The sequence below is a fragment of the Stenella coeruleoalba genome, assembly GCF_951394435.1.
Source record: "Stenella coeruleoalba genome assembly, chromosome: 2".
In the NCBI taxonomy this organism is placed as follows: domain Eukaryota; kingdom Metazoa; phylum Chordata; class Mammalia; order Artiodactyla; family Delphinidae; genus Stenella; species Stenella coeruleoalba.
Window position 1 is genome coordinate 165,966,568 of NC_137147.1, and position 217,915 is coordinate 166,184,482.

A 217,915-nucleotide genomic window follows, 5' to 3' on the forward strand; every position below is an offset into this window, starting at 1 on the left:
ACAAACAAAAAAGCTTGTTGCAACACAACTGGCCTCCCCTTATCCCCACCATGTGCTAACGGTTCTTTCTTCACCTTTCTCTGATTATAGGAAAACTAAATTCTGAAGCACAGGGGTGGACTGCTCTGCACAGCTCTTCCCAGTGAATCAATATTCCTACTTCTCTCTGGACACTGACACCTTTGGCATCTTCCAAGATTTAACTAAGAAGAGGATATTTTCCCTATTCAGTGGAGTTTTAGGTCTCTCTGCTTAGAGAAAAGATCCAGAGTTGGGTAATCACTTTACTGAACTTAAATTCTATTTATGCTCATGGGTGTTTCCAGCAAACATGATGACTTACAAGGAGTCTATCAGAATTAATCCGGAGATACTTTCTGAAGAACGCTAAGGGCCATATAGATTAATGTTTTCTATTTCATTGTTTGAGAAACCTTAAACATACATGCTTTTCACGCATTTCTTATCCCTAGTTAGCTGCTAAGCTAGGCTTTTCTTCCTGGGTTTAATGAGCTAAATCACTGTAGAATTCTTCCCAAAGTCAAGAATTAAATAGGTCACGAGGATTGAAACATTTAACTTCAAACATGAAAATCATTTATTGTTCCGTCTCCTGTCTTCCCTCCTAACATATTAATCACCACTTGGGCTGGATTGCACTTTATCTTTTTGCAAATCAGATGGATTTTGTAGCATTCTGTAATGTTTCTGCTTCCCAGTGATAGAGCTGTTCTGTTGCATTGAAAAGCAGTTCTGCCAAGAATTAGCTCTATTTCCCTAAACTCTATCCACGAAGGAGTCTTAAGCAGCTTTTCAGCTCAGGGGTTGAGAAGCCAGAGGGAAGGGAGCTTCAAACTGAGTACAACTTAGCACCAAGAAGCAAGTGAGACCAGGATGATCTCTGGCATTTCTTTTTTTAATATTCCAAAGAAACATTGCAAGATGATACAGATAAGAGCATCACGTTATCACACGTATGCCACTTCTTAGTAGCAGTAAAGTTCCCATTAACCAATTCTATCATTTTAGGAGAGAAGGAGTAAACTCTATGGGAATCTTGTATGGTGATAACACTATACTTCTTAATACTGAGAGCATTCTATTTTCACAGCAGCTCTGGGAGCTAAGCTTTCTCATTATTCCACTTTATAAATGAGGACTCCAAAGTTTAGGCAGGTTGAGGAATGAGTCCAGCACGTATCTGGTCTCATCTCCCCCTCCATTCCTCCTACCATGCCATAGTACTGCATGATCTCGACAGGTGCCCACAGAGGGACTGGCTACTCAAGAACCAGGAGCAACAGCACCACCTGGAGGCCTGTTAGAAATGCAGAGTATCAGGCCACACCCCAGACCTGCTGAGTCACTTTAACAAGATTCCCCAGATGACCCATACGCCCATCCATTCAGGTCTGAGAAGCACCGACCCCGCCTGCAGGTACACTAAGCTAGTGTTTCCAGAATTTGCCTGGTGGTTTTGAGACACTCCAAGACAGAGAACACATCACTGCAGGTTTCTCAGAGCACAATACAGAAGAGCCTGAGCACAATGCAGCCTGGAAAACAAAGTAAAATTAGGAAATTGGAAATCCCACTCACTTAGCCCAGAAGCACGTTGCAGCCATCCTGCCTCATTGATGGTGAGAGCCCTACATGTGGACTTTTCTGAGAGGAAGAGAGTGTTCACAAAGTATGTTGCTTGGTGGAAAACTTAAAGTGCTATAGACCAAAGCGAATACTCTGTTACTCATCACAGTGTGGTCAGGAGTCAAGGGGGAGGACCAATTTGTGAAAAGCCAAATCTTCCTGTTCAAAAGAAGTTGCCTCATTCATCTCACACAGTTTACTACTTTCCAATGGCTTTAAAATCCTGAATGGTAAAAGTAGGGTGAACCCAATTTAATCTTTCTTCAATAATTTCTACTCTTGTTCCTTAGGGTCCTTATTACAAATAAGTGAGAAACTATCAGACAGTAGAGTTTCGTTGTCCAACGGTGACTCCCAAGAGAAGGCTTTTCTTTATAGAAAGATTGTCTCTCATCTCCGCGTCTAACTAGAATGGTACCTATTATGATGTAGGAGTTCCATAAACGTGAAACATTCATAGCCAATACAAATTTTATCACTGCCCTATTAATAGACTTGGAAAGTCACTTGCTCTGGCAGAATGTTGGATTGAAATGGACCTGCTGTCTGGGGATGGTACAATTGAGTCTCACCCTTCGGCAGCTTGATTGAGATGACTTCTCGGGATGGAGAGCAGGTTCTAGTCTTTGTAATGCTCCTTTCAGTGATTTGGGCATCTCCCCCGACCATCACTTTTGACATGAGTTAACTTAGCACCCTTCTTCACGGCCCCATCATCATCTTGCAGAGACGTGATGCTGGCAAAACTAACGATCTTGATGTAATCCTGTCTGGAAACCATTCCATGGCTTCTTAGGCTGTCACTGCTCTACTTTTGTCCAATTTCTGAAGATTTTCAATGTTGATTAAAATGCTTCTTGACTTTGAATATGCGATATATATTTTTTAACATCTTTATTGGAGTATAATTGCTTTACAATGGTGTGTTAGTTTCTGATTTATAACAAAGTGAATCAGTTATACATATACATATGTTCCCATATCTCTTCCTTCTTGCATCTCCCTCCCTCCCACTCTCCCAATCCCACCCCTCTAGGTGGTCACAAAGCACTGAGTTGATCTCCCTGTGCTATGCAGCTGCTTCCCACTAGCTATCTATTTTATGTTTGGTAGTGTATATATGTCCATGCCACTCTCTCACTTTGTCCCAGCTTACCCTTCCCCCTCCCCATATCCTCAACTCCATTCTCTAGTAGGTCTGTGTCTTTATTCCCGTCTTGCCCCTAGGTTCTTCATGACCTTTTTTTTTGTTAGTTTTTTTAGATTCCATGTATATGTGTTAGCATACGGTATTTGTTTTTCTCTTTCTGACTTACTTCACTCTGTATGACAGACTCTAGGTCCATCCACCTTGCTACAAATAACTCAATTTTGTTTCTTTTTATGGCTGAGTAATATTCCATTGTACATATGAGCCACATCTTTATCCATTCATCTGTTGATGGACACTTAGGTTGCTTCCATGTCCTGGCTATTGTAAATAGAGCTGCAGTGAACATTTTGGTACATGACTCTTTTTGAATTATGGTTTTCTCAGGGTATATGCCCAGTAGTGGGATTGCTGGGTCGTATGGTAGTTCTATTTTTAGCTTTTTAAGGAACCTCCATACTGTTCTCCATAGAGGCTGTATCAATTTACATTCCCACCAACAGTGCAAGAGGGTTGGTTCCCTTTTCTCCACACCCTCTCCAGCATTTATTGTTTGTAGATTTTTTGATGATGGCCATTCTGACCGGTGTGGGATGATATCTCATTGTAGTTTCGATTTGCATTTCGCTAATGATTAATGATGTTGAGCATTCTTTCATGTGTTTATTGGCAATCTGTATATCTTCTTTGGAGAAATGTCGATTTAGGTCTTCTGCCCATTTTTGGATTGGCTTGTTTGTTTTTTTGATATTGAGCTGCACGAGCTGCTTGTAAATTTTGGAGATAAATCCTTTGTCAGTTGCTTCATTTGCAAATATTTTCTCCCACTCTGAGGGTTGTCTTTTCATCTTGTTTATGGTTTCCTTTGCTGTGCAAAAGCTTTTAAGTTTCATTAGGTCCCATTTGTTTATTTTTGTTTTTATTTCCATTTCTCTAGGAGGTGGGTCAAAAAGGATCTTGCTGTGATGTATGTCATAGAGTGTTCTGCCTATATTTTCCTCGAAGAGTTTTATAGTGTCTGACCTTACATTTAGGTCTTTAATCCATTTTCAGTTTATTTTTGTGTATGGTGTTAGGGAATGTTCTAATTTCATACTTTTACATGTACCTGTCCAATTTCCCAGCACCACTTATTGAAGAGGCTGTCTTTTCTCCATTGTATATTCTTGCCTCCTTTATCAAAGATAAGGTAACCATATGTGTGTGGGTTTATTTCTGAGCTTTCTATCCTGTTCCATTGATCTATATTTCTGTTTTTGTGCCAGTACCACACTGTCTTGATTAGTGTAACTTTGTAGTATAGTCTGAAGACAGGGAGCCTGATTCCTCCAGCTCTGTTTTTCTTTCTCAAGATTGCTTTGGCTATTCGGGATCTTTTGTGTTTCCATACAAATTGTGAAATTTTTTGTTCTAGTTCTGTGAAAAGTGCCATTGGTCATTTAACAGGGATTGCATTGAATCTGTAGATTGTTTTGGGTAGTATAGTCATTTTCACAATGTTGATTCTTCCAATCCAACAACATGGTATATTGTTCCATCCATTTGTATCATCTTTAATTTCTTTTATCAGTGTCTTATAATTTTCTGCATACAGGTCTTTTGTCTCCTTAGGTAGGTTTATTCCTAGGTATTTTATTCTTTCTGTTGCAATGGTAGATGCGAGTGTTTTCTTAATTTCACTTTCAGATTTTTCATCATTAGTGTATAGGAATGCCAGAGATTTCTGTGCATTAATTTTGTATCCTGCTACTTTACCAGATTCATTGATTAGCTCTAGTAGTTTTCTGGTAGCATCTTTAGGATCCTCTATGTATAGTATCATGTCATCTGCAAACAGTGACAGCTTTACTTCTTCTTTTCCGATTTGGATTCCTTTTATTTCTTTTTCTTCTCTGATTGCTTTGGCTAAAACTACCAAAACTATGTTGAATAATAGTGGTGAGAGTGGACAACCTTGTCCTGTTCCTGATCTTAGTGGAAATGGTTTCAGTTTTTCACCATTGAGGACGATGTTGGCTGTGGGTTTTTCATATATGGCCTTTATTATGTTGAGGAAAGTTCCCTCTATGCCTATTTTCTAGAGGGTTTTAATCATAAATGTGTGTTGAATTTTGTCAAAAGCTTTCTCTGCATCTAATGAGATCATGATTTTTCTCCTTCAATCTGTTAATATGGTGTATCACATTGATTGATTTGCATATATTGAAGAATCTTTGCATTCCTGGGATAAACCCCACTTGGTCATGGTGTATGATCCTTTTAATGTGCTATTGGATTCTGTTTGCTAGTATTTTGTTGAGGATTTTTGCATCTATGTTCATCAGTGATATTGGCCTGTAGTTTTCTTTCTTTGTGACATCTTTGTCTGGTTTTGGTATCAAGGTGATGGTGGCCTCATAGAATGAGTCTGGGAGTGTTTCTCCCTCTGCTATATTTTGGAAGAGTTTGAGAAGGATAGGTGTTAGCTCTTCTCTAAATGTTTGATAGAATTCTCCTGTGAAGTCATCTGGTCCTGGGCTATTGTTTGTTGGAAGATTTTTAATCACAGTTTCAATTTCAGTGCTTGTGACTGGTCTGTTTATATTTTCTATTTCTTCCTGGTTCAGTCTTGGAAGGTTGTGCATTTCTAAGAATTTTTCCATTACTTCCAGGTTGTCCATTTTATTGGCATAGAGCTTTTGTAGTAATCTGTCATGATCCTTTGTATTTCTGCAGTGTCAGTTGTTACTTCTCCTTTTTCATTTCTAAATCTATTGATTTGAGTCTTCTCCATTTTTTTCTTGATAAGTCTGGCTAATGGTTTATCAATTTTGTTTATCTTCTCAAAGAACCAGCTTTTAGTTTTACTGATCTTTGCTACCATTTCCTTAACTTCCTTTTCATTTATTTCTGATCTGATCTTCATGATTTTATTCCTTCTGCTAACTTTGGGGTTTTTTTGTTCTTCTAATTTGTTTCTCTAATTGCTTTAGGTGTAAGTTTAGGTTGTTTATTTGAGATGTTTCTTGTTTCTAAAGGTAGGATTTTATTGCTATAAACTTCCCTCTTAGAACTGCTTTTGCTACATCTCATAGGTTTTGGGTGGTCGTGTTTTCATTGTCATTTATTTCTAGGTATTTTTTGATTTCCTCTTTGATTTCTTCAGTGATCTCTTGGTTATTAAGTAGTGTATTGTTTAGCCTCTTTGTGTTTGTATTTTTTACAGATTTTTTCCTGTAATTGATATCTAGTCTCATAGTGTTGTGGTCGGAAAACATACTTCATACGATTTCAATTTTCTTAAATTTACCAAGGCTTGATTTGTGACCCAGGATATGATCTATCCTGGAGAATGTTCCATGAGCACTTGAGAAGAATATGTATTCTGTTGTTTTTGGATGGAACGTCCTATAAATATCAGTTAAGTCCATCTTGTTTAATGTATCATTTAAAGCTTGTGTTTCCTTATTTATTTTCATTTTGGATGATCTGTCCATTGGTGAAAGTGGGGTGTTAGAGTCCCCTACTATGATTGTGTTACTGTCAATTTCCCCTTTTATGGCTGTTAGTATTTGCCTTATGTATTGAGTTGCTCCGATGTTGGGTGCATAAATATTTACAATTGTTATATCTTCTTCTTGAATCAATCCCTTGATCATTATTTAGTGTCCTTCTTTGTCTCTTGTAATAGTCTTTATTTTAAAGTCTATTTTTTCTGATATGAGAATTGCTACTCCAGCTTTCTTTTGATTTCCATTTGCATGGAATATCTTTTTCCATTCCCCCACTTTCAGTCTGTATGTGTCCCTAGGTCTGAAGTGGATCTCTTGTAGACAGCATATATATGGGTCTTGTTTTTGTATCCATTCAGCCAGTCTATGTCTTTTGGTTGGAGCATTTAATCCATTTACATTTAAGGTAATTATCGATATGTATGCTCCTATTACCATTTTCTTAATTGTTTTGGGTTTGTTATTGTAGGTGTTTTCCTTCTCTTGTGTTTCCTGCCTAGAGAAGTTCCTTTAGCATTTATTGTAAAGCTGGTTTGGTGGTGCTGAATTCTTTTAGCTTTTGCTTGTCTGTAAAGGTTTTAATTTCTCCATCAAATCTGAATGAGATCCTTGCTGGGTAGAGTAATCTTGGTTGTAGGTTTTTCTCCTTCATCACTTTAAATATGTCCTGCCTCTCCCTTCTGGCTTGGAGAGTTTCTGCTGAAGGATCAGCTGTTAACCTTATGGGGATTCCCTTGTATGTTATTTATTGTTTTTCCCTTGCTGCTTTTAATATATTCTGTTTGTATTTAATTTTTGATAGTTTGATTAATATGTGTCTTAGCATGTTTCTCCTTGGATTTATCCTGTATGGGACTCTGTGCTTCCTGGACTTGATTAACTATTTCCTTGCCCATATTAGGGAAGTTTTCAACTATAATCTCTTCAAATATTTTCTCAGTCCCTTTCTTTTTCTCTTCTTCTTCTGGGACCCCTAAAATTCGAATGTTGGTGCATTTAGTGTTGTCCCAGAGGTCTCTGAGACTGTCCTCAATTCTTTTCATTCTTTTTTCTTTATTCTGCTCTGCAGTAGTTATTTCCACTATTTTATCTTCCAGGTCACTTATCCGTTCTTCTGCCTCAGTTATTCTGCTATTGATCCCTTCTAGAGAATTTTTAATTTCATTTATTGTGTTGTTCATCACTGTTTGTTTGCTCTTTAGTTCTTCTAGGTCCTTGTTAAACGTTTCTTGTATTTTCTCTATTCTATTTACAAGATTTTGGATCATCTTTACTATCATTATTCTGAATTCTTTTTCAGGTAGACTGCCTATTTCCTCTTCATTTGTTAGGTCTGGTGGGTTTTTGCCTTGCTCCTTCATCTCCTGTGTGTTTCTCTGTCTTTGCATTTTGCTTAACTTACTGTGTTTGGGGTCTCCTTTTCGCAGGCTGCAGGTTCGTAGTTCCCGTTGTTTTTGGTGTCTGTCCACAGTGGCTAAGATTGGTTCAGTGGGTTGTGTAGGCTTCCTGGTGGAGGGGAGTAGTGCCTGTGTTCTGGTGGATGAGGCTGGATCTTGTCTTTCTGGTGGGCAGGTCCACGTCTGGTGGTGTGTTTTGGGGTGTTTGTGGCCTTATTATGATTTTAGGCAGCCTCTCTGCTAATGGATGGGTTTGTGTTCCTGTTTTGGTAGTTGTTTGGCATAGAGTGTCCAGCACCGTAGCTTGCTGGTCGTTGAGTGGAGCTGGGTCTTGGCGTTTAGATGGAGATCTCTGAGAGATTTTCACCGTTTGATATTACATGGAGCTGGGAGGTCTTTGTGGACTAGTGTCCTGAACTTGGCTCTCCCACCTCAGAGGCACAGCCCTGATGCCTGGCTGGAGCACCAAGAGCCTATCCTCCACATGGCACAGAATAAAAGGGAGAAAAATTAGAAAGAAAGAAAGAAAGAAGATAAAATAAAATAAAATAAAGTAAAATGAAATAAAGTTACTAAAATAAAAAATAATTATTAAGAAAAATTTTTAAATAGTAAAAAAAACCTCCAAAACGGACAGACAGAACCCTAGGACAAATGGTAAACGTAAAGCTATACAGACAAAATCACACACAGAAGCATACAAGTACACACTCACAAAAAGAGGAAAAGGGAAAAATATATATATATATCTTTGCTCCCAAAGTCCCCCTCCTCAATTTGGAATGATTCGTTTGATTCGTTGTCTATTCAGGTATTCGACAGATGCAGGGTGCATCAAGTTGACTGTGGAGATTTAATCCGCTGCTTCTGAGGCTGCTGGGAGAGATTTCCCTTTCTCTTCTTTGTTCGCACAGCTCCTGGGGCTCAGCTTTGGATTTGGCCCCGCCTCTGCGTGTAGGTTGCCGGAGGGCGTCTGTTCTTCGCTCAGACAGGACGGGCTTAAAGGAGCCGCTGATTCAGGGTCTGTGGCTCACTCAGGCCAGGGGGAGGGAGGGGCACGGAGCGCGGGGCGGGCCTGCGGCGGCAGAGGCCGGCATGTCGTTGGCGCGCCGTGCGTTCTCCCGGGAAAGTTGTCCCTGGATCCCGGGACCCTGGCAGTGGCGGGCTGCACAGGCTCCCCGGAAGTGGGGTGTGGACAGTGACCTGTGCTCGCACACAGGCTTCTTGGTGGCGGCAGCAGCAGCCTTAGCGTCTCCTGCGCGTCTTTGGGGTCCGCGCTGTTAGCCGTCGCTCGCGCCCGTCTCTGGAGCTCCTTTAAGCAGCGCTCTTAATCCCCTCTCCTCGCGCACCAGAAAACAAAGAAGCAAGAAAATGTCTCTTGCCTCCTCGGCAGCTCCAGACTTTTACCCGGAATCCCTCCCGGCTAGCCGTGGTGCACTAACCCCCTGCAGGCTGTGTTCACGCTGCCAACCCCAGTCCTCTCCCTGCGCTCCGACTGAACCCCGAGCCTCAGCTCGCAGCCCCGCCCGCCCCGGCGGGGGAGCAGACAAGCCTCTCGGACTGGTGAGTGCCGGTCGGCCCTGATCCTCTGTGCGGGAATCTCTCCGCTTTTCCCTCCGCACCCCTGTTGCTGCGCTCTCCTCCGCGGCTCCGAAGCTTCTCCCCTCCGCCACCCGCAGTCTCCGCCCGCGAAGGGGCTCCTAGTGTGTGGAAACATTTCCTCCTTCACAGCTCCTTCCCACTGGTGCAGGTCCCGTCCCTATTCTTTTGTCTCTGTTTTTTCTTTTTTCTTTTCCCTACCCAGGTACGTGGGGAGTTTCTTGCCCTTTGGGAGGTCTGAGGTCTTCTGCCAGCGTTCAGTAGGTGTTCTGTAGGAGTTGTTCCACGTGTAGATGTATTTCTGGTGTATCTGTGGGGAGGAAGGTGATCTCCACCTCTTACTCCGCTGCCATCTTGAAGCTACTCCTCGCGATGTATTTAAAGCAGATTCAATCATTACCCTCAGATCATTTTCAAAATTTCTGCTGTGATTCATGTCCTATATCTAAAAAGACCTTATATCTGGAGTCTTAAACATAATTTTTCTTGGGTCAACTTTTAATTTTATATATATTTAAGTTACCTAAGTTCCTATGAGTTGTAAGAAGAAATACCAAATAACGTTATTCGGTCATCCAAATAACAAATCATCCCTTTGATTTATTTTCATGTATTTATTAGAAAGTTTGGATGGTTGGAGAGGTCCAGGCAGTGACACCAGTTTGGTTTTGTTCTCTGTTCCCTTAGCACCCAGAGCTCGGACATCAGATGTGTGTGGTTCGGTTAATCGGCGAGCACATTATTGAATCTACTCTACGTAAACTTCTGAACTCCTTATCATCATGACTGCTACGATTTTCTGTGTGCTTACTGTGTACCAAACCTTACTAGATGTTTCCATCAACCTTAAAACAACCTGATGAATTGAGGTTACAAAAACTGAGGTTCAGAAAGGCTGAGCAATATGACTCATGTCTCACAACCAGTCAGTATGTAGCATCTGCAAGATTCAAACCCAGTTCTGTCTAACCCAAAGTTTGTAATCTGAGATGCTGCCCCACACGGCCTCCTCCGTGTGAAGGAATGGTCTCCTTGTTGCCAAATGTCAAGTGTTATCGGAATGCTTTGGAATGCCCAGTGCTGTGATCTCACTTGACTATTATAGGCTGGGTATTAGTTTAACTAAGCTGTGGTAGGAAAGAAACTTCCAGTTGTAGTGGCTCAACACATAAAGGTGTATGTTTTACCCACACGGAGTCTACTATGGGTTTGGTAGCTCTGCATGTCAGCTCTGTTCAAGGATCTGGGCTGTTTCCACCTCTTGCTGTAATGCCAGTCAGAGCATGGGCTTCTAGCCTTTGTGCCAGAGAAGACGAGAAAGTTTGTTCACTGTTTCTTCAATGCTGCCTGAGACCGACCTATGGCCCCACCAAACTGTGAAGGCTCTGAGCAAAGTGGGGAGCGCATGTATATCCCATAAGGAGTGGGTGTCGCTGCCACAACCCACAAGGGCAGTCCTGCTGGAGAAGGCGGATGAGATCATCCATGACCCCCACCACCTGGGGCAGTGAGGTGCCTCTCGGGCTGGAAACCAATCACAGCTCAGGGAGAGGAGTAACTTAGGGGGAGCGGGCAAATAAAATGAGACATCTCGTGTCAAAGATGAGACTCCTGAATGCTGGCTTGCAAGGGGCCTCCTGCATGTGGGGACAGGTCAGCAGAGAAGATGTGCAGCACCTGGGCTATGGGCCTGTGGAATTATTGCAGCCCTTCTGTCCAGAGACTAGGGAGGTCAGGAAGCAGTGTGTAAAAGGAGACAGGCTCCGTGAGTCCTGGGAGCACACTTTTTTATACTTCAAGTATGTTCTGTGTATTTCTACTTGAATCTCCCTTAACAACTAGCCACTTAGTATTAATTCATTTTAGTACTATTTAGTCATTTGTAAAGTCCTCGTGCATCTCAGCTGTCCAGATGGGAGACTGGGAAAAGTTTGTGTCCAAAACATAAGAAAGGAGGTCAAATTATATCCAGAGTCCTATCCCATCTCCGTTCCCTATTTTCTTTCTTTCCATAGAAATTATCACCTTTTTGTTTACTGTATACTTTACTCATTTATTTTATCCATCTACACTAATAGAATGCAAATTCCACGAGGGCAGTGACTTTCATCTGTTTAGTTCACTGCAGTTTCCACAGCATACAGAATAGTGTCTGGCACACGGTAAGTGCTAAATAAATATTTGCTGAATAAAGGAGCCATGGTGATTGGTTGGAATAAGAGAACTTTCATGGAAATGGGAAATGAGGGGAAAATTTAGGGGCAGGTTTAACCTACCAGGAGTTCGTTATGGAGCAAGAACTTGGAGGGTTCACATATCAAGATTTTTTTCTTAAAAGACATTTCTTTCACACCCTACTGAAACGGACCAGGACCCTATGGTCCTTGCCCACCATGTCCTCAGACTGCCTTATGTCTGTGGAAAAATTTTAGCCAAACAATAAGTTTAATCAGAGAAGTGAGAAATTACAGAAACAAGGGAAAACAGCTCCCGTGAGCTGTCTTATAGATGTTGAAAGCCCCACCAGGTGGGTGAAGTTAACTGCGTGATGTCCAGACTGTAGCCATGACATAGCTTCCACAGTTCTGAGAACTGGACTCAAAGAAATGGGAAAAAAGTAACCCTGGAACTGAAGATTAACTGTACTTAAAACAATCAAGATGATGCCGATCAGACCTCCGATGACCAACGTCAAGATGACTGTCAGAGCTGACTGTGCTGTTTCTGCGTGTAGCCCCCTCCCCACATCTATAAAAGCTCTTGCCCACTGATTGTCAGCACGGGGAGTCGGCCTTTGGACAGGCCTCTGCCCCCTCCCCCGCCAGGCTGCCGGCCTCTGAAATAAAGCAAACTTTCCTTCCCACCAACCTGGCCTCTTTATTGGCTTTACAGCGGCGAGCAGCCCTACCCCACTTCCGGTTACAGTCTCTGGCTCCCAACCTGGGGCTGCTGCACTCTCGCGACATCTGCTCCCGGGGTTTTCCCGAGCTGAGCCGCCATGATGACGCGCCGGGATGGCTATGAGGAGCCGCCGCTCGAGGCTCGCTGGCCCCGGCAGTGGGGTTTGGGGGGACGCTCCTAGCAGCTGCGGAAACCATGTGTTTGGGGGATCCTCCCTGTTTCTCCCCTGCTCGGCACTGGCTGTCAACGTACGCTTTTCCTTGGTGGAACGGAAACATGCATCTGGACTTGCTGACGAGCTCCAAGACCAAGTAAGTCCACTGGTGTTTCCCGGGCAAACTTGTCTTTTGAGCACGAAGCGCTCTTGGCCATTTTGCCAGTTGGTTCTGACGTGTGTCTGACGTCGAGGACCATTTGTGAGCACGAAGTGCTGTTGGGCATTTTGCCAGTTGGTTCTGACGTGTGTCTGACGTCGAAGACCATTTGTGAGCACGAAGTGCTGTTGGGCATTTTGCCAGTTGGTTCTGACGTGTGTCTGACGTCGAGGACCATTTGTGAACATGAGGCACTGTTGGGCATTTTGCCAGTTGGTTCTGACGTCGAGGACCATTTGTGAACATGAAGCGCTGTTGGGCATTTTGCCAGTTGGTTCTGACGTGTGTCTGACGTCGAGGACCATTTGTGAGCACGAAGTGCTGTTGGGCATTTTGCCAGTTGATTCTGACGTGTGTCTGACGTCGAGGACCATTTGTGAGCACGAAGCGCTGTTGGGCATTTTACCAGTTGGTTCTGAGGTGTGTCTGACGTCGAGGACCATTTGTGAGCACGAAGCGCTGTTGGGCATTTTACCAGTTGGTTCTGAGGTGTGTCTGACGTTGAGGACCATTTATGTTGGGGACGTGTTTGTTTGGGACACCGTATCGGTCGTCTTGGAGGATTGTGACAGTTCTGTCTTGTGGTGTGTGAATGTATATTCCATTTGTGTGATTGGTATCTTTGTTGTCTTTTGTAAAATGAGAAATTCAGGTTCAATTTATTAGAAAAATTTTAGCTATGAGATTATGACTAAAGAAAAAGAAAGATAAATTTTTTAACAATGTATGGTAACAGTATTCTTTAGACTCTGGAGAAAATTGGTTAAGATGAAACTCTTTTGAAATTCCAAAACTGGTTCTTTTCACGTATGCAGTTAGAGAAAGCTGGCTTGATTAAAAAAAAAAAATTTCAGAATTCTGAATCCATGAGAACAAAAGTTCCTAGTAAAAAACTTGAAGTTAACTCATATCATGTCCTTGAAATACAAAAACAGCCCACTTTGCCTGAGACTTCAGCCTTGGGTTAATTAGTAGAACTTCAAGCCAGGAAAAAAAAAAAGGAGGAAAGATATTTTAAACTGAAGTTTGTAAACTTAACTTACTCCAACTGTTATTAATAGACTAATGAGCTCTGTATTAAAATATTTGATTCATGAATAAGTTTTAAGATAAAGCTATGAGGTCTCTGTCTGGAGGCACATATGTCTATGTGTGATATTGCCATAAATAATAAAATAGAGATAAATTGGATAAAAGCTTTTGGATAAACACTTTCAGAGTACTTATGTTTCAGGGATGTTTACTTAAAGATAGTTTTTACAGATGCTGGTATAACAGACAGTTCAATTACTTGTTTCTTGGTTTTGTTAAGATTTTAAGGGTTAAAAATTGTAATATGTAATTAAATCTACTGAAATGATAAGGGAAGCATTTCAGTGTGTGAAGCAAGTAAGATATGTGCTGTCAGCAAGAGAAGGTATAAAGAATGGAGATATTTTTTTGAAGAAAAAAAGAAGTATTTTGTCCTAGAGCTGTTTTGCTTATATATGGGGAAAATAAGTGAAAAATTAATATGGGTCCAGAAAGTGATAAAAGGTTTGTGAAAAAGGAACTTTGAGAAAAGAATTTTGTATATTGTCAAGTTTGATTTAGATTGAATTTAATTAGATAAATGAATTTTGTTATATATAGTAAGCTAGCATAAGACTGGAATTTGGTTTTCTCTCTCTGTTGAGAGAACAAAGTTTTTCTGGAATATTGAACTGCTTTTGATAACAGATTGTAAGTTTCTTTCTCTAGCTAACTTTGAGTATTCCAAAGGGCCCCTAGGCATCTCAGAAATTAATTAAAGTTGAGAATTCCCTGGTGGTCCAGGGTTGGGACTTATCGCTGTCACTGCCAAGGGCACATGTTCGGTCCCTGGTCAGGGAGCTAGGATCCTGCAAGCATACCGCATGGCCAAAAAAGAAACAAAAGAATATTAAAGTAACTAGGATTATTTGGTACGATATTATATGGAAAACATTTGGTAACTTTCAGATCATACTGCTGAACTGGGTAAGAAATTTAAAGAATTCTAATGGAAAGTTATTGTTTTGCTTCAAACCATATTTTTGACCCCAGTGTTCAGGACTGAAAAAAATTGTCTTATGAAGTTATCACAGAGCATAATTACTTATGATGTGTATCACTGCTGGCTTTAAGTTTACTGCTAAAAGCACATGTACAATGCTTGTGTGACAATTGGGTGTAAGTGCTAAAATGTATAGCCTATAAAATGTTTCCCCTTCAGCAAACCTCTGTACTTGTTTGTTATGCCTGATTAGTTTCCCCCCAACATGGACAACTAGGCCAATATATAAACAAAAAGCAGGCCTAGCAACAAGGGGACATGAATGGACCCAGAGCAGGCCTCTGAGCTACTCTGGCAATGCTGGAAAAAATATTGATTATCAGTGCTTTCTATGGAAAGATTTGCAATTAAAAGGGGAAAATGATGGAAGAAATTTTCACATATTGAGGTATGGGGAAGTCATTCTGGCTTATACATGATTTAATTTGAACTTTAGGCTAACCAAAACAGTCTGTTTGTGGCCTATTAGACATACATTGTATGTCTGCTTTAACCATTAAGAAAAAAAAAAAACATTCAGAGAATAATACAGAGATGCATTTTGATTATTATCCTCATTATAATATGTCTACTAATTTTCAAATGTTTGTCCAGGTGGTATGACAAAGCAATCAAAGAGAGAGGTAATGTTTTCATAATATGAAATATCGATGCTAAACTTAGAACTTATCCTCACCTTATAGGATTTATTAAGTGATAAATCATCTGTGGTCTCATAGAAGCCTATCTCCCAGCAATTGTGGGAAGACAAACTTTCTAGATACCTGGTTGAGAATGGCATATATGTTTAGCCTGTGGGATGCCAACAGCAGTGATAAAGTTTTGCAACACAGCTGGGCTACCACAGGATTAGTTAGCAAAGCAGACCTCTTCCTGAGTGGTATTGCTTGAGGATGACTGAAGGTTCTCCAAAAACCTAGCTTTGACCCTTCTGTTCAAAAAGATAAAGTATAAATGTTTTCCCTTCTCCTAAAATTTCATTTTATATAAAAACATGATACTTTTAAAGTAATAAAATAGGAGTATGGCTAGAAAAACAAGTAAAATAGCAAAATGTAAAAGCTGACGAAATACAGGAACATAGCCAATGAATGAGATAGACTATGGGGCTTTTTAGCTAAAATGGTGAATAGTGCTTTGTCTGCATTACATAAGTGCAATGAAGAAAATTAAGCAAAGATGGAGATAGGGAATGCTGGGAGGAGATTTATAAATAGTAAAAGAGAAAACAGAGAAAAACAGTAATTTGAAAAAAGCCCCTTATGTCACTAACTTTCCCTCTTCTGATAACTGTGAAAATGAGATTAATATAGCAAAAAAATCAATTAAACATGGTAATGACTACAACCTACTTCACTAAACTTCAAAACCTAAAACCAAACTAACAGAAAACTCTAGAGCAGCCAGGAGCAACAAGGAGGTACAGCACAGCCTGGCTTCTCACCTGATTCTGCTCCTCACCCCCACCCAGGAGGGAGGACACCCATGGGTGGCTCAAAGGAATCCCAAGGATGCTCACTAACAACACCAAACCTTGAGTTATTCAAACTGAGAGGATGTTCCCATCTTTTTCTTTTTTTGAGTGAGGAGAAGTGGAAACTTGAAAACTATTTTGTTTCCCAAAATAAAGGGGAAATTGGTGGGATGGGGAGAGGAGGTTTCCATGAAGCTCTTTGAATTGGGGAGCCATCTGAAGCCTAAGGGCACCCCCATCCTGGGAAGGAGCTACATCCCCCCATTAGGTGATGGGATATCTGGTGTGGCAAAGCCAACTCATTCACCAGTTTCTTCCTTTAGTGATAGAATCCCCAAATTTCACCTGCCCATCTGACTTCCCAGGAGAAAGACTGCATTTCCCAGCCCCCCTTGCTACTCTGTGGCCATGTGACTATGTTCTTGCCAATCATATGGGAGAGAAAGTGATGCTTCAAACCTCAGGTTCCTGTCTTTTAAAAAAGTAATTATGCCCTTTCCTTGCTCTTTTTCCCTTCAACTGACTGCATGTGGATGTGCCAATAAGAGCCGAGTGCCACTGTAATGCATAGAAAGCTTGACAACAAAATAGAAGAATTCAGGATCCCTGATGTGTCTGTGCCACCAAACCAGATGGCTTACATTCAATTAGTTACATAAGAGAAATACAAATTTTATGTTATTTAAATCACTGTTTTGGCCTTTGTAGTTAAACTAGTATCACATCTAGTACCTGATTAGATGTCTAACTTAGGATGTTTAACAAAATCTTAAAACTGAGCCCAGATATGCTAACAAAGACTGCACACCAACCAAGATGATCTTGCCTCTTTCCTTTCTCATTTTCTCACACTATAGGTCAGATATAGTGGGAAGAAAGTCAAGAATTAGCCATTCTATATCAGAGCAAAGAGAAGGTCCAGGCTGAGTGATCTAAGCATAAACAAGATAAAAAGAAGCATCTTGGCACCAGGCAAACAAATAACAGAAAACACAAAAACAGCACAGAAAAAAAAAAAAGTAACACAATCTGGAAAAAAACATAAATCAAGAAACAAAAGAGATGTACTCACAATTACTTGATGTTATATATAGAATATGAATAAACAAAAACATATAATTAGAAAATAAAATAACAGGATATGACAGAAATAGGGCTTTCAAACTTAAGCCAAATTGCTGAACAAACTAGCATCATTACAGGTTTAATAAATTACTTAATAAAGAGGAAAATACTTTTGAAAATAGAATTACTGGCAGAATTCATCCAGATCCGTAGTGGCCAAGGTAGGAATGAAACACAGCTCCTTCTAGAGAAACCTGACCCCAGAAATTCTCTCCCATTTGTTTTAATCTCTTGGTGCATGAATCCCTGTCTCAAGGACCGTGCTTCCCTGTTTCTGTGCAGCTCCTGGAGAAGTTGTTAGTGAGACTCAGAATGGAGTAGAGAACAAAATCTCAGAGGGAGCTAAGAGAAAATTCAGAGATCTTGTAATATTAAATCATGGAGATGTGATCATCTGAGTTCCTGGCATCCTAGAGGTTCACATTTCATTAGCTCTTAGAGAAATGATATCAGAATATGATGCTGTCCCAGTGGGATTGAAATTTGTCATTTCCTATTGAGGAAAAATGTTTTTTTAATTTATTAGGTGCCGAAGTGTCTGCATGTTATTCTAACTTCTAAAGATAAAGTACATTCACGGGCTCACTACTCTGGGGAAGGCTCTGGAGTGTGCAGTCACCTTGCACACTGGAGAGTGGGGTCTCCAGATGATGCCTCAGGCATTTTCACTCCTGGTACAAAGATCCTCAGAAAATCAGCTGGTGGCCATCTCACCCCAAACATGAAGGAAAGAGGAACGAAGGTTGTAGAGGGAACAGGGTAACTGAAATTGGTCGGCTTATTGAGGAAGACAAACAGGAGAGAAAAGTCCTTCACCGAAAGTCTTCCATGGAATCTTGGGTATTTAAGATACTTCCAAAAAAGTATTCTTCAGGACTAATGTTTCCTGGAAATGCTATATACAACTACATCCCTCTATAAGAATCACGGCTGCTTTGATATGCTAATGCACACTTTAATCTTTAATTCAGAAGGCCCCACACTTATTTACCCGTGAAAAATATTTTGTGTACAATACTTTGACAATATCCTCATTCTGAGAAGTGGTTAGAGAGTAATAAACTAAGAAATAGATTTGGTTGCATGAACACAAGACAGGAACATTAGGCTAAGTTATGGTTGGAAGCGTTGCCCCAAGATGTGAAGTGTTCCTTAAGATCCTTTGTCCTAGTTGAGTAAATAAAGGACCAAGAAAACCTAAGAGAATTATTGATGAGGGAGACACAAACATATAAGAGTTGTAGGGAAGAACTCTAGACCAGAATTTACAGCATGTTCTCTATTCCTTTCTCTCAACAAATTCTTTATGCTAATGAGCCTAGAATTATCTCACATCATCATCCCCCAGCTTAATCACCTTTGATTACCTCTGTTGGGCGTCCATAACCTTGGGTTAAACAATGCAGACAGCCCCTTCCTCTTCCCTGACTGTGACAGTGTATTATAATTGAGCCATTTCTGTGTCTCTGGTCACCCTTGTATTCTCCAAAGTGCATCCTCTGTACATTAATTTGCTAGTTAAATATTGATAGCAAGCCTCTGCCTTAATATTTACTTTGTTGCTCCATTATTGCTACGCACAGGGTGATTATTTGTTTCTGTCTTCCCAGCCTGTTTAATCAGGACTGAGTCAACCTTCCCTATGTTTAACCTTGTCGTCCCATCATAGCAGGAGAGTGTTTAGGAGAGTATTCTGATATCAGCTCGGAAATGATTCTCTATGCTTGCTCAACGTGTGTGCCACCACAGCCAGTAGGGGTCAGAAGGGCATTTCTCTTGGGGTCAGGTGGTTGGTAGTGAGAAAGGAAAGCCCTTTCCTTGAGGGCTTGAACATCTTTCTTTGAACGTTGCCTCCTAAATGTAGCCTAAGGGAAAACCAGGGCCAAGCAGGTAGCTTCTGTGTTTTTTATGGAATGTTGACCCTGGACCTCCTACAGCACAGAAACTTGCTGTGACAGCGGGCACCCCATCCGCACAAGGACTGGGGAAAGTGTTCCTGCCAAAAACAGAGACCTGGGTGCCATCTCTGCTCTTGACAGGAGTCTATTAAAAGCTCTTGGGCAAGTAACTGCACTCTATTTGCCTCACCGAGTTGTATGGAAGGATTTAGTCATAAGTGAACGGGAAGCATCTTTGAAAATTTGCTGTGCTGGGAAGGAAAGATGCATTATGGCATAGAAGTGTAAATATCATCCTTGAAGGCAAGCGGATCCTTCTGCTTTAATCCGGGTGGTGTCAGTGGCAGGCTTCAACATTTGTTTCCCAAACTGGAAGCTGTGACTGCCCCCAGCAGAAAGGCCACGGTTGCCTTTGGCATGTGCATATTTGGGGAGGGAGTAAAAACTAAATTTTAGACATATTTGTGTTGTTATCAAAGGAAAAAGGCTTAACAGATGTGCTCTGGGCTGTTTGCAAGCAGTGACTTAGGAATTTTCTTTCTGCCTCTCCACCCCCCAATAGAACGGAGGCAAGCAAGTGAATCTTCCAGAAGGTCACTATCAGATTTTCAGTGAGAGTGCCTTGCAGCTTAGAGACTTTAGGTAACATAGGTATCACATTAAGCACACAGTTTAAAGTTCCCCCAGTGGGTGCCGACTTGGCAAATGGTCCTTTGTGTTGGTAGAATGAATAGAGTATTGATGTTTCCATCTATTTCCCAGGTGGTTTCTCCCATCCCGAGTCCTGGGGAATTGAAGGCTTCTGTGGCCAGAGTGACATCTCCAGTCATAGAAACTGGAATCCAAATAGCCACCCTCCAAGTAGGCTACTCGTTTTGTGCTTGACCCATTCATCAGTGGTTTTTGATTATTTGACATCCCTCTAAAACTCCATCTTCTGTCACCCTACCATGCTTTCTGCAGACAATTGGAACACTCTCTTTCCTCCTGCTTCCTCCTCTTCGATTGATTGCCTTGGAACTTCCAACTCATTTTTGGAACTGCAACTCAAATTTCCCACTTAGTATAAGCCTTCCTGCTCCCCACAAGTGAGAGAGAGCCACCATCTAGGTCCCCATAGCACTATGCACAGACCGTTTCTAGCAACATCACATGAACTTTATAACTATTTGTTTACTTTCTTTATTGGTCAGCCTGCAGACAAGAAAATCAAGGTCATTCCAGGAAGTTCAACAGGAGGAATTCAATGCAATAAACTAGTGACAGAGGTGCTGAGAAGGTTGACAAGCCCAAGAGGGGACAGTGAGGCAATGCAGATTTTAATTACACTGGACAGCTGCTAGCTACCTCCTGGGGCTGAAAGAACAAAGGGAAAAGGAGCTGCTATCAGAGCCCAGAAGCCAAGGCTACTTGGCCAGATCTGGTTCATGGGAGCTGGCACCCCTGGATCACCACCCAAAGCAGTGAGAGAGGGGGATGGCTATCCTGGCATCTCCTTAACACCCATCGTCCACTCTCCTGCTGGTGCTCTTACTACCTTGAACATGACCTGAAGCTTTCAGGGAAAGGTCTAAGATTGGATCTGAGAGCAAAGAAGCAAGTGGCTAGCTCAAATACTTTTCTCCTTCAGTTGACAGTGAACTTCATTTTGGTATCCTCAGCACAAGATACTACATAGATCTGCTGAGCAAAGTACTGACTTAAAGCGAGATCTATTTTCTTTTTTTTTTCTTTTTTTTTTTTTTGCGGTACGCGGGCCTCTCATTGTTGTGGCCTCTCTCGTTGCGGAGCACAGGCTCAGGACGTGCCGGCTCAGCGGCCATGGCTCATGGGCCCAGCCGCTCCGTGGCATGTGGGATCCTCCCGGACTGGGGCACGAACCTGTGTCCCCTGCATTGGCAGGCGGACTCTCAACCACTGCGCCACCAGGGAAGCCCGAGATCTGTTTTCTTTGTAGTCTTGACAAAAGGGCTTATGCCTTTTTAGAAAAATAATATCAATCTTCTCAGCCTACCTTAAAACATTTTCTTTCTTTTCATCAAATTGAAAAGTTCTCTTTTTTTCCCCTTTAACTATGGTATTTCCATCTTTTGCAGGCTTTTCACAGTTCCCACATTCCCAGCATTCCAAGGGGATGATAAGAAGCTGCTGGTAATCTTGTTTGAAATTTGCATTGAGTTCCCTAGGGCCCTTCTCTGGAGGCCAGTCAGGCTAAGAAAGGAGCTTCTTTTGGATCAGACACTTTTTAAGTCTTTTCATTATCAATTCACCAGTACAGCACATAATGAGGTCTTATAGTAGCAGATAGGGAATTCATTTCTCAGGCAAGTGGCTGAACTTGTGAGCTGCCAGATCGTGGACCATTATCTATAATTACCTCATGGGTATTCCACAAAGATCGTTTTCTTTGTAGGATTTAAAAAAAAAAAAAAAGGCAGGTCTCACTATAGGTTTGGTAGATTAAGCCCAGACCAAAGAAAGATAAACTAGTGTTGCTGTCTAAGAGGGGGTGTTTTTCTCCACCAGGACGAAATCATTTGCCCTCTGCCTTCACCAGGAAATCACCTTCAGTGAAGCAACTGACCATGACAAACGATTGTACATTTACTGGTCTCTGAAACTCTGGGTTCTTTGCTATTTGCCCACTTTTATATGCAAGTTCTCTGTCAGTGAGTTTCTATTTCAGCCATGGCATTCCTCGGGACTTGCTTACAAATCAGCCAGCCAGGTGTCAGATTCCTCACACAAATGCAGGGAAAGAAAAAATCATAAGCTATTCTACGGAGAACAAGTTCTACAAAACTCAATGAGCGAAAAAAAGGTTGTTGCTTGAGGAAGACGGGTGAGAAGGTGGCAGAGACGTGCTGGAGCCCACTGGTACAGACCCCCGGAAAGCTGATTATGTACGCCTCTTCCCAACTAAGTGTTCAGTGAAGTCATACTAGTAGCTTGAAATTGACCAGAGTGGGAATATTTACATCACAGAAATGAGCAAACACTACAAATCAGTGCTTTTTCCTTTTCCTTTCTTTTACTGAAATCCTGTAAAACATTTACCAGTGCACCATGGAGAGGGAAAGAATCTCATTTTTGCCAATCCTTGCCCTTTGATAAAGCCCATCAGATAAAGACCACCAGGGACACACCTGCAACCAAACAAATATAGGTTCATAACTTGCTACACCAAGGGGGATGGAACACCACAGGAGACGTGGGGCTGCTCATCAAGAAGGAGTTGGGGCGACAGAGGATGATTTTTAAGAGGGACTGGGAAAGAGGGAGCCTCTTTGCACTGGAGGCTGCCATGCTGCAGGCAGTTTAGAAACCGGGACTCACGGGGAGGAAGGATGAAGTGAGGCTGCGGGAGTCATTGGGAACATTGTCATTAGGTAAGAAAAGCAGTGATCGCTCCAAGGAGGGAGGTCCCCATCATTTCCCAGCTGTGGTTTTGCCCTGGGAGGCACCCTGTGTAGCCTCAGCCAGATGCCATCAGAAACTTGTTTTATTTAGGTTGTGTTGGAACATCACAGTCTGATTACCAGCAGTGCTAAGAAGTAGACTCAGGGTCCTGTTTCCTTGGAAACTGCCAAGTTGAGATAACTGTGGAATGTTGTCTTCAAATGGAAGCAGCACCAAGGCTGCTTCCTTGTGTCAAAGTGACCCACAGACTCGGAGCCTCCAGGCAAGAGCGGCCGTGCATTCCCACTGAAGTGAATCAAACAGCAAAGCTTCTCGCCGTCTAGGATGTGAAAAACTGTCATCAGTGAACAAAAGTGTTTTGCCGAGGTTCACACGTTAGCAGCCTTTACCTGCTCACCGTTGCTTATTTCACCGGTCTGGCCACTAAATTCTCAGGGAACATGGTTGCATTTTTACCCAAAGGAAGTGCAGACGCAGGGGAGGCTTTTAAGACTTGAACAGTTTTATGTCTTAAACACCTTTTGTCTCCAGAACCGAGCACGGCCTGATACAACATCAGTGCCTAATGAATGCTTATGAAATTCAGTCCTAGGGAATGCGGTTATTAGGCAGAGAAATAGGACTCTCGGCACTGCTTGAGCCACACTGTTTAGACAGTTCTACACTCTGCAGGTTTACAAGTTGTTTGTTACCATCACAATCAAGTTCCTTTTTCTGTAGAAAATGCCACTCCAACCTCTCACGGATAGGAAGGAAAATGTGGTGTCTGCAGGTGTGCCCTCTAGGTGTGGCCCTTGCTGCAAGTAAACATGAAATGTGATCTTTTTCTATAGGTCTCATCCACACAGCCACAAATCCCCAGAAGGTTTCAGCAGTGTTGCTCTTATTTTGGTCCACAAACCACCTGCAGCTGGATCACCTTGAGAACTTGCTTTAAAAAATGCAAATTTCCATCTTGGGGGCACTAAGGTTTGAGAACAGGTGATCCAGATGGTATGATTTTTTTTTTTCCTGTAAGTTCTGTTCATCTAATAAATCAACGGGAATGTATGGATTCACTTGTTCACTCAACCAACATTTCCTGAGTGCCATGGCTACAGGAAAAAGACACTCAGGGATCTTACAGTCTTCCAGTAAACTCATATGCCAAGACTATTTACCCTGATCTGAGAGAGATTTTGTTTTCCTTTATTTAGACCAAAAAGAAAAAAATGACATCACGCTTCCTGACCAACAATCAGAATTGCTAATATTTACAAGCTAGGCTGTTTACAGCAGTTACTTCTCAGAGGATGGGATTGCTTGGGAGTGGGAAAAGAAATATACTTTATTGCACTGACCCAGGTTTTCTTTCCTCCTGCACCCCAGTCCACCCTCCATGACCCGACCCTCAGCTGATAGCTCAATGCAGAGTCTGGTGCCCAGTCGTTGGCCCCACCTGAGCAGCCCCCCATGGAGGGCCTGCTTCTCCCATCCCTTCCAGACTCTGAAGGTTGGATCTCACCTGCTCGAAAGCTGGCAGGGCAGGTGGTGTCCCACCTAGAGCAAACTTTGACTAATGAGAAGCAAGACAAGCAAGAGCCATCAGAGAAATATCTTGCCAACCCACTCCAAACACACACACCCATGGACTGTTCCAGGCACAGGCCTCCCTGGGAGAACACCCCTAGGTACTGGCACATAAGCTTTGCCTCAGGCTCTGTTTTGCAAAGAATCCAGGCTAAGACATTGTCCCTATAGTACTTTCTAAAAATTAACTTTCTCCCCAAATTGTCTATTAAAATATTTTAAATGTCTAGCTTTGGTTTTATGAGTAACCATGTCCATGTCTCCCTTGACATCAGGGATGGTATTTTGCTCGTATTTGTTTATCTAGCCCAAGGATCATGCCTTCAATAGAGTAGGAATTCAATAAGCATGCATTTAATTGAATAATTTGGAGGCTTGCAGTCAGAATTACCAGGTACCTGGTGCTATCTTTGAAATGGGCTTGATCCCCTTAACCATCAGGTACCTGAGCTACCCTATGTCATCATGCAACATTAGAGGTAAAAAGTGAGTGAGAAGAGAATAACAGAGCTTATCAATTATAAATTTCAAATTTCCAAAATGAACTGCCGAGGGCACTGTGATTTCCCAGGCTGTGCCAGTCACCTGTGCACCATGGGCCCCCGGGAATCACCTCCATACAAGAGCAGTCAGTTGAAGTCGTTAGGAGGCTCAACCCATACAAGCGTGTCTCGGATTTTAATATGCAAATCACCACAACCTTATCTTTCAAAGGACTTTTCTATTTCGTAAATTTTCGTAAATTGAGAATACTCTGGTTAATTTATATCAAACAGATATTTGCAAAAATCCAGTCAGATGATCTAGGCATGGTCCCCAGAGTTAACTATAATCAACTCTTTTGATTTCCCTCAAGTATTTACAGTTATATTTCTAAATAATATATTGCTATTTCTAATTCTTGATTTGTCAATTTGGACATTAACTTTAAATCCCACCATGCTATATAAGAACTTACCTCTCATGCCCCGTATCCCTGCTGCCTTCCCCCACCCTCCCAGTGCAGGTTTATCACAGTATTGAGTTATATCAGTAGTCAGTTAGGTATCATTATACAATTACCATTCACTACTGAGCCCATTAGCACACAGGTCAATACTCCTTTCCTACACAATTCTCTTCCTGTTGTTAATGATTATTCCATTCAGTTCATTTGCCCGGTTTTCTTTGTATGGATCCCAGTTTCTCTCCAGATATTCCAGTAATTCTGTCACATGTGTATATGTGCTCCTGTCATACACTTATCCATCTCTCCCCCCAACCACAGTTCTGTTAGGACATGGCCTGGGCTTCCTGGGAGATGCCTAACTGAGCACCTGTCCTCCTGGGACTGCTCCACTTTGGGGTCCTCTGTTTCTTAGATTATTTACTATCCAATAAGTTTCACTGTAGAACAAAGACTTTGCTAGTATGTAGGGCCTCAGATTTTCCATTTCCCTAGGAAGCTGTTGGAGGATGTGCTCCTGCCAAAGGAGAGAGTAAACCAAGAAACAGGAAGTCAGAGGCCAAGGACACAGGGTCTCAAAACCAGGAGAATAAAGAAAGGAAGCTGAGTCACTTGTCACTTCTCTGGACTCCTTCCCTGCTGTGACAGACTCTCATGCTGTCCTAGGAGCAGATGACACCAGGTACCCACACGTCGAATCCCCATGATGTACACTTAAATATCTTACATTCTATATGCCAGTTATCTCCATAAAGCTGAAATTTAAGAAAAGGGAACAGAGGAACTGAAAACGTTTTTTATAAAGTGTTTGATGGCAAAGACCGTTTCTTAGTCTGACAGGCCTACAGAGCAGAGCCTTAGGGAACAAATAATCTTACAAGAATTCAATTCAGCCTGCAAAAATGTTATCCTCACATTCTTGTCGAACTTGGCTGAGCCTAGAATTTTAGGCTGGAAATCATTTTCCCCGGCGCATGGAAGGCACTGATCCACGTCTCCAGGCTCTCCGTGTCACTGTGGAGACACCAGTGCTGTCCCCATCCCCCATTCCAGTCCTTTGTGTGTGACCTGTTTTCTGGAATCTTTTAGGGTCATTTTATTACCCAGGTTTCATGATGCTGTCCTCTGTGTGAGTCTTTCTTCAGCCTTCAGTGTGTTGCTCTGAGCACATCATGGGCCCTATTGATCTAGACAACATCATGCCCTTTAGTTCTGGGAAATTTTCTTGTATTAATCCTTTCATAATCTATGCATTCCATTCACTCTATTTTCTGTTTCTGGAACTCCTGTGAAGTAGATGCAGAACTTCCTGATTCAATCTATAATTTTCTAGTTCTTCATTTCCTTTTCTCCATTTGTCCTTTTATTTTTTTTTCTGGGATAGTTCCTGTCTTCTAATTTTTCTAATAAAATGTTAGAAGAACATTAGTTAGTTTTAATTTCCACGGTCTCTTTCTTGTCCTTATATTTTCCCTTTTTCTTTTTTTTTTAAATTATGGTAAAATACATGTAACAAACATTTTCCATTTTAGCCATTTTAAAATGCAATGCAGTGGCATCAAGTGCATTCACAATATTGTACAACCACCACCACTATCCATTTCTGGAACTTTTATATCATCCCACACTAAAGCTCTGTCCCCATTAAACAATAACTCCACATTCATCCCCCCACCCCGCCACCCAACAGCCCTGGGCAACCACCATTCTACTTTCTGGTGCCTCATATAAGTGGAATCATACAATATTTATTCCTTTGTGCCTGGCTTACATCACCTAACATAATAGTTTCCATGTTGTAGCATGTATCAGAATGTCATTCCTTTGTAAGGCTGAGTAATGCTCCATTGTACGTATATCCACATTTTGTTTATCCATTCATCCGTCAATGAACATTTGGGTTGTTTCTGCCTTTGGCTATTGTGAGTAATGCTGCTATGAACATTGGTGTACAAATATCTTTGTACACATTGTTGTACAAACATGTTCAGGTCTCTGCTGTCAGTTGTCAGGAGTCTATATCCCAAAGTGAATGCTGGATCATATGACAATTCTGTTTAATTTGGGGAACTGCCATAATATTCTCCACAGTGGCAGCACCATTTTACCTTTCTAAATGCACAAGATGTCCAGCTTCTCCACATCCTCACCAACACTCGTTATTTTCTGATTTTTTAAAAAATAAGAGTCCTCCTAACAGGCGTGAAATAGTATCACATTGTGGGTTTTTTTTTTTTAATATTTATTTATTTTGGCTGTGCCAGGTCTTAGTTGCGGCACTCGGGATCTTTAGTTGCAGCATGTGGACTTAGTTGCGGCATGTGAACTCATAGTTATGGCATGCATGTGGGATCTAGTTCCCCGACCAGGGATCGAACCTGGGCCCCCTGCACTGGGGGAGCAGAGTCTTATCCTCTGGACCACCAGGGAAGTCCCCACATTGTGGTTTTGATTTGCAATGTTAGGTAACTTTGCATGTGCTCATTGGCCATTTGTATATCTTCTTTGGAGAAATACCTGTTGAAGAACTTTACCCATTTTTACACTGGGTTGTTTGGTTTTTTTCTTGTTGAGTTTTAAGAGTTCTTTACATATTCTGGATATTAATCCTTATCAGGTATGTGATTTGCAAATATTTCCCCTGTTCTATGGGTTGTCTTTTCACTGATAGTGTCCTTTGATACACAAAACTTTCGATGAAGTCCAATTTATCTATATTTCTCCCTTTTGCTGCCTGTGCTTTGTGAGTGTGTGAGTCTCATTCTCTTTTTTATAGTAATGTGTTCTAGTTTCATGGATGCAAAAGCATCTCTTATCTTGCAAGTATATTGATGGCAAGTTTGTTTGTTTGATTTTTACATTTTCTTCTGTTCCCTACGTTATCTCTTGTTTTCATCAGTGTCACTATTTCTGGGCTTTGTTGTTTTTGTTTATTTTGTCCGTCATGATGGAGGTTTTCCTTAAATGCTCGCCAAGCTTTAGCAGTTTTTCAGATTTAAAGGTGAGGTACTAAAAGCTTGATGGGGCCTCACTTGGCATGAGTGACGATGGCCAGAACAAAATAGTGGGATTTACTCTAAGATGATGAAACAGCAATCCAGCCTTTTTACGGGAAGGATTCCCAAATGTCAATACATGCAGGCATTTCTCTGGGGCCCTCAAATTCCTCCATGGAGAAATTTTTTCATCTGACCTCCTGCTTTTGGGACATCTGGCTAGCAGTCCTATAGAAGCTGGGTGGGGGAAGGGGATATTTGAGGCCATCATACATTATAAATGCATTTACTTAACCTCCTTGTTTTCAGGTGTGTCCTTCTCCATTGCCCACCCTCTGTCTCTTTGTCTGATGTCTTGGAGTTCAGAGCCTCTCAGCTTCAGTTTCCCCAAAGAAGAATGAACATCTAGTTCTCAATGGGAGGGGGGCATGAGAGAAGGGAATGTGCCTGGGGAACCTTTCTTCACATAGATGTTCTACCTGCTTTCCTATTTTAGCACCTTTCTCAGTCTGCTTAGGCTGCTAAAACAGGATACCATAGACCGAGTGGCTTATAAACAACAGAAATTTCTCATGGTTCTGGAGGCTGGACATCTGAGATCAGGGTGCCTGGATGGTCAGGTTCTGGTGAGAATGCTGACTTCTTGTTGAGTCCTCACCTGGCAGAGAGCAGAGGAGAAAACAGCTCCTTTGTTACTCTTGTAAGGGCACTAATCCCATTGGGGAGGGCTCTACCCTCATGACCTTCCCAAAGGCTCCTCCTCCTAATACCATCACATCAGGGGGTTAGAGTTTCAACATATGAATTTGGGGAGAACACAAACATTCAATCTATAACAGCATCTCATCCACAAACTATGTCTCAAAGCAGTATCCTGTACCTCCCGGTTCTGAGCCTCTCTGGGTACAAATCAGCTCACCTTTCTATAATATCTCATCTCAGGAATCTAGGTTTTAGCTCCCTCCGCTTTCCTAAGTCTTTGCTATCTCTGTGGGCTTCTCATTCCCAGGAATGTATTGCAGTCCTTCGCCCACTGTCATCTTCTACCGCCTTTGAGAATTTATCTTTTGTATTCCTTCGCTGGCATATTGGGAGAGAAAAAAGAGATATATGAGGTCAATCTACCTTGTCTCACCAGAAGTCCCTTCTGTCTTCCTGAGCATTCCTGTGTGTCCTTTTCCTTGTAATTGCTGTAGTCAGCATTTCCCAAAGGACGTTTTGAGGAACAGTGGTTACATGGGCTGTTAATAAAGATATATAAAGAAAGGCCCCCACAGCCAAATAAGCATGGGAGATGTTAGGCCATAGACATCTTCCAGCCATGCCAGTATCTTTCAAACAAGTGGCGTAGCACTCCTCAAGAAAGGCTTCAGCATTTCCACATAAGAAAACCATTCTCACTGCATACGGCGCATGCACGCACGCACACACACACACACACACACACACACACATCTACATTAAATGTAACACAGCTTGCATGTCTATCTTACTCCCCAGATTTGGCTCTAAATTATTTTAGAGCTAAAGTATTCAAGGAGAATATGCTTCAGCCTCTGAAGAGGAATTACAATAATGTTTTGAGTAATGACACAGTCAGTTTAAGTCTAGAGCCACCCATGATAAGTATTTAGAAAGGGACAGCACGCAACTGAATGCAGACGCCCTGCTTTTGAATATTGCTTAAGTGTTTTGATTTTATGACCACTTCTTATATACTCAAATGAGGCACATCCTGTACTGTGGCTTCCAACTTCCTAGAAAAACAATTAATCTTCCTCAATGACCAATGAAGTCTTCCCTGACAGGCATCGAAACCAACAAGGGCTTGGGCTCTTGTCTTTATTTTTCCTGCTAAGCCCTTCCTATGAAGTTGTCCCACATTTGATGTGTTCTTTGTTAAATACCACTCATTCTCTGCCAATTTAGCAAAATATGCTTTAGCTCCACAGCTACAGCTGAAAGGGTGGGTAAAAGATCTGGGATTTTTTTTTAAGAGTGGGTGGGAAGACTTTCCAGAGGCACTCAGCAGTTTTCTCCATTCCAGATTTTGACATTTCTTTCATGGTTTGTCTCATTTCTGAGGAAGGACGCTTCTTGGATGCCAAAATGCCACTTGTTACAAATGCAGTCAACATCCCTGAAACACTCAAGGGGGAAACTTCATGATCCGCTGAGGTGTCTGGCTGACACGCAGTGTGGCTCAGCTGCCAGGACCCTAAATGAATTCTGATTACAATTAAATGCAAATTAGTTGCAGCAGTACATACAGAATTTCTTCAGCTGCCTCTGTATTTCAAGGCACAAATGCCATTCCAGACTGTTACAATTAATTGCCTCCAGATAAGTGTACGGCAAGGATAGCCCTATCATGTCATCTGTCAGCATTGATTTACACATCTGACATAGGGAGCGTGTAGTTTACCAGTTAGGCGGTTAAATTAGGTTAACTGACCCACCACCAGTCTGCTGCAGAAGTCACTAGATGCTTTGTGACCCACCCACCTGTCTTTCTGAGCACAACACACACACACCAGACTCCAGCTGAAACCAGGCACGAAGCCTGCCGGGGGGTCCCTTGCCTCCTGTCAGTCTAGTTCACAGTGTTTCTCCAGGGCTCAGCCCAGAGCCTGGCACATAGTAGGTGCTCATTAAATTTGTCAAATACAAGGAGGAATGAATGTTCTAGAGCCTTCCTTGCATCACTGTGATGCTTTACTTCCACAGGAAATCAGAGCAGCTCTATGAATAAGGGGGCCAGAGGATGAGCAGGGAGAACAGCAGGAGAGGGCAGAACCTGTGACCGAGTGTCCCACTTGCCATGTTTCTGCAGCTGCTCAGCTGAGCCCAGGTCCGTCTAGCCTGGCTGATTCCACTAGACTGTGTTAAAGATGGAAAGTGTCAGGATGCCGCCTGGGCAGCATGTGGTCACACTTTCTCCTTAAGCAGAACCTCAAAGGCTCACAGCATGGCTCTGCTTTCTCTGCCAACACCCCACAAAGTGTCTCTACAGATGTCTCCGTTTGACTGGACCCGTGAGCATTACAGGGGGCCCACTGATGACATGGAGAAGCTCCTTATTGCATGTGGCCTGCTAGCTACAACCCAAATGGGCTTTCCTGCCATCACTGTCACTTTAAAGTGGCTGCCCAACTACGGCTATATTTCCTAAGCTCATCTTGCATCTAGATGGCCTCACGAAACTGGTTCTCACTGATGGAATTGTGGCCACTTGTGTTATCTGAAGACAGCCACACCAAGAGGGCTTGTGTCACACGTCCTACAATGTGATGCTGCACTCCTGTATCAAGTGGTGGGGTCTGTGTCCTCACCCTTCCATCTGGGTAGACTCGTGAGGCTTAGGAAGCCAAGTCATAAAAGGCGATACAGCTTCTGTCCAGTCATCTTGGGACACTCACCCTGGGAATGCAGGCACCAGGTTTTGAGGTAGCCCAGCAGCCGCAAGGCAAGTTCAAGTGTAGATGTTCCGGCTACAGCCACAGTTGACGTACCCGCAGATGCTAGCCTTCAATAGAGGGGGGTGAGTTGGCCAACTACTCCAGCCCTCAGCCTTCAAGCCATCCCAGGAGACACCAAATGGAGCAGAAACAAGCGGTCCCCACTGAGCCCTGTCCAAATTGCCAGTTCATGGGCAAAAAGAACCTTTCATTGTTGTAAGCCACTAAGTTTGGGGTGATTAGTTATGCATCAGTAAAGAACTGGAACAGGAATGCGAGTGGAGATGATGTGTGTCACTTCCAATATGAGGCATTCAGGAACTCAGGATGCCTTGTGCATACACTGTCTGCCTCGGGCCCTGGAGAGAGCTGGACCACAAGGTGGGAGGAGCCACGTGCCCTGACTGCCACACTGTGACTGCTCAGATACCTTCATCTAGCTGGTCAGGAGATAGAGATAAATTTCTGAAGACATTAAAATTTGAGTTTATCTTTGTTTTAATTTAATTAAAACAATTAAATTAATTTAAATCTGGAATTACCCCAACTCACTCATATCATTTTTTCTAGTCTGTCCCAAATCTTCTACTCCTCTATTTCCCCAACTGAGTAACACTAACTGCTGTAACTTGGGTTTCTGTTCAATTTTCTGCATACCAATACACATTTCTGTGTATTATCAGAAGGACAATACTGACAAACTTCAAATCTCTTGGGTGATGTTTAGGCAGAGGATGAAGGAAAGGTAGGAAGTCACCATTCTTATTCCTCTTCCTCAACCCCTCAGTGACAAAGGCAGCACTAGTCCGGGACACAGAGGGAAGGAACCGCCATGCTTCATAGAAGGAAACCAATGCAGGTCAACAGAGCGGCTCTCCAAGCTCTGTTCCAGAGGCAGCCTTGTGTGGTAAAACTGAGACCATCACCTGTGGACCTTTAGGAGTAGACCATATTGGTGTCTTTCCACATTTCAGTTTGAGGGGAGCAGATTTTGGTTCCCATGGGCTTTGGTGTCAGATAAAGGGCTAAGAAAATCAGAGGTTCAGAGCATCACCTGCCCCACCAGTGTCCAGCCCCTTCCCCACGGGCTCAGGGATCCGAGTCTAGTGCTCATTTTTAAGCTCTCCATTGATAAGAGTCTTCCTACTTCCCTGGTTCTGAAGGGTCATAGGCCACCAGATCCTCCCAAATAATAATGCAATGTCCTATAGCATTGTTCCCGATACTTTGGGAACACAAAAGCAGAGAATACTGGCTCGTGTTTATATATGAACAGAGGTCGGTGCTACAGGGGGTGGAGGATGGGCCTCACAAGGTCTCTCTCAGCATCTCTGGATTCCGAGAGAGCCCCAAAGATCTGGCCCTCTGCCTAGTATTAAAATTCACTTCCTCACCTGAAATACATTTGGAAAAATTGGAGAAATTCTGCTGGGGACCTCAGATTGTGTCCCTGACACCCTGGGTGGGGAGTCTTGGTGTGAAACGTGGTGTTCCAGGAAGTAACTTTTTGAATGTTCAGCATAAAATATCAGTGCCCCTGACCTGATACGTGACCCATGCATCCTCCAGGCACCCAGGGACCTGCCCCACTTCCCCCCGCAGCTTCCTTCCTAATGGTATCTTCACCTCTATTACTTGTAGCTGCCTGAAGACTTCTCTGCTTCATTTTTATTTTTATTTTTTCAAAACTGCCCAGGGAGCAATTGGAATCCAATCCAAGATGAAAAAGCTTTACCATTAGATGGAAAAGTACAATAAAAATACCCCTGGCTCATGTTTACTTTTTGAATTCCAGTAAGAACTCACTTTATCAGTGAATTTCGAATCCCCTAACCTGACAACACCCTGGCATTTTGGGGTGTGACCACAAACAAAGGAATGTGGGATTCTCTCTGTGTTGCCAGCCCTAGAACAGAAGAAATGTGACCACATGCCATTTCCCCAAATGGCCAATGGGAGAATTTGGGGTTTTTTATGCTTCAACAGGGACCCGCAGTGTGGAATTCTGCTTTTAACAGCTCATTCCTAAGTTGAACAAACCTCTTCCTATGGGACCTCAAGAATGTTAGAGATTCCCTCACCTTAACTTGGTTCCAAGCTTGGTTTAATCCCTTATCTCTTCATGAGCTGTTTTGGCTCAAGCTGTTCTGATTTCACAGAACGGCTGAGCCTTTGAGATACCTGCTCCAACCTCCTCTCTTCAGTGGGTCGCTTTGGGCCTCTGGGCTTAATGTCTTCAATGGAGATCTTGTGGGATAGTGTTTCCAAATTTGTTTTCCAGAGCCTTGTCCCCTGGGAGCCGACTTGCCTGGGTTTTGTCAGTCTCTGCCCTGCTCCTCCCCGCTCCTTTCCACCCCCCTCCCCCCTCCTCCCCCTCCCACCTCCTCCATCAGCAGCTCCCTCCCGGTTGGCTGCATCCTCACTGCTGACCTTGGAGAAACCATAAAGGCCTTTGCTGCCTGTGCTCACTCGGGAAACTCAAAGGTGTCAAAAGCCAATTGCTGGTTCTCAGCCTCCTCCTTCTTTCACCAGCTCCTAACAGATTTGGGGGTTTCAAAGGCTTTGTCAATCCTCGAAACCTCTTTTCACCCATCCCTGTCCTTTAATGTCCTTGCTAAAGGTGACCCCTGTTGACAAGCCCCTCTGTCTTCTTAGTGCAGGAGCCGGGCCTGGTCTGCTTTCCTGCTGCACAGAGCTGGGAGTGGAGGGTAGCTTCACTGAGACCCCAGGGCTAGGGAAGGCTGTTCCCCCACTTCCTATGACCTAGTCAGCCTGGAAAATAGGTGGGGATGGAGCAGGGGTCTTCCTAGGTAGCCCATCCACCAGTGCTGCCCCCTCTGCTCCTGCAGACCCAGCTCCTGCTTCCACTCCCTCGACTGCTAGGCAAATAGGACCATCAGCCGGAAGCAAACGGGCTGAGAGCTTTGACAAATGCAGATTCTTTAGCAAATCAGATGAGGAATGTAGCTCAGGGATGAAGCGCATCATGATCCAGGCCCAGTGCCGCCCAGGCACACAGCTGGGTGATGCTCTTATGACTTCAAGTTGCTACCAGATTTCACATGTGACCCTTCACACCCTGACTGGCACGCTTCACGTGTAGAAGAGATGGTCTTGAAGTCACATGGGAAAGGAAGGATGGAGCCTTCTAGCAGCATGTTTCCCAGAGGCAGACACTCACTCCAGGGCACAGGACTGGGTGTCACTCCTGCACTCCATATAGAAGCACTTACAAAACAGGGCTCGCAGCCAGGGGATGTGAACATCCACAGACACAGACCCTGGGCTCAAGGAAGCCTCACTCTAATAAGAAAGACGAGCTGGGGAGCCTGTGCTGCTCCCACACCCAGCCCCTAACCCCTTCCTCACTAAGACTCTCTGGGCTGGGCCCACGGGGTGCGCATTCTTTTTATTTATTTATTTATTTATTATTTATTTATTTTGCGGTACGCGGGCCTCTCACTGTTGCGGCCTCTCCCATTGCGGAGCACAGGCTCTGGACGCGCAGGCTCAGTGGCCATGGCTCACGGGCCCAGCCGCTCCGCGGCATGCGGTATCCTCCCAGACCGGGGCACGAACCCGTGTCCCCCGCATCGGCAGGTGGACTCTTAACCACTGTGCCACCAGGGAAGCACGGGATGCGCATTCTTTACACACCAGGGTTCATCCTGATGTTTACTCAGGGTGGGGGAGTCCTGGGAGTGAACACAGAACATGGTGGGAGGACCAAGGGGGAACAGCTTGCCCACCCAGAGGGGAGAAGAAAAGAATGCAGAGAACCAGGGGAGTTAAGTCATTCATTCATTCATTCATCCAAGAAATTCTCATGGAGGGCCTATGATGTGCCAGCCACTCTTCTGGATGCTGGGACTGTGGTGGTGCACAAAACAGATAAGCCATCCCTGTTCTCGTAGAGATGATAGAGCTTGATCTCCTTGAATAGGATCCAGCCTGGTGAAGTGAGAGAGGGAAAGGGTGTTCTAAAGACAGAACCACAGTGCAAGATGAGGGAGGCTTAGGTGATGGATGAGGAATCTCTCTCCTGAGCAGGGATGAAGGGCAGGGTGACAGATGGAGGCAAAGGAGGCACCTAGAGGCTGGGGCTTCTGCTGAAGATGCGGAGGAGGAATACTGGGAGGAAGAGGAAGAAGAATGGAGGGGACAGGGAGGTTAGGATGCAGGCTGCAGGGCGCACTGTGGATGACGAGATTCAGGTTGTGAACATGGAAGCTGCCGTGAGCTGGAGTGAAGCTCGTGGGGGCTGAGTGATTGCCCAGCAGGTGTCAGGAGTGCCTGCCAGAGAAGAGAAATCCAGGGACCTACCCATCATGAGAAAGGAAATCCTACACCGCAGCCCTGTGTTTGCATCTTCTGCCTATGAAAGGACAAATTGTTATCAGCTGAATAAAATCAACCGACAGTTGTTACCACTTCAAGCATTTGGGGTTTGTTTTCTCGCTTTTCGAAAAGGAAGTAACCATGGGTAAGTATGTGTGTATCTCAGTTTCCCTCTGAAAACCAAGCTCTTGCTGAGTTTCCCTCACAAAGTGTATTCTTTCCTGTAACCAGTTTAGAATTGAAAAAAAGAAATTGCTGGAAAGTACCAGTTTATTCCCTGCTCCACTCCTTTAGCTGAGGATGGTGATTTTTTTGTTAATACAGGAATTTCAGTCTTGGTCTGAAATATCATACATATAAAATCCCCTGAAATATGCATGTTTGCTCTTAGAGTTGGTTCTGAAAATAATACAGTGATAAACTCTAGGCCCTTTCCTTGTATGTTTGTCAAATTCTGGTTCTTAATTGCAACTTTGCATAATAAAAAATGGTTACACACGTTTTGTTGGTTTTTTTGTTATGCTTTGCTTTGCCTTATTTTACAGATTTGATTGCTGTTTCTAAAATATATTAAATTCCTGAAGGCAGTTGTGTTATTTGTGTGGATGAATTATCTCTACTTGATAGGCCTGGAACTAATGCTAAGAGTGCTGACTGAAACGTGGGTGCGTTTGTCACCCTTGTCTCCCCAGAAACTTCTGTTAGGAAGGGAAAGGTAACGGAAGAACCAAACTTAGAGTCACAACATTTGGTGCCAGCGTCTCTGCCATTTCTGCCAGGGCCCCAGGACTCCTCTTTCAGCTGGTCCCTTTGTGTAGCAGCACACAGTGGGGGCTGAAAGGCCAAGCTGTGCCTTGGGTCTGCCGCTTAGTAGATGGCAAAGCCTCAGGTTCCTCAATGTTATACTGAAAACAGAACACCCTTCCCCTCCCCGCCCCCAACCTCTCCACCAGGCTGGATCCTTTTCAAGGAGATCAAGGTCTATCATCTCTACGAGAACAGGGATTGCTTATCTGTTTTGTGCACCACCACAGTCCCAGCATCCAGAAGAGTGGCTGGCACATCATAGGCCCTCCATAAGAATTTCTTGGATGAGTGAATGAATGAATGACTTAACTCCCCTGGTTCTCTGCATTCTTTTCTTCTCCCCTCTGGGTGGGCAAGCTGTTCCCCCTTGGTCCTCCCACCATGTTCTGTGTTCACTCCCAGGACTCCCCCACCCTGAGTAAACATCAGGATGATTGATCCCTGGTGTGTAAAGAATGCGCATCCTGAAGACCCAGCCCAGAGATTCTTAGTGAGGAAGGGGTTAGGGGCCGGATGTGGGAGCAGCCCAGGCTCCCCAGCTGGTCTTCCTGATTAGAGTGGGGCTTCCCTGAGCCTAGCACCATGTCTATGGGCGTTCGCATTCCCCGGCCGCTGCCCCCGTTTCATGAGTGTTTATGTCTAAGTGTATGGCCCATAACAAATGCTTATCAAGTGAAGCTACGGGAGTATTCCGATACTGATGTCTACAGGTCTTCTCACCCCCCACCCAGTGGCCCAGGAGCCTGGCAATCTGTCCCCAAGTCCTGTTCACAACTTCCCCCAGACAGCAGGACTTCAAATTTTAGGGGAACTAACATTCTACCCTACAGACCATGAAGCAATATGGTAGCATGCACGTGGGGATCCAAATAATCTTGGAAAAGTCTTGTCCCCACAATCTGTGTAATTTTCTGAAGAAAGAGAGTATATTTCAGAGGAGAGAACATTGGCTTTGGAGCCTGGGACTGTGGTTTGAGATCCGTCTCCGTCTTCCCTAGTGTGTGATGTAGGGTGACTCACATAGCTACTCTCAGTTGTCCCACATCTGCAAAGAGGATATTAGGAATAGCCATCTCCAGGGTTTTTATTAGACTCACATATGAATGTAAACACTGACCCCAAAAAGGATAAATCAGAGCATAGGTGAGGAGCCATTAATGGTTGCTAATCAAGCTGTGTATTCCTTCCCTTACCCCACCCCTGTCACCCCACCCCACCTCCCCCCACACACAGCCCCTTGGTCATTTCACTGCATCTTCCAACAAAAAGGAAATATAAGAGACAGGCACTCTTATTTTAAAATTTTAATAAATAGCTTAATGGAAGGCAGGGGACGCAGGGGAGGTTGTATCTGCTTGGGTTGAAAGGAGTTTGGGGAGCGTGCTGCAGATGGCTGAGTTCACCGTGCCCGCCCTGCAGTTTCCATGGAGATAGGCTGCCTGCAGAGCACACCTGTCTCCTGTCCTGTCACATCCGAGTCAGCTCTTCATCTTACATTCGCAGGCTTTCTCTTCAAAACACTCCAATTTTGCTACTACACAACCCCCTCTCGTGCGGGGGAGTTTGCTGCACACACTCATATCGGCGTGGATCTGTGCTCATGACTGCGTGGTCTGTGTGGCTTGGCACATCAACGCAAATAACTTTGATTAGTTTCAGTCTCTCTGGATAGTAACGCTCGTATCTGCTGAGGCAGGCTAGACTGGAGCTGAAACTAAACCAATGAGCCGCAAGACTCCCACCCCCACCCCCACCTTTCTGTTCTCCTCCTTCATCAATGCTTGAATCTGCAGCTGTGCCATGTTTAACCCAGGACCCTCAGAGCCCCACCTGGCTGTTGCCTCCTCTGGGCACAGCCTCTGAGAGCCCTGGCCTGTGTGGGCTGAGCCTCCCATGTCTGCTGTTAACTACCTTCAATGTAAGATGCTCTTCCCATGGTTTCAAAGAGTCCATCACAGTTGAATGCTGGCCTCTAGTTTTAGCTTCACCCAGTACATCAAGGTCACCTGATTTTTAAGGTTTTTAAAAATATTATTTCAGTGCTTCCCTGGTGGCACAGTGGTTGAGAGTCCGCCTGCCGATGCAGGGAACATGGGTTCATGCCCCGGTCCGGGAAGATCCCACATGCCGCGGAGCGGCTGGGCCCGTGAGCCATGGCCGCTGAGCCTGCGCGTCCGGAGCCTGTGCTCCGCAACGGGAGAGGCCACAACAGTGAGAGGCCTGCATACCGCAAAAAAAAAAAAAAAAATTATTTCAGTTATGTAATAGTCTTTAAACTCTGAAACCCATTGAATATGTAAAAATCCCCAATTTCAGCTCAATGCCAAGAGGCTGTACCAGCCGTCTACACACCCTAGGGTGTGTGTAAGCTGGCAGACAGGCTGGAGGGAAGAGATTGCTTTGCCACCTCTGGTCCCTCTGAGCTGCCTGATCCTCAGACCTGGCACTCTGAGCACAATCTAGAGATGACTGGTTATCTCCTGTTTATAGTGATGGTTGAATGGAAAATATTACTGGGTGGTGAACTGGCACAGCTTCACCTTGAAATGACTAAGCCTGCATGAGTTGGATGAGTCACAGACACTGCCATGTTCCAGGCACAGGCCCCAGGTATGGGTTTTACCACTTTGTTTAGGGTACAGGCCTCATCCAGGTGGGACTCAAAGGCTGCCTATCCCCATGTCCTCCATTAGGAAGCAGGTGACCCGGCTGCACGCAGCAGAGCAGGGATGACAGTGATCCCTGGGGAAAGTGAGATTTTGCCTCCTGCTCATGATTTGTGGTAAAGATTTGGCATCTGATAAAGATGGGTGGCTTTGCCCCTTGCTCACAGCCAGACCTGAGTCCTGTGTGAGGATGGGAGAGTTTATTCCTTTCCTTATTCAGTCACTAGATCCCAATACTGAAACCTCAAGAGATTTGTGTTCAATCACCAGCACATCATCTTTCTCCTCCCTTTGTATTTTATTTCCAAGGGGGCAGGATGGTAGTGGTCTGGGGCATTTTTATTTAATTAGCTAAAAGGCTCTGTGTCGGCCTGTGTCACCTATAAATTCATGCCCATTGTAACAGGCCATGTAGAGAAATACTCAAGGTTAGGATTAGCATGTCAAGAACTAGAGCTGGATCTTTATCATTAGTCACTGTCCTGTCCAAGAAAATAGACCCAGAATAAGAATCTGTGCATCATGTAACATCAAGTAAGGAAAGCAAAGGAAACACACTGTCACAGCTAAGATGAGCTGCTTCTGCACTGAAGGCCCCACTTTCTCTGCTGGGGGTAAGCTCAGTGTGGTGCGATCCAGGGAGGGGCATCCCACCCAGCCTGGTGGAGGGAATCACGGAGGTGTCCTTGCGTTCAGTCCCACAGTTCAGTAAGAATTGGCCACGAGGAGGGTGTGAGCTGACTGTTCAGAGGGAGCAGGAAACATAACTCAGAGGAGACAGGAACTCTGAGCAGCTCAGAGGGAAAGCGGTGGACTAGGGTTCCAGAGAGGAAGGCTGGACTGGATAGAGAAGGGCTTGTGTGACTTGCAGGAAGGATGTGAAGCAGGGGAGCAACAGGATCAGAAGCACAGTTCATAAAGCTCACTCTGGTGGAGGAGTGGAAGGAGGCAAGAGGGCAGCAACACAGCCTGCAGGAGACCAGGAACGAACAGGGGTAACTTGGCATCTGGGTAGCGGAAGGAGATTGAACAGACGAATGGAGAAATGGCCAATGAGATGTGGGGGATTGGTGAGGTGACAGACAGGAAGGCGGTGCGCTTAGCCTCCAGGACTTCTGGCTTCAGCATCTGGAAGAATGTCAGAGCCATTCATTGAACAGGGCGCACGGAGGTGAGCAGTGGGCAGGGTGGGTTGGGGAGGGAGGATAGAGTGATGGTGAGTTCCATTGGAGGCCTGTTGCTCTGGAAGCTCCTGGTCCTTGATTTCCGGTCACGTGCAGCAGTCAGGCTTGTGGTCTAGTTCCACGTGTTATGGTAGTTGTGACACACTTTGTGCCCCATGGGTCCCCTCACCCCCCACCCCAGGGGGGACACAGCAGGACCTGGAAAACTGGTCAGCTCTTAGTGTTCTCTAAATCATGTCAACACAAAGGAAAATGCATTTGTGCACACCATGGAAATGCTATGTGGTTCATGAGATTAAGAAGGCAACAATCTTGGAGAAAGATATTCCATGCAAATTGAAATCAGAAGAAAGCTGGAGTAGCAATTCTCATATCAGGCAAAATAGACTTTAAAATAAAGACTATTACAAGAGACGAAGAAGGACACTACATGATGGTCAAGGGATCAATCCAAGAAGAAGATATAACAATTGTAAATATCTATGCACCCAACATAGGAGCACCTCAATACATAAGGCAAATACTAACAGCCATAAAAGGGGAAATTGACAGTAACACAATCATAGTAGGGGACTTTTAACACCCCACTTTCACCAATGGACAGATCATCCAAAATGAAAATAAATAAGGAAACACAAGCTTTAAATGATACATTAAACAAGATGGACTTAATTGATATTTATAGGACATTCCATCCAAAAACAACAGAATACAGTTTCTTCTCAAGTGCTCATGGAACATTCTCCAGGATAGATCATATCTTGGGTCACAAATCAAGCCTTGGTAAATTTAAGAAAATTGAAATCGTATCAAGTATCTTTTCTGACTACAACGCTATGGGACTAGATATCAATTACAGGAAAAAATCTGTAAAAAAAAAATACAAACACATGGAGGCTAAACAATACACTACTTAATAACCAAGAGACAACTGGAGAAATCAAAAAATACCTAGAAACAAATGACAATGGAGACACGACGACCCAAAACCTATGGGATGCAGCAAAAGCAGTTCTAAGAGGGAAGTTTATAGCAATACAATCCTACCTTAAGAAACAAGAGACATCTCAAATAAACAACCAGACCTTACACCTAAAGCAGTTAGAGAAAGAAGAACAAAAAACCCCAAAGTTAGCAGAAGGAAAGAAATCATAAAGATCAGATCAGAAATAAATGAAAAAGAAATGAAGTGAACAATAGCAAAGATCAATAAAACTAAAAGCTGGTTCTTTGAAAGGATAAACAAAATTGATAAACCATTAGCCAGACTCATCAAGAAAAAAATGGAGAAGACTCAAATCAATAGAATTAGAAATGAAAAAGGAGAAGTAACAACTGACAGTGCAGAAATATAAAGGATCATGAGAGATTATTACAAGCAACGGTACGCCAATAAAATGGACAACCTGGAAGTAATGGACAAATTCTTAGAAAAGCACAACCTTCCGAGACTGAACCAGGAAGAAATAGAAAATATAAACAGACCAGTCACAAGCACTGAAATTGAAACTGTGATTAAAAATCTTCCAACAAACAATAGCCCAGGACCAGATGGCTTCACAGGCGAATTCTATCAAACATTTAGAGAAGAGCTAACACCTATCCTTCTCAAACTCTTCCAAAATATAGCAGAGGAAGGAACACTCCCAAACTCACTCTACAAGACCACCGTCACCGTGATACCAAAACCAAAGATGTTACAAAAAAAAAAAAAACTACAGGCCAGTATCACTGATGAACATAGATGCAAAAATCCTCAACAAAATACTAGCAAACAGAATCCAACAGCACATTAAAAGGATCATACACCATGATCAAGTGGGGCTTATCCCAGGAATGCAAGGATTCTTCAATATACGCAAATCAATCAAAGTGATACACCGTATTAAAAAATTGAAGAATAAAAGCCACATCATCATCTCAATAGATGCAGAAAAAACTTTAGACAAAAGTCAACACCCATTTATGATAAAAACCCTCCAGAAAGTAGGCATAGAGGGAACTTTCCTCAACATAATAAAGGCCATATATGACAAACCCACAGCCAACATCATCCTCAATGGAGAAAAACTGGAACCATTTCCACTAAGATCAGGAACAAGAGAAGGTTGGCCACTCTCACCACTATTATTCAACATTGTTTTGGAAGTTTTAGCCACAGCAATCAGAGAAGAAAAAGAAATGAATCCAAGTTCGAAAAGAAGAAGTAAAGCTGTCACTGTTTGTGGATGACATGATACTATACACAGAGGATCCTAAAGATGCTACCAGAAAACTACTAGAGTTAATCAATGAATTTGGTAAAGTAGCAGGATACAAAATTAATGCATAGAAATCTCTTGCATTCCTATACACTAACGATGAAAAATCTGAAAGTGAAATTAAGGAAATACTCCCATTTATCGTTACAACAAAAAGAATAAAATATCTAGCAATAAACCTACCTAAGGAGACAAAAGACTTGTATGCAGAAAATTATAAGACACTGATGAAAGAAATTAAAGATGATACAAATAGATGGAGAGATATACCATGTTCTTGGATTGAAAGAATCAACATTGTGAAAATGACTATACTACCCCAAACAATCTACAGATTCAATGTAATCCCTATCAAACGACAAATGGCATTTTTCACAGAACCAGAACAAAAAATTTCACAATTTATATGGAAACACAAAAGATCCCGAATAGCCAAAGCAATCTTGAGAAATGAAAATGGAGCTGGAGGAATCAAGCTCCTTGAGTTCAGACTATACTACAACGCTACAGTAATCAAGACAGTATGGTCCTAGCACAAAAACAGAATATAGATCAATGGAATAGGATAGAAAGCCCAGAGATAAACCCAGGCACATATGGTCACATTATCTTTGATAAAGGAGGCAAAGATATACAATGGAGAAAAGACAGCCTCTTCAATAAGTGGTGCTGGGAAAACTGGACAGCTACATGTAAAAGAATGAAATTAGAACACTCCCTAAGACCATACACAACAATAAACTCAAAATGGATTAAAGACCTAAATGTAAGGTCAGACACTATAAAACTCTTCGAGGAAGACATAGGCAAAACACTCTATGACATACATCACAGCAAGATCCTTTTTGACCCACCTCCTAGAGAAATGGAAATAAAAACAAAAATAAACAAATGGGACCTAATGAAACTTAAAAGCTTTTGCATAGCAAAGGAAACCATAAACAAGATAAAAAGACAACCCTCAGAATGGGAGAAAATATTTGCAAATGAAGCAACTGACAAAGGATTAATCTCCAAAATTTACAAGCAGCTCGTGCAGCTCAATATCAAAAAAACAAACAACCCAATCCGAAAATGGGCAGAAGACCTAAATCGACATTTCTCTAAAGAATATATACAGATTGCCAATAAACACATGAAAGAATGCTCAACGTCATTAATCATTAGAGAAATACAAATGAAAACTACAATGAGGTATCACCTCACACCAGTCAGAATGACTATCATCAAAAAATCTGCAGACAGTGAATGCTGGAGAGGGTGTAGAGAAAAGGAAACCCTCTTGCACTGTTGGTGGAATGTAAATTGATGCAGCCACTATGGAGAACAGTATGGAGGTTCCTTAAAAAACTAAAAATAGAACTACCATACGACCCAGCAATCCCACTACTGGGCATATACCCTGAGAAAACCATAATTCAGAAAGAGTCATGTACCACAGTGTTCATTGCAGCTCTATTTACAATAGCCAGGGCATGGAAGCAACCTAAGTGTCCATTGACAGATGAATGGATAAAGAAGATGTGGCACATATATACAATGGAACATTACTCAACCATAAAAAGAAATGAAATTGAGTTATTTGTAGCAAGGTAGTTGGACGTAGAGTCTGTCATACAAAGTGAAGTAAGTCAGAAAGAGAAAAACAAATACCGTATGCTAACACATATATATGGAATCTAAAAAAACAAAAAAAAGAGGTCATGAAGAATCTAGGGGCAGGATGGGAGTAAAGACGCAGACCTACTAGAGAATGGACTTGAGGACATGGGGAGGGGGGAAGGGTAAGCTGGGATGAAGAGAGTGGCATGGACATATATACACTACCAAATGTAAAATAGATAGCTAGTGGGAAGCAGCTGCACAGCACAGGGAGATCAGCTCAGTGCTTTTTGACCACCTAGAGTGGTGGGATGGGGTGGGTGGGAGGGAGGGAGACGCAAGAGGGAAGACATATGGGGAATATGTATATGTATATCTGATTCACTTTGGGGTTTTTTTTTGCGGTACGCGGGCCTCTCACTGTTGTGGCCTCTCCCGTCGCGGAGCACAGGCTCCGGACTCGCAGGCTCAGCGGCCATGGCTCACGGGCCCAGCCGCTGCACGGCATGTGGGATCTTCCCGAACCGGGGCACGAACCCGTGTCCCCTGCATCGGCAGGCGGACTCTCAACCACTGCACCACCAGGGAAGCCCCTGATTCAGTTTGTTATAAAGCAGAAACTAACCATGGTAAAGCAATTATACTCCAATAAAGATGTTAAAAAAAAAAAGGCAACAATCTTTTTATTCCTAATATTAAAAGACTATAATCATTTTTGTTACATGAAGCAAAAACTATAGCCCTGTTATAAATTCTGAAAGAGCTGACTGGTAGTAATCAATTTTGTTACATTAGTAAAAGCTTCGAGATTCAGGTAGCCAACCAGTAAATAATTAATAATGCCTATGTGGAAAGGCATCTAAGAGATGCAAAGATGTTTATGATGGACCACATCCTAAAATAATTTGTCATTTTAATAGGCATTCATGAATACAAATAGCTATAGTTAGAGGTATATATTTTATAAGAACTATAGCCGACTATCAGCAAAACGCCAGGATGGAGAGGTTAGCTCTGATTGGGGTGGGGGGAAATCGTGAGGGGAATTTTCAGGACTAAGGTCACTTGGGTTGAGGATGCTTTATGAATCAGACTGGAGCTTTGAGCATGAGTACGATTTCATTCTAAATGCCACAGTGGGTATTTCGGCCACCATCAAAGAAGAAGGTCACATTCAAGTGTCAAGGGCACACATTAGGTCAAACCATATGACACTACCATTTTTATAAGTTAAAAAACTATTTGAATATTGGCAATCTTATGAAGCTCAACACAATAATCGTATTTGATCCGAGGCCCGAGTTCCAAGAGTCCCCAACACGTGCTCCGGATCCTGCAGCCTGCTGACGGGGCTTGGCTGGTGAGGTACCAGCATCCACACATCCTCCACATCCTGAGACATTCCAAGGAGCCCACACTTTTCACTGGAACAAATTCATGTCGTTGGAGGCCTGTGGACAATTTGGAAAATTCGCTGGTGACATCAACCTCATTCCCCAGATTCTTGTGGACAATAAAGCAAAAACAATGATTAAGTCACGGTCCTGATGACAGATGCCCTGGGCAGGTCTTGCATCTGAAATTCTCACTAAAACCAAGGCTCTTAAGCCTTGGCAGCTTCTAAGAAATCCAAGTTAACTTCCTGTTCAATCTTTCGTGTAGGAGATTAATCACAAGAGCATCACCATCGTCCCAACCTTACTTTGCTGAAACTTGCCCAGGGTTGAAAATACCAGTTTGAGTCCAAACCTGCGTCCCGCAGGAGCATCCTCTAAGGCCAGGCTGAGTCAGGCTTTTTGAAGCAGGAGTGCTTTTTGGAGCCAACTGATTTGATGCTGTCAGCTGATGGGGACACAGTGATTCCTGGAAGTTGGGACCATGAACTGGGGCATATTTTTAAAACCATATTAGAAAACCATTTCAACATATGGATGGAGATGAGAAAGACAATTTTTCTGATAAGTAATTGAAGTGATTACATTTTGGCCCTGCCCAGGATTGTGGATTCAACTACAGCATGACAATGGGATTATTGTGCACAGCTCTAAATTCACCCCCGCAAATGGCCTCGTTTTTTTTTTTAAAGGGACAGTCTCCTTCTGGAATTAGAAAAATGCTTTGGGAAACCGAAAGATCCCACAAATGTTTTCAGACATTACTTCATTGGCCCTGCAGCCCTTTTATGGCTCTTGTTTGGCTCGGTTCAGATGCTGAGGCAAAGCAGGGAGCTGGGCCAAGGTCACCCCCCAGCACTGGCCCGAGGTGTGCCTAGCAGAGGATGGCATGCATTCTGGTTGTGACAGAGAGAAAACACTGCCTCAGCAGCTTGGATTGGTGACTGCTTTCCTTCTGTGAGCAGGAGAGGAAAAAAAAATTCAGTTAGAGCTGACTTTAGCAGTTTGGTGAATGGAGCCCGGGGTCCATGGGCACCCCCGGCAGCCACCCACGTAGGCTGGGAGGGCAGTTTGGAGAAGACTCATGGCCCTGGGTCAACATGTCCACGGGATCAGCCCTGAGGTTGTCTTCCCCAGCCATGGTCCAGCCTCCTGCTTTTACACACGAGGATGTGAATCCCAAGGGGGTGAAGGCCTTTTCTAAGGTCACAAAGAGATGGTGGCATGCCAGGTCTCTTAGTTCCAAAAAACTGGGTGAGGAGGGGAAATTGATTGGGCAGGGGAAGGGAGAGAAAAGAGAAGGGGAAGAATGAAGAAAAAGGGGCAGAAGGAGAAAATGAAGTGTTGGGAGAGGAGATGCTTTCATGTCCCTGGCCTACGGCCTGCTGACCACCTGTGGAAACGTGTTACCATGGGAGGTGGCTCAGGACCCCTGGGAAGCAGGGACCCCAGCGCTGCCCCTGTAGGATTGGAAATGGCCAGAACTGAGTGCCACCCCATCCAGGTGCTGTGCACACATGACCTCCTGCAAGAAAAGTGGGGCCCATTTTATAAATGAGTGAACTTCTCTGCCCCATTCTATTGCCGTGGCCAGGCCTGTGTGGGCCCAGCCCTCCCCGTGTCCATGCCCACCCTCCCACAGACACGTGTCATGAATGCCACGGGTCCCCTGGCACAGGAGCACTGGGCCGGCAGGTGGAAGACACTGGGGAAGAGCAGGGGAATGTTGATCCTGGCCAACATGGTGGTACGTTTCCTCTCTTCTTGTGGTTGTAACCAAGAATCTCCCATGTTGTTTAAAAAACAAACCGGAGGGCTTCCCTGGTGGCGCAGTGGTTGAGAGTCCACCTGCTGATGCAGGGGACGCGGGTTCGTGCCCCGGTCCGGGAGGATCCCACATGCCACGGAGCGGCTGGGCCCGTGAGCCATGGCCGCTGAGCCTGCGCGTCCGGAACCTGTGCTCCACAGCGGGAGAGGCCACAACAGTGAGAGGCTCGCGTACTGCAAAAAAAAACACAAAAAAACAAAAAAACAAAAAACCGGAACAAGGCAGTTGAGAGGGAGGTGACATCATCTCCAACAACCTAGCCCCACGTGTCCGTTGCTTCCTGGGATTGAGTGTGATTTTTCGTGTTTCATTTCATTCGTTTTTCAGTTGAGTGGAGGATGGTGAGGGTTTTCTGGGTTGACTGAACCTGAAGGAAAGGGCAGCCCTGTCCTGAGCTTTATGCCACAGGTGGCTGGCAGCACTGATGGAGGAGTCCCCATGGGTGACAAGGTGATGTCCAGGACCTGCAGGTGACATGAAGCACCAGAAGCTGCAGAGCCTCTGGCATCACACTGCCCACTCACAATAGCACTTCTCCTGCAGGTGAGAGGGACGTGAGGTTCACAGTGCGCATGACTGAAAAAGAGAACGTCCTCTGGGCAGGCAGGCATGGTAGTGCAGAGGGACCCTGGAAGGACATATTCGGTCTTGCTTTGCTCTCTAATTGTTTCTCCTAAGTGACTCCCAAATAGGCCATGCTTCCCCGAGGTCCAGGGTCACCTGATTGATGCTCCTCCTTTCTAGAGCTGCAGGGGGCAGTGCCAACAGCCCAGCTCCCCCATGGGCATGAGCACAGCAGGGAGCTGGGCACATGTTAGCATGATGAGGGCAAGAGACAAAATGGGAAGTCTTCACGTGCCTGGCAGGCAGGAAACGTGAGCTTATCTCCTATTCCTCATGCCGCCCAGGGCAGGACCGACACGCAGGATGTGACGACACAAGTCTGTGGATAGTTCATGGGAAGAAAGGGTGAGCAGAATGGGAGTGTTTCCTGGATGCCTGTCTTGTGTGCAGGGAAAACCCCTATGGTCACTACACCCTGTCGGCCTCCCTTTCACAAAGGGTGTGCTGATCCCACTCCTGCCCTGACTGTAAATTCTGAACTGACTTCCTAAGGATGTGTCAGATCTCAAAAGGAGAAAGAGGCATTGGCTAAAGGAAGCACTGCCACGTGCTCCTTTCATAGAAACTAGCAGGAAGTGGAGGCAGAGACACAGTGTTTGGAAATAGATCAAGCAAAGGGGTGGCCTGGAGAATCACCTTCCATTTGCCTTCAGAGGCTACTCAGCATGAAAGGAAATTCCCAAGGAAAGAGCGAGATATCTGTCCCTGCCTATCTCTGCGAACAGCCTAGATGCTTAGCGCTCCGGAATGATCCAGGCTGGTGGTCCCCACCGAGGGCAGGGGAGGAATGAGCCCATTGTGCATGCTTCCTCCACCAATTGGCACCTGCACTTCAGCCCTGGTTTTGTTTTGCCAGCCAAGCTCACCAGGACACAGACTCTATTGGAGCGTCATCATTCACATTATATAAGTAACTTCATAAGCGTTACCAGAATCTTCCTGGTGCTTTGAAAATAATGTCCCAGCTTCTCCACACTTTCTGGGAACATATTATATGAACGAAGAGGTGCCTGCCCGTCAGCCCACCTCGTGGCCTGTGGTGTTGGTGCCCAAACACCCCTTTGCAGCTCTGGATGTCCCAGCTCCATCTTCGTGCCTCAGCATCTTGGCTCTTTATCTTGCTTTGTCTCCAAGTTCTGATGACTGGGCAGTGTGCCTATTAATCTTAAATGAAATCAAGTCTCCGCCACTGCCATTTGAAAAAGAAATCACTTTGCGTTTCCCATTCGATTCCACAGTATAAAATATGTATGATTCCTCCAGCACCTCCAAGCCCCCTCGCTCCATCGATTCTCTTGGTCGCCACTGTGCTCTCACTGGAGGAAAGTACTTCCAGTCCATCAGGGACAAGCCCCAGATGACAACATTCCAAGGGCCCAGCTGCTCCATCCACTGTGTCCACAGCAAAGTTCCTGCCGCTCCCACAGGGGGCTCTTGTGGGTTTCCAGGCCACTCTGCAGAAGGTCGCTGCCCCCAGGGCTCTGGGGTCCTGCTTTTGCTTCTTATTTCTTCCACACAAATATTACAGACATCTTCTGTGACTTCAGGGGCTGAGTCAGGGAGACTGGGGGTGCAGCTGGTCTGGGAGGTCCAGTGTGGAGCCCCGAGGACTGGGATCTCTAAGTAGCTTGGTTGACCCCAAGGTGCTTAGGTCTTCCAGAGGAGAAAGCACCCACACTGTTGTTCTTGAGGCTGACGAAGGGTCTTCTTCCTGTCTCTCATAAGTGACTCCTGCTGGTCCCTGTACGCTCCTGACTTCACTGTGTACCTACACGTAGTAGGTGTTCAATAAATGCTGAATATCTGGGTTTATGCTCAGCATCCCCCACATTCTATTTTTTCATCTTCTTGGTGTCCCTAGTGTGTCCCTAAGGAAGAACACCATGTTCTTTCTCCTACCCGAGACCACACCATCAACACATACCTGTCAGGTAGTATCCCAAACTCCCAAACTCCCACTCTTTGCCAGCTGTGTAACTGCTGTGCAGTGGTTATAAACAAGAGTTTTGGAGTAAGACAGACTTGCGTTCAACTCCTGGCTCTGATAGCATATCCACAGTACCTTTGGCAAACTATGTCACCTCCTGAGCCCCAGTGCTCTTATCTATGTAACAAGGATGACAAAAGTGACTGACTCATCAAGTTGTCACTCATACAGCAGGGATTTAATGAGGTATTGCAAGAAAAGACGTCAGCCAAGCGCCTACTGCGTGCTCAATACATGTTGGTTATTATGGCCACTGTTGTTCATGAGTTTATCCACGTAACCAGGGGGCATTTTACTTTTACCAAACCTTCCAGAGGCAACCGTGCCACAAGACTATGGGGACTGCACATTAGTTACTGATGAACATTTTGTTCAGCCAGAGGGAGAGATTTAGGGGTAAGTGATGCTTTGGACAGACACCTCTCACCACCAGCAATGGAGTGTTACTTCCTCCGGCCCTGACCGAGGAAAGCAAAAAACAGAAGCCCTGCACTGAGCTGGAAAGTGAACTGAGCTCATCCAGCCCTTCCCTGTGCCAAGAAGGCAGGATGGGGAAGAGACAGAACAAATCGAAATCTGATTCTGAGTCAGTGGGGCCCGTCTCAGTCACGAAGTTATTTTAAGTGGTGGCAGCAGGAGTTCGGTTTGAGGTAGCTTCATTGTATTATCTGCCCTGCGAAAAGCTGGAGAACATAAAAGAAATAATTAAAGGTCACTACGGCTAACCTGGTGTATTCCCCTGAAAGCTCACCAACGGGGCTCTTATCTGCTCTACAAATGTCTACTGAACTGAGCTGGAGCCACCCAGCCCTTCCTGGGTGGACCCTGTGAAAGCCATTAGCTGTGTGCCTCCCAAGTGTGAAACTTCTGAGTCCTATGGGAAAGAGCTCAGCAAACCGAGTTGTTTAATGCAGCTGCACTTGCCCAACCAGTGTCAGCATGTTCCAAGCTGGCACTTTCTCCATCTGTTTACATTTAGAATGGGACTCATTGCCAAAGATTAGGGATCCCTGGATTGTGAAACCCAGAAAGCACAAGCCAAAGGCTAGAAGTAAAAACAAATGGAAAAACTACTTGTAGCTTAGTTGGATTCAGAAGGACTAAGAATTTTCCCCTAGAGTGTTCAGTCCCAGAGAGAAGGGTCTTCGTGGTAGAAAACCTGGGTGGGCTTCACAGGGTCCCTCCCCAAGTTTATCACCTTGACTCTGCCCCCTTCTCCACCACCATCAGCCCAGAGACTCCTCCAGGCTGGCAGGGATGTGTTGAGCTCTTCTTAGCTCTCCCAGCCCAGAACCTGGTATCTGTGCTTGAGAAATGCTGGTTGGTTGAATGAATAAATGAATTACAGTCAGCTCTTTGTGGTGGTTTTCAAACATGGCTGCAAATTCTTCAACAGTCTGCCATTGAGAAGTAACATCAGCATTCCCTCCCCTTGAATCTGGATATGGTATTCTGACTACTTCCACCATCCTAGTTGAGCACAAGTGACACTTTGTGATTTCAAAGCCACGCAGCTTTTGTACTTGTTCTTGGAGCCGAGAGCCACATGTAAAATGTCCAGCCACCCCAAGTTTGCCATGTTGGAGAAGCCAATGCAATGACCACCTGGAGACATCTGAACTGGACATGGAGACAGATGCCCAACATGACCCCAGAACTTTGACATGTGAGTGAAGACACCTATGGATGATTCCGACCCATCGTGTAAGTTCCTCCCAGTCCTTTGAATCTTCCACACTGAGGCCCCAGCCAGTGTGGAGCAGACACAAACCATTCTGTGGCCTGTCTGAATCCCTTACCCACAGAATCCAGGAGCATCGTAAAATTGTGCTTGCTTGTTTCACACCATGAAGTTTGGGGGTATTTTGTATATGACAACAGACAAACGTAACATTCTTCAAGACACAAGGCAGGAGCCTCGTGCTATGCTAGCCCTTTCCAGTTGCTAAAAATCCCTACAGTCAGGAAGTTGATCTTAAGAAAACTTAAATACCCTCTTCAAAATGAAGCCCGTAACTTCTTTATTTGACCTCTGAAGAGATAGGTAACAGCTGGTTCCCACTCACACTTTATCATAGGACTTCACATCCTTGCAGATATTAAGTAGCTTTTCAGCTTTTTCCTCTTTGGGTCAAATACTCTGAAATTTTTACAGATCCTTTCATCTTTCTTCATTTTACCTTTGTCATCCTCTAAAAACAGATGCCAATAGCTTTTTAAAGAGATGGAGAACATCATCATGAAATGAGCCTTTGATCAAAATAACAATCCTTTTGACATTTAAGGCACTTTATAATATGCAAACCATTTTCACCTGTATGAGTCCCAGGTTCCCATAACCACCCCATGACATGAATGAGATGGACATTTATTTCTACTTATTAAAGTAGAAATAAGCTCCTTTTTCAGGATCATACTTGCTAATAGCTGAGCTGAGACTAGAAAACAAACCTTCTTGAATTGCAAGGCTATGAACAAGGACAGAAAGGAAACTGAAAAGAATACAATCATCTGACGTGCTTAAATAATGGATTATTTTCTCTTCAATTTTCCTTGATTGTAATTTTGTCTTTTCAATAAACAAAATCAGAACATTTTTAAAAAAGAAATTCTAGGTCTTTATAATGTGTTTAGACAGTGTTGAACTATTTTGAAGTACGTCATTTTAAACATAAATAACTCAAATTATAGGCAAAAGAGAAACTACATAGTGAATGATCTTCTAATTGTTGTCATTGACTTTAATCTTTCTAGTTCTAGAAGAATGGTAGAAAATTTGTTATGGTCAGAATCAGAGATAAAATATATTGAGTGCCACTGGGGTGGCCTAGAAAATGTACATGCGTTTGTCCTTAAATACCAATTAACAAGTGTGTTCTGTTATGTGGACAGTGTTAAGTGTTAGACCATGGAGAAGCACCAGGATTTTATGGGTACCATGTAACATCTTCATCAACAAGACACTTGAATGGAAGTCCCACTGTGTCTAGTCCTATGCTCGTGATGGAACATAGCAAGCAAGCCAGGACATAATGAATGGCCTATGCTCCATGAAGTTGGCATGGGTTCACACTTACTTGCAAGGTCAGACCTTCTGGCGGCCTTAATAAGGCAAGCAGCTAGACAGGCTGTGTATGTCTATATCCTGAATAGAGCAAAGGGAGGAGAGATGGAGATGGAATGGAAGGTGGATGAAGCCAACCATTATTCCTACTTAGTAAAGTGAGGCTACATTCTCGGGATCACACCTAGAAAACAGAGTGAAGAAACCCAACGGGATGCCATGCCACACTGAGACAGCAAAGATCATAACTGTCTTCACCATGCTCCTCAAAGACAGACCCGTGGAAACCTGACTCTGAACCTCTGCTGGAGGGTTGGCAGGGAGTCCAGAATCAGCATGTCTATCAAGTCTTCCGGGCAGTGCTGAGGCACACGGAAATAAGAGTGCTCATCCGTGTCATCTTCTCAACAGCTCAAAAGGTATCAAAGAGTAATGCAAGTGTCAGAGAGGTCTGTTCAAGGGCAACTGGAGGAGTCACACTTGAACCTCTGACTCCGGAAGCAGAGTCTGTTCTCTACCGCCCATCGCCTCAACCTGGGACAAGTCTGCACTTCCCTGAACCTCAGTGTCCTTGTGCATAAAGTGAGCTGAGCAGTTGGACTACATCAGCTTTGAGAGTTCTTTTGTGTCTGATGTTTGATGATGTCTTGAGATGAAACAGTTGGCTGCATCCAAGGCACCTGGATACAAGGTGCCATTTTGGATCAGAGAAACTTGTCCAGACTTCGGGCCAAATGGTTTTCTAGTGGTCTCAGAATGCCCCCAGCATATGGCCCATTTATATCGAGATCCAGTTGAGTACTGGCTGGCACTGCCTCTAACAGATCTTGCAAAATTGATTGCCACAAGCAACCCAGCTGTAGTGGAAAGGATGTGGGTACAAACTCTTCAGACTTGGGTGTGTCCCTTTAGACCAGGCCAGAGCCATCAAAGCACCATGTTTTCCTCCACCCTTTCCGACTGCCCCGAGACTGGCACAGCGCTTAGTAAGAGCGAAAGTAACACTTGATTATCTGGGGGCCAACAGTCTTTTTAGGTGGTTGAAGGAGGTGCCAGACAGAGCTACCACCAGAGAAAGAAATTTTTCACAGCCCCAAACCAGATACTTACGCTGCCTGGTGTGCCGGCATCCAGGCCTGACCCTGTGCTCCACTCGACCACTTTGCAACAAGCGACAAGTGTACGCTTACTGGCAGGGTTTGACTGCAAATCCTTATTTTAATCTGTCATTCCGAAATACACAACGGCACTTACTTAGGCCAGAAAGCCTTCTTTAGCCTAACGGTGTTTTAGAGATAAATTGGCAATGAGAGGAGCCTGAATGGTTACAGTGCTGTTTGTCAGCCGATTCCACTTATCAATTTATTATCAATGCCATTTTGCAAGAAAGTCTCCACCTTAGAGATGACACTTCATACATAACAGGGAAGTTTCGAGTCTTACTTGACTGCCAGCACATTACATAAGAGAATGTGTCATCAGGCCTCAAACAAAGCAGCAAGGCTCTGTGTGTAGGTGACACCAAAGCCAACATACGCTTAGCCAAAAAGTGATTCAACGCCTTGAGAATGTTGGATGCAAAAGGAGATTCTGTAGAAGTCAGGGGTCGATGGTGGGAGAGTGCAAGAGAGAGATCTGACAGCTCCTGAGCTCTGGACAAGCTGTTCTCAGTTATCTCATAGCAGGGAGGAAACACTGAAGGATGAAACTCTTGATACCCCTAATCACTTGAATCACTTACACTCTTTGGCTCCATTGTATGTGTCTGTTTCTCATCCCCCTCTAACCCCTTCCTTGTGCTGCAGAATGGGCTTAATTAGCTGGTTTGGTCACCAGTTATCAACCTTAACTGAGATAAATGGCAGTTAGGGTACAGTGGGGAAAGGGGTCCCATCTGTGAAGTCCCAGTGACTCGCTAAGCCAGACAACCATTCCCAATTAATCATGAGCAAAGGAAGGCCATGGGTGGTTTTCATTCCAAGACAGCATTTTGAGAACTCCCCAGCATAATGCAGAAACCCCGAGTGTTCTTTCTAGCTCTGTCTGGTTCTGGACTGAAAGACTCGCACCATGCAGTTAGCCTCTCTGGATCTGTCTTCTGAAAAGTGAGGCTAATGTGGCCTTCTGCAGAGAAATATTGGTGAGGAATAATGATGAATTATTATGAAGCCCTTTCCAGTATCAAAGTGGTGATGTAGCAATAATGAGCTTTGACCAGAAGCCATCTGTTTCGTGACGTAGTTGCTTTAATTGCTCCTGTTCGTTAATAAACTGGTGCTGGAGTTGCAGGAGGACCGGAGATAAGTGCTTAGGTGGTCTTGTTAGGTGGTGGAGCGTGGGCTTTTGCAGACGTACAACACTGCCCTCTATCGGCGCCCAGCGTATTAACACGCCGCAGAAGCTGACCAGCCTGGCATCATCAGCCAGGCGTCTCTGTCCCTCGAAGCAGAGGCCGGGCTGGGGGTGGGGGTGGGGGAGGGCTGGTGGGCAATCCCCGCGACCAGACCACGCGGTGGAGGGCTCCTGCTTCACAGAGTGTGGTGCGTGTCCATTGGAAAGCTGCTGAGCGGAAGTCTTATTCCCTGGGATTTTAAACAGCCACGTTTCTCGGTATTTGACATCCATGGGACACTTAGCAAACGGAGTGCCAGATGGAGTTCCTGGCTCTATTTTCTGTAAGACACTTGAGAGTGAGAACTCTCCGGATGTTTGCATTTGTTGGGCTTGCTCCTGCTAGGGCTTGCCATGGCTCAGTGGATGCGGGGCACTGTGCAGAGGCCCAGTCAGGGGAGGGCTGGATGCCAGCAGTGCTGTGCATAAAAGCTTGCTTGGTCATTCACTCTAACACTCAGGCGCTCACTTCTCTTACATACGTGACTTTCTGACAAGCCATGGGGAAGCAGCAGATGATAATTGATTACCACCCTCACAAGCCTCCAAAAGAAGATAGGGCCTGCATGGGTGTCCCCATTTCACAGATCAGAAAACTGAGGCTCAGGATGGTGAGGGACTTGTCCTCAGTTTACCATACATGTGATCAGGACCACACAAATACAGGAAAGTGATTACATCTCAGGCTTCTCTTGAAGCTCAGCCGTGTGCCCACCACTTTCTGTGTGACCACATGTCCATATAGAAATTATTTTGGTTATTTGGTATTAATCATAATTCACAGTCATGTGGATCACTGCCCAGGATTATAATCATTTGAACGTGCTTTATTAATCACTGTATTCATGAAGGCGTAGAGACAAATCTCGGTGGTGATATTCTGAGAGCCTTTGATAAGCTCAACGTTGTCCTGTAATTATAGCGAAGATGGACAGAGATCAAGTCCATCAGCGATGATTCTCTGAGAATGAATATTTGGATTTTTTCTTGCCATGCAGTTGCCAGTGTCTTTGTGTTCAGGCTGGTAGATGTCACATAGCTTTATTATAATAAATTGGTGTGATATAGCACGGCTGTGGTTCTGTGTCCTATGCAGAGATTACCTAAAACTCTAGAACCATGATTCATCCCTGGAGGAGTTTTCACTCATATTGTACAATAACCAGAAAGTGTTTGGGACTCAAGGTGCCGTGAAGTGGGCCTTCTGAAGTCCCCATCTTTCTGAAGTTTGCAGGCTGCTGTTTTTACAGATGTTCTCCTCAGCTCCCACCTTAATTCACATCGGAGGAGTTACTGGGAAATGAAACTGCATTTCCTCGGTGTCCCTCCTCCCTGCACGGTTGACTTCAACTGTGAGCCCACAGATACGCTCTACCGGCCGATGCCTGAGTTGTTTACCACATCAACCCGAAGATGCAGTAGTTACCTGTTTATGCTGGCTCAAGAAAAGGGCTGCCTCATAAATATTTAGGGAGATGATCTGTATATCTGATGCACCTTACCTTTGCCTGGGCTTATACAGTGGTACCTCCTTCCTTAAGGAAACGCTAAGCCAGTCTTGACCTGCTCTTACAGAAGGATCTGTGACGTGTGTCCCAGTTTAAGATAATTTCGCATACGCCATACAAACTAAATTGCCCTTTTCTTGTTCCAAAACAAAAACCCTTATCCCACATGACTCAACAACAAAAACAAAAAAGAACATTTTTACTTTTTTGAGTAAAACTAATAATTATGGTAATAAAACAAAAACCTTCCATTTATATTTATTACTCTTCCCTGGGCTCCCCTACATTGAACTAAGTGAGTATAGTTTCAACAAATCTTAGCTTCAGAAGGAGTTCTAGAAAGTATCTATTTCAACCTTCAGGTTAACATGGATATCTGTTCTCTTTATAAATACTTCCACAACCAAGCGTCCTCTCTTTAAAAAGTTGTCCATTTCATTTCTGGAAAGCTCTAATAAGGTTAATCCACAGGAAAGGCCTTTCTTTTACTGGACTTATATCTTACAAGTGTTCTTTTCAGATATATTCACAAGGAAAAGGAAAATAAACTACGAGGCTCAGGAATAGGCCATTTCTGTGAAATAATAGCACAAGGGACAGAAGGTGATAGATTTGATCAATCTTATCAATTGCGAATAGACAAGTCTTGTAGAAGGAGCCTTGGCAAACCCCCAAGCCGATCCTTTTCCATGCTTGGTGATCATCTGGAGACAATTGTGGAATGTGACATTTTGGTCTAACACGAGCACAGGATAACGTGTAGCACACACCCAAATTAAGTGAGCCTCTAGTGAATAGGTCCGTACAGTCTCCAGAAACCAGCCACAGGACTGTAATGAAAGAAAGTGATGACAGACAAGTTATAACACACAGCCAGCCAATTTCTGAACACAGTATTTTGGCTGACTAGCCTTGGACATGCGAAGAATTATGTTACTCAATTTACAACTTATTAAAGAGGCAGAGAAGCCGTCAATACAGATGGCTGGTTCTATATCAAAGAAGACCAGGAGAGGTGATATTACAGAGCTTCTATTGAGCCAACCGTCAGGCAGTACTTAACTCACTTTTACCCATACCTAATCATTAGACAAGAATGAATTTTTGAAAGGTTAAAAAAAAAACCTGCAGTATTCTTAGTAAGCCAAGCCGTTGCTGTCTTGTTATCTGCAAAAGCTTAGACATGCTGATGGAATCTGTTTCATTCCTTACGCAAGGCAGTAATGACTTTTTCACATGGTGCGTGTTTCTTGCGAGCAGTTGCCTACAACAGGCAGGATGGAATGCCTCTGTGTGGGGAGGGGGCCATATTGGACATTTGTGATAATGTGTCATGCTAGTAGATGCAATCTGCCCCCACATACAATGTAAAAATGACTTCTGATTTACCAGAAGAAACACGTGGTACCTTATGTACAGTCGAGGAGCGTTTTTAACAGTCAGCCCCAAAATAGGCACCAGCAGTGTTGAGCATGAGAAGAAAAGAGCCATCCTGGCCTAAATGGACTTTGAGTTTGTTTTGAGACTCCATGAACGAAATAAAGTTCACCGTTGCTTTCAGTTGGTGTAACAGGGGAGCCAGAAGACTCAGGCTGTAGACATGAATTACACCTGATTTTTAATAATCTTGCAGAGGCCTAATTTACCTTGTCTACAGAAAGGGGAGAGCTGAATTAAACTCTCCAAGATTTGTTCAGCCCTTACAGTCTGTGATTTTATCTTCTTGGTTGAATAACTTCAGCCCCTAGCAGTGGGAAACAAAAGACATTAAGCCTTTTGTCCATAAGACGGCTTCTGGATAATGTATTTTGGAAGACAAATAGGATGTTAGTCCCCTCACTGCCTAGTGGGTATGAATTAACACCCCACCACTGAGTCATCTGTGACCTTAGAGGGACTCTTAAATTTCTTTCACTTTTATCTATTTGAAGTGGTGATAATTTATCTAACCAACTCTGTACCGACCAGATCTCACTCATAAGAATTAATTAGATAACATCTTACATTTTCTATTCCATGGAAGTAAATGTTCTAAAAAGGTAACCAATGATTATTTTTTAACTTTAAAAAAATTTAAAAATTTTTTTGGCTGCACTGCATGGCTTGCAGGATCTTAGTTCCCCAACCAGGGATTGAACCCTGGCCATGGCAGTGAAAGTGCTGAGCCCTAACCACTGGACTGCCAGGGAACTTCCTATTTTTTAAAACAACATGTCAACAACCTATGTGCTATATCATACATAAGTTAAACCTCCGAAGAGAATATTTAGAGTGCGCTCTGACTCATGAATTAATCGCCAATTTTCTTTACAACCAGGATCCTTCTGATTTTTTTCTGAATTTTCAAGCTATTTATCAGAATAAGTCACCAGCTTGGGTCATATTTCCTTTTCTCTGCAAGAGGATTTCACATCGTGAGCTGGAATTTCCTTTATTTAAGATGCTTGGAAAATCTGGAATGGTCTCACTGGTTCATTTCTAGAGTGGGAGGATCCAACCAAGAGCTGAAACTGATACTAAGCCTAAAGGATGTCTTTGGCACGGCAGTAATTTATACTTTACATGTGACAAGTTAATGCCAAGCAGTTGTTCAGTCCACGCAAAAGCAGATTTCATAGAATATAAACTCCTGAGTCAGGAACACCCTGAGGTAGTTCAGACCTGGATAAGGGGCCCGGCACTATGTATGTGGAACAGCTATGTATGTGGGCGACTGTTGAGCTTTAACTGGTGATTAATGAAAAACACTAACAGTTCCATGGAACTTTCCAAGACTCTTCAGCAACTATTTGGTTTCTTTCCTCCTGTTTAATTTGACTCATCCATCTATCTGGCCACCCATTTATGTCAAATTTTAACATTTCAGGATAATAAATTATGTCTTTCACATTAACATCACCAGAACAAGATACGAAGCTATGGATGAGTTTTTTTTATTTGATGCTAATTCCTCCATAACGATTCTTCACCTTCAAAAACCCAGCCATAGCTTATTTTTCAATTTTTTATTGGAAGTATAGTTGATTTACAATGTTGTGTTATTTTCAGCTGTACAGCAAAGTAATTCAGTTGTACATATATATATCCTTTTTCAGATTCTTTTCCATTTTAGGTTATTACAAGGTACTGAATATAGTTCCCTGTGCTATACAGTAGGTCCTTGTTGTTTATCTAGTTTATATATAGTGGTGTGTATTGGCTAATCCCAAATGCCTAATTTATCCCTCCCCCCGTTTCCTCTTTGGTAACCATAAGATTGTTTTCTACGTCTGTGAGTCTGTTTTGGATTTGTAAATAAATTCATTTGTATCTTTTTTTTTTTTTTACAAATAAGTGATATCATATGATATTTGTCTTTCTCTGTCTGACTTACTTCACTTAGTGTGATAATCTCTAGGTCCATCCATGTTGCTGCAAATGGCAATATTTCATTCTTTTTTACCCAACCAAAATTTAGAGCAGAAAATAGATGGTTCGGGCCTTCTGTTTATTTTTAACACATTCTATGGGGGACAGGGGGAATTTTTAGTTAATTTCCCATAGATACCTAAAATTGAGAAATACTTTTTCCCAGTACTATTTTTAGGAGCTAGTCAAAAAATTCCATTGTGACCCTGAGTTAACTGAGCTATTTCTGGACCCAAAATACAAATCCGAAAATTGGAGCGTGGGGGACCCCAGGGTGATCTTCCCATCATGGCAGCCTCTCTTCAGGAGAGGAAAAGTAGAGTGTGGCAGAGTTCAGAGGTAAGCTGAAAACACAGCTGAGAAACTGGGACCCCAAAGGAAACGTTAAAGAACATTTTCTGGGTTTGGTCTGGAAAGGGAGGTGTGAGAAGTGATGGGCTCTGAGCTGTCAGGGTTGTGAAGGACCTTGACGCACAGGCAGTGGGAGAAAGCAGAGGCAAATTACTACATGGGGTGGGGGGGAGGTGGCCCCGGGAAGCATCTCCTGGCAGTGAGAGCTGTTAAGCACCAGAGCTAGGTGCCAGGGGAGGCTGGGCAATCTCCATTCTTGGCAAGTTTGGAAATCAGGTAACTGCTTATCTGCAGGGATCAAAGCTGTGGAGAAAGCACTGACCCAGCTCGGGAGACCCCTTTCAAGTGTAAGAATCTCTCAGCTATGGTGGGAGGAAAGTTGATCATGTAGAAACGAAGAGGACTCTCAACTGACTCTCTTTATCCATTTCCTTTTTCTGTCAAAACGAGAATTTTTATTTTTTTCTGAGAGGATGTGTATCCTGAGGAAATTATTATTTTCTATTTGCCTTTGACAAAAATAGTGCTAACCACTTCTGGCTTTTTAGCAGAACCCTCTGGCAGCGAGGATGGCAAGCTTGGGGTGCCTGCCAAGGCTCAGCTATGAGTCCTTCTCCAAGGTGTCCATTAAAGAGCTGTGACAGGGCAGGGCCACTCTGTGCCAGTTTGCAGAAGCCCTGAGGATGTCGGCCTGTGTGGTTCTTACAGAAAAAAAGGGGCATTTGAGTTCTCACATATCAGCTACCTGAGGGACTGGGTAACAGCATATCTGAGTACTGGGAAAAGCAAGAGAAGCCTTTCCAGGCTACACTTGCTTACAGTCAGATGCTTCTAAGAAAGTGGCACGTGTTTCTTATAAGCTTCCGGATAAGAATTGTGTTGTATTGCATCGAAACGTGTGGTTTTCATACCTACTGCTGTGGCCATCACAGGATTTTTGCACTTACAAGAACATCTTGGGAGGAGGACCAAGAAAGAAATTTGAACTCCTCTGCAGACTTTTCTTCCCGCTCATGAATCTTCACCCAGATGTGATCTGCTCCACTCTGGCTGTTCCCGTGCCTTAGGCCACTTGCGCTATAGTTTGTTAAGTAAAAATGGAGACTCACCTGCAAAAAAGCAGTACAGTCATTCTAATAAGTAAGGACAGGAATCCATTGTGTCTCTTCTAAAATACAGAGTTAATAGTAACTTCAAGATTGCTTATACAGCCCTTTCTGAGGGAAGCTGAAGCGAGTGCCCTTGGGAAGTGATTTTTATCTACTCTCTCGGTTGTTATTTAGGGTACAATGTGTAGTTTTCCCCTGCCAGCTGGGAAGTTATGTTAGGGCAGGAAGGACATCATTCTGCCTGTTTTGAAAGGCTTTCCCCAAGGGATCTCAAGCTGAGGCTGTGCTGATAAAATGCACATATAGAGAAGAGAAATATCTTTCTTTCTTTCTTCCTCTCCTTCTTTATAATCTTTTGGTTACACATCTTTGGATGGGAATAAACTAAATATAGAAATAAAATAGAGAAGAAACATGAATATCTAATTTGATTAGATGTTTGATTAGGGCAGCTTCTTAATTGTGAATGGACTAAATTGTGGCAGTTTCTATATAACTGTTTCAGCTCCAAATGGAAATTGCCCCCTTTGTAGATTGGGCATCTTTCTACAAATAAGCCAACTGAACTTTTTCAAAAGTGTACATGCACACAGATCTGCAACCTCTCTACAACTGACTGTGCTGTAGCCACGAACGGCTGGCTGAAATCCCCAAGGGAACAAGTTATCCTACCTTCCTAGGCCTTCCTAACTCTCAAACATTATGTCTCAGAAGCTCTCTCTCTTCTCCTTACTAATGAACTTCACTGTTTTATTTACTGTGCTTACTAGTAACCACAAGCCCTTTCAAGTTCCATCCCTAAAGTTACCTACATTTCAGGTGGTTTTGAAGAGCTGCTCTAGTTATTCTCCATGCAGGAAGGTAGTACCCAGTTAACTGTGTTTGGAGTCCTCTGTGAACAGACTAGACTTTAGAAATGAGTGCAATAAAACATATTCTTAGACGCTTTTTGGAAAAATGAGTTCCTCTGACATAAACTGTTCCCCTTTCCTCCTCTGAGATCCTAGAATAAGTAGAGGAAAGTGTATAGGCATTGTACTCTGGTACAGCTGTGTTTGAATTTCAGCCTACCATGTCTGAGCTGTGTGACTTTAAACAAATGGCCTACCATCTCTGAGCCTCAGATTCCTCATCTGTAAAATGAATGTTCTCATCTCTTCCTTACAAGGCTACTGTGAAGATCAACTGAGAGGATATATATGAGACACATGATGCAGAGTAGGCACCTGGTACTACTGGTCCATCGGTAAGGACATGCCCCAACCCCAAACACACAGGAAGACTCCTGGAAGAAAATCGGAAAGAAAACTCGCAAGAATACTAAGGGAAGGACAGAGCCTAACACTGACACAATAGACTGCACCAAAATCCAGTCAATTGTTCCATCTTTCTTCCTGATTTCTTTCTCTTACTTCCTGGATCTTCTGCTTGGGTTCCCAGATGCAGAAACCGGTTGAACTTCTGAAACTTGCAACCCTCATTAAAATGATTCAATTCTTCTGCTCTCTCTTTCCAGAAGAATTCAGAATGGCAACGACCACATGCTTTCCTAAGCAGTTCCCACATTAGTGCCTTTCCTATTCTCTTAAAAAAATGACCTTCTGGCCCATCCAACTGGAAGGCTGTTGCGAACTTCCAGGGCCAGGGTCGCCTGGGGTCAGGTACATTTATAGCCATTCCCTCCTCTGAACCTTCCTGGGAATTTTAAAAACCTCCCTGATACATGATAATGAGCTGTAAGGACCCTATTTCCAAAGGACTGTGGAATTTGTGCTTTACCAACTATCCAGCAAGGCTGTGCTACCTCCCTACACGTTTTCTTCCAACTCCATCAATGTATCCTACAGCATTCAGTAATCTGGGGATATATTAAATCCCCTGTTTGTACAAAATGTTTCCCATTGATTAACTTGCTTGTTAAAAATAAAACTAAGTCCTTTTTCAGGAAGGGCTTTGCTAAGGCATTGATAGATCTTCTAGTAATTGGTATATTTATTGAACACATGCTTCAAAGCACCATCTCAAGGAATCCTCCTAACAAGTACTTGTGGATAAGGGACACTGAGACCTGGAAGGTCACAGAGGCACCTAAAGGGAGGATGCAGAACAAGCTCAGGCCGTCTGATATCAGAGCCCAAACTCCCTCCACTGTCCTCCCCGCAGGTTCCAGTGCAAACCATTCATTATGCCGCTGTAGCGGGATCTGCACTGGTGTTTCAGAGAAACTAAAATAAATCATGAAACATACTGTTTTGGTTGCTGTCTTCTAAAGGATGAGGATGAGGTTACTTCACTTCTGAATCGCACCTCCATTTACTTAGAACGGATGCCAAACTGAAGAATATTCTAGAGTTCTCAGAAAGAAGGCTTATTTTTTTCTTTGAGCCAAATCACCATAGTATGTGCTTCCAAAGGTCAATAGGTCTTCCCCAGAGTTGAATGGGTCCTGTAGGAATTTGAAGCTGTTATTAGGAGCAAAGCCCAGGCGTCATTTCCCTTTGCCGGGATGCTGTTCGATCGTGATGCACAGAATTCACCTCGATCTGGCATGGACAGTTTTCAGTGTCTTTCTACTTTGAGAAAACTAACATAGGAATTGTATAGAAAATGTTAAGTTTCTGTCCAGTGCAGGAAGCAGTTTCAAAGCCAGCTCCTAAACTCCTGTGCACTTCATCTCCACAGACCTTCTCTGTTTCTTGCTGGATGACCAGCTGTGGTTTGAGTGCCCTCCTCCTGGGCCACATAAGCTTTCTAACAGGTAGCAGTGTGGTGTTGGATTTAAAGAAGCAAGTTCTATACCAATTCACTTTCATCTTCTTCCTAAGCGGTTATTACCCCAGCCCCCAGTTCCCCAGTCCCCCGGCTGTCGCAGTGGTGGGAGGACGGCCAAACCCTCCACCTGGCATTTAGCTCATCCACAGCCCAAAGCCCGGCCACTTTTCCAGTCTCTTCTTTACGGTCTTTCTGATCTGCCTGCAACCCTGAGAATGAGCCTTTGTGTCTTCTTCCTTTCTACCTGTCTGAATCCTATCCATCCATCTAAGTTCAGCTCCGATTAAGACAAACCTTCTTCCTACAACAATCCCTACCATTGTCCCAGCAATCACCCGAGTCTGTGCTGTGGTCCAGAACTGAGACAGCTGAAAGAGTAAGATTCAAGGCAGGGAATGGAATAGCACAAACAGAACCTGTCTGCATCCACAGTTGCCATGTACGTAACATTGCTGCCGGTCCGAATACCTAACACTTTGAAGAGGCATTGAGCTAATAAAGGCCCTCATATGAAAAGCAGGAAGGACTGCATGAAACTCAAGAATTAGGAGAGCAAAAATCCAAGAACAAAATATTCAAGGCTAAGACCAAGATGTGGACCTGGAGAGAAACCTGATCGTTGAGAGCAGTGACCCGGGTCATAATGAAGAGGAGCTGCCAGTTACAGAGGAAGACAGGTCTGAACATCACATATGTCATCCACCACATGTTTCTATGTAGTTTAACCAGCACATGATTGCCCCTTCCCAGCATGCTTCTTATCTAAACTAAGTGAAAAATCCCTGTTGAATCCCAAGGATGGGAAAACTCATCTGCTAGGAGCCCAGTTTCAGACGTGAGTCCAGAGCACCCCATCAGGTGATGGCGCCCACCTTCCCCTATCCGTTCCTCAGCAATGCGAAACCATCAACTGGAGGCACAGCTGACCATCCCCAATGAGAAGGAAGTACAGAAGGCAGCCTCTCCCTCCCTCTCTCACGTAGAAAAACAGCAACAACTCAAGTGCTGATTAGATGCGCTGTGTTGACAGTTCTTCAGTCCCTGGACCCATAAGACGATCAGGATCAGTCTGAGGACTGCAGGATTCCTGGAGCTATAGCCCCGCATCTGGACGGTCTTCTGCCTGAAGACCCTTTAGAAACAAACAGCTATGGGACAGAGTTCTCCATCCTGTGTGGTTTTTCTCAATTGCTTTCTCTTTTTATAGCAATTGGTTGGGTGCGGTGGGAAAAACAAAGACGGAGAGACCGTGGTCCGTTGTCCTCACAGTGCTTACAATCCCGCCGGTGAAACAAACCACATTCATCTTAAAGATAAAGTGGCATATGCCGCCAGGTATGATTAAGTACCAAACGAGTAGGTGATCAATCAATGGCGTGGCAGGGTGTCAGTCTGCGAGCTGACCTGCCAGCCACAGCTCAGCGCACAGCGACCTGAGTCAGGATGCAGGGAGGCTGCGGCTAAGAACGACTTGAGGCGTTTTGCATACAATCAGGCAGAAAAGCAGCTACAGCAGGGAGGGGCAGGGAGGCAAGGCACGAGGGGAGCCCCCCACTCCCTTCCACCTCCCACCTACTGGACATTCGATCGCGCCTTGACTCTCCTCGCCGCAGCCCTTTGAGAAGGGTCCTCCTGTCTCTTCCCATCCCCCACCTCATTATAGGGAAGAGGTGCATTTAAGTTCTTGTAAAATTTTATCTCGGCGCTTTTCAGTTCTCCTTTTTGGCTTAGAAATCTCAAGCTCATTAAACATGATTTAAAATATTTTACCTTACCTCTTTATTTATTCAGCTCTTTAAAGTTTCCCTCCCCCACTTGTGTTTTATTATCACCTCTGCATTCTAATCATGTTCCCAGCTGCAAAGATCATCACACAGCCTTGTTTTAGCAATAGGTTTCTTTTTCTTTTATCTTCTAATTGGAATTTACCTTCAAAACCTTCCAAGACTCCTTCCTGCCAACTCCTGTTTTTATTACCATGCTTCCCTATGATTCACACCCTCTTATGTTAAAGCTCTCTCCCTTCAGGAAGCCAAACACTAGCTTTTTCTTTAAGTCTGTCTCTCTTCAGTTACTCATTGCTTAGAAAGGCCTCTCTTAGAAACTGAAATTCACCATAAAATGCACAGCTTAAGTTGTCAGGAAAACCAGCTAATTTCTATAGGATGAAACAAGACAGAGGTCAGCTTGATTCAACAGTGGAGTAGACATCCGTGGAAGGTTGGAAGCAGAAAGAACAGAGTTTCTGTTTTAAAAAAGAAACTACACTTGAGGGCTTCCTGGTGGCGCAGTGGTTGAGAGTCCACCTGCCGATGCAGGGGACATGGGTTCGTGCCCCGGTCCAGGATGATCCCACATGCCGCGGAGCGGCTGGTCCCGTGAGCCATGGCCGCTGAGCCTGAGCGTCCGGAGCCTGTGCTCCGCAACGGGAGAGGCCATAAGAGTGAGAGCCCCGCGTACCGCGAAAAGGAAAGAAAGAAACTACGCTTGATTATAATGCTGTCCTATGTGGGTTTTTTCAAAATAAGAAACTAAAAATAGAAATTTTGTAGGTTCCATGATTTTCCAGTAAGTGGCATCCAAATGGTGGAAACAATTGACTATTAACTCCACAGAGAAAGAAAGACGAATGTGAGCATGTCCATCCATGACTCAAGGTCTGGCCACAGATGACTGTCCCCAGCTGGAGACCATGTGGAAACAAGGGGGAACTTGTCCCCGCAGGACACGCCCGGTGCCTTCCAGGCGTGGAGATTGCAGAACAGGCTGTAGGGCAACAAAGCAGGGGTTGGGCCTTCTCCGTTACTCTCTCAAATTTTCCCACCACTGAGAAGAAGCACCAAGGATCTGTCCTGAGGAGGCAACTGCTGCATTTTTTTTTCCTCCCAGTTTTATTGAGGTATAGTTGCCATACAGCACTGCATAAGTTTAAGGTGTACAGCATAATGATTTGACTTACATGCATCGTGAAATGATTATCGCAGTAAGTTTAGTGAACATCCATCATCTCATAGAGGTACAAAATTAAAGAAATAGGAAAAAATATTTTCCTTGGATGAGAACTCTTAGGATTTCCTCTCTTAACAGCTTGCATATATAACCTACAGCAGCGTTAATTATATTTATCATGTTGTACATGGCATCCCGAGTACTTGTTTATCTTATGTAAGGAAGGTTGTATTTAGAATTAACACTCAGAAGGGCAGGGTGGGAGGACAAGCCTGGAAAGTGAATTCTGAGAAATTCCTGGACATAGGGAGTGGTTGGGCCTGAGGACTCATTGGATCTGCAGTTGCCCTTACCCAGAACTGACATCTGTTCTCACCATTTGAGATTCCATAGTCTACGCTCAGGATGCCTGAAATTCTGGCACAAAATAGTCAGCAGGTTGATATTCTTGAACTGTTATAAATGATTTCCCTTTAATAATTATGTCAAATCAGAAGGAAACTAGAGTACTGAAATGTGTATAAGTCATAGAAAGAAATTCAGATGTAGTATTCTCAATGGAGGAGCCCAAAGCCCCGGGTCTGTGGGAAATAGCTCATGTTGAATGGTGATGCCATCCACTTCAGAAAGATCTCCTGAACTAAATAGTGGGGCTTTCATATCTAAAAGCATCACTTGTATCTTTATTTAACCACACCACCCAGGCTCTGTGTAGGTCATGGAATTAGCATGCAGTGTCAGTCTTCAGAAATCTGTGGTCAGCTGTTTAGATTCTCTTTCTTGACCATTAGAATCATAGGGAAGGTCTGTACACACAGTGGCTAGTTGATAAATAAGAATGGCTACACTCTTCACCAACATCAGAAACTAGTTAACATTTTGTTTTGTCCCTAGATGGCTATATTTGGGCCGGGGCCTCAATTACTCCCCTGAAGTCTGTGACTCTGTGCAGGGAAAACTCCCAGAATGTGTCACTTATCTCAGCACCCAGTCAGGCCTGGCCTCTGTGCTTCCAGATGGACACAGGGCACTAAAGGGATCGAACAGCAAGGGCATGACTGCTGTGAAGGACTGGGAGAAGGTCCAGCCTGGGAGGCAGAGGTGGTGAACCAAAGGCTCAGCCATAGCCATGTCTAGACAAGCAGTGGGCAGTGAGATTGAGGGCAAAGAATGGGGTGTCCTAAGGTAAAAGAGCTCAGAGCGAAATTCCCATGCCTGCTGTCACGCAAATGAAAAGCAAGCCACGATCTGGGAGAACAATATTTGCAAAACATTCCCCCCACCGCAAAAGACTTGTATCTGGGCCATAGAAAGAAGTCTTGTAATTCAATAAGAAGACAAACAGCACAAGTTGAAAAAGAAGATAGACAGATGGCATTTAGGTACATGAAAGATACTCATCAGTCATTAGGGAAATGCAAGTTAAAACCACAGGGAGATGTTACTACCACCCACTAGCATGGCTAAAATTAAAGACTGACCTATGAAGTGTTGGCAAAAATGTGGAGAAACTGAAACTGTCGTCTCCTGCTGGTAGGAATGGAAAATGGTAAAACCACCTTGGAAAACAGTGTGGCAGTTTCTTGCATAGTTATACATATATCAACCCAGCCATATAACCTAGCCATTTGACTCCTAGAGGAGGAAATGTAATCATATAACCACACAAAGACTTGTAGACTAACATCCATAGTAGCTTTCTTTGTAGTAGCCCAAATGAGAAACATTTCAAATGTCCAACAATAGAACAATGGATAAAAGATTGCAGACATCCCTACGGGAGTAGGCTATAGGACAGTAAGAAAGATTGGGCTATTGATGTGCGTGACAACAGGGGCGAATCTCAAAATAATTATGCTGAGTAAAGAAACCAGACCAAAAAAAGTAATATTGTATGATTCACATATAAAGTCCTAGAAACTACAAACTTACCTATGGTGATATCAAGCAGATCAGTTGTTGCCTGAAGATGGGGGAGGGGTGAGAGGAGGAAAAAGGAAAGTGTGACCCGGGAAACCCTGGGGGTGATGAAAATGTTCCTTATCTTGGCCGTGCTGATGGATTAATGTGTGTATAGGTACATGTACACCTTATACATGTACAGTTTATTGTGCTTTAATTGTCCATCAATGTAGCATTTTTAAAAAAGAAATGACCATGTCTTCAGACTCTCCATAATTAAATTACAAGACCTAAAGTTCTATTTTAACTCAGAAGTTCCAGTGTATACTCACGTGAAATGTGTAATTGAGACACCAAAATATAGTGACATTAAGCTTCTACATCTCAGAAAATAGGAGCATATCCAAGTCCATTTATACTTAAAAGATGCGTTAGGTGAAAGAGTATTGCAGTGGAGCAGGAAACAAAAAATTGGTTGGCAACAGTCCACGAAAATATCCTAAACTATGAATACCTGAGTTAAAACTCCTGTCCCACCAACTACTAGCCTGAGGGAGCTTAATCAATTATTTCAACGTCTGTGAGCTTAAAGATTTTTTATAAAATGTATGAACGAGTAATACTAAAAATGTCTAGAACATAGGCTGTAGTGTGCATCAAGTGAGAAAACAATATGTGAAAACAATATGTGAAAGTTTTTATAAAACTATAGAGCATATAAGGGTTAACAACCATATTCCGATTTTAACAATGACTGCACGCCAGGCAGCATCCTAAGAACTTTTCACTCGTGCACTCTTTCCAACAGCCCCTCTCTGTGGATGGGTGTACAGGTGTTTAGAGAGGATGGATCATTTGCTCCTAGACACATATCTAGGACACAGTGGGGCTGTGATTTTCACCCAGGTTTCTCAGACTCCACAACCATAATCATGAGCATTGTATGATAGTGTTTTCTATGATTTATGCATGAATGGTTTCCAAATGCTTATGTAGATGCATTCACTTTTGGGGAGGGCAGATACCCCACTGCACTGGCTTTCCCAAGCTCTGTGGAATGTGATGTTGGCTAGAAGTTATTATGAAGTGCTTCTCTGTAGAGTAGATCTGATATAAAATGGGTCTTCAAATTCCCTGTCTATACATACAAGTAGGTAGAGACCATTTCCACTAACAGAATAGAGAATGATGCCAGTCTTATAAAAAAGTAATACAAAATATACAAAGGATTTGTACAACTTAACATCAAAACAAACAACCCAGTTTAAAAATGGGCAGAGGATCTGAATAGACATTTTTCCAAAGAAGGCATACAGATGGCACATGAAAAGATGCTCAATATCACTAATCATCAGGGAAATTCAAATCAAAACCACAATGAGATATCACCTCACATCTGTCAGAATGGTCATCATCAAAAAAGCAACAAATAACAAGTATTGGAGAGGATGTGGAGAAAAAGAAACCCTCGTGCACTGTCAGTGGGAATGTAAATTGGTGCAGTCACTGGAAAACAGTATAGAGGTTCCTCAAAAAATTTTTAAAAATAGAACTACCATATGATCCAGCAATTCCACTTCTGGGTATTTTTCCAAAGTAAACAAAAACACTAATTCAAAAAGATGTATATACCCCTATTATTTATTATAGCCAAGTTATGGAAGCAAAATAAGTGTCCATGGATAGATGAATGGGTAAAAAAGATGTGAGATATATATATATATATATATACACACACACACACACACACACACACACACACACACACACACATATACATACAATGGAATATTACTCAGCCACAAAAAAAGAATAAAATCTTGCCCTTTGCAACAACATGAATGGATCTGAGGGCATTATGCTAAGTGAAATAAGTTAGACAGAGAAAGACAAATACCACATGATTTCACTTATATGTGGAACCTAAAAAACAAAACAAATGAACTAACATAACAAAACAGAAACAGAGTCATATATACAGAGAACAAACAGGTGGTTGCCAGAGGGAAGGGTGTTGGGGGGAGGAAAGAAATAGGTGAGGGAGATTAAGAGATGCAAAATTCCAGTTGCGAAATAAATAAGTCACACGTTTGAGAGAACCTGTGGAGTTCTCTCCACAGGTTCTCCACAGTTCTCTCCACAGTGTGGAGAATATAGTCAATGAAGAAAAAAGTAATACTGTGTGAATGTTTATTCCTAGATCCACAATAGCCATGTTAACTATCAGACGGAATATGCTCTCTTCTACTGTTCTTACTCTGACCACTCATTGATGGCTGAATTAAATGTATCTACCTAATGTCTTGAAATGGCCAGTGAAATAGTCTTATAAAAATAAAATGGGGAAATGAGAGTGAACAGCAGCTTAGAATACTATCCAGCCAACTTTCAATTTCCTCATTATACTGGCAGAAACAGAACGCAATAACAAAAAGAGACGCCAAATTGTTCAAAATATTACTTTAACCCTCTCTCTAATCACCTGTTTAACAAGTAATATTTACTCTATTAACTTAATGAATTTCAAAATGAGCAAACAAATAATAAGAGGTAAAGAGAGAAATTAAGCAAAAGGAGAAATAAGACAAACTACATGCTCTACTCTGCTGTGTAAGTTATGTATATTATACATAGTATATATTATGTTTAAAGTAGAATTATATGCTGTATATTATAGATGATTATTTTATATAGTATATATTAATATGTAACATATATTATGCTATAGAATAGATTGAATCATGTATCAAATATATAATGATAACTTACTTATATAATTTAATCTGAAGAGCAAAACTGCATTGTGAAGATCCTTACTGAATTTCAACGATTTCTTGAAGTCATGTATACAACTATATAAGCTCCAAAGTTCCTCTCTATTGATGTAATAGAAAAAATTCCTATTATCATAAAGAAGCTGTGCTGTGTGTACATTTCAGTCCAAATCTTTACTTCACCCTATCTAGCATTATTTAATATTTTGCATGATATTCCAGAGGACAAATTTTAAATACAAGAATTTGATCTCTTTTTTAAAATTTATTTATTTTATTTACTTATTTTTGGCTGTGTTGGGTCTTTGTTGCTGCATGCGGGCTTTCTCTAGTTGAGGCAAGCAGAGGCTGATCTTCCTTGCTGTGCACGGGCTTCTCATTGCAGTGGCTTCTCTTGTTGCGGAGCACAGAGTCTAGGCGCGTGGGCTTCAGTAGTTATGGCTTGTGGACTCTAGAGTGCAGGCTCAGTAGTTGTGGTGCACGGGCTTAGTTGCTCCATGGCATGTGGGATCTTCCCGGACCAGGGCTCAAACCCGTGTCCCCTGCACTGGCAGGCGGATTCTTAACCACTGCGCCACCAGGGAAGCCCACGAGTTTGATCTTATAGTCAAACCTCCTTACTGATCTGCTTATTCTTTCCCTGTGAATCCCATTTCACGTGTGCCCTGTATTTTATGGAACTTCCTCCCTTGCAAAAACAACCAGAATGTCCCCAAAGTATACAAGGTGGAGAGAGATAGTCAGGTTCATCTCCATAAAGGAAGTTGAAATCTGGGTTAATTAGTGAAACAACCCAATTTTGGCTGCACTTGCTTGAGAATTTTACCTTCAAGGGTGTTGAGTATTAGCTTTAGTTAGATTTAAGTTTCTGTTACTGTATTTTTAGATATCCAGGGGAATTCCCAAGTTAGGCGTTGGTGGGAAGTGGGCCCAGCTCCCACTACTGAAACTGGAAGGGACAACTTTCCCCTTTCCCCATCTCCTAGCCACAAGATACAAGCATGTGGCCTGGGATCAGCTAGTTGGGTTTTAAAACTGAAGTCAGTGACCAGAGCAGAGCATGGAAGCACTGACTCAGGCAGGCCCAGGGTCCACTGGTGAGGTTCTGCTGGGGTTCCAGGTCAGCCCCAGTGTTAGCGTGGCAGTGCTGGGACAGCAGAAGCATCCAGAAAGCCCACCCAGTTGTGCTGGGGTGTGGCCTTTGTGTGGCTCTTGCCACTCAGCTTCCCTTGGTTTCCCACCATTTAGTTCTTGAGTCCTTCCATTGATCACAGGAGCTCCCCAGCAACACCTAACCAGTTGCACTCCAGCTTAAATCAAGCTGAATTTGTTTCTCTTACATAAAACCAAAAACCCTGAAAGTATACTATGGATAGATCTTTTTCTCATATTTGTGTTTGGTCCCAATGCAACGTGTTTCCACAGTAACATTTATTCTATGTAGAGCAAATCGTAACTCAGAGGTGGGGGCAATATCTGAACTAATAAAAATACTGAATACTGCATATTTTCTAAATGCATTATTATTTCTTTTAAATGCATGAGATGATTGGAATGAGCTTATTCTAGTTCCTGGAGGAAAGTAATGTAAAAAAAATACATTAAAAATGAGCTCTGTTTAACAAACTACCTGTTAACAAAGAGCCACTCTTAGGGTTTTAAGAGTGTATTGGTACAGAGTCAATGCAATCCTTATCAAATTACCAATGGCTTTTTTTTTTTTTTTTTTTTTTTTTTGCGGTACGCGGGCCTCTCACTGTCGTGGCCTCTCCTGTTGTGGAGCACAGGCTCCGGACGCGTAGGCTCAGCGGCCATGGCTCATGGACCTAGCCGCTCCACGGCATGTGGGATCTTCCCAGACCACGGCACGAACCTGTGTCCCCTGCATCGGCAGGCGGACTCTCAACCACTGTGCCACCAGGGAAGCCCACCAATGGCATTTTTTACAGAACTAGAACAAAAAATCTTAAAATTTGTACGGAGACACAAAAGACTCCAAATAGCCAAAGCAGTCTTGAGGGAAAAAAACGGAGCTGGAGAATCAGACTCCCTGACTTCAAACTATACTACAAAGCTACAGTAATCAAAACAATATGGTACTGGCCCCAAAACAGAAATATAGATCAATGGAACAGGATAGAAAGCCCAGAGATAAACCCACGCACCTATGCTCGACTAATCTGTGACAAAGGAGGCAAGGATATACAATGGAGAAAAGACAGTCTCTTCAGTAAGTGGTTCTGGGAAAACTGGACAGCTACATGTAAAAGAATGAAATTAGAACACTCTCTAACACCATACACAAAAATAAACTCAAAATGGATTAGAGACCTAAATGTAAGACCAGACACTATAAAACTCTTAGAGGAAAACATAGGAAGAACACTCTTTGACATAAATCACAGAAGGATCTTTTTTTGATCCACCTCCTAGAGTAATGGAATAAAAAACAAAAATAAACAAATGGGACCTAATGAAACTTAAAAGCTTTTGCAAAGCAAAGGAAACTACAAACAAGACGAAAAGACAACCCTCAGAATGGGAGAAAATATTTGCAAACAAATCAACGGACAAAGGATTAATCTCCAAAACATATAAACAGCTCATGCAGCTCAATATTTTTTTTTTTTTGCGGTACGCGGGCCTCTCACTGTTGTGGTCTCTCCCGTTGCGGAGCACAGGCTCTGGACGTGCAGGCTCAGCGGCCATGGCTCACGGGCCCAGCCACTCCGCAGCATGTGGGATCTTCCCAGACCGGGGCACGAACGTGTGTCCCCTGCATCGGCAGGCAGACTCTCAACCACTGCGCCACCAGGGAAGCCCACAGCTCAATATTAAAAAAACAAACAACCCAATCCAAAAATAGGCAGAAGACCTAAATAGACATTTCTCCAAAGAAGACATACAGATGGCCAAGAAGCACATGAAAGGCTGCTCAACATCACTAATTATTAGAGAAATGCAAATCAAAACTACAATGAGGTGTCACCGCACACCAGTTAGAATGGGCATTATCAGAAAATCTACAAATAACAAATGGAAAGAGGGAAGAGATATGGGAACATATGTATATGTATAACTGATTCACTTTGTTATAAAGCAGAAACTAACACACCATTGTAAAGCAATTATACCCCAATAAAGATGTTAAAAAACAAACAAAAAAACAAAAAAAAAAAACAAATGGAATACAAACAATGGAATATTACTCAGCCATAAAAAGGAATGAAATTGGGTCATTTGTAGACATGTGGATGGACCTAGAGACTGTCATATAAAGTGAAGTAAGTCAGAAAGAGAAAAGCAAATATCGTATATTAATGCATATATGTGGAACCTAGAAAAATGGTACAGATGAACCGGTTTGCGAGGCAGAAACAGAGACACAGGTGTAGAGAACAAACGTATGGACACCAAGGGGGGAAAGTGGGGCAGGGAGGGGTGGGGGGACGGGGGTGGTAGTGGGATGAACTGGGAGATTGGGATTGACATATATACACTAACATGTATAAAATAGATAACTAATAACCTGCTGTATAAAAAATAAATAAATAAAATTAAATTTTTAAAAATGGGGTTTGTCTTTAAGAAAATCAGTGTGGGAGAAATCAAGATAGTCTCCCCTTTGAAACTGTTTTTCTGGGTTAAGGCTTTGATTCCTTCGCAAAGGAGAGGGCAGGTAAAGGTGCTTGTTTAACATGTAAATATTTCTGGATAAGTGAGCTATAACTGACCTGGGAGATAGATTGCTATTCATTATGAAGGAAAATTAAGGGAAACAGGAGAGGAGAGAATCATGTTTGAAAGGAGAGTGATGGAAATATTCAAGAGGCAGCCCAGCCCGGGGGCCCTGAGGGGACAGAGTAAGGAGCCCAGACCCCTGAGGCGGCTTGTAAACTGGGAAGGAGGGACAGAGATCCCCAGGAGGGGGGTGGACACGTTCCCTCTGAGGTCCAGGGCCAGCACAGACCATGCCAGAACTGTTACCATTTTAAAGTAGGGGAACTCCAATTAATGGTAATTTGTTGTGGAGTGAAGAGCCTCCTTACGGGGGTATAATCTGTTCAGCGTTTTAAAACCAGTTCATTAGAAGATTAGTCTATCCCCTCAGGTTTCAGGTGAACCGCTTTTAATGTTCAATCTAAATATCATTTCACAGCTATTTGTTGTACAGCTTAGGCTTCGAAACTGCTAGCACTTGGCCTTAGAAAGGACCACACTTACTCCCTGTCCTGGCCAAGAAATGTATAGAGATTTTGCTTGTTTTTGTTTATCGTTATTATCGTTGTTTTTACATTTTCCCCTCATGAATCTGTCTTTCAGATCATTTCTCACGTTGATTCTTCCTGAAATTCCACAATCTGTCACTATCTCCCCAACCCTTAACAAACCTCTCTCATTTGTTTTTTCTCTTGACTCACCTGTCTGTTTTGTAAGAAATGAAGGAAGCTTGTATATTAGTGTCTGTCAAGCACAAAAACGCAGCAAGAGTCCAGATGCTATAAACTTAACAAGCCAGAGTCAGATTCTCCTGGGACTAACCTGCTCCCTGAGGTCAGACCCTCGAGGCCCTCCTGAGAGGTAATGCCCAGTGGGGTGACGGTCATATTCAATGTGGAGTCACAATAGATGGGGGTGGGGGTGGAAGTGTGTCAGACTGAAAGCCAGAGGCCCACCTAGCCACCGCCTGGGATGAGACTCTTAACTTTCTGGTGCTCTTACCCATTTCAGAGAGTGGCTGCAAAGGTGCAGGAGATTATTTTAATACACCCCTAAAAAAACATTGTACAGTGCAAAGTATAAAGGCTATAGCATCAGCAGACCCGAGTTTGAATCCCAGACATCCACCCCCCGGCAGCTAAATGACCTTCGTCCAGATCTGTGCCTCTACTTCTCTGGCTATAAAATGGGGCTAATACCAGCATGATGGAGTTTTGTAAAGATTAAATAAAATAATATATGTAAGATGCCTGGCACATTGTGGGTGCAAAATAAATGTTACCTTTTTAACCCTTCCCTTCTCTTCCAATGTGAAGTATTAAGAATTAATTTTAAGGATTAATGTTGTGGTTATTAAATAATGTATAAATTAAAGTATTAAAATAATGTATCTGAAAATGTCTGTATAATATAAAGAGCAACATTAAATATAGAGAATTTTGAAAGCTAAAGCACTAAAGCAGAGAAGTTTCATTATTAATTATTACATAAATTCATTAAATTAATTTTGTCCTAGTTTGCTCATCTTAATAGAGCACAGTATTCCCAAAGAAGCAATTACTTACCATTTTGTTTGTCAAAAGTAATCTTGAACTGGATAGTCAAAGACAGCAGATAATCTAAAAGTCAGTTCTAAAAAGTCAGCTTCCCTTTGAGATGCATTTTATGTCACTAGCGGACCAGATCCTTCAAGGCAGAAACATTAATTACGCCTTTCATATCCCCAAATCCTGACTCACTGAAGGTGTCCTATAAACAGTTTTTGAGCTGAAGTTACTAAGTAAAATGTCCAAAGTATTTCTTATCGCGTGTATGTGTGACATGGGAGAGTCAGAGAATGAACATGGGGTTTGGAATTTGTCTCACGGATCTGAAGAGAAGGCTCAGAATAAACCATCTCGCCCTCTGACGAGACTTAGACTCGATGGAGAAAGATCACCCACAGGCCTCTGCTTTGGGGTCCCTATTAACCATGTCAGTGTCATAAATGGAGCCCTTCATCCGACCGCTCGTTCTCAGCGCAGCGTAACCTTATCTCCTGTTTGCTGAAGTGTTGAAACTGCCTCAACTTCCACATGCCAAACGTACAACCTTCTTCTTCCTTCCTGTTACAAAGAAAGACATGCTTCCTTCTCCATAAAAGAGTCTCCGCCTCGCCCGTCCATTCCCAATCGCAGCTGCTTTCTCGGGCCAGAACCCCCTTTATCGTTTATTCTCTCTCCTGCATCCATACCTCACTTGACTCTCTTCCATCAGCATTGAAAGGTGGCAGATACTTCATCTTAAGGAGCAAACACCAAACAGAAACTCTTCTTAACATGATACCCTCTTCCGTCTATGATGCCGTTTCTATCCTCTCCTCCACAGAAAACCCGAGGAGGCATCGTCCTCCCTACGTCCATTTCTTCACTTTCCACTAACTCCATGAACAGCTGCTACTCCACTCTTCCTTGAAAACTATTTTTGCCAGGGTTTTCATCCATGACCTCCTTATTGTGAAATGCAATGGGTGTTTATTTGTCCTCATCTTAAGCCCTCTGCAGTGTTTATCAATGTTGGCTATTCCTCCTTTTTAAAGCATAACATTCCCTTTAGGTAGACCATATTCTTTTAATTTTTTCCTGCTTCCTCCTACCTCTTAAATTTTCTCCTATACCTTTCAGTCTGATTTGAAGGCTCATCTTCCCTTGCCCATCCCCCCTTCCATGTTGGTGTTCCACAGGTTAGCCTGCTCTTGGCCCATTTTTTTTCTCACCTCTACCTCTGGAATCCCATCCACTCACTGGATTGCCCCGCGGAGAAGTGCCATGTCTGTCTCAAGCAGTGTTTCATCCCCAGAACCTGAATTTCTTGTTTATTGAAGGCCCCGAGGGTGGCTCCCTGGTGGATATAAAGGGGACGTGTGAAAAGGGTAGATGCCCCATCCGTCCTGACCTGTGCTCCTGGGGTAGCTGGCACGCAGGAGCTGGTTACTCAGTGAGCCAAACAGAGAGAATCACAACCTGGAGGGCCAAAGTGTGGGGTGGCCTTGTCCCAGCTTTGACAACAATGGCATCATGGTCCTGGAAGGTCCGGGGCAGCCCATACTGGGTATCTGGGCCACCATCGCAGGCGAAGACCAGCATCGCAGGTCATCCTGCAGAGGATCAGCTTTTCACAGCAACTCTGAGTGGCAGTGAGAACCAAGGGCAATCTGTCCCAAACCCCCTGAGATTTGTCACACTTCAGGCTCAGGGGGTAAAGCTCAAGAGGAGATATTCGGCTTCCTATTAACACAGGATGTGGGGGATTGAGTCATTACCAGAAAAACACAAAAAAAGGAGACCACGTTTATACTTTGGGCAGGACACACAGTTCATAACACCCAGGCTAGGACACCGTGATGTTACATTTATTTTTTAATGGTATTTTCCCTGTACCCAGAGCCTCAGCAGAAAGGGAGGAAAAAGAAAATGTGCTCCCAGTGACAGTCCTGAAAATGAGTAGCAAATTTATCTCTCGCTTGTCTTTCTCCTGGAAATACTCTGGCAAATGTGTGCTCCCCAAGAGCCCTGGAAGCAGCCAACACTTTGACAGGCTCAGTAAATAATGAGCAAACTCTTTACAGAATATCTTGTCATATGATGGCTCCAGACATGAGACTCGCTATGACTTGAGGGAAACAACTTGCCAGAAGACCGGCAGTATTAGATCCTGCTTCTACGGAGCCCCTCGTATGTACTTCACTCCCGAGTCTGGCTCAGATTGGGGCTGAAAGAGAAAGCGGATAGCGTTCCTTCAAGAAAGTGATGGAGCGTGGATGCCTCCAAGAGTTGGCATTCACACGGTACTGTATCCCTCAGGTATAACATCCCCTCTTCTCTCTGTCTCAGGGGGCACACGTCTTTTTGCCAAAAAACCCCCCGATTTCACCCAAAAAGCAACCCCTAAGATCAGTCACCATCCTCAGAACCTCAGCAGAATCGGCAACTCTGAGAATTGCCTTTGCCTTCCAGTCCTTCCTTCTTCTTCCTTTTCTCAAACTGTCCCTAAATAATTCTGACCCCTGGCTGTGGAGGCGCCCAGCTGCAGCCCTTCACCAACAAGCCTGCATCCAGACTCATGCTGAATGCTGCCCACTTTGGTCACTTTTCCCCAGGAATTAAGACCTTGCTGTGCTGACTTGTTAATGTGTGTTAACCTAAAAGTATTTTTATCTTTAAAACATCTTTCACAGACAAGTTTATTCTAAAGCTTTGAGATATGGATCAGTGACTTGAAAATGAGAGGTAGAGAAAAAGGGCTCCTTTGGGAAGCTGGAGAAGCCCTGATCCTCCTGAAGATGAACTGGTACTGCAAAGATGGCGGCCTCTTTCCTCCACTGGTAACCCCCCAAGGTAATCAGCATCAGATTAGCTCACAAGTCAAAATAAGGAGGGCTCATTAGAACTTATTGGACTTTCAAGTCAGACAGCCAGCTGCCTCCTGAATTATTCACAGACAGTTCTGACTCAACACAACCCTGTCTGTATTCATTGTCTACACACACACACACACACACACACACACACACACACACAGAAGTAAACACCCACTTCTCCCACCCACCCCTGCAACTTCTTCCTGCCCTTAGGCACCATTTGAGGAAAGATGGGAGAGAGAGAGATCACTAAGATGAGAGAAAAATCCCTCAGTGTAAATCTGTACTTGGAAATACAAAATATGTGCCAGAGAAAGATTATTTTTAACCAAAAGAGGCTGAATTACCTTTAATTGAGTTCTTTGTGTTGTCGCCCTCAGTAAGAATGAGGTCAATTATAAGAAATAAGACTTTTTCCCTCCACCTTTTTTTCCAAAAAGGATTTAAAGAAAAAGTATAAAATACAGGGTAACGGAAACTAAAATAGGGAAGAATGGAAGAAAGGAAATGAGGCGAGTCATATAAATGGAACCAAGGATGATGGCAATGTGCATTCCATGAATTCTTCACTGCACTGTTGGGCTGCAAGGCAGATGCTATGTTCTCCAGCAGCTAAGGGCAAAGGGTAATTCACAGTGTCCATGACATTAAAAACAAACCGCTGCTGAGGGGAAGTACAACTTTCTCCCCAGGAAGTGGGAGGGGCCCTGCTAAGTAGGACAGCACTCTCGCAGCAGACATCGCGCATCGCGAGTTTCACGGGGCTGCATCCTACAGCCCCCTCCCCTCCTAGTCCCCTCCATCTAGGCTACGGCATTGCAGCAAAATGCCCCTCAGAAGAAGCAGCTCTCCAGGGGCCGCTCAGTGTAACACAAGCCTTCAGGTTCCGACGAATCCTGCTTGATCCAGGCTGTGAGCTATCTGAGGAAAGCTATGCGCATGGCACACTTTGCTCCGCTGACTTTCTCATCAATATTGGGCAATAATAACCACTCTCTGGCAGATATGTAGTTATCAGCGTGCTCTCGTCCTCATCACAAAGGAGCTGGACATTCATGGATATCCTTTTGTGCATGAAAAATGGGAGACCGTGGTCCCAAAGTTCTAGTAAAATAGTATGAACACAGTTTATAAAATAGGTGGAATCAGATGATCACTTCAGGCAAACTAGTCACATCAAAAGAATTTCCTATTCTGCGCAAGACTCTCTCCTGTGTGCCCTCCAAAATGAATTACCTGGAAATATGACCCAAGGAAGAAAATGAGGTTACTTTCTGTGGCAGAGTTACGGTGGACCAGATAAAAAGTGGGTCACACCCGTCAAATGGAGTAGCTTTAATTTTTGAATTTTTCTGATAATATCAAATGCTATGGTCATCACAGCTATTCAGTTTCTCCTCCTTCTGTGCAAATAGGAGGACCACACTCCCCTGTCTCCTTGGAAGTTGGGCATGGCCACATGACTTGCTTTGGCCAATGAGATATGAGCAGGAGACTGAAGAGCCAGGGAGTAATTCTCCACTACCCCTTTCCCTGCTTGGCAATCACTGAAGAATAGAGACGGAGCTTTCTTCAGCCAGAATCTCTGTGTGAGGTCCAGATAGAGTAGGCTTTCAGTGACTGGCCTGTTCTGCCTCTCTGGCTCACCAGCGCAGGGCTGCACATACACACAGCACACGCCCTCTTATTTGGCAGCCTCTGTGTGTGCTAAACTCCCAGTCCAGGATGTCTTCTGCTGTCCTGTCCTTTCAGCGTTCACACAGGTAACTCCCTCTGATAAGGCGCAGCTCAGATTGCCTCTTCCAGAAGGCACTCCCAAACGCCATCCCATCCTGGGGCTGCATGAGAAACACACTTCTTGTGCCTCCAGAGCACCCTGCACATTGCTCTAATGTTGCCGATCAAATTGAAATGATCTGACCCTCCCTCATTTGGTTTTGAGCTCCCTGAATTGAAGCAGAGACTAACCTATTCAGAACCTTTGTAATCTCAGGTCCCAACTCAGTACCTAGCCCATAGTATGTGCTCAATAAATGTCTGTTGGGTGAATGAATGACTGACTTTATGCATGAGTGAATGGAAATGACCATGTGTTGAAGCAAAGGAGAGAAGTCCTTTCCCCAAAGGCCATGCTAAGAACTCAAGAGATCTTATTTCTACTAGTTATTTCTATTAGTATATGATGATCACTCACTAAGTATTTAAGGAATGAATATCAGATTAAAGCCTTTGTTGTTGTTGTTCTCATGTCAAAATTTACCACCCATTTCAGAAAAGAGGCTTTATTGTGGGAAATTTGTTATTTAGGCTCTCCAAGTTTTGCATACCAATACAAGTGAATTCTAGTGACATCCTGGGGGCTTGTTCAGTGTGGTGACACTGGACAAACCAATTAACCTCTCCCTTTGTTCATCTGTTAAATAAGAAAACATATCCACATACAGGTGGTCCTCTCAGTCTTTAAGTACCTCCGTGTACTGAAAAATTATGCCAGACAAAATTTTAATTTTACAGACACAAAGTAGTTGGTCAAGTAGCCTTTTGAAGTTGAGCAAGGGAACAAAATCCTGGAATAAAGTAGAGATTGCATATATATTATACCTTCAACCTACTGATAAAAATAATGCTGGGCATTCTCATAAAACAACTGGTATACCAGCATTCTCCCCTCTGCTTGTGAAGGTCAAGTTCAGGGTGTGAATGGTGTCCCTCCTGTTATATTAACATGTTCAGACATTGGACTGGCATTTCGGGCTGGTTTATGAATGAAATGAAAAAGGGCAGGACTTTAGTTCTTTATCTTCATTATTGCACTGTTTATACAACAAACAACCATGGGTGGTTTCCCTATTCATGTTGCTTAGTGACTAGGGCATTCTCTCCTTCCAATAAAATATATTAAAAAGGAAAAAAAAAAAAAAAGCTAGGTCAGTCTTTCTCAGAGTCTCAGGAAATGAGAAACCACAAGCAAAACAAAACAATTTAAGCTCTTTCTAAGGGTAATATGAACTTTACTTTTTCTGATAGAACTTTTGAGGGGAGGGTGAGGGCTGGGGGATGTTGCACATTTTATATTCTAATTTGGATAAATATAGTAGCTGTGCAAACAAGTTCTAGCCACTGAAACCTGCCCTACTGCGGTCACCCTAGGGAGGGTGAGTAAAGGAAAATAAATGTTGAACTTTCTCTCAAGATGAAATTCTGCATTCTAAACTAGCCGAATAGAGAAATCCAGCCAGAAGGACCACGGGGTCACAGGTATTCAGGACCACGAATCACAATCAGGAAGCAAATGCTAAGAGAGTCCACCCCTGGAAGAATGAGCTCATTGTCACACCGGGGTGCCCTCTGTGAGAGCAAGATTAAACTTCCCTGGCACCAACGTTCCCCAGCTAGACGCTACGGAGAATAATAATGCTACCTGGCATGGAAGGAGGACTTGATGCTTATTCACAGTGACAAGGGACTCAGCTGGTGGTTCACATTTTTCTGCATCATTATTTTATAGATGAGCTAACAGATTCCCTAGGCAGTCCCAGAGTCTGACACAGCAGACTGGACTCCTATGCACGGGCCTAGACTCCTGGCCATGCACACACATAGGAGGCTAATCAGATCCTCTACCCTGGAAAAAGCCTAGAGCAGCTGGCTGAGCCCTCACCCACCCCTTCTCGTAGTAGTTCAGCAATGTGAAGAAGTCAACCACCCCAAACTTTTTTGTGTGTGTGGTACGCGGGCCTCTCACTGTTGTGGCCTCTCCCGTTGCGGAGCACAGGCTCTGGACATGCAGGCTCAGCGGCCATGGCTCACGGGCCCAGCCGCTCCGCGGCATGTGGGATCCTCCCGGACCGGGGCACGAACCTGTGTCCCCTGCATCCGCAGGCGGACTGTCAACCACTGCGCCACCAGGGAAGCCCAAGAAATGTACTTTTGAAAAGATACAAATTCCATGTCAGGAGACTGAGATTCAAAAAAAAAAAGAGAAGGGGGGGGCTATTAGCAGAGAAGAAAAAGCACAATTAGTTTAGGAGGAAAGGTTTCATTTTTGTTCAAAGACAATGATTTATGTTTAACATAACGTAACAAGTAGGTTGTCTGCAGCCGGCGGTGGACGGTGCCCCACGTTTCCCCAGCTACTTCCTGGGAAAATGGATTGTATAGGGTTGGTGCACTGTAAATACAGGTGAATTATAGTGTGGATAACTTGGCTTTCATTAGGGCCCAGGAGTGAATGAGATGGGTAACTCTGCCTTTTTAGTTCAAAACCAAATCTCTTAGCACCATGAGCCCCACTATAGCACTTATTTGAAAACCAATCAGAATCAGCCTCATAGCTGCCTTTTACTCCGTGAGCTAGAATTCCCTGTGTTGCCTCTGGCCAATAATCTCAACTCACCAGTTTATTCTATGTGCCTAGCACGTAGCATTCAGTGCTAAACCTACAGATAGGGAAATGTACATCCGTCACTGATCCATCATTGTGGATGATGGTCCATTATATAAAATTCCCATTTAGATTTTCCGTGTAAAAGGCGGGGGGGGGGGGGTAAGCGGTGATGCAAAAGTAATTTGCAAGGGAATATTCTTCCATTCAGAATTGTTCAGGCAGATCAGAATTTCTCTGCTTTTGCAAGGAAAAGATTTGTTATGCTCTTTGATTCATCTTATCATTAGATAAGTCCTCTCTTCTTTCTTTCTTACTTCAAAATGGCCCCAATGCCCTTTCATCCTGATCTGTTTTAAGTCATAGACTATTAACCTAACAGAGTAACATTTGAAATGCATCTGTAATGTATGAAGGAAGCATTCAGAAATATAAATATTCTAAATAAAAGTGTCAAGCTCCTAGTAAAAATAAGATAGATTTATTTTTCTTTTGTATATCTGTAGCATAATTTGTTTCCCCCATTAAAATTCTTGTGCGGAATACCAATATTCATGGTTTTTCCCCTAGCAGAAAACATTAACCTAATTCCTCCACTTAAAATGATTTAACTTCCCAGCAGATGTCCTAAACAGGCTTGGGGTATGTTCAGAGGCTCTCAGCAAATTAGCTATAGTCATGTCCTAGGATGAGTAGACCCTTTGAATGCCTAAAGCAGATGATTTAAGAGAAAGAACAGAAGCAGACCAGCCCTAGAATAATAATTTTAAAAACCATCTCCAAGCATTTGTGATACAACAAAATCTTGATTTAAGGAATGGCTTATTATTTCACAGATGCAGATATGCCAAAGGTCACACCATGTCTCTAAAAAAAACTGCATGCGGCAAAGGCTGAATAAAATACACTTTGGCCATGAGGAGTATGTTAGTGCCATTTCTCAGCCTCCGTTCAAAAGAGGTTCCACTATTTATCTTTATTCAATAGTAGGGCCTGGTGCCCTGGGCCTCCATTCACACGCTAGAAGGAATACGTGTCCTCCCATGACTTTTAAGTTGTCAGGGGACGACTGTACTATATAATAAAAAAGCTATTGAGAGGGACTTCCCTGGTGGCACAGTGGTTGAGAATCCGCCTGACAGTGCAGGGGACACGGGTTTGATCCCTCGTCCAGGAAGATCCCACATGCCGTGGAGCAACTAAGCCCGTGCGCCACAACTACTGAGCCTGCGCTCTAGAGCCTGCACACTGCAACTACTGAGCCCACGTGCCACAACTACTAAAGCCCCGTGCCTAGAGCTCGTGCTCTGCAACAAGAGAAGCCACCGCAAAGAGAAGCCCGCGCACCGCAGCGAAGAGTAGCCCCCGCTCGCTGCAACTAGAGAAAGCCCAGGCGCAACAATGAAGACCCGATGCAGACAAAAAAAAAAAGACTATTGAGAGAAGCCAAGCATATCTATAAACTAAGTTCTGTGCTGAAATCAAATAAAACTTACAATGGTACTTTGGGGTGCATACTTCATTATTACACATCACAGTAATTAAGAATAAAATCGGTGAGTCTATGCAAATGAATTTAATCAGTCGTACTTTTATACAGTCCTATCAGTAGGAATGAGGTTTGCTGCTAGTGACAGAGAATCCAGAATAACAGAGGTATAAAAATGACTGACATTTATTTTTCTCCTTCCGGCTAGAAGGTGTAACTCTCCTTTCAGACACCACACTGAAGGTCCCTGCAGGGCTGGGATGGTCATTTTGAAGCTTCTGAAATCAATCCATATCCTTTAGAGGAGAATTTGATCCCAGGGCAGGACTCACTGAGCAGGGTGATCAACTGTCCTGGTTTGCTGGAACCGGCCTGTTTTAGCAACAAAAATGCCGCTTCCTGGGAAAACCCCAGACGGGGACCTGTTATCACAGGTCACTGGAGGCTTTTCCCCAGCAAAGGCAGAAACCAAGTCTGGCTGAGGGACTTCACCAAAGTTCCACTGGCCTTGGGGAGTTGCCCCCTGACCTGCCCTGGCCCAGGCTTGGTGACAGCTCTGGTCAACAAGGCCAGGCCCTGCAGCCCCTCCTGTCTCCTGTGTCACCTGCCCCAATTCCACAGATGCTTGTCAAACAGTCCTTCAAATTCAGGCAACGTCCAGCTCCACCTCACACGGCACCCGGTTCCTAAGGATTCTGGTTCACCAGGGACAGGATTTGCCGTATGTTAAGCACAGTTTTCTCTTCCTCCCTCTTCCGTGGGAACTTAGGTCACCATTAACAGAAGAGGAGAAAAAGGCCATGGCAAAACCCCAAGTCCTCAACATCCATAGTATTTGTAAAATATTGTGGATGAACATGAAGTGATTTAGAAAGAGGTTCACAATACGTTAAGTGAAAACAATGAGTTCCACAGAACCATGTGAACAGTATGATCCTAGTCTATAAAAACATATGAATATTCACTTCTTTAATTGATATCGATAGGAAAACAAGGCTGGAAAAATATGCACCAAAATGTGAACAGTTATTACCTCCAAGTGGTGGAACTGGGGCAAAGAAGCTGTGATGGAGAAGAGGAGACCTATTCAAAAGTTATTATGAAGGCAGAATGTGAGGACTTGGCAGTAGATTTGATGCAGAGGGTAAGGAAGGAGCGCAGCAGACGATGACAGTCAGCCTGGATGCATGGGGAGAAGCAGTGCAGCTGAGAAAAACAAGGAAGTCGGAGGGAGGGGAACACGACATTGCTTTGAGACGCGACGTTAGCAGCCAAGATTCCCAGCAGATCATCAGCAACACAGAACTAGCGCTCAGGGGATGGAGAGGGCTGGAAAGTCATCCACGCTCAAGAGTTGAAGCCCTGGGGGAGCGGGGGGGATGCGGAGAGGCATGAAAAACAAAAGAAGAAAGTCAAAGGCAGAAGGTTGAGAAACACCCACACTCACACTCGAAGGGGAAGAGGAAGAGAAGACAGAAATTAGGTGACAGGTAGGATAGGAGCATGGAAAAGCTGGGGAAGCCAGGGTAAAACAAGTAAAGGGAAGACAGAGAGGGAAAGGAAGAAAGTTCCACCTCAGCTGGGGCTGTCGGGCTGGCCTCTCACTCTCTGGGCTGGGCAGAGTTTACAGCTGATTTCTGTGGGGTCTTCGTGGTTCTTCATAGATGCCTCTTGTACTGGGGATCTTTGACCTGCAGTAAAGACGAGCCTGGAACATTCCTTTCCTTTAACCTTTCCTCTGACTTCACAGAGGTAAGAAACCAGAGTAAGGGGGCAGGTGGACCAAAGCACAGGTTGGAGAAAAACTTCGAAGTCAGCTACAAATAATCAGCCACAGCAGCTATGAGAGAGATGCAGCTGTAACCTTGAATGAAGAAAGTTTGGGCTATTACTCTAAATTAGACATCTTAATTGCTGATTAGAAGACCTTTTATTACCTGAAGGTGGCCATAAAATTCATGGTCATCCAGGAGCAAGAGACCAATTAGCTCCACAGAGCAAAGGGAGACAAAAATACAATTGCTTAATAATTACACCCTGGAACTGCACTTCTTCAACCTAACGGTTACACGGGCACGGAGCTACTGGGACCACCGACTTTCCCTTAGATAGCAAGCAGGATGTTGAACAGAACGTTCTCTGTTGTCTGGGAATTGCATCTAAACACTGAAGTTGAAAATAGCAGTGCTAGGTGCCCCTGTTCTAAAGAGAACTGACCCCAGTGGCAGCCAGGTGTTTCTCCGGGGCTGCTTGACTCTGCTGCCACCAGCCCACCAGCTGTTTCCAGTACTTGGAACCGGGAGTTGCTGGCTTCGTGAAGGGCACTGGACTATCTTCTCTCTCTTCTCTGCTATTCGTTTTCTCTTGCTTTGTAACAGATCACCACAAACATAGTGGCTTAAAAACACAGAAGTTCATGAGCTCTGTAGGTCAGAAGCCCAGGCACGGTTCTCTGTTCAGGGTCTCACAGGCTGAAATCTAGGTGTCCAGCTGGCTGTGATCTCACCTGATGCTCTGGGTTCTCTTAGCTCACCTGGCTGTGGCAGAACTCAGCTCCTTGCAGCTGTAGGACTGAGGTCCCTGTTTCCTTACTGAGTGTCAGCGAAGGCTGCTCCGAGAGGCCACACACCTGCCTCACCGTGTGGCCCCCACCATCTTCAAAGCCAGCAGCAGAGCCCCCATGTCCAGTCCCTCTCACATTTCAAGTCTGTTTCCAAGAAGAGCCCAGCCCCATCTAAGAACTCCCTGATTAGGTCAGGCCCACCTCAATATTCTCCCTTTCTTAAAGGCAACTCTGCTGTAGAACATGACCTCATCATGGCGGTAAAGCATCATATTCACAGTCCTGGGCATGATGCATGATGTACCCCCAGGGGCAGGGATCTTGGGGCTGTCCTACATGTAGTTCTGCCTCCAAAAAGCCAAGCCTGGGTGGGTTCCCAAAGGTTCATTTGTGAAGGATAAGTGTGAATGCCAGAAGAGTTACTGGGCGCTGTTCCTCAGTTGGATGACCTCTGCCACAGCAGACTTGCTGAGCTGCTTTACTGCCTTTCAGAGGGAGACCGCAGGATGACCAGGGGGCGGCAGTAGTGAGGTTTGCCCGCCACCCTTTGGCATGGCCAGGAGGTGTGAGCCACCTGGGGTCCCTGCAGAATGCTGTGGGTTTTGAGCAGGCTTCCTCGGACAGCATCCAGGAGCCCCGCTGGCCACGGGTGTGCAGAGGGAGAAAGGGCTGTGGGTGCCGGCGGAGGACGTGGGGCCGCAGGAGCGTCCCATGTCAGGCAGCTGCTTGGGAGGGCAGCGCATGGCCCTCCCCAGGACCCCCACAGCCAGTCCCCACCCAAGCCCCGCCATGTCTCCACACGGGCTGTCAAAAGCCGGGAGAGAATAGCCACGGCCACCGCTAAATAAAAACCGGTGCCCTTTTCTCTAAGCCCACCTCCCCCTCCATCTCAGCTACCCGTGCAAGAAGCAGAAGGTGAGAGAAAAAACCCAGCCAGGACCCCTCCTCTCCTTGGGCCCCTCTGCCTGCATGGCTCTTAGAGGAAGGGAAGGAGTGACATGAGCCCTAAAGTGGGTAACATACCATGTTTTCATCTGGCCGGACTGCATTTTTTGGATACCTGACAATCCCTGAGAAGCTATGGGTTCTATCACTAAGAGAAGGGGATGGAGAGTTGACAAAGCATGTTGGAAGGTCATGTTTGGAGAAGAAAAATAAAACCACTTCATGCGTGTTCCTCACCAAGTTCATGGCATTTAATAACCAGTTGCACTTACGAACACTGGGAACTCTCAGCTTTCAGGAATGGACATACTCAGCTCCAGTGACCTCGGAGCATGGGGAGAAATTCAGAGAGTGGCCTGACCACCAGAGCCCAGCTTTGGACGCTAATAGCCCGGGAATCTCAGGAACGTGTGCATACATGAGGGTGAGAGTGTGTGTTCACATGTGAGTGAGGAGTGCGTGTGTATGGAGAGTGAGAGAGAGGGTATGCACATGAGTGTGTGTGTGTCTGAGGCCCCAGGCGGGGGAGTGTGTGTGTCTGGGGTGATGGTACAAAAAGGCGCAGGGCCCCATGTGGAAGAGGAAAGAGTTGGAATAAGATGGGCTCTAGCGGGCAACGTACCATGAGCTCTAACCCGAAAGAAAAAGAAGCCTTTGAAAAAAGGGAGGTGATAAAGCCAAGATTACTGCAATGGGGATGCTCATTTAGGGACTGGTGTCTCGATCCAGGGAGAAGACCCGACGTGATGTATTGTTGCTGAGTTTCCAGAGCTGCTAACTTGTTTCGCTCCCGAGCCATTTGTCTCTCTGTTAGTTTAATCATTTCCACAGCTGTTGTATAATATAACCAGGGATGTACCACTGAGCCAATTTCTCCCAGCCAGGCCTGCTTCCACGGAAACTAATGGGAACAGACAGCACCAGGGTCTCCCCCGCAAACCTGCCAGAGCTGGAGAATTGGGTCACAGTGAGCTCGCCGCCCAAGGGAATAGCAGACAGGCCGCCGTCTCCACCAAATGTGTCCTTTGTTTTTCCCTTTCTTGCAAATAACACATCTTTCTCTTTGACTTCTGAAGAAATCTATCCCTTTCCTAGTTCCCTGGCTCTTTAAGGAAAAAAAAGCAAGGCCTAAAAAGTAAAGATAGTAGATAATCATTTAGGCACAAATAGTTGTGCAACTGCTTTTGATTCCATAAAGAGCACGGCTTCTATTTCCATCATCTTATGTCTCCCTGAAAGTATTTTACGATTACCTCTTGTCCTCTGTTTTCCCAATTGGATGACTTAAACACCATCTCTGAAAGGCAGCTGTTTCCAGAATACTGCACCGTTTATTGAGTTCACAAGAATTCTGACTGTCGGAAGCACTGACCTTTACAGAGAATCCCAGAGAATCGCTTTCGTTCCAATTTGCTGGCTTACAAAGGAAGCAGTTTCTCCCGGGGTGTCCCTTCATCCAGGAACAAGAGCGAGCAAAGTGTCACGGACTTAGAGCAGGAAGTCACCATCCGTGCCCAACCTCCCATCTTACTCCTGAGGAAACCGAGACCTAGAGAGGTTAAGTTCCTGGTGAACTAGTCACCAGGAACAGAGCTGCGGTTGACTGTTGGCAATCCTGACTCCCAGCCCCAGGCTCTGGTGCCCGCTCCCTGAGGCCTCCTAGATGTTGGCCTTCTTGATATTGAAATACAGTACATTTCCCCAGATGTTGGCCCTGCAAAACTTCCTTATTCTTAAGCAAAATGATTCCTAGATTTTCTTTATTGTATGTAATTTAGAACGAGGATTTATTAACCTCCAGGGAGCCAAGTCCTGGCCTGTTTTGTGCACATTGACACATTAAGAGAGGTATTTTCCCAGAAGCTGTGAAAGGTAGGATATTAGTGAATGGTGTTAAAAAAAAAAAAAGAAATCCATGGCAGAGATCATTTTCCCCCTCCATACAACCACAGAAACTAGCCTGGTCGATATTTGCAGTTCACTAAAGAAATAAGGGCTTAAAGAAGTATCCTCATCTACTGAATTAGGTGGCTGGCGAGTGAATTTGGTGTAGGTGTGTAAACGTGTGTGCTGGGGGGTTTGCTATGAAAAGCTAAGTCAGAATGAACTTGGGGGTCACACAGGTGATGGAAGGAAAAGCAGGGTTGCAGGAGGAGGCTGGAAGAGTCTAGGAACAGAGGCAATGGACTGTCCACGTGTCCCACTTCATCTAGCTGATTCTCCATCGAGAAGGCAGGTCACAGACTGTGAGGTCGGCAAAAGGATTGTCTTGCTCTAACCATAACACGTGCCTGCCTGCTACTGTTGCCTTGTTCTCTCTCTCACTTTGCCAAAATAGCTCACCCCAGGCTGACCCTGAGAGAAGCTCAGTGCTAATCTTCTTTCCCTGGAATTGAGGGGGTCTCTCTACCTTCCAACTCGCGTGTGTGTGGGTGAGTTTGGCGAGTCTGGGGGGAAATTGCTGCTTCATCATCCTGCCCCAGATTTGCCCTTGCCCTCGAAGTGAGGCAGAATAAACATCCAGAGAGACGCCGTCCACCCCGGAGGAGGCCAGGGAAGGAGAGAGAGTCCTGGGTGTACCGTTGTTGGGTATTTAAAGAAAACACAATGCCGAAGACTAAGGAACACTGACAGGGCCAAATGACACCAGACGGAAGCAGAGACCCTCCAGGAAGTGTTTAAGTGAATCTGAGAAATCAAGGTGTTCTAATTAAACACATAGTCTGAGAGACGTGGGAAACACGTGGCAGAGAATTACTGAAGTGAGAAATGAATAAGGTTCAATCCTAGTGTTAAATGAGACTTCTGAATTCCAGAATCCAGAAAAGTGTCTTCAGTCGTGTTCTAAATTTTGCGAAATTACATTCAAGGGTACAGGGAGGCCAGGGCTCTCTCTGAGGAGGGCGATGGGGCCGTGGGGCAAGTGACTGGAGCAGGAAGACGCGGGGTGAGGCCACACAGGCAAGTGTGGGGTCAGGGGCCGCCTTTATTTAAAATGCTGATGTTTTTTTCATTATGGAATTGTTCAGTAATGTTAATTTTTTAAAATATATTATTAAGATAGTGTTTATCTTGATTGTTGAGCTATTTTGCACTCCCTAAATTTAGTTACAAATGAGTGTCTCATCTCACTCCAGTGTCATCCCTGGTAAGGTGCCTAATACATACAAGTGACAGAAAAGTCACCATCTATTATGAGTTGAATTGTGTCCCCCCCAAAAGCTGTCCTAACCCCTGGTACCTCAGAATGTGGCCTTATTTGGAAATAGTGTCAGTAGAGATGTAATTGGTTAGGATGAGATTGTGGACCCCTGATCCAATATGACTGATATCCTTATGAAAATGGGAAATTTAGACACAGACACACACGAAGAATAGCACATGAAGGCAGGGATCAGCGTGGTTCATCCACACGGGCAAAGATTGCCAGCAAACAGGCAGAAGCTAGGAGAGAGGCATGGAGCAGACTCTCCCTACGATTCTAAGAAGGAAACAACACTGCTGACACCCTGATCTTAGACTTCTGGTCTCCAGAACTGTGAGATGATAAATTTCTGTTGCTTAAGCCACCCAGTTTGTGGTACTTTGTTATGACAGCCCTAGCAGACTAATACACCATCCTTCATCTTAAGGAGGGACAGCACCCCCATATCGGTTGGTCAGAAGGGTCCTACTTCAACCTTGTAACCAGGAAAGCCGGATCATTGCTCGGCCCAAAAATGTAAATATCAAGTCAAATCCCGAGGCTGTGGGGTAGGGGTGGGAAGTTGGCTCGTTGTAGGTAGGATGAGGCAGAGTTGGAACAAGGGCTGTGATCACTGTCAGGCCCAGCAATCCTATAAAGATGCCAGAGCCAGGGAGGTCAGAGGAAAGAAACCCTCTGAGGGCTGGTGCATGGTCAAAGCGAGGGGAGGTGTGGGGCAGGGAAGGCGCACTGTGTGTCCCCTCAGACAACAGCTGCTGCATCTTGGGAGAGCCTTTACCCATATGGGAAGAGCATCAGTGAGCTCTGCCTGCATCTGACCTCAAGGCTTAACAGAGCGCCTACTGTGTGCTCAGTGCAGTACCAGTTTCCGTGTCAGAAAGAGCGTGTGTCAGAATGAGGAGTCCTATCACAATGTAAGAACACTATCAGCCCAAGCTCGCCCTGCTCACCGCACGACAGGCCGATACATTGGAGGACGAGTTGCTGGGGCAAGGAATAGCAACTTTAATTGGAAAGCTAGCAGACCCAGCAGACTAGAGCCTCAAAAAACCATCATCCCTCAGTCCCAATTCAGGCTCCTTTTATACAGAGGAAGGGCAGGGAGAGGAGCCCACTCTGGTGCCAACCAATGGCTGAGTAGGACTGCTAACGGTCTCTTGCTTGGGGGAGGGGCCACTGCAACGTGGACCAGTGGCCGAGCTAACACTCTCTGGCTAACAGCTATGCGCCTGCCCCGCTCCTATTACAAGAAAAAGGAGAGATATGAACAATGCAGCTTCCTCGATCTTCTCTTAAGGTTGGTCTTTATGAGAAGCTCATGTTTGATTCTTGAAAAGAAAGAAACAGTGAGGGAGGGAGGGAGGAAAGGGAAAGAGAAGTGAAGGGAAGAGAAGCAAGGATGAAGAGCTGAAGGTCAATGTCTTTATCCCCAGCATCTTATCTCAGACTTGGTCTAAACAGTAGCCAACTCTGGTCCACTGTGGATCTCTTATTTGCCCTGGTCTCCTTTGTGAAAGCCCGACACTCATGGGCCAGGGCTGCTGTGGGAGAGACCTGTTCCCTTGCCGAGCATGGCTTTTACCTTTCTTGCACTTTCTGGGCTCCGGCTGCTGGTATGAAAAGAGGAAGAGCATCATTCTGTGCCCTGGGACAGGAGGCCTGACCATCTCCTCTCTGGTGTCTCCTAAGGGACCTAGACTGGTCAGCTCTGGTCATTGACCCTGTGCACGCGAGACATTATCCATCGCATGTTAAAGTTAATCCCTTAGAGTCACTTCTTTTGCTTGTACAGAACGTTCTTCTCATCATTTTAAGGTTCCTCTTTAATGGTTTGAAATCCGTTGCCTTTGGCTACAATTTGAGCTTTACAACACAGATTATTCGCTTGCTGTCTTGCTCCTCTTCTAGGTCACAGCGTGTGTGTGACTGGTAGCCTTTGCCTCGTATGGTTGTCATTGTGTCCCGCCCGTCATTTATTTTAGAGGGAAATGGAAGAGATGAGACAGGCAGAAATTCAGGGAGGAAAAAATCTGAGGCCAGACTTTGGCTCCAGCTGAAAGCACATCGTCCAGTCCAGCTTCTACCTGAGGTCAGTGCTGGGACACGAGGAGTTGTCACAATTAACAAAGCTGCCCCTTGTTCCTCGTGGGGCCTTGATCCTTGGGCCTATACGTCATCAGTCAGAACCTGGGCTAAGTGACAAAATAAACCACCAACACTAAGTGTAATGGGAAGCTATTGTTTAGATGAAAATAGATTAACTTTTCCAAAAACTTTAAAATATTTCTAAGACAGTATTTCTTAAATTGAGGTCCATGGATCACTGGCATCAGAACCTCCTGGGTTACTTATTAAAAATGTACATTTCTGCCCACCAGATCAATTGGACTGACGTCTCCAGAGCTGGGAATTTTAAGCAGGCTCCCCAGACGATCTCTATGCATCTTCAGGTTTGAGGTCTTAAGTAGCGCATGATAATATGGCGAGGTGTTTCCCTGCCGTGAGTGCAAGAACTTCAGTGGGTCCTTCACCGTTTCTCATTGGGCTTCCCTTCCTCCCAGCTCCACTTTTTGATGGCTGACTTAAATGGCTTCTCTCCTGACTGCCTCCAAGTCTTCCTAACCCAGGGCCCAGATCTGACCACTCCAGGTATTCTAGAATAGAGCCCAGCATTCATGGGATTATTTGGGTGGAATAATTACCTAGAGCCCCTCAGAGTTAAAAGGCTTCACACATAGAGACAGAGACTTATTCAGTGCCTGGGAAGCTAAATTTAGTTGAAGAACACTGCTTTGTAAAGCCAAGAGGATCATTTTGGGTGATCTCAAGATACCCCACCAACTCCAACCACAACTAAGGATCAGTTAACTTGAGAAAGACATTAACCTTTTTCCTTTAAACAGCATAGCTTTGGGAGTCTTTGTCACAGGCACTTAACCATTACCCTAACAGACTCAGGCACCTTACATAGATTTTTACTTCATCTTTATAAAAGCATGTTGAGGTAAGCATTGTTCTATTTTTTTATTTTTTTATTCTATTTTATTCTCTCACTGAGGCTGAGAGACAGTTTGTACCTTGTCCATAAAGGTAGGAAATGGTGGAGCTGGGACTGTGACTTGAATTCAGATCTGTGTTCCTTCAAGACCCTGGACTCTCTCCCCAACACTATGCTCCCTCGCTAGTAAGCAGCTAGTGTACAAATCACACGCAAAAAGAGGTAAGCAGAGTTCCACTAGTTATCAGCCCATGGACTGCCGGTTTGTCCTTTCAAAATTCATCCCAAAGCCCATTTCTTCTACAAAGGCTAAGCCCCTGCCCTTAATACTTGCAGGACTGATTGTAACCATTGATGGATATTTAGCTTTCAGACTCATATATAGTGATCTTTACAGGGACTTGGAGTCTCCCTAAATGGACAGTAAACTCTTCCGGGTCAGGGCCGCCTTTGTACATCACCACCCACGCATGCCAGGTCCCGTGCCTCACGTGGACCTCTTCTCTCGGTGGATGCTACTCTCTCTATGCAGGTGGCAAACTGGCCACTGCTCTGTAACCCTGACAAGCCCCAGGGGGGATGAGAGGCAATGGGGGGATTCAATCTTTTTGCATCTCAGGGTTCTCACTAATTCTGGGAACCTATCTCGGGAAGACCCATGTGGCCAAGCTAAAGAGTTCACATGCTACACGAATAGGACTGGGGTGCACTGCGCCCTGCCCTGGGCTGCAGTAAAGCAGCCCTGTGGATATTCTGCCACCCCCTTGGCTCTGTTGCTGACAGACGTCTGCTTTGTTTTCCTCTGTGACATGTTTGCATTTCACTCTCAATATATGCCCAACACAGAATTTTCCATTCATAGCTGGGTTTGTTATTGGTCTAATGTAATTCCTTCTTTCTCAGATTTTCAAACTGTACTTTGTCGTGAGCTAAATGGTGCCCAAGAGGGATCTAATAGTATGCAAATACCCGAGAACTGCTCTCCCCGACCTCGAGTGACTGGGTTCTGCCACTTGACAATCCCTCTCGCCACAGCACCTTCCAGTGACCAGCAAATATATATACACTACCAAATGTAAAATAGATAGCCAGTGGGAAGCAGCCGCATAGCTCAGGGAGATCAGCTCGGTGCTTTGTGTCCACCTAGAGGGGTGGGATAGGGAGGGTGGGAGGGAGACGCAAGAGGGAGGAGATATGGGGATATATGTATATGTATAGCTGATTCACTTTGTTATACAGCAGACAGTAACACACTATTATAAAGCAATTATACTCTAATAAAGATGTTAAACAAATAAAAAAAATCCTGCCTCCTTCTCCATCTCAAAACCTATTTTGCCAGCCTTCTGTAAGTAAGGAACTATTAGAAACCAGCTTCTTAAGTCACTGTTGGTTTTCTTGTCACCAATATTTCTAAACCAAAATAACTTGTCAATGAAAAATAAGTCAAAAACTTCAGAGACATTCCCTGAATTAAAACTTCTCATTACAGAGTGGATTCTGACCCATATTAATCGTTATACCTCTAGTGACTAGCCTGACATTTACTAGATGATCAAGAAATGTTTGTTAATCTAAAATGATTTGCATCATTCCCTGCATCAAAGCAAGACAGCTCTGCCGCAAGAGCACACCGCCAGGGCTAGCCTCTGGGGACAGCGACTTCCAAAACCACATATGGTCATCCCACCCCCTACCCCCCTAGGAATCACCTGCCTCTCGCCCTTTACCGTGCTAAGAACAAATACTGCATGTTGTGGTTCAAGATGCTGAGAGGAAGTCAAACGCCTTTAAGTAATTAAGGTGGATTAAATAACTGGAAGAAAAGATTTCGAGTGTCCTGTTATTTAGCTTTCTATTTAAATACTCGGCGACTACCTATTCCTCTACAAGCCATGAATCGTGCAGTGAATGAGTGATTTAAGGTGACTACGAGATTATGCCCAGGAGGGCCTGTCAATATGGCTTGCTGTCAACTGCCACTTTATATCAAGGCTAATGGAATGAAATGTAATATGAAATTCGGGTTTGGAGAAAAATAAAACAGTGGTTGTCCATTGATTAAATTGGCCTGAAAGTCTGACATAGTCATCGACCAAATGTTGTATTTCTGAATGAGTCATGTGCTTTTAAGAGGCTGCCAGTAAAATACGGCTTGCGTTTCAGACTGATCCCTGAAAGCTTCTGTTCCCTAGGTTAACTCCTGTGATCCTCACCTCCAAAGGTGCCCAGTCAGGACTGCAGGCCTTGACTGATCCTCTCCATCCCAGGCTGAGGACCCTGGGCTTACACTGCAGATCAGAGAGGGCCCTGGGGATAAGCTGGTCCGAAGCTGACATTTCACAGAACGGGACCCCTTTCTGCTACACCATCTGTATCCGTTTCCTGTTGCTGCTGTAACAAATTACCACGAACTTAGTGATTTCAAACAACACAGTTTTATTATCTTACAGTTCTGGAGGTCAGGAGTCTAAAATAGGCCCACGGGACGGGGTTGCTTCTGAATGTTCCAGGGGAGAATTCCTTTCCTCTCCCTTTCCAGCTTCCAGAAGCTGCCTGAATCCACATCCTTTGGCTCGTCTGCCTCGTTCATCTTTAAAGCCAACAGCATAGCATCTTCTCTCCCCTCTGACCTCCTGCCTCCCTCGTATAAAGAGCCTTGTGGTTACATGGGGCCCACCCAGATAATCCAGGACAACCTCCCAATCTCAATACCCTCAACTTGGTCACATCTGCAAAGTTCTTTTTGCCATATAAAGTAACATGCGCCCGGGTCCAGGGTTTAGATTGTGGACATCTCAGGGGGATGTTATTAGCCTACTGTGTTGTCAAAAGAGAAAATGTTGTAAACAAACCACTGAAAATATTTCTGTCCGTTGACATAATCTCATCAATCTCCAGTGAGCGTGGCAGTTGAAAGCACAGAGCGTGGGCGCAGGGATCACCCAGGTTCCGTCTGACCTTGCTCTGCCATTCACAAGCTCTGTAAGCTCGGACCAAACGATTCATGAATTGTCATGTTGCTTAAACATCAAAACCTTGAAGTAAGTGGCAGGAAATGAGGCAGGAGAGACAGGGTGAGCGAATTGAAGTATCATGCTAAGGAATTCCATGCCCAAACGTGAGTTTTTCCTCTGCCCTGTGTACCCCTGTGTCATGGGTACCTGGGATAGCACTACCATGTTAAATAATTGATGAATGAAAGAATAGTCTTCAATTTCATGAACCTGTACTGTGGTGGCTATTATGGAAACGCTTTGTGCATCTCTGTCTTGCCCGCTAGATTCTAAGCTCCTTGAGCAAGGGGGCCAAATCTTGTTCCATTCTACATGCTCACAACCCCTAATGCCTAATAGGTACATGCTTAGATGAACCTTGTAGGTAAGAACCTACTGTATCCATGCTCACACGCACTTAATAGACCGCTAATAGATTTTAAATTAAATGCTCTTTCTGTTCCCACAGATAATTGTAAATGTGAAAGAGACCATCTATTTAGTAGCATATTTATAAACTTTCTCACCTTGTCTCTTTAGGAAATCTTTTTAGAAATAGACCCACTAGTTTTAAATATAAAATGAAAACAGACTCAAGAGAAATCTTAAAAATGCTGTCGACTACAGCTGACATCAGGTCCTGCCCATGGCCCCTCCATATTCTCTCCAGTGTGTGCCAGCCCTGTGGCTCCCAAACGCAAGCTCCCTCCACTCCATGCTCAGGGCTTTCTCAGGCCTCCAGCTGGCTGGGGCTGTGCAGATGTGCCGGGGAGTTCATGCTTCCTGCAGCGGTCCTCAGCCAGTGACTGACGGTCCATAGTCATTGTAGGATGGAGCCTCCGTGGCCCATAGCGGCGTTCTCCTCAGTAACACATTTTTGTTGGCTTCCTTTGTCTCAATTCCCCACTCCCTTACCAGTGCCTTCTGGAATCACCACCCAAGTAAACTCCCTGCATCAAATCTTTGTCTCGGGGTCTGCTTCTGTGACCACAAGTCAAGGCCTACCCATGGCCACGAGCAGCCGGATGAGGCAGAGAGCGAATTCTCCACCAGGGCCTCTGGAGGGAGCCCAGCCCTGCCCACACCTTGGTTTAAGCTCTGTGAAGCAGACATTGAACTTCTAAGCCTCCAGAACTGTGAGAATTCATTTCTGTTGTTTAAAGCCACCAAATCTGTGGTCATTTGTTATGGCAGCCCCAGGAAAGGAATGCACTTTTACACAGAATTAGTCATTCCTTTAAGGAAAACTGAAGCATCTTAAGTACTTACCTCTTTTGGACATAGGATTTAATTTCTCTGTTTTGAAATGGAAACTTACATGTTCAGAAGTAGTTACTTGAAGCAGATAATATTATTCTCCTGTACAAAATACTCCAGTGGTTTGCATCCACCTTAGACTAAAATCCTATCTCAAAGGGCCACGTGGTTCCTGCCAGCCTCCTCACCTCTTCTTGTCCACACTCTCCAGACACATGGACCTTCCTTCAGATCCTGTTCAAGCCTTAGAGCTGCTACACCAGCCGTCTTCAGCTGGAACCCTCTCTCCCTGCTGACTTCACAGTTAACCCCTCCTCTCCCTTCAGAGCTCAAACACCAGCTCCTGAGAGAAGCCTCCCTGGTTTCCTCTCTGAAGTCACCGTCAGATCGCCTTGTTCTAATTCTCTGCAGAGCACAGTTCAGCGTCTTCTGCTTCTCCTATGTGATCACTCTTTGCTTAATGCTTTCCCACCCTAGATTGTAGGGTCCATTGCAAGAACCTTGTCTGTCTGCTTCACTGAGCTTTTCCCCAATATTAGACTAGGCTCCAGCATAGAGTCAGGGTTCAACAAATATTTGTGAGTGGGTGAATAAAAGAATACACGAATTCTGGTGGAGATGTGACTTAGTGGCTTTTAATATTTCCTCTTCAATAAGGATTGCAAACCCAGATATGCCTGCAGTAGAGATGCATGGCACGCCTCAGTAAGAGAATGCATGGCTGGTCCACAGGGCTCAGACCCTGACAATTCCGCCACAGGGAACTGGGGCCGAGTGTGGCCAGAATTAGCTGATTTTTTATTGAAGGAGACACACCCCAAATCCAGGTTTTCATATGAGGCCATCAGCTTTTCAGTATTGTCTCAAAATATTTTAAATACTGTTCAAGCCAACCAAGATATGTCTGCCAGTCAAATTCAGCCCGAGGATCCCATTTTGCTGTGTCTCCTCTTCAGTCTTCCTTAACTTCTGGGACAATAAGAGGTGGATATTGGATAAGTTGAACTGCTAGCTTATCAGAATTTATTACATAAAGGGAAGAAAAGGAGAACAGCTTCAGGAACCCGCACACGTGCAGAATTCTACACGGGTCTTAATGAGTATATCCGTGTTGGCCCCATCCTAAAAAAAAGAAAGAAAAAGAAAAAGTGAGAGCAGAAAGATCACAGCTTGGAGGAGGCCAGGCCTACAGTGAGACCCCAGCACCCACAAAACACAGGCTTCTTGTTGTGCGGTGCTGCTGGTCAGTGAAGCAGGGCCCGAGGGCAGCTGTGGGTACCGGAGCCCTAAATCCTCAGCCTGTGCTTTTTAAGGCAAGAAACCCTGCCTAGACCTTGCTGCAGTGCACTCTCTCCGTGATCAGTGTGCACTACGTGTTTACTCTTTATAGATATATTTCATTCAATCGTGTTCTTCCCTTCTTCCTGGGATTTCTGATGACGAGTATTACTGATCCACCCCCAGAGGTGCCCAACGTACTCTCAGAGTTTCAGACCCAGTATGTGGGTGCTTCTCTTTCACGTATAGACTTAAGGGGATGGAAATTTAGATCGGATGAAGTCCCTGACATCCCCCAGCTCAGGATGGAATGGTGAAAAACCCCAGGCTGGAGTCTCAGCTTTTCTGGTAACTCTCAGGTGACCACGGGCAAGTCAGTGACCCTTTCTGGGCCTCAGTTTCCAAATCTGTAGAATAAGGGAGCTGGTGATGAGGTGGCCTGCAGATCCCTCTGTGATGTGACAGTCTTAGCTTATATTATGGGGTCTCACAGGTGATGCCACCTGCTCCTTCAGGTGTCACTTATGGACTTCAGTGATGCCCACTACACCTATAAGAGTAGAAGCAGCAGGAAGTGCAAGGATCCAGGAAAGGAGGTAATAGGATGGGCTTCCTCCACCCTCTCACATGACCAGATCAGGCTGATGGAGAGCAGACCCTGACACCTATTTGTAGCAGGGCCTCAGAGCCACATGTGTCTCTTGGAAGGAAGAGAACCTTGTTCTGGACAATTCTGGGAAGGACACTGAGGAGGACTATTTTTGATTACAGACAAACTCCGAAATATATTTGCTTCTTAATCCTTTGAATAAATGATTCATGGAATGCATGCCTTTTACGGAGTTGAATGCTTTTTGGTTGCTTTCCTGGAACCCTCCATTTCTGAATAGTCTCTAAAGACCAGTAATAAATACACACAGCCATATAGCTAAGTGAATATAAGCATGACCTTATGTGTCTTTTACATTTGCTTTAGGAAGAGTCATTAATAAATAAACATTTTCCATAAACACGCCAGATAAAATGAAGGTAATGAGATTCACTTTTAACAAGTCAATACTAAGAATAACAAATGACGACTTTTTAGGGGATTTTCCTGTAAGTTTCCTGAAAGACTCATAAATCTCTTCCTTCACCTCCTTTTATCCATGACTATATTCTCCTGACTAAAAATGTACCCTCCTACAATTAAAAACCCACAGTCAATTACACAGAGTTACAGGAAGATGGTGAGTGGAAAATAGCAAATAATCCTGGGAGTGAGTCTTCTTCACTTGCAAGTTCCCTTAATGCCCAAAATGATCCAAGGCTGCAACCCTATGTCTTTTCTCAGGGCAACTGGTGTGGAGGTGGGATCGGCAGCCAGGGATGAAGTGTTCTTTCGGGAGAGTTAGAAGTGCTTTGTGCTGAAATGACTTCCCCCACCGACACTGGCTTCTGTGCCTGCAACCCCCACAGTGTCTGGCACATTCTAAGAACTCGAATGAATTACTTAAGTCTTAACTGGCCAAGGCACAGGGTCACATTTGTTTTGTCCAACAAAGTGTATGCAAAGGTCCAGGATGGAGAAGGGAATCCCAGCAGGCTTCCATAGCTTGATGAACATACCCTCTAAATTTAAAGTGGTCATGGAAGAGGAGGGATTTAGAATCTTACAGGCCTGATTGAATCCAAGCTCCACGCTTACATACAAGTTATGTGACCTTGCACAAGATATTTAATATCCCTGAGCCTATATTTTATTCTCATCCATCAAATGGAATACTGGCTAAATCAAAGGATGGTTGAATAAAATATCATGTGTAAATTACCGAGCACAGCACTGAACACAGCCAGTGCTCAACATACGTTTAGGTTTTTCTCACAACTCGCCCCTACACACTAACCCCTTGGCTCTGACTCCTTTTGTTTTAATTCGGATTCGTCAAGTAATCCAAGTAGGAAAATAGTGTTTAACAACCTACGTGGAATTTTTTTCTCTTAATAAGTTCTTTGCATAGTGATTTATCAAAGTTTATATTATTATTTGTTTTGGAACTTGGTGGTTAGAATCTAGAAAAAGGAACCATTCTAAGCTACAAAGAATTTCTATCTATAAAGAGTTTGGGGGTATGCATTCACCTTTTTAAAGACTGACCCTTGTTTGGAAAAAACCTCTAAGTGTTCCTTTAATTTTATGGATCTAAAAGAATGTACTCTATTATTTTTCCTAGTACTTGGACATAACTATTGACATGAATACAGTTTTAACAATGAGAAGATAATTTGTTTGAAGAATTGAAACATTGCTAGAATTAATTGAACCAAAGCCATTTTAGAATTTCGTGCCTTTTGGTGGCGGGGGCGGTACGTGGGGAACGTCGAGGGAAGGGCGCCTGCAGTGCCTCTCAGCTCTGTAACTTCAGAGGGCAGTGTGCTCTGGAAATTGAGGCAAATCTAGGTTGGAGAACGTTCTTCCTACCAGAAGAGAGTTCATGCGAAGCGCCTGGCCTGCCCTTTGCACAGCACAATGTGGACTTGGCATCACCTGTCATAAAAGACGTTACTAATGAATAAATAATCCAGAACAGACTGATATCAAGCCATTACACCTGTGTGTAAGAATGGGCTGTCTCTATGGGAAGTGGGTATTTCTCTTGTTAATTATTGAAAAAAAAGGAGTAAATTCTGGGACAGGAACCAAGAGCTCGGGAGTGGATCTTAGACTGGGCTGCAGGCAAAATGTCTCTTCTCTCCCTGTGCCTCGTGATAGCCGGCAGCAACTGTCCTGGGGGCCACCCGTGGAAGGAGACCAGTTCTGGAGTCACGACAGAGCTTGCACAGGTGGGGGCTGTGAAGAACCAGCACCCAGAGCAACGGCCAGCAGCAGCAGAGATGCTGGTACCGTAGCTCTCAGAGAAGGTGCTGCCCGAGAACGCAAGGACCCGTGGAGAGCACACAGCACACGGCATCAGGGGACCCGCTCTTGTCTTAGGAGGGTAAAGAGTCTTCATACATGAGCCGAGGCTCAAGCCAACATCATTTGGGTAATAAAAGTAATCTAAGCACAGGTTACATTCAGCTTGGGCTTGGATAGTTCGTTTACACATGAGTCATTTTCCTAACCGTGCTCACGTCAATTGATTTGATTGAGATAGTTTGCAAGCTGATTCTAAAGAGCAGATCCTTCCATACCTAATCACCAACGCTGGCATCCATACCAGCCCACCCAGTGAGCAAGCCTGGAGTTCTCGTGCTTGCTTTTACAAGACTTTTTTCCGCATTCTGCCTTTAACACAAAAAATATGAAAGGGAAGAATGTGTGGAGCCACAGTTACGTTAGTTCAGTTATGATACTATTTATTCACCAGATACAAATTATTTCTCCATTATAAATACGGTCCTGAATTATGCTTTAGCGGCAGAACTGGTGCTGTGTTTTATTCGTGGAAGAAGCCCCTGAGATCCCCCCAACCCTTGGCTCAGTTGGAAAGCAGGACACCTCTGTGCGGCTGTTCACCCTTTGTTTGATCACATTTCCAGACAGAGCCCCAGCAAAACGAGGCAGAAAGAAAATCGCTGGGGGCATATCTAATGCATAAGATAAACATAAGCTACTGGAAAGACGCATAGGATCAGTAACAAGGAGAGAAAAAAAAGAACACAGAGCCCAGTTGGAACAGGGGAAGGAATCACTCACCAGTCAGCAGGGGAGATCACTGCACTTCACTCAGGCAGGTGCGCTGGGCATGTTTGCCTATTAAATCATTACTGGGATTTAAAGAGCCTGTGTAAGGCAGTGCCACGGATTGATTCGCATGCTATTTATAATTCCTTAACAATGCTTGATGTTTTACAGTCAGAAAAATAGATCATGGGAATGGTTCACTGAAAAAAAAAGTAACATATTTATTTAGTTCTCTCTGCTGAATAAAGTGGTACAACCACCTTTTGTATTTTCTCCAACGCCATAAAAATGTGTTTTTGTTATGCATAACACTATGTAACACATTATGCTGAGAGGATTCCTGCTTCTCCCCTGGCAAGAGGAGAGGAAACAGCCTGAGGATGGAAATCGAGCCTCAGGCCTCGCACAAACTATGCTCAGGGGCCCCATCCAAGACTCCGAGGGGAAGACAGGCGTCGTGAGCCTAAGAGTCTTCAAACTCGCCCTTACCAGAGGCCTGGAGACCAGGAAAGAGGCGCTCAAATTGCTCTTAAACCCTGTTTCTGGAGCGCTCGGCCTGGGCTCCTTCACGAGGCTTTCGTGAGAAGGGAATCGAGGAGGACGATGGAGGTGAAGTTCATATGTGACCCTGAACCCCCGCCCACCCCCCCGGGAACTGCAAGCTGACCACTGGCTCTGTCTCAAGTTCCCTTGGAGCCCCAGCAGGAATTTCTGTCTTTACCGAAGGTTCACCTGGGATAGGAGTGGCTGAAATTTTACAAAGCACCTTCCTTTTCTTACCCCAGGTCTGCAGAGCTTGCAGATAGGCAGTAGCTATGTTTTCCCATCGCTTCTGGAGAGAGTTGAAGAATCCTCTAGAGGCAAAGGATCCCCAGCTTGAGGAAAGGTATGGACATCTGCTAACCAGAAGCAGGATTCTGGGAAAGTGTGTGCTCTGAGTCACCCAGGACCATCACTGGCTCTTTCTGTCCCCTTCCCTGGGCCTCCCTGCTGCATTTGACGCTGGGGACCTTCCTCAGCCGAGCGATACCTCAATGCTGGGTGAACCCAAGGGAAGAAGAAGGAACCTCTGCCCTCAAGAAGCTCACAAATTACAGCATAAATGGTAAGGGTGCTGCTACCGGTTTCACTGGCTAGTGTAGGGAAATAAAGACAGAACTCCAAATCAGGAAGAGGGGCGAGGAAATCAGAACTCCTGCAGGACAGGGGCAATGTTCTAATGCGTACGATAGTGCCCTGGGCATAATATGCCCGTAATATTCGTTACACTGAGCTGACCTGAAGCCTTCCCTCTGCCCAAACACTCCCTCTTTCCACCAGCACTGCCCACCCGCTCTCCATACACTCCCTCCCACAGTGCCCCCAAGAATATGAAAGGCATGATTTGAGAAAACATTGCTGGAATGTGGGTTCACATTCTGTAGGTTTAAGTTCTGTCTCGACCACCACCTGCCCTTATAAGCTCGGACAAGTGATTTCTCTTTTCTGGGTCTCTTTCCCTCACCCACAAAATGACAGGACTGTTCTAGGATCTCCAGCGTTGTTTTCATATAAAAGAAATCATTGCAGGACTGCTAGGAAGACAAGAGGCCATGAGTATAAACACGTTTTATTAATCACTATCCAAGCGTCAGGCGTTTCTACGGACACGGAGTCCATAACACAACAGAAGAGAAGCAAGGACAGTCAGTCCTCCTTCAAGCATCCTGCCAGGTGTTCTACATTCAAGAACCTCTAGTCAATTGTATTTGAGCTCCATGATGTATTTTTTTAAGTTCTAGGTAAGTTCTGCCCACCATTTGCATACCCGTGTATAGTTGTGTATTTTGCATTAGGCCCTTGGCAGTATTTTTTCCCGTGTACTATCATGCAGGAAATCGTGTTGCTAGGGCCTCACCAACCGCTGCCTTAGAGGAGAGGCTGCCTGTGGGAGATTTCAAATATGACTAAGAATCACCAGAAGGGGCCAAGCTGAGCCCTGGTTCTGATTTCACACTGCTGAACAAATCTGCACGTCTGCCCATTTTTTCGGATAAAAAGAGACAATGATCAAAGACTAAACCCTACAGAAATGCTTTCCACGTCAGGCCTTTTAAGAAGTAGCTCTTATTTTATGACCTATAATGGTTATTTTTTTCCCCTCATGGTTAATTCTGAGATATAATTTGTGTTGCTATGATAAATCTATCTTCTCTTCTACATGCTAGTCGGTTATTGCAGGTGTGGTGAAACGCTACCCACCTCCTATCCAGAGCCTTGATGAATTCTCTCCTAGTTCAGAGTTGCCCGTTGATGGTCCAAGCAGAAAGTGAATAGCTAAAAGTCCACATTTAGGAGCTAGGCTTCCAGAGTTTTAATCCTGATTGACCATTTTAATTTTAGAAAATAGTTGTCAATATGATTTCAAATATTTCATCTCCTCCATTTGCCTTTCCACTGTTTCTGGGTCTGTGTTTACACAGATGTTATTTCTATACTGTTTCAACTTCCTATAGCTTAGCTAGCCTCTTAATCTCTCTTTTTATCCCTTCCTGGTGCTTTTAGGAGAGCTTTTTGAGTCCATCTTTCCTCTTACTTATTCTTCAGCTATATCAGTGTTGCTATTCAACCATCCACTAAATCCCTTATTTCAACAATTGTATTTTCAAAGTCAGTATTTCAAATTGCCTCTTCTTTGTAGCTGCTTGTTCAGCGCTCTCCCGTACCTCTCTGGTGATGTCAGTTGTGCTTATCTTACATTCCCGGTCTGTTTCACGTGTAATTCTGCTTTCTCTGGGCGAGTCCTGCCCACCGGTTTTCTGTCTTCTATTTAGCCTGTATTCTTCACATCCCTAACCATTTCCCTTGTAACTATCTTTTATCCTCTTAGGACTAACAGTTTCCTCAGCTAGTAATGTCTACTGAGAGGAGATGAAAACCTCGGATCTAGTTTCTGTCCCATTGGGAAGAGGCTCAGGTCAACCTGCAACCTAACCTTGCAACTTTGGGCTGGCTTTCTTGCCTCATGATAGGTCAGAGACCTGCTAGAATTGTAATCTGTATTTTTTACTTAAAAAATCAGTAATTTTCTTTTACTTTTGAAATAATTATAGATTCACAGGAAGTTCCATAGACAGTATAGAGAGGTCCTGTGTACCTTTCACTCAGTTTTGCCCACTGGTTATATCTTAGGTAACTAGAGAACAGTATCAAAAGAAAAACAAAAAAAAAACCATTAGGGAATGGACGTAGATGTACAGGGTTTGTATCCTTTTGTGTCATTTTATCATGTGTACATTCATGCAATCACCACCACAATCAGGATACAGAACGAATGTGTCATCTTCTGTTTCTGTGATAATGGCCTTGCCCTTGGGGATGGTGTAGAAATTTCCAGACCTGTCAACCTCCTGTAGTCAACTACTGAACTCCCATCCCCACTGGGCTCCTGAGCTGCCCTAGGGTAACCTAACCTTGCAGGTTTAGGCTGACTTTCTTGCCTCAAGATAGCAATGAGCTTGACAGGAATCCCTCTTGAGAAGACAAGAGGGTACAACTAGGAATTTGTTCTCATCCCCTCTCCCTTTCTTAGCCCATGACCCTCTCCTACTCCAGGCTGCCATTCACCCAGCTACTCTTCTTCCCACACGAGGGCTCAGCTACCATTTGTCTTTCCGTTTCTCAATGGTTTGATCACTTGCCCCTGTGCCGAGAACCCTTGGATACATATGAAGTCTCTCGCTCTGTTCATGTGAACGACGCAGAAATGGTCTTGAATTGTTGCTGAACCTCCTGGTAGGCTTCCTTGCCTCCGGTCTCTGGTCCCTCTCACCCCACTTCTCACACTAGTTACCACCAGCTTAGCCATTCCGATGCATCACCTTAGCTGGGCACCTGCCCGTTAAAATTGTCTGGTGACACTTTGTTGTCTACATCATGAACTACAGATTTTCAGCCTGTCATTTCCACAAACGGATTTCATCCTAATATCCCAGACTTTTATTTCTCCCTCTGAACCTTTTTCTCTCCAGCCCTGCAAACCAAATTTCCCCTCCATTGTGAATTTCCTCTTCAGGACTACCCTTTATTTCTGTCTTTCACCCACATGCCACCCAGCCAAGTTCAGTAAATGTGTGCGTGAGTCTCCCCCCACTGGGATGGTTCTTTCTGTCCCTTGAGTTCCTAAAACAAGGCTTCAAAGACCTTAACTGAGGACATATCATTGATTGCTCTCTAATATATTGAAATGTCCTCATCAGGTTATACATCCCTTGAGGGTAGGAGTGTCTGTCTTCTCATGTGCATCTATCTCCCATAGTCTTGAACATGATGTTGTGCCTACAGTTGATGGAGGCCTTCAACTAATTTCGCCATTCATATGCATACTTCCTCCGCATTATCTGGAAGCCTGGAGGCCAGAGTTCAGCTCACCCATTTTCTTTCTTCTCTCTCAGCATCACGCCCAGCACCCAGATATTTGAAGCACTGTCTAATTCTATCCTTGACATCAGAACAGCTTCCCTTCTACAGCCAAATCTATGAATAGGTGGCATGCCTTCTCTCTGGCATCTCATAATAAGAACCCCAAATAGGAATAATTCATTTATTGTGCCCTGTGCTAAAAAAAAAAAAAGTGCCCTCCTGGGAGGTATATGTGTTTTAAAGAACATAGGCTAAGTGAAATGACCTTGACTTATCAAAATAAGAATCTAGAAAGCAAACAGGACTCATCACACATGGGACTAAGCTTGTAGTTGTTGCTCAGAAGTAGATAAGCTCTGGAACAAATCTAATTACTTGATATCTAACCTGCCAGTTTCAATAGGTCACCCTTCATTACTTGGGAGCATGTTAAGTTTACAAGACAATTGGAAATGCTAAAGTCCTGAATATCATGATTACTTATGGAATACTTTGGAAGTTTGCTCCTGAGCAAATGTATATTTTTCTCTTCACGGTCCCGATCCGTACAGTTTCAAAGTAGAAATAGAACATCTATATGTGACTATAGGGGCCTCAAATGCCAAGACATTGAAGCAAGGATTTTACCTCAAAATCATATAGTACATGAAAGTTTAAAGTATTGTTACTCGAAAGTCATAAGCACACAATTGCATCAATCATTTCTATCTTTGACCTGAGATGTTTAGCCTTGTCAAACATTTTTAAAAGTTGGGAAATTTTTATCAGTGTTATATAATGGGAAAGAATGAAACATTTGGAACTAAGGGGTCCAGGTTAAAATCTTGTTCTGATAATTTTCTAGCTGTGTAACTTGGGACACATGCTTGAACTCTCATAGATCCATTTTCCTATTCTGTAAAATGTGAAAAATGATACCTATTTCACGGGATAGCTGTGAGAATTAAATCAGACAATAAGCGTGGAAATGATTAAATAGAGCACTTTGTAAACTAGAAATCATTGCACCATCATCACTTTTCTTCATTTGAAAAGTCATAGTGCCAATGTATGCATGGCCCTAAATTAGGTATCTTAATAGATCAAGAAAGAGCCCACTAAAAAACATTGTATTTGGACATATTTTATAATTCACTGGACCACTCTCTCTAATACTCAAGGACACTGGTTTTACATTAACTAATATAGTTCAAACATTCAAAGCACTTAGCTCCCAAGGATACTGTCTAGAAATCTTGATATAGTCACCTAAGAATAATTAAATGAATGAGTGTAGCACCAGCAGTAAGAGGCCTCCTGGCCTGGCCAGGTGTTGGATTTATTTATTTATTTATTGGCTGCATTGGGTCTTTGTTGCTGCGCGGGAGCTTTCTCTAGTTGCGGCAAGTGGGGGCCAGTCTTCGCTGCGCTGCTGCGGGCCTCTCATTGCAGTGGCTTCCCTTGTTGCGGAGCACGGGCTCTAGGCGCGCGGGCTTCAGTAGTTGCAGCACACGGGCTCAGTAGTTGTGGCTCGCAGGCTCTAGAGCACAGGCTCAGCAGCTGTGGCGCATGGGCCAGGTGGTAGATTTTTGATGTGTAACTTTACCCTGGGCTTTCCTTGTCTGGTCCCTTGATACTTAGAGAAAGACCTCCTACTTTATGCAGAAACCACTCCAAAATCATCTCAGAAAGATGAGAATAGTATGTATTTTTGCAAGAGTAGGAGGAAATAAATTGATCATGCCTATCAAGGCTAAGCAATCCAAGGTGTTTTAAGGAAAATGTTTTGTAAAACTTCTTTAAGAAAGAAATTACATGTCAAAGAAGAGGGGTAAAGGAAGAAAAGCTATGAATTCAGTGTTTAAAGTAACTTTGCATGCTTTTCGGAACAATGTCTATTCCCTTTGCTTATTTTGGCTATTCGGACTTCTCTAATAAGCTCTTATGAGGTCTTTTTAAAATTATTTTAATTACTATTAAGGAAAATTTTTTTAAATAAACATATTTTTCCACTATCTCATTTGATGGCAGAAGAGAAAGAAAGCAAATCAAAGACATATGGTAAAATTACAGACTATGGTTAAGTATCTCCAGTGGCCTGATAGGTTGTTCCAAGGTATATTTTATTTAATTCTACTGAGTGGTATTGAGCTGCTCAAACCAGAACTATGTGTTAAATTGTATTTCTTTATTTGCCCACATCACAATTCAATAATAGTTAATAATACGAGTTACCATTTATCATTTACAATGGGCCATGCCCTATGTTAACATCTTTACATGTGTTATGTCCTTAAATCTCCAAAATGGCCTTTGAAGTAGACACCTTTCATATTCATACTTTCTAATACGGAAAATTAAGTGATCATGCCCAAGGTCACACATCCTATAAGAGGATGATTCCAGGTCATGCTGCTATCAATGCTAACAACTTGACACTTATGGTGCTACTGCATGCAGAAAGTGCCTATTAGATATTAGTTGATTATGGTTTTGACAGAATACAATGAAAGTACACTTACTTATAAAAAGTTATCTGCCACATGACTGTATTTTTGTAGACTTGAATTAAAAAACAAATTTGAAGCTATAGTGAATGTATAATATTTGATTAAATAGTTTCAGATAGCGAAACTAAGTCTAGAATAGGAAAATTGCACCTAGATCTAACTCTAATAAGTAATCTATATTCTGACATCATTTTACTTTTGAACAGTTAAATTACATAGGGGACTAGAATCGGAGACAAGGTACTAAGGAGACTCTCTCCCATACTTAATATGCAATGATTAAAGAGTGAAATGGCCCCGACCTTGAATTCTCTCACAGTTTAGGTCATGTCCTGAACATTACATTTATGCTGTAACTTTGTTTCCTTTTGGTGTAAAGAAAGAAACTCTTAAGGGCAATGCTTATTGAGCTGCTGTGGTCAAATATTTATTAAAAAGAGCATATTGATTTGCAGATTATGACTGACCACATATGAACCCTTCTTTCCAGTGACATTCTTATTTAAGGTATTGATTAAGGGCTTTTCATGCAGAAAGCATTTTTCTTGTCAGTTCAGTTATGCTGGCTTTTGTAATAAGCTAATTTGATTTCCTTTTTTAACCTTTGTTTGATTAGGGGAACAGACATTTGCATTAAAATTCAAGAGAGATGAAGTCTGTCATCGATCTTGACTTCCTCATGGACCTCTTGTACTCAGCGAAAGATGATTTAGAGAATGTCAAGAGTCTGGAACAACCGTAATTAGAGAGGAAAAAAAATTGCTTCAGACTTACACACCAGTAAGGGCTTATTTGACAGAAAGGGCAATTGCATTTGGTGGATATGTTTTAGAGAAATCAAATTCAGGAAGTTTAATCTTGTTCTTAGGCCAAGTCATTAAGAGAGCTATGAGATGAACTGCCATTAATAAAGTACTCCTTAGTTAAACCGAAACATTTCCAAACAACTGAAGAGGTTAAACAAAACATGTACATTGTTACTTGCCACAAAAGAGGACAAAAAGTAAATTCTAATATTTCTTTATAAGTATGTTCCTGGTAAAACACTAACCTCAAGACAAGTTTGTGATTTAATCCCCTATTGCTGTCTCTGAGAATCGTGGGGATAAAACCCCTATCAGCTCAAGTCTTCCACTGGTATACCCCAGGATTAATCAGTCCTTTTTTACGATAACACTCAAAGATATTTGCTAGTTCTTATAGTTGCCCTTGACTCTGGGTCCTTTTCCTAGAGAGGAAATCAATGTATTTTGTGGCTTCAATAGCGTAGATGCATTGCTTATTCCTGAAATCCCCTCTAAAGTTCTTTATTTGGATCTTTTCTGGAAATTAAGACTCCTACCGGGCTTCCCTGGTGGTGCAGTGGTTGAGAGTCCGCCTGCAGATGCATGGGACACGGGTTCGTGCCCCGGTCCGGGAAGATCCACATGCCGCGGAGCGGCTGGGCCCGTGAGCCATGGCCGCTGAGCCTGCGCGTCTGGAGCCTGTGCTCCGCAACGGGAGGGGCCCCAACAGTGAGAGGCCCGCGTACCGCAAAAAAAAAAAAAAAAAAGACTCCTACCATTTTCCGAGGAGTTCCACTGGGCTGGGGATTTTTAGTTCAAGGGGAATTCACCTACAGTGAACCTAGGGATGTAGTAAATGTTGAGTGGGATGCATGGAAACTATATTAGATGGGCCCACCGGTTCCTTTTGCTATAGCTACTCAGAAAGTTTTCCAGCTGATACAGGAGTTAGAAAAAACAAAAGACAAGAAAAGGAAACAACTTGCAAGCAATTGGTGCAAAATTTCTGATTCCCAATGTAATTGGGAACTCTCTTAACTCAATTGGATGAATTCTCATGATTCTACGTCCCTTGGTCAGCATGTCTTCGCTAATTTCTTTCTTTCTCTGGAAAAGTCATTGAGTATACTTACTGAAAGTACCTTCCCGTTATTCATTGTTCTGCCAGAGGTGGTTCATCTCCATTCCAAAGTTTCCTGATTTCACAACTTATAGTTGTGGTTTAACAATCTTTTTATATTAATTTTTAAATTAATGTAAATTGATGTATTTCTCCTTTAACATAACATAAGCTAAGACACTAGGAAACCAACTGCTTAAAAACTCAGTTCAATTTGGAAGTAGACATTTGGCATTTGGCATTAGAGATAAATCTAGTGTTTCCTTTCTTCTGTGAGTAATATTATACAATTGTACACATTTTAAGGACTGCAGAAGAAATATGATTGTTCATATGTGAAACATTTCTAAGTTAATAAAATAATACAACTAAAATTACTTTCCCATTCCATGAAGTTAGGTTCTTTTACAGTAAAGATGGCACTATTTTTATTTTATTTCTAACAAATAATTGAGATGAAAAATGTTCCATTTATGGTACCAAGTTTTCATACTGTTAATGGTATGGAAGTAGATTAAAACATGGCAGAAGAATGTAAGAGAAGTAGTCTCATATGTCCCATATGGGCAAATCATTAACTGTTCTTTCATGTTGTGAACCCAAAAGTATCCTTATTATATTTTATATTGTGTTAAAATCAATATAATGTAATATAAAATTCATCCAGAGGATAATATATTTATGTATTCCTAAGGCGTTTTTAGTTGAGACATTTATTTGGACTTTAGTTTTAAAAGAATAACACTGCTTAGCTTCTACCTGCATTGTTCCTCCCGTTTTATTGCAGCCCCCAGTCCTGGCACCTGGGAAATCCATCAGACTCATCCCAATGGAGGTTTAGGGGGCAGACACATCATTTTTTTAAATCTTCAGTTGCCCTTCAAATCCACTGAACAGAATTCCTTATCTCCTAACAAAGATTTTACTAGAGTATTTTATGTGTAATTCATCAGGATAGCTGCCAAAGTTTTCAAATTTATTTTTAGAAGGTAGGAGCTTTGTGGCAGACAAGCTCAAGGTTTAAGAGGCCTGATTTTGCGTGCTTTTCATTTTCCCTGTGGCCTCTGAAGTCTAGTTTATTGGTAACCACCACGTTACTATTCCTGTCTCAACTGACTCCTCATTACTCAAAGCCAATAATAATTGCTAAATATGACTAATATCACGTGGAAGGTCGCAAAGTTCACTGCTAACCTTCATTCCAGCTCAAAATGTTTTCAAGGTTAATAGATTGATTTTGAGCTGAGATATGATGCATTTATAAAATGGGAGAAAATGAAAAATTTGGCATCACTAATATGTGGATGGTTTCAAATGATTCATTTGTTACATTTGGACTGTAGCCATGAAATTCATTTGATGTATATCACATAGTTATATTCTGACCTAGACAATGGAAAATAAATTAACGATACATTTTAACATTAGACAATTTTACGAACACACACACACACACACTATTCCAGGATGAGAATTAGGGCATTGTAACTTACTGGCTATTCTAGCTGAGGGATACCAGGCATCTAAGGTAGAGCCTAAGCACTTTCAAAGATTGAGACCACACTACAACACAGCTAGTTAAAGCTGTAATTCTAAGAGGCTAGTTGCTGATTGCATCCCTTGGTGTCCTTGCTTGGAGGAAGGACGAATGAAATTCCTGACCTCATCTCAGTTCTGTGCTTCCTGTACTTTGTGGCACCCAGGTTCCGGCCCACAGAATCTGCTGTTTTGCCCACACTCTTGATTGGACTTGACAAGGACTCTAGGGTCCCAGAGAGACCTTTACTACCTGCCTTTCTGATCCTGCCCAATGCCTGCTCTAAGCCCGTTCCCACAATCTGTTTCTGAGTTTGAATTTCAAATTCAGTTTGATGAGCTTGGGGAGCCCGGCTTTGCCAGAACCTGGCCCACCAAACAGAAGGCAGAATTTCCTGGGAGAGTCTCCCAAGTCTCAGTAGGCTTCCTGGTCCTCATTAAGAACAAGTCACCGAGGGCTTCCCTGGTGGCGCAGTGGTTGAGAATCTGCCTGCTAATGCAGGGGACACGGGTTCGAGCCCTGGTCTGGGAGGATCCCACATGCCGCGGAGCAACTAGGCCCGTGAGCCACAATTACTGAGCCTGCACGTCTGGAGCCTGTGCTCCGCAACAAGAGAGGCTGCGATAGTGAGAGACCCGCGCACCACGATGAAGAGTGGTCCCCATTTGCCACAACTAGAGAAAGCCCTCGCACAGAAATGAAGACCCAACACAGCAAAAATAAATTAATTAATTAATAAGAACAAGTCACCGAGACCTGCAGTTTTTTCTTCTCAAATGTTGTTCAGTTCACCATTCCTCTTTATTAACCATGAGGCCTAGATCACTAACCGCCCCCTCTAGCAGACAGCCTTTATTTTCCTGTTCCTCCCATCTTACTTCCTGGTTAATTAGCCCAACCACAACGAACATCCTTGCCATCTTCTCCAGAAACAGTGCCAGTGAGCTCCCCTTGCCTACAGAGCTGCACACAAACCTCTCGGCTTGCCCTCAGTTTTCCTACCTGCGGCGCCACGTTCCCGATTCTGCTGTTCTTGGGGAAGAGGTGGCTCTGTGATCCGCCCTTGACTCAGCTCTCCCCTCACTGTGTGAACGTGGGCCGGCCACTTAATGCAGCCAAGCCTTCCTTTCTCAGCTCTGTACAAAATAACACCTGCCTTTCACACTGTTGTGAGGATTAACCACGCAACGCAGACAGTTCCTAGCATGCTCCATGAATAAGGCAAGGGCTCCACGCACTTGGAAGAAGACTTTGTTACCGGCCTGCAACTCTCAGCACTGCTCGAAGGCTCTCTACCTACTTACTTCCCACTCACTCTTTAAGGCCATGTCAGATTCCACTGTGATGAAGACAGATAGACTCTCATGACACAGAGGTGCTTGATCACATCCTATTCTTATCATTTCCTAATTTTTCAGGGGTGACTGTCTTGTCTTCCCCAATAGATTACAAGCTTCAGGAGGGCAAACTAAAATCTCATCCTCTGTCGCTAAGTTTTTGTTGCTTTCTGGCCTCATCTGCTCTGCGCGTTCAGCATCCGCTTGCCCCAAATATTTCTGAGGCCCTCTGGGTGCATCTACAGTGTCCATCAACACTTCCCCCTTGTGGTCTCCAGCCTGCGCTGAGCACCCTAGGCCTCGTCCTCCCCCAGGGCTTCCCACACCATCTCCACGAACCATTTCCACAGGCACTGCTGCCTCTGCAGTGGGCGTTGTCACCCCCCTTGTCCCCATCACGTCTGCCTTCCCTGGAGGTTGTCATGTCCACTGACCATCATCTCACTGTACTGGGGCCCCTGAGTCCTCCTCCTTGTGCCTCAATGTCTCAGGAGAGCTTTTAGGAAAACAGTCCTTATTTAGGGAAACATTTTTCATGAGATATGAGTTTATGGGAAAGCAGCCAAGAAAAACACAGAGTGACAGATGCAGAATTCCCTACTCCAACTGGTAAGTAAGGCTTTGCTACTGGGTGAAGTCTGTGGATCTGGTTGCCTCTTTCCTGAGGCTGGGTTTGCTTCCAGGAGCCCTCAGTAACCTCAAGCAAGCAGACTTCTAATGAGCCCTGTTCCAGGTCCCCAGCCAGGTCTCCTTTCCAGCACCAGCATTAGCTTAGGACAGGTGTCACAGTCCTTAACGGCACCCTGCTGGACACACACAAAAAAATCAGCTAAAGGGACTTCCCTGGTGGTCCAGTGGTCAGGACTCCATGCTTCCACTGCAGGGGGCCCGGATTGGATCCCTGGTCCAGGAACTAGGATCTCACAGGCCTCGCGGCATAGCCAAAAAAAAAAAAAAAAAAATCAGCTAAAGGTCAGTGGACCAAGTATCTTATCATGTAATATAAATAAAATAATTTGGGGCATTAAAATGAATCTGTACCGTGAAATTTTATTTTTTTAATTCCTGTTTTGAATGTCTTAAATTGTTCCTCTCTTTTTTATAAAAGTAAGACTAAAGGAACATAATGTCTGTTATTGAAAACATGCAAAAGCATATGTTCAAAGAAAAACTGATTTTTTTTGCACTTTAGATAGCAAACACCTACAATGAAGAGGCAGCATTAAAGAATTTTGCTAAGAATACTTCTGAAGCTACAAAAAGTCCTCTGGCCGGAGAACTGCTCCCTCACCATTTTGCTGTCATAATTTGGTGCAGGTGAGCCTCATCTCCAGTCTGGGATGCTTCCAATTCTTCTGTTAACTACCCCTAACCTTCCCTGGGAAGGCCAAGGCCATCCTAACAGGCATCAGGGGAACCTCGGTGCCAGAGGCCTGGTCTGCAGGAGGTCCTCCCTGATTCTGAAAAAGAAGAGAGGGAGTGGGGTAGTTTGAAGAAAATAAAAAGTAAGGGAGAGAAAGCAAAGTACTATGTTTCTCTATGGCTGACACTCTGGTTTTTAGTCTCCTAAATACAATGGCTTTACCTGGTTACTTTAAGGCTTTCAAATCTGAATATAACATCCTACATAAACACGTACCCCAGACAGATGCATATACACACCTTCACACAGACTCTTGCAGAATTGAAAATATTAAGACAAACCAACAAGGGATTAATTTCACTGCTGTTGCCATTTTCTGGTGACGTAAATTGGGGGCAGGAACACTATGGAGTTGCATTTCCACATGATATGATATACAGGCTAGAAAATGGCATGCACAGAACATTAGAATCAGAAGCGACCTTGGAAATCATCTAATTCAATTTCCTCAATTTGCAGATAAAGAAATTAAGGTCTGGGCTTCCCTGGTGGCTCAGTGGTTGAGAGTCCGCCTACCTATGTAGGGGACATGGGTTTGTGCCCCGGTCCGGGAGGATCCCACATGCCGCGGAGCGGCTGGGCCCGTGAGCCATGGCCGCTGAGCCTGCGTGTCCGGAGCCTGTGCTCTGCAACAGGAGAGGCCACAACAGTGAGAGGCCCGCGCCTTGAGAAATGAAGTTGTTTGTTCAAAGTCAGGGAAATATTCCAAGTTAAGTCTGGAATTAGGAGCCATTGCTCTCTAAAATCTACCTCGATTTCCCCTCTGAACAGCTGTAATCTTTTGCCCAATTTGGGGCCTTAAAGCCGAAGTTGCTGTACTAGGGTATTTGCTAAGAGGTCGCCTGCTCAGGTTTAAACACGTTGTGGTTTCCACACCTCCTATGTTGAATATGTTACACAATAACTGAAAGATTTGAAAGAAATTTAATTGATACTTTCCTCATTTCTAGTGTTCAGTACTTTCATTTTTGAATTCTCTCGCTTTCTCTACATCCCCCTGCCTTGGCCCCAATTTTGTTGAGAAGTCATCTCTGAAGCTTGAAGTTTTAGTAACTTTAAGCTGTTGCCGGGAAACACAGGAAAATCGGTTGTTAGGAACCCCATTAGCCATGCCTGCAAGTCCTGTTAAATTACATGCTTGTTGCTTTTTGCTGTTTAATTCCATAAGATCATCCTTCTATCACTTACCTTGGGCAGAAACTTATGGAGACAATAGACAATCTTGGCAGAAACTGAAGAGAAACTGTTGCCAGGGGGTGGGGGAAAAATGGATGTAGCTGACAAATTACAGGGTTGCCTATTCAGTCATGAGAATGGAAACGTGTCTGTGGATCAGTGTATGAAACGGCTCTTTAACAGGATAGGAGAAGTCACTTTAACACCTGTTTCCTCGGCAGTTGAATGCGCTGATGCCAAAATCACTCACGGTCTGAATCTACTCTCCGAGCAGAAAATGACCTCATCCCTTATTCTTTAAGGATTGCAGCAGCTAACAGGGTCTATTTTTAACAGGACTGGGAGCAATAAGCATGGCGTTGACTGCTAGGAACATTTGTCTTAGAAGGTCTGGCCTGAGGCAGTGGGGAATCAGAGCCAGGAGAGAAGTTGTAAGCTTGTATAAGCAGGAGCACTTGAAATGAGAAGGGCAGAAAATAAAAATTCTGAATAAAAGGCGAACTCATTTTACCCTGAAAGTTACTAAGCCTAGACTCATAAATGCCTCTTCATCTTGCAATTAATTCTCGTCATGGAAAGTTAGTTTTGAACTGTAGCTGTCTGTGTTGACTTTGGTAAGGTGGAAATCCAAGCTTATTTATAGGGAAAGGATTCAGAGTAACCTCGGCAGGGCTCAGCTCCGAGCTTCACACGTTCCCCAGGGAACGGCTCCCTTTACCAGGACCATGCGATGACATCTTAATATAAGCCTATTTCTTTTCTGCATTTCTCCAAAACTTTAGGCTTCCTCCGTGCAAATGTGTCACGATTGCATTTCATCAGAGACTCTTACTGAGCTTGGTTTTATCCTTTTCCATGTACCTGAATCAGCACTGTGTCTGTAAAGAACACAATATCATGATTACCTTGGCCTCTGAAATGTATTACTTACGCTTTCTTTTAGCTTTTCTCTTTCCCCAGGGATGAATGCTGCATCTAGAGCACAGTTCCAAGTAGCTTACAGCTTTTCTGAAATAAAACTCAGTCTCTTTATTGTATCCCAAGTTTCTGGCTGATTCTTGACTTACATTAGGTAAGAGCCTCTTCAGTTAGACAGATACCCTTCAGGACTCCCAGGCGTGCATCTCACTCAGGTATTTCCCCCACATTTGACAGTACTGGGGGAGAGACACATAGACCTGCTGTAAAATGGGGGGAAATACCTGAGTGAGATGCAACGTGGTAAGTTATAATAAAATAATATATAGGATGTTGTGGGAGCTTGAAGAATGTGGCAGTTAATTCGGTCTGAGGGAGGGAGTCCAAGGAAGGGCCCATAGAGAAGAGATGTCTGGGCTGGCTCTTGTGGTGGAGGGAAGAGTGGGTGTTTCAGTCAGGAAACAACATTTGCAAAGTCCCAAAGGTGTGAAGATATGTGACACATTCAAAGAATAGCCAGTAGTCTGAGCTGGCCAGAGTGAGAAGTGCATGGGGTAGGGAAGGGGGGCAGCTGGGTGGGGAGCAGTAAGACCTGAAACCAGAAAGGTGGGGTGGAGCTGAACTGTAAAGGGCTCTCTACCAGGTGCCAAGGACTCTGAACTTCTTTTGATGAAGAGCAGAGAACCCCTTGACTTATCAGAGCCATTTTTCTTCATGGATGTGGACATCACTTGATTCTTACCTATGGGGGTTTTGCCTCTATAGGTCTGGTAACGTGTTCTTTAAACCCTTTCATTTTCCTCTTAGGCACCCAGGAAGACTACACTTCACGGCTTCCCATGCAGTTAGATAAAGCCGTGTGACAGTCCTGGCTGATGAAATGTGGGCAAATACAATAGACGTTACTCTTAGAAACATCAAGTGGAGAAGTCTGAGACTTCAAAAGACGGCAGGCTCACTAGATGGAAGGATCGTGGATCCCAGAATCACTGTGGGAGGCTACCCACCAAATCCCCAACCGGACTTGATTGAGACATCAACTTTCTATGCCATTAAGCTACTGAATATCAAAGATCATCCATTACAGTAGTTCACCTCTCCTGATTCAATGGCTGAGGAAATTCTTAGGGCAAAAGTAGCTGCTTGCACAGATGGAATATCCCAGTGTATGGACAAATACCAGTGGCACCCACTCACTTTTCTCCAGAAGGAATCCCCGAGCACGGCCATTGCAGCAGATTCTCTCTGACTCTCACTTACTGACAGTAGGTGTGTGCTGCTTCCCTCATCCTTTCAGCCCTGGTTGACCATATCCATAAGGCAATACAGGACCAGCTCCATCAAGTCAAATCATCTCTCCCCTTGTTCCTCTTACACTGTACACATCATTCAGGGTGTTGGTTGTGTTTTATGACTCTTTCCTCAAGGCCGCTCTTGACTCCATTTTCATTTGATTTAATCGGTGTATAAAGATATTTATTTAGGGAGCATTTGGGAGCTGCACTCTGTAATAGGTCTAAGCTCCATGCCTCTCTGGAGATAAGTCTAAATGCAATTTACAGAAAACTCTTCTACCAGACAAATCTGAGCCAGTTCTGAAGAAACGTGAGTGGTAAAAGGATGAAGAGTCACGAATGAGGAGGAGGCCGTATTTGGAATTCCAACACTTGCCTGTGATGGGCTTGTAACATGTGGCTTTAATCCCGGTTTTCCTGACCATGTTGTTTAGCAGGAGCTGGATTCCCTTTGAATCCACTCAAGCTGATAATGACAAATTTTTTAGGATTTGTCCTAAAAGATTGCCTTATCTGGGGCTTCCCTGGTGGCGCAGTGGTTGAGAGTCCGCCTGCTGATGCAGGGGACACGGGTTCGTGCCCTGATGCGGGAAGATCCCACATGCCGCGCAGCGGCTGGGCCCGTGAGCCATGGCCGCTGGGCCTGTGCGTCCGGAGCCTGTGCTCCGCAACGGGAGAGGCCACAACAGTGAGAGGCCCGCGTACCGCAAAAAAAAAAAAAAAAAAAAAAAAAAAAGATTGCCTTATCTGGGGTAAGATTCATGAATTTGAACTCTTTTCATGATCTGATACCTTAAGTTTTCCTGTTCTCAGGTTCTGGCTGAAAGTGTAGCAAAGCAATTCACAGAGGAGGCTGAGCGTTTATTGAACATATGCTGTGATTGGATTACTTTCATGGTTTTAATATCCCTGCATTGAGCTTTATGATCTCACAAGTTACAACTGGCATCAATTTAATGAATTATTTCTTGAGGAAATCCATAACATCATTTTACAAAGCTTTATTGTTGCCATATTTGAGTCTTCTACTAAAATTGTTTTTATTAAAGCCTGCTGAAAATTTAGACAAGATGCTCTGGATAGTTCACAAAAATGAGAGCTCCCTAAGGAGGCATCTGGAAAATGATTCAGCATCCTGGAGTGAGACCCTCTAGGATCACATCGTGGCTCTACCACTAAGGACGCTAGGACCTTGGTCAAGGTCCTCAACCTCTCTGTGCCCCGTGTCCTTCTCTATGGAGAGAGTTACAACATACCTAGGATCACATCGTGGCTCTACCACTAAGGACGCTAGGACCTTGGTCAAGGTACTCAACCTCTCTGTGCCCCGTGTCCTTCTCTATGGAGAGAGTTACAACATATCTAGGATCACATCGTGGCTCTACCACTAAGGACGCTAGGACCTTGGTCAAGGTCCTCAACCTCTCTGTGCCCCATATCCTTCTCTATGGAGAGAGTTACAACATATCTAGGATCACATCGTGGCTCTACCACTAAGGACGCTAGGACCTTGGTCAAGGTACTCAACCTCTCTGTGCCCCGTGTCCTTCTCTATGGAGAGAGTTACAACATATCTAGGATCACATCGTGGCTCTACCACTAAGGACGCTAGGACCTTGGTCAAGGTACTCAACCTCTCTGTGCCCCGTGTCCTTCTCTATGGAGAGAGTTACAACATATCTAGGATCACATCGTGGCTCTACCACTAAGGACGCTAGGACCTTGGTCAAGGTACTCAACCTCTCTGTGCCCCGTGTCCTTCTCTATGGAGAGAGTTACAACATATCTAGGATCACATCGTGGCTCTACCACTAAGGACGCTAGGACCTTGGTCAAGGTACTCAACCTCTCTGTGCCCCGTGTCCTTCTCTATGGAGAGAGTTACAACATATCTATCTCATGAGGCATGGAGATTGCATCATTTGTTCACAACTACCATTTCCTTCTCCTCTTTCCCAGTTTTCCCTGTAGACATCCTCATCCCTCTGACTGGGGCTTGGCTACGTGACTTGCCAAGATGGTCCAGAAGCAGATGAGCCATTTGCCTCATCTGAGCAGAGGTTTTTAGAGGCATCGTGTGTTCCCATCAGCTCTCGTGTTCTGCCCCCCATCCTGAGACCATCAAGTCTCATGCACTGGCTACTTCTTCAGCCTAGTTCTGGAATCAGAAGACACATGGAGCAGAGCCAGAATGAGTCCAGCTGAGCTGCAAATGTCCAGAAATTCCAGAACTTTTAGGGTTGAAAATTGAAACTCTCAGTTCTCACAGGTAAAAGAGTCTCAAATTAAGACAAGGACTGGGCATAGATCCAACACGCCCATTGCTGAGTCTGCTCATTAGATGTATATGGCCCTAGTAAGTTATCTCAGTTGACAAAATGTCCCTGGGAAAAGAGAGTAAGGTGCAGTCGTCTAAATCTTAATGAGATAAAAGTACCTTTGGAGGCATTTCTTGAGAAGTTATGGGTGTGGCTGTTGACTTACATGGGCCTTGCTGAGATCAAATTGATTAAAAATGATAGCAGTTATGTAGAGAGAGAGATTACCAAAAGCACCACAAGCCTGGATTAGAAGAGACTATAAGCGTTCAAATCACAAAATAACGCTTGGGTCCCCAGTCTCTTGCAGATGGGAAGCAGTCTGAGACAGCTTCTCAGCCACAAATGGCATGCTTTCCAATACTCATTTCAGGAGAGACCGAGACGCATAATGGAAAAGGAAGAACTGTCCAGATGGTGGAGTCAAGCACCATGGAGAACACAGACTTAGAAGTGACTCCCAGAGAGTGTAAATGGAAGAAATCAAGGCGCATTCCCTACCATCAGGGTCGGGGAGCTTGCCGCAGCAGCATTCAGTGGAATATCGGAACTGTGTGAACCAGTGACTGGCATGGACCTCCCATTCTCCCCATTCTTTAATAAGGGGTCCCTACTCCACCACTGTGTGATCTTGAGTGTTTGGGAAGCAGGGGACAAACAGCTTGTCAAATGTAAAATAGATAGCTAGTGGGAAGCAGCCGCATAGCACAGGGAGATCAGCTCGGTGCTTTGTGACCACCTAGAGGGGTGGGATAGGGAGGGAGGGAGCGAGATGCAAGAGGGAAGAGATATGGGAACATATATATATGTATAACTGATTCACTTTGTTATAAAGCAGAAACTAACACACCATTGTAAAGCAATTATACTCCAATAAAGATGTTTAAAAAAAAAAAAAGGGCAGAAAGCAAACATGATGTGTAGCTCCAGATTCTGGACCTCTGAGCCCAGTGCCTGGTAGTGTTGAATATCTTAGGGAGAGGTGCCAGTGTCTTGTGGCAGAGAAGCAACTGGGGGCAGACTGCATTCTTCGTTCATAGCGTTTTGTCCTCTCCCTGCCGTGGCCAACCTTCTCGGTAGATAATATGCTTGCTCGCCACACTTGCTTTGGGTGTGGCTGTGTGGCTTGCTTTGGGCAATGGGACAAGAATGGATGGGATGTTTGTCATGCCTGAACAGATGGCTCCAGAAGCACTGCAAGTTTTCACCAGCCCTTTGCTGTCCCAGAGAGCGGCCTCAACCTGGTTTTCAGAATGAAAAGAAGTTTGGAGGCCAGCACAGGCCAGCAGAGCTGCAGCTGACCCTCAGCCCTAATGTAATGAGCCTGAAATCAATACTTGTTTCTGTAGCCCTCAGAAATATTTGACTTGTTTATTACAATACCAAAGTTAATACATGAAAGTTTTGAGAATTTGATGTGATAATAGATGCCTGATACAGTGCCTGGCACATCCTACTTCAAAATAAATGGTAAATTCTGTCATTGGTGTCATCTCTATATCCCCATTAACCTACAATAGCTCTAGGAGCAGAAATAGCATTCTTTAATATTTATTGAATGATTGGAGTTATTGAAACTTATACCTTTTATAAAGTTAAATAAGGTGACAGAAATAGAGAATCACTTCACCAATCCTTATAAAAATCTAGTGACACCTTGCAAATTGTAAGGGACATATTTGTTTGATCTATATTTGAAATATCTGGACCAACTCTGCCCATTCTGGAGGAATTCCCAACAACTTACAAGGCTCTGTCTCCTGCCTCATAGGCACTACCTGCAATGGCTGGTGCAGGATGAGTGATAGCCAGATCAAATCATCATGGGATGTAGTATGCAAAGATTCTGCAAGAAAAAAGACTATAAGAAACAGAGTGTGTGTTGGGGGAGTGGTGACACATTAAAAAGCATTGCCAGAAATTACACCACAGACCAGGCAAAAAATGGCATCAAGTGTATCACCATGAATTCACAAAAGAAAATAAACCCACTAATTTATAAAACAAGAGTTTAAAGTTGGGTTATGAGGACCCATTAGGAGATGAAACAAACCCTCACAGAAATATGAAGAACTTTGTTTTGTTTGTTTGTTTTTAATTAATTAATTTATTTATGGCTGCATTGGGTCTTTGTTGCTGCACACGGGCTTTCTCTAGTTGCAGCGAGCAGGGGCTACTCTTCGATGCACTGCGTGGGCTTCTCATTGCAGTGGCTTCTCTGTTGCAGAGCACGGGCTTCAGTAGTTGTGGCATGTGGGCTCAGTAGTTGTGACGCACGAGCTTAGTTGCTCCACGGCATGCGGGATCTTCCCGGACCAGGGCTCGAACCTGTGTCCCCTGCATTGGCAGGCAGGTTCTTAACCAGTGCGCCACCAGGGAAGTCCCAGTAATATGAAGAACTTTGGAAGAAGCACAAAGGAGAATAGATAACTGCTGAGAACACAGTAAGGAATGTGGAAAACAAGAGTGAGAAAGTAAAATAGAAATAAACAAGAGCAGGAATGGACTGGAGATAAAGGGTAAATACAGAAGACATATTAATGAGATCCAGACTTAATGGGAGGCTTGAATCTAAATTTTAGGCACATCTTATTCCAGGAAAACAAACTTACATCAAATTATCAACACTGAGACACATCCTAGTAAAGCTACTGGATAACAAAGAAAAAGAAAGATTTCTTAACAATGGGAACATTCTAAAATAACAAAATTCAGAGGAAAAGGAGGATATAAAGAGGAAAGTAATGTAGGTTTAGAGAGTTCCTTATCTTTCACAGCCAGGCATCAAAGCTGATAAACCAATTAATAGGAGTTTATTTTAAAATAAACATTGGACTTCCCTGGTGGTCCAGTGGTTAAGAGTCTGCCTGCCAATGCAGGGGACACAGGTTTGATCCTTGGTCTGGGAAGATCCCACATGCCATGGAGCTACTAAGCCTGTGCACCGCGACTACTGAGCCCGCATGCTCTAGAGCCCTTGCACCACAACTACTGAGCCCGCATGCTGCAACTACTGAAGCCCATGCACCCTAGAGCCCGTGCTCCGTAACAAGAGAAGCCACCACAGTGAGAAGCCCGTGCACCGCAACGAAGAGTAGCCCCCGCTCGCTGCAATGGGAGAAAGCCTGCACGCAGCTATGAAGACCCAGTGCAGCCAAAAATAAAGAAAGAAAGAAATATTTTTTAGAAAGCAGTAAGCTCGTATAAAAAAAAAAACATTGAGAAGAATAATAAAAGTCAAAGAAAATCAGCTAGTAGAGGGACTATTGGGGAGAGGAAGTGGACATTAGCGATTTCAACATTAATAAAGTAAGGAGTCAAAGAATGCTGATAAGAAACAGAGGTCTTAAGTATACTATATTTTATAAAAACAAACAACTAGATAAAGTATTTAAAATTTTTCATATTATCAGCAAAAAGAAAAACACAGACCACACAGTGAAAGATAGAAATGGAAGTGTTAATAAAAATCAGAAGTATATCATTAATTATGACAAAATTAAGATCTGTCATATCCACTTCAAGAAATTTATCCTACAAATATATTAATATATGTGTAAATGATGTATGTAGAAAGATGTCTACTGAAGAGTTGTTTGTAATATCAAAAGACTGGGAACAATTTAAAAGTCTATTAACAACAACTGATTAAATAAATTATAACACATCCATGAAACGGAATACTATACAGCAGCCAAAAAGAATTGAAGCAGCTTCAAAATCAAATTGTTAGCTTTCACAGTAAGGTAGAGAGCACACAACCATTTGTATGAAATATCATATGCCCATATATCATAGGAAGCTCTCTATGTGTGCGTACAGGTGTAGGCATTGACTGTCTCTGGAAGGATAAAGAAATGGGTAAAAACATGTCACCAGAGAGGGAAATTGGCTCTGTGGAGGATGAAGACAAGAAGAGTTCACCATGTACTCCTCTCTACTTCCTGAATCATGTGCCTGAGAACATTCTATCTAGTCAAAACCATATAAATTAAGAAATTTACAACCACCAATCTACTCTTGGTAGATTATTGATTGCCAGGGGATGCCGGGAGAGGGAAATTGGGACTGTCAGCTAACGTCTACGGGTTTTCTTTGGGGGATCCTGGAAATGGTCTAGAGTTAGTTTGATAGTTGTACAAAACTGTAAAATATTAAAAACTACAGAATTGTTTAAGATGGTTTAAATGGTGACTTTTATGTTATGTGAATTTTATCTCATTAAGAAACAGAAAATCTTTCTTTTCATAGGAAAATATATATGTTTGTTTGTTTGTTTGGCCGTGCCTCACTGCTTGCAGGATCTTAGTTCCTGGACCAGGGATTGAACCTGGGCCACAGCAGTGAAAGCACCGAGCTCTAACCACTGGACTGCCAGGGAACTCCCATTCATAGGACAATATTTTAAACTGAGTATGAATAAACATTATTTGGTTTTAACAAACACACACAAAATTAAGTAATTTACAGAAGGCAAAGATAACCTTGATCGTGTTGTGCAAGCGCCAGTTTATAAAGGGTTGGGAAAGGGAGATGGTTTGACTCAATAATTCCCCACCAAGGATGCCTCTGAAGTGCTCTGAGTGTCCAGTCTGCTTCTGTGTCCCACTGAGAGTTCAGGTTTCACTTTTGCCTTGGAGCCACTTAGAGCTTGACTTAGAAGGGACTTGAACCCAGAGATCACCCTTGAACTAGATAGAAACGGTCCAGACCAGCAGCCTAATGCCTGCTTCAAGAAAGGGTAGAAAATGGACACACTGTATGCACGCCAGTCAGACACAAGGAAGCTGAGTGTGATCACACTGAAGCCACAGTTAGAGGTACGGAGTGCCAGGCCAGCCTGTAAGGCCATTGCTAAGTGCTCTTCAGTTTCTAACATTTCTAACTGAATGTCCACTCCCACTAAGAGCGCCCTTTTGCAGACTTCATTTGAAGTGAGAAAACGTCTTGCTTTGCCTCTAGTGTGTGGATTTTTTCAGCTTTCTGCTAATAGATTATAATCTCTAGACCTAGGTCTGAAGGACAATTTACACGAGACTCTTCAAATGGTAGTCCACAATTTGCTGTTTCAAGGCATGAAAAAATGAATCCCAATGCCTAGGAGGAAAAAAGAATTATAAGGGCAGCCTCCCTCTTGAGAGTTGAATTTGATCCTTTAAGGCCGGCAGTTCAATCTTTTAAAAGGCACATCTCTGTTCTAATCAATCAAGCTTTCATTTCCATCAGCAGTAACCTCCCCATGGCACTCAAAAAATCAGAAACTAGAGTCTTGGACATGAAAAGTCAATATAGAATCTTCTACTAAGTTGACATGGTCGTACAAACCTACCCAGTATTTTGTCAGCAGGAAATCTGATGTTCCAGTATATCATGGGATGCCAACACCATCTATCAGCGCAAATCTGTCACATTAAATGGAAAAGATGTGGTTTGCATCTGGGGCTCAAGGAATAGAGTGATAAATTTGAGAAGAATCAAAGATAAGCAATAGCCTCCAGTGTGCTTTCCAACCTCTCATCTTGGGTTTATTGTTCTGTGATGACTGTATCCGAGGTTGATTGATTAGATATTCTGGGCCTTAGGTGTTTTGATCCTAGGTACTTAGCAAGTGGCTTTGCAGATGCTCTTGGCAAATAAAAGGGTCAGAAGCCATGGAGGTGATCCAAGTCCTCTGTCATCTTCATTAACTAAGCTTTGTGTGAAGTGACAGGAAGAGTCATACAATCTAGGTGACTCACACACAATGAAATTTACAGTACAAGACATTTTTAAGGGATTTTCTCCCCAAGGTGCCACATTAGAAATTTGTTCAGGGAACATCCAAGTTTCCATAAGACTAGAAAAAATAATAGTTTAGGTAAACATGTTCTAAGGGTTGAATAGTCAATATTATATCATGATGGAGTTTGTATCTTAACTTACTGATGTCTGGGTAGTTAATGGATGTGAAGTCACATGGTGTGGCTTCAGGTCGAAGTCCTCACCCCCACCCAGACCACAGTAGGAGACATGTAAAATTTGGAAGCCATTTGACTTTCTAAGCCTGCAAAACAGGGATCAGAATAGCTGGTTTTCCGGGAGGGCAAAGGAAATGAAGTTTGTGATTATGTTTTGCATTCCGTAAAAGTTATGTCTGGGCAGTTTTCAGTGGTAGTAGTTCGGAGATCCTCACGAGTGCACTGCATCTGTACGTTTTATGGCAATTTCCCAGTCAGATATAACTCTTTAAAAAAAAAAACCACTGTATTGATATGTGATTGACATACAAAAAGTTGTACGTGTTTAATATGTATCCAACTTGATGAGTTTCGAGATAAGTATTCACCCATGAAACTATCACCACAATCGATGCCAGAAACATCTTCATCACCACTGAAAGTTTCCTCCTGCCCTCATTATTTATTATTATTTTTTGTGTAACCTAAGGTTTACCCTCTTAGCAACATCTTAAGTATACAATACAGTGTTGTTAACTACAGGCTCTGTGCTGTTAAGTAGGCTCTGTGCTGTTAAGTAGAAGTCTAAGGACTTATTCATCTGTATAACTGAAACTTTTGGATTTAATTCTTAGTTGAAAATTTCTTGTCACTAGTGGCATGAAACTTTTTTATAGCTTAGTTGGAAACTAATCTTCATATGTTAACAGTACCGTCATAAAACAAAGGTACTATTGCATTTCATGACCCTTTTAGGTCAATTCTGGTCATTTCATTAGACATGCAGTTATAAAAGACACTCGTTAGGACTGCAATATTTAGATTTTCTTTAAGCAGTCTAAGCCTCTCTCTACTGCTTTTTGTTCAATGAATACACAAAAGTATTCTGAGTCAGCAGAATTGCTTAACAATCTTCTTAAGCATTTATCTTCTAGGTATTTAATAGGACAAATTTCAGCAATGCCGTCTTTCTGAATCGCTCAGCTGCATGTAGACATGATATTCCCCCTTTGCTACCGACTCCTGCTGCTGAGCCAGCCACCGACGTAGGGCCTGAGCCAGAAACGCGAGCAACAGCACATCAGTGGAGGGATTCCATGCTGGCAGGTCTCCGAAGATGCACACAGGATGGAAAATGAATCCATCCTGTGGCCAGAGTTGGAACTACCTAGAAATCCTCCTGACTCCCTAACGACTCTGGTTAAGACAGCCTGGTAGTAGTTGTTTTTAATTAGCACACTGCGTGAGCTTGGGCGCCCCAGGATACCTTTCATCACGTGAGAAGGGGCAGGAGACAAGTCACATTCACAGTTGTTTAAAGGTTTAAACAAGCACATCAGTTGCTTAATCAGAGGCTGTGCTGGAAAATGTTGTCGCCCAAGAAGCGGTTTGTGGTTTTCAAACAGGACAAATGGGTGTGGGCTGAAAATGTGGCATAACCACCCAGAAAGAACTGAAGTTGCCAAGCAGGAGGCATAACTACACACCCTGACGATATTCTGTTGCCTGGGCACTCCCTATAACATGAGCCCATGTCAGTTATCTGTAAGAAAATTCAGTTATCTATCTGAAAGTGAAGAAGGGCTTGAGGCATGACTTCACCTATCAGTGCGGGTCTGAGGGCAGCACCAAGGGGAGCCCTAGACGTGAAGGAGACCCCAGCGCTCCTGCCCTGGCTCTGTCACTGACGAGAGCAAGTCTTGCAAATGCTCTGGGCCTCAGCGTCCTCATTCATAAAATGAGAATAGCCATCCAGCTGCATCTTCCTTGCAGAATTGCGCTGAGGCTCAAGAAAACCCATCATCAAATACTTATGAGCTCCCAGTTTCCCAGAAATATAGATCCTGAGGGGGGATGGCAAGTGGGTAAGAAAGAGTATCTGGCCTTGAGTATTTCACAACAGATTTTGCAGGAGATGGAACTCAAATCTGAGAAGTAATAGTAAACCATTGGACAGTATTTGCCCAAGGACTCAGTTTCAGAATAGAATCTCTAATTTCTCTAAAATTTCACAGGTAAGGAGGGAGTCCACTGAGGGGCAACAGCTGGGCTGGATCCTGAATGAGGAGAATTTGGCTGCACAAAAGGAGAGGAGGACAGGTGTTCCTCATGAGAGGAGCTGCAGTCAGGGAAGACTTGAAAGGAACAGGGGCCAGGGTTATTCAAGGGGCTACGAAGCGACTGGCAAAAAGTTAAAGAGTAGGGAATAAAATTGTGTAGGTAGTGAGACCTGATTAAAGCAACCGTGAAACCAGATGGAAGAGGTATTTAGGAAGAAAGAGAAATAAGGTTCCAGGATAGTTTCAAGCAATAGTGACCCAGCGTTGAAGGAAGATTAATCTGGCAAATAATACACAGGCTGGTTAGAGCTAAGATGGAAAGGAATGTGGAAAATTATCTACTACCCATTCTTAGTAGTGGGAACAGAGAAAAATGGAGAGGTAGCAGAAGCATGATAAAGGAAAAAACTGAAAAGCGTAAATACTAACTGGATGTACAGGATAGCCTGGGTGATGACTGAAGTTCCACTCTGGCAGTATAGACTGAGACTGCTTTGCTTTGCTTTCTTGGGCCGTCATTTCAAGCCATTGCTCTCCATAGTACTGTGAATGCATTCATTGATGACAATTCTTCCTCACTGCACACAGCTGTTCGTCACATGGTTCTGTAAGTGAGATTTTCTTGATTCTTTCCATCTTGATTTAACATAAACTCCTGCTCTCCAGCTTTGCAATAAATGTTTATCACTGTGTCCTTTTCATTGGTTTTTTTTCCACATTATAGGGGTACCAGAAGGAGAAGAGCGAGACAAGGGGTCCAAGACAATATTTGAAGAGAAAATAGCCGAAAACCTCCCTAACCTGGGAAAGGAAGCAGTCACCAAAGCCCAGGAAGCACAGAGAGTCCCATACAGTCAAGACGCATTGTAATCAAAATGACAAAACTTAAATGTAAAGAGAGAACACTAAAAGCAGCAAGGGAAAAGCAACAAACAACATACAAGGGAACTCCCAAAAAGCTATCAGCTGATTTTTCAACAGAAACTGCAGAACAAAAGGGAATGACATGATATATTTAAAGTGATGAAAGGGAAAAGTCTACAACCAAGAATGCTTACTTTTTTTTTAACCTGTGGAACTCTGAAGCTTGAAAGTAGACTTGATTGTAGAATTCATCATTCTTTATCTGAATCAGTACACTATTTGTATGAATTTTAGCTACTGGATCTTGGCGGCAAGGTGCAATTCCAACTCAGTCCATTAGATGGCAGACAATAACTACATTTTCCCCATCCCATTCCAAAAACATAAAACGACAGGCTGGAAAAACTAAGCACCATGGCTCACACATTTCTGTTTATCCTCTAATCTCTTATAAGAAAACAAAACCTCTCATACCTACATCTATCTGCATTCCGCTGAAAAAGTGAGGATTTTCAGACTATTGAGACCTGAGTACACGCACTTTGTTCTTCTGAAGTTTTTGGTTTGATTGACTTTGTTTGGTTTTGCCCAGGAAGGAAACAGTGGAGGGAACAAATAATGAAAGTGGTCTTGATGACAGTATGAAGTGAAATTATACTGATTACAATACAGTATTTATTGATTGATTTTTGCAGGGCAGAGTTGGGGGGAGTTCCGGTGGGAAGGGCACAGTGGGAATATACAGACGGAAGCTATGGTCAGGATGAACAGCAATGAGATTGTTCCCAAAAGCCATAGAGCATCATCATCCGAGAGCCTGTGCCACCGTTTCAGAAGAGCCCTGACACCCCAGGGCTGAGAAACCCCAAGTTACTTAAGGGAGACATTTAGTTTATCCTTCTGCTTCTGGATAGAATTGTACTTCAGTTAGTAGAAAGCAGCTGACAGTGGACTTCACACCTGACTCTAATATGTAATTGCTTTGAAGAGTGACCCAGGAGGATAACCGCCCTGCGCGATTCGGTGAGATCTCGGGAGGGAGGGTAAGCACTTCAGCAGCAGCGGGGGCGCTGGGACACGGGACCCCGGCAGGGACGGAGGACGGCAGGTGATGCCGCGCGACCTAGGGACGCGCCCCGGGGAAGCTGGTGGCTCCGGGCAGGCAGCGTGGACTGAAATCTCTCCAGGAAGAGGTAAGTCTTTCTTAATCGCCTCTCACCTCTTCACTGAGGAGGAGCTGCCCAGGCCAACCGCAGGCTCCAGTTACGCTCACGTGATTTCTCTTCCCAGTTTTCCTCCGGGAAGCGCGCGCGGATCTGCTGAGCATTATTACCATATATAGAGAGAAACTGACGGGCGAAAAACCCCGGGGAAGCCTGAGTCAGTTGCCTTAAGTACGAGTGACTCGGGGGTGTCAGGACAAACCTGCCCTTCAGATCAGAAAAGGGAAGTGTTGCAAATGGAAATCTAACTGCAGGAAAGGTTGGTAAACAGTTATTAAAATTCTGCAGAACTAATGAAAGGCCTTTCTCAACGTTGACTTTTAAAACTAAGTTCCTACCTTCTTTCTACATGTACTTGTTTTTAATTTAAAGAAAACAAAAATATTCTAAATAGAGTCCAGGTGATGATCTAGGACAAAATCTCTGTGCCTGAAGTATTGCTGTAGGTTAAAAAATAATGCAAAGTACATATAAGGCAACCTTGCTGACCAGTCGAAATGATTATGGATGTGTATGGTAAACTGCTTTGATGTTTGTGACATAATTGTTACTGGCAGACTGAAAAATAGAACTACCAGGGATTTTGACCAAAAAGATTTCAAAAGGAGGGAAGGGACTTTTGGATGAATGTCTGGAAAAGAATCAAAAGCTTTTACACCTATTTCCAACGTTTCTATTTTTCCAGTGTGTCCATAGCTCAGGCTACCTCAGTTTTCCACTCATAAAATGGTCATAGCATCGGTCTCTACTTAGTTTTTAGTACTGTATTAAATTTTTCTGTGATTATGCCCATAGAGCTTTTTGCACCTCTTGGAAGCAATATATACTCACTCTTTAAACTTTTCTGTCACAGCCTGTTATCATCTGATCATCAATATATGGTTTTTTATGTTGTATATAGTGCTATTATCAGATGACAATAATCAATATATAGGTTTTTATGTCATTATATTGATGATCAGATGATAATAAATAATGTCTGTAATATGGGAAATGTAAACATTACCAGAATGAGCCCATGGGCTTATTCTTGGATTCCATAAAATTGGCCAGAAAGGGGTGGGGGGAATATTGATTCTGTGCAAATTAACTAGGAAAATACCTCTATAATGCTGCTAAGATTAGATGAGCAAGGTAACATAGGAAACCAATCACCCAGTAAGCATTTCCTTGCATAAAGTAATACTTTGCAAATTTCCAAATATCCAAAAATATAACACTTTCCCACTAAATTGACTATCTTTCATTTCTTTAAGAGAGGTTAACATTCTCATCATGGAAAAATCAAGCAGTACTGAAATGCAAAAAAGAAAAATGTGACTATCCCTTAGAGTCTCACACTCCCCAGAGACCAGAGAGATCAAAAATATCCTGCCAGCCCTCTTTCTAAGGATAAACACACACGCACACACATGGATGTGATCATAATATAATGCTCTGCAATGGAATTTCTTTACTTAATGAATTTTATATAATTCACAGATTAATATGTGTAAATCAACCCCTTTTTTTGTATTGGCTGCAGCCATTGACTGATAGAACCGCCTATCAGTTGTATCTCCTCCTGAAGAAGTCTTAGGGTTCCCCTCAGTGATGTTTCTTGATTACAAAAAACACTGCGGTGAGCATCTTTGAATTCTTACACACCCATGACCAAGTTTTCCCCTGAAGGTAAATTATACATGAGGAATTTCTGGGTCAAAGTCAACAGACTTTAAAATGTTACAGTTTCATTTCTCTCCCTTTCCTCAAAAGCCTTTACATACCTACCTACTAAATTGTACGAGGGTCAATTTTCCGTTGTTGCTGTTTCTGCAGCTGAAGCTGTTCTTGTTGAGATATGTTTGAAGTTTTACCAGTTCAACCATCATGGTATTATGATCAAAGACCCCTCCGCAAGTGTATCAGCTGATCCAACCAATCAGTGTCCGTCCCCTCGGCTTTCCACAGCAGGCGAAAAGACAAGGGTGCCCCTTTACTCTTAGCTACGTGGGTATTTAAACACTGAGCCCTGAAAACGCTCTCTCCAGAATGTGGTTCAGACATGAAGTGTGGGAGACGCCCTCACTCCCCTCCTGCCCAAGTCTGAATGGTAGGATTCTCACTTCCCCACAGTCCCGAGCAATGATGAGCTTGCCCAGTCGTGCCGTGCACGTGAGAGAGAATCTGCCGAGCTTCCTCGGGCCCAGGGTCAGTTGACCCACCAGACACAGGGAAAGAAAAGGTGAATGCGGTGATGTCAGCCATGAGTTCATACCTTTTAACACCCAGTGCTTCGGTCCCCAAGTCCATTTTAACACCCAGTGCTTCGTCCTTTGGTACAGATGACTCTTCCGGAGGGGAAGCTAGGAAGGGCATGGTGGGAGGCAGGTCCCATGAGGGAACACTGCAGAAAGGCCCCCTCCCCTATTGTTTTTTCCTCCTCTCTCTTTCTCTTTTTTTATTTGAGGTATATTGGCATGTAACATTATGTTAGTTTCAGGTGTACCGCATGATTTGAAATTTGTATATTTTGTGAAGTGACCACCCAATGAGTCTAGTTAATGTCCATCACCACACATAGTTAGTTTTTTTCTTATGATGAGAACTTCTAAGATTTACTCGTATCTTCCTCTCTTGATTTATCCTTCATTAGACCAGTTTTTATATGTTCTTCTTTATTGACTAGGCAGTTCTACGTATTATTTTAGTCCTACTGGTGGTCACTATTATATTTTACCAAAGACATGTGAGTCTGCATTTCTCTGTCGGAATCTACGTCAAATTAAAACAATGTCCTGGACTTCCTACCCCAATGGGAACCCTTTGCAAGCTTTTATTTTTCCCTCCTTCCCTTCCTCTGTCCTTTCCCCAGGTTTTACTGAATAATCTGCCCAATTTTCCAGAAGCTCTGATAATTATTTTCTTACAATAGGACTTCTTTTTCAAGATTACTTTTAATTGCATCACACTTCATTTCTCAAATTTTATTTAGATTTTACTCTAAATTTTATTGGATTTTTACTACTTAGTATCCCTTCTTGTATATTGTATCTTTGCCTTTCCTATGGTCTTTACTGTGATTCAGATTTTATTTAACTAAAGTATTTTCACAAGTAATTATCCTAAAAGCGTACATGGTTGGTATACTATTACAATCTGAATCTCTGAATATCTATGATGCTGAGTTATTCTTTTCCTTGTTAACTTGTAACTCGGTAAAACCTCACACCCTTCATGGTTCTTGATATTAGAAATGGGCTTTTGAAAAATAATGCTGTCGTTAGTCAATGAACATTTTCAATCTGCAGGCACAATCCTTTCTCCAGCTCTGAAGAATTGCCTTTTATTATTTCATTGATTGTTCATTCTCTACTGCTTCCTTTTTTTTTTGCATTTAGAACTCTGATTATTTTTAGATTAGGCTTCTAAATCTGTTCTCCAAAGTACTTTTCTTTTCCCATGATCTCTCTTGTGTGTACACTCCGTCAATATCATTCAGATTTTGGGATCGTCTATTACATTATTCACTGTCATTATTTAGATTTTTATTTTGGCAATTACGGTTTAAAATTTTTGTCAAAGAATTATTTTCAGAGCATTTATTTTGATGAAAACCTGGTTTGTTTGTTTGTTTAATGGATGCAATATCCTCTCAAATCTCATTGTGAATACGAACTAGGATGTTTCTTCCAAACTCTCTCCTGGTTCTTGTTTCATAGAGGTTCCTTTGTTCTAAACGGTCATCTTGGCGCTCCTCTTCTGACCGGAAGATTCTACTTCTGCAGTTAGTGATGTTGATGCTGTCTAGCTTATTTACTTGTATTAGCTGGAGTGAGTCTCTTTAGCACTCACATTGCTCTGGCTCTGGGATCTCACAGGAAGAAACAGCCTCGACCAATAGTGAGTGAGCCTATTCTTAGGTGGGTTGGAGGTGAGGGCATAGAGCAGGTGGATACCTTTCAGGTGTGCCAGAGGAAAGCCGGCTGGCATGCCGAGTCCTCTCCACAAGGCAGGCAGCCATGGGGCCAGCTGGGATTGGAGCTATTCCTCTGGCCAACTGGAAGGATTTAGGCTGGTGAAAGGATGCCCTCAAACACAGATCTGACCATGGAGTCCAAGGGTTTCCCCGAGGAGAGGTGGGCAAGACCACACAGGCTTTCTTGTAATCTGACTCTCCCCTGTATGGCCTCTGTATTAGTCTTCTGTTGCTGCATAACAAATGACCACAAACTTAATGGCTTAAAATAACATGCATGTATTATGTAATAGTTTGCGTGGGTCAGGAGTCCAGGCGTGTCCTCTGATCAGGTGCCACCAGGCCACAATCACAGTGTTGTCTGCGGCTGCTGTTCCCACGTGAGGCTCTGGATCCTCTACCAAGCTCATTAAGTGTATGGCAGAATTTGGTTCCTTGCCAAAGGACCGAGGCCCCTGTTTCCTTGCTGAGAACCGTGCTCAATTCCTAAGGCCACTTGCAGTCTGCTGCCGCGTGGCCCCCGAAGGCAGGTCACAAAGCAGATGTTTGCAAGTTTCCAGGCCAGCAGAAGTGCATTGCTCTGACTGCAGTCTCCTTAGTGTCTTGCTACAAGTGTGTCTTATGAAACATCATGCGATCAGGGGAGTGACTATCCATCCCATCAGCATTTGCCATGTGACACAATCTAATCAAGGGAGCAGCTACCCTTCGTATTCAAAGGTTCCCTTCACATTCAAAAGGAAGGCGTTACCCATGCTGTGTACACCCAGAGGTGGGACTCTTAGGGAACCCTCTTAGAGTTCTGCCTGCCACAATCTCAAGAATGCAAGAATATGTTCCAGTTTCCACTGGTGGGATGAAATTCTCCTTCTACATTAGTTGAGTCACTTTAGCAGAGAATCAGGGAGGGAGAGTTATGTTTAAGACACTACATCGTTATTTAGGTAATTAACTTTCGACCTAAATGCATTGATGTTTTTAACTTTTTGTTATTGTGTTTACCTTTTTAAAAAATGTTCTTCGAACAAATCAACTAATCTGAAATGTAAATAAAACTACTTTATAAGGTTGAGGCAGTGTATCTGTTTTAAATAATAGACTTTATTTTTTAGAGCAGTTGTAGGTTTTCTGAAAATGGGGCATGAAGTACAGAGAGTGCCTGTACACCCCTGTACCACAGCCCCCAACGCACAGTTTCTTCTATTGTTAACGTCTTCAGTTAGTGTGGTACATCTTTTACAGTTGATGAGCCGGTACTGGTATACGATTATTAACTCAAGTCCATAGATTCCATTAGGACTCACTCTTATTGTTGTATGGTCTATGGATTTTGCCTGATGCATAATTGGCGTTTGACATGTGTACACGTAACAGCATCCATGACATGCATCTACCACTGCAATACAATACAGTATAGTTTCAACTCTGTATTTTTTGATCAAAAAAAAATTTTAAATCCAATCTTTGTCCTGTCATGGATCACTTATATGATCCTTTCAGGCAAATGTAGGGTGTCCAGACAGCTATGTCGTGGGTTAGCACATAACAGAGCCTTTTGTGACTGCATAGAGGTTGGCCTGAGAGCCCTGATATCCCAAATCAATTATTAGGCATGACGTGGTTCCATCTGTTTAAGAACACAGTCTCTAGGGAGGGAATTTTAAGACAGAGGGTAGTTTAGGTAATAATACTGATAGCATGATCCAGACCGAAGTCTAGCGGCACAGCAGAGCAATGAGTTGTCAGAAATAAACTTATCTTGAGGATGCCCTGCGAAAGGTTGTGGAGAGAATGAGAAGCCAGGGAGAAAATATTTCACAAGACACGTCTGATAAAGGACTGTTACCCCAAATATAGAAAGAACTACTAAAACTCAACAATAAGAAAAGAACCAGATTTTAAAATGGGCAGAAGATCTGAATAGACACCTCACCAAAGAAGATACACGGATGGCAAATAAGCATAGGAAGAGATGCTCTACATGACGTGTCATCAGGGAAATGCAGATTAAAACAATAATGAGATACTAACACATACCTATTAGAATGGCCAAAATCCAAACACTGATACCACCAAATGCTGACAAGGAGCGTTTGAACTCTCGTTCATTGCTGGTGGGGATGCAGAACGGCACAGCTACTTTGGTAGACAGTGCGGCAACTTCTTACAAAACTAAACATACTCTTACCTTATAATTCAGGAATCACACTCTGGTATTTATGCAGATGAGTTAAAAACTTATGTCCATATACCAAAAAAAAAAAGTTCTCAAGCCACGAAAAGACATGAAGGACACCTAAATGCATATTGCTAAGTGAAAGAAACTGGTTGGAAAAGGCTGCATGCTGTATGATTCCAATTACATGGCATTCTGGAAAAGGCAAAGCTACGGAGACATAAACATAGTGGTTGCCAGTGGTTAGGGGAGAAGGAGGGATGGATAGGCGCTGCAGAGGATTTTCAGAGCAGTGAAGCTATTGGGCAGCTCTCCACACTTTCTGCTCAATTCTGCTGAGAACCTAACACTTTGGTTAATCTAAAAAACAAAGTCTATTTAAAAATTATCTTGAGGAAAATGCGTTTCCAAGCCGGTAACCCAGACGAAAGCCGAGCCCCACAGGGTTTGTGGCGGCTGCTTGAACACATTTGTGGCTGTGCTGAGTGTTCCTTCCAACCCAGCCGCTCTGGCTGGCACAAAGCCTTTTCTTCCCTGGAGCGATGGCCGTGTGTGGCTGTATTCACTGTAGAGGCAGCTTGATTGAGCAGAGCAAACTCAACTAAGCTCATTCTCTCTAGGACTACGATGGGGATCAAGACAGAGCAGTATTGTGTGGAGTAGGCTAGCCGCCTCTTTTGCCTGAGGGTGACAACTATGCAACGAAACTCCATTTGGCAGTGAGAAACAATGGCAATGCTAAATTGTTGAGATATAAGTATTGTGCTCTCTTGGGTATAGGAATCAGACGACCCTTTGAAGGTCACTGAAACCCAAGGGGGTGCTTAGGTAAATCACAAGTGTGATGGAAGGGAACACTGAAGGAAGGGTTAGACACTGATCTCCTAGATAATCTTGGAATTGGAGGTTTCCATTTGTTTTGGAAAAGTAACATCCAGTCACGCATGACGTTCCAGATCTAAGAATGTGTAATTTATTTTTTTCTGAATTCTTTGATTTTGCTTTATGTCCCTAAATTGCCATCTATGTATTTGGAACTCAAGAGTATGCTTTGCACAGGAGACGGGTTTGGGAAGCAATCCATCCACCTCAGAGTCTATATAAAAAGTAGTTTAGTTAACATTGTATCCACAGAACTTTTGATAAGGTTGCTTCAATCAGATATCCTACCTATGACTCCAGAGAACAACGGATTGAAGTCATAACATATTTGGCATAAAACATAATCATGTGCCTCTGCTTTCTCATTAGTGTATGGAGATCCCTAGGGAATATCCACAGCAGGATGTGGCAAGGAGACCCTACAACCGCTGCTTAGATGGGGTCTCTGAGTTGCTTTGGTTCTGCTTTAACGTCACTGGGTTCTTATGCTCGTTTATTTCCTTTCTTCTTCAGCTTCTTACTTGATTAAAAACTAGTCAGGCCACACCCATCAGAAAGGCTATTATAAAAAAAAAAGAAAGGAAGGAAGGAAGATGGAAGAAAGGAAGGAAGAGAGGGAGAGGGAGAGAAAGAAAGGAAGGAAGGAAGGAACAATGTAATTGTTTGCTCTCCTCATTGTATATTTTTCACATTCAGATATAGATTTGATTCTGAAATCAGAGTATCACAAAATATGAGAGCTGGAAGAAAAATTATTTAGCCTAGTAAATTATTTAGCAAAGTAATATTTTTTCAAATAAAATTCTACAGGATTCACTAATATAGCAAAATAAAATATTAAAACTGGTACATAGCCTTCTTGGAAAGTCAATTTTCACGGCTGGGCCAAAAACATGACGTCAACTGTGGAAGACTTAAGCATATTCAAAAGCTCCTGATTCCTGAGGTTCACCTGAGCTTTTAGGCATCCACAGAGCACAGGTTGAAACCCCATATTAGTACTACCCCTTCGTTCTACAGATTTAAGTGATCTGCCTAACACATATAACTTTTTTGTTGTGATTTTCAAAAAATAGTTCTAAGTTGCAATTGAAAATTGAAATCGTTTACTCTTTTACTCAGTTTTATAAATCTGTGAAGCATTTGAAGATTAGAAAAGTCGGAGTGTCAATGAGGCCAGTTAGCTCAATATGGTAGAGTACAAGAGTATGGACTTGGAGTCCAAAAATCTAGATTCTGGTTCTAACTTTGCTGGTCACTAGTGTGTGACTAGAGAAGAATCAGCTTCACCTTCCTGATCTTGATGCTGCATTACGTCTGAAAGTAAGGATAATAATGCCCAATGCACCTAGTGTCTGAGGCTACCATGTACATGTTAGCTAAGTTTATATTTTTGAGGATGTTTTCGCCATGGTAGAAGAAAATGATAATAGCGATCACCAAAACGGAGTTCTTTTAAGTTTTAATAAGATGGTGTATACATTTAAAACTGTATGTTAATAAATGTTAAAAGTTTATGTTAGTCTGAATATTTTTAATTTATAAAAATAAAGTGTTACCAATTTTTGAAAAGCCAAGTATAGTCTGTGAACAAGTTTTGAATTCTACATCTGTCATTGGGCAGGGATTTCTAGAGATTTAAAATAGTGGTTATTCCCGGGCTTCCCTGGTGGCGCAGTGGTTAAGAACCCACCTACCAGTGCAGGGGCACAGGTTCAAGCCCTGGTCTGGGAAGATGCCACATAGCCTCGGAGCAACTAAGCCCATGCGCCACAACTACTGAGCCTGCTCTCTAGAGCCTGCGAGCCACAACTACTGAAGCCCACGCACCTAGAGCCCGTGCTCTGCAACAAGAGAAGCCACTGCGTGCACCGCAACCAAGAGTAGACCCCGCTCACCGCAACTAGGGAAAGCCCACGTGCCGCAACTACTGAGCCTGCGCTCTAGAGCCCATGAGCCACAACTACTGAGCCCATGTGCCACAACTACTGAAGCCTCCGCACCTAGAGCCCGTGCTCCGCAACAAGAGACGCCACCGCAATGAGAAGCCTGCGCCCCGCGACAAAGAGTAGCCCCTGCTCACCGCAACTAGAGAAAGCCTGTGCACAGCAATGAAGACCCAACGCAGCCAAAAATAAATAAATAAATTTATAAAATAGTGGTTATTCTTGCATCAGTCAGTTTCCACTTCACAGTAAGGAAAATATAATTTATTCGTCCCGCAAATTTATGATCACTCCATCTACTCAGAGTTCAGATTACATAGTTCTTTCTCTTAATCAAATTTATATTTGGAATACAGGGTTTTAAAACATTAAATTTATTATTCTATTAATTTAAAGATTTTAAGCTACATGGCTTGATAAGGTTATTCCTTTTCTGGAATGAACAGAAGCACAGAACAGGTAACAATAATTCGTATTTCATACTGATTCCTTTAGATAATGATCAAAACAACTAAAACAGAATACACCCCTATAAAATGTGAAATTATCTTTCTCTGTCATGGCTTCTTTTTTTAATGGTACTTTTTGATCAGCAATTTTTAAAGAAAAATCAGTGCTCTAGGGCAGGGATTGGCAAACGAAGGCCTGCAAACCAAATATAGCCCACTTCCTGTTGTTGAAAATGAAACTTTATTGGAACACAGCCATGCTCATTTGCTTATTTACATTTTGTCCATGGCTGCTTTTGCACTTTGACTGCAGCTGAATCATTGCTACAGAGACCATATGCTTTGCAAAGCCAGAAATATTTCCTATTTGATCCTTTGTGGAAAAAAATTGTCCACTCCTGATCTAAGGACTAAGTACAGGAAAAAGAAATAGATGGTCCACTTTCTTGCAGCAGTGGTTTAATCAAAAGGTTCTAAAATATAAATATTCCGCACTGGGTTGAAAAGCAGGCATTCTGCCTAATGCTCATGAAAGCCTTACCTTGAAAGGTCACCCTGTGGTCAGTGTTCATTACTGCTGGATGCCAGGAAGTGTGAGTTCCTTTCCTCTCTCTGTGGAAACAAAGACCAAGTAGCTGTGTCCAGACTTCTTAGGTGATAAGATTTTTTTTAAGGACAGACAACAGTGATACATAAACAACAAATAACAAAATGATGCAGATCCTTTTCACAGATTTTTGGTTGGGTGTTTGGACCACCTTGACCTTAGTTGACTTTGAGAAGCTGCTTCTTTGGGGCCTCAGTTTTGGGGACGACAGAGGGTGGTCAGTGGCATCGCAGAGGTGTCTTTCCTACGGTCCCCTCTCTGCAGTCTTGGGAGAGGATTCTCTCCTTTTGTAGGAAAAATGTTGACTGTACTGGCCACAACCTTAACCCTTGGGTACAGCCAAGCCTCCTGCGGGTTCCACTCTTTTCAGACTTCGTCGCTATGTAAGGCAATACATTCCACTTTTGTTTAAGTGCTTTGAGTTGGGTTTCGATTACACATAATCACAGCTGTTCTTCATCTGAATGTCTGCAGCTCTAACATCCTATGATTTTTTTTCAATTTTTATTGGAGTATAGGTGATTTACAATGTTGTTAGTTTCTGCTGTACAGCAAAGTGAATCAGTTATACGTATATCCACTCTTTTTTAGATTATTTTCCCATATAGGCCATTACAGAGTATTGAGAAGAGTTCCCTGTGCTATACAGTAGGTCCTTATTAGTTATTTATTTTATATATATGTACTTAACGTCTCCACAGAGACTTTATTTTTTATTTTTTTTTAATTAATTAATTTATTTATTTTTGGCTGTGTTGGGTCTTCATTGCTGTGTGCGGGCTTTCTCTAGTTGCAGCGAGCAGGGGCTACTCTTCGTTGCAGTGCGTGGGCTTCTCATTGCGGTGGCTTCTATTGTTGCGGAGCACGGGCTCTAGGCACACGGGCTTCAGTAGTTGTGGCTCGCGGGCTCTAGAGTGCAGGCTCTATAGTTGTGGTGCATGGGATTAGTTGCTCTGCGGCGTGTGGGATCTTCCCGGACCAGGGCTCGAACCCGTGTCCCCTGCATAACCACTGCGCCACCAGGGAAGTCCTATCTATTTTATATATAGTAGTGTATATATGTCAATCCCAATGTTCCAATTTATCCCCACCCCCACCTTATCCCCTGATAACCATAAGTTTGTTTTCTACATTGGTGAATCTATTCTCTTTTATAAATAAGTTCATTTGTACCATTTTTTTAGATTCCACATATAAGCAATATCTTATGATATTTGTTTTTCTCTGACTTACTTCACTTACTATAATAATCTCTGGGTCCATCCTTGTTGCTGCAAATGACATTATTTTGTTCTTTTTTATGGCTGAGTAATATTCCATTGTATATATGTACCACATCTCCTTTATCCATTCCTCTGTTGATGGGCATTTAGGTTGTTTCCACGTCCTGATTTTCCACCCCCAGGAAGCTCATCTATGAGGGCTGCTGCTTGTGATGTTTAACATCAGACCTATATTAAAATTGCAGCTCCACCATTTGTTCATTGTGTGAGCTTTTGAGCTTCAGGCCTTACCTCTATAAAATGGAGATAATGATACCTGCTTTCAAGATTGTTGTGATGGTGAAAGGAGATTGAAGATTTGAAAAGCGTAAGGCATAGAGGAGACAATAAATATTCTGAAAGTGTTCCCCTAGTCGTCCTCAACCAAATCAGGAACAATGGAGTCAGAGGTCCTAACCCTCACCTCCTCCAACTCATCCTATGCATACTCATTCTTCTAGAATTAAGTCAATGGTTTCTCCTTTGGGAAGCCTTCCCTGCCCACCCACCACTCACTAAGCCTAACTCAATGCCAGTTCTCAATGGTCTTACAACCCTCTGAGATTAGCACTGACAACATTTATAGCACTTAACCCAGCTTTTAAGACTAGTTTTCCACTTTATTTATAGTAGCAATAGATGTTCATTATTTTAAAAATTGGAAAATATAGAAAAGTACAAAGATAAGCATAATAGATGCACAAATCAGCCATATTCCCATTCCTACAATTCAGGCATAAGTGAGAGATAATTCCCTCTCTCTCTCTCTCTCTTAACCTACATGTATTGATATTCATATGCTTTCAGCTGCAAGTAAGAGAAAACCAGGACTCAATATTCATTTGTCTTAAACAATCAGAAATAATTGGCTCACGTAAGTCCAGAGATAAGGTGACTTCTTAAGAAGGACAATTAATTAAAAGTCAGTCTCAAGTTATAGCAACAAGGAACTGGGACTAAAACAAATTTAATATTCCTTAAGTACTATTTTGAAGACTAAATGAAAATCAGTCAACTATATCTAAATATCTAAATAGTTGAAATAAGTGAGTAAATTCAGCAAATTGGGCGTATGGGGAATTGATTACAGTGGGTGGGCATTTGATGAATTGACTTTTGGCCACTGCCCTACAGCAGATGATGCCAAGGTTGAGCGCCCAGTGGATTAGCAGCCGCCCCCTCCCCTATCTGGGCCTTCCCATCTTCCTGCCTTCTCCTGGTGTCAGCTCAGCCCAGCCTCGCTGCGTGGCAGCCGCATGGTGCAGACATCATGTGGAGACCCACCAACGTTTAGTAGAAACAGAACTTTGGCTTCTTGCTTCTCTTTTCAAGATGGAGGAAAACTTTTCCAGAAGCTTCCTCCCCTCCCCAAACATTTCACTGGGCTGAAATGACCTCATACCTACCCACGTCTCAACCTACCACAAGGGGCATTCATGGCGACCACTGGTGATGGGCTCCCCAGAGCAGGGCTGCTCCCTGAAGCACACAGCTATGCAGAGGCAGGTAGAAACCTTGACAAGACCGTGTTGTTCGGGAAGAGGTGGGAGATAGGGCTGGGAGGAATCAACAGTTCCTGCTACCACATCTTTTTTTTTTTTTTTTTTGCGGTACGCGGGCCTCTCACTGTTGGGGCCTCTCCCGTTGCGGAGCACAGGCTCCGGACGCGCAGGCTCAGCTGCCATGGCTCACGGCCCCAGGCGCTCCACGGCATGTGGGATCTTCCCGGACCGGGGCACGAACCCGTGTCCCCTGCATCGGCAGGCGGACTCTCAATGACTGCGCCACCAGGGAAGCCCTATCACATCTTTTTGATTTAACACATATAAATTTCCCCATGACATTAAATGTTTTTGAAGACGTGATATTAACTAAAAATATAATTGCACGAAAGCATCATAGTTTATTTAACAAGTTCCCTGTTGAGTTAGGGCAATTCAAATGTTTCACTATTATAAATCACTCAATGTTTTGTCCTAAAACTATCATATTAATGTTCATAAACCCATTTCCTTGAAAAATGCTATTTCTCTTACTGAAATAAATATTGCCGTTGATAGTTAGGTGTCCTTAATTGTTCAAGAAAAAATTGTATGTATAACTTATATTATACATACAGCCTTTTGTAACCTTTACTACCAGCTCCTTTGTTGACTCACTTTCCCCCCTAACTAGAAGAGCTCTTGGCCAACTCATTTCAACAAATGTTTACTGATGTTGTTGTCAAGCCCCACAAAATGAATAAGAGCTAATCTCTGCCTTTTTGAGCTTATAGTTTAGTAGAGTTTTTCCTGAGTTAACCCTCAGCAGGTAGCAGTCTTTCGATGACCAGAGCTGTCTGATCCATATATTTATTTAATATTTCTTGAGCATTATTATTCGCCAGGCCCTGTCCTAGGATCCAGGGGTGCAGTGTCCTCTTGGAACTTGGTAGCATCCCTAGGCACTGAGAAAGCAGTCCAAGTGGATCTTTCAAAGTTGTTCCTCCTACCTATTTTTCTCAGGCCCTTTGTCACTCAGAAAGGAAACATCTGGCCTCCCTGCCTTTTTCTGAGTACTTTTGAGGGAATAGATTCATATATATTTTCTTGCTTTTGGCCTTGTCACTGATGTCATAGATAATGTAACTTTCTCAACAAAGGCCTCAGTCAGAAACTTTAGTTTGACAGTCTTTGTTTCCTAATGCAGTTGGTAGGAAGGCAGGAAGCGCTGCTCACAATGAACTTGGCCAGCTGTGGCTGCAAACCGCATGGGAGAACTCAAATCCTACCGACCCAGCCAGCCGACTGCATTCTCTCCCGGGACCTGGAACCTACCCAGGCAGTGAGAGGCCAGAGAGCACTGGGCTCTGACTTGGGACTTCCGTTCAGTTTGGAATTTTTCAGGACAGAATTTCATGCTTACAAATTTCATGCTTAAACATAAACAGTTCTGCAGTTGCCCAGGTGAACTTGTTTTTTTTAAATTTTACTGAAGTATAGTTGATTTACAATGTTGTACTTAATTTCTGCTGTACAGCAAAGTGACTCAGTTATACATATATCTATTCTTTTTCATATTCTTTTCCATTATGGTTTATCACAGGATATTGAATATAGCTCCCTGTGCTAGACACTAGGATCTTGTTATTCATCCAATCTGTATATACTAGTTTGCATCTGCTAATCCCAAACTCCCACTCCATTCCTCTCCCTCCCCCCTCCCCCTTGGCAACCACAAGTCTCTTCTTTATGTCTGTGAGTCTGTTTTTGTTTTGTGGATACATTCGTGTCGTATTTTAGATTCCATATATAAGTGATATCATATGGTATTTGAACTTGGTTTTTAAAAAAAGATATAAACATTTCATTCTTACCAAAATAAAATTATAAAAATCTTTCTACCTTTTTGTGGTCCACCTAAACCTACACAGTTAATAATTCCTTTTTTGACTCAGGGACTTGATTGGGGAAAAGAAGATCTTGATTCATAGAATTTTAAATTTAGATTCATAGAATTTTAAATTTAGATTCATAGAATTTTAGAGTTAGAATTTTAGAGTTAGCATTATTGGAAATGATCTTGTCCAATAATGCGCAAGCCCGGCTGCCCATCCAAACCACATGGGAAGTTTTTATGAATATAGTTTCCCAGGCTCCACCGGGGCCAAAGGAGTCAGATTCTCAGGACATCAGGTCCCAGTGCCAGAAACATTGGTCCAAACCTCACATTTCACAGATGATGAAATTATGGGCCAAAGATTTGTGGAGTCACACAGTCATATCATGTCACTGGGGTTAATACATTTTTTTACTCAAACATAAGCCTCTTTCTTTAGTTTATTACCCGAGAAATTTCAGGGAAGCTGGAAGAGAGGCACTGCTGAGTCTTGAATCCTCGTAAGGACATGGAGAGAGGTCAGTAAATGAACAGCAGGGGCAGAAAAAGCAGGAGAGCCAGGGAGGTCTGCAGAGTCGTCAGCGAGATGGCAGAAGCCATCAGCAGGCAGTGATCTGAGTGGCAACAAGGCAGTCTGTCCTGCTCCAGGAGCAAGGCCTGCCCCTGGCCCGCACCCCTCCTTTCCTGCACAGACTGCAGAGCCGGGAGGGGCTGAAGGAATGGCGCCTGCAGAGCAGCATCACGTAGAGATGCAGCAGCAGGATCTGACATCCGGTCTGGTGCTGGGAGAGCCTGACTCAGGGTGACATAACCATGACTCGGGCGGCTACTCAGCTCACCCAGCGCACAGCCGGTGCTCCCTGCCCTGCAGGCAGGAAAGAGGCGTAGGTTCAAGGTGGCAGCACTACACACACCTTCCGCTGAAGCCCAGGCCTGCCTGTAGCCTCGGGCTGCTCTTTTCTGCTTAATGTAGATAAATACAGAAAAGTGGCATGATATAGCTTTTTAGTAGAAAAACAGCAAAGGATGTTATTATTTTTTTAATGATACATATTTTAAAAAGCAGACTTAAATAGAACTGAAAGGAAGATAACTTGCTGGGACTGAGTTCTCCAGTAAGATGCACTTGTTCCGCAGGTATGTATGGAGTACCTACTATGCACAAGGCAGTGTTCCAAGCGTTGGTTTCTGGAGCTTACATTCTTAGAACTGAAATCATAAATATCTTGGTAATTAACAAACAGTGCATAAATGATGGTTTCCTTTCCTTGGAGTAACAGCTTCCTGATGTTTTTTGAGCTCTGCTTATTTCAGTATTTAAAAGAGCAGCAATTTAATGAAATGAGAAGACCTGAAATAAAGATTGTGGCATCCTAGCAAATAGAAAGGAGGTATTAGGTTAATTGTGCTCTTACGTAGCATGTTAGATGGAACTCCATAAAGCCACACGTTATTGCGAAGAGCAAAATTTTGTAAAGTCCGACCAAGAGTCAAAATCCACAAAGTATAATACTCCACATTGTTTTACTCTTGTGTCAACCTAAAAAGTGCTGATATATAATTTTAACAATATTACCAATTGCTACAATGTATCGAATACTGTGTGCCAAACAGTGTGCATTTAAAAAATTGAATCCTGGGGCTTCCCTGGTGGCGCAGTGGTTGAGAGTCCGCCTGCCGATGCAAGAGAAACGGGTTCGTGCCCCGGTCCGGGAAGATCCCACATGCTGCGGAGCGGCTGGGCCCGTGAGCCATGGCCGCTGAGCCTGCGCGTCTGGAGCCTGTGCTCCACAACGGGAGAGGCCACAACGGTGAGAGGCCCGCGTACCACAAAAAAAAAAAAAAAAAATTAAATCCTGACCACAAGCTTTTGAGGCAGGTCTTCTCCCCATTTTACAGACGTGATAACTGAAGCACAGAGAGGTTAAAAATCATGTCTATGATTCCACAGCTCTTGAACCAAATTTAAACCCAGTTAGTCTGATCCCCAAGTCCCTGTTATTCACAAACAAGCTTGAGCGCCTCCCCAGACATCCTCGTGAATCTGTCACGCGTTATAGGTGGGAAAGTAGAGCACAGTGGTTAAATGCCTGGGCTTTGGCGTCAGGCACATCCCCTTTGCATCCTGGCTCTGCTGCTGCCTAGCCAAACAGCGCCTGCCTCGCTGACTTGTCCTGGGACCACAGGATAATTCATGTTAAGCACATGGTACAATTCTTGGCTCTCAGTTCTCAGTCCCTGCTGACCATGATAACTATGGTCAAAAAGATGATGGTGGTGGTGACCGTACAGCAGCAGAACCTTGGCTCTGGTATGACAAATTGACATATGACATATTTGACATATGACAAATTGTCATCAGATTGCTGGCTTGTTTCTTTCTTAACTCATCATCACCATTATTGACTTGGGAAATAGTAGAATGTCATTCTAAACAGCAAGCGCTTTGAAGCCAGGAGAGGGTGTAAATCTTTATTCTGACATGCACCTGACATGCAACTTTGGACTAGTCATTAAATGTCTAAGCCCATATTTCTCAAGCTGTTTAAAGGAAGAATCAATTTCTTTTTTCATCCATCCTTCCTTTCTTTCTTCCGTCCCTCTTTCTAAGTCCCCTTCCTTCCTTCCTTCCTTCCTTCTTCCTTTCTCTCCGGTTATTTCAAAACTATCGTGGACTGATACTGTTGCAAAATACAGTAGAAATATTTTAGCCATGTCAAACTGCTACAAACACACCTAAATGATTTCAGTTTGTGTTCTAATCTCACTGAGGACATTAGCAGTTTGTGGACCTCAGATACATACTTCTCTTAGCTTTTATTTCATAATCTATAAAATTGGGACCCTACCACTTTTTTCACATGATTCTTACGAAAAATCAAGTGAAATAATGTGGATAAAATTCTTGTCTAGTGTGTCATGAGCACTGAAGAATTGGGAGCCCCTTAGGAGTGCCTATTCCTGGCCTGTGCCAGAAACAAGGATAGAGAGGCATAAGCAAGAGCTGTAAAAAGTAGGCATCTCAAGTATTCACAGCTGAATCCCATATGAGTCCATTTTCTCCCTATCTCTCTGGGCAGCTGAGTTGCTCCTTGGGAAATATATTCTACAACTCCAGTTTTTTCAGTGATGTTTTAAAAGGGGTACGTGACCAGCTTGGGCTAATCCCTGAGTCATGCCAAAGGTCTGTGCACTCTGAACCCAGCCTGTGGATCCATTTTGCTCAGTATAAGGATAACCCTAGAACGTTGCTAAAGAGAAGCAGTATGGACATCACCGTGCCTGTCTAAAAGTGAGTGCATCATGGTCAGGCTTTCAGTTGTGGCTCAGAAGTGAAATAGCTCTGCCTGTAATGCCTAGTTCAATTAACCTGAGACAACACGGTTAAATTACATATTTAATAACTGTAATCACTCCGTTGATAGTATCATCCATTTGGCTTTAGAAGTGGGATGAACAGAGTTCCCAGTGGAGCTGAGAGAGGTGCTGGAGTGGCCCTGGAATGCTACTCACCAGGACAATTCCTATACTATACAGTGATGGGACAATGAAGAAGTGAGTCACATCAGCTATCTCCAGGCAACAGTTGAAGGCTTGATGAGTGTCTAAGTGATTAAATCATGATGTAGACAAGAGACAGGATGACATCTCCTCGGTCATGATATTTAATTGAACCTGGCACAAGTTGCAATCAAAGCACCAAAAACCATAAATAGGAAGATGACAAACATCTCTAAGATTTGTTGGATGACTCTAGCCCAGACCTCTCTTTGAGCCCCTGGGTAATGATGAGGCCTTAGGGTAGTTCCAAAGTCAGAACCACAGACCTCAAGTCTGAGCAGCTCTTTGAAAGCTCACTGGGCTTCCCTGGTGGCGCAGTGGTTGAGAGTCCTACTGTCGATGCAGGGGACACGGGTTTGTGGCCCGGTCCGGGAGGATCCCACATGTGCGAGCGGCTGGGCCCGTGAGCCATGGCCGCTGAGCCTGCGCGTCCGGAGCCTGTGCTCGGCAACAGGAGAAGCCGCAACAGTGAAAGTCCCGCGTACCGCAAAAAAAAAAAAAAGAAAGCTCACTGCTCCTTCCTTGGTCCTTTCACGCCACGTAGAGAAAGCACCTTTAACCTTCTAGCTGTTTCACTTTGAGCCATCCTGTGTGTCTCTTCTGCCTTCGGTTTTGCCTGTCTCTTTCATTTCCTCTCTCTGGGATGGCTCACGTACTCTTTCGCCCCTCTCTCCAGCCTCACTTTCAGGACAGTTTCTCTGCCCCTTATATTTGACTTTCAAGTTTCATAAACTGGGAAAGAGAAGAGCTATCAGTACATATTTCTGTGAAAGAAAACATTATCAGAAGTCCTCTAAGGAGAAGAAAACTAGAATAATACTGAAGATTGCACTTTCCAAGGGAACCTACAATAAGATCCATAAAAGATTTTTAATAATTTTATAAATAACTAGAATTGCTGTGGACTAATCAGCTGAAAAAGTTTCAGCTGAATGTTATATCAACATTTACTAAGAAATGTTATATCAACATTTACTAAGAAAACACTACTCACAGTAAAAGATTTTGTGATGAAATTTAGAGTAAAAATTTTTTAAATTCTACGCTGGCAGTGTCCCAAGCTCAAAAGCAAACTGCAAATCTGTCAATACTTGTAGCTAGAGGCAATATTGTCTTATTTTACAAATGACATTAAGATTACAGGAAAAAAAGAGGAAAGGGAATTTATTTTCAATGAGTTACGGGAAGTTCAAAATTTCAAAATGTAAGTACAGGTATCCAACCCAACACTGGTAACATGAAAATCTAATCAAAATGGAATAGTAACAAAAGCTGTTTTCCTTCCCATCCATTTTTGCATAACATCCTGATTGACCAGCTGCAAGCATTTTAACATGCTTGAGGTGGCAGCTCTAATTTACATCGCAGGCTCTCTCGGATTAGTCATCCTGCTGTAAAAGCTGTGGCCTCGAGTAAGTGTAATCTTTGATGAGAATAATGTCATTAAGTATCTCTTGTAACATCTGAAAAAAATCTGCTTTCTGCTTTGTCAGCCTAGTGCTAGCCCCAATTTTTCTCTTTAATAGCCCAAGGGGAAGAGCACCCGTAGCTCTGAAAATCTACAAGTCTAGGGAGGGATGAGAAATCCCGTAGCATGTTCCTCAGGCTTCCAGTCTGAATGACCTAAACTATTTAGTGGCAAATAAAAATACAGCCTGCTTGTAAAGATCTCTGGAGATGATTATGCAATGACTAATTCCTACTCAACAGTTCTTTGTCTTATTTAACCAGAATCCAAGGGCTGAGTACATTGCATTTCTCCGCCGAGAAGCAGGAGAGCTGGACCTCCCCCTGGATGGGACTGCAGCGGGCTTGGGTTTCACGGGGTGTGTTGTCTGAGATGGCCTGGATATGCCAGCAGGGCTGAAGCACCTCATGGTTATCAAGTGTGAGAGGTGTTTTCTGTGCCTAGATACACGAAATCCCCAGCCCTTCAGTCGTCCCTGAGCTTTGTCTCTCACCTGAGCGTTTCACCCTGACGAGAAGGCTCACTTTTACTGCTTCCCCACGGAGCTGTCTCCCATCATGCCTCACACTCCACCCCACTTGTACATTCAGATATTTAATGGAGCGCAGGCTTCCATTTTCTGTCTCAGAGCTATCGCTTTTGAGACCTCTTCATCCTCACAGCCACCAAAAGTTGACTTCTTTTCCTCTCTAGAGATGGGAGATTTTTTTTTCACCCAAATATAAGATTTTTTTTCCTTTTATTCAAATTACTCTTTTCAGTGATAAAGAGAGAACTTCCAGGCTGTGGTGAGCTGTGGCTGCTTCCTGAACGCCCGCCTGCAGGAATCCTAATCACACCTCAACAAAGGTGCCAGTGACTCTAGTTTCTACTCTAGTTGCTGCAACTAGTGAGCACTGTGAATGCTACAGTGCTATCACCAACCAGTCACTTCTGATAACTGGGATCAGATTCCCCTCCTGGCTTAGGCCGGCTCTGAGCTGCAGAGACTACATCTGACCAGCTCTACTGTCTTCTCCTCTTTTTCTCTCCTCTCTCTCGTATTTTTTTGCTTCTTGGTTATATTCAAGTCTAATCTCTCTAAGCCCTGCCCCTCCCACGCCCATTTTTGTCAGTAGGGTGTGGGTCCCCAGGTGCACCAGGGCAGAGTTAACGTTTTTCAGAGTGCCACGGAGAACAACGTTGAGTGGCTTCTACTTTACTGAATAGCGTGGTGGCACTGGAATGCTATTCTCAGTAGTAACCAGCCTTTACTTTTCCTGGTACAAGAATCCTACTTGCTCTGGTTTTTTCCCTTAGTGTTTTAGCCTTCTGTCCTTTAATCTTCCCTGTGGCTCCTCTCTGAACTTTTCTGATTGCTCTGAGACAATCAGTGCTTTACACAGCATTCTTGGAAGGATCTAATCAGCCCCTTAAGGAAATTACATGCCAGAGACAATAGGAGCTCTTGAGTGTTGAGGGTACAGAGCAATGCCCCTCGGTAGTTTACCCACCCAGCCGGGCTGGTGAGGCTGGAACCAAGGTGCTCACAAGTGTGGTCTTCTAAGATGTTTTAAAGGAAGGGAGTTCAAATAGGTACCAGCACTACTATTTTCATTACAGATGGTATTTCATTTAACTTTTACATTATATGTATTGTGTCGTCTCCTTTGTTGTCCATAAGAACCATAAGAAGAAGGTCATTACATCTCCATTTAACAGGTGAAAAAGCTAAGCTCAGGGAGGAAGTATTAAAAATCAGAATGAGATTCCAGGTCTGCCTGACATCAGAGTGCAAGCTTTTGTACTAAATCATGCTGTTTTGCAAAATGCAGTACGCAAGGAAAGACTTTTCTGCCTCAGAAACAGCCCACCAGAGTGCTTCTGGGCCCTCCTCAGATCCTCAAAATGGCATATTCATCCCCATAACTTTGCAGAAACCAGCAGCTTCTATTTTCCCTCTCCTTCCCCAGCTGAATACTGCTTGGGAGGGTGGGAGAGGGAGGTGGAAATATAATGAGAGGCAGAAAAAACATTGATATGGTATCAAAGATGTAGGATTATTGTTGAAAATAGATTTGAGATGCATGAATGGGATTTCTAAGAGACTGGATTGAAATTAGTGATAACTTGTCTATGCTAGGAATCTTCTTGATTCGTATAGGATGCTTTGGCTGCAATTTCTATACTAGTGGAGTCTGCAGGCATGCCATTTTCAGAGGGACATTTGTCAGGGGCTCTACACTGTCACTGTTCACCCATCTGTCAAATCTGTAGATAAATGGTTTCCATCTTGAGTTTATGTAAATTACCTTATGTTAATGTTGTCATTTATTCTTTCTGGGGTTTTCATTATTTTTTTTTCCCTGACTCACTTTCCAATACACCAATCTGCTTTCGATACTAATTCTGTTTTTCACAATGTCAGCAATCCACACAGAGTATCAATAAATGAGTCTCCTCTGTACTGCCTAGGACTGACTATGTATCTCTGACTGACTCAGAATCGCTCCTTAAAGAAGGAAATTCAACATTTTAGAAGACAATTATGGAGTAAGTTGTGAACATACCTCATCATCTATATACCACACAGTATCTTCTCTTTTTTTAAAAAAGGGTGTAATTATAATCACCAAATATTGTTTAACGTCCGTAAGGGTACAATTGGTGCTGTACTAGATTTGCTTCATTCTAAAAGCCAAGGTATTTGGAAGAATAAGTCTTTTCCTAGAATCAACAGAGATTATTCTCCTGAAAAGTGGGATTTATTTTGAAGTAGGTACTTACTTTCAAAATAGTTTCCAATTTTTTATGGTTTTTAAAGGTTTATGTTTTGGGGGAAAAAAGAACATGAAAAGATCTATTTATATTTTTATAAAATGTGTAATTTTAACAAGTTTAAAGTATGAAAATTGCCTTCCTTATTTTTATTTACTCTGATTATGATTAAATTATATTTATTTATTTACTTATTTTTGGCTGCGTTGGGTCTTTGTTGCTGTGCTCCGGCTTTCTCTAATTGCTTCAAGCAGGGGCTACTCTTTGCTGTGGTGCGTGGGCCTCTCACTGTGGTGGCTTCTCTTGTTGCGGAGCTTGGACTCTAGGGCGCAGGCTCAGTAGCTGTGGCGCACGGGCTTAGTTGCTCTGCGGCATGTGGGATCTTCCTGGACCAGGGCTTGAACCCGTGTCCCCTGCATTGGCAGGTGGTTTCTTAACCAGTGAGCCACCAGGGAAGCCTGATTAAATTAAAATTAAAACTTTCTTGTTTCCATCAATTTGAGGAAAACCAATAGAAAAGATTAGTGCAGTGGACAAATCTATATAAGGCACAAGGTTAGAGTAAGTTGAGAAGGAAATCCAGAAATAGAGAGGGAATTTTATTTGTTGAAATGTTGAAATTGTAGAGTATGTTTTAATTTCTTTACAGTTTAAAAGGCAGCATTTGTAATACATAATAATTTTAACCCTATAACATAAAAATTTATGAAAACACACAAAAGCAGAGACTAATATTATGAACCATGATACATCTTTCTCCTCTTCAAGTTTTCTTTTCAAGATTTTTACTTGTAAAAACCAGGTCAGTAGTCCTGTAGAGTATCCCATATTCTGGAGTTTTTTGATGTTTTCTTGTGGTGTCATTTAAATTGTTCCTCTTATCCCCTGTATTTCCTACCAATGTAAAGTAAGATCTAAATACCTGATTAGATTCTGCTTTTTTTCTGCACAACTATTCCACAGGTGGTGCTTTGTACTACATAATGTATCACGTTAAGAAGCACCTGTCTGGTTGACAGACTTTTAGTAATGCTAAGATGACCTGAGTTCAGGTGGGAGAAGTCCAATCCTTCTCTTGTGCAGCCCTCTGCCAAACTTTACCTAATAGCTTTTAGAAGAATCAGTTATTGCAACAGAGATTGCCAAATAGTATTTTTGTCACTTTTATCATTACTTCTATAGTTGTTATTGATGGCTGTCTTTCTTCTGTAAGGAAGAGCTTTGCTTAATCAAATACACTAATATAGATACTTTGCAAATCAATTCAAACAAGAAAGGCAGGATAAATGCTTAATTCTTTTGTTCTAGTTACCAGTTTCCAGAGTAAAAAATTAGTACTCTGGCCACCTCCAATGGTGACCAAAGAGGGTTTTCTTTTGTTGTTGTTGTTTTTAAATTTTTGTCTGTTCACTTTTTAACCATTTCTGTTTCTTCTTTCTTAAAAATGAACTCATTACAAATGCAACAAAAAAAGAATTAAATACCTAGTATTAAATCTAACTAAGGCGGTAAAAGACCTGTACTCAGAAAACTATAAAACACTGATTAAAGAAATTGAAGACAATACAAACAGATGAAAAAATATACCATGCTCATGGATTGAAATAATTAATATTGTTAACATGACTATACTACCCAAACAGATTCAATGCAATCCCTATGAAAATACCAATGCCATTTTTCATAGGATAAGAAGAAATTTGTACGGAAACACAAAAGACTCTGAATAGCCAAAACAATATTAAGAAAGAAGAACAAAACTGGAGGTATCATGCTCCCTGATTTCAAAGTATATTACAGGGCTACAGTAATCAAAACAGTATGATATGCGCACAGAAACAGACACATAGATCAATGGAACAGAATAGTGAGCCCAGAAATTAACCCACACTTATATGGGTAATCAGTCTATGACAAATGAGGCAAGGATATACAATGGGGGAAATATAGCCTCTTCAATAAATGGTGTTGGGAAAACTGGACACCTACATGCAGAAGTATCAAACTGGACTACTTTCTCACACCATGCACAAAAATAAATTCAAGACAGATTAAAGACTTAAATGTAAGACCTGAAACCATAAAACTTTTAGAGGAAAATACAGGCAGTATGCTCTTTGACATGTCTTAGCAATATTTTTTTGGATATGTCTCTTCAAGCAAGGGAAACAAAAGCAAAAAAAAAAAAAAAGAAATGAGACTACATTAAACTAAAAAAACTTTTGCACAGTGAAGGAAATTATCAACAAAATGAAAAGGCGGTCTACTGAATGGGAGAAGATATTTGCAAGTGATATACCTGATAACGGTTAATATCCAAAATATGTTAAGAACTGATACAACTCAACATCAGAAAACCAAAGAACCTGATTTAAAAATGGGTAGAGGACCTGAACAGACATTTTTCCAAAGAAGATAAACAGATGGGGACAGATGAAAAGATGCTCAACATCACTAATATAAGGGAAATGCAAATCAAAACCACAATGAGATATCACCTCACACTGTCAGAATGGGTGTTATCAAAAAGACAACAAATAACAAGTGTTGGGGAGGATGCAGAGAAAAGGGAACCGTCACACACTGTTGGTGGGAATGTAAATTGATGCAGCCACTGTGGAAAACAGTATGGTGATTCTTCAAAAAATTAAAACTAGAACTACCATATGATCCAACAATTCCACTCCTGGGTATTTATTCAAAGAAAATGAAAACATTAAGATATATGCACCCCTATGTTCATTGCAGCATTATTTACAATATCCAAGATATGAAAGCAACCTAAGTGACCACCAATAGATGAATAGATAAAGAAGATGTGGTGTATATATGCAATTGAATACTATTCAATCACATAAAAGAATGAAATCTTGCCATTTTTGACAACACGGATGGACCTGGAGGGTATTATGCTAAGTGAAATAAGTCAGGCAGAGAAAGACAAATACTGTATGATTTCATTTATATGTGGAATCTACACAAAACAAAACAAATGAACAAACATAGCAAAACAAAAATGGAGTCATAGATACAGAGAACAAACAAGTGGTTGCCAGAGGGGAGGGAGTGGGGGAAGGAGAGACGTAGGGGAGAGAGATTAAGAGGTACAAACTTTCAGTTACAAAATAAATGAAAAAAAATAATGAACTCATGAATTTTTATATATTCAATGTGTTTAAATCAATTGCAGTCATTTTTTCTCTTCAGTGCTCAAAATGTCGCATCTCTTTTCAACCCATCTCTGATTCCTATGTCCTTTGATATGATCCAGTTAATCCTGATAGTTTCCTCGGTTTCAGGCACACATGTACACACACACACACACACACACACACACACACACACACACACACACTCTCAGAGTCTCAATCCATCTTGTACATTTCCTGTTTCAAGTTTGGAATCAATCATTTTCCAAGCACCTAACAGGTGGGGAATTTCCAGTAGACCACACTTTTGTCACTAAGGGTGATCATTGCTTCTAGGCTACCATTCGTTTCTAAGTCTTTTCAGTGTGTGAACTAGGAAATATGCATTTTTCAAAATTGTGTGAAACACAAAACATAAAATGTACCATCTTCACTATTTTCAAGTGTATAGTTCAGTAGTATTAAGTACATTCACCTTGTTGTACAACAATCTCCAGAATACTCTTCATCTTGCAAAACTGAAACTCTACACCCATTTGTTGCTGTTGACAACTCTCCATTTTCCCAACCCCTAATCCCTAGCAACCACATCTTCACTTTCTGTCTCTATGAATTTGACTACTCTAAGTACCTCATATAAGTGGAATCATACAATATTTGTCTTTTTTGACAGCCTTATTTCACTTAGCTTGATATCCTCAGGCTCATCCATGTTGTACCATGTGTCAGAATTCTCTTCCTTTTAAAGACTGAATAATCTCATTGTATGTATGTACTGTGTTTTGTTTATCTGTTCATCCATGGATAGACATTTGGATTGCTTCCACCATTTGACTATTGTGAATAATGCTGCTGTGAACATGGATGTACAAATACCTTCTGGTGACCTCACTTTCAATTCTCCTAGGTATGTTCCCAGAAGTAGAATTGCTGGATCATGTGGTAATTCTATTTTCATTGTTTTAAAAAAACCACCAGAATTTTTCCACAGCAGCTGCACCATTTTACATCCCTGTCAGTAGTCACAAAGCTTCTAGTTTCTCCACATCCTCAGCCTGTACTTTGTATTACTTTTTTCTATAGTAGCCATTCTAATGGGTTTAAAGTGGTATCTCATCGTCGTTTTGATTTGCAATTCCCTAATGATTAGTAAGGTTGAGTATCATATGCTTATTGGCCATTTGTACATCTTCTCTGGAGAAATGTCTGTTCAAGTCCTTTGCCCATTTTTTATTGCATTGTTTGTTTTTTTGTTGTTGAGTTGAAGTTCTTTATATATGCTGGATATTACCCCCTTATCACATATATGATTTGCAAATATTTTCTCCCATCCCATAGGTTGCCTTTACATTCTGTCCATTGTATCCTTTGATACACAGAAGCTTTTAATATTGATGTAGTCCAATTTGTCTATTTTTACTTTTGTTGCCTGTGTTTTTGTTGTCACATCTAAAAAGTTGTTGCCAAATCCAATGTCATGAATCTTTTCTCCTATGTTTTCTTCTAAGAATTTTATAGTTTTGGGTCTTATGTTTCAGTCTTTGATATATTGTGAGTTAATTTTTTTTAATTTATTTTATTTATTTATTTTTGGCTACATTGGGCCTTTGTTGCTCTGCGTGGCCTTTCTCTAGCTGCGGAGAGCGGGGGCTACTCTTCGTTGCAGTGCGTGGGCTTCTCATTGCGGTGGCTTCTCTTGTCGTGGAGTATGGGCTCTAGGCACGCAGGCTTCAGCAGCCGCGGCTCACAGGCTCTAGAGCGCAGGCTCAGCAGTTGCGGCACACGGGCTTAGTTGCTCCGTGGCACGTGGGATCCTCCCGGACCAGGGGCTCAAACCCATGTCCTCTGCATTGGCAGGGAGATTCTTAACCACTGTGGCACCAAGGAAGCCCTGTGAGTTAATTTTTTATATGGTAAAATGTAAGGATCCAACTTTTGCATGTGGCTATCCAGTTTTCCCAATACTATTTGTTGGAGAAATTGTTCTTTCCCCATTGAATAGTCTTGGCACCCTTGTTGAAAATCATTTGAGCATATATGTGAAGATTTATGGGCTCTCTATTCTTTTCCATTTGTCTGTATATCCATCTTTATGCCAGTACCACACTGCTTTGATGACTGCAGTTTTCTGATAAGTTTTAAAATCAGGAAGTTATGAGACCTCCAAATTTGTTCGTCTTTTTCAAGACTATTTTGGCTATTCAGGGTCCTTTGAGATTCAATATGAATTTAGGATAATTATTTCTACAAAAAAAAAGTCATTGGGATTTTGATAGGGGTTGCACTGAATCTACAGATCACTTTGGGTAATACTGATATGTTAACAATATTAAGTCTTACAATCCATGAACATGAGATGTTTCTCCATTTATTTGTTTCTTCTTAATTTCTTTCAGCAACGTTTTATAGTTTTCAATGTACCTTCGTGGTTAAGGTTACTCCTAAGTATTTTATTCTTTTTGATGCTATTGTAAATTAAATTGATTTCTTAATTTCCTTTTTGAATTGTTCATTATTAGTGTATACAAGCACAACAAATTTTTGTGTATTGATTTTATATCCTACAACTTTGCTGAAAAGAACTAACAGTTGTGAGTGTGTGTGTGTGTGTGTGTGTGTGTGTGTGTGTGTGTAATCTTTAGGGTTGTATACAAATTAGATCGTGTCCTCTAAAAACAGACATAATTTTAGTTTTCCTTTCCAATTTGGATGCCTTTTGTTTCTTTTTCTTGCTTAATTGCTCTGTCTAGGATTTCCAGTACTATGTTGAATAGAAGTGGTGAAAATGAGTATCCATATCTTGTGATATCTTGTGATCTTAGAGGAAAAACTCTCAGCCTTTCACAATTGAGAACGATGTTAACTGTGGGATTTTCACATATGGTCTTTATTATCTCGAGGTAGTTTCCTTCTATCCCTAGTTTGTTGAGTGTTTTTACCATGAATTAAATGGAATATTTTTAATAGCAAGATTTAGAATGAAAGCTGCAGTAAGCAATTGCTTTCAAAAATGTTATTTTAATGTTACTTTGTAATATTCCATGGTATTGAAATAATCATCATATTAGTTGCTAAATAAATAATGAATGATACTGGGACTTCCCTGGTGGTCCAGTGGTTAAGACTCCCTGCTTCCACTGCAGGGGGCGTGGGTTTGATCCCTGGTTTGGGAACTATGATCCCACATGCTATGGGGCATGGCCAAAAAAAAAAATGAACAAGTACTTATTCATTCATTCAATGACTATTTCTTTGCTCTCTACTTGTTCCAGGCACTTCTGGGAGCTGGGATAGGCAGACAAATTAGCTGCTCTTCTGGAATTTGCACTTTAGTGGAAGAAGATAGAAAATTATCAAAGAAAAAATAAATAGAAAAATATCAGCTAGTGACTGGAGCCATGCAGAGATTTAAACTATGGCAATGTGATGGAGAGGGCCTGGGAGGCTTTAGGTTGGGGGTTAGAAAGACCTTCTAAAGATGTGATAGTTAAGCTGAAATCTTATTGACAAGAAGGAAGTACACATGTGAAGAGCATTTCAGGTAGAGGGAATGACAAGCACAAAAACTCCAAGATAGGAACATGCTTGGTGAAGTCATGGAAATATGGCTAAAGTATAGTGGGCAAAGGGGAGATGGTTTAAGATGAGGTCAAATAAGACAGGTGGTGATATTATTTTCAATGAAAGAGAAGCAATATAATCGTATATGTAAAGCACTATGTTAGACATATAAACACATCAGATACAGTCACTGCCCTTAAGAAAGATAGAATCTTATAAGACGTCTAATGAAAAATACGTACCTGATCAACATTGGAATAATTTGATTCAACAACCTCAGTTATGCCTGTATGCTTGTTCACATGATATATAACAATGACAATCTTGTGTCATCCTTTCCTTCTTGAGAAAAAAATATAATACCGATATATGTGTATGTATTATATATATATTTCAATTAAGAGGTAGACAAGGAGTAACATAGATGGAGATGAAAATGTCCCCTTATTATTATTGGAAATGCTGGTATTGGAGAACATGGGTTATATGTGCAAAGAGATTGACGTTTTATTCCTGACCTTCAGAATTACAGACTTACCTGACTAGTCGCAGTGGAGGTGGAACAGGGCAGACAATATCTCTTGTGTAAAATGACAAAAGAGATCAGAGACGGTAAAGTGCAGTGAATAAACGTCTGGACCCTAGAGCCAGACTGCCTGCGTACCAATCTTGGTTCTGTTACTTATTCGTTTTTCAAAGTAACCTCTCGTCTCAGTTCCCTTGCCTATAGATGTGGATAATACTAACACCGCTTCATATAAAGAATTACGCACAATGTGTTCTTCATCTTGTTCGTTATGCACACATAATACTTACTAAATATCTTTCCATAATCAATGCATTCAGTTCTAACTCATTCTTTTTTAAAGCTGTTGATGATTTCATTCCCTGGACGTATTAGAATTTATTTAATCAATTTTGCCATTTCCTGAATGTCACACAGTTGGAATTGTACAGGATGCAGGCTTTTCAAAAACTGGCTTCTTTCACTTAGTAACATACATTTAAGTTTCCTCCCTGTCTTTTCATGGCTTGACAGCTCGTTTCTTTTTAGCACTGAATAATGTCCCATTGTCTGGAGGTACCGTGGTTTATTTACCCATTCACTTACTGAAGGTCATCTTGGTTGCTTCCAGGTTGTGGCAGTTATGAATAAGTCAGTATAAACATTCGTGTGCAGGTTTTTGTGTGGACAGTTTTTCAACTCCTTTGGGTAGATACCAAGGAGGGTGATTGCTAGCTCATATGGTACGAGTATGTTTAATTTTGTAAGAAGCTGCCAAACTGTCTTCCAAAGTGGCTGCACCGTTCTGCGTTCCCACCAGCAATGAACGAGAGTTCCTGTTGCTCCACATCCTCGCCAACATTTGTAGTATCAGTGTTCCAGATTTTGGCCATTCTAGTATGTGTGTAGTGGTATTTCACTGTTGCTTTAGTTTATTCCTAATGACATATGATGTAGAGCATCTCCTCCTGTGCTTACTTGTCTTCTGTGTATCTTCTCTGGTGAAGTGTCTGTTAAGGTCTTTGGCCCATTTTTTAATCAGGTTATTTGTTTTCTGATTATTAAGTTTTAAGAGTTCTCTGTATATTTTGGATAACAGTCCTTTATCAGCTATGTCTTTCGCAAATATTTTCTCCCTACTGGTGAAATTTTAATTGATGAGTTTCATTTCTACAGCCGATGTTGTGACTGTAAGAGAAAAACAGTCTAGCTGACATTTTAGGCATGTGGCAGCCATAAGCAGTTATAAATAGGGAATTCTTGTGATCATAGACTGAAAAGCCTATGACATCAGCCAACAACAATGCAGAAATCCTAAAAGAGAAGAGCCACAGGGCTTGTTATTCTTAATACTAAATGGAAAATATTCTTGGGAAGTATAATTAAAATTAATTTAGAATTGTTCTCAATCTAATTAAAAATTTACAACAGTTTTCAATCAGGGTGATTTTTAGATATAATTTGAAGGCATTTAAGTCCTAGTATGTAAAGTTGGAAATTTGAAATAAAATGTTCTGGTTTTCCTTTGAAATTTATTTTACATTGAAAAGTAAACACAAACAGCACACTCTTTAGTCATGTGGTTTGATCACAGAAGATTGTACTTTCTCTGTTCTACCTCCTACAGGTTAAATAACACTGCAGGGAAAATCTTATTATTGCAAAATATTTGGAGGTGTATCTGATGTTTAAAAAAATTGTTTTAGATAAGATTAATTAGTACACAAGTCAAGATTCCAAGCCCACAACAACAAAGAAATGTGTTTAGGCTCCTGGTCTATAAAAGGGACTTTGTTTAAAATAGTGATTTTTAATGTTTTGGGATTAAGATCCCATGAAAACCAGAATTATCTGCAAAAATGCAGATCTGTATAAGTGAAATTGTGTCTATAGTTTTGGGGGGCCATGGATTCATTGTTTCCCATACCCAGGCACACGGCAAGAACTCTCTCTAAAATGTTATGGGGATTAATTTGGGGGAGGAGGGCTGTATCACTTACCAAACAAACACACCTTTTAGCTAACCTACTTGTCCCACTCCCTGATGAACCTGGCCCCAAATCCACCTGCTCCTAATTCAAATTGCCAGATTTTCTCAAGATACTCGCAAGTATTTACATGAGGAGAGAAATAATGTTGTTTTAGAGTCTCTAGCCATAAGTTGCTGGTAGCACCATCATTTCCTGTACTGAGTGACCCCAGTTCCTAAAAATACCTCCAGCACTATTCAACTGCTTACATTTGGCATAGTCTTCATTCTTATTTGGGAAGGCACATTCCCTTCTCCAGCTGAAGAAACTCAGTGTCTGAAAAGAGCTGCCTAAAAACACTGTTCCCTCTGGGCTCTTAAAAATGTTCAGCCTCTGAAAGCTGGCGGGGAGTGCTCACACCCAGCGGAGGCAATACTCCATGGACTGAGCAAGAAAAAAATGAGCACGCTATATATGGAAAACAGGAAGCTGAACAGTTGAGGCAGCCTTACTCATACGTGGCCCATATTCAGATCCATAACCCAGCAACCGTGAACTGTCTAGAAAAGGAAAAGACTCAGTGGCTAGCCCTAAGCTGGAAGGGCAGACTGTTCTGACACTCTTCCAGCTTACTTTTAAATAAGCAAAGGAATAAAGCACTAACGAAAGCCTCAGGATGGGCTAGTCCAGTACACTGCCACATACCGTACATATACAGTTGCCGATGACCTTGTGGCAAACCAGTGGTTCCTCTGGCAGTTATAACAGGGTATTGAGCAGTGTTCACTCAGTCAAAGCTCCAAGGACAAAAATAAGAAGTTGCAAAATAAGTGAACTTCCAGTTTCTTTGCAATATTTGATTATTTGTATGTTATTTGTATATTTGGAGACAGAAAAAGGAGGAACTGGAGGACCATCTCAACATTCCTTGGTTTTCAAAATGTTAATAATTCCCAGGGCTATTTTTTTTTTAAGCCAGGGCACAGAGATTCACACTGTAATAGAGAGAGTTTAGTGTCTTAGGTAAAGGAATGAAGTTATTTATGATTCAGAAGCACATCCACATACGTATTATAGGGAATTATCGGAGACTTCTATTCCTTCTAACATCATCCGCTCATCTTTTTCTTTTTTTATATTTAAAGAAGGTGGCAGATGAGAAAAATATATCCAGATCGCTCTGTAGAAACATTTCTTAGAAAAGCAGCTGAAGACTTACCTAGCCACTGGCAATCAATCTGCTCCGGAAGCCATCGCACACTTTTACAATGGTATTTAAAACCCAAGTCTGTTGATCAGCCAAGCTACTTTCTAGGGTTTTCTTTCATTAAATCTTCTGGTAGGGCATCTATATCACATAGGAGCTGCCTAATTCATTTCACTTATCCCCACACAATTTTTTTCCTGATGATCAGTGTTGGAATTGGTCTTCACCTGTAAATCTGGGATCTGATTTGCATTGTGTCCCTATGTATCCCCTTTGAATTGCTAAAATTACTTTTTTGTTTTCCCTCGTTGTCTGGACACTCTTATTTATAGGGTGATGGTACGATCTATCATCTGTATCAGGATGTACTTTTGAGAATGAAAAGGGGTGCTATTAATAATTATGCTTGGACAACACATAAACTGGGGTTATCTGGACATACTGGGACACAAAGTCATACTTATTTTTTTTTAATAAATTTATTTATTAATTTATTATTTTTGGCTGCATTGGGTCTTCGTTGCAGCACAAGGGCTTTCTCTAGTTGTGGCGAGCAGGGGCTACTCTTCGTTGTGGTGTGCAGGCTTTTCATTGTGGTGGCTTCTCTTGTTGCAGAGCACAGGCTCTAGGCACGCAGGCTTCAGTAGTTGCAGCATGGGGGCTCAGTAGTTGCGGCACATGGGCTTAGTTGCTCCGCGGCATGTGGAATCTTCCTGGACCAGGGCTGGAACCCGTGTCCCCTGCATTGGCAGGTGGATTCTTAACCACTGCACCACCAGGGAAGTCCCCACACTGTTTATTTAAAACTGATCTGATATGGGTTGAGCCATAATGTGCCAGCCAGTGGTCAAGACCAAAACATTTTTGTCTTGGGTATACTCCTGTTCTCACAATGCAGGTATTCACCCTTTGCTCTAACCCCATGGAGTCTTGCCCAAGTGATATGATTATTGCAATTGGAAAATCATTTATAAATGAATGTGTACTAAAATATTTGCCTGTAAAATGTTATAGTTTAGAGGCTTTTCCACTTTCAAAAGATTGAAAAGGCTTCAAGTTATCATGGGATGATTTGTGGCTTACTGGACAGGATAATATTTGACAGGCTGAGTCCCAAAAGTGTTCAAACTACAAGAGAAAGACAGCATTCCACTCCTGAGTCAACATTGACTCACTCCCACTCCCAATTCTGTATTCCATAATCATGTGATTAAAAACAAGCGGAGTCATATTCATGACATGTTTCTTTAATTTCTTGTTTCCTCAAAGCTCATGACTTCGGTACATAAATTGCTTCTCACACTTTAGTTTAGCCAAATGTTCTGATGTGGTCCCAGGGGAGCAAAAGGACCCATTTAGTCATTTATCAACTATTAGCTGAGCCCCTATTGCGTGACCTGGAACAGTGTTTGACACTGGGATTAAAAAGATGATTACACTGCCTTTGAAATAATTTAGTTTAGTGTTGTGTAAATGTGAACCTCTTAATATTCTTGTGGCAAATCACATAGGGATGAAAGTTCTGGGAAATGTAGTGCAAGTCAAGCATGGAAAAATTACGCTTTACCTTTGGAACTGTAATCTATGCTGAGACCAGGCCAGTTCTGATCAATTTTGGAGTGGTATAACCAGTATCTTTAAATTCAAGGATGTTGAGGTGTGATGGCAGCCGCACCACTGGGTTATTAATATAGAAACATTATTTTTTTATTTTTTTTAAGTACAGTTGATTTACAATGTTGTGTTAGTTTCAGGTGTCCAGAAAAGTGATTCGGTTATATATATAATATTTATGATATATATTATATACATATTTTCAGATTTTCCATTATACGTTCTTATAAGTTATGGAATATAGTTCCCTGTGCTATACAGTAGGTCCTTGTTGTTTATCTGTTTTATATATAGTAGTGTGTATATGTTCATCCCAAAGTCCTAATTTATCCTACCCCCCCCTTCCCCTTTGGTAACCATGGGATTGTTTTCTATGTCTGTGAGTCTGTTTCTGTTTTGTAAGTAAGTTCATCTGTATCCTTTTTTAGATTCCACAAATAAGGAAACATCATTTAGTCTCTTAGGTTTGGTCATCCATTAAGTGGGAAAAATCATTCTCATTTCTTTAGAGGTTTCCAGAGATTATCTAACCAACAGATTCGATTTTGCTGGCGAGCAACGGGCAAAATTTCCATAGATGGGATTGTTTTGTTTTCTCTTATTTAAGATTGGCAGCCAAATGGGCATCGCGGCTTCTAATCTCCCCCAAACGAAACACCAGTTTCACAAACCTAATAATTCGAGTTCTGTGCCCAACAGGGTGCTACAGCTCACCACGTGGCAACACACATTTTCAGCTAACAGAATGGCAGCCTGCCAGCAGCATATTCTGAGTTACCGGGTTTCAGTATGATGCCGGTTGGCACAAGTTTCAATCCTCTTATCAAAATGCGCCCAGCCATGCTCATAATGAAATGTTTCACTTCTCTTAAATGTCCCTTCTCCAGCCCCCTGTCCACCTACTCAAAAAAGTGAGGATGAACAGAAACCGTATCAAGGATGAAACTTTTCCTTCTCATCCCTGCGCCCCAGATTAACCTAACAAAAGCTGCTCCCCAACTCACCAGTTTTTCTCTAAAACTTTCCTCATCTCCATCTTTCCTGGCACCCATTTCCTCCCTGAGTCTTCCCCTTTCTCAAAGACATAAGTCAAGCAAATCCTCACGCCAGAAAAATAATACCGGCTTTAGCCACTTCCCTTCCAAAAGGGAAACGTTTTTGGTCCCACGAAGCCTTGCAAGGTGAGTGACTAAGTGTCTCGATTTGTCGGGGACTGAGGCGGCTCCCGGGAGGCAGGGCTTCCAGGGTTCAAAACCGGGCAGTCCTGGGCCAGCCGGACGGACCGCGAGCCGGACACACGTGCGGCTTTGGGGAAGCAGCGCCTAAGACAGGCCGAGAAGGAGGCTCCGGAATTCCCTCACGGGAGGATATTACGGCGCGCAGGGCCGCGCAAACCCTCCCTCTCCCGGCAGCAAAGGAAACTGAGGCACCGCGAAGGCCGCGGCGGAGTCTGTCGCCCGACCCTGCCGCTCCTTTGTCCCGGGGGCCCCCTTCTCTCCCCCGGTCCCGCACCGCCCCTGCCCGATTCCTCCCCCTCCCCCAGCGGGCACGGCTGACGCGGCCCGGGAGGAATGCGCTTCCGGAGGGAGAGGGCGGCGGCGGCGGCCTGAGGAGCGGGATCGCCGCGCCTGGGAGGCGGTGCCGCGGGGGTCGTTTCCTGCCGGGAGGCGGCCCCACGCCGCTGAGTCTCCTCCTCCCGCCCGAGAGGAGGAGGCGGAGCCGCCGCCGCCGCGCCCGAGCCCGAGCCCGAGCCCGGGAGGCCACGCCAGCCCTGGGGACAGGCCGAGCGGGAGCCGCGGAGCACAGGCTGAGCCGACCGCGCGGGCTGGACGCCGCGGGAGAAGGTGGGCCCGGGCGGGCGGCGTGTACGGTGCGCGGCCGGGCCAGGGCCGCGGGGCAGGCGTGGGGGCCGCGGCCTCGGGGCGGATTCCAGTCGTCGGGCGGGGGAGGAAGTCGGGCCGCGCCCGCTCCCGGACCTTCCCGGCCGGGGGGCGTCGGAGGGCGCTGGCCTGCCCGGGCTCTGCCCCCCCTCCCGAGCCGCGGTCGCGGAGGCCCGGGGCCGGGACCCTCCGCTCGGACGCCGGCCGTGGGCACTACCCCGCGGGCTAGGCGCGGACGGGCCTCCGCGGGCCGGTGTCCGGGGAGCGGCCTTGACCCCGGCTGCCCCGAGACGCCGGCTGCCCCGAGACGCCGGCTGCCCCGAGACGCCGGCTGCCGGGCCTCCACGCGGGGACCACTCACCCCCGGCTCCAGTTCTGCGCCTGGGGCGTCGCTGAGCCGTCGGGAAACGGGGCGCGGGGTCGGCGCGTCCTGTGGGCCCTTTGCCCTAATGCTGGGTGTAGACGCCGCGGCGGTGTCCAGGGCTAATGCCCGACCTGTGCCTGATTCGTGCCGTTCCTTATGCTTCAGAAGAAGTTGAATTTTCAAGAATGCTAGTATTTAATGCCTGAGCAATTTTTGTTTCATCAGATTTGTGCTTTTGAGTCAAAACCTAGCGCTAGTAAATTACGCTCTTTAAGGTTCCAATTCCCCATCTGTAAAATGGGAACAATACCTACACTAATAATAAAACTAGTAACTGTTATAATAACGACAGTAAGGGCCAAGCTTAGCTCTACGCACTTTACCTTTATTTTCTCGTTTAATCCCGGAACCGGTCCGACGAGGTAGGTGCCGTTTTTAATCCCTGTTTTACAAATGAAGAAACTGAGGCACAGGGAGTGTAGGTGGTCATCCACCTGTATGAAGACAACCCGTGGGGTCTAGCAACCCATGTTTGAACCACAAGTAACTTTGCAAAAGTGCAGTGTAGTGAAAAGCAAATGTAAAATGGAAGACACCTAGAGTAGATGCTCAATAAATATTAACTCCTTTTCTTTCCTTCTTGGTATATTAAAAAGATTTTTTAAAAAGTCTCAGCATGTGATTGGTAATGTTATTAGTAAGGTTTCTTTGGATCTGCGTTCCACAGAAATAGGTGGGTAGAATTACTGGATTATTTTTTATTGTTGTTTTGATTGTACAAAAATAACAAATGCTTATTGAATTTTGATTAGGCATCTTTCTTAAACTATATCCAGCCTTTACAATAGGTTGTGTAATAGACCACTTTAGAAATGACTAAGGGATTTTAGTTGCAAGTTACCTCTTCTAGCTTTGTGGACATTTAGGCCCACGGACGGGGTCAGGGCTTACTTAAGAGTCCCACTAAAATGTTCTATTTGAAAATAATTTTAGTTCATTGATTGATAATAAATGAGGGACTGAAGATGATTAACTGATAAATAGAAAACACATGAAACAAATCAATATTTTGGTTACAGGTGTTTGAGGAGAAAGCCATTTTACTCGCCCTAAAATTCATTCCCTAGTTAAGAAGACAAGGGGATGTGGTTAATACTTTACTCTTGTGAATAGAAAGCAAACAAACTCCAAATTAAGTCATGTATGTTGACTTCACAGGCCTAAAACGTTAAGTTTTTGTAATGTCGATTCTTTTTAAAAGAATGTTAAGTTCTCTATTAAGATTATTTTCCCAATATTCTGTGTGTGCACAGAATAGAATAGAATCAGCAGTATTGAAAATCACTGGATTTAGGTGGCTTTCTCCTCAACTTTCTGGTCAGTATAATTAAAAGCTGCCCCAGATTAGCATCGCTGAATGACCATGTAGTTCTATATTGGGGTCGATAAATTCTTAACTCCTGGAGAAACTCTGGGGACATCTGGTCACTTTAAAAAAATAGTGAAAACTAACAGTTTCAGGTGGTGCTAGTTTTCATGGAATGCTTGCTGCTTAATAGCTTCACTGCTTGGCTTCTGGCCAAATTGTGGCTTACAGCGTCGGGGGTAATATAATATTGTATCTGAAGAAAATATATATTTTAAAAATCATTTTGTGAGTGCACTGGTTTTGTTCTTAAGTACTCTGCTGGAGTGATGAGATGAAACATCTAACTGGTAAAAGCTTCAGAACTTTGAAGTTCTGAGAATTGTGATTTCTGAACGTGTATCAAGCTGAATTAGTATCTGAGAGGATTCATGTGGACTGATTTCCCCACTCTGCGTGGAGAGTTAGGAGCTGTCAGGTTGTCAGTAGAATTCTAGAAGATCATATTGTGCCAATATGTAAATTCTTTTATTGTGTTAGCAGGTCTATTCTGACTGGTTATATGTTGTGGGATTTTTGTCCTTTTATATTGCTATTGCAGAGGTGGGAGTCGGGGTCCGGAGGGTGGGCTTATAGGAGTATGAGTAGGGAAGAGTACATTAGTCTTCAGAACCCTGAAATGATAGCAGTATCTATAGCTGTAGAAAACTGAAAAAATTGTGTGTATCTAGGTTACAGTAGGTGCAGTCCGTGAAACCCCCAGAACATTAGCAGCCTTCAAATATGTCAGTAGATGGGTGAAAAAAATGTGGTATCCCTTGTTCAGGAGCTGTATGCAAAAGGAACTAAACTGTACTTTGTAAATTTCACATCTTTTTAAAGATGTCTAATTATTAGACTTTTACAGAGTTTTATTTATAAAATAATTTTTAAGAAAAGCCTCTAAGCTTTATTTTGGGTTTGTGGCTTTGGAAGATAAGGTTAAGGTTAGCTATATTTAGCAGTATGCTAAAGCGTGTGTATATCATCTCATCATGAAATGTGTGTATGTGAGTGAAAAACTGCTTCAAATATACATAGTACATACATGTATAAACACACAATTATAGGACTAATTTCGGTAAACAGTCTCCAAAGTACAGCTTCCTGGACCCCAGGGATGTATAAAATAACTCACTGGAGTGTAGGAAGAAAATATTAGACTTAATTTTATATATATTTCTTAAACTCATATTTTAAAGTTTAAACTTTTATTATGGTTTATAATATCCTACTGTATTGCTGTAGAAGTACATGTATTTTAATTGGTAAGTAAATACATGTTTTGGAGTACATGTATGCTCAAGTTTTTTTTTTTTTAATAATAAAGGTGAGTATTAAAAAGCTTTGGAGATCCTTGGTGTGGGGATGCCTTGGGTGGGGCTACGAGGACTACTTATTTCGGAGGGAGGACGGGTCAGACCTGGTGTCCGAGGTAAGAGAGGAGAAAGGAACTGAAGTGGCCTGGGCCTCTGCTTAAGAGGTGCGCTTGGCCGAGGCAGGCAGCGCAACCACAAGGGGGTGGTGCTGGTCGCCTGGAGGGAGGGGAGTGCTGAACTCATCCTGCTGAGACAGCTGGGGTGTAGTGGAATATGCCCATTGTGAGCTCAAAACCAGCAGTCGGGCTGGGAGACTGAGATTGGGGAATTCCTCGTCTGTTAGTACTGGTTGACTCTCTAGGCTGCAGATGAAAATACTGGAGAGTGTGTAGAGTGAAAAGGGGCCGCGGAGAGGCCCTGGGAACACTTTCACAGTCAAGGGCCGGGTGAAGGAAAAGGAATCTAGAAAAGCATTTTCCTTCCCCAATTCGTTTGAATTTCTGATTCCTTCCTATGACAGCTAAGTGAGTGACCTGGGTATTTTCAGGGATTTCCTGTGATGGGCATGTTTGAGGTGAAGAGAGAAGCATCATTAGGTAAGCGGTTGGATGCAGCAAAGGCTTCTTGATTGGGGAACTTGGGTTTTGGGCAAGCTGGGCCTGAACTTCTCTGGGACGATTGTTGGAACACCTCACCTGGAAAGGGCTTTGGTTTCTGCATCTGCACCATAAAGTGGTCTCTTGGTTTCTCTCTCTGTGTCACCAAAGAGCTGAAGGCCAGCTGTTGCATGACCTGGCCCTGCAGAGTGCAGGTCTTCCCTCTCCCGTGAGCAGCCATCCTCTCCTGCCCTTCACCCCGGAGGATAGGTGCTGTGCCAAGTCGTGGCTTTGAGAGGGCTGCCAGTGCTGGCGAGCCAAGTGGGTTACTGTTAGCTCTCTGTCCGGGTGGAGCTCTGTTGTCCATGCCTTTTTTAAAAAAAATAAATTTATTTATTTATTTTTGGCTGCGTTGGGTCTTTGTTGCTGCGCGCGGGCTTTCTCTAGTTGCAGCGAGCGGGGGCTACTCTTCGTTGCAGTGCGCGGGCTTCTCACTGTGGTGGCTTCTCTTGTTGCGGAGCACGGGCTCGAGGCATGCGGGCTCAGTAGTTGTGGCATGTGGGCTCAGTAGTTGTGGCTTGCGGGCTCTAGAGTGCAGGCTCAGTAGTTGTGGCGCACGGGCTTAGTTGCTCCACGGCATGTGGGATCTTCCCGGACCAGGGCTCGAACCCGTGTCGTCTGCATTGGCAGATGAATTCTTAACCACTGTGCCATCAGGGAAGTCCCGTCCATGACATTTTAATCCATCAGTGTACTGAGTGCCACTTCCCTGAGCAATGCAGTGCTGAGTGGGTGTAGATCAAGGAGTTGACCTGCACCTTGCTGTTGAGGATACTATCTAGTTGGGACAAGTTGTGTTCAATCTAGGGAAACATAGCAAATACCACAGAATGTTTTACACAAGGTACTGTACCAGGTAATATTCTCTAATAGATTTTGGGGAAAAGATCAGCATTGGCTTAAGTGGTTTTGGAAGGCTGTGTAGAGGAGCTTGGAATGGTATGACCAAAGAGATGGGTGACAGATGTGACATGGTCAAAGGACAGTATAGTTAGAAGGGAGAATACAGTCTAATTTAGCAAATAAATATTGCTTGACTACTTTGATATATAATCATACATATATAAGTATATATGCATTTATAGTATAAATATATATAAATAAAATGAAAGCTGTGTAAAATGAAGGCCTGGATTCTTGCCCTCCAGCTCTAGTCCAGTGTGGTTCACAGACATTGATTACAATCAGTTATAATAGAAATTTGAATTAAAACAACACTGTGTTATTGAGCATCACTGAAGGTTTGTCATTTACTGCGCTAGACACTATCAAGAATATCTTTGGGGACAAAAAAAGGAGTAGTTAATTCGCTTATGGTGGTTGGTAAAGAGATTAAGAGCCAATGAAGGCTAAAAATATTTCAGAAAGGTAGAAGAAAAATTAATATTTTGTTGTAGGGAATGTAGTTTCAGTGGAGTGATGAGGAAAGCATTTATATGAAAAATTGTGTACCACTTGATGTGTGGAGGCCACATTTCCATGTACAAATGTTTATTGAATGAATCTGTAAATAACAAGCTTTCATAGTCTGTGAAATTAGGAATAATTACCTCCAATATTTTATAGTTCATTATTTATTTCAGATAGTAATTTCTTTGCTTCTCAGAAGGCATGATGGTGGGTCATATTTGATTGTTGGAGGAAGAGATTGTAGTTTTAAAAGTTGCATTTAGTATTATGTTATTTTAGGAAAGCACAACAGAAACACAATAGGGAGTGGATTTGTGCTTACTAAAGAAGCATGGTTTAAACAGATTTCGAACCATTAATTAAGTAGTCACTCAGGTTCTTATGTTTAGAAGTCAGTGAATGAGTTGAAGCAGTAATCAAGTAAGCTGTGATCTGTAGGTCCCTGTAAAGATATTTGTTTTACATTCATGGTAATATTTTATCCTTGCAATAGTTCTAAGGTAGACATTATTCCCAACATAGTGCTGAGTAAAAGTGAGAAATTGATTTCTACCTATATTTAGTTAGGCTTTAAAACATTTATCCTCTCTCTCTTTCTCTTTCTCTCTTTCTCTCTTTCTCGTTCTTTCTCTCTCTATATATATTTAAAATATATTCAGCACTATGTTTCAATCCAGTACAGGGCAGAGAAGAGATGTGACAAAAGATATGGTCAAAATTTATTAAAGTTTTGATCAAGTAAGAATTTTGGAGTGATCTACCTAAAAAGTAGATAAAATTACACAAGGGAACATAACTTACAATTCTCCTTAATTGAAATTATGTGGAACAAATCTTGCTTTTAAGTGGTTTTTGATACCATTAATTAAGGTGGTAAACTTTTTTCTGCTAGGTCCATTCATAGTTATCTTTGTAAACTTGTCCCAAAGTAAAATTTCTCAACCAAAGCAGTTGCTAACTTACGCTTCTTTTCCCTTCACAGGGAAAGGCAAAATCTATTAGACATGGCCAAGTATAAAGAAGGAACAGCTCACTAGTCTGGTTTGAAATATGTCAATTGCTGGGTAATACCTGTTGAGTGGAAGGAGGATCTCCGAAGAATTAAGTTCAGGCACCTTTTCATGCTCGTTTTGGATCAGCCCTTAATATTATGCCTTAATAGCTTTGTTTAAAGTGTTTATTTTTTGCTTGTATTTTAAGTCCTTTTGCAGTCTTTGAGTTTATTTTGTGCCCCTTGACCAGTTTTTGGAATTTAATGCTTAATTCATTTTTTTTTTTGGTCCTCATGTAAAGGCTATAACCTTTTTGATAGGGGAGGTGGTGGTATACCAGTTATCTACCTATTGGGTCACTATTGGCTGTAGCATAATGTTTCTAATTGCCTTGACTTACTTTGAATTCCCTGTGGTCAAGCCTGCTCTTCCTGGCATGTTGATTCAGTTCCTCATGTGTCTGAGTTTTACAGAGGATTTCAACTTAAATTTCCTTCCTTATCTCTGTATACTTTTCCTCTAGTTTTGTGGTTTTACTGTTTCTGATTGCAATAAGATCTATTTGAGATTTTCTAAATTCCTTGAAGAGCATAATGTGTTCATTCTCCTTTTTTCTTCAGAGAAGATTCTTCATTTTCTTTCTACTTTTTCTGCTGTAGAAATTTTTCTTAGATGTTCAGTTCCATGCCCTTACGTCTCCCCACTTCCAGCTTCTTTATCTTTGAGGCTTTTTATTTGCCCACTAGAAGTATGTCCATTCTTTATCTTTCCGTTACAGTGTGTGGTGGGTGGTGATGATTGATTTCCATGTTCTCATTTTCCTGGAGAAGGTGGGTAGAGTAGTCACTTGTGATGAATTTTGTTCTGTTACTGTCATAAAAGTATTAGCCCTGTTCTCAGGTTTCAGATTTTTTTGTAAGCCTGTAGCTTTGGAGCAGTTGAACCTTTGTTGTTGGAACTCAACTCAGGCTGTTACTACCTTTGGGCAAGAAGGGGTCAGTGCTCAAAAAAAACTTTTTTTTTCTTCTGGGTGTGAGTAGTGAATTTTAGAAAGTTTTCTACTTCAGACTACTATTTATCGACCACAGTGGGTGGAAAAGGACTTCAAAGGGGGTGTTGTGTCTTTGCCTTGGAGTACTCAACCTCCTCTCTTTCCTGTTCCCTCTCATTTCCCCCTTTCATCTTATCTGCTAAGTTTTGTTAATCATTAATTCTAGCTTATTACTTGGGCCATAAGCACCTCCATGGTCACTACCACGCACCTCTTCCTGCCAGAGAGAGGGGAAAGATGTTTAGTTTTAATTGTTCTTCCTGCAAGGGGGAAAGGTGCTCTTGCCCTGGGGGAATTCATCCCCAAGCTCTTACTCTTAAATTGGCATAGAGAAGAGCAGCCTCTCAGAGTTCCTTCCGTTTACATTCTCCCATCTGCTTGCTCTGTGTGGGGAGAAGCAGGATGAACTGCACGGTAATTCCCTGAGGCTTTCAGCTTGGCTCCGTGTTCCTTTTCTGGACTGTGTTGATTTGTAGATATTAATCTATTATTGGACTATTTTTTTCCTTTTAAAAGCAGATACAGAAAATAGTGATGGTGGTACAGACTTGAGATGAATCTAACCTTATTATAGTTTTAGGAGAGGCTTATAATATATCTCAGTATAGGTATTTGAATCTTTTTCACCAGTAAGGTGAACAGATTTAAAATGTTACGGTATAAAAAAGGAAGCAAGTTCTGTTCTCTGGAAGAGAGTATTTGACTGGTGAGAACCCTTAACCTTTCTTATTGGAAACCTACTTACATTGAAAGCTTGGGCTTTCGAATACTCCTGGGTTCCCAGCTTTGTCATCTGTGTGTCTGGTACGTGGTAGATATGCAATAGGTATTTGTTGACTTGAATTTAATTAGTTGTATTGAATAAAAATGTGTTCTTGTGCAAAGATCTTGTAGGAATAAATCTTTTGTGGATGACTTCCTTTTGTACTATGACCTTTTGGGCATAGTTGGCTTCTGGGCACCAAATTTTAAAACTTGAAGTAAATGTAATAAAAGTAATTTTTCTCTCAAGTGTAATTGTTTAATTTCTACAAATAAAGTACTTATAAAATTTCTGAAGATTTTATCTGTAAATGTAAAAAGAAATGCCAAATGAGTGATTTGTCACATTGTTAAAAACATTAAGATAATAAGTGTGTATTTAAAAGTTTGAACAGCTCATAAAACCACATTTAACCTTGATGAATAAACATGAGTTTACAGTGGAGATAAAAGTAATTATGTACAATTTTTGACAAGGGGAACAATTGAACATATTTGAGGTTGTTAACCACTAAAAACAGATTGTTTCCGGGAGATGTTTAACATTATTTACTGTTCAAGGGATGAGTTATGACCCTTTAGATAAAATTAAGCATAGTAAGAAATATTAGGATGAAATGCTTTTGTAGGAATGAGACCATAACTTGTGGGTATACTCATGAAATTTGACAGTTAAAATACTTTTGGCCTCCAATCACTTTGAAGGACTAAGAAATAAACTCACAGAACATTTTAAGTCCTTTCCATTTCTGTGCTCTGAGTCACTTCTAACAGTAGAAGGATGTTCTTTTATCTTTAAAATAGTGACTGAGTAGGCCTTCAAAAAATTGTGGTTTAATGGAGCACAAAGTCAGGTCATAGCTTCAGAATTCAGATGGTCTGATTTCAGTTCTACCTGTGCAACTTTGGAGAAGTTGTTTAACCTCTCTGTGGTTTGGTCTCCTCATATATAAAACAAAGGTAATATCATTCCCAACCTTGTAGAGTTACTTAGAGAAAGTAGTTAGCTGCTTTATTTTTATTATTATTGTCATCATTATAGTCATTTGAAGGTGTCGGAATAAAAGTAAGATAACTTTCTGTTACAAATTACCTTAAATCATCAAAACCTCAGTTACTGTATTACTCTTGTCTGCACCTGGTGCGCCTCGTCCGGCCTCTTCTGAATGAGCAGATCTCATGTTAATTTAAGTAGTCCTCAGTGGGCAGCAGTCCCTGAGCGAACCAAACTGTTACAAGCTTCTGATCCAAGTTTCTCCTGTATCTTTTCAGGGCAGTTTCCTTCTTTCTTTTTGCCTCTGCTAGATTTGCTTCCCCATGACAGAAGAAGCCTCAAGTCATTCTTCCTTATTTCTATTTGTATTAGGTATGTTATCCTCCACCCTGATCTTTTTTTAAGGTGATTCGTGATACTAACATTCAGAAATATCTGTGCTTTATCTAATGTAGTAATAAAAAGCACTGAGGTTTTGCTGCTTTTATTGTTTTACATACAAGTTGTTCTAAATATAATTGTTAGAAAGTAGAATAATCCTACTTAAATGTGGAACTGAAAATATTATCTAATTATACTTAACATAATTAGTATCTAATTAATATAATAATTAGCATCTGGTTAACCTTATTATATACAATATAAGGTTTTGATGTCATATCAAAATAATATTTGAGTGGCTGTAAAAATCAATCTTAATCTATTGTTCGCAGTTGTGTTCTTTCTAACCCTTACACTTTATCCCTTCTTCCATATCTTGTGTTTCACGTAACATGGGTCAATTCGGAGTTTTTGGTTATAATTATGATTGAAAAAAAGCAAAACATTCAAACATGGTTACTTTAAAAAAAAATTTTTTTTTAATTGGGGTATAGTTGTTTTACAGTGTTGTGTTAGTTTCTGCTGTACAGCGAAGTGGAGTTCCCTGTGCCGTACAGCAGGTTCTTGTTAGTTATCTATTTTATACATATTAGTTAGGGTATGTATGTCAGTCCCGATCTCCCAATCCATCCCACCCACCCTTTCCCCCCTTGGTGTCCATATGTTTGTTCTCTACGTCTTTGTGTCTATTTCTGCCCTGCAGACAGGTTCATCTGTACCATTTTTCTAGATTCCACATATGTGCATTAATATACAATACTTGTTTTTCTCTTTCTGACTTACTTCACTCGGTATGACAGTCTGTAGGTCCATCCATGTCTCTACAAATGACCCAATTTCGTTCCTTTTAAAAACATAGTTACTTCTTTATTGAATCAAGTTGTTGAGCTCCAGCTGTAATGTGTAGTAATAATGATAACAAGTACCGTCTAGGTAGTGCTTACCATGTGCCAGATGCTGTTTTAAATGCTTTATGTTTACAACTCATTTAAACTTCACCTAACCCCTGTAAGGTAGGAACTACCTTGCCCATTTTAAAGATGAAGAAACCGAGGCATAGATTAAATAACTCCAGTATCACCTACCTAGTTAGGGGTTGATCAGAGGTTTCAGCCCGAGCATCTGGCTCCACAGTCCACACCCTGAACTCTGCTACGCCTTAGCAAACAGTGGTGGGCACAGCACAGCACTCTTCTTGCCCTTGTTAAGCTTTTTTTTTTGGATACCTCAGAGTATCTGCAGTTATCTTTAGATTCTTTATTTATTAAATATTAAGATACCGTGCTAGGTACAGAGGACACGGAGACTTGACTTCTAGAAGATGACAATTCATAAGGCAGGTCAGCCTTACTACACATCTATAGTAGATGGGTAAGAGCTACATACATCTTAAATACTAAATCTTTTGAACAGAGGTTGTTGGTGTTTGTCTTAATATGTGTGTATGTCTGTACGTGAATCGCCCAGCTTAACTCCCCTCCCCAGTTCTTGCCATCATTGAGGCTCTCAGGAGTTAGTGCAGGTGATACTTCTCACACTCTGGTCTAACACTTTTCTGGCTCTTTCAACTCCCGTGGCTTTGAGCTCTGAACTAGAAACCTCTTCTGTCCTCCTCACTTCCTCCTGGCCTCCTGTGGGTCCCACCGCTGCTGCGCAGAGCAGTTGTGTGACTCACTCCGGCTGACTGCATCTTGCCTCAAGTGCTTCTGTCCTTTCAATCCCTGGGGCTTCTCCAACAAGCCCTGTCTGTCCGTAGGATGAGAAGCTGGCAGCAGCCTTCTGGGCTGCTGCACTGTTGTTCTTGGAAGTGTAGGGCAGCTCATGCCCTTGGGGCAGACTTCTACCTGTGAGGACTCAAACTGACAGACGTGTCTTCACGGTGATCCTCCTCTGGACACACTTTCTACAGTTGTCCCTGGTATTCTAGGGGGACTGGTTCCAGGACACGTCCCGTCTGCCCCACCCCCACCCAAATCCGCAGAGGCTCAGGTCTCTCTTATACGATGGTGTAGTATTTGCATGTAACCTATGCACTTCCTCACGTACACTTTATATCACCTCTAGATGACTTATAATACCTAATAAAATGTAAATACTATGTAAATAGTTGCCTGTGCAGGGCACATTCAAGTTTTGCTTTTTGGAACTTTCTGGAATTAAAAAATTTTTTTTTTCCATCTGTCATTGGTTGAATCCACCAATGGAACCTGTGGATTCAGGGGGTGAACTGTGTACACGTCTCAGAACTTCTCAGCAAGACCAAGCCCCCAGGCACCGACTGCGGTAGCTGAAGCGCCCTGGCCTTTTCTCCCCTTGGCGTGCCCTCTTCACCTCTCTGGTTCCCAGGCCACCTTCCAAGTGAGCTGCTAGCACACATGCTTTTATCTCAGGCTCCGCTTTGGGAACAAATCCCAGCTAAACCAGTTCCCATAGCTGTCTCCTCACCTAGACCTTTTACCCAACACTGCCTGACCCTGAAATGTTACACCCGGCTCTTTAGCCCCTTTCTCTCACCCCTGATCAGCCCCTGATCTCTAGGCCTTTGACTCTGTCGTCTTCTCTTTGTTGATGTTTGTCAGCACTGCCACTGCTTTGACCCCTTCCTCCTCTGGGCACTTGCTCTGTAAACAATGGAATTAATTCAGCAGTTTCAGATTGGAGTTTAAGGACCCATGGGAGGTAGTCTCAGTGATTTTTGAGTGTTTCTACAAGAATTTTTAAAAATTTTGGGCTTTTGTGCAAATAATTATAATAATAAACAACCAGTATGTGGATTATGTGGTTGACCACCTTCTAACTGAGTGTGTGTGTGTGTGTGTGTGTGTGTGTGTATATATATATACACACACATATATGTTATTTCAGTGCCTATGTTTGTGTGTGTTTGTGTAAATGAATTTTGGTTCATAATGTACAAGAGCCTGGAGCATGAGGCATTTTATATCTAGCTGCAAGTTGGCTTGCATATACTTAAGTGAATTGAAAATTGTTATCCCTAGGGTATCTACAGTAACTGTTTGCTATTTAAAGAGGGTCTGCATAGTAACTAATTCTGAGAAACTCTTCTTTCCTGGGCTTCTAAATAACGTCCAAGAAAAATGTCATACAGTTTAACATATTTCAGCAAAAGTTTTTGAGCATTGATTTTATGCCAAGTGCTTCTAGGTCCTGTGTTCTTGGTGCTTAGAACCTGTCAGGGCAGACACTTAACAGGTAGTTTCAGGTGAGATGAGTGTTAGAAATGTGTCTTTATAATTAGGGTGTCCGGCACCTGCTGGGCCCTCAGCATTGCTCTATAATCCTGTCGCATCTTCTTGATTTTCTTCAGTCTCCCAACTCCCCTCTCCCCTTTTCTCCCAGCACTTGTCCTTGCTTCCTATTTCAGGAAGAAACGTGAGCTGTCATGCGTGAACTCGCTCAGCTTTTTACCCCCTGCCCTGACTTAGAGAAAGATGCTGCGCCTCTATTCAGGGGAATATGCCCCTTGTGCTGCCCGCCTCTTTGCTCCAGGGGGCCCTGGCTCCATCACTCTCTTCGTGTCTGCCTGCAGCTCTCCTCTCTCCTTAGTATTCTTCCTTCACAATCTCAACCATCTTCATAATTTCATTGCCATCCACAGCTCTTGGGTATGTATCTCTAACCCTGAATTCCTGAAAGCTAGGCCCATAGGTCTTAATTTCCCAGTTTGTATCTTTCCTAGATTTCACAAAGGCCTTTCACGTTCGACATTTCTAAATCAAAATCAGTACTTTCTCCCCTAACTCCGTTCTCCTTCCGTCTTCTTCATGTGAAAGTGATGATTCCCTTCTTCTCTCACCCTGCCTTATCTAAGCAACCATCTTCCTTATCTAAGCAACCCTCAGATCCCTCCTAATCACTGATTTGTCTTCTTGTCCATTGTTACTCTGAAACCTCAGCAGTAAATTTTGTACCTGTCCAGTAGCTCCTGTCTTGCCATTCATCCCCTACCCCGCTGATTTTCTGCCACTTACATGTTGTCATGTTACTACCCTGTGCCATTTTTTCCCAGCTTCCTTGCTACATGTAGAATAGAATCTAAACTCTCAGCATGAATGGCATTTAAGGCTCTCTGTAACCTGACTGTAACCTCCTGCCTTGCTGGTCTCGGTTTCTGTTATTTCCAGCTTATAATTTAAGTCTCAGAAATACCTAAGTACTTTAAGATTCTTTTTGGCCTTTATGATATTTTAAGATTTTAACATAATTTATACTTACTGTAGAAAATTACAGGGATAAAATAATCACTCATCCCACTGACCAGATTTAACTGCAAATAACATATAAATACATTTTTTTCTGTAGTCTTTTTTCTGTAAAGCTAGAGCAAATCAATTCCAGTTTGCGGGGAGAGAGAGAAGTCACCCAAACGTGTATGTTTAGTAATAAGATTGGAAAGAAGTTATTACAGTTCTTCTCAGGACTCCGTGGCCTTGCATGTGCAGACCTTTTGCCTGGGGTGTTTCTCTCCGGTGCCTACCCGTTTCCTGTGAGGCTGCGGTTTGAACCTCCCTGAAGCTTCTGAACTTGCCCCGGCAGATTTTGGCATCCTCAGTGCACTTTGTCCTTATGTTCATTATAGAAACCAGCATATCACATTGTAATTATTTGTATTTTTTGTCTTCGAACTGAAAATTCCTTGAGACAGCGATCTTTGTATCTCCAATAGGGCACAGAGCCTGACAGGGTTGGCAGAGGAAGCACATCCAGAGGTAAGGGAGAAGCCAGTAAAGTTCACGGGAATAGAGCATGTTAAGAAAGAACAGTGAGGCGTAGTCAGTGTTGCTGTGCAAGTTCTTCGGGTGGTAAACTGACGTATGTCCCCAGGTACGTTTTGTAGGCAGGCACTAAAGTTTTGAATGAATGGATGGATGGATGGATGCAGACAGTAGGATAGGCCTGGGAAGTTTTCTTTTTCAAGAGCAGTTTCACATGCGGATACCCAGTTACACAGGTGGAGGAGGGAGACAGAGACCCAGGTAGACAACTATTTCTAGAGCTTTGATCATGAAGACGGTGAAAGTTAAGATGAGGACAGGACCTGAAGGCATCTCTCCCTGGTGGCCTCTGCTCAGGAGCTGTTCCGTGTGGAGTGCTCCTGGGGGGAGACTCCGCGGGGCACCTTTCTCAGCCTGAGAGTCACCTGGGGTGTAGGCCCCACCTCCCAGGATAGGGGTTTTCAGGCCTGGCGTTCTCCCGGGACCACACACTGACCCGGTGCTGCCTCAGGGCCTCTGGAAGTCTCCGGAGCTCTTGGGTGCCGTCCTTCCTCCCTGCCCCCTCGCCCCACCGCCTCTCTGCTGCCTGCTCTCCTCAGGGCCCTCCTCGCTGCTCTTGTCTCTGCCCGGCCAGCCTCGTGGCTTTCCTTTATCCCTAACTGCCGCCGTCTTCCGTCTCCTAGGGCTTCTCTGCTTCCCGGGGAGAAAGCCTGGCCTTTGCAGGCCTGGCCGCTGCCCTGGCGGGGCTGCTGCTGGCCTCGGGCTGCCCTCCCCGCTGTGTGCTGCCTGATTCCTCAGAAGGCTGGTCTTGGGCGCATCAAGGTTTATAGAAGGAAAAGAAAAATAGCGTTAAAGTAGTATTTTAAAGCTACGGGACCTAAGAATGTTAGGAAACTTTTTCTGCTACCAAATAACTTTATCTTAGTGGTGCTTCTCTGAGTTGTGTAACATTTTAAAGGTTTCCCAAGGTAGTCTAGTGGTCCTTAAGGTGACCTGAGTTGAATCCTGAAGACACACGTGTCAGAGTCCATATATGGACCAAATATCTGTTCTGTTCTCTTTGTGTAGAAACTGCCCAGATGTTCCATTCATCACAGTCATGCATTTCTTCGGGCGTCTTGCTGTTCCAGGTCCTTTTAATCATAGCTTTGGAATTGATAACATTATTTGAATTGTTCAGAATTAGAGTCTGCGTGGATTTTTTACACATTGAACCTTTCAGTCAGGCCTTAAAAGGTAAACTGTCAGGCATTTCACACTTCAGTGACCTGGCTTTTGTTGGGCTTTTGGATGCAGTCACAAGTAATAACGTAAGCAGAACCGTGGCATAACAGGACTGGCTGCTCTGAGCACGGTTGCAAAGTGGATGACTGTGCAAGTTATTCATACTGCTTTTCTTTGGGAAACCGGAAAATGGGAGCAGCATCTGACAGAGGAAACCCAGTATCCCAGGGGTACTCAGAGCATAACTTCAAAGCATTTTCCTGGAGCTGTGGGACTGTGTCCTGGAACATAGCCCTTGAAAATGAGGGGTTTTGAAAGAAATTTTTTTTTCTTATTAAAGGAAGTACACCAAGAAAGAAAAAAATTCCACACAGTACCCTGCCGTAATTGTTTTTACTAAGAAAGTGAAAAGAAGAAAACGCTACAACAATTTAAAAACAAATGAACCCATTGTCTTTATATTATGCTTATAACTCTGTCATCTCCAGGATTCTTTGGTTACTTTATACATTTATATACTGTTATTTTTACATACCTGTCATCTTAATGTGTTCTTTGCATCCAAAAGTTATTCTGTAAACCTTTTGATGTTACTACATTTTATTCTTTTGACTCTAGTACTCCATCAAGTTGACACGGTTAGCCCTTTCCCCATCATTCTAGAGGACGTTGGCACTTTTGTCTTATAAACATGCTAGAGTCTATACTGAAAGTGTATGTGCATGTGTATCACTTTTTATATTTTAAATTATTAGGATGAATTCCTAGTAGCTCGTTTACTAAGTCAGAGGGTAGAAACAGTTTTAATGCTTTTTGATATAGATTGTTAAATTATTTTCCCCCAAGTTATACCAGTTTACAGCCATCTCTGGTCTCTCTTAGCCATCTGCGGTAAGTCTTTGTTCTGTTGTTTTGTTGGGTTAAAAAACTTTTTATTTTCCTGCTTGCTGGTTTACCTTACATTGCTTTAATTTATATTTCTTTGCTAAGTAGTAAAGCTAAACTTTGCTTGGTGGGGGGGTGTTATATTTGCCTTTGGTTTTTTTGCATTCCTGTGGAAGGGGCAGGTGTTCATGCATAATTATCAATCAGACTGGCTGCTAGTCCAAGAGCAGTAAAAGTAGTTAAGGGATAGGGTCAGCGACCTGTGGCTATAGCCGTCTTTGACCAGCTCTGGTAAGGTATAGATTGATGTTGTGAAAACTTTGATTCACAGAAAGCAGTTACATACCTAATGGTTGGAGTGTGAGGTATCCTGCTTGGTATTCAGACTCTTACTTCATTTTTCTTTAGAGATTCCAAAGGACACTTAAGCCTCTTTCAGGTCTTCTTATGTCCCTCTCCCCCACTTTTGTGTAGTTTGTAGATCTAGAAATTGTAGGAAATTAAACTGAATATTTTACTAATTCCATGCACAGAAGTTGATTTTCTTAAGAAATAGTTACAGGACATCAAACTCAAAAATTGAGCTGGGGCCTTGTGCAGGATGTTGGTCTTAGCCTTAGGAGAAATAAAAACGATTGAAAAGTTGTAAGCAAGGGGATGACATGGTCAGGATTTTTACAGGTTCACTCAAACCAACACTCAGTGTTGAGGTAACTGAGGCGTAGGGATATGCCTGTTTGGCCCCCTCGGAGTCATAGGAGGTAATAGAGATTCCATGGGACAAAGACTTAATAGCTTTTAGGTGTAGGAATACTTGACACTTTTTGTTTTGAGCACTGTTCATTAAGTATTAATGTATAATTGGTGTGGAGAAAAGTAAGAGTGGATTCTGGGAATCTGGAGCGGAAGGTGAGGTGCTGGGGGGAGAGGTGGATGTTGAGCATGGAGAAGGGCTGGGCAGGAAGATGCCTTTACACTTATAAATTAGCGGACGATCAGGTGCGTGGCAATGATTAGGCTTTATATGTTGTTTTTCCTTAATATAACATGGTACATTTTATATTTCAGATGAATTTACAACTGATTTTCTGGATTGGATTGATCAGTTCAGTTTGCTATGTGTTTGGCCAAGCAGGTAAAAAAAGTTTCATAGTTGTCTTTTCAGTATCTTGTGACACTTTTGACCACTTTAGATTCCTGGAAAAACCTACATCCCGTCGTCTTGCTCCTTCTGAAAGCCTTGCCGTGGCCTCACCTCCCTCAGAGTTGAGGGCGGGGCCCTTCCAGTGCCTGCAAGGCCCTTTCTCAGGCTCTCCCCCCAGTCACCCAGAGCGACAATGGGAATAGGATGCGCTGCACAGAGCTCTTTGGGGAATATCATCGAGTGTGTAAGTGAGCATAGAGAAAGCAAAGGCGTGTTACATCTTTAGAAGGAAATGAAGTAAGTGTGTAGAACAGTGGACTGTGAACTCTCCACTACTATCTGAAAGAATGAAAGCAGGAACAGTTGGCTTTCCAGAAGCTGTTCTTGCACTTTGATCACAAGTCTTGCAAAATGTTGGCATCATGTAGGAGAGGAATGAAAAATAAAACTGAAAATATATTTAATCCTCTTAGAAACCATGGTGCATCCACATCTGGAATAACGGATGTCCAATTCTGTTCTCCAAATCTCAAAAAATACACTGCATAGAACAATTGTTTGATATTAGGGTGGAAGGACTTAACACACGGAAAAATGAAGAAAGAAACCGTAAGGGACGTTATTGATAAATTTAAATTACATAAAACCAGGAATAACATAAAAAACCAAAGTGTCTGTGTCAAAACACCATCGACAAAATGAGAAACTAAATAAGGATTTAATTTCACTTACAGATGTAGAGCTCTAATAAAAACAGATGAACATGATAATAGAAACTTTGCAGAAGATGTAACAGAAAATTTATAAAAGAAATGGCCAGTAAAAATACGAAAAAAAATGAAACCTTCAGTAACTGACAATTAAATTGATGTTCTTATTTATACCTGTTAAATGAATTAAAAAAAATCTTTGCATTAAAAAAGTGTTTCTTGTTGAGGGTATGGTGAAGTGGTGTGTGTACCCTGCTTGTGGGAGTGTGCGTTTGAACGTTACTGCTGGAGAGAAGTTGGTGTGTATTGAGAATCTTTAAAAGTTAATACTCTTTGCCTCAGTATTTTTTTTTTTTAATTTGTGATAAGGAAATAATCAGAGTTTTACATTATAAGAATGGTCATCAGAGTGGGTGCATATATATATATGCATGTATGTGTATATATGTGGAGGGTTCGTGTGGCATGTGTGAACTATGCAACTAAAAACAATCTAAATTTATCCATCATTGAAAAGGATACATTAATATAATGGAATATGTAATCATTAAAGCCATGTTTTTGAAGAATTTGGAATGAAACATTTGGATTAAGTATAAAAAGTAGTATATAAAATGTATATCCTTGATTTCATTTAAATAATGTCTGTATGCCTGCTTCCTTGCTATTGTTTTATTTATCTGCTTAGAAGAAAGACTGGGAAGAAATATACAAAAAGTGTTAACAGTAGTTCTCTCTTAGTGAGCAGGTTTTGAGTGACTTTTAGTTTGTTCTTTATACTTTTACGTATTTTCCAAATTTTTTATAATGAGTGTGTGTTACAAAAACATACATCGGAGACAGTCCATATTAGTACTTACCACACGGCAGCCGTGCTGATCCTTACATGGATTTAAAGAACCATATGGCGTACTTTGAACACAGACCTGAAAAATCAAGGGGTTGTGGATTGGATGAATGTGGACTTTTCAAGTATTTAACAAACGAAAATGAAAGTGCCTGCTTGAGGGGATGGGGTATGGGCGTGGTGGGGTGAGTTAAATGAAGAGAAATAATACTTTTACCCAGTTGTAAGAACACTCCTGAGAATTAATGACCATCCAACATGAGAGAGCCTGAAATCATGCCTTTGAAAAAAAAGGACAAATGTATAGATTAAGGGTACCTAGTCTTTGCTATAGAAGAGAGATAACTGTGTCTTTTTATGGTTCTCTGGGACAGGATGTTCCAAAATCACCTCTCTCTGGGGGGGGGGTTAGTAACGAGGTTCATAGTGTTTATATTTAACGTTTGTATATGTTGTATTATTTGTCATTGTGATCCAGATTTTTCACTGTTCTCTCTCTTGAAACTTCAGGTAAAGTGGTCTATTCTTTGTTTCTCCTGACAGATGAAAATAGATGTTTAAAAGCAAATGCCAAATCATGTGGAGAGTGTATACAAGCAGGGCCCAATTGTGGATGGTGCACCAATTCAGTAAGTAAGATTGTTCAGGTCTTCCCATCTATTTTCTAGTCATTTAGTGTTGCCCAAAACGGTATCCTTGGGAAGTGCTCGATGTGACTTTTCACTTCCTCATTGTTGACTGAATAAGCGTCAGCTCTGTGTAATCCTGTGTGATGCTCTGGAGCTGTGCTGCCCAGCACAGGGCATGCTAGGCATATGTGGTGATGTTGACACCTGAGATATGGGTGGTCCAAACTGAGAACTGCCGTCAGCCTTAAATACATACCAGAGATTGAAGACTTAGCATTTCAACGTTAATGATTTTTGAAATCACTGACATTTTGTATATATTATTAATTTCCCGTTTCCTTTTTTTCTTCCTCTCAGCGTGGCTACTAGACAATTTAAAAATACATACGTAGCTCACCTTTGTAGCGTGCATTGTTTCTATTGGACAGCTTCCCAAAAACCTCTAGCCATTTCATTGGACTGTTTTAGATTTTTCCCTTTTTTTATGATGGGAGAGGTATACATTAACCTGCCTAATTGTGTTTTAATTAAACTAATATACACTTGATTTGCATCCTAATCAAAGCCCATTGAGGTTAGGCTTTAAATTTTATTCACTCTTGTCATCTCTGTACGTTGCTCAACATGGTACCTTCCACAAAGCTTACTGAATATTGAATGGATGAATGAATGAACAGATGAATGCTAAGTTGGTACTGGAGGTAACGGGAAGTCATTTTGAGGGTATATAATTTATTTACAGAGTGAATAATATCAGAAGGTCAAAGGCTTATTGTTTGTTTTTACTCAGGCGGTTGACCCCGCAGTCAAGTGCCTGTTTTGTGGGCGTTACTGGTCAAATGTCAGCTATTTCGTGTGATTTGACCTATGAAAGACAAAATGAGAAGTTTTCGTTTTGTTATTTTAAAAATTTTCTACTGGCACCTTCTGTCCTTCTAAAAACGGTATTCTGGAATTAAATTGGAGACAGTGAAGGAAATAGGGAGTGCCTTGAGTTTGTCTCGGACTGGGCTTACTTCGCTGAAACGCTTGGTTTTCTTACCTGGAAAATGAGCATGATCTGCCTCCTTTATCTCTGTTCTTACGAGAATCAAGTGAACTTAAGGCAGTTTCACTTAGAAGATTATGATAGTGGTACGTGCTGTTCTCAACAGCAGCGTCCATTTTCTGAGGGTTACAGTTTATCTGGGGTTTAGGGTTATCCTAGCCAAACTGTTCTTTCAGTAATTTAGCCATCTTTATGGCATAATTCTTAAACTATTACAGGTATTTGGGGATATCTTCAGTGAAATTTTACTTGAGTGTTGTGATCTTAGTTTCCTGGATTGGCTGATATTTGGAAGCGGATCCTGCACTGGGCCCCTGTGCTCTGGCAGCATTTTAGGTTTGACCACACATAAAAGTTGTGCAGCTTTGAACTGTTGGGCCCATGGTTCTCCCTTCCAGTTTTTCTAAGTACAGAAAGGCTCTCATTTAGTACTATGTTTCCTTTAAAAGATAACTGATCAAAACCATTTTGTAATCTTTGTATATAAATACCTCACTTTATTCAGCACCATGAAATTGGTAGATAATAAACAACCATACAAAACATAGAGTGACCCCAAATGAAAGGCATTTCCTCATTTTCCCAATGTCAAGATTTTAAAAAAGATTTTTGAAAAAAAAAAAAAAAGATTTTTGGCCAACTAAATACAAATTTTTAGGGGTATATGTGAAAAAGTTAGATGTCTATTAGGAGTACACATTTTAAAATGATACACATATACATGGATACACCGTCATTGTTCCCCTTCCTCACATTTATGAAAAACATATTTAGAACCTTTACATGCATCTTAACAGCAGTGTTTTTGCTTTCACTTAGTCATCTGATAAAAAGAGCACAGTTTAAAATCACGTCACTAGTGGAAATTTTACCCCATGCCACAAGTACCATTCACACACCATTACAACGTTTTTTATTTTAAAAAAAATTCACCCTGTATATATTTTTGACCCTGTTGTATAATCACTTACTATGTTTTTTTAAAAAAATAAGTTCTAAAAGGCTTGATTACAATAATAGCCAATACCTAAAATATTTTTAAAGCTCCAAGAGTACTTACTAAATCTGTGGTAAATTTCTTGTTCTCCTTTTTAAGAAAGGTTTTAGGGTGACATGTTTTCCCTATACACTGAGTTGTTCAAAATATCGTGAAGGATGCTGATACATAATATGAGAGACTCTAAGAATTTCTCTAAGGGAAATTTTGGAAAAAATATTTGTCTGATATTTGGTTATATATATTATTAGTGGCTCTTAACCATGCTACATAAGTAATTTCACAAAAGAAATTTGAGTAGATACTCTGAATTTGAACATGAAACGGTTAAAATGTACACTTAGGTCAGTCCTCTAAGTGTTACTAAAGTAATACGGTACTAGTAATACATTAGCAGTAACGGTGTTACTTTCAAGGAAAAATGTTTGTTTAACTGTTTTGTTTATTATGGTTTGGATGAAGGGAGCGTTTTGTTTAAAAACCAGAAATGAAATACGTTAGATGTGTTACCTGATTTTTGCAATTTAATTAGTTATTTGCAGTTACGATTATGTAAAAGGTTTGACCACTATACTTTTTATTTATACCTATATTTTACATGTCACTTAGACATTTTTACAAGAAGGAATGCCTACTTCTGCTCGATGTGATGATTTAGAAGCCTTAAAAAAGAAGGGCTGTCATCCAGATGACATCGAAAATCCCAGAGGCTCCAAAGATATAAAGAAAAATAAAAATGTCACCAACCGTAGCAAAGGAACAGCAGAGAAGCTGCAGCCAGAAGATATTACTCAGATCCAACCACAGCAGTTGGTTTTGCAGTTACGATCAGGTACAGAAATCTGCTTCTATGAATGCCTTTGTGTCTACTTGAGCTTTTTGACAACTTTATGTAAATTTCTGTTGAGGGTTCATTTTCACATGTGGACTGACACTCAAACAGAAATGTTGAATACATTAACTTCTAGATATTTTTGGAGGTGTAACAATTTGTAAGACACATGTACCTGAAGTAAATGTTACCTGTGTCTAATGTAAATTCTGTTAAAGATTCAGAAAGTATTAGATTTAATGTGTTTTTAAAGATAAAAATGTCCATCTTCTGGTATAATTACATAATATAAAGACAACATTTTAATCTATTTTTTCCTTTGTTTTTGTTCAGTATTGATAAAATACTAAGGTTTTCATAAGAATCTGGAGCAGTCCTGCATCTGGGAAAAAGAAAGAAGAAACAAGCCCCCTTTCTCCTCTTCTAGTTTCCCACCCCTTCCTCTCAGAGGACTGTCCCGTGCCTGCCTGCCTCCCCACCGCCCCTTCCCCTTCTGCTCTGTCTTCAGCCTGGTGCCAGCAGCCTTCCACTTCTAGAGCTGCTCTGGCAAAGCTCTGCTGGCACCTGGAACCACCAGGCCTGGTGGACCCTCGTCAGGCCTTTTTTTTTTTAACCTTCCTGTCCAAGCGATGCCTTCGAGCTTCTTGAAATGCTCTCCTTGCGGCTTCTGTGATAACATTCCTACTTTTCTTCTTATCTCTTAACAGTGCTTTCCAGTCTCCTTTCTGTGTCTTTTTTCTTCCTTCCTCTTTGTAGTCCACTTAATTGTTGGTTTTCCTCTCATGGCTTTAAAGCCACTTGTGGGCTGTAACACAGACTTTTAAGCTCCAAACCCAGTTATCCAACTGTCAACTAGAAGTCTATATAGAGAAAATCTGCAAGTTAAAAATTTAATGACTTTTCACCCAGACCTCTTCCTTCTCGTGTATTTTCTGAGTGGATTATATCTCACACCTCTGGTACATCTCTTCTCCTTCCCCATTGTTTCAGATCCTTATCATCTTTTTGTTAGATTTTTGCTGTAGTTTCTTAACAAGTTTCTTTGTCTCTATAATCATCTTTAAAACTATTCTTCAGGTTTTCTACAGTGAAAATCAGGTTATGTTATTCACTGCATATAGTGCATCCCATTAAACAAAGAAGAGTCTTCGCTTTATAACGTTAGTCTCTAGAAAGTCTGGTGTACCCTGGAGTGTATCTGCCTCACCCACCCAGTCTAGTTTACGTTGTTCTGGCTGTCTGTTTTCTTCTGTCATAGTTACCAACCCACTGTTTGCCTGTCTTGCCTGCTGTGGATGGGGAATGCTGTCTTTTTCACCATCCCCGGGGCCTGGCATTTTAAGTATTTGTGATTGAAATGAGTACACTTCCATTTATTCAGTTACCTGTGGAATGCCCAGGTTTTTGTAAAAACTATGTCGATAATACAGTTTATAGTGTTACCTTATCGATCGAATTAACTTGGTTTTGCTCGTTCGCTTTTTGATTGCTGGCAAGCTAATTTTCTTCTCTAATCTCTGTTTAATTAGGGGAGCCACAGACATTTACATTAAAATTCAAGCGAGCTGAAGACTATCCCATCGATCTCTACTACCTTATGGACCTCTCCTACTCTATGAAAGACGACTTGGAGAATGTGAAAAGTCTTGGAACTGATTTGATGAATGAAATGAGGAGGATTACTTCAGACTTCCGAATTGGTAGGAATTTTGAGAAAATTAATAGTTTCCATTTGTATAAATACTGGCAGTGTTGTTCTTCACCACATGCATGTGAGATAAATAGGCCAGGGTTTAGTCTTTTCTTTTTGAGAGAACTGATACTCCTGTCACACGTCTGATAATTTTTCCGCCTCCTTGTTCCTCTGTTACTGTAGGCGATCATGTTATTTGACACACCTTACACCACATGGGTAATAAAATGCATGTTTTCACAGGAATTTATGCATTGGTTTGTTGATATATTTTATAAACATGTTGATTACAGTTTTTTTTATTACTAGTTCGTATGACCACACCTGCCTATACAGCCTTAATCTCACATCAGACCTGGATTTTTCATACAGTGATCTCCTTTCCAAACCTAATATTAAAACCCTTATTATTTCTTATTAAAGAAAAAGATTGACTTACAGGCGGTAATGTACTTGATTTTTTTCATGCAGTTTATCCATCTGTCCATCCATCTACCCTCCATCTGTCATCACTGTGTGTGCATTTTCCTTCACAGGGTTTGGCTCATTTGTGGAGAAAACCGTGATGCCTTACATTAGCACAACACCAGCTAAACTCAGGAACCCTTGCACAAGTGAACAGAACTGTACCAGCCCATTTAGCTATAAAAATGTGCTCAGCCTTACTGATAAAGGGGAGGTATTTAATGAACTTGTTGGTAAACAGCGCATATCTGGAAATTTGGATTCTCCAGAAGGTGGCTTTGATGCAATCATGCAAGTTGCAGTTTGTGGAGTGAGTGCATTCATTTTCTACAAAAGGATATTATTTGTATGAATTTTGAGTGTGATTTTGCTGTCAGGAGAAATTACCTTAATTACTGTAGCATACTTGACTAATCCCTAAGTTTCCTCCAACTACAAATGCTTTATAAAAGCATAGTTAATCGTTATGCCCCTATCTAAACCAGGCAGTTAGTTCATTTACACAGGGTTCTAAAAGCCAGGATGCTCACCGCTTGAAACAGTGGGGCAGTTTAGCTTCAGCTGGTGCTCTAGGTGTTTAGAAGAGGCCCAGGAACCCTAGCTTTCCGGCTTCGTGCCTGAGATGGAGTTGGGGTTATCTGGGACGTCTCCAGGAGCATTAAAAGTGCTCTCAGACACCATTTTCCTCTGGTCAGTTTTCTTCTGCTTATCATCTTTGAGAGTTATCTTCCCCATGTCTTAGTCATTCAAAAAGAAAGAACTTTTTAAGTCTTAGTTTGAAAGCTATATGAGAACAGGTATTTTGAGAAGTCATATAATTGTAATTTTAATTGCAAGATTTTCAGTAGTAGTAAGCTGATCTCCATTGGACTAGTGGTTAGAATTTTATGACCCATTTACCAGGTGATGATTTTGAGGTGACCTTTTAATGATTCAGCTGAAGCTGAAACTAGAAAACATTGTGAGGTAGATAAAGTTTAAGTACCTGTCTCATTCCCCCCCCCCCGCTTTTTCCCTAGAGTACCCCTATGCTCTAGAAGACCTTCCTTGATTCCAGATGCTTCTTAATGGTTATTTTCCAACCAATTTTTAATGTGTAACTTGATACCCAAGATGATAATATGATATAGTGTTTAAGAGAACAGTCCTTAGACTGTTAGGAAATGGCTTCAGATGTTCCCATCACTGCTCATCTACTAGGCAATTTCCTTGCCATTCTAGAGGGCTGTTTCCTTCTCCTTAAGGGATAATAACAGATAAACCTCATAGGGTTGTTATGAAGTTTAAATACGGTAATCCATATACAGTGCCACTAAGCCCCCAGCAAATACTAACTATTAGATTATCGTTACTCTTGATCTCTCACTGGGGTAGTTGCAATTTAAGGATAGTCTCTGCTTTTAAAGGGGAAGAGAGTGATATTCCAGGTAGTGCCCAGCCTGATGCTTGTTTTCTTTCCAGCCATTCATTTGTGATCCTGTTAGCAGCTCTCTGTGGAGAGAGCATTCTCTGGGCTGCCTGTACCTGTGCCTTAGCCTTGGGATTAAAACAAACCATAGCATCTGTGGCCGCTACTCTCGGTTTTCCTCATGCTGACTGAGAGTAACTGTTCCACTTCTCTACATGAAAAAGAGACAGACATTCCACTTGGACTGCCGGCATTAATAAACTTAATTCCTGCCTTCAAGGATTTTATAGTCTTATGAGGATATATACAGATATAATTGAGTATTTAGACAGATGTGATTATAAAATTACCATATTAGAGGATTTTACTGCTACTTTAAATTCTTTGCTGAATAAGGTGGAAAATAAAATAAATGAATAAATAAGCAGTACTGATGGGTTAGAATGGGTGGAATTAAGCAGGGCAAGTCTTTGGAGAAGGTACTTTTTTCTGTAATTAAAAAAGGAAGGCCTAATGTGGTGGCTGATAAAGGAAGTATACGCTACGGAAGGTGGAGCAAGGATGGATGGGAATGAGACAGTGATATTTGGGCCAAGATGGGTGTGGGCTGAGACATCTGCATTTACTCATTAAGCACCTACTATGTGCCAAGCACTGTGCTGCCCGCTGAAGATAAGATGAAGGACAAAACCTGATGGTGGTCCCTGCCCTGCACAGAGCGAGTGTACTTTCTAATGGGGAGAGAGACATGGACTTTAAAAGATACAGTTTTTAAAAAAGAGCTGAGAGAGGTGGACAGCCAGGCAGGGTGGCGTTCTACAGTGGGGTGGGGGGTTTTATTCAGTGGTCTCTGTGCCCTCACCCTCAAGGGTATTGGCATCGTGAAAAGAGAAGGTACGGAATTGGGTTGAGACACAGTGGTAGCCTACATAAAGATGAAAAGATTTATGCTGAATTGTGGGTAGTATTTTAAAATTGAAATCCTTTTCTTTTTGAGTCATTGATTGGCTGGAGGAATGTGACACGGCTGCTGGTGTTTTCCACGGATGCTGGGTTTCACTTTGCTGGAGATGGGAAACTTGGTGGCATTGTTTTGCCAAATGATGGACAGTGTCACCTGGAAAATGATGTGTACACGATGAGCCATTATTATGTAAGTGCTTAGCTCCTTACGTATTGAATGGATGCAGGTTGAGCTTAGCGTCTAATGCTAAGAGTGTTGTGGGTGACTGGCTTGTGGGTTCGTCAGGGTTTGGGGTTTTGTTATTTTGGTAAGTTGGGCCCTGACCTAATGTGCAGGAAAGCGCGTGCTGCTGTTTTGAGGCTCTGGCTTTGTGCTTGCTTCCTTCCCTGTAGATGAGGGCCCGGGGGTGAAGGGAGCTGCTGACTCCCGACTCTGCGCCTCAGCCCAGAGCTCTGTCTCCTCTCACTCGCGTACGTCAAGGGGTAGCAAGCTTGATATTATGTCTAATCAAATCATTTGTATAGTCTTAACACTCCTTGTCTTATTTATACATGATTTAAGAAAGCAGGCACCCTGCCTCTGCTGAAAATAAAGATTGGCAAATTATTCAAGGTCTGAAAGAAATCTAAACCTTGCTGAATCTTGGTCTTTTTCTTAAGTGATACGTAGATAATATAACCTTTAATTACTGGCAGTTCTTTACTTTCATTGTTCTGACATTTAATATACACAGATAATCTTGCTCTTTAAAGTCTTTTTATTATGGAAATTTAAAATTTACATACAAAGATAGAAGAGGATTAGAAACCCACTAGACAGCACCCACTTCAGCAATAATTTGTGTTGTTTCAAGCAGTCTTTTGTAAGTAATCCAGTTGATATCTGCAAATCATTATTTTCAGCAAGTATTGAAAACCTGGAGTAGATTGGATGTAATTACATACTAAATTTTATTACTTAATTTCTTAGGATTATCCTTCTATTGCTCACCTTGTCCAAAAACTAAGTGAAAATAACATTCAGACGATTTTTGCAGTTACTGAAGAATTTCAGCCCGTTTACAAGGTAAATATATACATGTGAGATCAAAAGAGGAACACATTTCTAGACCCTTTTTGTTTAGTCATTAGAGGCAAAATGATATGTCTGAATTGAAATGCGAGAAAATGTCACCAGCTAAAAAAAAAAGTGGTGTATATTAATTTTAGTTACATTGTAAAGCTAGTTGTTTTTAGGTCTGACTCCTTAAGTTTATTTAGGAAATGTATCGAGAACTGTTATTTAAAAATAAATAGTAAGTACTCAGTAGATGCTAATTAGTTGAATGAGCAGTACTTGTATTTCATGTTTTATCTTTTAATTGCAGGAACTGAAAAATTTGATCCCTAAGTCAGCAGTAGGAACATTATCTGCAAATTCTAGCAATGTAATTCAGTTGATCATCGATGCATACAATGTGAGTGCATTTTAAATAAGATCTGTTTTGGGCAATACCCTGTGGAGAATACTTTTCTCAAAAAAAGTAAAAGTCCTTTCATACACAATTTAGCAAGCCCCAGAAGACAACATAAAACTTAAATTCTGCATCTGGAGGAAAAACTCATATTCTCTTACAAATACATAATGATCTGCAGAGCAAAATGTCACAAAGGCATGTGGGGAAAATTTCTAAATTCTATTTTAATGTTGTTAAGTAATAGGTCTCCTTGTTGGAAAGCAAGTGTGAAACAACTTATATTTAGATTTATAGGATGACCTCAGTCTTCTTTTTCCACCCCTTCTTTTTATAGATTCATCTATTTTGATGAATTGTGCCAGAAAAGCTTTTTTATTTTGCTAATTCTTCTCTTGACATATATTCAGGGTATATAGTTCTCTGTTTTCAAGAGGTACACACAGTCATATATGCATGTACCATAAAGTATATATGAATGTATTTACATATATTTGACTTACCATTTTAATAAGATTTTTTTCCCCCCAGATTGGAAGGAAGTTGAAATTAAGGAGGAATTTTCTCCATCTTGAGCTTTAGTTCAGAGTACTTTAGTGATACTCATTCACCGTTGGTCAATAACTGTTGTAAGTCGTCTGGAGGCCTTTGTAATATGACAGTAACCATCCTGTACTGTGTACACCACCCCAGCCTTTTGATGGGTTGAATTTTAGATATTTTCTACCTCATGCTAGGGGTTCCCAGAATTTTTTGGAAAGACCCTACTCGAAGAGAGAGGTTTTTACAGAGATTTTCTAGATTCTGGTTGTTCCCTGTCTCTCCCATAGCTGTTTTGTTCTCTGTCTTTACAGCATATCTTAATGCTTTCCCAACTCCATCCATGCAGGAGTGTGACCAGGAGAGAGCTTGCTGCTGCAGCCTTCTCCATTGGTCCTGAGCAATCTGCTGTTCTAAAAACACAGTGCCTTGAATCCTCCCACTTCAGGTTTTCTTTTTTTGGGGGGTGAGGGCGCAGGGCTGCAACTGCGCCTCAGCAGATTTGTTCCCAGACAGTGTAGTAGATCATTTACTTTAGTCCCTAGTGAGCTGGAAGTTGGTAGGGTCAGAGGAGAGCTGTGTTGCCACTGGGGGAGGAAAGTGTTCTGAGTTCTTAGGACTCCTCATGATTAATATCAGCCCTCTGTGCTGTATCATCATTAAAATTTCAAACTCAGTAATTAAACCATAAATACTTTTTTCAGTCATGTACATTATTTTGAAGAATTGATCCTTATTAATTAGAGCCCATTTCTCTGGGTTTTGTGTTTTCTGGTCACTCAAGATTTGGCTTCAGATATTTTATTTAAATGATACTGTTTCTTAACAGTTCATTTTACCCATTGGATTTATGCATTCAACTTATTTTATAGTAGCATTTGTTTGCCTTTCCTCTGTTTAATAGTCTTTCTTTTAGTCCTTGTCTTCAGAAGTCATTTTGGAAAACAGCAAATTACCAGAAGGAGTAACAATAAATTACAAGTCTTACTGCAAGAATGGGGTGAATGGAACAGGGGAAAATGGGAGAAAATGCTCTAATATTTCCATTGGGGATGAGGTACGTTACATAAACGTTTTCTGAAGAAAAGAAAAAACTGCTTGTTTACAGGCAATGTAGTTTATAATTTGAGAAACAGTTAAAGAAATATAATTTGGAGTGGCTTTTTGCAATTTTTTTAGTAGATTTAAATTGCTTAGTTGTTAACTTATCTTCTTGTTTTCCCTTAAGGTTCAATTTGAAATCAGCGTAACTTCAAATAAATGTCCAAATAAGAATTCTGAAACCATTAAAATTAAGCCTCTGGGCTTCACTGAAGAAGTAGAGATTATTCTTCAGTTCATCTGTGAATGTGAATGCCAGAGTGAAGGCATCCCTAGCAGTCCCAAGTGCCATGATGGCAATGGGACCTTTGAGTGTGGAGCCTGCAGGTGAGCTGGGGCTGTGGAGAGTGACGGGGTGCGGGGGGACTGCGGCTGGGACGGCTGCAGGGGCAGGCTCTGTTTGGGCGTCCAGAGAGATTCTGTCTATTGGAGCAAATAAATGATTGTTCCAGCCACTGTTGCTCACCACAAGATCAATTTGATGATCTTGTGTGTGCTATTTATGGAAAGCTCTTCCCTGCCTTTTTTTTTTTCTTAGGCAGACTGTCCTTTACTGTAAAATAAAAGCTTTTATAGCCATCTAAGATGTATATTTAACAAATGGTTAAGGTAGCATTTGGGTTTTCCTCTCATCATAGCAGTCTGAATTCTCTAGAGCTAAATAAGCTTATATAAAATAATAGTGATTGTATCTGGGAAATGGAATTAGGAAGCAGTAAAGGATGTTCACTGTGTATTACATGTACTTCTGAATCGCTGGAATAGTTTTTAAAAAACCAATATACTTTGTAAAATTGAAAAGAAAACAGTATTCTCAGAACGTAGAATCTACTACTAACAAAACTGTAGTCAGATTATTTTAAATTTTATTTTCATACTGTGATTACTTTTTAATTAAAAATTAAAATTGAATGTACTCTGAATAATCTTTCTCCTTGAAAGAATAGGAGGAGGGAAGAATATTTTAAAAGAATAGGAGGAGGGAAGAATATTTTGATGCAGATGTCAGCCCCAAATGACTATGCTTTGAAGCGTTTTTAATCATGAGAAAAATAGATGGCTGTATTTTGCCATCAGTTATTAGCTTTCTATTGTAAATAACAATTAAAATGTTACATTTTTAAATTTTCCATGTCATACATGTCCTGACTGAATTGTGTAGATCCATTTTTAGTAAAATATTACTTAACTGAAAGATCATCTTGAAAATGCTTTGCCTTCCTTCTTTTTGCGTATTTACCAGATACAGAACTAGTGTCTTCAATGCCTGAACACTAGGTGTTCTAAAAATATGCAGTGTGGCTGAAAAGTCTGGATCCATAGGATAAATTTATTTTTAAACAGTATGTTAGTTATATTTTCAAATGATAGGCTCAGTATGTTTTTCTTCAACTTCCATGCACCTTTTGGGGTGTGTTTATTAGATTAACAATTGGACGGTTGCTTCACCTATAATAGCAGATGTAATAAATAGCATATCATTTGAAAACATAGCACTTTTAAAAATAAGTTTATCCTATGTTTCTAAATGTCTTGTTCACCTGTTCATTGCTAGATTGTATTTTCATCTTGATCAAAATGGTCACTTTCCTGAAGAGGGCTTTTTTTCCTGGGCCCCTGTGTAGATTCCATATGGATTTGAATGGCTCTGTGTGTGTGCATAGGTACACTTTTGTGCACGTCTGTGACGTGTGGCATGACATGTAATAAAATTGTAGTTTGAAGATAATGTTCATAGTCTTACTTCCTCTCCCAGTCTTTCTCACAGCATGATTTGTTACTTTCACTTATTTTTATTTTATGTGACTGAAATTTTGGACTCTGTTTAGGTGCAACGAGGGACGTGTTGGGAGACATTGTGAATGTAGCACAGATGAGGTGAACAGTGAAGATATGGACGCTTACTGCAGGAAAGAGAACAGTTCAGAAATATGTAGCAACAACGGAGAATGTGTCTGTGGACAGTGTGTGTGTCGGAAGAGGGATAATACAAACGAAATTTATTCTGGCAAATTCTGCGAGTGTGATAATTTCAACTGTGATAGATCCAATGGCTTAATTTGTGGAGGTGAGAAGGGGTGTGAAAATGGTTATAAAATGTGGTCCTATCTAATACAATAAAAAATCCTGAGTTTGCTTAGTGGATAAATAGAAAAAGGGCAGCATTGAGGGTCACTCCATCCCACAGAGAGCCTTTCTTACATGTTATTGCTTGTTTTCCCTTTTCGGTCAATGCTCTGATTTTACATTTTTACCATTGTTATGAGAAATGATATTTTTTATTGGCAGGAAATGGTGTCTGCAAGTGTCGTGTGTGTGAATGCAACCCTAACTACACGGGCAGTGCCTGTGACTGTTCTCTGGACACTACCTCCTGCACGGCTGTGAATGGGCAAATCTGCAATGGCCGGGGCGTCTGTGAGTGTGGCGCCTGTAAGTGTACAGATCCCAAGTTCCAAGGGCCGACCTGTGAGATGTGCCAGACGTGCCTTGGAGTCTGTGCCGAGCATAAGTGAGTATTTCCGAATTGCTTGAAATGGGTGAGAACTCGCTGTCTGTTGGCCTCTGTATCAGCACACAATACAGAGAACAGCGCTAACATCAGGTTACGCTGTAAATAAACTGTCACATTGAAGCCCAGTTTTTAAATCTTAAAAATTATTTCTCAGTAGCTGGTGTTTGTCACATGATACTGAAATGTGTCGTACGAGAGTGATGGTACAATTATTTCAATCTGAGTTTGCTATGTAAGTGAATCCATGTGGTAACCTTTGTTAAATTAGCATTACCAATTGCTTAATTAACTATCTTTTGACTAAACTAAATAAAATTGAGTTTTGTCCCTTGAAGAAAGGACTACTATTGTACCAGCAACACGTTTCAAAAGTTATTTTGGCTTTAAATTGTGTATTAAATATCTGATAGGGCTAGTTTTATTTTCCTACTCTTATTTCTTTTGGAGGATTTTAGTTTGAGCTGTAATAAATCTATAATATCACTTGGGAAACTAGCATCTTTATGTTCAGTTTCCCCATCCAGAAATATGTTTCTTCATTTATTTATATCTTCTTCTATTGCTCTTGGCTTAATGTGGTTAAATTTTGAGTCTAGCACACAAAATAATCTTTAAGCAAATATTATTTTAAATAATAAATGTAATCATTTGCATTTTAACAGGGAATGTGTTCAGTGCCGAGCCTTCAACAAAGGAGAAAAGAAAGACACGTGTGCTCAGGAATGTTCACATTTCAACATTACCAAGGTTGAAAATCGGGACAGGTTGCCCCAGCCAGGCCAGGTGGATCCCCTGTCCCATTGTAAGGAGAAGGACGTTGATGATTGCTGGTTCTACTTCACATATTCAGTGAATGGGAACAATGAGGCCACTGTTCATGTTGTAGAGACTCCAGGTAGAAATCTGATCATTTCAAAATTCTTTGCATTTTCTTTTATGTCTTTTTACTGCTTAGGGCTATTGGCAGTTGCCCTAATATCTAGGAACAGCTGCCAGCTGGACTATTATATGTCCAAGTTGGGACACTTTTAATCTCTCAAAGCTTAAACTAGTATTTAATTAATAAGTAAGGGAAAGTGAAAGCAGGTTTTAAGTTTTCTGAATGGGGAGTCCGAGGAGTAAATGTAGTAGCCCACATAGAGCCCTCAGCAGGGCGCCTGGCGTAGGCTCTCGGTAAGAGCACCATCATTATTAATGATATTTAAATATGAGTTGATTTTAGGTTTGGACACTGGGAAAGATAATTTGTTAAAGGATGTTATACAGCGTGAATTTGTTCAGCTTCTCAAAAGATGAAACATTTTTATCTTGGTTTTTCTGGGTGCTTTTAATATACTTTGGAATTTTCTACATTTGTGGTCAGATTTTTATGGGAATGTAAGTTTTAATTTCTCCTGGATAAATATTAGGAATGGATTTTGGAGGCATATAGTTAACTTCAGAAGAAACAGCCAAACTGTTTTTCTAAAGTCTCTATTGTTTTGCATATGTATTTTTCAAATATTGTCTCACAGTCTGTGCCTCCTTGTCTTTTCATTTTCTTAAGTGTTTTCTGAAGACCAGAAGCTTAAATTTTGATGAACTACGATTTACCAGGTTTTTCTTTTATAGATCTTGCTCTTTACTATTATGTCTTAGAACTCTTTGCCTAATTCAGGTTCATAAGGATTTTTCTCCTGTGTTTTCTTCTAAAAGTTTTATAGTTCTGGTTTTCCATTTAGGTCCGTAACCCACTGTGAGCTGATCTTAGTATATGGAGTGGGGTCCAGTTTTTTATATGTAGATTTCCAGTCGTTCTTGCACCATTTGTTGAAAAGGTTGACCTTTCTCCACCTTGGTTGAAAATGAGATGACCTTATATATGTGGGCCTGTTCCTGACTCTTGATTGTTTTCCATTAATCCAGGCATCTGTCCTTTAGCCAATACCACACTGTCTCAGTTAGTGTTGCTTCACAGCTAGTTGTGAAATCTGGTAATACAAGTTGTCCAACTTTGTTCTTTTCTGAAAGTGCTTTTGAAACACTTTCCTAGTTCTCCTACTTCTTTGTAAATTTTAGAATAAACTTGCTTGATATCTACACGTCCTGCCAGGATTTTGATTGGGATAGCATTGAGTTTATAGATCAAATTGGGGGAGGGACTTCCCTGGTGGTGCAGTGGTTAAGAATCCGCCTGCCAGTGCAGGGGACATGGGTTTGAGCCCTGGTCCAGGAAGACCCCACATGCTGCAGAGTGACTAAGCCCGTGCGCCACAACTACTGAGCCTGCGCTCTAGAGCCCTTGTGCCACAACTACTGAGCCTGTGCGCCTAGAACCCATGCTCCACAACAAGAGAAGCCAGTGCAGTGAGAAGCCCGTGCACTGCAACGAAGAGTAGCCCCTGCCCGTCGCAACTAGAGAAAGCCCACGCGCAGCAACGAAGACCCAATGCAGCCAAAAATAAAAATAAATTAATTATTTAAAAAAAATTGGGGGAGAATTGACATTTTAACAATGTTGAGTCTTCTAATCCATGAACATGGAATCTCTCTCCATTTATTCAGGTCTTTTTTTCATCAGTGTTTAATAATTTTTAGCATGTAAATCTTGCACATATTTTCTTAGATTTATACATAGGTATATCATGATTTTTGGTGCTATTGTAGAAAATACCATTTTCTAAATTTCAATTTCCAAATTGTAGAAATCAATTTCTATATAATACATAGAAATACATGACTTTTCTTTATTGATCATGTACACTGGGGTCTTGTAAACCCATGTTACTTCTAGTATCTTTTTTATAGCTTCTTTTGGGATAGTGTACATTCACTTACCTTGGGATTTTAATGCCTGTGTGTTTTTTTATGAGACTGCCCAGCTCTTTGTAATTTTGGCTGTACCTTCACATTCTAATCCCTTATGTGCTCATCCTTTGCTTCTTACTTTACAGAGTGCCCCACTGGTCCAGACATTATCCCAATTGTAGCAGGTGTGGTTGCTGGAATTGTTCTTATTGGCCTTGCATTGCTGCTGATTTGGAAGCTTTTAATGATCATTCATGACAGAAGGGAATTTGCCAAATTTGAAAAGGAAAAAATGAATGCCAAATGGGACACGGTAAGTTGGAAATCATGTAAAAAGCAGGGTGATTCATAAAGCAAATGTAACATTTCTAAGACTTATTAGCTCTAAAGCTGATTATTAAAGTCCTTTAAATATTTTATTCTCCCCAAAATTTATTATTCAGAAAACTTACATTTAGTGAAAAATAGAAAACATCTTAAGTATATCCTATTAAAACAAAACAATTAAGAATGTTTCTTCTGGTTACTGTGGTCATTGTTTTTATTTCCTTAATAATTTTAATCTTAAATCTGCTCTTCTGCCTTTTTTTTCTCATGTAAAATAGAATCCTAAGTAATAGCAAGCTATTCAGTAGAAAGCTTTTTCTGTTTTTCTTTTCCCCCAACAAAGAAACCTAAGTAGAACGCAGCCAGACTCAAAAGGCTACATACTGTATGACTCCACTTATATGACAGTCTGGAAAAGGTAAAACCCTAGAGGCAGGAATGAGATCCAGTGGTTTGCAGGGGCTGGAGCTGGGGGAAGGGGCCCGAGGGATCGTGGGATGATCTTCATTGTGGGTGTGTTTATACATTTGAGAATTCATGGAACTGTGTACTTAAAAAGGGTATTTTTATTCTCTGCGATTTTACAACTTAATAAACCTGGCTTTATAAAAATTTAGAAGCTGCAAGTGATGAAAGTTGACGCCAGCAGTTAGTGCTTTGAAGCGTGGGGTGGGAGGCTGAGGTGGCCAAGCGTTGACCTTCGTGTATTCATCTTTTGATACAAGAAAGCAGTGACAATCTTCAGTATTGTTAAATTGTAAATGAATTTTAGTTATTTGCATTTTACTACAATTTGCTTGGGTTTTTTAAAAAAATTAATTTTGGAAGTGTAAAAATAGTAAAAATTCTCTTTTATAGTGTTTAAACACTATACATGTCAGCTTTTTTCTGATGAAGTCATTAGAAACTATTTCTTTTACTTTAGCAAGAAAATCCGATTTACAAGAGTCCTATTAATAATTTCAAGAATCCAAACTATGGACGTAAAGCTGGTCTCTAAGTTGCCGTTCGTATTTTCTTTCATTTTCTGTCTTTGCATGTGAAATTTATCCTTTCTACTGCACTGTGTGCCCTTTATCACTATTGCTGCCTTTTTTTTTTTTTAAGTCTGGCTTTATTTATATGGCTATACTATGGCTTTTCTTTTTGTGTGTTAATGCAGTTAATGTTTAGAGGGGCTTTGGATTAAGCTTTATGGTATAGAAGCAGCAGCTGTGTTGTAGTGAAAAGAGAATGTGCTTTGTGATCAGAGAGACCTGGGTTGAATCCCAGCTCTTCCACTTAGTAAGTAGAATGGCATTGGGTCACTTCCCAGAGCTTTAACATGGAGTCAGTAGTGATATTGTTTGGTGTGGTTGTTCTTGGCTAATGACTGTAGTGTATGATAGCAGCCTGTCAGTTATAATCCTTACTAGAGTCCTTTGCTTTAGGTAGTATTGTTATCCTTATAATAATATAACAAATCATTATATGTAAGTTTTAGGGTGAAACAATGAAAAGTGAACATGAAAACTAAAGTTCAAAATAGAATAAATGTAACCTGGTATAACATTTGTATAATATATAACTACAGTGTCATCGTTATTGATTCTAGAAATATTCTGAAAATCTTTAGTTCTTGACTGTAACTTAAAATTACTTTAAAAATCAGAACCTTTTATTTATATATATTTCTTCTTCTTAGTTATTGAATAATTCTAATACTCAAAGCTAACACTGAACTCTTTTTGAAAGGTAACAAAGACTTTAAAGAGAAAAATCCTATTATAGTTTTAAATAAAAACTTAGTTGAAAATTTCATAGTGGTAATAAAGCTTGGTTAACGTATTCTCTAAGCTAGGGTAAGCTACTTTGGTGAGTATATGCTTTACCTGGATGACAAATTTATCATTTTCTCTTTTAGCAGTAGTGGACAGGCTTCTTTCCTTGTAACTGAGTTTTCATGAAGTGCTTCTAGCATGTTTTAATATAATTATGTAAGCCCCTAAAACTCTCCGATAAAAAGATTGTGATTAGGACCAATTCTCCTGACTGGTGATCCAGAACTCTTCTTTCCTTTCCTAACTACTTTTTTTTTCTTTCTTTGCGGTACGTGGGCCTCTCACTGTTGTGGCCTCTCCCGTTGCGGAGCACAGGCTCCGGACGCGCAGGCTCAGCGGACATGGCTCACGGGCCCAGCCGCTCTGCGGCATGTGGGATCTTCCTGGACCGGGGCACGAACCCGTGTCCCCTGCATCAGCAGGCGGACTCTCAACCACTGCGCCACCAGGGAAGCCCTCCTAACTACTTTTATTCTTATTTCACATATTGGAAAACTGAGGCACAGAAGGGTTCAGTAACTTGGCTAAGTTCGCAGGGCTAGTTAGTGGAAGAGCTGAGATTCAAACCCAGGCCCCTGGGCTCCAGGATCCAGGTTCTTAACCACTACCTTATATTAGTAGCAATCAGTGTCTGTCTTCGGGAGACGCTGTTACCTGGTTAGGAAGAGGGAGATCACTCTTTACAAAAAATGACACTTTTTGGTATTTCTGCTTAACTTAATGGTGTTAGTGTTATTCTAGCACTACTGTGTTGGGCAGACATTGTAACTGGGAGATCACTTTGTTACCTAGAAACCAACACTGCAGATTTGCTTATTTACTCTGCTGAGAAGTGTGCTTATAAAATAATAACAAGATCTTAAAGTACAGGAATGTTTAATATTTTTAAGAGATACAGGAAGTACTGATAACATCAGAAACCATTACCTGCAAGATTTTTCTTTTCTTTCTAAGCAGATTTTAAGACTTTTGAAATGGCAAAGTTAAATTTGATGGCAGAAAATTATTGTCAGGTTCATATATGTGTAGTTTGGTACGTTTTCCTGTTAGTATGAGATCTGATGCATTCTTTTCTTTCTCACTTAATGCTTTACAGAAAGTTAGTTTTAGAAGGAAACTGATTTGCTGGGATCCCTTTCCCTCCCTCCCTCCGTCCCTGTCAAAAACAATCAAATATTGACTCTTTCGTGTGGTTACTTCTTATATGAGAAAAGTTTCTGTATCTCCTATTGAAAGGTGAAATTTTCACCTTTGCTGTCTGTTAAATTGTGCTTTGAAGGAAATTATCAACAATTAATAGTGAAACTTAATGTTTTCATTGTTAAGTCAGTTTTTGGCTACAGTATTACTTCTTCAGTCAAAATAAGCATTTTGAGCAATTCAAGATGCGAAAGTTTTGTAAAAATTTATTCATTAGTGAAATCCAGGCAAATTAATGGCTACAGGTTATTTTGAGATGTTTTCTCAAGAAAAATTAAAGTAGAAATAAACAATAGAAATTAATGAATGAGCATTAAGAAATTAAAACAAATCATGGCTTATAAAGCACTTTTCCAATATGGGACCAAGGTTGCCAGTCAATTATATCATTAACATATTTCAAATAATAGGCACTCTGATTATTTCAGCACATAAGACTACTCATGTAGGTACATTAAAAAAATCAGATTATCAGCTTTGTAATTGTTAAAGCTGTTAAGCACATTAAATGTGGGCTGCTAATCCCCACAGTTGTGCACTGCATTTCTAACACACCACAGAAATGATGCTGTCACCATGTCCGCCCTTCCAGAGGGAGCACAGGATGACATTTACTGAGATCAGAGGACGTCACTGCTGAACATAACCCTGCTCTCTTGATGTAAATAGGCTTTGCTTTTTGTTGGGATGGGGAGGGGTTGCACCCTGAACGTGGGAACTAATCTGCATTATTTTAGCTTACCTTCGTTTAAGGTGATGCCCAGTGCAGATAATTTAATTTTACCTCTAACCTTGCACGTTAAAATTTTGTTTGGATGGACTTTGAAATAATAAGTATAAATGTTTGTGTATATGAAAAGGCAAACTTTTCTCCAAAGGTAAGTTCTGCCGTGTAAATCGTACTTTGGATTCATCTATAACTTAGGTGTTTTTTTCTTTCGTTTTTTTTTTGTTGTTGTTGTTCTCCATTTTTTGTTGTTGTTGTTACCTCCCTTATAAGTATTAAACATTAGATTTATCTAATGCATTAGTTTAAAGAAACAATTAAATGGTAATTTATTTTCCTAGCATATTTGAAAGAATGGGCAGTCCTAGCTTCATATAATAGGAAGGTGGAAATAAAGAATGTAACTTACTTGTACTGATCACTCATTAGCAATGTAGTTGCCGGGATCCAGACTCCGGTCTCCATTATGAAATGTCTGCTACAATGTCTGTATAATCATATTTTAGCTCTAGTTGGGATGACAGCTCAGAGTTTGATATCCTATGTGATTTTTTATCATCCAGATTATATGATGTTTGTCTCTGAGGGATCCTGAGTTCCTCCATGTTTCAGAAATGACTGGTCAAATTGTGTTTTGTGGGGTGGGGCTAAGGCACTTTGGCACGATTCAGTCGGTATCCAGGCTCACTGCTAAGCTGAAGTCATAGTGGTTTATTTGGTGTCTCTCAAGACCCAGCCCTTATATGTTGCATTTTCCCTCAGTGATTTCCTGTCTGCAAGATAAATTCAGTCTTTTTAGCATGGCACACAGGACCTTTCGTGATCTGGCACTGTCTTCTTTCTTGTCTCCTTTCCCTTCCCCACTCCTCAAAACATACACGTGCACCCTTTAAAAACTTCTGAGCTATGTATATTTCTACCTAACTGTGCCATTCCTTCCCCAACACCTTGACTGCATGTGTATGTGTGTCTGTATACCTTTCAGTGTTTTATCTACAGTTTCATTTTGACAATATCCCTGATCTTCTCAGAGTCAATCCCTTTTTTCTTATACTGTTCCCTTTTTATGTACATAATTCTCTTTTGTACTGTTTCAGAGCGCCTTAATTTTATCTTCATGTTTGTCATCCACCAAACTGTACCCTGCTAGGAGGCAGAAATTGTGGCAATGGAAACTATATCCAAATATAACCTGCAGTCAAGTGTGAATAAAATTTAAAAGCAAAAATTACTGTTTAGATGCCTTCTATATTTTTTGAAATCACCTCAAATGGTTCTATAGTAAGATATAAAACTAAACAGCATTTCAAAATCTTAATTTTTGCCTAAAATTTAAATGTTTTAAGTTTTTCTTTAATATTTGTTTCATTTGTGCTCACTGTTATTTCCTCTGAGATAGGAATATTTGGCCATATTTCTCACTTGACTTTCAAGCAGGAGAAAGAATGCTGTAGCAGATACTTAAATGTATCACTTAGCATAAGAGAATTTTTTAAGAAAATGATAGCATGGGGATGTATGTTATCTTCCTGTGTCAGTAAAGTTTTGGATATTGAAAAATCTCTTGTGTTTATGGCTTGGAGTCATTTACTGGGCTTGATTTCAGTACTCTTTAGTAAAATACAGAATTAACAATAAAATAAAATATTTCATCAGTACGATATTGAAGAATAGCAATTATTTCATGAAGAATGGAAATTATTTTTGTCTAAGCAGATGCGGCAATGTGATGCCTTGGTGGAGGTCCTGTGCTCGCAGTGACACTGTGACAGTCTTACCCCAGAACTCTCCACAACTTTTGTGGCAGAGCCTCAGAAGAATATCTCCCTCACAGAGGTGAAAAGCCAAGGAGTCTTCATTATCAGGCACCTTTGTGCACAGTAAAGGGTTAAGAATCAGGCAGTTGATGGCAGAAGAATTCCTTAAGTTCAAAATTAGTTTCAAGACAGCCATTCAAAGCCAGTTTAAAAGAGAGAAGCCGTTAACAGCACGCCCTCCAGTGGAGGAATGGGTCAGAAAGGAAATAATGCCAGATGACAGGGGTGCCTTTAGACTTGTAGGGCAAAGCTTTCATTTTCAAATTTTGTGTAAACTTTTTAATGCCTTTTAAAAAATTCACTGTGATGCCTGGACAGATAAAATGGAAATGACTTATGAAAACGATCTTTACTTTTAATATTGTCTTATAAATAATGTTACATGACTTCATTAGAGTGACTGATAACTTTTCTCTTTTTTTTTAGGGTGAAAATCCTATTTATAAGAGTGCTGTGACAACTGTTGTCAATCCGAAGTATGAGGGAAAGTGAGCGCTGCCAGTGCGTATCCACAACACTGGGTGCAAAGTAGTAATTCCACACCCACAGTAAGGTAGTTTCAGGGCAGTGTTGCTGTGGTTCTCTCTTGGGCAGGTTCTGAAAATGTACAATATGTATAATTTGAAAATTTTTTTATTATTTTGAAAATAATGTTATAATCAATGCCAGGGACTGACAGAAGACTTGAGACAGGATGGTTATCCTTATCATCTAAGGTTGCATTGTGCCTTTTTGACCTTTTCCTCCTGGACTGTTGAAATCCAGCTCTTAGTGGATTAAGCGATATTTCTAGAGTGATTGAAAGGGCAGTAGTTAAAGTAATGAGTATGATGAGAGTTTCTCTTAATCAAGTATTAAAACTGATTTCTTGCTTTGCAGATATGTCACTTTTCAGTTATACAGAATCCAAAGTGAATGTCCTTCTAGCTAGTTTAGAATTGTTTTAAATTTGTTATTTTGTTATTTTCCTTATTAGACATGACTGATAACATGATGTATCTGAAAGATGAGTATGTTGGGAGTTGCTTGTGTAAAATAATGAAATGTTTGATCTACAAAGGCCATGGGAAAAGTCAGAGAGTTAGGAAGGGAAAACATAGCTTTAAAACCTGTGTGCCATTTCAAGAGTTACTTAATCTTGGTAACTTTTATGCCTTCTTTTTTTAAATTCAAGCCTTGTTTAAAAGTATTGGGGAATTTTCTGCAAAAAAAAAGTCCTTGATTTATATAAAGGCCTTAATTTACATAGTATTTGCTGAATTGGGGACCTCTGGGTGAATTTATTTTAGTTTATTCATTTTATTTTGTTTAAAGCCTGGTGCTTTTTATCACCTCTTCTAATCTTTTAATGTATTTGTTTGCGATTTTGGGTAAGACTTTTGTTATCAGTACTTTTTCATTGATGTTTTAGCTGTACATTTGCCTTTTTAATGACCATGTGACATTGTACTATGGCTTATGCAACAGCCATCAGTTAAGCAATTCTTAATTTCAATTAGTGATGTAACAGGCCACTGTATATTTACTTCTCACTGTTTGAATTTCCTGTTTGGTTTCATACTAGCCACATTCTATTTTAAGTGCCTTTTAATTTTAACAGTTCACTTTTTACAATGCTATTTACTGAAGTTATTTATTAAATAAAAATGCCTAAAATATTTAAATTGGATGTTTGGGTTTTATATATTTTGTCAGTTTGTGTGCCTAAAATTTTTATAGCTTAAAGAGAGTGACAGAAAATTCCTGGTCATTGGGTATTTTACTTAGACTAAAAGAGAGAAGGAAAGAAGGAAGGGAAGGAAGGAGAGAGACGGTAAAATAAGATTTCAGACTGTCTCTGGGCTCTCCATACAATACTGGATAAATCCCCTTCTCTCCCCACCCTTCTCTTACCTCCCTAGGAGATAGGTTTCATCCCTGTATTAAGCAGAATTAACTCTTTATGAACATCCTCTTAGAGCTATTAACTAGAAGCTGGAAATTATATCATTTTATTTAAGATATAGACAGGGAATTGTTACGTTTCTGATAAGTTTCTATTTTCATTTGGCTTTGGTTTATTTATGTTAGAAAGTATATGTATCCATAAAAAATACTTGTGTGAAGCTTATTGAAAGAAATATATCCCTTCCTGGAGCAATACAATAAGTGTCAGAGATTTGGGGAGAGGATTGTGGTAAAAGTTTCAACTTTACCAGCCTCTCACATTTGCAGTGCCCCTCCCATTTAAAAAAATTGGTATCTTTTTTACCTGTTCCACTTAAATGTATTTCCTGGCTTAGACTAAATCATCTTTCAGTTGAGAATTATACATATTTATGAGGAAAATTACCTCTTTCATGAACTATCCATTTCACCTGTTTCATTTTCCATTCCCACCATCCACACTGCCGCTTGGTTCAACGCATTTCCTTACACCTGAGGCATAACCCGATGAACTGAATACCATATTTCTGCTCCACCAGTTTACTTTTATAATGAGATTTTTTTATAAATAGGAACAGAGCCTATTTTCTGTTATATTCAATACATGATTCTTTTTCCTGGCATATGTTTTTGATGCTGAAATATGGTGAATTTTTAATTTTATATTATAATTTATAAACAGATTTTCTGACTATAGAAATCCTTTTATTTGGAAGCTGGAGAAATTGTATAGAATTTATTTCTCATGCTGACCATAACAGCATTGGCATTTGAATAATTTTAGGCTTAAAACTGGCAGTTTCAAAACACAAAGAGATTGATAATTAGCTTTGAAACCACATAGAACTTTGTCACTAAAATATTTTTTATTTTCCTAGCAAATAGTACATTTTGACCTCCAGTGAAGTACTTTCCAAAAGTTAATGAGTCCTGAGAGAAAATAACAGTTGTAAATTTTTTTTTCATTCAAACTCCTTATTTTGAAAATTTATGAAATGTTAGGTATCATGCCTAAGTGTCAATAGTGGCATATTTTGCAGTGATTCTCTGACATTTTACAAAGTTTTCTTACTCTTTTGCAGAGGATAAAACTTTATAAATTCTTTGATAAACACGCCCAGATAAGACCTTGAGCCACAAGAACACTTCATCATACTAGTTAAAAAGCACTGTGGTCAACTTCTGATTTTGGAATTGTCTTTTTCCCACTCCTCTGTTGCTTACTAGAGTTTGAGAGGTAACCTTAATGAATAGAGGCCATTTGTCTTTGTTTTTTTGCCTGTGTCCTTGAAAACTTAAGTTATTTCTGACCTAATAAGTTCACAGGAGTTCAGAAACAGCAAGTATCTCCAGGACTCTTCTGGAGCCTATAGAGACAGTCCACTGGCTCTCCGGACAGCTCTCGCGTCCCAGGATTCTCTTGAGAATTTAGGCAGATGTGGAAGTGGCTTCTGAGTGAGTGATCCGTGGGAGCAGATTTTGAGGCTGGATTAGATGAGATGGCCCATTAAGCCTCCACCACTGTGAGGGTGGTAAGCTGTCATGCATATGAAAATGTGCAGAATGCTAGGGTGAATCACAAGACGAATATTAGTTAAATCCACAGGTAGTAACTATCTTTTTATTTAATTTCCTTCTACAATCTAAGTCTTCACTGGATTTTAACTATGTTAAGATCTTACATGAATTTTTCAAGGATATAGAGTCTCCACGAAAGTATTTAGTGGTATTTCATTTAATTTTACTTGTGTTCTACCTACTCTGGGTTTTCTGGTCTCAGGACTAATTCTAAAATAGACTGGTGTATTAAACAAGAGTTAATTAAGGGTCACTTTGTGAGAGGAAACACTGTTCTGAATATTTAAATCCCATAATTTTATTCATTACTGTAATAGTTTATAGAACTGTTAGAAGACAGCATTGTCTTCAGTTTAATGTGTAGTAGGTGATATGTTGTTGATGTTACTTATTGATAACAATGTTATGTTAATGTTGCTTACTGATCAGAATTATTCCTGGGCGATAGACCAACATTCAGGTCTCCTTCAGTAGCTAAGTAACTGGCCCCTCGGCAACCATTTTAAAACATGGATTTGATTATATTGTCCCAACGCCCCCATTTCCATCTCCACTTTCACATCTCAATCCTCCCACACGTCCTTTGTAGTTGATGTTTCTGTCTTATCCCTAGATTTGATAGCTCCAAGAATATAGGACCCTGTGTGTTTTGATTCATCATTGAATCCCTAGAACGACGTCTGTCATGAAGTAAGTAGGTGACCGTAAGTATTTGTTGAATAGGTGGGATTCATCTCCCTGAGTTACCACTACTACCTACCTAGCAGCATTTGCAGTGATACACCTTGATGGGTAGAGTATCCTGGGTTGTGGTTTTTCTCTTTCAGCACTTGAAACGTTTCTGCAGAAAAATGTGATAGTTTTATGTCGTTCCATTCTCTTGCTGCCATTAAAATTATCTCTGACTTTTGCCATTTTAATTATGATATGTCTTAGTGTGGGTCTCTTTGGGTTCACCTTGTTTGAGATTCTCTGTGCTTCCTGTACTTGGAAATGTTGCCTCCTTCAGGTTTGGGAAATTTTCAGCTTATAATATCCAATACATGTTCTACCCCTTTCTCTCTTTTCCTTCGGGGACCTCTATAATGTGAATGTTAGTACACTTGAAGCTGTCTCAGAGGCCCCTTAAACTATCCTTACTTTTTTTTGTTTTTTTTTTGCTTTTCTGATTGGGTGATTTCCATTAGTCTGTGTTCTAGGTTGCTTATGCATTCTTCTGAATCACCTAATCTGCTGTTAATTCCTACTAGTGTACTCTTCAGCTCTTACAGGTTCTTTTTTATATTTTCTAGTTCTTTGTTAAAATTCTCACTGTGTTCATCTATTCTTTTCCCAAGTTCAGTTAGCATTCTTTTACTGTTGCTTTGAACTCTTTTTCAGGTAAGTTATTTATCTCTGTTTCATTAGGGTTTTTTTTCAAGGGCTTTTTTCCGTTCTTTCATTTGAAACATATTCCTCTGTCTTTTCATTTTAATTTTTCTGTCTCTATGAAATTAAGTGAAACCATTACCTATCGTGGTCTTGAAGATGTGTTCTTCTGTGAATGTCCCTATGTCTGCATGTACCCAGCAGATGTGGTGCGAACTGGATCTAAAGTGAACACAGGCTGCATCTTCCCTAGGGGTGTGCTGGCAGCCACCACCCTGGTGGGAGGTGGGGCTGGAATTGGAGGGGCTAGAGCTAGAGCCAGGTGCAAGCCGGGCTTCTCTGCTCAGCGGCTGTTACAAGCCCTATTGGATGGGGGCCCAAGAGGCTGGAGCAGAACCCCTGACGGAGTTGGGTTTCTCCTGGTGTGATGGTAGTCTCCTCCTTGGTTAGGGTTGTGGCCAGGGCCTGAGGGCTTGGGGCTTCACTTCTGTGCTGGTTTCACTTTTTCACCCAGTAGGTATGCCTTGGTTAGAAGCTGGGTTGGTGCCCACCTCTGAGCTGGCCCTACCCCCTCCCAAGTGTGCATAGGGACTAGTGCCCTGGAGCTAGCCTCACTTCCTCCTGAGTGTATGCACCAAAGCATAGGCTGGCAGTGGCTGTCTCCAGCCTGTTCAGAGGCACGGCTGGCATCTCTCCAAGTGTGCACACTCTTGTTGGCAATGGCAGCCTCCACCTTAGTGGGGAGCAGTGCTGGGGAAAGAGGGGCTGGAACAGGAGCCTGGTACATGGACCATGCTGGGGGGGTCCTTGCAAGCTGGCCAGGGCCCCAGGCAGTCTTCAGTCTGCTCCCTTTGTGCCTGTGACTGAGAGTAAGTGGGTCTGTGCGTGTACTCTTCAGAAGCAGAGCCTCGGTTTCTTACACCCTTGTAAGTGCCACTGATTTTCAAACCAGCTAAGGGGGTTCCTCTTCCCAGAACTGTACCCCAGGGTTGGGGTTCCTAATATGTGGCTCCAAACCCTCCCCAGGGAGGTTCCCAGTGCTGGTGATAGCCCCCTCCTCTTCTGGGTCCCCTGCCAAGGGTGCAGGTCCTGACCACATCGCTTCTCACCCCCCACCCCCCAGTCTGGAACCAGACTCTGTAGATCTTTCTTTATGTCCTTGGTTGTAGAAGAGCTGTTCTGCCAGTCTCCAGGTCATTTTCAGCAAGAGTTGCTCCACATATAGTTGTATTTTTGATTTGTTTATGAAGGGGAGGTAGGCTTGACGTCCTGCTCTGCTATCTTGATCT

At 42.2% G+C, this 217,915-nt stretch overlaps 1 protein-coding gene across 3 annotated transcripts; it reads left to right on the forward strand.

Annotated features, from left to right (window-relative positions):
• Positions 1–11,929: 11,929 nt before the first annotated feature.
• Positions 11,930–213,418, forward strand: ITGB1 (integrin subunit beta 1). Of its 3 annotated transcripts, none has more exons than XM_079910581.1 (16): positions 11,930–12,496; positions 187,799–187,865; positions 189,975–190,060; positions 192,715–192,937; positions 194,467–194,637; positions 195,167–195,405; positions 197,501–197,656; positions 198,437–198,532; positions 198,834–198,923; positions 200,377–200,517; positions 200,689–200,888; positions 202,391–202,629; positions 202,851–203,073; positions 203,739–203,971; positions 206,010–206,176; positions 212,181–213,418. In XM_079910581.1, the coding sequence occupies exons 1-16, from the start codon at positions 12,299–12,301 to the stop codon at positions 212,244–212,246; spliced, it is 2,595 nt and encodes an 864-aa protein (XP_079766707.1). In that variant the 5' UTR covers positions 11,930–12,298; the 3' UTR covers positions 212,247–213,418. The 3 variants fall into 3 exon arrangements, with proteins under 3 accessions (XP_079766707.1, XP_079766709.1, XP_079766708.1); XM_079910583.1 differs by lacking the exon at positions 11,930–12,496 and adding an exon at positions 134,405–134,480; XM_079910582.1 differs by lacking the exon at positions 11,930–12,496 and adding an exon at positions 170,010–170,515.
• The last annotated feature ends 4,497 nt before the right edge of the window (positions 213,419–217,915 follow it).

Excerpts from the sequence above, each read along its gene's own strand:
- ITGB1 (XM_079910581.1), top strand. The coding sequence starts at position 12,299 with ATGGCTATGAGGAGCCGCCGCTCGAGGCTCGCTGGCCCCGGCAGTGGG. Across the intron at positions 192,938-194,466 it reads GGTTTTGCAGTTACGATCAG|GGGAGCCACAGACATTTACA; the intron begins GTACAGAAATCT and ends CTGTTTAATTAG. Across the intron at positions 198,533-198,833 it reads AATTTCAGCCCGTTTACAAG|GAACTGAAAAATTTGATCCC; the intron begins GTAAATATATAC and ends TTTTAATTGCAG.